Source organism: Mobula hypostoma, chromosome 4, assembly GCF_963921235.1.
Source record: "Mobula hypostoma chromosome 4, sMobHyp1.1, whole genome shotgun sequence".
Lineage (NCBI taxonomy): Eukaryota > Metazoa > Chordata > Chondrichthyes > Myliobatiformes > Myliobatidae > Mobula > Mobula hypostoma.
In genome coordinates, this window is record NC_086100.1 from 11,190,373 (window position 1) to 11,478,730 (window position 288,358).

Genomic DNA, 288,358 nt, shown 5'->3' on the forward strand with positions numbered 1-288,358 from the left:
TGTATTCACTAGAATTCAGAAGAATGTAAGGTGACCTAATTGAAACCTATTGAAAGGTGAAAGGGTTTGATAGGATGGATGTGGAGAGAATGTTTTCTGTGGTGGGAGATTCTACGAACAGAGGAAACAGCCTCAGATTAGAGAGACGTCCCTTTAGAATCAGAATCAGAATCAGAATCAGGTTTATTTTCACTGGCATGTGACGTGAAACTTGTTAACTTAGCAGCAGCAGCAGTTCAATGCAATACATAATCTAGCAGAGAGAGAAAAAATATAATAAATAAAATAAAACATAATAATAAATAAAGAAGTAAATCAGTTACATGTATTGAATAGATTATTTTAAAATGTGCAAAAACAGAAATACTGTATATTAAAAAAAGTGAGGTAGTGTCCAAAGGTTCAAAGTCCATTTAAGGATCGGATGGCAGAGGGGAAGAAGCTGTTCCTGAGTTGCTGAGTGTGTGCCTTCTGGCTTCTGTATCTCCTGCCTGATGGTAACAGTGAGAAAAGGGAATGGTATGAACATAGAATTCTCCAAGTTCCGGTAATTCCCTCCCCCTCCCTTCCCCTACCCCTATGTCACTCTGCCCCCTCCCCCAGCTGCCTACCACCTCCCTCTTGGTTCCACCTCCTTCTACTACCTATTGTGTTTTCCCCTATTCTTTCTTCACCTTTCCTGCCTATCCCCTCCCTGCCTCCCTTACCCCACCCCTTTATCTTTCCCCTTACTGGTTCTTCACCTGGAACCTACCAGCCTTCTCCTTCCCACCCTCCCCCCACCTTCTTTATAGGGCCTCTGCCCATTCTCCCTACAGTCCTGATGAAGGGTTCCGGCCCGAAACATCGACTGATCATTTCCACCGATGCTGCCCGACCTGCTGAGTTCCTCCAGCGTGTTGTGAGTGTTGCTTTGACCCCAGCATCCGCAGATTATTTTGTGTTTGAGAAAAAGGCATGCCCTGGGTGCTGGAGGTCTTTAATAATGGACGCTACCTTTCTGAGACACCGCTTCCTAAAGATGTCCTGGGTACTTTGTAGGCTAGTGCCCAAGATAGGGCTGACTAGATTTACAAACTTCTGCAGCTTCTTTTGGTCCTGTGCAGTAGCCCCTCCATACCAGACAGTGATGCAGCCTGTCAGAATGCTCTCCACGGTACAACTATAGAAGTTTTTAAATGTATTTGTTGACGTGCCAAATGGCATCAAACTCCTAATAATGTATAGCTGCTGTCTCGGAGATGAGGAGGAATTTGTTTAGCCTGAGAGTGGTGAGTCTATGGAATTCTCTGCCACAGGCAACTGTGGAGGCCAAGTATTTATGTATGTATTTAAGGCAGAAGTTGATAGATTCTTGATTGGTCAGGACATGAAGGGATATGGGGAGAAGGCAGGAGATAGGGGCAGAGAGGAAATTTGGATCAGCCATGATGAAATGGCAGAGCAGACTCGATGGGCCAAATAGCCTAATTTTGCACGTATATCTTATAGTCTTATGGTTGAGAAGTAGTAACTGTTCCTGAAACTGGTAGTGCAAGTCCTGAGTCCTGAGGAGTTTAATACAGACAAGTGTGAGGTATCGCACGTTGGAAGGACAAACCAAGGTAGAACATACAGGGTTAATGGTAAGGCACTGAGGAGTGCAGTGGAACAGAGGAATCTGGGAATACAGATACAAAATTCCCTAAAAGTGGCGTCTCAGGTAGATAGGGTCGTAAAGAGAGCTTTTGGTACATTGGCCTTTATTAATCAAAGTATTGAGTATAAGAGCTGGAATGTTATGATGAGGTTGTATAAGGCATTGGTGAAGCCGAATCTGGAGTATTGTGTTCAGTTTTGGTCACCAAATTACAGGAAGGATATAAATGAGGTTGAAAGAGTGCAGAGAAGGTTTACAAGGATGTTGCCGGGACTTGAGAAACTCAGTTACAGAGAAAGGTTGAACAGGTTAGGACTTCATTCCCTGGAGCGTAGAAGAATGAGGGGAGATTTGATAGAGGTATATAAAATTATGATGGGTATAGATAGAGTGGATGCAAGCAGGCTTTTTCCACTGAGGCAAGGGGAGAAAAAAACCAGAGGACATGGGTTAAGGGTGAGGGGGGAAAAGTTTAAAGGGAACATTATGGGGGGCTTCTTCACACAGAGAGTGGTGGGAGTATGGAATGAGCTGCCAGACGAGGTGGTAAATGCGGGTTCTTTTTTAACATTTAAGAATAAATTGGACAGATACATGGATGGGAGGTGTATGGAGGGATATGGTCCGTGTGCAGGTCAGTGGGACTAGGCAGAAAATGGTTCGGCACAGCCAAGAAGGGCCAAAAGGCCTGTTTCTGTACTGTAGGTTCTATGGTTTCTATGGTAACTGTACCTTCTAACTGATGACGACAGCGAGGAAAAAGCATGGCCTGGGTGGTGAGGATCTCTGACGATGGATGCTGCTTTCCTACAAAAGAGGTTCATGTAGATGTGGGAGGGTTTTACCTGTGATGTACTGGGCCGAATCCACAAGCTTTTGTAGGATTTTCCACTCAAAAGCATTGGTACCAGGCCATATTGCAGCTGGTCAGCACTTCCCACCACACATCTACAGAAGTTTGCCAAAGTTTTTGATGACTTGCTGAATCTCTGCAGACTCCTGAGGAAGTAGAAGCATTATAGGAATTTGTAGGATTTCCATATGTAGGACTTCAGATATGCTTCCAAAGCCACATGCTGTCTTTTACTTCTCAGTTATGGAGTTGATTTACATATCTACCCCGCTGACAAAATATATCTGACTCATTTTGAAATAGCTCATTCTTGTGATTGACTCTTATCAGTTTACAAAGCATTGCCTTTGCAAGGGCACCTTCTATGTACAAGAGTTTGGAATGCCTTTAGCAAAGAATTTGTTGAGAGGTTGCTAATCAATAAAAAATGTTTGGTTCAAAATAAAATTAAAAAATGTCAGAATTGAGAAACAGCCAATTAATGCAGAGAAACACATATTAAAGTCTTTTGAACCATCTCGTTTAATTGTGAATAATCACATTATGATCTTCATTAAACACATAAAAGTTGCTGGTGAACACAGCAGGCCAGGCAGCATCTCTAGGAAGAGGTATAGTTGACGTTTCGGGCCAAGACCCTTCGTCAGGACTAGTTGAAAGAAGAGCTAGTAAGAGATTTGAAAGTTGGAGGGGGAGGGGGAGATCCGAAGTGATAGGAGAAGACAGGAGGAGGAGGGATGGAGCCAAGAGCTGGACAGGTGATTGGCAAAAGGGATATGAGAGGATCATGGGACAGTAGGCTTAGGGAGAAAGAAAAGGGGGAGGGGAAGCCCAGAGGATGGGCAAGGGGTATAGTCAGAGGGACAGAGGGAGAAAAAGGAGAGAGAGAGAAAGAATGTGTGTATATAAATAAATAACAGATGGGGTACAAGGGGGAGGTGGGGCATTAGCGGAAGTTTGAGAAGTCAACGTTCATGCCATCAGGTTGGAGGCTACCCTGACGGAATATAAGGTTTTGTTCCTCCAACCTGAGTGTGGCTTCATCTTTACAGTAGAGGAGGCCATGGATAGACATATCAGAATGGGAATGAGAGGAACAACACCTTATATTCTGTCGACTGTACCTCTTCCTAGAAATGCTGCCTGGCCTGCTGCGTTCACCAGCAACTTTTATGTGTGTTGCTTGAAATTCCAGCATCCGCAGATTTCCTCGTGTTTATGATCTTCATTATTTTGTTTGCGGCCAATTTCATGTTGTTTTGTCTATTTTCCCCCTATATTTTATTCCCCACTAGCTGAAATTTGGTAAAACTCTGATGTCAGGCTCCTAACACATACCAGGTATAGTGGTTTCATGTTAAAGGAGACTTTAGTTTTAAAACTCCCACCTTTTGTTTCCAAATGTCTCCGTGTTTTCACATCATATTTTCTCCTGTCTTAAATCATTCTCAGGCATTTGATTTCCTTGAATTCTGTCCCTTTTCATTTTCCACCCAGAGATGCACCCACTCTTTGGCCACTAAAAATCTAAACCCCTGGATACAAGACATTCTGCACATGCTGGAAATCCAGAGTGACACGTACAAAATGCCTGAGGAGCAACTAGTCCTTACTGTAGGTCCCACGCCACCAGGTTCAGGAACAATAATTACCTCACAACCATCAGGCTCTTGAACCAAAGCGGATAACTTCACTCACCTCAACACTGAACTGAGTCCACAACCTATGAACTCACTTTCCGGAACATTTATTTTTATTTATCTGTCTGGTTCCTTAAGGTTGTTATAGCTGGGGATGGGAATGGGGACAAGCTCCCACTACCTATTAAATGCTCTCAATGGTGTGCACCTCAACTAGCCTCTGACTACCAAGTCCAGCTTCTTGCATTCACTTGTGGCTTACCTTCTAAACCCAGTGGAACAGTCTCTAATGACAGGAGAAGGGGCAAAGGTGGGTTACTGGCTCCTTAAAACCAGTTCTTTCAGGCAGCTGGGCTCGTCAGCCGTGGTTGGCAGCCCATCTAGGAGAAGGAAAACGCTGGTCCCAAACCTATGCTGCCTGTGGCTATACCCACTCATGGGGAAGGCTTTGGGAGGAAACCCTGATGGAAAAATCTGGAGCTGGGGTCCCTAAGGCAATCCTACATTGAGTTCAATGCCGACGGGAAACTCCTGCAACACTGCTGGTTCCAAACTGTATCGGTCTCTGCCGTTCCTTTGGGTTCATCAGATGCATGGAGAGGGGGAGCTTGCTACATGGGCAACAGCTCTCCATATCATACTGCCCAGGCTCACGTGTCTATCCATGGTCATCTCTGATCAATGGAGGCCCTTGACTCAACTCGATTTATCTGTCTATTTATTATTTAAATTAGTTCTTTTTGTCATTGCACAGTTTGTCTTATTTCACACATTGGTTATTCATCAGTCTTTGTGTGTAGTTTTTCATTGATTCTATTGTAAGGTATTTCATTGTTCTACTGTGACTGCTCATAAGAAAATGAATCTCAGGGTGGTGTACAGGCACATATGCATACGTTGATAACAAATTCACTTTGAACTTTCAAATTTGAGATTTTGCCTTGGTCACTCTGGTGAATTCCTGTGCACATTTGGATGACAGCACCTTGAACAGTGGTAGCTTTTGCCCAACCAGTCCATGCCAGCAAATATGCTCCTCTTGAGTCCTCTGATCTTTCCTCACCTCCCAAGTGCAGCTGTCTATTCCTTCTCTCTCATAAACTTGCCCAGGTTCTCCTTAAGTGCAATTTGGTGTAACCGATTCCCATGGGATTTGAAGTCTGCATTCTCACCACTCTTTAAGTAAAGAAGTTATATTTGAGGGGATTATATTGTATTTAGGGCCTCTGGTAACATTTTCATGACTCATCTCTTGAACCTTTTGTAAATTTGAAGACTTCTTTCAGGCCCCTCCTTAAACTCGCTTCTCAGGAGAAACAAAACTCTTCTGATATAGCTTCACTGTTTTAATATGAGTATGAAGTTCTTTTGAGGTTTAACCAAGATCGACTAAACAATCCTGAATGCCTACGGGCTAAACCTTCTAGATCAGATCCCATGCAGACTTTGTCAAAGGCCTTGCTAAGACATTCGTGAGACCAAATTTGGAGTATTGTGTGTAGTGCTGATCACCTGCCTACAGGAAAGGTATCAATGAGGTTGAAAGAGTACAGAGAAAAATTGCAAACATGTTGCCAAGACTTGAGAACCTGCATTTTCGAGAAAGGCTGAATAGGTTAGGATTTTATTCCATGGAACACAGAGACTAAGGAAGATTTGACAGAGCTGTACAAAATTATGAGGGGTAAAGATAGGGTAAATGCAAGCGGACTTTTTCCATTGAGATTGCATGAAACTAAAACTAGAGGTCATAAATTTAGCATGAAAGTTTAGCATAAATCTACCTTAGGCCCTGAACTTATCAATCACCCCTGATGTGGACACTTTGTGGAGGTCCAAGATCTGTATGCTCCACGACCGCTGGACTAAGTGTGTAAATGTAGGAGGGGACTATGTTGAAAAATAAACGTGCTAGGTTTTCTAAAATTGACTCTTTCTATCTTAGGCCACAAACTTATCAATCACCCCTCGTAAAAGCATGCAGATATGGTCTAGACGTTCAGTTGTTCAGAATAGGGAAGAAGTGTTATCTTATTATCTTAGTGACCTTGACCATGGAATGATTCTTGGTGCTAGATGGGGTGGTTTGAGTGTCTCGGAAACTGCTGATCTCGTGGGATTTTTCACGCACAACAGTCTCTAGAGCTTACAGAGAATGGTGTGAAAAACAAATAAAAGAGCAGCAGTGAGCAGCAGTCTGTGGGTGAAAATGCCTTGTTGATGAGAGTGATCGGAGGGGAATGGCCAGACTGGATTAAACTGACAGGAGGGTGATAGTAATTCAAACAATGCATTACAATAGTGATGTGCAGGAAACCATCATGTCGAACCTTGAAGCAGATGAACTATAGCAGCAGAAGACCACAATTATACATTCAGTGGCACTTTATTAGGGTAGCTAATAAAGTGACCACGGAGTGCATGGCATGAAATATGTTTTCTTTTTTGTGTTTCCATTTGTGTCACTATCTCCAGAATGCTCTCCTACTGAGAGACCTGACACCTGACCAGGTTCATTTCCCAATACCAGCTCAAGTACAGTCTCTGCTCTTGTAGGTTTATCTACATATTGTGCCAAGAAACCTTCCTGAACACACCTAACAAACTCCACTCCTTCTAAACCCCTCACTCTAGGGACATGCCAATCAATATTTGGGAAATTAAAATCTCCCACCACAACAACCCTGTTATCATTACTCCTTTCCAGAATCTGTCTCCCTATCTGCTCCTTGATGTCCCTGTTCCTATTGGGTGGTCTATAAAAAAAATTCCTAGTAGAGTTATTGACCCCTTCCTATTCCTAATTTCCACCCACAGAGACTCTGTAGACAATCCCTCCATGACTTCTTCCTTTTCTGCAGCCGTGACACTATCTCTGATCAACAGTGCCACACCCCCATCTCTTTTGCCTCCCTCCCTGTCCTGTCTGAAACAGCGAAAGCCTTGAAGTAGCCATTCCTGCCCCTGCACCATCCAAGTCTCTGTAATAGCCACAACATCATAGCTCGAAGTGCTGATGCATGCTCTAAGCTCATCCGATTTATTCATAATAGTCCTCGCATTAAAATAGACACATCTCAAACCATCGGTCTGAGTGCGTCCCTCCTCTATCACTTGCTTATCCTCTCTTCCACACTGTCTCCAAGCTTTCCCTATTTGTGAGCCATCTTCCCTTTCTTCTGTCACTTCAGTTCGGTTCCCATCCCCCAGCAATTCTAGTTTAAACTCTCCCCAATAGCCTTTGCAAACCTCCCCAACCATGCTCAAATGGTTGAACATGGTGCGACCACTGTCCTGAGCTGCGTATATTTCAATGCAAGAAGTATCGTAGGAAAGGTGGATGAGCTCAGGGCGCAGATCAACACCTGGAATTACGACATTAGTGATACTTGGTTGCAAGGTGGGCAGGACTGGCAGTTCAATATTCCAGGGTTCCATTGTTTTAGATGTGGCAGAGCTTGAGGGATTAAAAGTGGAAGGGTGGCGTCATTATGCACGAAAAATGTGATGGCAGTGCTCCATCAGGATTCGACTAGAGAGGCGTTATGGGTGGAACTGAGAAATATATGCCCATGTTAATGGGACTACACTACAGACCACCTAGCAGTCCTAGAGATTTAGAGGAACAAATTTGTCAAGAGAACAGCAGGTTGTTCCCCAAGAAATAGAAGTTTGTTATAATCAATGGTTTTAACTTGTCAGGATGAGAATGGTGAGTGGAATTAAAATGGTTGCTCACCAGGAAATATTGCCTGTTGTGGAAGGAGCTCAGGTCCCCCAATCTACATCAGGTCTCACTGAGGGAAAAGGATTACAAGATGGCAGTTGATAAGTGAGACCAGTTGATGGGGGAAGGTGGGTTAGTGGTGGAGGGGGGGGGGAAGATGAAATGCGAAGCTGAGAGAGGTTAGGTGGAAACGTGAAGGGCTGAAGGAGAAGGAATCTGACGAGAGCGGATGGTGAATCACAGAATAAAGAGGAGGATGAGCATCAGAGGGAGGTGATGGGCAGGTGGGGATGGGTGGGGCTTTATGTTGAGATGGGTGATTAGTGCCAAGCGAAGGAAAGGATAGAAGCTGGGAGGTAATAAGTTGGAGCTTGGTGAGGAAAGACTGGCAAAGGGAGAAGAAATTCAGGTGGCTAAGTGTGGGTAATGGAACTAGAGTGGGGGAGATTAACAGATCCTTGTAAAAGGGGAGGGTGGAAAGAACTGTGTAGGAGATACCATTCACTCGACAAAGTAATGTGATGTTGATGGAATCTTAGAAATTACTTCCTCGTATGCACGTAATATATAATTAAACCAGTGACTTAAATGTTAACCTTCGAATCATTCCGTCCAGTTTTGCAATAAAACTTCCTTGTGTAGTTTCGTATTTGTTCTAAAGCTCTACAAGGAAATACAGACAGCTGGAACACGTTGCAATTTCGCAACAAAACTATTTACATTTGTAATACATTTTTATTTACTGTTTTAAGAAAATTCCCAGAGCTTTTCGTGTAGAAAGTAAATTAAAAATGGGTTAGAAGTACGTTTGTAAAATAAAATCTCGTAGAATCCTTCCCTGTTGAAAGCAGAAAAACCTAATGGAGATACAGTATATGAATCACCGGAGCCACTCGTTCCAACACACCTGAGTGCTTAACAAGGTCAGACTACAAATCCCAGATTTGCCCGCGCTTTGCGCAGGCGTTCTGGCGCGGTATGTATTTTACGTCGGGTCGGGAATGCGACCCGTCCATCTTGCCTCAAAGTAGGTGGAAAGACATGTTGGTTTCGGTCTATTACATAATTGCAGTTAGTGTTGACCGAAAAACCTACGGTAAAATGGTACATATCAGTGTACTAATTTCAATTGGGACAAGCTCTGGTAGTGTTCTATAGAATGTGTTTTGGATGATAGGATGTGCTGTGAAGTTCCCTCCCTCTGATTTTTGGATGCCCAGCGGGTGGGGGTACGGGGCGGAGTCGAGGTGGGTGCGCACGCAGCGTTTTGTCCGTTGGCCGGGCGGGCGGGCGCCGGCCGCGGAGATGCCCACCAGCAGGGAGAGCGTCATGTCGTGCCCGGCCGACGCTCACCACCAGGTCCGCATGAAAGCCTATTACAAAGGGTAAGAGCGAGGAGAAGGATTTGCCTTGGTATGGAGTTCCCCGTAACTGCTCGGTGGGGGCTGAGGTTCGTCCGCAGCCTCGGCACGGCCGGTCGGGATGAAGAGTGGCTGTGGTGACGCGTAGCGAGGACTGGAGTGGGGGTTCATGTTGTTGCTCTGTTTGGCTTCGGAGTTGGTTCAGGAGTACGCAGTGTTCAGGAGCACCGGGGGGGGGGGTACGGCTGGGTATTGGAGGAGACGACAGTCGGTGAGCGGTGTTCAGGAGGGGATGGTGTGAGTAGGGGTGGGTGGGGTATAGAAAGTTTGAGTGGTATTTAGGGCACAGGAGGGAGTGGGGGAGTTGCTGCTGGGGCACAGGAGGGAGTGGGGGAGTTGCTGCTGGGGCACAGGAGGGGGTGGGGGAGTTGCTGCTGGGGCACAGGAGGGAGTGGGGGAGTTGCTGGGGCACAGGAGGGAGTGGGGGAGTTGCTGCTGGGGCACAGGAGGGAGTGGGGGAGTTGCTGGGGCACAGGAGGGGGTGGGGGAGTTGCTGCTGGGGCACAGGAGGGAGTGGGGGAGTTGCTGGGGCACAGGAGGGAGTGGGGGGGTTGCTGGGGCACAGGAGGGAGTGGGGGTTGCTGGGGCACAGGAGGGAGTGGGGGAGTTGCTGGGGCACAGGAGGGGGTGGGGGAGTTGCTGCTGGGGCACAGGAGGGAGTGGGGGAGTTGCTGGGGCACAGGAGGGAGTGGGGGGTTGCTGGGGCACAGGAGGGAGTGGGGGAGTTGCTGGGGCACAGGAGGGAGTGGGGGAGTTGCTGCTGGGGCACAGGAGGGGGTGGGGGAGTTGCTGGGGCACAGGAGGGGGTGGGGGAGTTGCTGGGGCGCTGGAGGGGGTGGCGGGTTGCTGCTGGGGCACAGCACAGGAGGGGGTGGGCACAGGAGGGGGTGGGGGGTTGCTGCTGGGGCGCAGGAGGGGGTGGTGGGTTGCTACTGGGGCACAGCACAGGAGGGGGTGGGGGAGTTGCTGGGGCACAGGTGGGGAGAGTGGAGAGCTTAGTTTCAGGAGGGTGTGGAGTAGAGGAAGCTGGAGCATGGGGGTTGTTGTGTCTAGTCTTGTAAAGTAGGAAAGTGATAAATAATTTTGACACAATTGGCAATGAGTCAACTGTCTAACTTTCGTGGCAATCACTGAGACCCAGGTAGTGATCAAGGTGCAGAGTTGGGTTGAGTAGGTGTCAAGATTGATTCTACTAAATTCAGAATTTGGTTTCATATCACTGGCAAATGGGAAAATATCCTGTTTTGCAGAAGTGGTAGAGTGCAATATGTTTTTAAAAAACTGTATAATATATAATTAAGTAGTGCAAAAGCGAGTCAAAAATAGTGAAGTAGTGTTTGTGGGTTGGTTCATTGTCCATTTAGAAGTATGATGGTGGAGAAGGAAAAGAAGCTGTTCTGAAACACTGAGTGTATGCCTTCAGGCTCCTGTACCTCCTTTGTGATGGGAGTAATGGAAGAGGCCATGTCAAATTTTTTGACTTGTGGTTGGTAGTATAGATCGTTGAGGGGGTTAAGTGTTGGAGTGGGTAAGGCAGTGGTTTCTCTGGTTGGCAAGCTGACTAGTTAGATAATGCAAGGGTTGCTGCTTAGGCCCTGGCTATTCACAATGTATATTGATGATTTGGCTGAATAGACCAAATGCCATATTTCCAGGTTTGTCGATGCTATAAAACTGGTCGTAAAGGTAGGGGATGTAAAGAGACTTAAAGGGAAAAGAGAGGAACTGAATGAATAGACAAGAATTTGGTGGGTGCAATAATAAAATGGACACTTGTGAAAGTTTGTGCTTGAAACATTAAAGAACATGAGCCATTTTTCAATGGCAATATATTCTGGTTAATTGGGACACAATGGGGCCAGTACATTTTGGCCCAATTAAAAGATTGCCCAAATTAGCTGATGTTTAATGGAAATAATTAAAAAGGTATAAGCTGACTGACAAATTATGTATTTAAATATATAGTACTGTGCAAAAGTCTTAGGCATATGTATATCACTAGCGTGCCGAAAACTTTTGCATAGTACTGTGTCTGTCAGTGTGGAGTGGAGAACAAGTCTGTAAAGCTGGCAGGAGCAAAGGATGTTGGGAATGGCCACAGGAGGGGTATGGGACAGGTGGCAGAGGAGTGCTGGGACGGAGGGTGATGGGTGTGCAAATTAGTTTTGTTGATCATTGCAGAATGTCTTTCTGGTGCCTTACCTCTCTGTTCCCCTTTTCCCAACCATGATTACCCCCTCCCTGCCCCCTCCCACTCTGTCCATAATAAAACCCATATCAGAATCAAGTTTATCATCATGCGTGTGTCATGAAATTTGTTTGTTCTTTGTGGCAGCAGAACAGTGCAATACATAAAATTACCACGGTAATGTCTGAAAGTCTTAGACACATATATACAACTAGAGTGCACAGTGCTGTATTTATATATTTAATTTTTAAAAGATCTGATTTTTTTCAAAACGTCAAAATAAAAATAAAATGATCAAAAATCATTTTTAAATTGGTGTCCATCGGCCCAAATGGATAACTAGTGATGCTAGCTAGAAACTGTGTGGCAACAGTCTACTGGCCCAATTAAATGGCATGGTGTCCCAAATAAACAAAGGAAATCCCAGCTATTTTCTTGATTAGTTTTTGTTCTTTGAGTTGTCCTAAATAAATGTCCACCCTGATTAACTAATGGCCCAATTATCCAGAATCTGCTGTATGGAGGTGCAGCAAGCAAACGTTATGTTGGGTTTTGTTGCAAGAGATTTAGAGTGCCGAAGGAAAGGTGTGTTATGGCAATTATGTAAGATGTCGGTGTGATGGCACCTGGTATTGTGTGCAGTTTTGGTCTTGATTTTATATATAAAAAAAACAGCTTTAGAGCTGATGCAGTAAAAATTCACTTGTTTCATTTCTGGAATGGTGCGTATACTAACTGGGCATAATAGACCAGAGTTTGAGAGGATGAGAAGAAATTTCATTGAAACTCCAATTTCTTGCTGTAAGGGAGGATGTTTCCCCTTGCTGGGGTAGTCATTGTCTCAGAATCTGGAGTATGCCATTTAGTACTGAGAATGGAAGGAATTTCTTCAGGCAACGGACAGTGAATCTTTTGAATTCTTTACTCCAGAGGGCTATGGAGACTCTGGTTTGAGTTATGCGTAACAGAGTGAAAGATTTCTTGATTTTTTTTATGGCTAACAAAGTATCTGCTAGTGCCGGTGAGATTGTAATAGCCATGATTTTGATAAGTTTGAAGAGCCAAGTGGCTATCACCTAATACTATTAAGAATTCTTTATGCTTTTTCAGTAGAGTGAAGTAATTTAGAGTGGCACGGACAGCAGAGCTGTTGCCTTTCAGCTCGATTTCATCAAGATATTTGGCTCTGTCTGTGCAGAGTTTGCAAGTTTCACTGCATGGATTTCCTTCCACATCCCACAGATGGTCACTGTAAATTTCCCAAAGTGTGTGGGTGCGTGGTAAAATCCGGGGAATTTGATGTAAATAGAGGAGTTGAATCGGATCAGCTCAGGTTTCGTGCAAATGGGTACTTGGTTGTTGGCGTGGAGTATGTTACATTATTGTATGACTCCATAACCTTTCAGGGGTCACTTAGGAGGACAACTTGAATAGCTCAGTTTATCATAAAATCAAAATGTGCAATTGTCCATTAGTGCTTCATTGAGGATGTCAGCCTAGGTGGTTGTCTCCATTTTTGGTGCAGAACAGGAATCTGCAATCTTCATCTGTGAGCAGTAGTTGCAGCTAAAACAGAGATAATTGGGCAGACATGGGCTGAATATTGGTAAATGTTTTTGTTAAAATGTAAAACCCGTTTGTCATTATCAATATAAAGTAATCCTGAGGGCTGTAAAAGATATCATCAGATGGTGCCAATCCTAGGTTATATTTGAATACCACGAGACTGTTTCCCAGCATGGTGAATGATATTCCTCAACCAACATTTATAAAACTAATGATCTGGCTGATTACAATTTGAGATCTTGCTGTGTACTTGATAACTTGTTGTTGTGGCGGGGGGGGGGGTGAAGGCTCCTGAGGGCAAAATGAAATCAGATTGGCCACTTTATCAAATGGTGTGATTCCTGTTGCTGAATGGCTTACACTTCATAATTCATATGCTTAGCTGTGTGCTTTCTAATTGTGACGTCACAGCTATGGTCTTACACTATCTTTAGAATATAGAACATGGAACAGCACAGCACAGACCCTTCAGCCCACGATATTGAGCCAAACTTTTAACTTCCTCTAGGATCAATACCTCCATGTGCCTATTTAAGAGTTTCTTTTTTTTTGTAATTTATTTTTTATTGAAGTTCATCATCAAACAAACATTTCCATAAGGTGTATTTCAGATAGTGTACATATATATCATAGTCATATATGCCACAAATCTCCACATAATACTTATCTGAGGTATACACTTATAGAAAAGAGAGGGAGGAAAGAAAGAACAAGCAAAAGGAGAAAACTATGTACAAGTAGGGAGTGATCTTTTTTACAACATATTCATTGATTTGTGAGAATGAAATCAGACCTATGAGGTGTTGTCGTTAAACCATTTTTCCCAGTATGAATCAAATTGTTCCAACTTATGATTAACATGCTGTTATCTTCTCCATTTTGTAAATGTCCATTGTAATTTCCATCCATCATTTAAAGTTGGGCTCTTCTGTGATAACCATTTCCTGGTAAGTCTTTTTACCAGCCACCAGCAGTATATTCATTATATATTTATCTCTTTTACAACCATTCTTGAGGTGTATACCTAAACTATATGGTCTTTCTTTCTAAAGGTATTTCACGTTTAAAGATGTCTTGTATTCCACTCCGATAGACTTTGATAACGGGGCATTTCCAGAAAATATAATGGTTTGCATTTTGATTTCCACAATTTCTCCAGCAAACAGGGAGGTTACTATCATAATGGGATTTCTGAGAGGGTGCGATAAAATATCTTAAGTTTTTCCATCCAAACTCCCTCCATTTCTGTGAACTGGTACACTTCCATTGATACCTCCATATTATTGTCCATTCTTCCTCAGATATAATTATCCCTCCTTCCTTCTCCCATTTTGTTTTAATGTATGAAGTCGAATATGTTTTAAGATTTGACAAACCATTATATACGCTTGAAATGATTCTACTACCATTATCTGAATTATCTGCTTTTCTAAATAGCTCGATCAAACGTGTACTTGCCTTGGTTACATTTTTAACAGTCCTTTTAACATACTGTTGCATCTGTAATTACCGATAAAAGTCTTGTTTTTCTAATAAGTGTTTCTCTTTAAGCATTTCAAAACTGAACAGTGTTCCTTCCTTCATTATATTGCAAAGAACTCTTATTCCTTTAGCTGTCCAGCCCTTAAATCTGGCATCCAGTTTATTCGGCTTAAAATCCGAGTCATATGCACACCATTTAAGAATTGTAATATCTCCCTCTAGTTTATATTCTTTTATAATAGTTTTCCATATTTTAAGAGTCCATTTCACCCATGGGTTATCGATAGTATTTATGTACCTTTGTAGGTTGTTATCAGCCAAATTTGCTTGTATGGGGATGGGAAGTATCCCCTCAATATTTTTCCATTGAGCATCATATGAGTTGCACCAACATATCACAGCTCTCAACTCTGCTGTATTTAAAGTTTCTTAAATGTCCCTAAATTATCTGCCTCTATCACCACCCTGCAGGGCATGCTACACACCCACCACTGAAAAAACAACCTTTGATGTTCCCCCTATATTTTCCTATCAATATCTAATAGTTATTGATATTTTCCTATCAGTAACTAATCAATATGCTTCAAGGCCTAGGCCTCAATACCGCCTTGGGTAACTGGATCCTTGATCCATTTGCAGACCCCAGTCAGTTTGGGTTGGCAACATCTCCACAGTGGCCATCAACACAGGTGCACCACGAGGCTGTGTGTGTAGCCCCCTGCTTGCTTTACACTTATGACAGTGTGGCTAAGCACAGCTCCAATGTCATATTTAAGTTGCTGATGACACCACTGTCATTGGCTGAAAGGTGGTGATAAATCAGCATTTAGGAGGGAATTTGAAAATCTGGCTGAATGATGCCACAACAGCTCACTCAGTGTCAGTAAGACCAAGGAGCTGATTATTGTCTTCAGAAGGAGGAAACCAAAGGTTCATGAGCCAGGTTCATCAGGGGCTCAGAGGTGGAGAGAGTTAGTAACTTTACAACCCTCTATTATTATATCAGAATCAGGTTTATTATCACTGACATGTGATGTGAGATTTGTTAGCTTAGCGGCAACAATTCATTGCAATGCATAATATAGAAGAAAAAACCAAAATAAAATAATAGATAAATTACAGTATGTGTATATTGAGTAGATTAAAAATCAAAAAAAACAAATACTATATATTAAAAAAGTGAGGTAGTGTCCAAGGGTTCAATGTCCACTTAGGAATCTGACGGCAGAGGGGAAGAAGCTGTTCCTAAATCACTGAGTGTGTGCCTTCAGGTTTCTGTACATCCTACCAGTGAGGAAAGGGCATGCACTGGGTGCTGGAGGTCCTTAATAATGGACGCTGCCTTTCTGAGACACTGCTCCTTGAAGATGTTCTGGGTGGTTTGTAGGCTAGTACCCAAGATGGAGCTGACTAAATTTACAACCCTCTGCAGCTTCTTTTGGTCCTGTGCAGTAGCCCCCCCCCCCCATACCAGACAGTGATGCAGCCTGTCAGAATGCTCTCCATGGTTCATCTATCGACGTTTTTTAGTGTATTAGTTGACATACCAAATCTCTTCAAACGCCTAATGGGTATAGCTGCTGTCTTGCCTTCTTTATAACTGCTTCGATATTTAAGAGGATCTTTCCTGGGTCCAGCATACAAGTGTCATTACAAAGAAAAAAACACCAGTGCCACTTAGTTGTTTGCAAAGATTTGGCATGTCGTCTAAAGCTTTGACAATCTTCTATAGATGTGTGGTGGAGAGTGTATTGACCGGTTGCATCACAGCCTGGTATGGAAACACCAACGTCCTTGAACGGAAAAGCCTTCAAAAAGTAGTGGATACAGCCCAGGCCATCACAGGTAGAGCTCTCCCCAGTACTGAGTGTATCTATGTGGAGATCGTCGCAGTAAGCCAGCATCTATCATCAAGGACTTCCCACTACCCATGCTGTCTTCTCGCTGCTGCCATCGGGAAGAAGGTATGGGAACCTCAGGATCCACACCTCGAGGTTCAGACAGTTATTACCCCTCAACCATCAGGCTCTTGAACCTGAGGGGATAACTTCACTCACCCCAACACTGAACTATTCCCATGGCCAATGGACTCACTTTCAAGGACTCTTCATCTCATGTTCTTGTTATTTATTTATTCTGTGATTCTGTATTTGCATAGTTGTTGGGTGTGAACTTTTATTGATTCTATTGTGTTTCTTGTATTTACTGTGAATGCCGCAAGAAAATGAATGTCAGGGTGGTATATGGTGACATATGTACATTAATTTACTTTGAACTTTGGAAATCGATAATCACTTGATGTGCTGTAGTTGCACCTTGCTTCATTTTGCTCCATTTTGTAGCAATATGCTTTCATTCTTGGTGCAGGTTATTAGGAAAAGTGAAAATCTTAATCAGCTAAGACACCCGCTGCAATTATTTATTTCTTGTATTTTAAAACAAAGATCAACCTGCTTATTATTTTTGTTCAGGCGAACGCCTAACTCTGTGACCTCTGGTAGATATCTTAAACTAGTAACATTGTGACCTCAGGCATTTTAAACACAAGAAATTCTGCAGATGCTAGAAATCCAAAGCAACACACACAAAGTGCTGGAGGAATGCAGCAGGTCAGGCAGTATCTACGGAAGTGAATAAATGACTGTTCATTTTCATAGATGCTGCCTGACCTACTGAGTTCCTACAGCATTTTGTATGTTATTTTAAATACTTGCTCTGTCCACCATGACTATAGGATGGGTTTGGGGATGGAGGCTAGAATTATAATTTCCAATTTAGTCCTTCCATATTTCTTATTTTTTTGGTGGAAAAAAAGAATTTGTGATGCTGTACTGAAATATCTAGAGTAGTCAAGGGAGCAATTTAAGTAACAAATTTACAACAGCATACAAATGTATTACAGGACGTTAATATACATGGGTTTGAATATGGTCACTGCTGAACATTCTGGTACTGATTTTGTGCACTATTGGATCCATTGACAGACCTTGAAATTAGCAAACATTTTGTCTACTCCATTAGTAAATTATTATCCAGCAGTTATTGCAAATTTCATTCAAAGCAAAAATCCTTGGTTTGATTTTCAGTCTTTGTTGATTTATATGGTCAAAGTTGAGGGTTATGGTAGATGTGATTAACATCTTTGTTAGCGAAGGGAAAATCAGGTAAAAAATCAGGTAAAGTTCTTTCATGGAGTATCTATCCAGTAAGTTGCAATGTGTCTTGGATTTCAGGATCATACTTGGTTGAGATTTTCCTTTGGTTTATGTCCTGCTGACTTGCTCGATTTACAGGACTTGTTTGTCAAATTTCCAGAGACTGGAGAAGGGAAAATGGAGTTCATTTTTAAAGTATATCAACACCCATAACCCTCAGTTGGTTCTGAATTTTTTGGTTAAGAGCCACTTGACTAAGGCAGCAGAAATCTCGAGTATAAATCTCAAGAGCTACAATCATTTTTAAGGAACCATATCATCTTGTTCTGAGTAATGCTCGTAATTATGGCATTCTGTCAAACTGTTATCTTAGTTTGCATTTGCCTGATATTGCTGGTATTAAAATACTTGGTAAAAGCTAGTGTGCAGGTACGAAGTGTATTTTCTAAAAGGTTAATCAAAAGCTATCTCAAAGAATGCATTATTCAACCATGAAGAATTGAAATGTCAGATGCCTTTTGGAATACTCTGTTCAGTTTGGTTACCAAATTTTAGGCAAGATAGACTTGAAAAAGTTGAGCAAATAGTGTCACAAACATGAGCATAGATGCTCTATTATTGACCATTACCTGGTTTTGTGTCATATAGTATCATTACTTAATACCATTGCTTGTCTGGAATAAAAGTATTGATTTATGAGGACATATTGTATTGACTTGTATTCCCATGTGCTTCAATTGTTAAAGTTGTTCCAGTCAAGGATTTATTAAAAATAAAATTGAGATGCAGTAAAAATAAACTGAACTTCTGATAATTGATTCTATAACAAGTCAATCTTAAAATCATATTTAAGATGAAATCTGGAGCACATTTTTTCTGTTAAAATTGGCAAAATCTGGAACTTAATGCCCAAATAGTTCCAAGAGATTGATTTTTGTAAGTAATACAGTTCATTGGCTATATTTTAGAGGGAGTTAGACATGGCCCTTGTGGCTACGGGGGTCAGGGGGTATGGAGGGAAGGCTGGGGCGGGGTTCTGAGTTGGATGATCAGCCATGATCATAATAAATGGCGGTGCAGGCTCGAAGGGCCGAATGGCCTACTCCTGCACCTATTTTCTATGTTTCTATGTTTCTAATACAATTAAAGAATATGGACAGCAAATGGTAAATGGGTTGCGATTCAGATCATTAAAATCTACCAGACAGTAGAATAAGCTTCACATACAAAAAATGCTGGTGAACGCAGTAGGCCAGGCAGCATCCATAGGAAGAGGTACAGTTGACGTTTCGGGCAGAGACCCTTCATCAGGATTAACTGAAGGAAGAGATAATAAATGATTTGAAAGTTGGAGGGGAGGGGGAGATCCGAAATGATAGGAGAAGACAGGAGGGGGTGGGATGGAGCTAAGAGCTGGAAAGTTGATTGGCAAAAGGGATATGAGGCTGGAGAAGGGGCGGATCATGGGACGGGAGGCCTAGGGAGAAAGAAAGGGGGAGGGGAGCCCAGAGGATAGGCAAGGAGTTATAGTGAGAGAGACAGAGGGAGAAAAAGAGAGAAAAACATGATAATAAATAAGGGATAGGGTATGGAGGGGAGGTGGGGCATTAATGGAGGTTAGACAAGTCAGTCCTCATGCCATCAGGTTGGAGGCTACCCAGATGGAATATAAGGTGTTGTTCCTCCAACCTGAGTGTGGCTTCATCTTGACAGTAGGGGAGGCCGTGGATAGACATATCAGAATGGGAATGGGATGTGGAATTAAAATGTGTGGCCACTGGGCGATCCTGCTTTCTCTGGCGGACAGAGCGTAGGTGTTCAGCGAAGCAGTCTCCCAGCCTGCGTTGGGTCTCACCGATATATAGAAGGCCGCATCGGGAGCACCGGATGCAGTATATCACCCCAGCCAACTCACAGGTGAAGTGTCACCTCACCTGGAAGGACTGTCTGGGGCCCTGAATGGTGGTGAGGGAGGAAGTATAAGGGCATGTGTAGCATTACTGTACAGAACAGGCAGTATTACAAAGCCTTCATAGTTTGAATAGAAAATTGACTGGTTAAATATCATCACAACTGAGGTGCATGACTTCTATATATTTTAAGCAATTTAATTCAAAGCCAAACTATATTCAGGTATACATCAACTAATTTATGTATGTGCTCAGTTCTTGACTTAGAACTCAGAATAATTGCACTCATTGTGGTATGCTTTGAAATTGAGATCCTGGAAAAAGCTTGTATAAACAGTATGAGAGTATTGCTTAGATATGTTTTATGGTACAGGTTGACTTTCCCTTTACCAAAATTCCAAAATCTGAAAACTTCTGAAATTTGAAATGTTTTTGTTCGCTGACGTGTCACAAATGGAAAATTTCATAAGGCACCAAGTGAAAAATGAAGATTGTGTATTGAAAGAATGGATTCATTAGTGTTGGGGTGAACATGTGCTGCTTAATGGTATGCTAATCATGAAGTAAGCAAAGATCTATCATGACAAATTGAAAATTGTCTTTTTAAATCTTTTTATTGAATAAGTATACAAAAAGGTAAGCCATAAAGGCACTAATACACTGTTAGAATATAATAAAATTACAGGAGATATTAATACAAAAAAAGTGATACAAACAATGTAATTTAAACATAACATACTAAGGTAACATAATAGTATACTAATTTTTATATAAATATATATCAATAGAGAAAAGGAAAAAAAAACCCCAAAAAAAACCCACCGTGCAACTAACTAAAAGCAAAGCAATGGGCTAACTTGGAACCAAGTAGAGTTAAAGAACTTAAAATCACGTCCTCAAACCCGACCTCCATTAAAAACAGTAAAAAAAAACAAGAAGGGTATATAAATATGGAGCAAAAAAGAGAAGAAAAAAAATTACATTAAATGAAAATATTGAATAAAAGATCTCCAGGTCTGTTCAAATTTAAGTGAGGAATCATAAAGATTGCTTCTAATTTTCTCCAAATTCAAGCATAATATCATCTGAGAAAACCAAAAAAAGGTGGTTGGAGCATTAAGCTCTTTCCAATGTTGTAAGATACATCTTTTTGCCATTAAAGTAAGAAATGCAATCATTCTATGGGCTGAAGGAGAAAGATTACTGGAAATTTTAGGTAGTCCAAAAATAGCTGTAATAGGATGAGGAGAGATATCTATATTCAATACCTTTGAGATAATATTAAAAATGTCTCTCCAAAAAGTTTCCAGAGTAGGACAAGACCAAAACATATGAGTTAAAGAGGCTATCTGCCCTGGACATCTATCACAAAAAGGATTAATATGAGAATAAAAGCGAGCTAATTTATCTTTGGACATATGTGCTCTATGAACAACTTTAAATTGAATTAGGGAATGTTTAGCACAGATAAAGGAAGTATTGACTAATTGTAAAATCTGCCCCCAATCATCTACGGAAATGATAGACCCCAATTCCTGTTCCCAATCTACCCTAATCTTATCAAATGGAGCTTTCCTAAGTTTCATAATAATATTATAAATCATAGCCGATGCACCCTTTCTGACATGGATTAAGGTTAATTATAGTATCTAAAATGTATGTAGGAGGAAACATTGGAAAAGAAGAAATTATGGTACTTAGGAAATTTCTAACTTGTAGATATCTAAAAAAATGTATTCTTGATAAATTATATTTATTAGATAATTGTTCAAAAGACATAAGGGAACCATCTAAAAATAAATCCAAAAACCGTGAAATACCCTTAGTCTTCCAAATTTGAAAAGCACGATCCGTAAAAGAGGAAGGAAAAAATATGTTACCTAAAATAGGAATCGCTAACCCAAATTGGTTAAGATCAAAAAATTTTCTGAATTGAAACCAAATACGTAAGGTATATTTAACTATCGGGTTAGATACCTGTTTGAGGCGTTTCAAATCAAAAGGGAGAGAGGAACCTAAAACAGAGCCAAGTGTATAGCCCTGAACAGATTGTAATTCCAATGCTACCCATTTAGGAATGGATAGTATATCCTGGTCAAGTAACCAAAATTTCATATGTCGAATATTAATTGCCCAATAATAGAATCTAAAGTTAGGTAATGCTAAACCTCCATCTCTCTTAGCTTTCTGTAAATGTATTTTACCCAGTCTCGGGTTTTTATTTTGCCAAATAAATGAAGAAATTTTTGAGTCAACTTTATGAAAAAAAGATTTTGGAACAAAAATTGGTAATGCCTGAAATATATATAGAAATTTTGGCAGAAAAAACATCTTAACTGCATTAATACGACCAATCAAAGTTAAATATAAAGGAAACCATTTAGATGAAAGTTGAATAATATGGTCAATTAAGGGTAAAAAGTTAATCTTAAATAAATCTTTGTATTACAAGTAGTTTTAATCCCAAGATATGAAAAATAATAATCAATTTAAACGGAAAGTTATATAAGGGAAGTTGTTTATTAATCGGGAAAAGTTCACTCTTACTAAGATTTAATTTATAACCTGAAAAGAGACTAAATTGTGCTAATAACTCTAAAACAGCAGGGATGGATTTTTGAGGATTAGAAATATATAAAAGTAAGTCATCAGCATAGAGTGATATTTTATGGGACTTTAAGCCCCGAGTTATCCCAGTAATATTTGGAGATTCTCGAATGGCAATTGCAAGAGGTTCTAATGCAATATCAAATAATAAAGGACTAAGAGGACAACCTTGTCGAGTACCTTGAAAAAGAGGGAAAAAAGGTGAGCTTAGAGAGTTAGTATGGACCGAGGCCACAGGAGAATGATATAACAGTTTGATCGAGGATATAAATTTCGAGCTAAAATTAAACATTTCAAGCACCTTAAATAAGTAAGGCCATTCTACTCTATCAAAAGCTTTCTCAGCATCTAAAGAGATAACACACTCAGGAACATTTTGTGACGGGGTATAAACAATATTTAATAGTGTGCGAATGTTATAAAAAGAGTAACGACCTTTAATAAAACCCGTTTGGTCTTCCGAAATAATAAAAGGAAGTACTTTTTCTGATCTGTTTGCTAATAACTTAGAAAAAATTTTAGAATCAACATTTAATAAAGATATTGGTCTATAAGATGCACATTGAGCAGGATCTTTATCCTTCTTTAATATTAGAGAGATTGACGCTCTTGAAAGATTTGGGAAGTTTACCAAGTTTTAATGAAGCCTCGAAAACCCTACAGAACCAAGGGATTAATGAAGGTGCAAAACATTTATAAAATTCTACGGTAAACCCATCAGGGCCAGGAGCTTTCCCCAAGTTCATAGAGGAAATAACATTCCGGTAGAGCTCATGGAGTGAAGTCGTGTTCTTGACTCGCTCCATTACCTATGAGTTTTTCTTCTTATGATCAGCTATATTTTAATTAACCATTAAGACATCAACTTTTACAATATTTTGAAATAAATTGGGCTCTTTGATAATTGGATGCTTTTAAGGTCTGCTATGTCTAAGAATGGAAAAACTGGGAAGGACGGCAAACCTCCGGTTAGACCAAAAGGTACCGATTTTCCTCCGACTGAACCACTGGTGACTTTGAAAGCTATATCAGATCTAATTCAAAGGGAAATTTCAACCTCTATTACGGAGCTGATTCGTGCGGAAATTTCAATTAATTTCCAGAAAATTGCCGATTCAGTCGATAAGATACAAACATCTATTACATCAGTCGGCTATATCTGATCTTCAAAAATCCACGCAACAAAATGAACTCAAGATGGAGAAAATCGAAGAAACAATTAATGTAATGAAGAAGAAACTTGACTTTCTGACCTTTAAAAACTCTGATTTAGAATCCAGAATGCGACGGCAGAATCTTCGAATGATCGGGGTGCGTGAAGCTGTTGAATCTGATAACCCTATGAAGTATTTTTCTCAACTTTTAAAAGATGCATTTCCTACTGTATTTCCTGACCAACCACCGTTACTGGATCGTGTTCACAGAGTTCCATCATACTCGTCTAAGTCAGATAAACCTCGACATGTCATCTTACGTTTTCATTACTTTCAAGACAAGGAGAAACTGTTTCCTTTCGTTCAATCTAAAGGTTACATTGATTTTTTGGATCTTAAGTTCCGATTCGTGGAGGATTTCAGCAAACCAATTCGGGATCAGCGGGTTCGTTACAGATCTGTGATGTCGGAACTCTACAAGATGGATTTAAAACCAGCACTGCTTTACCCAGCACGTCTAAGGATTCGTACGTTGGATGGAGCCCTCTGTTTTTTTGAATCTCCATTGGATGCCCAGAGTTATCTGGATCAATTTTCTCCTTCAGCATCTTTTCTGCCCAAATAGGGCACAGAAAAGTTAAAACCAACCAATTCACAGCCTCCGATCAACGGAGAAAATTAAAAAAAGGCAATTAAGATGTTGAAGATGAAAGTTGATCCAGATAACTCTGGGCATTCGATGGAGAATCAAAAAAACGAAGGGCTCCATCTAACATGCGAATCCTTAGACGTGCAGGGTACAGCAGCGCTGGTCTTAAATCCATCTTATAGAATTCCGACATCACGGATCTGTAACGGACCCGTTGGTCCCAGATTGGTTTACTGAAATCTTCCACGAATCGGAACTTAAGATCCGAAAAATCAATGAAACCTTTAGATCGAGTGAATCGGAACAGTCTCTCCTTGTCTTGAAAGTAATGAAAACGTAAGATAACATGCCTAGGTCTATCTGACCTAGACGAGTATGATGGGATTCTGTGAACACGATCCAGTAGCGGTGGTTGGTCAGGAAATACAGTAGGGAATGCATCTTTTAAAAGTTGGGAGAAATATTTCATAGGGTTGTTAGCTTCCACGGCTTCCCTGACGCCAATCATTCGTAAATTCTGCCGTCGCATTCTAGATTCCAAGTCAGAGTTTTTAAAAGTCAAAAAGTCAAGTTTCTTCTTCATTACATTAATTGTTTCTTCGATTTTCCCCATCTTAAGCTCACTTTGTTGCGCGGATTTTTGAAGATCAGATATAGCCGACTGATGTTCCGCAATACATGTTTGCATCTTATCAATTAAATCGGCAATTTTCTGGAACTTAGTTGAGATTTCCGTATGAATCAGGTCTTTAACAAAGCCCACAATTTCTGTACGAATCATCTCCCTAACAGAGGTTGAAATTTCCCTCTGAATTAACTCCGATATCGCTTTCAAAGTCACCGGTGATTCAGTCGGAGGGAGATCCGTAGCTTTCGGTTTAACCGGAGGTTTACCATCCTTGCCGTCTTTCCCGTTCTTAGACATAGCCGATCTCAGTATCATCCAATTGTCAGAGAATTCAGTTTAATTCAAAGTATTGTAAAAATTGATGCCTTAATAGTTAATTAAAGTATAGCTGACCATAGAGAGAAAAAACTCAGAGGTAATGGAGCGAGTCAAGAACGCGACTTCACTCCATGAGCGCTACCGGAAGTCTCTCCTTCAGCATCTTAATCGTAATTTTTAACTATCTCCGTTTGATCGGAGGTTGTGAATTTGTCGCCCTTAATTTTTTTTTGCCTTATATGGGCAGAAAAGTTTATTTTTGATTAACTAATATGGTTGCTAAACTTTCTTTCTATTTGCGTCATTGCTTTCTTTTTCCCAGGGGATTCTGGGTGGTTATTCCCTCAGCGTCATTCTACGTATTTCCTTTGAGGCCTTAAATTTTGTAGTTTTTAAATCTTTTTTTTGTAGGTTTTCATAACTAGTTTATGTTAATAATTTCATTTCTTTTTTTATTTATTCATAGGGTCTGGCGTTTTTTATATTTTCTGGCTTTTTCTCTGTTATATTAAGTGTTTGTTTTAATTGATTTACTTTTTTTATTCTTTTACTGTTTTATAACTAGCTGATCTTTTTTATATTTACACTTTTTTTTAGGGAGCGTCTATCGGAAGTCATGGGGGTAGTTTTAGTGCTTCTTTCTGGCTGGTCTGTGTTAGATTTAGCCTTGGGGTCATGGGGTGGTGGGCGGGGCTTCATGTTCTAGTTTTTTTTCTTCTTGAGCTATGTATACTATTGAAGTATTGGTTGCATTCTCCTTCCCGGTATCTCTTATCTGTTCTGTTCCCTTTCCGGGTTCGTGGGTCGAGCCTATCGTCAATCCTGCTTGTTGTGGGTTGACTTTAGGGTTTATGGAGTCTATTATTAATTTTGTCTCCTGGAATACTAATGGTCTTAACTATCCTATTAAAAGGAAAAAAGTTTTTAAAGTGTTCCGGAGACTTAAAGCACAAATTCTATTTTTGCAAGAGACCCATGTGCGGAGGGGGGACAGACTACGTTTTTTTAAATTCTGGAAGGGACAACAGTTTCATTCGAACTCTAACGCTAAGATTTGAGGCGTCTCTATTTTTATAGACTCAGTTACTTTTATACAACATGATGTAATCTCTGATCTGAATGGTAGATTTCTACTGGTTAGTGGTCTACTATTTAATAAAAAGGTAGTTTTGGTTAATGTTTATGCTCCCAATATGGACTATCCGGAATTTTATATAAATCATTATTCAATCAGTTCCCGAATTTGAATGAGTTTTCACTGATCTGGGGCGGAGATCTTAATACCTGTTTATCTCCAGCTTTGGACCGTTCGGCTCCTCTACGGACCTTACCTAATAAATCTGCAACTTTGATTAATTCATTCCTCTCTGATTCTGGGTCGACGGACATTTGGCGTTTTTTTGCATCCTCAGGAAAAAGATTTTTCTTTTTTTTCACATGTTCACCATTCCTATTCAAGAATTGATTATTTCTTTATTGACTCTCATCTTATTTCTTCAGTGATTAAATGTGATTATGACTCTATAACCATTTCAGATCATGCTCCACTTAAGCTTTCTATTAAAATTCAGGCCAATACACAAAATAATAGACAATGGCGTTTTAATTCGCTGTTGCTTCAGGACTCGGACTTTGTTAACTTTATGAATGAATAGATTGATCTTTTTTTACAATCAACTATACAGAGGATATTTCTGTGAACATTCTTTGGGATACTTTTAAAGCTTATATTCGTGGTCAGATTATTTCATATTCTGCTGTTTTGAGGAAGAAGCTGAAGCAGGAGGAGTTGGTAATTGTGGACAAGATTAAGGATTTTGATAAGAAATATGTTACAGCTCCCTCGGAGGAGTTATATAAACAAAGAACTGAACTTCAAATGGAACACAGTTTATTACTTTCGTCCTCGATTGTAAACCAATTAAAGAAGACAAATTGAAAATTGAAGGTAATATTCAGCAGGCTAGTTGCAGAAATTTAAGAAAAGGCACACCATAAATTTTTAAAATATTTTTTAAAAAAGTTAAGATAAAACATTTGCTGATCACTAAGCAAGAGTGAAATTCATTGATAAATTTGTGAAGATAGTTGCTGATGAAACTCTAACACCAGAACAAACTTACAATGATTGTTTTTATACCTTACATAAAACCAAAAAAAAGACCATTTTCAGTTCCTTTGTATGTATATCAGTTTGAAATGATTGCTGTTTAATCTTGTAACTAAACTAATAGCTGTAACAAAATTGCAGAATTACGATGATTTGGTTGGTTGTTAACTTGCCATTATACAGCCCTGCTACACTATTATTTTTGCAACTTCAGGAGAATGGGGAGGCAGTGTAGCAATCATAGTATCCTGAAACAAAAGGAGTACAACTACAAGATCTTCGAGGTCTGTCAGTGATGGTCCAGGTGCATTTCCAGGGTGTGTGGCCATAGCATTCATCTCCTGCCTAACAGCAAATAACCAGTTAAATACATACATTGCTATTCTTCAACATTAGCCCACTTGCCTGGTCTGAAAAATATTCACCAATCACTCAAACACCATTAGCTAATCAAGTGTGCAGAATAAATGGTGTGGGGTTGGGGGTGGGGGGTGGGGGAAGAACCAGCAATCTCCTGAAGTTTCAATAATGGTATAGTGTAGCAGGGCCCTGAATCCAGGAATTAAGGATTTTATAGGCAACACTCTATTGTTATTAAACAAGGACTGTGTAATGGCAAGTTAGGATTTTGCACAAGTATATTGTGCTACTTCCAAAGAGCACCCTAGTTCTATTATCAAAATCAGTTGATTGAATCCATGATCACTCCAGCTCCCTCCTCTTAAGCAAATTGTAATTCTACAGCTCAGCATCTATTAGTTTAGTTACAAGCTTTTGTAGCCTTTTCCAGCTTCATGCATCTCTATGATTCTTCTAAGGTCCTCTGAAAGTTGTTTTGATCAAGGCATGGTGCACATAAGCAGATCTTAGAGCAGCATCTGTCAGTAACTTGACTGTGTCTTTTCTATATAGCAGGGCACCTCTACATCCCACACCTCCAATCTCATCGCATTGATTGGAACACCTGACTCCAAATAGCTTTTGTAGAAAGTATTACCCCAGAAGTTCATACTTTTTCTGACAAATATATGTAATATTGGATCATTTTTCTGAATAAATAAATGAACAATAGTGTTATTTATTTCATTGGGTTCTCCTTATCTAGTTTTATTCCTTGCGTGAAGATGTGATCCCATTTTAAGTCATCTATGTAGAAAGGGAGAAAATTCTACAGGTTTGACAAACTTTCTAGCACCACTGTTTATGTACATTGAAATTTACTTTGAACTTCTTAAAAGTCAAAGCTGTCAGCACAAAATCAATTTCTTCTTCTCTGAATCTTCTGATCAGTACCAGAAGATTCAGCCCACTGTGAACTTTAAAGCTTCAAAAAAAAAAGTAACAATAGCTTATGAAGGGGCACATTGGAAGAGATTCTGCAGATGCCAGAAATGTTGAACAATACACACAAAATAGTGTTGGAACTCTGAGTCAAGCTGCATCTGAGGAGGGCAGTGATGAAGGGTGTTGGACTGAAACCTCTACTGCTTATTGCCATCTACAGATTCTGCTCGATTTGCTGGGTGTGTGCTGCTGGGGAATTCTCTTTGATCAAATTCAATAGCACAGAGAAACATTTCTGGGGAGGCAGTGTAGCAATCATAGGATCCTGAAAAAAAAGGAGCACAACCGCAAGATCCTCGGTCTGCCAGTCATGGCCCAGGTGCAGTTTCAGGCTGGGTGGCCACACCAGTCATCTCCACTGCCTAACACCAAATAACCGATTTTTTTTTTCCAAGTCGAGCAGCATCTGGATGGCAATAAGCAGATGAGGTTTCAGTCCGGTACTCTTCATCAGTGCGCTCTTCAGATGCAGCTTGACTCAGAGTTCCAACACTATTTTGTGTGTATTGTTCAAGATTTCTGGCATCTGCAGAATCTCTTGTGCCTTTGAGAACTCTACAGGATGGAAAGAGCTATATAGCCAAAGACTGAGAGGGAAGCAACAACTTCCAATGAGAGATGATGAGAAAGATTGTAGAATCTGGGTAGTCTTTGCTGCTGCCAGGGACCAGCAAAAGCCCATAATTCACTGGGCTGGCCAAGCTGCAATGAGGCTCTGTATCTCAGCAATAAACTGCTCACCTCTTCTCTCCAAGACATTTTGTGTGTATTGTTTCAATTGTTGTCTCTATAATAAATCACATGATCTGATTGCAGTAGGAGTGCCAGATTCCTTAAACACATTTCCTGATCAGTAGCCTTTTTTAAAAAAAAGTTCAGGTGGTGTACATATCTTTTTAAGGTTTAGACTGGAGGACAAAGTGTTTCCGAAGTTACTGTTTCGTGGTGTAATATTATGTTGGATACCAGTGTAAACTCCAAGGTGTTTTTCCTCAGGTTTCTTCATGTTTTTATACTATTTTGAATAACATTTTCTATTGCAGAAATACATTATCTTCAGCACTGGACATTTTCATGGTTATTGTAATTTTTTTTTGCCTTTTGGCCCACGGAGATAGAAAACAACTCTAACTTCCTAGACTGGTTTTGGAGTTCTAGTATTTTGATGTTGAGGTGCAGTGTTCTCTTAAAAGTCCTGAATGTATCTGTATCTACCACCACCCCAGGCAGCACATTCCAGGCACCACCATTCTGTATACTTAAAAAATCCTAGCCCCTCATATCTTTAAAGTTAACCCCTCTCATCTTAAATACATGCCCTCTGGTATTAGAAATTTCAACCCTGAGAAAAAGATGGTGTGTCTGCTCTATCTATGCCTCAAATAATCTTATAACCCCTATCATATCTCTCATAGGCCTATGCTACACCAGAGAAAACAAACCAAGTTTATCTAACTAATAGCACATGCCCTCTAATCTAGGTAGTACCCTGGTAAACCTCTTCTGCACCCTCCAAAGTCTTACCATCCTTTCTATCATGGGGTGACCAGAACTGTGTGCAATATTCTAGATGTGGCCTATTTAGAACTTCATAAAGCTGTAACATAACTTCCTGACTTTTGAACGCAGTGTCTCAGTTAACAAAGACAAGCATGCGAGATGCCGCCTTAACCACTCTATCAGTCTGTGTAGCCACTCACAGGGAGCAATGAACTTGGGCCCAAGACCTTTCTGCTTTTGAATTGCCCGTTCACAATTTTCCAGATTAACGGCTGGGAGCCACTTGATCTTCACTGTGATGAATTGGTGCTAGCTGGTAGAGGCTAGGTTTCTGGTGACTAATATTGCTGGCTCCTTTTAATTTGTAGGCAGCTTTAGTCTTAAACCTTATTGTCCCTTTCAACAAAAGGCTTGTACCTTATTTTCCCTTTCTTTATTTGTAAAGTGCAAGAATAAAACTTGAGACAAGTGGAAATAATAGTATATTATCACACATTTAGCTTCACCCTGGCAGCAGAGAACTTAATACAAACTTGAGGAACAGCTCCTCATGTTTCGCCTGGGTAGTCTACAATTCAATGGCATGAACATTAAGGTATCCAATGTCTGGTGAACTGCTCCCCATCTGTACCTTACATGAGTTTTTCCTACACTTGTCTCAACCCCTAACAAGCTGTTTCTTACTCCTCCACCCTTTCCATCTGCTGCTCCTCCCCAGCTCCACCCTTTGATTCCAAACTCTTCCTTCATCTCGCCATCTTCTGCACTTTTGTCACTTCTCCCATCACCATCCCGCTTCAGGCACCAGTTCCACTTTGGCCTTCCCACAAATTGGCCTGTCATTCCTCCTCACCTGGATCCACCTATTGCTTGCTGGCTTGAACCATATCTTCCCTTCACTTTTTTTTATACTCACATTTCCCTCCAGATGCCACCTGACTTGCAGTATTTCACCAGTGTACCTTGTGCAGGTTATCTCTGATAACTCAGTGGAATACTTCAGTCCAGGCTTCAACAATTGTTAGAAGATTGTTGTTCCTCCCCATGCCTTATGGTGCAGAAGACAGCAATCTTGCTGCTTTGTTTTTTTAGCATTTATGTCTGTTTATGGCTAAGTTGCTAGCTCAAAACTCAAACCTGCACAGATGGAAAATGTGCAAGGAGGCAGCCGGGTTTGAACCTGGAACCACTCACCTTGAAGTCCGCTGCGGATGCCACTACGCCATTGGCCGGCAATTTGGAAGATCTTTCGCCTGAAATATTAACTGTCTTTTTCCATGGATACTGCCTGACGTCCTGGGTATTTTTCATGCTTTCTATTCTTATTTCATATCTTCAGCACTTACAGAATCTTTTGACTTTCTTCAAGTCATTGCTGCATTCCCATCATTATAGTAGCCATTGCACTTCAAAGGTAATTGTGTGGGAACCACATTGAACAAGATTTTTGCAATATATTGTGCTGTACTGTTTCTGTTCAGTGTTCTGTAACATTTGCCTGGTCATGTAGTGGAATTTGCAATTATTACAGTTGATTGGATGATACCACAGCAACATACACATTCGCACAAGTGCAAGTCTGCACATGCATAGTTCTTTACATATAACTTGCACATTTTTCCCCCAAGGGTACAAAGTATTCACTGAAGGAGAAAATATTAAAAGTTGTATGCCATCAAAAAGGTGGAGGTGAACTGTTTCTTTTGCTGTTCTGCTTTGACACAACAGCTGAACACCACAACATGGGCTTGCCTAAAAAGACATCTGGCTTATTTATCTAGTTCTAATGAGTGTACCCATTGAAGTTGAGTTCCATCAACACCTTGAACTTTATTTTGGATTCTCGTAATCAGGTTTTCATAGAAAATTTAGATGTGTCAAGAATCAATGAACTCTTAAGAGATAACTTTGCAATTACATTTGGCAAAGGTAAGCTTGTGGTAGGGTATTTAATTCAGCATTCTGCAAATTTGGTATGAACTTTAATATCTGGGTGTGTGCTTAGCCCACTGCTCTACTCTTATATACACATGACTGTGTGGCTAGGCATAGCTCAAATACCGTCTATAAATTTGCTGGTGATGTAACCATTGCTGGTAGAATCTCAGGTGGTGACGAGAGGGTGTATAGGAGTGAGATATGCCAATAGTGGAGTGGTGCTGCAGCAACAACCTTGCACTCAATGTCAGTAAGATGAAAGAGCTGATTGTGGACTTATGGAAGCATAAGACAAAGGAACATATGCCAATTCTCATAGAGGAATCAGAGAGTGAGTAGTTTCAAGTTTCAAGTTCCTGGGTGTTAAGATCTCTGAGGATCTAACCTGTCTCAACATATTGACGCAGTTATAAAGAAGGCAAGGCAGCACCTATACTTTATTAACACTTTGAAGAGATTTGGTATGTCAACAAATACACTCAAAAACTTCTATAGTTGTACCGGGGAGAGCATTCTGACAGGCTGCATCACTGTCTGGTATGGAGAGGTTTCTGCACAGGACCGAAAGAAGCTGCAGAGGGTTGTAAATCTAGTCAGCTCCATCTTGGGTACTAGCCTATAAAGTACCCAGACCATCTTCAAGGAGCAGTGTCTCAGAAAGGCAGCGTCCATTATTAAGGACCTCCAGCACCCAGGGCATGCCCTTTTCTCACACTTACCATCAGGTAGGAGGTACAGAAGCCTGAAAACACATTCAACGATTCAGGAACGGCTTCTTCCCCTCTGCCATCTGATTCCTAAATGGACATTGAATCTTTGGACACTACCTCACTTTTTTTTAATATACAGTATTTCTGTTTTTGCACTTTTTACAATCTATTCAATATATGTATGCTATAAATCATTTACTTATTTATTATTAGTGTTTTTATTTATTATTTTTTTCCTTTCTACTAGATTATGTATTACATTGAACTGCTGCTGCTGAGTTAACAAATTTCACGTCGCATGCCGTGATGATAAACCTGATTCTGATTCTGCGTCTGCCTCTAAATCAGTTATCCCTCTTCTATCCTTTTGTCCATCTTCAAGTTCAAGATTATTATTGTCTGACTGTACCATGTACAACCAAATGAAACAACATTCCACAGCGGATCCACGTATCATATATCACAGACAGCACATAAACCAAAATATATTCTAAATAACTTTAATAAATTATAATTCAAAATGCATGTAGTAAAGCGCAACACAGGTAAACAGTAAGTAGTTTGGTATCCTAGTAACAAGACTTCAATAGTAGCAGTGTATCCATTAGTGCCTCAGCCTGAGGGAAGAAGCTTGTTACCCAGTCTGGCAGTCTTAGTCCTGATGCTTCTGTATCACTTTCCTGATGGTAGTGAGTCATGGAGATTGTGGGATGGGTGGTAGGAATCCTCCAATGATTTGGGCCCTTAGTCTGCAACATTCCCAGTAAATGTCACAAACAGGGGGAAAGGAAACTCTGATGATCCTCTTGGCGGTTTTTACTGTCCTCCGTTGGCTCTTGCAGTCCAGTATCTTGCATCAACTTGATCCATGCCCTGATCTTTATGCTGTCTATTTGAGAATTGTAGAGAGCAATTAAAAACCTATGAGATAAAGTTACCTGTTTGAAGTGATCTCCATCAAATATGTTGCTGCAGCAATAAAGTGGATCAGTTAGGGCACAGGACAGTATTGTAAAATACAGGCCCTTTGGTCCATGATGTTGTACCGACCTTTTAACCTACTCCAAGATCAGTTTAACTCTTCCCTCCCACGCAGCTCTCCATTTTTCTTTCATCCATGTTCTAGACAGTTATTAGTCACTAGAATTGTCCTTCCAGTGTGCTCCTTCATAAGCCATTGTTCCTTTTTTAAAAAAGAAGCTTTCAAGTTCACGGTGGGCTGAATCTTCTGGTACTGATCAGAAGTTTCAGAGAAGGAGAAATTGATTTGGTGCTGTCAGTCTTGACTTTTTAAAAAAATTCAAAGTAATTTTCAGCATACCTATACAGTGGTGCTAGAAAATTTGAGACCTGTAGAATTTTCTCCATCTCTGCATAAGTATGACCCAAAATGCGATCAGATCTTCACACAAGTCCTCAAACTAGATAAAGAGAACCCAATTAAATAAAAAACACAATAACATTATAATTGTTCACTTTTTTTTGAGAAAAATGATCCAATATTCATGTATTTGTTGGGAAAAAAGTATTTGAATCTCTATGAAAGCGCTTTGGAGTCAGGTGTTCCAATCAATGAAATGAGATTGGAGGTGTGGGTTGTAGAGGTGACTGGTCTGATTTTAAAAAAAAAGACACACCAAGACAAGTTATTAAGATCTGTTTATGTGCAGCATGCCTTGATCAAAACAACTTTCAGAAGACCTTAGCAGAATCGTAGAGATGCATGAAGCTGGAAAAGGCTACAAGATCATTTCTAAAGGCCGGAGTGTTCACCAGTCCACAATAAGAGAAATTGTCTAAAATGGAGGAAATTCGGTACTGTTGCCACTCTGCCTAGGAGTGGGCATCCTGCAATGATCACACCAAGAACACAATGTGCAATGCTGAAGGATGTATAAAAGAACCCACGGGTAACAGCAAAAGAACTGCAGAAATCTCCAGAGCTTGCTAAAGTCTCTGTTTATGTGTTCACTATAAGAAAGACATCAAACAAAAATGGTGTTTATGGAAGGACACCACAGACCTGCAAGCTTGTACTACTTCCCTCACCACCCCACCACCACCCCCCCCCCCCCCACCACAGGCTTCTGCCCTGTCCTTTCCAGTCCGGATGAAGGATTTTAGACTATAATGGCTACTGTTTATATCCCTCCATAGGTGCTGTCTGACTTGTTGAGTTCCTCCAGCATTTTAAATGTTCAAGAATTCCTGCATCTGCAAAATCTTTTGTGTTCACCTTCTTCCTTATAAGTTTTTGTTTCATATCTGGGAACTCCCAATACCTTCTACAATCCCAAACTTGTTTCTGGCAGCCCATTAAAATTACTGTGGTTCCACTAGTTTTGAAGTGAACTTTAGGCAAGCAGATCCAGTTAAATTTTCTCCTCTACATGCCAAAAAGAAGATTGAGCTTGCAAGCCATTGCTTTTCAGCTAGGAATGTAGTCCATGTGTTGTGTTATGAGTCACCAATGTCTGCAGAATTACAGAATGCGTTTGATGAAGCCAGCAGGTGTTCCTACCATAATCAAGTGTGTGAATTTTCAACTATTGTATGTTGCAAGCAAGTATTTGTTTTCCTTAACAATTTGTGAGAGAGGAACCAATGCATCATTTGTTGCTCTGGCTGAGATCATATGAGTCATAAGCAGAGGTAGAGGGTGGAGTATCTACTATCTTAGATTGCAGTCCATGTTCTCCGACCAGGAAGTGTTCCAATCTTTGAGGGCCGTATACTGACAGACAAGAAAACTTCCCCATCTCTACATAGGTTGCTTCAAGAATAGCTAAAATAGTTTAAAGGAATGCTTTTTAAAATATTGATTTGTAATGTTAAGGCACTTGGGAGAAAGATCACCAGTTGGCAGGTGATGCATTCCTCCTGTTTTACCCAACATTCTCTCTCTGACCCTCTTGAACCTTCATATTTGCTTGTGTTAGACTGCTGATTCTTAAAACTATATTCTGTTCCTTCTCCAGCCTTGTATCCTTTTTGCCAATCAACTTTCCAGCTCTTAGCTCTATCCCTCCCCCTCCTGTCTTCTCCTATCATTTCGGATCTCCCCCTCCCCCTCCCACTTTCAAATCTCTTACTATCTCTTCTTTCAGTTAGTCCTGACGAAGGGTCTTGGCCTGAAACGTCGACTGTGCTTCTTCCTATGGATGCTGTCTGGCCTGCTGCGTTCCACCAGCATTTTGTGTCTGTAACTATATTTCTTTGTTCTGTTTTCAGGTTGTGCGTGTCTGTTAATTCAAACGACAATCATGTCTTCTTGTCTTGATTCAGTTGCTCAATGATGTTGAAATACCATCTTAATTTTCAGATGCTCTAAGGTTCAATCATTTAATATATAATTACAGAGAACTAACATCACAGAAGCAATTCATTTGATCCAACTGATATATATTAGCATACTGCCTTATTGTAAGCCTGTATCCACCTCTTTATATCCTGAAAGCATGTCTTTCTTATTCCTTCAGGTTTGTGTCTGGTTTCCTCTTCAATAACCAGTGCCATTCTTTGCTGCTGGTGGCAGTGAATTCCATCATTAGTTTGCAAGATTGCTTCTCAGATTTATTAGGATCCATTTAAAATTATACCCTGGTTATGCAAAATGTGATGCGTTTTATTGTAAGTACCATTGACAGAGAGGGCAACTCGGAAGCGTCTTTGCAGAGATCTGGAAAGAATACAATATAAAATTGGCAATCGCCAACATTGGAGATGCTCTCGATAGGCTAACAGTCTCGATGAGAAATGGCGTTTGGAGGAAACTGTGTCCCGAAGCAGTGAACAATTTTAAAGGCTTTGAACCATCAACAATAAATCTGGCAATAGTGAGTTTGGCTACTGTGCATACTTTATATAGGCTGTGCATTTTTTTTTTTGCGTTATTTTGTATGATTTGGCAGCGTCATAGCTTAAAGGTTACTGGAGAGAGTGTTTCTGCCGAGAGTGCTGCCATGAGATTTTCGCTGTGCTAGACAGTGCTGAAAAGTATTTCTACTTTATATAGGCTGTGTATTTTATGTGATATTTGGTATGATTTGGCAGCTTCGTAGCTTAAAGGTTACTGGAGAGAGTGGTTCTGCCAAGAGCGCTTCCGCCGAGAGTGCTGCCGTGAGATTTTCGCTGCGCTAGACAGTGCTGAAAAGTATTTCTACTTTATGTAGGCTGTGTATTTATCATATCATTCCGGCTTTGACTATATGTTCCTGTTATTTTAGGTTTTATGTGTTATTTGGCATGATTTTGTAGGGTATTTTTTGGGTCTGGGAACGCTCAAAAAGTTTTCCCATATTAACGGTAATTCCTTATTCACTTTACGACATTCCGGCTTACGAACTGTTTCATAGGAATGTTCTGCCTTCGGATAGCGAGGGAAACCTGTATAGAACTGTTTTCAGCATATAATGAATACTTGATGTTTCAGTTGTAAATTTACTATCTCAAGTCATTTCATGAATCCAGCCTGCAAGTATTCTGGAATTATTACATTTGGACAGATTTTCACAGTAACATAACAATGGAGAAATAACAGCCTGTGCGAAGTTGCTAAAATGTTGCCTTTGGTACTTTAATATTCTGTCCTTGAGTTTTTAATGACTTGGAATTTGGCATGGAAGAGCAGTGGAAAATAACTATTGTTAGTACATGGGGCATAAAAATGAGTGCTAGGGCAATGATTACTCAGGTTCCCAGTGGCCAAGAAGTGCAGTTTGTTTTCTGTTGGTGGATGATTGCAAGGTGATTTGGAGGAAGAAAAATCCCCCTGGGTTTACATATATAGAAACCAGTGTCAACTTGTTCATGTTTTAGGGCAGTGGCAAAAACTTGGTGTAAGTGAGCTGTATAGTTGTTAATTTATTTAATATCAGACCAATTGGACATAGAAACAGAATTAGGCTATTTGGCTCATCCATATTACATGAATGTTATTAGTTTATCTCAGGTGTTGTGTATTTAGATACTAACTTTGAAAATGGCACTGCCTTAGATCCTGCTCTGTATAATTCCATATGCACTATTTTTACTTTCAAGTGTACTTATATATTCTACAGAGAATAGAATTGTGTGTCAGATTAATTAGGGTGGTATATAGTGTAGCTGGTTAGTGTAATGCGATTACAGTGTCTGCGATCGGGGTTCAATTCCCACAAATGTCATGAAGGAGTTTCTCATTCTCTCTGTGAGAATGTGGGTTTCCTCTGAGTACCTCAGTTGCCTCTCACATCCCAAAGATGTATGAGTTAGGGTTAGTAAGCTGTGGGCATGCTGCCCCCAGCACATGTGAACCATGTTGGTCATTGACATATTTCACTGTACGTTTTGATACCCATTTGACAAATAAAGCTAATCTTTGGGGAGAAAAAAAATCTTGTAACTTGTGATTTTACAAGTTACTTTGAGCTGAGCTGTTAGTTTGTGGCCAAATTAATTTTTTTATAACACTGATTTGCTATTTTTCCAATTTTTTAAGAATTGCAAACTAATTATTTATAAAGGGAAAATTTTTTTTATATCAATTGTTTTAAAAATTATTTTTAGGCCACTGTTGAAAAGCAGCATATAGTACTGCAAAAGTCTTGGGCACATAATTTAAAAAAAACAATTCTGCAATGAATTGGAAAGTTTTTAAATATCAAAAAGTTTACTACAAAGAGCAGTAAACAGTTTTAAAAAAACCCTAAAATCAATATTTGGTGTGACTACTGTTTGTCTTTAAAACTCATTAATTCTCTAGGTACACTGTTGTGCAGTTTTATAAGAAAATCAGCAACTTAGAGAACTGTACATGCATGCTCACTCCATCTTCCTGCCACATTTGCAGCAATGTGGTAGGTAATGACAAGGTAAGGACATAGGCTCATATGCCTATGAGCCTCTGCTTCCAACACATCATCCTCACAACTTCCACCATTTCCAAAGTGATCGCACTAATAAACATCTTTAACTATGCCCTCGCCCCTCTTTCCACAGGGATTCCTCCCTCCTTGTCCATACATCCTTCCAGTACTTATCCTTGTAAGCAGCCAAAGTCCTACTCCTGCCCATTCACCTCCTCTTTCACCTCCATTCAGGGCACCATACAGTCCTTCTAGATAAGACAACACTTCACCTGCAAATCTGCTGGGATCGTCTGTTGTTTCCAATGCTTCCGGTGTTGCCTCTTCTACTGTTGTGAAACCCGTAGTAAATTGGGGGACTGCTTCAAGCACTTCCACTCCATTCACCAAAACTGAAACTTCTCACTGGCCAAACATTATAATTTTGCTTCTCATTCTGACATGTTGGTCCATGGCTGCCTCCTGTGCCAAGATGAGGGGGTAGTGGAGCAACACTCTATATTCCTTTTGGGTAGCCTGAAACCTGATGGTATGAATATAGATTTCTCTTTCTGGTAAAAAAAATAGTTTCCCTTCCCTTCCTCTCTTTTGTTTCCCACGCTGGCCTCTTACCTCTTCTCACCTGACTACCCTTTCCCTTGGGTCTCCTCCTCCTCTCCTTTCTCCCATGGTCCACATTCCTCTCCCAACAGATTCCTTCTCCAGCCCTTTACCTTTCCCACCCACCTGGCTTCACCTATCACCTTCCAGTTGGCTTCCTTCACCTTCCTCCACCTTTTATTCTGGTGTCATCCCCCTTCCTTTTCAGTCCTGAAGAAGGGTCTTGACCCAAAATGTCAGCTGTGTATTCATTTCCATAGATGTTGCCTGATCTGCTGAGTTCCTCCAGCATTTTGTGTGTGTGGCTTTAGATTTCTAGCACTTGCAGACTTCCTTGTGTCTTTCTTGGAGAACTTGCCGCAACTTTTTTTTGTAGACTTTGGCTGCCTGGCTTGTTTCTGTCCGCAGGTAATTCCAGACAGCCTCCAATGTTGAGATCGAGTCTTTGGAAGCATAACCATCTGTTGCAGAACTCCTTGTCCTTTTCGTTGAAGATAGTTCTTCATGATCTTTGCTGTGTGTTTGGGGTCATTGTCCTGCTGCAGAATTAAGTTGGGACCGATCAGCCACCTCCCTGATGGTATTGTGTGATGGATGAGAATCTGATTGTACTTCTCATTATTGAAGATTCCATTCATTCTGACTAGATCACAAACTCATTTGCAGAAATGCAGCCCCAAACCTGCAGGGAACCTCAACCATGCTTTACTGTGGGCTGCAGGCTCTACTATATGTAGTGCACTCCAGCTCTTCCTAGGGCAAACTGCCTTCTGTTTGAACTCAAAAATTTCAAATTTTGACTGGTCAGCTCAGAGTACTTGCTGCCATTGTTTCGCACCCCAGTCTTTGTTTTATGCCTAGGTGAATCTCTTGGCTTTGTTTCCATTTCAGAGGAATGGCTCTTTGGCAGGAATTCTTCCATAAAGCCCACTTCTGACAAGACTTCTCCAGACTGTCGAGGGATGTACTTGGGTTCCAGTGGCTTCTGTCAGTTCAGAGCTGATAGCAGTGCTGGACTACTTCCAATTTAGAAGGGACATCAGTTTGTTGTATCTCTGCTGCACTCAGTTTCCGTGGCCAACCACTGTGTTTATGGTCCTCAAATTTCCCCATTTCTTTGTGCTTCTTCTGAAGAGCTTGGTGGCGGCGTCAGAGATTTTTTCTTGCTGGTGCTACAGTGGGGCTGAATTATTCAGTGATGGTGCTGAGGGATGTACCCTATGGTAATATATATTCGCAAGGCTAGACGCATGGCGTTCAAAAGTCAGTTTCAAGCATTCTGTGCCTACTATAAATGCCTTTGTTGAATCACAAGCAACAGCAATTGATAAATATAATCTGGAAGTGAACTGTGACAGTGTCAACAGCATTGGAGACAACCCGGGCTACACAGAGCATAAACAAACAAACCAACAGAGCATCCGACCCACAGCGCACAACGTGAAACACGCACCAATCCCGCAATCAGCGTCAAATGCATGCTTTTCAACTGAAAAACACACTAACCCACAATGTCCACTGCTATTGGCATTACATAGACAGACAATGCCAAAAGATACACCGTTATTAAAGTCAAATAAGGCAAACAACAGATGCAAGGCTTTACCAGGAGTTGGACAAATCATGCTCTGACCATGCAATACCTCAATTAATTCGGCTTCTGAATTTAAAAGAAAAATCAACAGAATCACCGCTTGGAAGTCTAAGCAAAACCAGTAGGCTTAATAGCAGTAAATGTAATATTTTAGGATTTGCAGGAAACATAAGGACTATGGGGTATCCACCACAAAATAATAATAATCAGCATTAGTCTTGGCCCAAATTAAAAAAAAAATCAACTGCCCTCACCATTGATGTTTTCAGAGAAGCACAATCCGTCTGTTGTTGTGATTGGTGGTGAAAGCATCAATGATTTTCTGGATGTCAAGTGCTTTGGTCCTCCGGCTGTTTATGGCCAATAGGGCCAAGTTGCTGTTCCGAGCATTGCCGCTGCCATTCCTTAGGTAGTTTTTGAGGTGTCTGAGGCAAGAGAAACTCCGTTTGCATGAGGCAGATGTCACAGGCAGAGTCAGTGATATGCAGATTAGTTTGTATAAATCTATAAATGCATCGCGGTAGGGTCTCATTAGAGCTAGAAATTCCACTGTGTCATTCACTGTCTGTCCTTGCTAGAGACTCAACCACTGCTCTCATATACACACGATTTTCTTGGACAATCTTTGCATGTCTTTTGTCAAGCATATTTCCCAATCTTGAACTGTCTTGTTTTCTAAATCTGAATTTGGCCCATGCCTCCATAGCAAACTTATGAGCTGCACTTACATGGTGGGTTTTGAAAGCTGTTGTAGCTCTCCGCCGGTGACAGTGAAGGTAGACTCAGAATGGAACCCATGTCCTCCACACAGGAAATGCCTGCATGCAAAGCAGAACATAGTATCTTTCGTGATCGAATATTCCAGTCAGTCAAACCAGCCACGAATAAAACTCCTTTGCTGATTGCCAAACTGTTGCGAGCAGCGAAGGGTACTTTTTCAATGCTGGCCGGTGGGGTCCTTCCTCAGGCTGCAGGCTAACATCGCTAACAGTATTCCCACTAAGAGCAGCTTCATCCATGTTCTCTTCTGAATCCTGCTCCATTTCTTGTTCCTCTACTTCGCTCTCACACTCCTTTGATGAACTGTCGTCCTCATCCCCACTTACTTCTTTCTGCATGTCACTTTCAATTAAGACAGGCTCAGGCTGAAACACCACTGATTCCTCTGGATGAGGTCGTTTTCTGACTAAAAATTGATCCATTTTTCACGCCGGCCAAAATAATGCATGTGCCGGGCCCATGCTAACTTGTAAAAGCACTGTGTGTGTGTATGTGTATGGCATCCGTTAGTCTCGCGAGACTATGGATCTGCGGCTGGATGTATGCTATCAATCTCTTGCGTGAGTGATTGAGTGACATCACCACCTTAAGTGATCTTAGATCAGCTTAACTGATCTGAGGACTGCAACAGCAAGACATTGACAACGAACGAATAAGCAGAAGTGTAGCGTGGATCTGACGGAGTTTATAACTTCATGGCTGCGTGGGTGCTATGGTAATTGGGGGTGCTGTTTCATTAGATCAACTGGAGAAACAAGCTGTATTCAAAACTATACAGAGAGAGTAAAGCAGCTGCAATTTGTATGTGAAATTTCAGTTAATTTCTTGGTGGTGCTACGCTGGTGCTATTGCAATTTCTGCTGGGGTTATAGCACCAGCTAGCACTGCCTTAGCGTCGCCCCTGGACAGCGCATGTTGAATCTTCTGTCTGGCAGGAAATTTCTGCTTGGGAGAGACCTTGCAGGATGATCACCTTGTTTTGTTGCTGTGCTCAGTCTTGCCATGGTGTAAGAATTGATGAATTGAATCTTAAGCAGACACAACTGCCACACCCTCACCTTTTAGTTTGGTTGTCCTTCACCCAGTTTGATACCTCCTACATTCATTTCTGTTTCAGTTAATTAGTTTAGTTTATTCAACTAATTTTTTCATTGATCATTAGCACCTGTTTGTTGTCTTTGTTTAATCATGCACTGAGCTATGTACTACGAAGTAATCGTTTTTGTTTGAAAAGTGGTCTATTACTTAATATCAAAGTTGCTGGTGAACGCAGCAGGCCAGGCAGCATCTCTAGGAAGAGGTACAGTCGACGTTTCATCGACTATACCTCTTCCTAGAGATGCTGCTTGGCCTGCTGCGTTCACCAGCAACTTTGATGTGTGTTGCTTGAATTTCCAGCATCTGCAGAATTCTTCTTGTTTGCTATTACTTAAAATGTTACTTTCTTTAACGAAATACAAAGATTAACGTTAATTTTTTTGGAAAATTAATGCTTGGAAATCTGAAATTTCTTTTCTACTGACACCGAATGCACAAGACAAAATTTAAAAAAAAATATTTATATAAAAAGTTAGTCTTTTGCACAATAATATATAACAGGCATTCAAGACCAGTGATCCAGAGGTATACAAGTCCAGATACAGCCTAAATAAGGCTATTTTAAGGGTGAGAAAACAATTCTGATTGAAGTTAGAGACAGAATTGGATACACATCAGCCTTGGCAGGGTTTGCAGCCATTGCTTCGTACTAGGTAAAATCTAACATCATGAATGGCTGTGATGCTTCACTCCCGCATTAACTCGTCTTTCATACACACTTTGAAAGGGAGAATATAACTACACCTGTGCAAAGCCCTGCAGCATCTGGCAATCTTCTGATCTATCTCGGAGGCTGACATCAGTACATCTTTCAGCTGGTTGAGTGGTGTCGCAGCAACAGCCTTACACTCAACATCAGTTTGATTGCATTTCTTCCTCATTCTGATGGTTGATCTAAACAACAACTGAAGCTTTTAACTGTGTCTGCATGCTTTAATGCATTGAGTTACATTTCTACAGATGTACCATGGAGTGCATTTCAACTGGTTGCATCACCGTCTGATATAGAGCGACCATTGCATAGGATCAGAAAAAGCTGCAGAAAGTTGTAAACTCAGCTAGCTCTATAATGAGCACTAGCTTCCCAGCATCAAGGGCGCCTTCAAAAGGGAATGTCTCAAGAAGGTGGCATCCATCATTAAAGACCTCCATCACCCAGGACATGCCCTTTTCTTATTGCTACCATACAGGAACCTGAAGACACATAGTCAATGTTTCAGGAAGTCTTTTTCCCCATCACTATCAGATTTCTGAATAGACAGTAAACCCATGAAAACTACCTCACCATTTTTTTGCTCTTTTTGCCCTATTACATTTATATATATCTTACTGTAATTTATATTTTTAAAGTTGCGTCTTGCAATGTACTGCTGCTGCAAAACAAATTCCACGACATATGGCAGTGATATTAAATCTGATTCTGATTTTCATGTCTGTATATTATCAAAATATATCTGTACACATCTTCAGAGATTCAGTGTATCTTTTGAATTTATGCTTCATGTGACCAATGTTAATGTCTTTCTGCTATGGAATTGACTGTTTCCTGTTCACTTGATTTATGTATTTTGTACCGTGGTGTTTATATTTGGAGTTTGTAGCTTCATTCCTTTACACTGTTTAAAACCAATTACGTCTGATGTCACAAGACTGACCATGCTTTTGAATATTACTGCTTGTCCAATAGTTGGTTGTTCATTTGTTAATGAAGACTTCATGGAACAAATGTTTTATTCCTGTATTGGAGGGGTCATGACTGTCACATGACAGCACTGCCCACTACCTGGTCGGAAGGCACACCACCTGCCAATCAAGGTTTGAATCCTCCTCTCCTATTGAATGCACAGCTCAGCAACAGTTTCTACAGCGCCATTCCATGGTTCTCAGCCTGGAGTGAAGTAGGGTGGTCCCTCGGAGATAGCAAAGTGAGAGTGAGTCCAGCACATGTGTCATCCTTAAAATGGAGGATCCAGCCCAGGTAATTCACGGGGGGGGGGGCGGTGCAATGGTTAGGTGTGCATTGATGGGCGAGGAGGGGTCAAACTTCGGCAGGTGGCATGTCTTCCGACCAGGTAGTGGGCAGTGCTGTCACGTGACAGTCACGACCCCTCCAATACAGTCCACCCCTTAGAAGCCACACCACTTGTCCAGCATTACATGTAACGCAGTGAGAAGGAAAGTAATATATCTTAATGGAAGCCTTACACTTAACTATTTCTAAGGTTTCCTCTAGATGCTGTGGTTTTCTCACACATTTCAAATATGTATGTGTTTGTAGGTTAATTGCCCACATGGATGTAATTGGGCAGTATGGACTTGTTGGGCCGCAAGGGCCTGTTACTGTGCTGTATCTCTGAATCAGAAAAGAGCAATCTTGTGTGATCAAGAAATCATGCTACCAGCTTCCACATCCAGTAAGTGAATAACAATGTGTGAGTTAGAGTAATGGAAAGGTGGTGCAACTCTGGGAGCTTGTGGGGAAGGAGAGTCAGAACATCAGACAGTGTTGCTATTCTCATTTTGAGTAATATCTGCATACATATTTGTTTTTGAGTTAGGAATTGATTTGGTTTATTTTTGTCAGATCTGCCTAGATGCAGTAAAAAGCTTGTTTTGCATACCGTTCATATGGATCAATTCCTTACACAGTGCATTGAGGTAGTGCAAGGTAAAACAATAACAGGATGCAGAATGAAGTACATTTACAGGTAATGCATTGCAAGTAGAGAATAAGATACAAGTTCATAATGAGGTAGATTGTGAGGCTAAGAGTTTGTTTTATTGTTCTAAGGAGCCATTCAGTAGTCTTATAATAGTGGAACAGAAGCTGTCCTTGACATTGTTGCTATCTGGCTTTTATATTTTCTACCCTAATGAAGAGAAAATTTCCAGTGTGGATAGGGTCTATGATTATGCTGGCTGCCTTACTGAGGTAGTGAGTGCTGTAAATAGATTCCATTGAAGGGAGATTGGTGTTTGTCATGTGCTGAGTTGTGTCCACAACTCTGCAGTTTCTTGCAGTCACAGGCAGAACAGTTTCCGTACCAAGCCATGATGCATTTGGATATGATGTTTTCTGTGGTACATTGATAAATTTTTGGTAAGGGTTGATGGGGTTATGCAAAATATTTTTAGCCTCAAGTAGAGGTGTTGGAGAGCTTTCTTGGTTCTGACATCAGCGTGATTGGCCTAGGACATGGTCATGGTGATGTTCACACCTCAGACTTGAAGTTCTCAAGTTCTCTGGACTGCAGCACTATTGACATTGACAGGAGCATTTGCTTCAACCTTCCCCCACTCCCCCCCAAGTTAATGACTAGTTCTTTTGTTTTGCTGATATTGAGGGAAAGTTTGTTATCATGATATTGTGTTACTATCTCCTGTCTGTACTGTGAATCATCATTATTTGAGGTACAGCCGACTTTAGTGGTCTCATCTTTGAGCTTGTTGATAAAGTTCAAGCAGAATGTAGCCATGCAATCATGAGTATATAGTGCATGGAGTAGAGGCCTGAGACCCAACTTTGTGGAGTGCCACTATTGATAATAATTGTGGCAGATATTTTATCTATCCTTTCTGATTGTAGTCTGTTGGTCCGAAACTCAAAAATCCAGTTGTGAGGGAATGTGTTGAGTCTTGGGTCTCTGAGGCTGTCATCAGGAAGAAGGTACAGGAGCCTCTGGACTCTCACTACCAGGTTCAAGAACAGTTATTACATCAGACTCTTGAACCAAATGGAATAACTTCACTTGCTCCATCACCGAAATGGACCCACTTTCAAGGACTCTTCATCTCGTGTTCTCTTGCTTATTGCTTATTTATTATTATTATTTCTTCATGTATTTGATTTGCCGGTTATCTTTTGTACACTGGTTGAACACCCAGTTGGTGTCGTCTTTCACTGATTGTATTATGGATTTATTGAGTATGCCCACAAGAAAATGAATCGCAGAGTTATATACATTGATAATAAATTTACTTTGAGTTTTGTGGTGAGTTTGCTTGGAATTTTAGTATTGATGGTAAATCTGTAGTCAATTAAGTAAAACAGTCTAACATAAATAAATTTACTGTCTGGATGCTCCAGAGATGAGTGTCGGGCCAGGGAGATGGCATCCAGTAGATCAGTTTCGGTGGCTGGTGAATTGCAATGGATCGAGTTTGTCTTGGAGGCTGAAGTTAGTGTGTGTTGTGTTTAACCTTGCGAAGCGTTTCGTGATGGATAATGTCAGAGCCGTTGGGAGGTAGCCATTAAGGCATGTTACCTTTTTTTCTTAAGTGCAGGCTTGATAGTGGCCTTTAAGCAAGTAGGAATTTCAGACTGTGATTGGGAGAGGTTATAGATACACCCACCAGCTGATCTGCATAGGATCTAAAGACATATCACCATCTAGGCCAGATGCTTACCACAGGTTCACTCTCTGACAGACTGAATTTATGTCTGCAATGTGGGTTCATGTGCATTGGAGGATATTGGGGTGGGTGGTGACATTCCAATCCTCTTGCGTGCGTGCGAGTCTGTGTGTGTGTGTCTGCATGTGCATGCGTGATGTCTTTTTCACGGCTTTTTACAAGGCGTGGAACGAGAGAGACTGTGTGGTGAACCATTCCTCACACAGACATTTTCGCAGTATTCTCCCTTTATTTTACAAGGTCGAGTTGCGATCTCCACACTCAACCCGGCATGGATGGAAAGCATACTTGAGAGCGGACCTGACTGGTTTCGAACCTGGGAACCTCCGCTCCTGGGTCTGGTGCCGATGTCATTGCACCACCAGCTGGCCCTCCAATCTTCTTCTATTCAAAACAAGCATAGAATGCATTAAGCATATCAGCAAGAGATGTGTTGTGAGTGATGCTCCCCAACTTTGCTTTGTAGCTTGTGAAAGTGTGTAAGCCTTGCCTCAGTTGATGACTGGTCTGGGACTCAATTTTGGATTAATTTTGTCTCTTGTCATCTCTGATAGCTTTATGGAGGTTATATCTCGATTTCATACGAAGGTCAGGGTCACTTGATTTGAATGTTGCAGTCCTTGACTTCAGCCAGGAGTGGATCTCCTGGTTTATCAATGGTTTCCAGTTTGGGAATGGCTGGATTGTCCTCTTTGGTACACAGTACCCAGCATACTTGACGAAATCCATGAAGGCAGTAACATACTCAAGGCTGACTGCTGAATCTTTGAATATGCAGCAGTCTACCAGGTGAAAATGGTCATAGAGTTCAATAGTTCCATTTAATATCAGATAATGTATACAATATACAACCTGAAATTTTTGTTCTTTCATGAAAACTGAAGTGGCCCAACGAATGAGTGACAGTAAAAACATTAAAACTGCCAAGCCCCCTACTCCCTCCCCATGCATAAGTAACAGCAGATCAATGACCCTTCCCTTTCCCCCCCAACTTATTCCAGCAAAAAAGCATTAGCGCCCTCCATGCATCAAGCAAGCAATGGCAAAGCCTCCAAGAAAAGAAAGACCATAATCAGCAGAACAACATACACTAATTGTTCACCCGATGATTCAACATATCTCTCTCCCTCTCTCCCTCTCTCCCTCTCTCCCTCTCTCCCTCTCTCCCTCTCTCCCTCTCTCCCTCTCTCCCTCTCTCCCTCTCTCCCTCTCTCCCTCTCTCCCTCTCTCCCTCTCTCCCTCTCTCCCTCTCTCCCTCTCTCCCTCTCTCCCTCTCTCCCTCTCTCCCTCTCTCCCTCTCTCCCTCTCTCCCTCTCTCCCTCTCTCCCTCTCTCCCTCTCTCCCTCTCTCCCTCTCTCCCTCTCTCCCTCTCTCCCTCTCTCCCTCTCTCCCTCTCCTCCCCCCCCCCATAAAGGGACAGACAGATGATCACATAGAGGGAGGGAAGACTAATAAGACCAGCATAGTACAACTTTCTGCACTGGATCCTTCTGTTTGCATGTAAGGAGAAGGAACATAGCCTGGTGCTCTGATATTTTTAGGTTTGGTTTTAATGCTGATTGTGAATAAGCAGCTCACTGGGATTTTACCTGACATTGAAAATGAAATATGACCACGTCTGCTTATCAGCTTTCAAAATCAACACTAGGGAGCTATTAATCAGATGCTGAGTGGAACGTTATACAGTGACTTCTCACCATTTGTGTAAAGTAACGTGTGTTATTAGCTATTTCTTAACTGTCTTATTTACATCTTCACTTAGGGACATCATGATCACCCACTTTGATCCTGCCATCACATATGAAAATCTTTGCACTGAAGTTCGCGACATGTGCTGCTTTGACAACGAACAGCTCTTTACAATGAAGTGGATTGACGAAGAAGGTAGATTGAATTTTGTGGCAAAATTTCTGGCAATATTTTGCTTTTCTAGCCAATCTTGCAGAGTGAATATGGAAAGTAGAAATAAGACTGATGTACCTCTTCAAAGAATATTCTTTAATGCAAAGTCTTATGTGAGTCTGTGTAATACTCTATTGGGTGCCTTGCTCAGGCAAATATGCTTTAAAGTGACTAAATTTAAGTGTGCTGTTGCAGTGGCAAGATAAAAAACCACTGGCACTTTGTTAGCTTTTCTGTCATATTCATTCTCTCAGTTCCTTTCTTGTTTTTGAGGATCTTGAAGGACAGAGAGATTGGAATAAAACAAAAAGGAAATTTTAAAAAGGCATGGAATGAAGAGAGATGATAAGTGTTAAACATTAACAACATATGTTACCATGGATGTCTCTGCAACTAATGTTTCCATAAAAATGGTGAAGCAATTTATAGATTTGTACGAGACTATAGACCAAGAGCAAAAATACCTCAGCTTTACTAGTTTCTGCAAATGATGGACTTTTGTCCTGATGAAGGGTTTCAGTCCTAAACATTGACTCTTTATTCCTTCCCGTAGATGCTGCCTGACCTGCTCAGTTCCTCCATCATTTTGTGTGTGTTACTCAAGTTTATGTGAAATGGTACAATCTTTGCTGTGGCATGATAATTAAATGAAATTTAATACAAGATAGCACTGAACAGGAAATTGTTATGCATCATTAATTGCTTTGAAAACTTAGAATGTAATAAGGAGATTCCATTGTCTTGAAATTATGGATACAATTTGCATGAATGGAAATTTCAAAAAAAATTTTTAATGATTTTCAGCGTTCAGAATTTTGGATAGATTGGTTACTGTGAGAAACGATTGGAATGGGAAATTAAAATGGTTGGCCACAGGAAGGTCTTGCTTTTTGTGGATGGAGTGTACATGCTAGACAAAGCAGGTCTCACCAATCTAGAAGAGGCTGCACTGGGAGCATCGGATACAGTAGATGGCCCCAGCAGATTCACAGATGAAGTTTTGGCTCACCTAGGAGGACTGTTTGGGGCTCTGAATGGAGGTGAGGGCAGTTGTGGCACTTCTGCTTGCAGGTATGAATGCCAGGAGGGAGGGACGAATGGAATGAGAATCATAGAGGAAGTGAGCCCTGTGGAGAGTGGCGTGGGGGTGTGGAAGGTAAAAATCTGTTGTGGTAAGGTATTGTTGAAGATGGTAGAAGTTACAGAGAATGATGCAGAGACTTCTTGGGTGGTAGGCGAGGACAAGAGCGACTCTATTCCTGGTTACTACGAGAACTGGTTGCCACTGAATTTTAAACTCAGTCTTTCTCTTGTGCGAAAGAGAGAAAAATCTCTCTCTAAAGCACTATTGAACACATTTTTAGAACGCTGTTGAAATTGTGAGAAATGCCCTTCTTAGGGATGCTATTATCATTTTCACTTAGTGGATTTTAAAATACTTGTGTGGGATGCAGCAGGAGTTTAGGTGGCACAGTTGACATTTTATGTTGAAATTTAGAAATGATAGCTAAAAAGATTTATAGGTAAAGTTAAGGTGAATTGAAAGAATATTTAAAATATTGCCCATGCTGGAAGTACAAACAAGACAGCACGTGGAGTAAGAATTGTGAACTTAATTTCTTGCTCCATGGATATTGCCTGGTAAATATTCCTTGCATTTTCTTTGAATCTTGGTAGTCAAAAGTAAAAAAACAGTTTGCTGTTAAGGGTAAGACCTTTACCACTGTTGATGAACAGAAGGATCTTGGGGTCCAAGTTCATCGCTCCCTGAAAATGTTGATAGGGTGATTATAAAGGCTTATTGCATACTTGTCTTGATTAGTCGAGGCTTTGAGTTCAAAGGTCAGCAAGTTATGTCGTAGCTTTATAAAACTCTAGTTAGGCTGCATCTGGAGTATTGTATACAGTTTTGATCTCACTGTTGTAGGAAGGATGTTGAGCCTTTGGAGAGCATACAGGAGAGGTTTACCAGGATGCTGCCTGCATTAGAGGGCACGTGCTATAACAAGAAATTGGAAGCGGCAGAGGCTGAGGGGAGATCTGATAGAGGTTTATAAAGTTATGAGAGGTATAGATAGAGTGGACAAACACTATATTTTTCCCAGGGCTCAAATGTCTAATACCAGAGGGTATGCACTTAAGATGAGAGGGGTAAGTTTCAAAAGAGATATGGGGGGCAAGGTTTTACAGAGTGGTGAGCGCCTGGAATGCACAGCCTGAGGTGGTAGTAGAGGCAGATACATTACTGACTTTTAAGAGACGTTTAGATAGACGCATAAATATGAGGAAAATGGAGGGATATGGACATTGTGTAGGCAGAAGAGGTTAGTTTTGAGTTAGCCATTTGATTACCAGTTGTGGGCCAAAGGGCCTGAACCCATGCTGCGCTGTTGTATGTTCTCATTAGTTAACTGCAGTGTCCTGTGTTATGTATGTTCAAAATTTCTGTTGAAAACTGCTGAGATAACACTAGAGCTCCCTTTGTAGTTTCCCCAGATTCTGATTTAGTTTATTATCATATACAACAGGATGTAATGGAATTCCTTGCTCATGAGAAGCTCACAGAGTAAACAGTGTATGTAGTAATAATAAATATAACAATAAATACAGTGAGCACAAAACAGTATGATGCAGAGTTTTAGTGCAATCTGAAGAAATACAAAAAAAGTTAAAGTAAAACTAATGGAGGTAGAATTAAGTTTGAGAACATGAAAGGGATGTGGGGGAGGTGATTCCTCTGAAGTCTGATGTGGGGGTGTGATGGGTGATGTAGTTTTTCTGTGGGCTTGTTAACTTATCACCATGAAGGGTTAAAATCATGGAATGATTAAAAATTATTTAATGTCATTTCCAGTCCACAAATGTGGAGGATAGTTAAATAATTGTTATTCTAGATCCAAATGCAGCACAAAAAGTAAACACAGTAAGATAAAGGACACAATAATAAAAAACCACAAAAATATATAAGATAGTTTATATACATTGATTGTATTGTAGTCGCGTGCAAATGCGCTACTAAGGAAACACACGGAGGCAGAGAGAGCTGAACTCAGAATGCCTTTACTGATTCAAAATCGTGCGCTTAAATCTCCCCTGCCATGGGCCCCTGCGGCCCGCGGGGCGGACGTGATGTCAGACTGTCCCCGGAAGGTCCGCCCCGAGCGGGTAGTTTCAAACACGCTACCTTGTGTCTGCCCGCGGCTCCTGATGGCGGTTCAAGTCCTGTGTGTGTGGGCTGCCACAGTATGTTCTTAAGATGATGCCGAGCACAGTTGTGTCTGTACATAAGGTGACTGACAGGAAATGATAAAGTAGTGGTGGTTAGCAGTGTGGAGTGGTGAGTTAGTGAGATCAGCCTTACTGCTTGGGGAAAGTAATTAGAGATTAACAGTACATGACGGCCTAATTAGTAATGCCTTCGCCCTACCTACAAATAGAAATAGAAAATCTACAGCATACGACAGGCCCCTCAGCCCACAATGTTGTACCAACCATGTAATCTACTCTAGAAGTGGCCTAGAATTTCCCTACTGCATAGCCCTCTATTTTTCTAAGCTCCAGGTACCTATCTAAGAGTCTCTTAAAAGACCCTGCTGTATCCGTCTCTACCATCTTTGCTGGCAATGCACTCCATGCACCCACTACCCTCTGTGTGGAAAAACTTACCTCTAACATCGCCCTGTACCTACTTCCATGCACCTTAAAACTATGCCCCCTTGTGTTAGCCATTTCAGCCCTGGGAAAAAGCCTCTGGCTATCCACATGATCAATGCCTCTCATTATCTTGTACACCTCTATCAGGTCACCTCTCATCCTCCATCACTCCAAGGAGAAAACTGGACTGCAGTTGCTTTAAACTAATATATTAAATTCTTTTGAATTTCATAGATGGGTGGAATTAACTGAGAAAAAAGTCATAATGACCATTAGATACAGGAGCAGAATTAAGCTATTTGATCTCTCGCATGTGCTCCACCATTTTATCATGTCTGACCCATTATCCTTTCTCAGCCCCAATCTCTTGCCCTCTTCCCGTATTCCTTCATGGTCTGACCAATTAAGAATCTATCAACCTCTGCCTTAAATATATCCAATGACTTGGCCTCCACAGTCACCTGTGGTAGTGAATTGCACAGATTCACCATTCTTTGGCTAAAGACATTTCTCCTCATCTCTGTTCTAAAAAGATACCCTTCTATTCTGAACTGTATCCTCTAGTCCTAGACTCTCCCACCATCCATTCTACCGAGACCTTTCAACATCAGACACTTTTCAATTAGGTCATCCCTCATTCTTCTGAATTCCAGTGAATACAGGCCCAGAGTCTTCAAATGCTCTTCATATGACAAGCCATTCAATCCTGGAATCATAAATCATGAAGTTATAGTATTCACCAGCTTTGCGATCTGATACAAATTCTATTATTGACAACATTGTGAACCATTCTAGTTTTGCCAATAACAACACAAAACCAAAATATTGATTAGATCAATAGGTGGACATGGAACAAAATTGAATATTTCTGCAAGATCGGCCCGTGTGCACAAAGGTGATTTTCTTTCAGCAAGTGGTAAAGCCCTATGGGTAAACAGCACCACCTGCTGAAGTTGAAGGCACCCACTGTGGTTTACTAGGGAGCAGAGTTGTCCTGAAATTTGTTTTTTTTTGCGGCAGCAGTACAGTGCAATACATTAAAAAACTATAAATTACAATAAGAAATGTAAGCAAAATAATAGTGCAAAAAGTGAGGTAGTGTTCATGGTCTGTTCAGAAATGTGATCCAGCAGAGGGGAAAAATCTATTGCTGAATCGTGGATTGTGTCTTCAGATTCCTGTACCTCCTAGTGGTTGGGAGAATGGAAAATTAGTAAATTAGGTAAACCTGACTTACTTATTGTCTGTGTTTTGGTTAGTTAATCAATTCTAGCTGATTTCTTGTTTGTACTACATATTACTGGGGTGTGGCTGCTGCCACTTACAAATAGCCTCTTGGAGCCACACCTTGTATGCTGCTTGAACTGGCGGGCTAAACCAGGTGAGGGTAGCTGGTGGGCCTCATACGCCAGTGAGATAGAGACATGCCTAGTCAGCTCCAGCAGACTGGGCAGATGAAGTCCAGTGGTCAGGAAGGTGGTTCTGTTACGCTCCGTGGAGAGCGAAGGACATGATGAGGCACAGAAGAAGTCATAATCATCCACTGCAACCATGGAAGACGCAGTTATGATGCCTACTTGTACCACTGGACCTGGATTTCTGAGGTCGAGAGAGTCGCACTGCTCCAGTGCAATGGCTTTTCCACTCTTAACAACTCCCCCGCTCAGGTTGCATCGCCTCTGATCTGGGCTGACAATTACGTGCTAGGCGGCATCTAATTAATTAGTATGTTTATTTCGGCTTTTTTCTTAAAGATGTGCTGTGTGCCTCCCGGCTACCGCTGCGTTCTTCACGAATCGGTACAGTATCTGTCCGGGGGTTGGGGTGGTGGGACATGGGGGTGTCACCTCATCGTCGATCAGGGCAGGCAGCTCATCTTCTCCTATGACTGCCCGCCTCGATGTCGAAGGTCGAGGTTCGTTGTCTGTTGTGGCTGATGTGGAAGGCTTGCTTGACTGCTGAGCCTCGCGCATTTTTCTATCATACAGTTGTTTGTAAGCACTCAAACCATCCTGCAAATATCCCCTAAACCTACGTACCCTTTCGAAATTAAAGTCGTACTTTATCATTGCGGCGAAAATCTCACAGTTGTTTCGCTTTCTGCATTCGGTTGCATTCGGTTTTGATTGTTATCCTTTCCTCTTCCAATTGCATCAGCTCTTCATCTATCAGTTCTTGGTCATGGGATGCCAAAACCTCTTCAACATCATCTTTGTCAACTTCCACAAGCCAGACTCACTTTGTCCTTGCTTCGTTCACCACGATCGAAACGCTTAATTATGTCTAGTTTTACGCTAAGTGTAACACCCTTACTCTTTCAGGCTTTTCCGACACCTTAGAACTCATCTTGCTAACGGCTGCTCAATGCAACGTGTTAAAGCAATGCTGTTCCGAATCCGGGGCAGAGCGGCTGCTCGGAGCGCGCGCTGCCTTTTATCGCACACTGATTTTTTATCGCGCACTACCTTTCTTCGTAACAGTGAAAACACCTTCTGAAAGCGAAAACAGGGTACTAATGTAGGTCTTTCATAACAGTGAGGTTTCGTAAAGCGAAGGTTCGAAAAGCGGGGGACACCTGTACAAGTAGATTCTTTCCTGCTGCTGTAAGACTATTGAACTGCCCCTTAGTGTGATGAAATGGATTCTTGACCTCTATCTTATTATGATCTTGCACTTTATTGCTTATCTACACTACACTCCATAACTGTAACACATTTTTGTGCACTCTTTTGTCATCTTAACTTGTACTTCAGTGCACCTTTCATTGATTCTGTTATGGTTATTGGATTTATTAAGTATGTCCACAAGAAAATGAATCTCAGGGTTGTATAAGGTGACATATATGTACTTTGATAATAAATTTACTTTGAACCATTTACTAATTATAAAGGCAAATGTTTGGTACTTATCCCTCACTGTGCTCTGTTTTGTTTTCTGATGTCCACTATTCTTCCTTTAGCTATAGCACCAAAAATATGGTCGTTTACTTCATTAACAAAAATAAAAATAATTGCTTGTGAAGCATTTTGGGATGTCATGAAAATGTAACAAGCCGCTTGTTTGTTCCTGTTTTCAAGATTTCGTTGAGTAATGTTATTGAACTGAACCCATTTAAGATTTGGTGAGCTATGCATTGAGGGACACACACAAAATGCTGGAGGAACTCAGCAGGCCAGGCAGCATCCAGAAAAAGAGTACAGTTGATGTTTTAGGCTGAGACCCTTCAGGGGGACTGGAGAAAAAAGCTGAGGAGCAGAGTTAAAAGGTGGGGGAAAGGGAGAGAGAAAAACACAAGGTGATAGGTGAAACCTGGTCCTGGAAGGGCGAAGCAAAGAGCTGGGAAGTTGATTGGTGAAATAGACAGAAGGCCATGGAAGAAAGAAAAGGGGGAGAAGCACCAGAGGGAGGTGATGGGAGGTGAGAGAGGGAAAAGGGGATGGGAAATGGAGAAGGGGAGAGTGAAGGCATTATCATCGGAATGGGACTGGGAAGTGGAATTAAAATGGTGAGCACCCGGAGAATTTGCTTTTTCTGGTGGACAGAGCGTAGGTGCTTGGCAAAGCGGTCTCCCAATCTACGTCTGGTCTTGCTGATATACAGGAGACCACACCAGGAGCACCAAACACAGTTAACTCTCTCATTCCCGGAATCATTCTAGTGAATCTTCTCTGTACCCTCTCCAACATCAGCACATCCTTTCTTAAATAAGGAGACCAAAACTGCCCACTGTACTCGAAGTGAGGTCTTACCAACGCCTTATAGAGCCTCAACATCACATCCCTGCTCCTATAATCCATTCCTCTAGAAATGAGTGCCAACATTGCATTCGCCGCCTTCACCACCGACTCAACCTGGAGGTTAACCTTAAGGGTATCCTGCACGAGGACTCCCAAGTCCCGTTGCATCTCAGAACTTTGAATTCTCTCCCCATTTAAATAATAGTCTGCCCGTTTATTTCTTCTGCCAAAGTGCATAACCATACACTTTCTAACATTGTATTTCATTTGCCATTTCTTTGCCCATTCTCCCAATCTATTCAAGTCTCACTGCAGACTCTCTGTTTCCTCAGCACTACCGGCCCCTCCACCTATCTTCGTATCATCAGCAAGCTTAGCTACAAAGCCATCTATTTCATAATCCAAATCGTTGATGTACAACGTGAAAAGAAGCGGCCCCAACACGGACCCCTGTGGAACACTACTGGTAACCGGCAGCCAACCAGAATAGGATCCGTTTATTCCCACTCTCTGCTTCCTGCCAATCAGCCAATGCCTATCCACGTATGTAACTTTCCCATAATTCCATGGGCTCTTATCTTGTTAAGTAGCCTCATGTGTGGCACCTTGTCAAAGGCCTTCTGGAAATCCAAATATACAACATCTACTGCATTTCCCTTGTCTAGCCTACTTGTAATTTCCTCAAAAAATTGTAATAGGTTTGTCAGGCAGGATTTTCCTTTAAGGAAACCATGCTGAGTTCTGCCTATCTTGTCATATGCCTCCAGGTACTCCGTAACCTCATCCTTGACAATCGACTCCAACAACTTCCCAACCACCGATGTCAAGCTAACAGGTCTATAATTTCCCTTTTGCTTCCTTGCCCCCTTCTTAAATAGTGGAGTGACATTTGCAATCTTCCAGTCCTCCAGAACCATGCCAGAATCTATCGACTTTTGAAAGATTATCGCTAATGCCTCCGCAATCTCCACAGCTACTTCCTTCAGAACACGAGGGTGCATTCCATGGTAGTGAGGGAGGTGGTGTGGGAGCAACTGTAGCACTTACTCTGCTTGCAAGGATAAGTGCCAGGAGGGAGATCAGTGGAGAGGGACGAACGGACAACGAAGTTGTATGGGGAGCGATCCCTGCGGAAAGCAGGAAGTGGGGGAGAGAGAAAGATATGCTTGGTAGTGGGATCCATTGGAGGTGATCGAAGTTTCGGAGAACTAGGTGCAGGACGCAGGGGGTGGTAGGTGAGGAGAAGAGGAATCTTATCCCTGGAAGTGTGGTGGGAGGATGGGGTAAGAGCAGACATGTGCGAAATGGAAGAGATGTGCTTGAGGACAACGTTGATGGTGTTTATGCGGTTGAGGGCAGTATTGATGGCTTCGCCTGACACTCCATCCACCAGAAAAAGCAGGGTCTCCCAGTGTTCACCCATTTTAATTCCACTTCTCATTCCGATATGTCCATCCATGACCTCCTCCACTGTCATGATGAGGCCACACTTAGGTTGGAGGAACAACATCTTATATTCCGTTAGGGTAGCTTCCAACCTTATGACATGAACATCGATTTCTCAAACTTCTGGTAATGCCACCCCCTCCTCCCCCCCCCCGTTCACCTTTCCCATCCCCTTTTCCCTCTCTCACCTTATCTCTTTGCCTGCACATTGCCTCCCTCTGGTGCTCCTCCCCTCTTTTCTTTCTTCCATGGTCTTCTATCTCATTCACCAATCAACTTCTCAGCTCTTTGCTTTATCCTTCCCCTTCCAGGTTTCACCTCTCACCTTGTGTTTTTCTCTCTCCCCTCCCCCCGACCTTTTGAATCTACTCCTCAACTTTTTACTTCAGTCCTTCTGAAGGGTTTTGGCCCGAAATGTTGACCTAGATGCTGCCTGGCCTGCTGAGTTCCTCCAGCATTTTGTGTATGTTGCTTGGATATCCAGCATCTGCAGATTTTCTCTTGTTTATGCATTGAAGAGATGACTTCATTTCATTGGAGCTTTGTACACCATTGTTTAAATGTCACAAATTTTAAAACCTCAGTAAATCATATATTATAAAACAGCTTACTGAGCCAGGAATGATAGATTAATGTATGAGGAGTGCTTGATGAATTTTGGCCTGGAGTTTAAAAAAAATGAGAGGGGGGGGAATCTCATTGAAACGTAAAATATTGAAAGGCCTACATAGAGTGGATGTGGAGACAATATTTCCTATAGTTGGAAAATACCCAGGACACATTCAGAGAGTGGTGTCTCAGAAAGGTAGCGTCCATTATTAAGGATCTCCAGCACCTCGGGCATGCCTTTTTCTCACTTTTACCACTGGAGCTGACCAGGTTTGCAACCTTCTGCAGCTTCTTTTGATCCTGTGCCTCCTTACCAGACAGTGATGCAGCCTGTCAGAATGCTCTCCACAGTACATCTATAGAAGTTTTTGAGTGTATTTGTTGACATACCAAATCTCTTCAAACTCCTAATGAAGTATAGCAGCTGTCTTACCTTCTTTATAACTACATCGGTGTGTTGGGACCAGGTTAGATCCTCAGAGATCTTGACACCCAGGACCTTGAAACTGCTCACTCTCTCCACTTCTGATCCCACTATGAGAATTGGTGTGTTCCTTTGTCTTACCCTTCCTGAAGTCCACAATCAGCTCTTTTGTCTTACTGGCGTTGAGTGCCAGGTTGTTGCTGCAGCACCACTCTACTAATTGGCATATCTCACTCCTGTGCGCCCTGTCGTCACCACCTGAGATTCTACCAACAATTGTTGTATCGTCAGCAAATTTATAGATGGTATTTGAGCTATGCCTAGCCATATAGTCATGTGTATATAGAGCGTAGAGCAGTGGGCTAAGCGCACACCCCTGAGGTGTGCCAGTGTTGATTATCAGCGAGGAGGATATGTTACCACCAATCCACACAGATTTTGGTCTTCCAGTTAGGAAGTTAGGAACTTCCAATTTCAGAGGGAGGTACAGAGGCCCAGATTCTGCAACTTCTTAATCAGGATTGTGGGAATGATGGTATTAAATGCTGAGCTGTAGTCGACGAACACATAGGTGACATAGGTGTTTGTGATGTCTAGGTGGTCTAAAGCTATCTGAGTAGCCATTGAGATTACTCCTACTGTTGACTGTAGTGGTGATAGGTAAATTGCAATGGGCCCAGGTCCTTACTGACGCCAAATGGTCTAATTCTGCTCCTATGTTTTATGGTCTTATGAACAAAACATTGTGCATCTTGTCAAATCAAAAGAAAAATTCCAAAAAAAGTCAACAATTTACTAAAAAAAAACCAGAATTTTGAGGCTGAAAATATATTCATTCCTCCTGTAATTATAATGCTAACTTTCCTCATATACTTTATACTTTATTGTCGCCAAACAATTGGGTGCTAGAACGTACAATAATCACAGCGATATTTGATTCTCAGCTTCACACTCCCTGGATTACAAATATTAAATATTAAACATAGATAAAATTAGTAAATATTAAAAATTTAAATTATAAATCATAAATAGAAAATAGGAAAATGGGAAATAAGGTCGTGCAAAAAAACTGAGAGGCAGGTCCGGATATTTGGAGGGTACGGCCCAGTTCTGGGTCAGGATCCGTTCAGCAGTCTTATCACATTTGGAAAGAAGCTGTTCCCAAATCTGGCCATACGAGTCTTCAAGCTCCTAAGCCTTCTCCCGGAGGGAAGAGGGACGAAAAGAGTGTTGGCTGGGTGGGTCGTGTCCTTGATTATCCTGGCAGCGCTGCTCCAACAGCGTACGGTGAGTCCACGGACGGAAGATTGATTTGTGTGACGTGCTGCGCCGTGTTCACGATCTTCTGCAGCTTCTTTCGGTCTTGGACGGGACAACTTTTCCATACCAGGTTGTGATGCACCCAAGAAGAATGCTCTCTACGGTGCCTCTATAAAAATTAGTGAGGGTTTCAGGGGACAGGCCAAATTTCTTTAGTTTTCTCAGGAAGTAAAGGTGCTGGTGGGCCGCCTTGGCAGTGAACTTTGCTTGGTTGGACCAAGTCAGGTCATTTGTGATATTGACCCTGAGGAACTTAAAGCTTTTGACTTGTTCCACATGTGCACCACCGATGTAAATTGGGTCGTGCGGTCTGCTACTCCTTCTGAAGTCAACAACCAATTCTTTCGTCTTGCTGACTTTGAGGGATAGGTTATTGTCTTTGCACCATGCCACCAGGTTCTTAATTTACAGTACTGTATATTACCTTACCAACTCACAATTTGTGAATGTAGAAAATTAGTGGATAACCTGTTTTCACTGAATTGATTTGAATAAATACACTCTTTCTGTAAGGTCCAACAGTATGGTTGATTTTCAATAGACCACCAAACGAAAATTAAGACAAAAGAGTATTCAAAGTGGATCAGGGAAGCGATAATGGACAAACACAAACTTGCGGAAGGGTACAACACTATCTCTGAGCACAGTACATCATGAAAGAGTGGAAAAAATGTGAAACTACAGCCACACTGCCTAGTTCAGCCACCCCTCTAAACTTAGTTGTCAAAGAAGAATGGCGCTTTAAGAGAGATTACCCTGACACCAACGGTCACTTTGAGTGAACTGTAGCAGTCAGTCGCTGCAACTGGAGATGAAGCTCACGACTCCACAATCTCTAAAGCTGCACAAAATTGGTATTTATGGAAGAGTGACCAGGAAAAAGCTGTGACTTTAAAAGAAAATCATTTATTTGTCTGTAAAGACTTTGCAAAGCATCATTTAGAAGATACTGTGAAGATGTGGAAGAAGGTCTTGTGGTCAGATGAGACTGAAGTGGAACTTTTTGGCTTCAACGCTAAGTGGTACATGTAGTATAAATCTAAAAATGTTCCTCAGTCAAGTAACACCATCCCTACTATAAACTATGGTGGAGGTAGCATCATGCTATGGGAATATGTACAAAATACTGGAAGAACTCAGCAGCCCAGGCAGCATTTATGGAGCAGTGTAAACAGTCGACCTTTTGTGCTGAGACGTTTCTTCAAGATTGGAAAGGAGTGGACAAAGTCAAAATAAGAAGGTGGGGGAGGGAAGGAAGAAGTACAAGTTGGCAGGTAATAGTTGAAACTGGGAGAGGGGGAAGTGGTGAAGTGAAGAGCTGGGAAGTTGATTCCCCCCTTCTCTTGCTTCCATGGTCTTCTGTCCTCTCCTATCAGATTCCCCCTTCTCCAATCCTTTATCTCTTTCACCAATTAACTTCCCCTATTCATGTACCTGTCCAAATATATTTCAAACATTGCAATTGTACCCACCTCTACCACTTTCTCTAGCAGTTTATTATGCCTGTTTACCACCCTTTGTGTAGAAAAACCTGCCCTTCAGGTCCGCTTTAAGTCTTTCCCCTCTACCTTAAATGGATGCTTTACACTTTCCTACCCCAGGGAAAATGCTTTGCCTATAGCCCTCATGATTTTCATGCACCTCATAAGGTCTTTCTTCAGCCACCTCCTCTGCAGGGAAAATAGTCCCCATGATATCCAATGTTGCCTTGTCTTGGAAGCATCCAGCTGTTGTAAACTTACCTTATTTTTTTTTAAATTTGCAATGATTTTCCAAGGGAGAACAATATTAATGCCATCTTTTGAGAGTTAGTAAAGTGGTTTGGAAATTTTTTGCTGTTTGTATTGTGAGTCTATAAAATGATTTAATTTGGATCCCCATTTTCTAAGTTGTTTACTTTGCACTGTCCACTACATTTTCATTTACTTTTTATTTATTTAGAATACAACACTGAACAGACCTTTTCGGACCAACAAGCCATACCGCACAGCAAACCCATTATTTAACCGTAGCCTAATCACAGGGTAATTTACAATGACCAGTTAACCTACTAACTGGATGTCTTTGGACTGTGGGAGGATACTGGAGCGCCCAGAGGGAACCCACGCAGTCACATAGAGAACGTATAAACCCCTCCAGACAGTGGCGGAATTGAGTTCTGGACTGAAGCACCCCGAGCTGTTGTAGCTAACCCTACGCTAACTGTGACGCCCTGTGTGATTTTGTACTTTAAGGAGCAATTCATGGTTCTTTATCATTATGTTGCATATTCAGTGTAATGGTGTTTATGATATTTCAAATGCGTAATTACCTTGTTGCTTACATTTGAACAGGTGATCCTTGTACTGTCTCATCTCAGCTGGAGCTGGAAGAAGCTTTTCGCCTCTATGAGCTGAATAAGGACTCGGAACTGATCATTCACGGTGAGCTGAGATGCTTTTAGAATTTTAAACTTCCAGTATTATCCTGTAAGTGCTCTCTTATTATCCATCCCTGTATTTGATCTTGTTATTATTGTAAGACCTGACATTTTGTTCCTATTTGAAAGTTCAAGCTTGCAAGAGCCTTCAAATTTATTCAAGGGAGAAACTAGAACTGCAGTTGTATTTCTGATTTAGTTGTAGAAAGGTACAGCGCAGAAACAGGCCCTTCAGCCCATCTATGTACCTATCCAAACTTGCATACACAACTTGCACTGGCATCTTCCACATTCAGGACCCTCTTAGCAAAGAAGCTTCACCTCATGTTCCCCTTAATCCTTTTACCTTTCATCCTTAACTGATGACCTTTAATTGTAGTCCCGCCCAACCTCAGTGGGGGCGATGGGGGGGGGGAGCCCTGCCTGGATTTACCCTATCTATACCCCTCATAATTTTGTATACCACTATCAAATCTCATTCAGGAAAGGATAGGGCATGGCCAAGAATAATGCATTCCATTGATTACCTAGCCTGTTTCTTTCAATTGTTAAATTATTTTTACAACTGAGGGAGTGAATTCCATAGTTTGTGTTTGATTCATACTGTGATCCTGTTGGAACAAGCAATGTGGGCAAATGCAACTGGGCTAATTAGATAAAAATGCTAAATTTATTCTCGTTCAGGAAGTTTTGAATTTTTAGAGATTGAAGCATTTACGTAAGGCATTGAAGAAAATGTAATAAATTAATTGAATTTTATTAGTCTGCTTCCCTTTTGAGTAGATTGAACAAGGAAAGATGTAATGACAATGTAATTTATGTTGTAACTTTTTTAAAAAGGTATTCTGTTATTATTTGATGAGTTTCTTATTCCTCTATTTTATAGCTTATTGTCTGATCCAATTTCATTTACAGAAGTTTTACTGCCAGAGTTTCGAGGTTTCTTTTTTGAGGACTTCTGTCTTCCCACCTGTCAGGGGGTAGCACTATTTAGTAAAAAAAAAGCACATGACTCTCTGTACAGGATAATCTTGATTATTTCACTAATCCACTAAGACCAAAGTATTATAGTCACAAGCACATTGTGCAATAGGAAGTGTAATTATTCCGATGAAATATAAAAGTTCTTCCAGGAAATTATAGACCAGTGAGTGTTGCTTCAGTGTCGGTAAGTTGATGGAGAAGATCCTGAGAGGCAGGATTTATGAACATTTGGAGAAGTATAATATGATTAGGAATAGTCAGCATGGCTTTGTCAAGGGCAGGTCGTGCCTTACGAGCCTGATTGAATTTTTTGAGGATGTGAGTAAACACATTGATGAAGGAAGAGCAGTGGATGTAGTGTATATGGATTCCAGCAAGACATTTGATAAGGTACCCCATGCAAGGCTTATTGAGAAAGTAAGGAGGCATGGGATCCAAGGGGACATTGCAGTGGTTGTAGATGGGTCATATTCTGCATGGAGGTCGGTGACCAGTGGTATGCCTGAGGGATCTGTTCTTACTCTTTGTGATTTTTATAAATGACCTGGATGAGGAAGTGGAGGGATGGGTTAGTAAGTTTGCTGATGACACAAAGGTTGGGAGTGTTGTGAATAGTATGGAGGGCTGTCAGAGGTTGCAGCGGGACATTGATAGGATGGAAAACTGGGCTGAGAAGTGGCAGATGGTGTTCAACCCTGTTAAGTGTGAAGTGGTTCATTTTGGTAGGTCAAATATGATGGCAGAATATAGTATTAATGGTAAGACTCTCGGCAGTGTGGAGGATCAGAGGGATCTTGGGGTCCAAGTCCAGAGGATGCTCAAAGCAACTGCGCAGGTTGACTTTGTGGTTAAGAAGGCATATGGTGTATTGGCCTTTATCAATCGTGGAATTGGACTTGGGAGCTGAGAGGTAATGTTGCACCTATATAGGACGCTGGTCAGACCCCACTTGGAGTACTGTGCTCAGTTCTGGTCACTTCACTACAGGAAGGATGTGGAAACCATAGAAAGGGTGCAGAGGAGGTTTACAAGGATGTTGCCTGGATTGGGGAGCATGCCTTATGAAAACAGGTTGAGTGAACTCGGCCTTTTCTCCTTGGAGCGATGGAGGATGAGAGGTGACCTGATAGAGGTGTATAAGATGATGAGAGGCATTGATCGTGTGGATAGTTAGAGGCTTTTCCCCAGGTCTGAAATGCCTGCCACAAGAGGGCACAGGTTTAAGGTGCTTGGGAGTAGGTACAGAGGAGATGTCAGGGGTATGTTTTTTACGCAGGGTGAGTGCATGGAATGGGCTGCCAGCAACAGTGGTGGAGGCAGATACGATATGATCTTTTAAGAGACTTTTAGATAGGTGCGTCGAGCTTAGAAAAATAGAGGGCTATGGGTAACCTTAGTAATTTCTAAGGTAGGGACTTGTTCGGCACAACTTTGTGGGCCGAAGGGCCTGTATTGTGCTGTAGGTTTTCTATGTTTCTTTCAACATTAGTGTTAAGTAAACATGAGAGGCAAAATTGGTTGCAATAAATTAATTCCTTGTAATTATTTGGACACTGCCTAGTAGAAGCTTAGTGTTCTCCGTATTACTGCGTTCCCCAGTGGTGGTAATGTCCCATGATTCAGGACATTTACAAAGACAGGTGTGAAAAAAGGGCCCAAAGGATCATTGAGGACCCGAATCACCCCAACCACAGTCTATTCCAGCTGCTACCATCTGTAAAGCAGTACCGCAGCATAAAAGCAAGGACCAACAGGATCTGGGACAGCTTCTTCCTCTAATTAGCTCGCGCTGATTTGAGTGCATTTCTATCTTACATTGACTTTTCTATTTATTATAAATTACTATGATTGCACATTGCACATTTAGATGGAGACGTAACATAAAGATTTTTCCTTGTGTAGGTGAAGGATGTAAGAAATAAAGTCAATTCAATTCAGTTTTGTGAGCAATTGAGCCTCTAAAAAGGATTCGCCCACTTGGAAACTTTCATGTTTTATTGTTTTACAACATTGACTCACAGTGAATTTAATTTGGCTTTTTTTGACACTGATTAAATGTTGTAGAACTATAAAACATGGAAACTTCCAAGGGCGATGAATTACTTTTTATGTGCACTGTAGGAGCAGCCTGAGAAGGGCAGCTTTTGCACTTCCTGTGAATGTGTGTGTTTCCTCCCACACCCTGCGTGCTGGTAGGTACATGGCAAAAGAACTGGAAGTTGGGCTTGTGAGAATATTGCAGAGCTGCAGGGAAATAAGGAAGGGAGGATGGTGCTGATTGGGTTGCTTTGTTGTGTTTCTCGCTGTGCCTATTTCACACTTAAATTGTGTCAGAATTTGGTACTATCATAGAGATTCCTCCAACGTCACTGAATAAGCTCCGGTTAATTTTGTTAACGAGTTGAAGGTGTAGTAGTAAATCTGTTTCCAAAATACATATATGTCACCATATACTACCCTGAGATTAATTTTCTTTTGGGCATTCACAGTAAATACAAAGAAACACAAAAGAATCAATGAAAAACCACACATGACAGAGATGGACAAACAACCAATGTGCAATAGACAACAAACTGTTCAAATACAAAAAGAACATCAAAAATAATAAATAAATAATAAATATCAAGAACACAAGTTGTAAAGTGTTTGCAAGTGAGTCCATAGTTTTTGAAATCAGTTTAGTGTTGGGGTGATTGAAGTTATCCCCTCTGGTTCAAGAGTCTGATGGCTGAAGGTTAATAACTGTTCCTGAACCTGGTGGTATAGGTCCTGAGGCTCCTGTACCACCTCCCAGATGGCAACAGCGAGAAGAGACCATGGCCTGAATGGTGTAGTGTCTTGATGATGAATGCTGCTTTCTTGCAACAGCACTTCTTGTAAATGTGCTCGATGGTGGGGAGTAGGTTCAGCTTCTGAACTTTATCAGGCTAGGAGGAGATTACAAAATTAATTACTCTTTCTATTATATAATGTATTACTCCTGTTACCTGTGAATCATGTACTCAGTTGTATTGTTGAAAGTCAAATAGGGCATGTCTACTTGATCCTAACTGGATGTTCCTCTCCACAGTGTTTCCCTGCATCCCAGAACGGCCAGGCATGCCTTGTCCAGGTGAAGATAGTAAGTGTTTAAATTTTCCTTGTTTGTTTAATTCTCAAATCAATGTTCATTCTTGTATGCTGAGATAACTGAAACTCCTCAATGCTCAAAAGGTCAGGCTACATCTGCAAAAAAAGAAATAGCTAACATTTTGGTGAATTATTTTCTACCCTCAGATGTAGCCTAGCCTACTGAGTATTTACAACATTTTCTGTATTTATTCTGATTTTCCTCTTAGTCATTCAATGCTGAGGTTTTTAAATAATATTCATCCATCATTGTATTCCCCCTTGGAGTCAATGCTATGGTTCTATTGGCTTCATCCCAGATGCTCCTTGGGCAAGTTACTGAATTGAAAGTAGCTGCAAAGAAACCAGTTTTGTCCTATCATACACAATAATGCTAACTATACTGTTCAGAAGTTCCAAGTAAATTTATTACGGTGGTCGATGATGATCTTGTGATCGATGTTTAGAGATCTCTTGCGGGATGTAAGGGATAAATTTGTCCCGGTGAGGAAGATAAAGAATGGTAGGGTGAAGGAACCATGGGTGACAAGTGAGGTGGAAAATCTAGTCAGGTGGAAGAAGGCAGCATACATGAGGTTTAGGAAGCAAGGATCAGATGGGTCTATTGAGGAATATAGGGAAGCAAGAAAGGAGCTTAAGAAGGGGCTGAGAAGAGCAAGAAGGGGGCATGAGAAGGCCTTGGCGAGTAGGGTAAAGGAAAACCCCAAGGCATTCTTCAATTATGTGAAGAAAGAAAGAATGACAGGAGTGAAGGTAGGACCGATTAGAGATAAAGGTAGGAAGATGTGCCTGGAGGCTGTGGAAGTGAGCGAGGTCCTCAATGAATACTTCTCTTCGGTGTTCACCAATGAGAGGGAACTTGATGATGGTGAGGACAATATGAGTGAGGTTGATGTTCTGGAGCATGTTGATATTAAGGGAGAAGAGGTGTTAGAGTTGTTAAAATACATTAAGACAGATAAGTCCCCGGGACCTGACGGAATATTCCCCAGGCTGCTCCACGAGGCAAGAGAAGAGATTGCTGAGCCTCTGGCTAGGATCTTTATGTCCTCGTTGTCCACGGGAATGGTACCGGAGGATTGGAGGGAGGCGAATGTTGTCCCCTTGTTCAAAAAAGGTAGTAGGGATAGTCCAGGTAATTATAGACCAGTGAGCCTTACGTCTGTGCTGGGAAAGCTGTTGGAAAAGATTCTTAGAGATAGGATCTATAGGTATTTAGAGAATCATGGTCTGATCAGGGAGAGTCAGCATGGCTTTGTGAAGGGCAGATCGTGTCTAACAAGCCTGATAGAGTTCTTTGAGGAGGTGACCAGGCATATAGATGAGGGTAGTGCAGTGGATGTGACCTATATGGATTTTAGTAAGGCATTTGACAAGGTTCCACACGGTAGGCTTATTCAGAAAGTTAGAAGGCATGGGATCCAGGGAAGTTTGGCCAGGTGGATTTAGAATTGGCTTGCCTGCAGAAGGCAGAGGGTGGTGGTGGAGGGAGTACATTCAGATTGGAGGATTGTGACTAGTGGTGTCCCACAAGGATCTGTTATGGGACCTCTACTTTTCGTGATTTTTATTAACGACCTGGATGTGGGGGTAGAAGGGTGGGTTGGCAAGTTTGCAGACGACACAAAGGTTGGTGGTGTTGTAGATAGTGTAGAAGATTGTCAAAGATTGCAGAGAGACATCGATAGGGATGCAGAAGTGGGCTGAGAAGTGGCAGATGGAGTTCAACCCAGAGAAGTGTGAGGTGGTACACTTTGGAAGGACAAACTCCAAGGCAGTGTACAAAGTAAGTGGCAGGATACTTGGTAGTGTGGAGGAGCAGAGGGATCTCGGGGTACATGTCCACAGATCCCTGAAAGTTGCCTCACAGGTGGATAGGGTAGTTAAGAAAGCTTATGGGGTGTTAACTTTCATAAGTCGAGGGATAGAGTTTAAGAGTCGCGATGTAATGATGCAGCTCTATAAAACTCTGATTAGGCCACACTTGGAGTACTGTGTCCAGTTCTGGTCACCTCACTATAGGAAGGATGTGGAAGCATTGGAAAGGGTACGGAGGAGATTTACCAGGATGCTGCCTGGTTTAGAGAGTATGCATTATGATCAGAGATTAAGGGAGCTAGGGCTTTACTCTTTGGAGAGAAGGAGGATGAGAGGAGACATGATAGAGGTGTACAAGATAATAAGAGGAATAGATAGAGTGGATAGCCAGCGCCTCTTCCCCAGGGCACCACTGCTCAATACAAGAGGACATGGCTTTAAGGTAAGGGGTGGGAAGTTCAAGGGGGATATTAGAGGAAAGTTTTTTACTCAGAGAGTGGTTGGTGCGTGGAATGCACTGCGTGAGTCAGTAGTGGAGGCAGATACACTAGTGAAGTTTAAGAGACTACTAGACAGATATATGGAGGAATCTAAGGTGGGGGCTTGTATGGGAGGCAGGGTTTGAGGGTCGGCACAACATTGTGGGCCGAAGGGCCTGTACTGTCCTGTACTATTCTATGTTCTATTTTCTATTATCGAAGTACATATATATTACCATATAAAATAAATAAAGGCATCCGTTAGTCTTGCGAGACCATGGATCTGCGCCTGGAAAGTCTTCACTCTCCAGGGCGCAGGCCTGGGCAAGGTTGTATGGAAGACTGGCAGTTGCCCACGCTGCAAGTCTCCCCTCTCCACGCCACCGATGTTGTCCAAGGGAAGGGCAAGGGCTGATACAGCTTGGCACCGGTGTTGTTGCAGAGCACTGTGTGGTTAAGTGCCTTGCTCAAGGACACAACATGCTGCCATGGCTGGGGCTCAAACTCTCGACTTTCAGGTCGCTAGTCAAATGCCTTAACCACTTGGCCACGTGCCCCCACCATATAATTTTCTTGCGGGCATTCACAGTAAATACAAAGAAGCTCATGAGAATCAATGAAGAATTGTACAAAGATGAGCCAACAGCCAATGTGCAAAAGACAACAAAATGTGCAAATACAAAAAGGAGAAAAAATCAAAGTAATAAAAAAATGTAATATTGAGAAAATGAGTTGGAGTCCTCAAAAGAGTTCGGTGTTGGAGTGAGGGAAGTTATCCACTCTGATTCAGGAGCATAATGGTTGAAGTTAATAACCGTTACTGAACCTGGTGATGTGAGACCTAAGGCTGGAGTAAAGATCACACCTAAGCTCATGGCCTTGCATCACATTTAGGTATAATTATTAAGAAGCTTGCAGTTTGCCTTTCAACTTGTAAATGGTAATTTTTAAAAAGTGATCGGTCTTTGTTTGAAGAATGTCCTGGAAAAATATTAAGTTTTAGGAGTTTAACACAAGCATCTCGCTCTAAAAACCAGATGAGACTTAAACACGAGGAATTCTGCAGATGCTGGAAATTCAAGCAGCACACATCAAAGATGCTGGTGAACGCAGCAGGCCAGGCAGCATCTCTAGGAAGAGGTACAGTCGACGTTTCGGGCCGAGACCCTTCATCAAGATTAACTGAAGGAAGAGCTAGTAAGAGATGTGGGAGGGGGAGGGATGGAGCCAAGAGCTGGACAGGTGATTGGCAAAAGGGATATGAGAGGATCATGGGACAGGAGGCCCAGGGAGAAGGAAAAGAGAGAGGGGGGGAGAAAACTGCTAATGTCCCACCTCCCCTTCGTACCCCATCCGTTATTTATTTATATACACACATTCTTTCTCTCTCTCTTTTTTCTCCCTCTGTCCCTTTGACTATACCCCTTGCCCATCCTCTGGGTTTTTTCCCCTCCTCCCCCTTTTCCTTCTCCGTGGGCCTCCTGTCCGATGATCCTCTCATATCCCTTTTGCCAATCACCTGTCCAGCTCTTGGCTCCATCCCACCCCCTCCTGTCTTCTCCTTTCATTTTGGATTTCCCCTCCCCCTCCCACTTTCAAATCTCTTACTAGCTCTTCCTTCAGTTAGTCCTGACGAAGGGTCTCGACCCGAAACGTCAACTGTACCTCTTCCTAGAGATGCCACCTGGCCTGCTGTGTTCACCAGCAACTTTGATGTATGTTGCCAGATGAGACTGGTTGCTGCTGACAATGTTAGCTTGTGGTTGCTTATAATACCAAGGCTGCCAGTGACTCTGCAGAGCTGAACACTTTTGAATATCTGGAAGGTGATGCTGTGTTTTTGGATGATGTTACTAAAGCAGAGTGTGTATAATGTGACGCTGAGGAGTAGATCCTTGGCAACACCAGGCGACACATACTGGGGGGGAAGAGATCCATTGCAGTTAATAAAGCAGACAAACATTTATCAGACAAGTTTATTAGCCTAAATAGCACAGACTTGTTTCTGGTGTGTTCATATAAAGTGTAGATACATGATGGCTTTCTACTTGATGTACCCTCAGTGGCCACTTTATTAGGTACGTCGTACACCAAGTTAATGCAAACATCTAATCAGCCAATCGCATGACAGCAACTCAATGTATAAAAGCATGCAGACATGGCCAAGAGGTTCAGACTAGACATCAAAGTGGTGAAGAAATGTGATCTAAGTAACTTTGATCTTGGAATAATTGTTGGTGCCAGATGGGGTGGAATGGTGAAAAAACAAAATATCCCAGTGGGTGGCAGTTCTGTGGGTGAAAAACGCCTTGTTAGTGAGAGAGGTCAGAGAAGAATAGCCAGACTGGTTCAAGTTGACAGGAAGATGACAGTATTTCACATAACCACACATTACAATACTGGTGTGCAGAAGAGCATCTCTGAACACACAATGTGTCAAAGCTTGAAGTGCTTGGGCTACAAAACTGAAAGATCACAAAAATACCCATGAACCACTTAATTTGACACAGGAGGTTCCTAATAAAATGATCACTGAGTGTATTTGTGAACTGAGACTGTAACTTTTTTCTATTAAATTGTATCTCATCTGCCATAACTTCATTCTTAATACTATTTGGTTTGAGGAATTGTCTACACTTTAGTGTTGAGAACCTGAGTTCTGCATATGAAATCTGATAACATTTTGCTTCTGTGGCCATGAAACTTGGAATTGTTGCCACAATTATTCAATCCATCTGGCATGGACTTCATTTTCTAAATATTCGACTGCATCTTAAATGATGGCAAAACTGCATTGCCCATAATGCCATGCAGAGTCTATCATTTTATTATAGAGTTTTCCCTTAGTATAGGATTTAATTTACCTTTAACTAATTTGAAGCTGTACTTGTCACATGCCCTGTAAGGTTTACCTTTCCTACACTGTTAACTTTTCGCCTCTAATGCTGAAACATTGAGGTGATATCAGGTTTTCCACAAATTCTAGATTATTCTTGAGAGGGTGGAAAAGGATGCCTCCCAAACGTCCCATAATTACTTTGACCCCATAACATCTGGCAAGTGGTACCGTAGCATTAGGACAAGTGCTATTAGGACAACTGCCACAACCCTGGTCTCATCACTTGTGAAGCACCAGCAGCATTATGCTGTCTACTTTTTAACTTGTATTGTAAATCCACCTAATGCTAAATGGCAATTTTCTGCAATATATTTTATCATTTGTTAATTTATTTGTGGTAATATTACTTTGCGTATGAGATATGTATTGTGTTGTGCACCTTGGTCTGGAGGAACATTATTTTGTTTGGTGTTATACATTTATATGGTGGAATGTCAATGAATTGAATTTGAAAAATGAGGGAAGTGGGGTTGAAGGAAGAGTGGAAGTACCTTCTAAGACCCTCAACACGGAAAAGTCTGTTCTTGCTGTAGCCTGCTATTATGTTTCAAAATGAGTACTTCATTTTCCCAGCAGGAAGTTTAATTTGCTGCAACAGCAAGATGCTGCAGGAACTCAGTTGTCCATGGAGGGAAATTGACAGTCGACATTTTGGATTCAAGTTCAAATTCATTGTCATTCAATTATACCCATGTATAAAGCTGAACAGAACAGCTTTCCTCTGAGACCAAGTTGCAAAACACACTGCATACGTCGCACACACAAAATAATATTAACACAGATAATAAAAATATTTTGTAGGTAAACAAATTGACATAAAGAGCATATACAACATATACAACCGTATACTGCCTCTGGTGTTGTCGTAAATAATGTGTATTTGTGGTAACCGGGTATTCAGGAGTCTCAGCCTGGGATGAAGAAGCTGTTACCCAGCCTAACAGTTCTTGTTTTTATACTCAGTATCTTCTACTTGATGCTAGGAGGTCAAAGAGATTGTCGGAAAGATGGGAGGAGTCCTTGGCAAAGCTGAGGGCTCTGCCAATGCAGTCTTCACAATCATTGCAGGGTCTTGTGGTCAGGTGCCTTGCAATTCCCATACCAGGTACTGGTACAGCTGGTCAGGACTCTTGAAGCTGCTCTGGTACAATGTGTTCGGAATGGGGATGGGAAACCTAATCACCTCTATCTCCTCAGAAATGGAGATGTTACTGAGCTTTCTTGACTAAAGTGGTGGGTTAAGACCATTGTCCAGTGTAAATTATACTTGGGCCAACAAAAACTTTAATTTTTTTGCATCATTTTCAGAATCGATATACAGACGAGGTGCTCGTCGCTGGAGAAAGCTGTACTGTGTAAATGGACATACTTTCCAAGCCAAAAGATTCAACAGAGTGAGAATTACTGATCTCTCATTTTAAAGTGTCCCCATCAAGCTCAGAGATGGGGAATGTAACAATTTCCCCCCACTTTAATACTTATTTCATCTTGATGATCAAGATATAACCTGGATTACAACTGGTGTGAGTTGTTGAAAGGTTTAACAGAATCCTATTTACAAGTGGTAAATGCAGTGGCCAGTCTCACTCTTTGAATCAGTATTAAAACAGAGCATACATTAAAGCTGAGCTTGCTAGAGCTAATGGAGGAAGCCTTTTAACTAGTTTATTTGTGAAACTGGTAAGGCAGCATCTATGGAAATGAATAAACAGTCAATGTTTCGGACTGAGACCCTTCTTTAGGACTGGAAAGGAAGGGGGAAGCTGCCAGAATAAAAAGGTGGAGAGAGGGAAAGGTGTACAAGCTGGAAGGTGACAGTTGAAGTCCAGTGAGTGGGAAAGGTAAAGGGTGAAGAAGGAATCTGATAGGAGAGGAGGGTAGACCATGTGAGAAAGGGAAGAAGGAGGGGCACCACAGGGTTGTGATGGGCCGCTGATGAGAAGAGGTAAAAGGCCAGAGTGGGGAATGGAAGAGGGGGAGCGGTTGGGAGAAATTACCAGAAATAGAAATCGATGCTCATGCCATCAGGTTGGAGGCTCCCTAAACAGAAAGTGTGGTGATGCTCCTCCACCCTGAGAGTGGACCTCCTCTTGGCAAAAGAAGAAGCCATGGATCAACATGTTGGAACAGGAATGGGGATAGGAATTAAAATGCTTGGCTATTGGGTATTTCCTTTTTTGGTGGATGAAGTGTAAGTGCTTGACAAAACAGTACCACAATTTACGTTGGGTCTCACCAATGTAAAGGAGACAGCATCAGGAGCACTAAACAGAATTGCAGGTGAAGTATTGCTTCATCTGAAAGGACTGTTTGGGGCTCCGAGCGGATGTGAGGGAGGAGGTGAATGGGCAGGTGTAGCATTGCACATAAAAGTTGCTGGTGAACGCAGCACGCCAGGCAGCATCTCTAGGAAGAGGTAGAGTTGACGTTTCGGGCCGAGACCCTTCGTCAGGACTGAAACGTCGACTATACCTCTTCCTAGAGATGCTGCCTGGCCTGCTGCGTTCACCAGCAACTTTTATGTGTGTTGTTTGAAATTCCAGCATCTGCAGATTTCCTCGTGTCTGAGGTGTAGCATTACTATCACTTGCAGGGACATGTGCCAGGTGGGAGATTGGGGGGGGGTAGGGACGAATGGACGAGGGGATCACAGAGGGAGCGATCCCTATAAAAAGCAGAGAGTGGGAGGGGAGGTAAAGATGTGTTTGATGGTTGGGATCCTGTTGAAGATGTCGGATAGGTTAACATATGAGGAATATTTGATGACTCTGAGCCTTTACTTGCTGGGGTTGAGGAAAATGAAGGGGATCTCTTTGAAACCTATTGAATCTTGAATGCCGAGTCAGAGTGGACTTGAGCGAATGTTTCCTGTATTGGGGACTCTTGGACCAGAGGGCACAGCCTTAGAATCAAGGGGCATCCCTTCAGAATAGATGTGGAATTTTTTTAGCCGGAGGGTGGTGAATCCGTGGAATTTATGGCCACAGATGGGTATATTTAAAGCAGAGGTTGTTCTGGTCTAATAAAGATCCTAAGACATAGGAGCAGAATTAGGTCATTCAGCCCATCATGTCTGCTCACCATTAGTAAGTGTCTTAATGGGTGCAGGGAGAAGGCAGGAGAATGGGTTGAGTGGGATAATAAATCAGCCAGGATGGAATGGTGGAGCATTCTCAATAGGCTGAATGGCCTAATCTGCTCTTGTGTCTTAAGGTCTTAGAGTCTTAATTTATTATAACACTTGGCCAGATCCTGAGTTGATATAGGATTGTATTTCAACGATTTTCAATAAATATTTTCGTAGATTTTGACCAGGCACTTAGAGATAAATTCTTGCCTTACTTTCTCTAGAGGGGTCAGTTAAGTGTATTGATTCAGGCGCGAGTATGTAGGGTTTCAAGAGCACTGAAAATATTAATGCAGGCTTCATTGTTTTATATCTTGCCACTGAGGTGCACTGATACAAAGTAAAGTATTAAAATCAAATGAAAATTAAAAAATGAATTTGCTAAAAATCTGAAAAGCAAGAAATTGCTGGAAACGCTCGGTAGGTAAGGCAGCATCTGTAGAGAGAAATAGAAAAACTATTCCATTGAAGACAGGAGAAAGGTGTAAATTAGGTGGACAGTTACCCATCCATAATAAAAGAGAGTGGAATGGGTTCAGGAGAAGGCTGTTAAGTATTTATTTGATTGAAAAATTTGATTTTTAAAATAAAAATTTACCTCATTCAACACTCGAGCAATGATTGTGTTTTCCACCAGTTAAGATAAGTTTTGAAATTAATTTGGGTTTTCAGCTATAATTTTTTAAATGTTATTAATAGTATAGTAACCAATGTGCCTTTTCATTTCCCTCCCTTTAGCGTGCACATTGTGCATTTTGTACTGATCGGATCTGGGGCCTAGGTCGTCAGGGCTATAAATGCATCAACTGTAAGCTTCTGGTCCATAAGAAATGTCACAAGCTGGTCACAATTGAATGTGGACGTCACACTGTAAGTCCTTTTATCCTTTTAAATATATTTTCAAATTTTAACTGAACTCCTGTTTGTTCATGGAGAGGAAAGTGGCTCAAATTAAAATGGCCACTCATTCAGGTAATCTTGATTTGGCAAGAAGCGCATTGCTTCACAGGCTGCAGGATCTGTTTTATGCAAAAGCTTTGTAGATTGTTATGAATCAGCAATTAATGGAAGATGCTGAATGAGGTGTCCAACATCAGAGTAACATACTGTACAAAATGCTGGAGTAATTTAGAAGATCAGGCAGCATCAATAGCAAGGATTAAACAGTCGACAGGTCCTGATGAAGACTTGTGATCTGAAATATTCCTTTATTCCTTTCCAAAGATGCTGACTGACCTGCTGAGTTCTTCCAGCATTTTGCATGTTACTTTGGATTTTCAGCATCTGTAGAATTTTTTGTGCTTGTGCCCAACAGCAGTTGATTTTATTTGCTTGTTACCATTGTTCTTAAGTATGACACCAAATGAAAATATTTAAATCAAATTGGATTTTAAAAACTTTAAAGCATTCCCATTGATTTCATGAGAATCGTTTTCTGTGGATAAAAGCCATGTTTTGAAGCAAACTATATTCCAGCTCGTGATAGCTGTAAATTATAAACGCAAGAGACTGTGCAGATGCTGGAAATTCAGAGTAACACATATAAAATGATGCAGGCATTTCACAAAGAACAACCTTTATACAGGTGCTGTGCCCAAAATGTGAAGCAATTTTCAGATGAGTGTCAGTATTTTTATTCTCCTGTTTATCTTTGTTTTCATTTATTTTCATGGCTGCTCTCACTCTATCAGATTACATGATAATGAAGTGGCTTCAACTAGACATAAATTATTGCAGACATATTTTTCTGTATGGATTGTTCAGTTACTGGTGCCAGTGATTGTGACAAGTCTCTTTGTTTAATTGTATACTAAAATATTTGTTTTTGATAGAGACATTTCTTTTGGAATTTCTTTAGCCAGATGGTGAAATCTGTGAAATTCATTACCACAGAGGGCTGTGGAGGTCAAGTCATTGAGTATATTTTAAGTGGAAGTTAGGAGGATGGTGTTCAGAGGGATAATAAATCGGCAATGATGGAGCAGACTCCATCATGGCTGATTTAGACAATAAGACATAGGAGCAGGATTGGGTCATTCAGCCCATTAAGTCTGCTCCCGCCATTCCATCATGGCTGATCCTGGATCCCACTCAACTCAATTCACCAGCCTTCTTGCCACATCCTTTGATGCCTTGACCGATCAGGAGACGATCTACTTCTGCCTTAAATATACCCACGGACTTGGCCTCCCCCACAGACTGTGGCAGAACATTCCATGGTTCACCATTCTCTGGCTTAAAAAAAAATCCTCCTCACCTCTATTCTAAAAGGTCACCCCTCGGTTTTGAGGCTGTGCCCTTTGGATACCCCCACTATAGGAAACATCTTCTCCATATCCACCCTATCTAGTCCTTTCAGGATTCGGTAGGTTTCAATGAGATTTTCCTCCCCCCCCGCCCCCCCCCACATTCTTCTAAATTCCAGTAAGTACAGGCCCAAAGTGGCCCAATGCTCCTCATATGTTAACCTCTTCATTCCTGGAATAATCCTCGTGAACTTCCCCTGGACTCTCTCCAATGACAACACATCCTTTCTAAGATATGGGGCCCAAAACTGTTTATTATCCCTTTCAAACCCAAGCTGTAAGACAAGGGTTCGATTCTTGCCACTGCCTATTTGTATGTTCTCCCTGCAACTACGTGGGTTTCTTCCTCATGCCTCGGTTTCCCTTCACATTTCAAAGATGTATGGTTAGGAGTAGTAAGTTGTGGGCATGCTATGTTGGTGCCAGAAGTGTGTTGACACATGCGGGCTGCCTCGCCAATTTGATTTGCCACAAGCGACACGTTTCTCTGTAATTTTTTATCTTTAAGTGGTCAAATTGTAGTTACTGTTTCTGTTGGTTAGTCCTCATTGCAAACTTGTATTGAGTCATAGAGAAGTACAGCACAGAAATAGGCCCTTCAGCCCATCTAGTCCATGCCGAAACTATTTAAACTGGCTACTCCCACCAACCTGCACCAAGACCATAACCTTCCACATTCCTACTATCCATGTACCTACAGTATGCAAACTTCTCTTAAACAATGAAATCAAGCTTGCATGCAGCACTTGTGCTGGCAGCTCATTCCACACTCTCGTGATCCTCTGGGTGAAGAAGTTTTCCCTCATGTTCCCCTTAAACTTCTCACCTTTCACACTTAACCCATGATCTCTGGTTGTCATCCTACCCAACCTCAGTGGAAAAAGCCTCTTTGATACCCCTCATAATTTTGTATACCTCTATCAGGTCTCCCTTTGAACTTCTACATTCTCAGCGATTAAAGTCTTAATCTTTTCAATCTTTCCTCCAGACCCAGCAACATCCTTGTAAATTTCCTCTGCACTCTTTCAACCTTGTATACATCTTTTCTGTAGTTAAATGACCAAAACTGCACACAATACTCCAAATTAGGCCTCACCAATGTCTTGTACGACTTCAACATAACATCCCATCTTCTGTACTCAGTAACATACATCAAAGTTGCTGGTGAACGCAGCAGGCCAAGCAGCATCTATAGGAAGAGGCGCAGTCGACGTTTCAGGCCGAGACCCTTCGTCAGGACTAACTGAAGGAAGAGTGACTCTTCCTTCAGTTAGTCCTGACGAAGGGTCTCGGCCTGAAACGTCGACTGCGCCTCTTCCTATAGATGCTGCTTGGCCTGCTGCGTTCACCAGCAACTTTGATGTATGTTGCTTGAATTTCCAGCATCTGCAGAATTCCTGTTGTTTCTGTACTCAGTACATTGATTTACGAAGGCCAATGTGCCAACAGCTTTCAATGACCCTATCTGCTTTTGACATCACTTTCAATGAATTTGCGGATCTGTAATCTCAGATTCCTTTGTTCTATTACATTCCTCAGTGCCCTGGTTGGTCTTACCAAAGTCCAAAACCTCGAACTTTTCTGCATTAAATTCCATCTACTATTTTTCAGCCCATTTATCCAGCTGATGCAGATCCCTCTGCAACCCGTATTAGCTTTCCTTGCTGTTCACTACACCCCCAATCTTGGTGTCATCCACGAATTTGCTGATCCAGTTAATCACATTGTCATCCAGACAAACAACAACAGATCCAGCACCCATCCCTGCAGCACACCATGAGTTACAGGCATCCAGTCAGAGAGGCAACCCTCTACTACCACTCTCTGGCTTCTCCCATGCAACTAATATCTAATCCAATTTACTACCTCATCCTGAATGCTGAGCGACTGAACCTTCTTGAACAGCCTCCCATGCAGAACCTTGTCAGAGAAATGTATACAATATACATCTCAAAATTCTTTTTCTTCACAAACATCCACAAAAACAGTGCCCCAAAGAATGAATGACAGTTAAACATTAGAATCCCAAAGCCCCCCCCCCCCGCAGCTACCACCTCCCACACAAGCAGCAGCAGCAAGGCAAGGACCCCCCTCCACCATCAAAATAGTATTGGCGCCCCCCCCCCCCCCCACCGAGTGCTTAAGCGTGCAGCCAAGCATCAATAAAAACACAGGCTTGCAGTACCCCGAAGACTACTTGTTCATCTAGTAATTCAACATACCACAGGCTCTCTCTCTCCCCCTAATAAGGGAAAAACAGGTGTCCCCTTTACACAGCCAGAGGGCTCGGGTCTCTGGACACACAGCCCACTGCAGCTAACCCACTGCTCCCGATGTTCCATGTTCTCCCGTGATGTCTCAGTCAGCCTAATCTCTTTTTTAAAGTGGCAGATAAAATTAACAAATGATCTTTATTTAGCTGTAAAGGAGTGTCCCTAATTATACAGACCACTGTGCAGATGGTAGGATATGACAGGATTGCATTCGCTTTGATACATTGTTGCCTGTCACCCCACAGATTATGCATAATCCCATTTTGCATGCAAAAAGTAAATTTCTGCAAAGTTGTTGCCATTCTGGCAGGATAATGAGGTTCAGAAGGATAATGGTGAAGCAGATTCTATGGGCCAAATGGCCTAATTCTGCTCCTGTCTTGTGCCATTTCTCATTACTTACAGGAAAGGAACTAAAATACTGGAAGAAAAACAAGTGCAGAAAACTTGCCAGAATTTTTTTGGCCTTTTGGGAGATGCACACTGCTTTACTTTCAAGAAAATGTTAAATCCTTGTGGTTTCCTAAAACTGTAATATAGTTGTAACTGAAAATGAATAATATCGATCTGAATCGGGTCTTTACTGGCAGAGATTTTAGTGGGAGATAGGTATTATCTATAGGTACTGAATTTTCCAAAACATACAAAATGCTGGAGGAGCTCAGGTCAGGCAGCATATATGGAGACTATTAAAGAGCTGTGTTTCAGGCTGAGACCCTTCACAGGTCCTGATGAAGGGTCTTAGCCCGAAACATCTCTTTATTCCTCTCCATAGATGCTGTTTGACTTGAATTCCTCCAGCATTTTTGTGTGCGTTAACACTGAATTTTCCAATTAACTGCTCTGGGATTATAAAGCAGAAAATTATGGCTAAAATTTTTAAAGCAAGCAACCTTTAGTGATGTCACCTTCACATATTTAAAATTGTGATATTGACTTAAAACTTCTTCCATTCTATAACATTGAAGATGGTAGAATAACCCCTGGTGAGAATCAGTTCTAAACAAACAAAGTAATCTCTAAAATGACTGCACTGAGGAGAATTATTGATTGATACAGTTCTCTCTGGCCATTCCAAATCTTCAAAGTTTATGGTCAAAATTGGCATCATTAATTTATTTGTGTTAACATTACTTTGTGTTGTGTGTGAGTTTATATGTACTCTGTTGTGCACCTTTATCTGGAGGAATGTTGTTTTGTTTGGCAGTACGTTGAATGGCAATAAACTTGAACTTGATCTCAAGCTTTCTGTTTAAAAGAAATTGCATACCTATGCTTTGTTTTACAGATAAGCTCACATCCTCCTCATTATCCCTGGGGTAGTGGTGATCAGGTAAGAATGAATCTTTCAGGATGTTAAATTACTACTGCAAACTTTATTGCTAGTGATATGAATTTGCATGATGCTTCATGGATGGTCTTAATGTCTGTGCTTTAGGATCACATGATTCCAAGTACAGAGAATGCAGAAAACATCGTACCAGGTAAGGAAGATTTGTGGTTGTAAGTGAATGCTTTAACCTCATTTTCATAGACATAGACATGGAATAGTACAGCACAGTACAGGCCCTTCAGCCCACAATGTTGTGCTGACCCTCAAACCCTACCTCCCATATAACCCCCCCACCTTAAATTCCTCCATATACCTGTCTAGTAGTCTCTTAAATTTCACTAGTGTATCTACCTCCACCACCAACCACTCTCTGAGTAAAAAAAACCTTCCTCTAATATCCCCCTTGAATTTCCCACCCCTTACCTTAAAGCCATGTCCTCTTGTATTGAGCAATGGTGCCCTGGGAAAGAGGCACTGGCTGTCCACTCTATCTATTCCTCTTAATATCTTGTATACCTCTATCATGTCTCCTCTCATCCTCTACTCTCCAGAGAGTAAAGCCCTAGCTCCCTTGGTCTCTGATCATAATGCATACTCTCTAAACCAGGCATCATCCTGGTAAATCTCCTTTGTACCCTTTCCAATGCTTCCACATCCTTTCTATAGTAGGCGACCAGAAATGGACACAGTACTCCAAGTGTGGCCTAGCCAGAGTTTTATAGAGCTGCAACATTACCCTGCGACTCTTAAACTCTATCCCTCGACTCTTAAACTCTATCCCTCGACTTATGAAAGCCAACACTTCGTAAGCTTTCTTAACTACTCTACCTAACTGTGAGGCAACTTTCAGGGATCTGGGGACATGTATCCCCAGATCCCTCTGCTCCTCCACACTTTCAAGTATCCTGCCATTTACTTTGTGCTCTGCCTTGGAGTTTGTCCTTCCAAAGTGTATCACCTCACACTTCTCCGAGTTGAACTCCATCTGCCACTTCTCAGCCCACTTCTGCATCCTATCAATGTCTCTCTGCAATCTTCGACAACCCTCTACACTATCTACAACACCAATCTTTGTGTCATCTGCAAACTCGCCAGCATACCCTTCTACCCCCACATCCAGGTCGTTAATAAAAATCACGAAAAGTAGAGGTCCCAGAACCGATTCTTGTGGGACACCACTAGTCACAATCCTCAATCCGAATGTACTCACTCCACCATGACCCTCTGCCTTCTGCAGGCAAGCCAATTGAATTTTCTTGAGTTCATTGAGTAGATAGATTTTGGAATTAATTTGAGTTGCTTGTTTCTACCATCTTCCTCTCTTTTCTTGAAAGCTCTCCTTTAATTGATCTGTTATTAGGAAAACTGGAAAGGTGAGTGACAGAAGGCTGCATGGTGCAGATGGTTGTTGCAAGTAAACTCAGTTCAGCCCTTGAATGACTTTCTGACTTTGCCACCTTGGCCATGCTGTCTTATCAATGCTGCCATTAGGCAGGAGGTTAGCTCCCACAAGACCAGGTTCAAGAACAATTGTTGCTCTTCAACCGTCAGTCTCCTTTATCAGCGTGCATAACCTCACGAACTTCCAACATTGAACTGATTCTGTAACATATGGATTCATTTTCATGGGCTCTACAACTCATGTTCTCGATATTGTTTATTTACTATTTATTACTTGTTTGTATTTGGATTTTCTTTTGCACATTGGTTGTTTGTTGGTCTTTGTGTAGTTTTTCATTGATTCTATTGTATTTTCTTGTTCTGTAAATGTCTACAAGAAAATCAGTCTCAGAGTAGTATATGGTAATCTCAGAGTAGTATATGGTGACATGTACATACTTGAATAATAAATTTACTTTGAGCTGTTGATAGAAGGAAGGAGAGAGTCTAGCTGGGTCTCCCTGCTGTCTCACCCCTCTTCCACATAGAACGTAATGCAATTGAGGCTAACAGCATCAACTAAAGAGAAAATGCACACATTTGTAAAGCATCTTTTTATCCATCTGTGACATATGCAAGTACTTTAGAGTCAGTTTATACATCTGAATACTTAAAGGGCACTTGGACAGGTACAGGGTTAGGAGTAGTTTAGAGAGATGTGCTAGCTTCGATGGGAATTTTGGGCTGAAAGGCCTGTTTCAGTGATGCATAGCTCTAAACATTGTCACTGGAGGATAAGTCAATGAAACGAGTAGGAAAAACAAGTAACTCTGTTTTAAGTTGCAGAGAGATGAGAAATTATTGAAGATCTCAGAGGCTGTGGCCATGATGGCTGATCAGTTCTGAAACAGGAAAAGGCCATTTACCTGAAATTGTTGAATTCAGTATTGAGTGCTGAGGATTGCACCACACTGAGATAGATGATGAGGTGCCCTTCCTTGAGCTTGTTGAAACCAAAGGAGACCAAAGATGGAGAGCTGAGAATGAGATGGAGAACTGACGATACAGATCGCTTGCAGAGAGGTATTCTTCAAAACTGTTATCCAGTCTGTCTTTTTTTTTCTCCATAGAGATGAAACTATGTTGTGAGCTTCCAAGGAAGAGCATTTATGTCCTTAGAAGATGATGGGAAAGGTGAAAGGATGAGAGTTGATTCTCCCTTATTTGCAAGGGAAAGGGAATGACTGGTAGAAAAGAGAATTGACCAGGAGTAGCATGACTCGATATTGAATAGATTCTTAATTTCCTGCATTTCTAATCTCATCTCACAGCCAGAACAAGGATTGTTCCTTTTATTTTTCTCAGTTTCCATTTCATCAGCCACTACATTCCAGGATGATCCTTTAAAATTCCTGCCATATTAAGACTCCACCATTCAGCATTCTGAGGGAGCTATTCCTTCTGCAGCTCTTATTTGCTCCTCTTTCAACTGAACTGACCAATTGCGGCCTTGATTCAATATTGAATTTATCAATTTCAGGAAACCAGCCTTCCTGCTTGTGCCAGCTCTGATGAAAGCTCATCTACCTTGTATCTCAATCCTTTGGAGAAAGAGAAAAAGCTGAAGTAGTGTTTCCAGTATTGGTATTCCCAGCAGTAATTTTACTTCGCTTCTTTTGGATCCCATGTGTTCTTTTTTCTCTCTCAAACTGTTGCACTGAAAGAAATTGTTACCCGCAAGATAAATTAACTATTTCCTTCTCCCTTCTCCCGCCCCCCAGATATAACCTGACTTGCTGAGCATTCCTAGAATTTTGTTTGTTTTTAGTTCTTTTTTTTTGCTTAATTTCCATAATTAAGAATTGCTTTTTAAAAATTAAGGAAGAATAAAAGCTCAAACTAAGTGGGAAGGATGTTGCGGGGACTTGAGGACCTGAGTTATAGGGTCAGGTTGAATAGAATATAGAACAGTACAGCACAGGAACAAGGGCTGTTAATTGTGCCAAATAAATTAAATGGTTAACTAAACTAATCTCTTCTGCCTACACAATGTCCATATCCTTCCACATTCCTTTTATTCATGTGTCTGTCTAAATGTCGCTTAAAACCCCCAATGTTTCTGCTTCTACCACCAGCCCAGACAGTGCGTTCCAGGCACCCACCACTCTGTGTATATTCACATCTCCTTTGAAATTAACCCTTCTCAGCTTAAATGCATGCCTCCTGGTATTAGAAAAAGTTCAAAAGTCAAAAATTAAATTTCATTATCAGAATAGACGTATGTCACCACATACAACCCTGAGGTTCATTTTCCTGTGGGCATACTCAGTAAATCTATAAAACAGAAACTACAACAGACATTTCAACCCTGGGAAAAGGTTACTTACTGCCTACCCTATGCCTCTCATAATCTTATAAACGTCTATCAGATCTTCCCTCAGTCTCTGCCACTTGAGATAAAGCAACTCAAGTATGTTTAACCACAAAATACTCTGCAGATGCTGGGGTCAAAGCAACACTCACAACAAGCTGGAGGAACTCAGCAGGTCGGGCAGCGTCCATGGAAACGATCAGTCAACATTTCAGGCTGGAACCCTTGGCCAGGTTGCAGGGTCCTGACGAAGGGTTCTGGCCTGAAACGTTCACTAGTTGTTTCCACGGATGCTGCCTGACCTGCTGAGTTCCTCCAGCGTGTTGTGAGTGTTGCTTCAAGTATGTCTAACCTCTGTTACGTACCCCGTAACTGGGTTGCCAAACCAGCAGAAATGGATCACTCAGTTGGAGTCTGGAGTTCTAGAACTAAGAAAGTTTTATTAAAGAAACAAGCAACACAGTAATCGAAAGGATAATAAATGCAACAATTCAACAATGATAACCACACATGTGCACAGAATTAAGATAACAGCATCAATCAAGCTCTATCGTTGTCTAGGGGTAAATGACCAATTTCAAAATGACTCAAAGTTCAGTCCAGTTTAGTAGTTCAGTTCGCAGTAATCGTTGCCATGGCGGTGGACAACGTGGGGGAAGAGAGAGATAGAATAGGAACAACTCATCATTCAGAACGGCTTCACTCACAGACCAGCAGGATGGCTCACAGACCAGCGAGATGGCTCACAAACAGCTTTTTGGGCGGGTCCTTGGTGATGTCACCTGAGGTCACCGACTGTGACCCCTCCTCCGGATGCGGTCGATCCTCTGCAGTGAACCCGGCACCCAGGCAAGGGCGGACACACACCGGGTTCCCGCTGATCGTACCTTTCCACCCTGTGCGTTGTCCGGTTCTTCTCACCACTCGTGAGAGGCGCACCGCTTCCAGGGTCTCGTTACCTCGGGTGGCGTGTCTCTGTCTTAGCGAACCTGTCCCTTTTTATCCCCCTGCTGGGGTATCGCCTGTCCATCACTTCAAACAGTTCAGGGCTCAAAGGGGGGAGCCGCTCCAGACAGCTCTTCCTCCCACATCCCTTCATTACACATCTCCAGACGCTGCTCCATTGTTCCTTATCTCTCCTTCCCCTGAGGGCAGGTGGCAGACCAACTGCTGATGCCACTGATGCTAGCCCAGGCCAGCAAACATCTTAATTTTATGTGTATTCTCGTAACACCTCTCATTGTAGCACGTACCCGCCAATCCAGGCAACATCCTGGTAAACCTCTGTTGCACCCTCTCCAAAGTCTTGACACCTTTCCTATAATGGTGTGACCAGAACTGTATCTGATACTCTAGATGTGGTCTATCTAGAGCTTTAGTTAGGACTTTATTAGGTTACACACAAAAAATGCTGGTGGAACGCAGCAGGCCAGGCAGCATCTATAGGAAGAAGTACAGTCAATGTTTCGGGCCGAAACCCTTCGTCAGGAATTTATTCCCTGGATCGTAGGAGAATAAGGGGAGATCTTATACAGGCGTAGAAATTAAGAAGTATAGATAGGGTAAATGCATATATTGAAGTTAGATGAGACTAAAATCGGGTCATATGAAAGGTGACATTTTAAGGGGAATCTAAACGAGAACTTCTTCACAGAAGGTGGTGAGAGTGTGGAATGAGCTGCCAGTGGGAGTGGTAAATGTGGATTCGATTGCAACTTTTCAGAGAAATCTAGTTAGGTATATGGATGGGAGGGGTATGGAGGGCTATGGTCCAGGTTTCAGGTCAGTGAGATTAGAATAACAGTTCGGCACAGACCAGATAGGCCAAAGGGCATACTTCAGTGCTTAGCACTCTCTCACTATGACTTTATGATTTTGTTGGGTAGGATATGTTACCAAATGTAATATGATATTTTAAATAAAGATTTGGGCTGCACGTAGATAAATTGCCTTTGGATGAGCACAGCTTTGATCTGCTTAAATGCTGCTCTGAATTTTAACAAAATAGTTTATTCAATATTACAGTAATATTCCTGATTATAGTAGCTTGGTAGACCAATGTGCTGGTATTCTCAATTCACTAACTGACCACTTAAGAAACTGGTTGAATGAGAAACAAAGCCTTTATATTTGAAATTGCTTACAAGCTGCGTATTAGATTTCTTGGAGTGAGCCAAATAGTGCATGTAATAGAAGATAATAAGCTTTTATGTGTACATTCAACCTTGACAAGGATAGGTTATATGAGTAGTGGAATTGAAGTGAACGCTTCCTTTGTTCCTGTGAGACAATGGAGTGGTAAAAGTAACAGAGCAGGTATTTGGTTAGGAAATATGGTTTGCAGATTTAATTTTAATTTTTTTAATATGGGTACAGTTTTGATTATCCAGTATAGGACCATAAGACATAGAAGCAGAATTAGGCCTTTTGTTCCATTGTGTCTGCTCCACCATTCCATTATGGCTGATTTTTTATCCCTCTCAACCCCATTAGAACCATAGAACATTATAGCACAGAAACAGGCCTTTTGGCCTTCTTGGCTGTGCCGAATCATTTTTCTGCCTGTCCCACTGACCTGCACCTGGGCCATATCCCTCCACGCACCTCTCATCCATGTACCTGTCCAAGTTTTTCTTAAATGTTAAAAGTGAGCCCGCATTTACCACCTCGTCTGGCAGCTCATTCCACACTCCCACCACTCTCTTGCCTTCTGTCTGTAACCTTTGATATCATTACTATTGTAGAACCTATCAATCTCTGCTTTAAATATGCCGAGTGACATGGCCTTCACAGCCATCTTTAGCAATGAATTCCACAAATTCACCACACTCCCTGGCTGAAGAAATTTCTGCTTGTATCTGTTCTAAAGGGATGTCCTTCTATTCTGAGGCTGTACCCTCTCTGGTCCTAGACTCCCCCACTATAGGAAATATCATAGTCATAGTCATACTTTATTGATCCCAGGGGAAATTGGTTTTCGTTACAGTTGCACCATAAATAATTAAATAGTAATATGTAAATTATGCCAGGAAATAAGTCCAGGACCAACCCATTGGTTCAGGGTGTCTGACCCTCCAAGGGAGGAGTTGTAAAGTTTGATGGCCACAGGCAGGAATAACTTCCTATGATGCTCTGTGTTGCATCTGGATGGAATGAGTCTCTGGCTGAATGTACTCCTGTGCCCAACCAGTACATTATGTAGTGGATGGGAGACATTGTCCAAGATGGCATGCAACTTGGACAGCATCCTCTCCACGTTCACTCTGTCTGGGCCTTTCAATGTTCAATAAATTTCAATGAGATCCTCCCGTATTCTTCTAAAATTCAGTGAGTACAAGCCTAGAGGTAGAAAGCATAGGAATAATTGACCCATGAATAGGCAGAGAAGGGATGGATATGGTCAGTGTGTGGGCAAGAGGGATTAGATTAGCTGTATCTGGTTTAATTAATTTGGCACAATGTTGTGGGCTGCAGGGCCTATTCTTGTACTGTTCTGTTTTCTAAGAAGCCAAAGCGGGCCATTCATCCTCTTGTGCCTGATCTGCCTTGTAATAAAATCATGGCTCTTGATCTTTCACCTTATAAACAGACAAAGACTAACAAACAATGAATGTGCAAAAGAAGATAAATTATGAAAATATAAAATAATACTGAGACATAAGTTGTTAAAGAGTCCTTGAAAGTGTGTTGGTAGGTTGTGTAAACCCCATTTCCATTCATATTAGTGGTGATTGGAGTTATCCAGTTCAGGAGTCTGATGCTGAAGGGTAATAAATGTTTCTGAAATAGTGGTGTGGGACTTGCTTCCTGCCTGATGATAGTAGTGAGAAGAGCAAATTGGCCTGGATGGTGGTACTGGTCTCCTCTCCAAAATATGGAGAGTCAATCTGATGAAGTTCAATTTCATGTATTATTTTTTCCTATTTTTGGCAGATGTTCTTCTAGGTGTCTGAAATTCTTCACTCTTTTACTCAAATGCTCTTGCAGTAAAGGTTAATGTACCATTTGTTTCAAAGGTACATTTAATGTCAGAGATATGTATACAATATACATCCTGAAATGGTTTTTCATTGCAACCATCCATGAAAACAGAGGAGTGCCCTCAAAGATTGAATGACAGTTAAATGTTAGAACCCCAAAGTCCCCCCCCAGCTCCCCTCCCTCCCGCGCGTAAGCAGCAGCCGCAAAGCAACGATCCCCCTCCCCCACCAGCAAAAATAAAGCATCGGCACCCACGACCGAGCACTCCAGCGTGCAGCAAAGCAACAGCAAAGACAAACTTGCAGTACCCCAAAGACTACTCGTTCACCCGGTATTCAACATACCACAGGCTCTCTCTCCCTCTCTCCTTAACAAAGGAGAAAGGTGTCTCTGTTTCACAGTGAGATGGAAGACCTAACAAACAACTCACTGGTTTACGATGTTAAAAGTTCGTCACCTTTTCTGAGCTCTGTGCCCAAAGATCTCGGGTCTCTGGACACACAGCCAGAGATCTTCCGACTCCCACAACACACCGATTTCCTGCCAGGACACCAACCTTCGATCCACCTGTCTCCAGAGCCACAAGATCCTGGGCCTCTGAAGGTGAGCTAAGCTCTTAAGCCTCATCATTGGCATGTTGAATAAAGGCCAGTCGTGAAACCCCAAGAATGGGTTCCATTCCTGCAAAGAACCGAAGTCAGCGTTTAACTCCAGGTCAGCATCTTCAAAAGAACCCTGAAAGGGAAAAATGGAGATATTAAAGATGGAAATAGAGCTGTTTCTGAAGATGCAAGCAAAGGAGTCGCCATTTAACGCCATCATAACTAAGCTCCACCCTCTACTCCTGATTGCTTGCCATACATTTGTAAGATTGTATGTAAAATCTCACTTCACGCCAAGTCCATTACCATTTTAAGGATGCTCGGCCTTTTAAGTTTTCTCCAAATTATATGTTCTTGCATTTTTCCATATTTTGTTCCATATGCCACATTCTTGCCCATTTACTGAACTTACCTGTATCCCTTTGAAAAGCCTCTGAAATCTCATGAACCTATGTCAGAACCCACGTTTGTATCATTACTACAGGTTTTGCTCTGCCAAATCATCAAAAACATAGGAAGTACGAGCAGTAGGCCACTTGGTTGTTTGGACCTACTTTAACATTCATTGTGATCATAACTGGTCATTCATTTCAATGCCCTGCTTTCCCCTAAGGTAGGCAGTTTCCCTTAGGCTGCCATCATTTGCGAATTTCAGCCTCCAATGACAGGATCAGATATTTAGGGCTGATGTGAAAAGGTTTTTTGACTTATAGGGCAGTGGATCATTAAAAATCAAAAACTTTGCAGATGCCTCAAATATGAAATAGAGCATAGAACAGTGCAGCACGGTGTGTATTCTTCGGCCTCCTCCATGATCAATCTAACCCTTTTGTCCTACATACCCCATAACTCTCCAGTTTTCTGATATCCATGTGCCCATCTAAGAATCTCTTAAATGTTCCTAGTGTATCAACCTCTACAACCACTGGCAGTGCATTCCAGGTACCTACCACTCTGTTTTAAAAAAAAAACAAGTCATCTCCCACAAGCTTTTGTCCATTCACCTTAAACAGATACCCTCTAGTATTGGCCAGTGTCACCCTGGGAAAAAGATGCTGGCCATCCACTCTATCAATACTCATCTTAATCTTAATCTATAAAGTTGCCTCTTATATTCCTTTGTTCTAAAGAGAAAAGCCTTAGCCCACTCAACCTTTCCTCATAAGACATATTTTCTAATCCATGCAACATCCTGGTAAATCTCTGCTTCTTGTAAAGTTTCAACGTTGTTCCTATAATGAGGTGACCAGAACTGAACAAGATACCGTGTTGTAAAATTAGTGTTTTTTAGAGCTGCAGCATTACGTTGAAGCTCTTGAACTCAATCCGCTGACCAATCAAGACAACTGTCTTCTTAACCACCCTGCCAACTGGAGCAGCAATTTTGAAGGATCTATGTGCTTGGACCCCAAAATCCCTCTGTTCCTCCACTTGGCTAAAAAAATCTTGCCATTAACATTGTACTTTTCCTTCAAGTTCAATCTTCCAAAGTTTTATCATTTCATGCTTTTCTGGACTGAACTCCACTTGACACTTCTCTACCCAGCTTGCATTTGTATCCCATTATAACCTACACTCTCCATAACACCACCAATCTTTGTTTTACTTTCTCATCCAAGTCATTTATAAAAATTCACAGACAAAGGACCACAGAACAGATCCTTGTGGCACACCATGAGTCACTAACCCCCAGGCAGAATACATTTTATCTGCTACCACCCCATGCCTTCTATGGGCAAACTAATTCTGAATCCCTTCAGCCAAGTTTCCCTGTGGACCTCATGAATTTCTGGATGAGTCTACCATGGGGAACCTTGCCAGATGTCTTACTAAAATTGATATACACCCCAAAACTGCTTTATTTATTTGAGGAGATGCCAAAACAAATTCTCAATCAGTCTCTTGAGGCGTGGCCATCCCCTCACAAAGCCATGCTGACTATCCTTAACAAAATCATGCTTCTCCAAATGCTTGTAAATCCTGGCACTAAGAAACCTCTTCATTAGTTTGCCCAAGATTATCCCTATCACCTTTCTTGAACAGCAGTACATTTACCATCCTCCAGTCCTCTGGTACACTTCTTTTAGTAACCTGGGGTATATCCTGTCAGGTCCTGGATACTTATCTATTGTAATGTTTTTCAGAAGCTTTATTACTGCCTCTTTCTTAAACTCAACATAGTAGCCCATTCTACACCGACATCATATTCATCAAAATCCTTCTCCTTGATGAGCACTGAGCAAAGTATTTATTAAGGACCTCCCCTACCTCCTCCCACCTCCAGACAAATGTTTCCCACTTTATTCCTGAGCAGTTCTACTCTCACTCTAGTCATGCTCCTATTCTTCACATATGTGTATAATTGGGGTTTTCCTCAGTCCTACTACTCACCAAGGCCTTCTCACGTCTTGGTGTTCACTGACTGTTGTAATTGCTAAATATATTCAAAGGCACAGTTTTACTGCAAGTAGCTCATAAACTGAGTTTAAATTGATTAAATCTCATTGAATCATTACAGTTTTTCATATAATCACTAAAATCCAGAAATGTAGATTCCTAAAGCACAGTCCACCAATTCTCACATAGGCGCTGTTGTGTTCTTTCTGGGCAGTTTTTCACATTTAATTTTTGCATGGGGTAATTGTTCAGTATGATTTTAATAACGCATATTGCTATTTCATAAGATGAGATTTCATGTCAGACTGGATCAATCTGTTGAACCTCGTCACCAATTCTAAATTAAAATAAGTGGTTTGTTAGAAGCGTAGAAGACCTACAGCACAATACTGGCCTTCAGCCCACAAAGTTGTGCTGAACATGTCCCTACCTTAGAAATTACTAGGCTTACCTATAGCCCTCTATTTTTCTAAGCTCCATGTACCTATTCAAAAGTCTCTTAAAAGGCCCTATGGTATCCGTTTCCACCACCGTTGCCGGCAGCCCATTCCACGCACTCACCACACTCTGAGTAAAAAACTTACCCCTGACATCTCCTCTGTACCTACTGCCCAGCACCTTAAACCTGTGTCCTCTTGTGGCAACCATTTCAGCCCTGGGAAAAAGCCTCTGACTATCCACACGATCAATGCCTCTCATCATCTTATACACCTCTATCAGGTCACTTCTCATCTTCTGTCGCTCCAAGGAGAAAAGGCCGAGTTTACTCAATCTATTCTCATAAGGCATGCTCCCCGATCCAGGCAACATCCTTGTAAATCTCCTCTGCACCCTTTCTATGACTTCCACATCCTTCCTGTGGTGAGGCGACCAGAACTCAGCACAGTACTCCAAGTGGGGTTTGACCAGGGTCCTATATAGCTGCAACATTACCTCTTGGCTCCTAAATTCAATTCCATGATTGAAGAAGGCCAATACACCGTATGCCTTCTTAACCACAGAGTCAACCTGCGCAGCTGCTTTGAGTGGCCTATGGACTTGGACCCCAAGATCCCTTTGATCCTCCACACTGCCAAGAGTCTTACCATTAATACTATATTCCGCTGTCATATTTGACCTACCAAAATGAACCACTTCACACTTCATCTGGGTTGAACACCATATGCCACTTCTCAGCCCAGTTTTCCATCCTATCAATGTCCCGCTGTAACCTCTGACAGCCGTCCACACTATCCAGAACACCTCCAACCTTTGTGTCATCAGCAAACTTACTAGCCCATCCCTCCACTTCCTCATCCAGGTCATTTATAAAAATCACAAAGAATAAGGGTCCCAGAACAGATCCCTGAGGCACTCCACTGGTGACCAACCTCCATGCAGAATATGACCCGTCTACAACCACTCTTTGCCTTCTGTGGGCAAGCCAGTTCTGGATCCACAAAGCAATGTCCCTTTGGATCCCATGCCTCCTTACTTTCTCAATAAGCCTTGCATGGGGTACCTTATTAAATGCCTTGCTGGAATCCATATACACTACGTCCACTGCTCTTCCTTCATCAATGTGTTTAGTCACATCCTCAAAAAATTCAATAAGGCACGACCTGCCCTTGATAAAGCCATGCTGACTATTCCTAATCATATTATACCTCTCCAAGTCTGCATAAGTCCTGCTTCTCAGGATCTTCTCCATCAACTTACCAACCGCTGAGGTAAGACTCACTGGTCTATAATTTCCTGGGCTATCTCTACTCCCTTTCCTGAATAAAGGAACAACATCCACAACCCTCCAATCCTCTGGAATCTCTCCCGTCCTCATTGATGATGCAAAGATTATCACCAGAGGCTCAGCAATCTCCTCCCTCGCCTCCTACTGTAGCCTGGGGTACATCTCATCCGGTCCTGGCGACTTATTCAACTTGATGCTTTCCAAATGCTCCAGCACATCCTCTTTTTTAATATCTAAATGCTCAAGCTTTTCAGTCTGCTGCAAGTTATCACTACAATCACCAAGATCCTTTTCCATAGTGAATACTGAAATAAAGTATTCATTAAGTACCTCTGCTATTTCCTCTGGTTCCATACATATTTTCCCACTGTCACACTTGATAGGTCCTATTCATTCACTTATTTTCCTCTTGCTCTTCACATACTTGTAGAATGCCTTGGGGTTTTCCTTAATCCTGCCCGCCAAGGCCTTCTCATGGCCCCTTCTGGCTCTCCTAATTTCCTTCTTAAGCTCTTTCCTATTAGCCTTATAATCGTCTAGATCTCTAACATTACCTAGCTCTCTGAACCTTTTGTAAGCTTTTCTTCTTGACTAGATTTATTACAGCCACAGTTCCTGTACCCTACCATAACTTCCCTGTCTCACTGGAACGTACCTATGCAGAACTCCACACAAATATTCCCTGAACATTTGCCACATTTCTTCCATACTCTTCCCTGAGAACATCTGTTCCCAATTTAAACTTCCAATTTCCTGCCTGATAGCCTCATAATTCCCCTTACTCCAATTAAATGTTTTTCTAACTTGTCTGTTCCTATCTCTCTCCAGTGCTATTGTAAAGGAGATAGAATTATGATCACCATCTCCAAAATGTTTGTTATTGTCACAAGTAATGGGATACAGTGAAAAGCTTCCATACTGTTCGTACCAATCAATTCATTATGACACTATGTTGAAGTAATATAAGATAAAACAATAACAGTGCAGAATGAAGTGTTGGTTGTAGTGAAAGTACAGTGTAGGTGCACAATGTGCAAAACCTTAAGATGGATTTTAAAGTCAAGTCCATCTTACTGTACTGTATAACAGTGGGCAGAAGCTGTCCTTGAGCCTTGTATCATGTCCTTTGCAACTTCTGTATATTTTGCCCAACCAGGGAGGGACAAGGGGATGTTTGGGGTGAGTAGGTCTTTGTTTATGTTGGCTGCTGTACTGAGGCACCGCGAAGTATGGGCAAAATCCATGGAGGGTAGTCTGGCTACCATGATGTGCTGAGCTGTGTCCACAACTCTCTGCAGTTTCTTGTCAAGATCAGAGTTATCACATACCATGCTGTGTTGCATTCCAATAGGGTGCTTGTTTAGCAAGTGGAGGGTAGTCCTGTAAGCTATTGCTGTGAATAATAATAATTCCTTATTTATAGACCAGTTTTCATACAAACGCTGCAGTTCAAAGTGCTTTACAATGATAAAGTGCAAACATGAAAATAAGAGACCAGAAGTTGTTAGTTAAAAGCAAGGTTAGTAAATAGGTTTTGAGCTGGGGCATTTAAAAGTGTCAGCTGAGTCCCTTATAGTTTTAAGTATTGACTTCCTCAGTTTAGGAGTGTAGTTCAAAAAATTATTTTTTAAAGGAGGTTGTTTTAATTTTAAGAAACTGATGGAAGAAGACCTGAAAGCTTGAGCAAGATGAAAAAACAAAAGTGATTCTGTGATGTGCTGTGGTCCCAGACTAGTTAGTGGTGGTTTCAGTGGAGTAATGCATTGAATTACTTCTCAGTGTAATTCATCCATGAACACATCTCAAATTATTTAGCTATTTTATAGTTGCAGATAATGGATAAAAATGTTTTTCCAGTATATAATTAAGTTTTTAAAAAAATCTTCATTAATAATATTTCTCATTTCACATTATGTACAGTTATTCCATACAAATCCTCCAGCCAAGAAAACCTGGATCATGTTGGCGAGGAGAAAGAGGTATAGACCAGTGCTTTAATTGCTTGTTAGCATCTTGTGTTTTTAAAATCATGTAATCATGTTGAATGCTGCTATCATATCGAGACATAATTTTCACTTTCTAGTGGCTAAATGTCTGCATTGGAGATCTAATTCTGGCAGAGTTTTGGAAGTGAGGTTTTTGATAGAAATTAGAAAGAGATTGACCAGAGAGATGCCAATTGGCTTGTGCTGGTATCTGCTGTCAACTAGAGCTATCCAGCTACTCCCATCTTCGATTACCCAAGTCTCTACAATTTTTTAAAATCATGTATTTAACAGTTCCCTTTTGGAAAACAAATCCTGAATCTGTATCTATCACTAGATAGACACATTCTGGAGCACGTTAACCCTATGTAAAATACCTTAGTTGTTTACATTGTATCTTTTGTTTTGCCATTCACTTCAGGCTTCTTACCTTCCTGCTTCTGAGAATAGGTTCTTCCTATCTATTCCAGTAAAACCTCCATCATATTATGTCTAAACCCCTGTAAAGAGAAATGCCAGGTTTCCCTCATAAATGTAACCAGAGAATGCCTATTTAAGATGGGTTAAAGAACCTCAGAGTTGTGGGAGTGGTGGAAATAATGATCTTATGGGCTGGTTTGATCTGGAATGGTTGCCCCATAAGATAATGAAAGTATATCCAATAATAACTTCCAAACTGAAATTAGTGGAATATTCAGAGTTAAAGGGGTTAGCTGTTTCGAATTCTTAGCAGAAGTTTCTCTTTGGGTTATGTTAGCTTCTGAAATTCTCTGGTGCAGGATGACTCCATTATTACATTGAATGGTGGACACTGATATGTGGCTTACTCCCTTAATTTAGCATTGGACTTGGGTTTGGGGCCAGTGGAGCTTTATAGTTCTTTTACATTGAAAGGAATAGAAAACATGAATATTTGTAAGATAATTAGGCCAGTGAACTCTGTGTGCTGTGCTTCTGAGATGAACTTGTTAATTGTAAAGGGAGTTGTAAACTCTGTCAGCCCTATATGAGGGAATCCTGTACTGCTGCTGTAAAACAACTAATTTTGTGACATATGCCAGTGATTATAAACCTGATTCTGATTCTGGAAAAAGTCAGTATCCTTACCTTGCTATTATCTGACAATGTCATTAATGCAGAAATAAATCAGACAAAAATCATTAAGAAAAAATGTTTGGTTGGTTTCTCTGTTCTGGTGATAAGTAAATAAAGACATATGTAGCAACAACTTTAATATATAATGGTCGTTTTTTACTGTAAATTGTACCAAGGTACATCAATTAAGTGTTTTCAAAGAGGGTCCTTCAGTAACTCAGTGTCTCAGGGCATATAATGGACAAGGAATTTCATTTTGATAATTAAATGAAATCAAGAGTTTTGTTAAGTTTTCATGTAAAGATTATATTGTGCTTCAAAAGGTTTGACAAGGTTGTTAATGACACTGCATAAATTTAGCTGTTTTTTTAAAATTTGCAAAGGATTATTTCTGTTTAGTAGAAAAGTATGAGCTAAAGTTTGGATCATGTTTACAACATGTTGATATCTCCAGATACACATATCACTTGTAGATTCACCACCATAGTCATGCTGGGTCAACTAAGTAGCCAAGGAATAGTGAGATTAAGATTAAAAAGCTGTGTGTTTTTGTTGGTTAGGAAGAAGATTGGGACTTAGAATTACACTGGCCGAGGCTGCCAGTACTCAGAATACATGTTGGAAATTTAGATGAGTTTTGCTGTAAGAGACCACCAAATTCACCTTCTGACCCCCTCCCCTGCCACTATTTCCTTGCATGTGGAGCCTTGTTCAAATGAATATTCTTGCTGCTTTTAAGAGCGTGTTAACCTTGTGTCTGCTGTCCCCCCCCCCCCCGCCCCCAACGACAGGCCATGAGCAGCAGGGAAAGTGGGAAAGCTCCCTCCAGTTTGGGTGTTGCTGACTTCGATTTAATCCGTGTGATTGGGAGAGGCAGCTATGCCAAAGTTCTTCTTGTCCGACTGAAAAAGACGGAGCGCATTTATGCAATGAAAGTTGTGAAAAAGGAGCTAGTTAACGATGATGAGGTAAGAAATACTGGGTCACGCTGCAGTCAATTTGAGAATTGATAACATTTCATAACTTGGGTGTTAAGACTTGAACTTTTCCCACACTACAGTAAATTTTTATAAGTTTCTTGTGGAATAAATCTGAAGCTCACTAGCTTGCCAATGTCACTTATGCAAAGAAAGGAGGTTTTGTGCATGTCTTGGAATCGCCTTGCAAAAATGCCAAGGATCAAAATTACCAAGGACATAGTGGCGATATGCCCAGTGTATCTCTTTAAAGCTGAGAAACATGCTGCGTTTCTAGACAGCATTTTGGCCATGAGAAAACTCCCATTCAAATAACTTGTACTGAAAAGTGTTACTATCTGCATGGGTTCTGTTCTTTTCACTCTTTGTAAATTATTCAGTTTTCCTACCAGCCTCCAAGCTGTTAAAATACTGACACAGAGCACAATAGTTGAGCTTCCATGGTATAGTGTGAAAGTGAATACTAAGTAGGCCAACTTCACTGGGTATTGGAATGATGTTCAAGAGACACTTCAAATTTTTGCATTTGCAAAAGAAAGAAGTCCCTTTCCCATACATAGAACATAGAACCGGTCCTTTGGTCCACATTGTTGTGCCGAACCAATTAAATTAGTAATCAAATAGCCAACTAAACTAATCCTTTCTGCCTACACAATGTTCATATCCCACCTCTTTCCTCACATTCAAGTGTCTATCTAAAAGTCTCTTAAAGGTCTGTAACACATCTGCCTCCACCACCACCTCAGACTGTGCATTCCAAGCACCCACTAGACTATGTTTAAAAAAACCTGCACCTCACATCTCTTTCGAACTTAGCCCTCTCTTGCCTTCAGTGCATTGCCTTGGATATGAGACATTCCAACCCTAAGGAAAAGATGTTGTCCGTTTACTCTCCTTATGCCTCTCATAATCTTATAAACCTCTTTCAGATTTCCCCTCAACCTCTTCTGCTCCAGGAGAAAATAACCCAAATTTGTCTGATCTCTCATTATAGTGTTTGCCCTCTCATCCAGGCAACATCCTGGTAGACCTCTTCTGCACCCTCTCCAGAGCTTGACATCTTTCATGTAATGGGGTGACCAGAACTGTATGTGTTGCTTCAGATGTGGCCTAACTGGAGTTTTATAAAGCTATAACACACTTTAACTTCCTGACTTTAGAACTCAGTGCCTCGACTAATGAAGGTGAGCATGCCATATGCCTTCTTAACCACCCTGTCAACCTGTGTTGCCAGTTTCAGGGAGCTATACGGTTAAAATTTGTATTGGTCACTGAGAATAGGGTGTTCGTGGTTATATGGGTCACCTCTTTTGGGTACCAATTTGATAGAGAAAGAGCAACTGCATGGTTAGCATGAGGTCTTCTTCTGTCCAAGACCTCTTTCAGAGTCGATGCCTCCAGAAGACACGGTCCATCATTAAAGACCCCTCACACCCTCTCCATGAACTGTTTGTTCTTCTGCCATCAGGCAAACGTTACAGGAGTATCAAAACTAAAACCACAAGGCTACTAAACAACTTCCTCCCACAGGCAGTCAGACTGCTAAATAGCTGCTCCACCTGACTCTGCTTTGGACACTTTTAACTTGCACTGGACACTTATAACTGATTTTAACTGACATGTGGCTGTTGTGTTTTACTATTTATTGTTATGTTTATTATTTAGTGTTGCGTTTGTTATGTTATGATTGCACTGCGCCTGAGAAACGCTGTCTCATTCTGCCCTGCAGAGCTGATGTATGGTTAGAATGACAATAAAGTTTTTTGAATCTTTGAATCTTGAATCTTAATTTAATGTCTTTATTTAATTTCCTTCCCAAATTCCCAATCAGTTTGGCAATGTGCAAATGCTTTTTAATATGGCAGGAGCAAATGAAATGGAAAATTCAAGTTAAGGCTTCATCTGCTGATCACCAGATTCTGTGAAGCGCTTGTGGGTACTGAATCATCTCTGGTTTGATGCATTGTGGTGAAGTAAGGGAAAGCATGCAGAGCTGAGGATAGTGAAAGATCTAGTTTGATTTTTTTTAAACAATTGATTGCAAACTTGATAGGTCTCATTCAAGAGATGTAATAGGTTTCAAGCAAATGCAAAAAATGTTTATTTTGCTGCACTTGATGGAAATTTCATACATTTTTTCTATTATGTAAATAGCATCCATGGGTATGACCCTCTTACTCCCATCCATAATCTAGAGCACATAATCATCTTCTGTCTGGTGTTTACAGTGGAGGTGAATTTTTTAAACTTTATTCATTTTGGGAGATATGTGAGTTGCAGTCCAATGCCCACCTGTAGTGGGCCATGTTCTGCAACTAACACATCGTATAATGAATATTTTTTTTAAAAATCCACCTCCACTGTAGTGGGCCATGCTTTGAACTGCTGCATTCCTTCTACCCTAGTGTTGAAAGATAGATGCATATTTTGCACCCAGCAGCAATGAGCAAATAGTAAACGCGAGATCTGTAGATCCTGGATTGCCATGGCAACACACACACACACACACACACACACACACACAAAATGCTGGAGGAACTCAACAGGTTAGGCAGCATCTACAGAGGGGAATAAGCAGTCGACATTTTGGGCTGAGACCCTTCATCAGGACTGGAAAGGAAGAGGGGAGAATCCAGAATGAGAAGCTGGAGGAGGGGAAGGGGTACAAGCAGGCAAGTGATTGGTGAGACCAGATAAGGGGGAAGGTGGGCGGGGGAGTGGGTTTGGTGAGAAGCTGGGAGGTAAGAGTTAGAACAAGTAAGGGGATGAAGAAGAAGGAATCTGACAGAGGAGAGTGGAGCATAGGACGTAGAGAAGGAGGAGGGGGTCCAACAAGAAATGAACAAAGAGTGATATATTTGCTAGTCAGGGTGATGTGTGCTTGGGGCATAACCCAGAGATGGCTATGTTTCCATGTAGTTATTGCCCTTCCTGTTCCTGGTGTTTTTGGGAATGGCAGTCAGAATAAAGAGGGCATAAACTTGCACTGCATTTTCTAGGTAGTATGCACTCAGCCACACTGTGCTGGTGAGGGATGGGAACCAGTCAAGCAAACAGCTTTACTTTGGTTAGTGTCGAGAGTGAGTGTTGGAGTTCCTGCCACTTGGAGTAGATTTCATGATGTTACATAAAAGAACATGAAGGAAATGTCAGCCGTGGGATTACACCTTCCACCTTTTTATGACTGCTGTGTTTCTTAATTCTTGCATTCATTGTGATCTTTGTTTCTTGTTATCACATTGCTGTTAAATTCTATCCAATGTTTTAATTCCTATGCAGAAATGTTAAAGTACATAAATATTTTTGTTGATATTAATTCTGGCATTTTTAAGATTTGTATTCAGTAGCTTTTGATTTACACCTTATGTGTTTTATTTTGTGTTTGATTTGTAATTTGATGTGGTCTACCTTTTAATAGGTTCATGCACTTTATTATCAGTCTAAAATTTAATTTGTGTCATTGAGCCCCATTAATATTGTTTTGGGCTGAGATATTTGAAAAACTACTTTTCTGACAATTTATTCTTGGTTGCAAGTGAAATACAAATTGTTTGGTTTATTTTTGCAGGATATAGATTGGGTGCAGACAGAAAAGCATGTGTTTGAGCAGGCATCAAATCACCCTTTTCTGGTAGGACTGCATTCCTGCTTCCAGACTGAGAGCAGGTGGGATACCATTCTAAATGTTGTGCTGGCATTGCTGTAGTCTGAATATATAAAGTGAAGTCACAACTACCTTTTAGATAAACACAAAGGTAGTGCAGATGCTGGAAATCCAGAGCAACACGCCATAGTAGAGTAACAGTTAGTGTAATGCTCGGGTGTCAGAGTTCAGAACTCAATCCTGGCATTCTCTGTAAGGAGTCTCTGTATGTCCTACCTGTGGAAGGCATGGGTTTTCTCTGGATCCTCTGGTTCCCTCACACAGTCTAAAGGGATGCCGGGTAGGTTAATTGGTCATCGTAAATTGTCTTGTCGTTAGATTAGGGTTAAATCTGGGTTATCTGGGATTGGTGGGCAGTGTGGCTCAAAAGGCCAGTAGGTCCTATTCTGTGTAGTATCTCTAAATAAATAAAAAAACAAAATACTAGAGGAACTCAGCAGGTCAGGCATAATCTATGGAAAGGAATAAAGGGCAAACATTTCGGGCTGAGACTCTTCATCTGGACTAGAAAGAAAGGGGGAAGATGCCAGAACAAGAAGGTGGGGAAGGAGGAGGCGGACAAGCTAAAAAGTGATAGGTGAGGTCAGGTGGGTGGAGGAGAGGCGAAATGAAGTAAGTAAGTGATAGGTGGAAAACACAAAGGATTGGAGAAGAAAGAATCTGATAGGAGGGGGGACCATGGGAAAAAGGAAAGGAAGAAGGGCAGAAGTGGAAGGTTATTGACAGGCGAGGAGAAAGAAGTAAGAGGCCCTTATGGGGAATAGGGAAGAGGAAATGGGGAAGGTGGGTGCAAATAAATTATCAAAAGTTGAAGAAATCGTTGCTTATGCCAAGTTTGGCGGCTACCCAGCTAGAATATGAGGTTTTGTTCCTCTTACCTAAGAATGGCTTCATCATGGTAGAAGAGGTAATCATGGACAGACATCTCAGAATAAGAATCGGAATAGGTATTAAAATGGTTGGCCACTGGGAAATTACACTTTTTGCGGATGGAGTGGAGGCATTTGACAAAGCGATCCCCCAAGTTATGTTGTGTTTCATCAATGAAGAGGGGGCTGCATCCAGAGTACTGGATACATTCGATGTCTCCAGCAGATTTGCAGGTGAAATATTGTCTCATCTGGAAGGACTGTTTGAGGCCCTGAATGCGAGGAGGTGAATGGCAGGTGGAGAATTTCTGTCAGTTACAAGGATACATGCCAGGAGGGAGTTTCGTGGGGAGGGATGAATGGACAAGGGAATCATGGAGAGGTTGGTTCCTACAGGAAGCAAAGAGTGGGGAGGGAGGTAAAGATGCATTTGGTGCTAGGGTCTCAGTGAAGATTGCAGAAGTTGGATGTTGTGGCTCTTGGGATGGTAGGTGAGGACAAATAGGAACACTATCCCTGTTGAGTAGCAGGAAGATGGGATGAATGCGATTGTCTGAGAAATGGAGGAGAAGCAGGTGAAGCAGCATCAATTGTGGAGGAAGAGAAACCCCATCCTTTAAAGAAAGAGGACATCTCTGATGTTCTGGAAAAGAAAGCCTCATCCTGGGAACAGATGGAATGGAGATTAAGGAACTGAGAAAGAGGGAAAGGAGACAGGGTGGGAAGAGGTATAGTCAAGATAACCATGTTTTTCAAAAATATCGGTAGATAGTTTGTCTCCAGAGATGGAGACAGAAATTGCAAGTTTCTTGGTGGGCAACCATTCTAATTCCTATCCCTATTCCCGTTCCGTCATGTCGGGGCATGGCCTTCTCTTTTGCCATGATGAGGCCATTCTTGGGATGGAGGACAGCACCTCATATTCTGTCTGGATAGACTCCAACGTGATAGCAGAAACATTGATCTGTCCAACTTCAGATATATATATCTTTTATTTCCACCCCCCCCCCCCCAACCATTCTATCCACCATTCTGGCCTTGTCCCTCTTATCCCTCTCTGGCTATTACCTCCCCTTCTGTTCTTCCTCCTTCCCTAACTCCCATGGTCCACTCTCCTCTCCTATCAGAATCCTTCTTTTCTAGACTTTCCCTTTTCCAGCTATCACCTCCCTGCTTCATCCCAACCCCTTGCCCCAACCTGGTTTCGCCTATCACATTCTAACTTGTCTTTGTTCTTCCCCCCCCCCACCCCCACCACCACCACCACCCATCTTATTCTGGCATCTTCCCCCCTTCCTTTCCAGTCCTAATGAAGAGTCTCAGCCTGAAATGTCGACTATTCATTCCTGTAGATGGTGCTTGACCTGCTGAGTTACTCCAGCATTTTGTGTGTGTTGCTCCACCTTTTACATCTATGTTTCAGGAAGCCTTTTTCTCTATTTGTGATTTTATCTTCATAGTTTAGCAACAGTTTTTGATTTTGAGGAATGGCTAACCAAAATTGAAGCTTCTCCATTCTATTTCTGTAATATCAATATAGTTAAAACAGCCAGCTTCCTCAATAACCAATTCCCTGGCTTCATTGCACTTTGAATGAAATATTCTATCTGGCTGTGTAATGGTAACCTAAGTATAAATTTGTATTCATCTTTATTTCAAAATGTTTCCGTTAGCAAATCACAAAACTATTTGCTCATGAAGATTACATAGGATATATTACTTGAACAATTCAATCACCAAATTTTTAAGGGGAATATCGAAATCAGAATGTTTGAACTCAATTGTATGTATTGGGTGGCCCAGAACTGTTGTTTTACAGTGGTCCCAGAAAGTTTGTGAAAGCTGTAGAATTTTCTCTGTAGAAATTTCTGTATAAGTATGACATAAAATATGATCAGATCTTCACATGTCCTAAAACTAGATAAAGAGACCCCAATTAAATAAATAGCACCAAAAAAATTATACTTCATTTATTTATTGAGAAAAATAATCTAATATTATATTTACTTGTTGGAAAAAGTATGTGAACCTCTGGGGTAATGCCTTCTACAAAAGCTATTTGAAGTCATGTGTTCCAGTCAATGAGATGGATTGTAGAGGTGCCCTGCCTTATAAAAAAAAGACACACAAAATCAGGTTACTGACACAGCCTGCTCTTCTCAAGACAGATCTGTTTTATGTGCACCATACCTTGATCTAAACAACTTTCAGAGGACCTTAGAAGAAGAATTGTAGAGATGCATGAAGCTGTAAAAGGCTACAAAAGCATTTCTAAAGACATGAATATTTATCATTCCACAGTAAGATAAATTGTCTACAAATGGAGGAAATTTAGTACTGTTGCTACTCTTGCTAAGAGTGGGCATCCTGCAAAGATCACACCACATGCAATGCTGAAGGAGGTGAAAAAGAACCCAAGGATAACAGCCAAAGATCTGCAGAAATTTCTGGAACTTGCTAAAAGTCTCTGTTCATGTGTCCATTATAAGAAAAATACTTAACAACAATGATGCTCATAGAAGGGCACTGCGGAGGAAACCACTGCTCTTCAAATAAAAACATTGCTGCACATCTGAAGTTTGCAAAAGGCTACCTGGATGTTCTACAATGTTTCTGGGACAGTGTTCTATGGACAGATGAGACAAAACTTGAACTTTTTGACAGAAGAGTATATTGCTATGTTTGGAAGAACAAGGGCACTGCGCACTAACACCAAAACCTCATCCCATCTGTGAAGCATGTTGGGAGGAGCATTATGGTTTGGGGCTGCTTTACTGCCCCAGGGCCTGGACAGCTTGCAATCGTTAAGGGAACAATGAATTCAAAATTGTATCAAGATATTTTACAGGAGAATGTTAGGGAAGCAGTCCATCACTTTTGAGGCTTAATAAAAGTTGGGTAATGCAACAAGACAGAGATCCAAAAGACAAAAGTAACTCAATGACCGAACGGCTTAAAAAGAAGAAAATTTATGTTTTGGAATGGCTGAGTCAAAGTCCTGACTTTAATTCTATAGAAATGTAGAAGGACCTGAAGCAAGCGGTTCATGCAAGGAAGCCCACCAATATCCCTGAGTTGAAGTAGTCTTGTAAGGAGGAATAGCCTAAAATTCCTCCAAGCCGATGTGCAAGACTAATCAATGGTTACCGGAATCGTTTGGTTGAAGTTATTGCTATACAAGGGAGTCACACAGTTACTGAAAGCAAAGGTTCACATACTTTTTCCAACAAATGCATGTAATATTGGATCATTTTTTTCAATAAATAAATAAACAAGTATAATGTTTTTAGAGATATTTATTTAATTGGGTTCTCATTTAGTTTTAGAACTTGCGTGAAGGTCTGATCATATTTTAGGTTATATTTATGCAGAAATAGAGAAAATTCTACAGGGTTCACAAACTTTCTAGCAACACTGCATAAGCATTGCCGATCAGAGTGGATTTATGCCATATCTACAATTCTTCCTTTGATTCTATTACTGCTGTGCACAAAAAAAACTAATAATACATTGGACAGAATGCTTTAATGAAAGAAGAAACAGGATGAGAAGTGTAGCCAATTTAGCGTCTCTAGCCAGTTCAGCAGTTGGAGATTAAAAATCAGATTTGTGGCAGATATCAATTGATTAGCATCAATTGTCAAAGGGATCCCAGCTTCCACTTGAAAATATTTCCTAATGTTAGTGCTAAAAGGCCTAGTTTAAAACTCTAAGCTCATAGTCTTGTCCTAGATTTCCGTGGGATAGATCTATGAACTGTAGGCTGCAGTGCAGACTTTCCACTCCAAGTAAGCACTCCCTCTGGGACATCTGCTTTGCATGTGGACTTACGTTGGGAGTATAGGGGAGAAGTGCAGACTTCCTATCTCAGATTTGCTTCGCCGGCTTTAATTATCTTGAGTACAAACAGCACAGGCAAATGATTTGTTTGTGCTGAATTTCCAATGTCTAACAAGGGGTCTATGCTTTGTATTTTAATTGAACTTTCAAAATTGCTGTTACTGTGAAAACAGTCGACCTTCACTAATCTGACTGCCTGTAATTCAGTTCCTTCGATAATCTGGCACTGATTATGCTTAATGCGATCCTTCTGTAATTCGGCATTTTCACTAATCTGGCACTCCTCAGGTCCCAGTGGTACTTGAATATTAAGGTAGATTTCTTCCTCTGAAAGCCCAAGTGTTTGAGAATGATGAGCTTCCATGCCATATTTGCAGCTTTTTTTGGTGACCGATCGATCCTGTTAACCATCTGCAAGCTTTAACCCAGATGGTGTAGTGGGTGATGGTCATCACAGTGGGCAAGTTGTTTGTGGCATACGCCCTTCTGCCATTAGGGTGTCCAAGAGTGCCCAATTATTCCAGGTCCCAAACTTCATTTGGGATTGTTTAGATGTTAGGTGCCAACTACTCCACAGATTTAACAGAATACGACACATCAGTGATAATAAACCTGAGGGCCGGAAGTGCACGAAGGGACTGGAGGTCAACTGCTGCATTCTTTCTTTTTCTGGGTGAACAGAGCAACATATTCATAAAAATAAATGGCTGATGGTTATTTATCTTTCAAATTCAGCAATTGGTACTAGTTCAACAGCTAATTTAAATGATTTGCTTCCAGGCTGTTTTTTGTCATAGAATATGTGAACGGTGGAGATCTGATGTTTCATATGCAGAGGCAACGAAAGCTTCCAGAAGAGCATGCCAGGTAAGTAGATCAATTAGGCCAAATTATTTCTTCCTGTTACATTGTTTGAAAATATGCAGGCAGCAAACTCAATGGTATCAGATGTCTTGGAATTTGAAAATGATTATTCAATATATGTAACTAGATGAAGTAAATATATTGCTTGAAGCATCATTAGATCATGTTGAATCTTGTTTCTGACTTTTGATTTGGTTTATTGATAATTCTGGGCATCTTTATTTCGTTGACAAAGGGCTGCCCCATCCCTGGATTTACTATATTGATAGCAAGCTGGCTGTTTTGTGGACAGTGTGGTTGAGGAGGCAATAGACAATAGGTGTAAGAGTAGGCCATTCGGCCCTTCGAGCCAGCACTGCCATTCACTGTGATCATGGCTGATCATCCACAATCAGTGCCCCGTTCCTGCCTTCTCCCCGTATTCCTTGACTCCACTATCTTTAAGAGCTCTATCTAACTCTTTCTTGAAAGCATCCAGAGAATTTGCCTCCATTGCCTTCTGAGTCAAAGCATTCCACAGATCCACAACTCTCTGGGTGAAAAAGTTTTTCCTCAACTCCGTTCTAAATGGCCTACCCCTTGTTCTTAAACTGTGGCCTCTGGTTCTGGACTCCCTAACAACGGGGACATGTTTCCTGCCTCTAGCGTGTCCAATCCCTTAATAATCTTATATGTTTCCATCAGATCCCCTCTCATCCTTCTAAATTCCAGTGTATACAAGCCCAGTTGCTCGAATCTTTCAACAAATGACAATCCTGCCATCCCAGGAATTAACGTTGTGAACCTATGCTGCACTCCCTCAATAGCAAGAATATCCTTCCTCAAATTTGGAGACCAAAACTGCACATAATACTCCAGGTGTGGTCTCACCAGGGCCCTGTACAACAACAGAAGGACCTCTTTGCTCCTATACTCAACTCCCCTTGTTATGAAGGCCAACATGCCATCAGCTTTCTTCACTGCCTGATGTACCTGTATGCTTACTTTCAGTGATGATGAGCAAAGACACCTAGATCTTGTTGTACTTCCCCTTTTCCTAACTTGACACCATTCAGATAGTAATCTGCCTTCCTGTTCTTGCCGCTAAGATGGATAACCTCACATTTATCCACAATAAACTGCATCTGCCCACTCACCCAACCTGTCCAAGTTACCCTGCATTCTCATAACATCCTCCTCACATTTCACACTGCCATCCAGTTTTGTGTCATCTGCAAATTTTCTAATGTTACTTTTAATCCCTTCATCTAAATCATTAATGTATATTGTAAATAGCTGCGGTCCCAACACCAAGCCTTCAGGTACCCCGCTAGTCACTGCAGTGGGTGAAAAGCATTGTGAATCCCTCTCACTGTAAAATTTGACCCCCTCTGCCCCTCTTTCCCTTTGTGCCCTTTCACGTCTCCCTGGTCCTTCGCTTCCCAGTCACCTGAGCCCCTCAGTGTTTTTAGGATAAAGAAAGAATATGAAAGACAAAGTATAGCCATTTATTAATTTCAACATGAGTCTCCAGGGAAAAGATTGAATCTACTGCAGAGTTTTTTTTTTGACTGGTTTAGAAAATTTGAGATGGAAAACTGAAACTGACCTGTAGCTGTATGTTGTCACTTCTTCTATGTTTTTCCTGTCTGGAAAAGATGAGCCTTTTTTCTCATTTATGGCAGATTTTACTCTTCAGAGATCAGTCTGGCGTTAAACTACCTTCATGAACATGGGATAATTTACAGAGATTTGAAACTTGACAATGTCCTGCTGGATTCTGAAGGACACATAAAACTCACAGACTATGGAATGTGTAAGGTAAGATCGCATCATCCTAACAGTATCAGCAGACTTGTATTCATCAGTGGCAATCAAACTAGGTGTGACTCTCTTTATTATTTATATAGATGATCAACAAATTATTTTGCAGTATAAACCTAGAAAAAAGTAAATGAGATCCAATGAGGAATTCTTCATGCAGAGAGGTTTCAGCTTTTCACCATGATGTAAAGCCACCTGATTTACAGTGATGTTGCTAGTTTGTGAATGGCACAGTTCTTGGGGAAATGACTGGGACTTTAATTTGGTTAATCATTTAGCCTTTCCATTTCCTTCCTTTCTGTAATGAGGTCATTAATTGTGATTCTGTGGGAATCTGTGACCTAAATGATGGCTTATAGAAAGGCTCAATAAGTGAATAAATCAAGTTGATGCAAGTGGTGTAAGTATGTTTACATCGTCTTCATTGCAATCAGGATTTGAGTCTGCATCCCCACCCCCACCCCAGCCACCAAAGCGATAACCATGATAGTTTCAAATTGGAAGGTACATTACGGTCTCAGTACTGTTCAGATGTTTAAGCATGTTCCCAGTGGTTTAAGATCAGAAATAACAAATTGCTATTTAATCACAATGAATTCACCATCACACTGTCTCATTATGTTGGGCACGCATAAATAGTGCAAGCTCTTTCTAGCTCACTGAAATTTTGATTTTTCCCTCAAAATGGTCTGCAGATTTAGATTCTCAATTCAGGAGGCCATTTGAGCCATAAAATTTATACTGGCTGTCAGAACTCTCTCAACTATTCCATTACCCCACTTATTCCCTTGTAACCATTCTCTCACATGTGTACATCAACTCACTTCCACACGCCTGTGGATTCTCCCATCTACACTAGGGGCAATTTTACCATAGTTAATTCACCTACACAGTTTTTTTGGAATGTGGACAAAAATCAGATTGTCCACGAGGAAACTGATCTCAGAGTCTAAGCAATTCTCTAAAGAAGGCATTCAAAATCAGAATCAAACCTGGTTTATTGGAACAGCGTGACAGCAGCACTGTACCATATCTCAGCCTAGGGGCCTGCGCCCTAGACTTTAGTCAGCTGCAGTTAGATTTACAGAAAAATCGTGTTATTAGCGTAACAAGAGATGACTCTATTGGTCATTAATAATCACTGTGAATTGTGCCATTAACTTGACGTCAAAGGTTGACAATGTCAAAAAGATATTTGACATTAGAAGTTCCTTAAGAGAATTGGAAGATTTTTAAAGTATACATTGAAAGGTAAAGGTGACCCACAGGAGTTTCAGTTAAGATAACATTTATGTTTGCAATGAATGTTACTGTTTGATTACCAAAGCAAGCCTAGGCCATGTCATCCAGCAAATTTGATGGCTTTTCTTTTGAGCTGAGACTGAAGCAAGCTCAGGGCTGTGTCTTCATATTTTCTCCTGTATTTTGGCTAATTTCTCATCACTTTTATAATAGCTACCTGCAGAGGCTGCTGTTTTTGGTATAGGTAAGCATAAGACATAATTCCTCTAAAACTAAATGTGTCTTATGATGCGTCTTCACTGTCCAGAGTCATGGGGTCTTTTTGCCAAGCTCAGCTTTCTAACATGTTAGCTGACCCTTGGAGAGATCAGAGTTGTTTTTAAGTAAATTAAACTTCCAACCAATATTCTTTGGTCAGCTTCTCGTTGTAAATGGGAATCAGTCTTCAGTTTCTTTCATATAAATAGCAGACAATAATCAGTCTGAGGTCAAAGAACGACTTTGTAAACCAACAGTACAGTCTATAAAACAAAGCACGCTGGCCAACAGCACCTGGGCTGACTGCTCAAGATGCAGCGCAAGACAAATGGGTTATGTTGATTGACTTGTTTCAAACCGGACAACATTGGCTAAGTTATTTAGTTCAAGGAAGCTTATAGATAAGATTGATTCTATCACTTAGAACATCAGATAGCTCATCTGTTAAAAGTTGGGAGATTTGTATGCTCAAAGAATCAATTTCACAGCATTAATTGTGGGTATCTGGGAACTTTATCTCCAGAAGCTTTTAGATCATTTGTATCTGAAAATATATCATGTGTGAAATCATCCAAGTGGCAGAAAGACTTGGATGTAGAGAGCAGTCAGGCTTAGACCGTGAGATATAGGAGCAGAATTAGGCCAATTGGCTCATTGCGTCTGCTCTGTCATTTCATCATGGCTGATCCAATTTTCCTCTCAGACCCAATCTCCTGCTTTCTTCCTGTAACTCTTCATGCCCTGACCAATCAACAATTTATCAGCCTCTGCCTTAAATCGTGGTCTATAGAGATACCAATGACATAGGTAGGACGAGTGACAAAGTTCTGCATAGGGAGTTAGGTGCTAAGTTAAGGGGCAGGACCTCCAGGATTGTGATCTCAGGACTGTTACCCATACCATGTGCTAGTGATGCCAGCATTAGGAAGATTATACAGTTTAATATGTCACTAAGGAGTTGGTGAAGAGGGAGGGCATAAGATTTTTGGATCATTGGGCTCTCTTCCAGGGAAGGTGGGATCTGCACAGAAGGGATGATTTGCATGTGAACTGGAGGGGGACAAATATCCAATTGGGAAGATATGTTAATGCTGCACAGTGGAGTTTAAGATCATAGGAAATATGAGCAGAATTAGGCCATTTGGCCCATTGAGTCTGCTCTGCCATCCCATCATGGCTGATCTTTTTTTTTCCTCCTTAGCCCCACTCCCTGGCCTTCTCCCCATAACCTTTGATGCCATGGCCAGTCAAGAACCTATCAATCTCTGCCTCAAATACACTTAACGACCCAGCCTCCACAGCTGCCTGTGACAATGGATTCCACAAATTCACCACCCTCTGACTAAAGAAATTTCTCCTCATCTCTATTTTAAATGGGCGCTCTTTTATTTTATGGGCCCTCTTGTCCTAGACTCCCCAACCATGAGCAACATTCTTTCCACATCTACTCTATCTAGACCTTTCAACATTCAAAAGGTTTCAATGAGTTCCTCCCCCCTCACCCTCCTAAATTCCAGCAAGTACAGGCCCAGAGCCATCAAACATTCCTCACATGATAACCCTTTCATTCCTGGAATCATCCTTGTGAACCTCCTCTGAACCCTCTCCAATGCCACACATCTTTTATATAAGGAGCCCAAAGCTGGTCACAATACTCAAGGTGAGGCCTTATCAGTGCCTTGTAAAGACTCAGCATCACATCCCTGCGCTTGTATTCCAAACCTCTTGAAATGAATGCTATCATTTAATTTGCCTTCCTCACCACTGACTCACCTGGAAGTTAATCTTCAGGGTGTTTTCTACAAAGACTCCCATCTCAGATTTTTGTGTCACGCTCAGCTGTATTGGCTTGTATATATCTCGGGGAAATCCCGTCCGGCGCCTGCCTGTACGCTTCCGGTTGTGTACCACTGCCACCGAAATCAGTTTCAAACAGCAATCATCAGCCAGCACACACAGTACGTTTTACCAAGTACACTTTATAGGTATTCCTAAGTCTATGAAATTAATATAAGTTCAATACAGGAAAAGGGAATGGAAAAGGCGCCAGACTTATCAAAGTTCCAAGTTCTTCGTGCGCAAGTTGGAGCTCAGGAATTTCTTCAGGACCACCCGGACCCTGTCGACTCGCGGCTCGGGACCACCCAGAGTGATCGACCAGAGTCTTCCCTCAGATCCGTCGTCCTCCCGGTCTCTCATCCGCTTCCCACAGGTCCGCCGTCCTCCCGGTCTCTCGTCCGGCTCCCCACCAAAAGCCCATCCTTCCCAGTCATATGAGACAGCATTATCACCCCAAGAAAGAATAACATTGTCACCCATTGGCTAATAGCACCCTGTTGTCTGTATTAACCCAAGCAAATGTCTAGCTAGAGACTTTCTCAGCATTTAACATAACATAGAAGCCATTTTATTCCACATACGCAGCAGTTTAGAAGATTAACATAACAAAGAAGCTATTTTAAATTTAACATAACAAAGAAGAAACACCGTACATTTGGATTTTCTCCCCTTCTAGAAAATAGTCTGTACATTTATTTCTCCTAGCAAAGTGCATGACCATGCATTTTCCAACATTGTACTTCATTTGCCACTTTCTTGCCCATTCTCCTAATCTAAGTTCTTCTGCAGCCGCCTTGTTTCCTCAACACTACTTGCCTCTCCACCAATCTTCGTATCATCTGCAAACTTGGTAACAAAGCCATCTATTCCATCATCTAAGTCATTGGGATATTTAGCATAAAAAGAAGCAGTCCCAACAATGAACCCTGCGGAGCGCCACTAGTCACTAGCAGCCAACCAGAAAAGGATCCTTTTATTTCCATTCACTGCCTACTACTAATCGGCCAATGCTCTAACCATGCCAGTAACTTTCCTGTAATACCATGGGCTCTTAACCTAGTAAGCAGCCTCATGTACGGCACCTTGTCAAAGGCCTTCTGAAAATCCAAATATACAACATCGACTGTATCTACTTCTCTATCCTACTTGTAATCTTCCCAAAGGATTCCAAGGAGGTCGTCAGGCAAGATTTTCCCTGAAAGAAAGCATGCTGACTTTGTCTTATCTTGTCCTGTGTCACCAAGTACTCCATAAACTCATCTTTAACAATTGACTCCAAAATCTTCCTATCCACTGCTATAATTTCCTTTCAGCTACCTCCCTCCTATCTTAGAGTGGAATGACATTTACAATTTTCCAGTCCTCTAGAACCATGCCAGAGTTCAATAATTCTTGATGGATCATCACTAATGCCTCCACAATCTCTACTACTACCTCTTTCAGAACTCTAGCGTACAGTTCATCTGGTCCGGGTGACTTATGTACCTTTAGGTCTTTCTGCTTTTTGAGCAGCACCTCCCTTGTAATAGCAACTGCACTCACTTCTCTTCTCTCACACCCCTTCAACATCTGGCACACTGCTGGTGTCTTCCACAGTGAAACTAATGCAAAATATTCATTTAGTTCATCTGCCATCTCCTTGCACCCTGTTATTATTTCTCCGGTCCTATATCCACTCTCATCTCTTTTTATTTGTTATATACTTGAAAAAGCTTTTTCTATCCACCTTGATATTTACTAGATTGCTTTCATATTTCATCTTGCCTGTCCTAATGATTCTTTTAGTTGCTTTCTGTAGGTTTTTGAAAGCTTTCTGATGTTCTATCTTCCCCATTTTTTTTTTGCTTTGTTGTATGCCCTTTCTTTTGCTTTTACATTAGCTTTGACTTCCCTTGTCAGCAGAAATTGTAATATCTTGCCATTTGAGTATTTCTTTGTTTTTGGAATACATCTATCCTGCACCACCTTCATTTTCCCCAGAAACCCAAGCCATTGCTGTTCTGCTGTCCTCCCTGCAGCATCTCCTTCCAATTTATTTTGGCCAACTCCTCTCTCATACCACTGTAATTTCTTTTACTCCACTGAACTACTGCTACGTCAGACTTTCCTTTCTTCCGATCAAATTTCAAGTTGAATGCAATCATATTGTGATCACTGCCTCCTAAGGGTTCCTTTACCTTAAGCTCCCTAATTGTCTCCGTTTCATTACATGACACCCAATCTAGTATAGCTGATCCCTTAATAGGCTCAATGACCAACTGCTCTAAGAAGCCATCTTATAGGGTTTCAACAAATTCACTGTCTTGGGATTCATTGCCAGCCTGATTTTCCCAATCAACCTGCATGTTAAAATTTCCCACGACTATCATAACATTGCCCTTTTGACTCACCTATTCTATTTCGCATTGTAATCTATAGTCCACATCCCAGCTATTGTTTGGAGGTCTGTATAAACTGCCATCAGGGTCCTTTTACCCTTGCGGTTTCTTAACGCAGCCCACAAAAATTCTACATCTTCTGATCCCTGTGTCACAATTTTCTAATGATTTGATGACATTCTTTACCAGCAGAGTCATGCTACCCCCTCTGACTACCTTCCCATCCCTGTGATACAATGTGTAACATTGGATAACTACAGCCATCCTTCAGCCACAGTTCGGTATCATACCCATCAGTCTGTAATAGTGCAACAGGTCATCCATCTTACTTCTTATACTCTGCATTGAGATATAACACTTTGAGTACTGTATTTGCAATGCTTTTTGGTTCTACATGTGCAATGCACTGGTACTCACCCTGCAATTTTGTCCTATCATCTGCCTGCCTTTTCTGACAGTCTGACTGCATGCTATCTTTATTTTTTTTTACCATCCATCCAATCGTGAGTCCCTTCATTCCAGTTCCCATGCTTCTGCCAAATTAGCTTAAACTCTCCCCAACATCTCTAACAAATCTGCCTCCGAGAGTATCTGCCTGCCTCTCAGGTTCAGGTGCAATCCATCCCTTTTGTACCTCCCCCAGAAGAGATCACAATGATCAAAGAATTTGAAGCCCTGCCCCTGGCACCAACTTCTCAGCCACGCATTTATCTGCCAAATTACCCTGTTTATACCCTCACGGGCGTATGGCACAGATAGCAATCCAGAAATTACTACCCTGGATGTCCTGCTTCTCAGCTTTCTCTTTAGCTCTCTAAATTCTCTCTTCAGGACCTCATTGCTTTTCCTTCCTATATCTTTGGTTTTAATATATACCAATTCATCTGGCTGCTCTCCCTCCCTCTCCAAAATGCTAAACTAGAGCTGCAGGGGTATAGTCAGTGGAGAGTTTGTACAGGCATATGTTGGTAAGATCACAAAGTTAGGAATCAAAATGTTGAGAATGGGGCAACTAGTGTTCTAAACTGCCTAAATTTCAATGCAAGAAGTATTGTAGGAAAGATGGATAACAGTGCTGAAGATCAGGCTTACAAACAGAGGCAACATATAGTGAAGAGAGGCTGTCAACAGGTTGAATTGCAATGTAAAAGGTGAAAAAATTGAAAAGAGATGAATACGGGACTGGGGGTGTTGTAACAGAATAAGATAGATGAACTTGCAGCACAGTTGCAGATTGGCATATATGATCACTGAATCATGGCTGAAAGAAGATTATAGCTGGGAGCTTAATGTCTAAGGATACACATTATATTGAAAGGATAGGTAGGAAGGCAGAAGGGGCAGTTTTGCTCTGTTGGTAAAAAAAATTAAATCATTAGAAAGGGGTGACATAGGGTTGGAAGGTGTTGAATCATTGTGGATTGAGCTGAGGACGTGGCCTACAAATTACAATGTGAAAGAGAAAATGCATGGCCAAGGGGCAATGTTACAATAATCACAGGGGCCTTCAATGTGCAGGTAAATCGGGAAAATCAGGTTGGTGTTGATTCCAGGAGGGAGAATTTCCAGAGTGCCTATGCGATGGCTTTTTAGAGCATCTCATGGTTCAGCCCACTACAGGATCAGCTGTTCTGGATTGGGTTTTGTGCAATGAAACAGAATTGATTAGAGTCCTTAAAGTAAAAGAAGCCTTAGGAGCAAGTGATCATAAAATGTTTGAATTTACCCTGAAATTTGAGAAGAAGAAGCTAAAGTCTGCTGTATCAGTATTAAGCGGAGTAAAGGGCACGAGAAAGCAGTTGGCCAGAATTGATTGGAAAAGAACACTGGCAGGGATAACAGCAGAGCAGCAATGGCTGGAATTTCTGGAAGCAATTGTGAAGGTACAGGATATATACATCCCAAAGATGAAGAATTATTCTAAAGGCGAGTTAACACAACCATGGCTGACAAGTGAAGTGATAGCCAACATAAAGCCAAAGAGAGGGCATATAATAGGGCACAAATAAGGCATTTGACAAGGTTCCACACGGTAGGCTTATTCAGAAAGTTAGAAGGCATGGGATCCAGGGAAGTTTGGCCAGGTGAATTCAGAATTGGCTTGCCTGCAGAAGGCAGAGGGTGGTGGTGGAGGGAGTACATTCAGATTGGAGGATTGTGACTAGTGGTGCCCACAAGGATCTGTTCTGGGACCTCTACTTTTCATGATTTTTATTAACGACCTGGATGTGGGGGTAGAAGGGTGGGTTGGCAAGTTTGCAGACGACACAAAGGTTGGTGGTGTTGTACATAGTGTAGAGGATTGTCAAAGATTGCAGAGAGACATTGATAGGATGCAGAAGTGGGCTGAGAAGTGGCAGATGGAGTTCAACCCGGAGAAGTGTGAGGTGGTACACTTTGGAAGGACAAACTCCAAAGCAGAGTACAAAGTAAACGGCAGGATACTTGGTAGTGTGGAGGAGCACAGGGATCTCGGGGTACATGTCCCCAGATCCCTGAAAGTTGCCTCACAGGTGGATAGGGTAGTTAAGAAAGCTTATGGGGTGTTAGCTTTCATAAGTCGAGGGATAGAGTTTAAGAGTCACGATGTAATGATGCAGCTGTATAAAACTCTGGTTAGGCCACACTTGGAGTACTGTGTCCAGTTCTGGTCACCTCACTATAGGAAGGATGTGGAAGCATTGGAAAGGGTACAGAGGAGATTTACCATGATGCTGCCTGGTTTGGAAAGTATGCATTATGATCAGAGATTAAGGGAGCTAGGGCTTTACTCTTTGGAGAGAAGGAGGATGAGAGGAGACATGATAGAGGTGTACAAGATAATAAGAGGAATAAATAGAGTAGATAGCCAGCGCCTCTTCCCCAAGGCATCACTGCTCATTACAAGAGGACGTGGCTTTAAGGTAAGGGGTGGGAAGTTCAAGGGGGATATTAGAGGAAGGTTTTTTACTCGGAGAGTGGTTGGTACGTGGAATGCACTGCCTGAGTCAGTGGTGGAGGCAGATACACTAGTGAAGTTTAAGAGACTACTAGACAGGTATATGGAGGAATCTAAGGTGGGGGCTTATATGGGAGGCAGGGTTTGAGGGTCGGCACAACATTGTGGGCCGAAGGGCCTGTACTGTGCTGTACTATTCTATGTTCTATGTTAAATTAGTGGGAAGTTATAGGATTGGGAAGCTTTCAAATACCAACAGAAGGCTACTAAAAAAGTCATTAAGAAGGTAAAGATGGAATAGGAAAGTAAGCTAGCCAATAAATATTAGAGGATACCAAAAGTTTCTTCACATACATAAAGTGTAAAAGAGGCAAGAGTGGATATCAGACCATTGGAAAATAATGCTGGAGAGGTTGGTAATGGGGGACAACGAAATTGCAGATGAAATGAATAAGTATTTTGCATCGGTCGCCACTGTGGAAGACACTAACTGTATGGTGGAAGTTCCAGGCATCAGGGGACATGAAGTGTGTGAAGATACCGTAACTAGAGAGAAGGTTCTTGGAGAACTGAAAAGTCTGAAGGTAGAAGCCTGGTGGCATATACCCCAGTGTTCTGGAAGAGGTGGCTGAAGAGATTGTTGAGGCATTAGTAATGATCTTTCAAGAATCACTAGATTGATTCAGGAATCATTCCGAAAGTGTGGAAAATTACAAATGTCACTCCACCATTCAAGAAGGGAGAGAGGCAGAAGAAAGGAAACTCTTGGCCCATTAGTCTGACCTTAGTGGTTGGGAAGATGTTGGAGTCAATTTTTAAGAACATAAGGCCCATCGAGCCTGCCTTGCCATTCAATAAGATCATGGCTGATCTGTCCATAAACTCAGCTCCATCTACCTGCCTTTTCCCCATAACCCTTAATTCCCCTACGATGTAAAAATCTATCTAACTGTATCTTAAATGTATTTAGTGAAGAAGCCTAAATTGCTTCCCTGGGCAGAGAATTCCACAAATTAAGGATTAGGTCTCAGGGTACTTGGAGGTGCGTTATAAAATAGGCCATAGTAAGCATGCTTTCCTCAAGGGAAAATCTTGCCTGAGAAATCTGTTGGAATTCTTTGAAGAAATAACAAGCAGGATAGAGAAAGGAGATTCGGTTGATGTTGTGTGCTTGAATTTTCAGAAAGCCCTTTGAGAAGGTGCCACACATGAGGCTGCTTAATAAGCTACTGCCCCATGGTATTGCAGGGAAGGTTCTAGTATACATAAAACAGCGGCTGATTTGCTGGAGGCAAAGAGTGGGAATAAGGGGAGTCTTTTCTGGCTGGTTGCCAGTGAATAGTGGTGTTCCACAGGGATCTGTGTTCGAGCTGGTTCGTATTCTGGTATTTGTCAATGATTTGGATGATGGAATTGATGGCTTTGTTGCAAAGTTTGCAGATGGGTGGAGCAGCAGGTAGATTTGAGAAAGTACAGAGGCTATAGAAGGACTTGCACAGATTAGGAGAATGGGCAACAAAATGGCAGATGAAATACAGTATTGGAAAGTCTATAGATAGATACTTCATTGATCCCAAAGGAAATTACAGTGTCACAGTAGCACTTCTAAGAGCCCAGATATACAAATATTAGAAGAGAAGTAAGGAAGAATAAAAAAATTACCTTAAAAAAATAAGGTGTACATGATTTAGAAGTCAAAGATGACAAGATTTACAAATTCACACTAACAAGATGGTGGTGCAAGAATTACCATAATAATATACAGTAGTATACAGTTTCATTAGCCCAATTGTTATGTACACGCAACCCTGTAAAAGTATCAGCAGCAATAGAACACACCTGGAGTCTGGTTTTCCTGTTAACAAAACACTATTTTATTAGTAACTACGTCATATAGTAACTTAAACTTGGTAAATCAAGAGTTAACGGTGTTATGCATATATAGGTGTCTAGGTAAAGTTCCCAAACTTATTCAAGCTCAGGTGGCAAGAGTTACAGTCTTACAATGGTGTGTAAGAAAATTCAGTTCAATCGTCAGGTTAATTAATGCGAGATATTTGTAATCCAAAGGCGAATGTTGTGAGAAGGCAATTACGTCAATATTCCACAGATTCCAGGACAGCAATACAAAGTAACAATAGCAGTAGGTGTTATCTCCGAAGTTGTTCCACTCCACACACGAAGCATCATCAACAGTGATCTTCAACGAATATCCTTTCAACGCAAGTGTTACCACACCCGAATTCAGCTATGGGACATCCCAAAGTGGTGGCCACAGGATACTCAAACCGAACCCACGTATAGATTATCGCCAACAGTAGCTTGTCACAAAGGGGACCCTCTTCCAGGGAAAACTACCACCCAGGCAAGGATAGACACACCGGTAGATTCCACAAGGTTACCGCAACCACATAACGTGATAGCCACTTATCCAGTTCCACGACATACGAAATAACTCCAACAGTGATTTGCCACGGGGTACCGTCTTCCAGTGAAATACCACACCAAGACAAAGGGTAAACACACACGTATTTACAAAGGTCTCCCCTCACCAGAGAACCCACTCCTGTGGATTAACTATGTGACAATCACACTTTCGTATTTGAATGGAATCAAACTCACCCATATGGGCTACTTGGAGAGAGTCCAAACAGTGATCTCTTTATCACTAGGTGTCCTCTGTTTCTATAGGGATATATAACACAATGAAGCAGTGGAGGCTACCTCAGTAAATATATTTAAGACCAGGTTGGTTAGACATTTGCATAGGGGAAAAGGCAGGTAGGTGGAGATGAGTCCATGACCAGATCAGCCATGATCTTACTGAATGGCAGAGTGGGCTCAACGAGCCAGATGGGCTACTCCTGCTCCTATTTCTTGTGTTCTTATAGAGTAATCGTTGCACATTCACCCATCTAGATAAAAAGTGATGATGGTATTGCACAGGGTGTCTGTGATAGCAAGGTGTGGTAAACAGCTAAACAGTGTTTAAACAGTGCTCTGGTAAACATAGGTTAATAACAGCCTCACAGCAGGGTGCCATCACTTCCCCAGCTATAGGTTGACTCATTATAGAGCCCAATGGCTGATGGGAAGAATGACCTCATATAGTGCTCTTTGGAGCAGCACATTTGTCTTACTCTGTTACTGAAAGTGCTCCTGTGTTCAGCCAAGGTGGCATGCACAGGGTGAGAAACATGGCCGTGCACTTTGGTAGAAGAAATGAAAGGGTTGACTATTTTCTAAATGGAGAGAAAATACAAAAAAAAGCTGAAGTGTGAAGCAACACACATCAAAGTTGCTGGTCAATGCAGCAGGCCAGGCAGCATCTCTAGGAAGAGGTGCAGTCGACGTTTCGGGCCGAGACCCTTCGTCAGGACTAACTGAAAGAAGAGCTCGTGAAGAGATTTGAGAGGGGGAGGGGGAGATCCAAAATGATAGGAGAAGACAGGAGGGGGAGGGATGTAGCCAAGAGCTGGACAGGTGATTGGCAAAGGGGATATGAGAGGATCATGGGACAGGAGGTCCGGGGAGAAAGAAAAGGGGGGGGTGGAAAAACCCAGAGGATGGGCAAGGGGTATAGTCAGAGGGACAGAGGGAGAAAAAGGAGAATGAGAGAAAGAATGCGTGTATATAAATAAATAACGGATGGGGTATGAGGGGGAGGTGGGGCATTAGCAGAAGTTTGAGAAGTCAATGTTCATGCCATCAGGTTGGAGGCTACCCAGACGGAATATAAGGTGTTGTTTCTCCAACCTGAGTGTGGCTTCATCTTTACAGTAGAGGAAGTGTGGATAGACATATCAGAATGAAGTGTGAACTTGGGAGCCTTTGTGCAGAATTCCCTAAAGGTTAATTTGTAGGTTGAGTCTGGTGAGGGAGGCAAATGCAGTATTAGCATTCATTTCAAGAGGACTAGAATATAAAATGTTGAAACTTTATAAAGCAGTGGTGAGGCCTCACTTGGAATATTGTGAGCAGGTTTGGGCCCCTTATCTTAGAAAGGATATGCTGAAACTGGAGAAGGTTAAAAGGAGATTCATAAAGATTCATAAAGTTAAAAGGATTAAATGGCTTGTTATATGAAAAGCATTTGATGGCTCTAGCACTGTATTCACTACAATGCAGAAGAATGATGGGTGGCCTAATTGAAACCTATCGAAATGTGAAAGGCCTTGATAGATTGGATATGCAGAGGATATTTCCTATGGTGGGAGAGTCTTAAGACCAGGGAATATAGCCTCAGTATAGAGTGGCATCCTTTTAGAACAGAGATGAGGAATTTGTTTCGCCAGAGAGTGGTGAATCTGTACAGTTCTTTGCCACAGGAATCTGAGAAGGCCAACTCTTTATGTTTATTTAAGGCAGAAGTTGTTAGATTCTTGATTGGTCATGGCACGAAGAGAAATGGGGAGAAGGCAGGAGATTGGGGCTGAGGAGAAAATTGGATCAGCCGTTATGAATTTACAGAGCGGACTTGATGGGCCAAATGGCCTAATTCTGTTCCTATATTTTATGGTCTTATAAATATACATAAAGACTATGCCCAAGGCAGCTGTGGAGGCCAAGAATTCCACAGATTCACGACTCTCTGGCTAAAGAAATTCCTCCTCATCTCTGTTCTGAAAGGGCTCCTCTCTATTCTGAGGCTGTGTCTTCTGGTCTTAGACCTCTCCCACTATAGAGAACATCCTCTCCACATCCACTCTATCAAGGCCTTTCGCCATTTGATAGGTTTCTTTGAGGTCACCCTCATTCTTCTGAATTCTAGTGAATACAGGCCTAGGTTTGTTAGGAATAGTCATGAAACAGCAAGAAGATGACAGAAAGAGGGGGTGAACTGGAACCTATTCCTCTGCCTTTGATTTCTACAACTGACTATTAGTTTGTTTGCAACTCTTTGGTTTTAGTTTATTGGAATTGTGTATGTTTTAAAAAATTTCTTTACAAGATAGAAAAACTGAGTTTTAAATCTGTTTTAGGAATTTTGTCTGGAGTTAAACTTGTGTCACTGAAAATACTTTGTTAGCCTGGAGTATCTCCTCCTTGGTAGGGAATAGGGACCCACCACTGAAATAGTGGGTATTGGCAGATATACTTGCTGTAGAGATTTAATAGGGAAATGTACTTGTCTTTGAAGAGTAGGTAGCTACATACAACCTCCCTTTAGTGAGGCTACTTGTAGCTATCTGTATCAGATAAGGCGTAAGATCTTCATTCAAGTTTAGAGCTTCGCAAACCCAGTACTATCGAGTATTTCAGTTAACAGTTAATACAATGGGTGGAAAGGTTAGTTAACGGAAATGAGGTATTTCACTGTATGTTTTGATGTAGATATGATAAATAACCTTGAATTTTGAGTTTGGTTAAATTATTAACATCACCTATTTCTGACAGACAATGTACTGGATCCTGCAAGACAAGATACCCTTGAGACTTTTAAATAATGGAAACTTAGAAATAGTGTTAATAATACCTATTGTATACTTGATTCACTTGATTCCTAACTTTGTTTGCAGGAAGGCTTGAGGCCTGGAGATACAACCAGCACATTCTGTGGTACACCCAATTATATTGCTCCAGAGATCTTGCGAGGCGAAGATTATGGTAATCTTATTTGAATGTTCCATTTAATTCTAGCAGTTAAAAATCCACGTGTCATTTTACTCCTAGAAGGAGTAGCTGTTGGTGAGAGAATGAAGATTAGTGTTAGTATTTGCTTGCATAATTGGAGCTTCCTCTCAAGAACAAAGAAGTGAGAACTCTGTGTAATGTTTATGAATTCCCCATTGAAAAATTCATGTAGCTGCAATGGGAGATGATCACCGTCCCACCTTGTGATACATCAAAGTTGTTTGACGTTGAAAGATCATTAAGTGAAAGGAAGATTTTTTAGTATGCCCTGAAAGGTAAAGATGACCTGCAAGGAGTTTTGCTTAAGATGGTAACTGTGGCCAGAAGGTGGAATTAATTGCCACAGATGGCTGTGGAGACCAAGTCATTGTGCATATTTAAAGCGGAGGCTGATGGGTTCTTAATTAGAAAGGATGTCAAAGGTTATGGGAAGGTGGTAGGAGAATGAAAGTGAAAGGGGGAAATAAACCAGCCATGGTAGAATGGTAGAACAGTCAAGATAGGCTGAATGATCTGATTATGCTCCTGTGTATTATGGTCTTATGTGATCACGCTGTGCAAATTTATTTCCACTTCTCTGTTAGAACTTTGGCCATCACAGAGTCTCCATATCTCCAGCTTTCCATATCTTGGAAAAAAAAATCAAAGCACATCACTGAAGCTATTTTTAAAGGAAAAATTTGTACTTTGTAGTCAGTTTTAAGTGGGAATACTTCCCCATCTACTGTTAATTTTCTACCATCATCTATTTCATCATTAACAAGGACAGCATAATTTCTCAGTCGTGATGTGGTAATTTGTTTTCAGTATGACACCTGCCAAACCTTCCCAAGTGATTAGGATATCACACTGCAATATTTACATTCATAGCAAGGAGGTGGAGTACCTCATAAAATATCAGGTATCTGGGTGATGTTTATTCCACCCAGAGAATTAGTCATAACCCTGTCTGCCTGCCCTCTATTTCTTTCCTCCAACCAGTTACCAATCCTATTTTAAATGCGGACAGAGTTACAAGGTTGACAAGTAATTTGAAGGTCAATGACAGACTTTTTTTCCTTAAACTATTCAATTAGTATGAATCAGTGAGTGAATTATGGTCTGGAATACATTGCTTAAAAGCACAGTGGAAGCAGAATCATTGGTATCTTTCAAAATGAGATTTGATCAGTAACAGAGCTGGGCTGCAGGGAAAGAACAGCAGGTGGGGCACTATGCTGGGTCATTCAGAGGTGCAATGACCTCAGTGCTGTGGTATGCAATTGTATTTTGCATATTGTGACATGGAAATTAATTTTCAGTGCAGTGGAATATTTTATTAAAGGCATGATTGGACTCTTACTAAACTGATTAATGTTTTATTTAAGCTTGAGGAAATTGGGTGACTGATTAAGAATGAAATTGGTGGCTTTGTGAGTGAAGTATATTTGATCAAGCTCTTGTTGAAGGTTGTACTTTCTGGGCTTATGGGACTATGATCATGACAGCTGAGTTAAATGAAGTTGTATATTATGTTGGTTAAATATTCTAGGCCTGATATTGGGCAGTATTTGTGGGTTTTTATTTGCTGTTGATTATTTTTCATGTGATTGATGCCTCCTTTTGGCATATAATTCATTTAGAATCAAGTATAATGTAAACTGCCTACTAGTGGATTAATATAGTCAGTTGTATAATTGTAAAAACAAATGTAAAAATAGATGTAAAAATTCACTCCATTGCAGCTCCTTTGGAAAGCATAACTTGTGCAATTTTCTGCACATTGTGCAAAATTTTATCCAACAGGTTAAGGAAATGAAAAATAATTCCTTTTTGTTAATTTTGAAATTAATCAGTTATTCAATAAAATTTTAACCTTATTTATTTTTCTTGGTGGAAGCTAGGGTTGAGGGAAGAAAAATATAACCTTGACACTTACAGAAAAGATGTCCACAATCAGAAATCTTAGAGATTATGCTGAGAGAAATTTGATCCAGAACACAACAGAATTGTATGTTCAGTATTTGTTTTTGTGGGGGAATGTCAACAACAGGCCCAGTAAGTCAATGAGCCATTCATTATCCATATCTACACAGCTACATAGAGCATAACATTGGCAAAGAATTACAGGCATTTTGTTTGGCACCATCAGAAAAGGGGAATGGGGGAGATGCCAGAACAAAATTTCAAAGGCGAATTATTTTTCCAATACTCACTCTTCAGAATCAGGTTTACCATCATTATCCTATATTACATGAAATTTGTTTTGCCACAGCAGTACAGTGCAGACACAAAATTACTGTTACAAAATAAATAATTCAAATAAAGGAATGTTGAGGTAGTTTCATGGACCGTTCATAAAATTGATGGCAGAAGCGAAGAAGCTGTTTCTGAATCTTTGTGTGCAGGTCTCCAGGCTCCTGTACCTCCTCCCTGATCGTAGTAATAAGAAGAAGGCATGTTCTCAGTGATGTGAGTCTTTAATCGATGTCGCCTTCTTGAGATACTGCCTCTTGAAGATGTCTTAACAGAGGAGAGGGTTGTGTCCATTATGGAATTGACTGAGTCAGCAACTTTTTGCAGCTTCTTGCGATATTATGCATCGAAACCTCCATGCTAGGCTGTGATGCAACCTAGTTCATGTAGATTTTTGAATGGAAATCTGTTTATTTCTAGGTTTCAGTGTGGATTGGTGGGCACTGGGAGTGTTGATGTTTGAAATGATGGCAGGGAGATCACCATTTGATATAGTGGGGAGCTCTGATAATCCAGATCAGAACACAGAGGACTACCTCTTCCAAGGTATGTGACTCCTTTCTTTCATTTGTGATTTCCTTGAACAATAACTAAAACTTTTAACCAGTAGAGGGTGCTGCTTTTTAATCTGCATACTTGTACATGAATTGTCATGTGTGAAATAAAGCTTTAAACTATTTTATCAGGGTGTATTTAATGTTCCCGCAAGAGGCATCAGAGGAATTCCCTCAGATGCAAATAAATGAGAAAGGAAAATGAGCTTTCAGCTTCAAAGAGTCAAGAAGCCATGTCATTTCGAGAGCAGTAATTTTAAACTGCTTAACGATCTGATATGCAACCTGCGTTTTTAACCTTATGTGACAGGTAGATTCATTGTTTACTCTGCACAAGACTAGTTTAAAAATAAACTGAAAAAAATGTATGGTGTTGAATGTGCCATTGTACAATGGAAGGTTGCAGTACCTTAAGAAGCCATCTTCTTTGGCAGACATTCAAACTTGAGGATGACTTATTTCCACGTCAGTTCTCTGTATTCCGAGGTGGCTGATGAATATTGTGTGGAAACCAGTCTCTTCTGCAGATGGGGCAGGAGGTTAGTGGTTGGGATTGATGTAATCCTCCTTCTGTTAACACCAAAATGTTTATTTGTTTAGAAATACAGCATGATAAAAGGCCCCGGCCCATTAAGCCTGGGCTGCCCAAATACACCCAAGTGACTAATTAGCGTACTGCCCATACATCTTTGGAATGTGGGAAGAAACCTGAGCACTCAGATAAAACCCATGTGGTCAAAGGGAGAACATCAAAACTCTTTCAGACAGCAGCAGGAATTGAACCTGGATCGCTGGTTCTGTATAGCTTTCCGCTGGTTGCTGTGCTGCCATGGTGCCCTATATACATGAGGTTTGCAGTTCCATCCTGAGTATTCCCTCAACACTTAGAGCAGTCGGGAGCCATTAATTCCCAGAAGTCAGTTGCAATAGTGTATCTTTTTCTAAGTGCTTGACTCTTTCAACCTTTTCCTCTGGTAATATTTTCCCAGGACAAAGTGGTGTATCTGTTAGAGAGCCAGAGTCCATCTTTTCCAGGGTATTACTGAGACCCTCTGGAGGGTGATAGAGCAGATTGGTGGAAATCTTTGGGGTATGTTTAATGCTAATCCCCTTGTATGCTTCAATGAATGAACCATTGATGAATTGGAGTTTGGCCTCTGAGCATGTGGAAGCATTGTCTGGCTATTGTAGTTCGACTACTGTAGTGCTAATGAATTTTCTTAGAAAAATGGATAGTATGGAATTGTATGACCATCAGTTCTCTTGATGAGGCCTCAACCTGTTTTTTTTGGGACAACACCAAATGATAACTAGGCTCCAGGCGTAGAGGTGCAGTATACCAGCCTTGACTTGGCTGTACACACTTCTTAATGAAATGGCAGTGGGTTTAAGTCCAAAGTTAAAGTCATAAGCCACCTTGGTTGATATGTAGCAAACACAGTCTGAAGGTTCTAGAATCTGTAGCAAAGAACAACCTGCTGGAGGAGTTCAACTCAAGCAGGCCAGACACCTTTCCTATGATGGGAGAGTCTAGGGCCAGAGAGTATATAGCCTTGGATTACAAGGATGTCCCTTTAGAATAGAGATGCAGAGGAATTTCTTTAGCCAGAGGATGGTGAATCTGTGGAATTATTGCTATGGCTGTGGAAGCCGTCATTGGGTATATTTAAAATAGAAGTTGACAGGTTCTTGATTCAAAGGTTAAAGGAAAAGGCAGGAAACTGGAATTAAGAGGGATAATAAATCAGCCATAATCGAATGTCAGCGAGACTGAATAGGTCTGTGATCTTCATAAACTGATCCAATCTTGCCCAGGCATTTCCTGAAAGGGAACATGCCTTTTGAAGTCTGACTGTGTCTCGCCTTGCTGTAAGTGATCCAGCAAGCTCCGAATTTCTGGTCTAAGTTTCATTCATTACAACCATGACCAGTCTGAAAATGAAGTACTTCATCTCAAGCTGTATGTTATATAAATGTTAGTTCTTGGACAAAACTAAGTTTAAATGCCTGTGTATCTCATTTAAGGAACAGTTGGGATGCTATCAATTGTCTTTTAATCCATGCATTGTGAGCAAACAATTACACTGCCTAAATGGCAGGAGGAGTCTGTCACTCCTCAAGCCTCCTCCACTTATCCAGTCACATCAAAGCCCAGAAAATGGAAATAGAAACAAGTTAACACCACTACTTTATCACTTCGTCAGTCACCTTTTGTACAGATACTCTTGTACCTAGCGTACTTTATGCACATGTAATCAGTTTCTGTACATAAGCTAATCTTATGTATTAACTGTATATTTGTTTTTTATTATGTTCTTTATGCTTATTGTATTTTTTTGTGCTGCATGCAGTCCAGGGATTTTGTTTTTTCTTTGCACTTGTGTACTGATGAAAGTCAATAAACAATCTTGATTAACAGCCATGAACACCATGCAAAATGCTGGATGATCTCAACAGGTCAGGCTGCATCCATGGAAAGGAATAAACCATTGACACTTTGGGCCAGGACCCTTCATCAGGACTGGAAGGGGGACAAGCCAGATCCGAAAGGTTGAGAAAGGAAAGGGGTACAACCTCATTCCCTGTATACCTCTATCCCCCACTCCTTCCCCTCCTCCACTTCCCTAATCTGGTTTATTCCCCTTTCCTTCCAGTCCTGATGAAATATCTCAGCATGAAACGTCAACTGTTTATTCCCCTCCGTGTATGCCTGACCTGCTGAGTTCCTTCAGCATTTTGTGTGTGTTACTCTAGATTTCCAGCATCAGCAGAATCTCTTGTGTACAGTTACTTATGCTGAGAAAAAGAGGGCTGATCTGTGCATCTGAGTTTTACTTCTAATAGGGTGACACTAACCAGTTCCTATGTTGTTAGTAAACTCGGGCAATTGGCCATGAAGGGTAGGGTGTGGTTGTCTTTTGACACTTAGCAAACCAACTTTTACTTCAACATTTTATAGGAAAGAATGTGAGAAAATGAAATTAAGCTGTAATATGCCTTAGTAGTTGATAGCAGTACACAGTTTTTTTATTTTATGACTTGCTGACGTCATCACTATCAATTTCTATTGTTATAAAGCCTTCTTGGAACCACATCTGCTCTAACTCACCAATATTAATATACATCTCTTGGCTCAGAGGAACAACATTTTGATTGCGTCATTTGAGTTCTGCTATGTAATTGTTAGTTGGTGTAGTTTGATCGTGCTGTGATTCTTTTCAAAATAAGATAAAGTGTACATATTTATACAGTAAGAAGTTTTAATGAGACTACATCAGAGTTTTCAAGATCTTATGGTGTGAATTAACTGCTATGTTATATGTTCTGATCAGTTCTGCAACTTGGGACTTGTACTCACTGAGCACAAGATAGACCAGGAGTTCAAATGTAACTATTGTGCTAAAAAATCTGTGCACTTGTATCATGCTGAGATGGATATTTTTCTTCATCTAAGAAAAAGTAACGAGCATACCATAGCAAATAATTTGTCAGAGTTAATCTCATTTGTATCTCTTAGAATCTTGAAAATACTAAAACGTGTTTTGTCTTTCCCTGATACTAATTATCTTTTAATATTTAAAGGTTCAGGACCATTGTGCTCTTTAGTTTTTCTTTAGAACATACATTTGTCAAATGCACAATTCCTAATAGTTCTTAAAAAATCAAATCTTACTGGAAGTTAATTGTCAAGGAGTACAAGATGATGAGCATACAGTTAGGATTTGTGTTGACAATAGCTGAAGCATCATATGTGGGGATAGTATGTGTTCTTGGCACGCTGCTAATTCGAGCTTGTACCTTTGTGCATTTCAGTCATTTTGGAAAAACAAATACGAATTCCACGCTCGCTCTCTGTCAAAGCTGCAAGTGTATTAAAGGGATTTCTCAATAAGGTATTGGTTTCTGACTAGTGGTATTGTCGTATTTAATGATTGAATCTTCTAGAAAGGTAAAACAATATTCTTCATCCTGTGAACCTCAAATTGTTTTGTTGAGGACATAAACCCAGTAATGACCAATTACTTAGTCTGCTGATGCTTATGAGCTAAATTCTCAAAACAAGTATTTGAAGCAGAATTAGCAGTTACCTGGGCTGAATTTCACTACATTTGTTGAAAGCAAATCATGCCGAACTAGACAAATTTTTTGAGCTTAAGTAACAGAAAAGTGCTATGGGAATGCAGTTGGTATAAATGGACTTGCAAAAAGCATATATGCTGCCATAGTAGTCTGGTTAACAAGATTTAAAACCATGGAATACAAGGGGTTGCAGAGATATGGATGGAAAATCAGTTAAGTAGACAGCAACAATGGTAGTGAAAGGATGTTCCTCTGACAGGATGTGGGTGTGTATGGCATTCTCCTAAGGTCCACAGTAGAATAACACATACAAGCTGCTGGAGAAACTCAATAGGTCAGGCAGCACAAGTGAAATAAATGAATAAACAGTCAATATTTCTGGCTGAACCCCTTCATCATGACTGGAAAGGAAGGGGGAAGAAGCCAGAATAAAAAAGTCGAGGAAGGGGAATGAGTACAAACTATAGAAGGTAATAGGTGAAGCCAGGTGGATGGGAGATGAAGTGAGAAGCTGGGAAGTGATGAAGGTAAAGGGCTGGAGAAGGAGGAATCTGATAGGAGAGGAGAGTGGGACCATGGGAGAAGGTGAAGGAGGAGGGGAACTAGGGTGAAGTGATGCTGCTTTCTTGAATATAAATTCATGACTTGGGTGTGCAAGGCACTCATTTCAAATTTGCAAATGAGACAAATGTTGTTGACTCCCATTGGTAATCTGGATGATGTTAGACAGCAAAGAGATGTAGGCACACTGGTGGAATGGGCTGAGAGTTTATGACCAAAGATGTTTTTATACCCACTGAGTAATTTGGGTTCAGTATCCAAGGAGTATGTAAGGAGATTTAATTGCAATATTCAAAAATAAGTTGTATCTGAAAGGGAAAATAAATTTGTAGGGCTATGGAATGGGAGCAGGAGAGTGAGATTTGCTTGATGGCATTTAAATAGAAATGAAACAGACTTGACAGGCTGACTGGATGCGCTTTACACCGTAACCCTTCAGTATATCTGTGAATGCAGTGTTGAAGTGTGGTCAAGGTGTTAAGAGGCTGAGAGGAAGTTTGGGTAGCTCAAGTTTCCTGATGCTTCTGAGGAAATGCCAGTGGTTACTCCAGAACTATTGGGATTTCCTGAAGGTCCAAGTAAAAGAATCCTGTCAGCATACATCAGAATATATAAAACTGAATGTACAACCAAGACTTCACAGTTTCTTTGTGTTTGTGATATTTGCACCTGTTCATGGTGCTGTACTTGGGAATGGCCAGTGATCTACTGATTTGTATTAGTTAAATTCCAAATGTTGCTTGCTTTCATAAGATGACCTTTGCATTTCTCTTACAATCTTATTTGTGCTTTATTTCAGGATCCCGCAGAACGACTCGGATGTCACCCACAGACAGGATTCGCAGATATTCAGGGAAATTCTTTCTTCCGCAATGTAGACTGGGACTTGGTGAGTGTGGAACAAATTACTGGAATAAAATGCGTGATATTTCAACTAGATCACTCTTCCTTGTAGGTCATCTTATAGAGTCATAGAGTACTACAGCACAGAAATATCTAGTCTGTGCTCAATTGTTGTTCTGCCTAGTCCCATTGACCTGTACCTGAACGATAGCCTCCATACTTCTCCCATCTATCTACCTATCTAAATTTCCTTTAACTGTTGAAATAGAACCCGCATACACCACTTCCGCTTGCAGTTCGTTACACGCTCTCACCATCCTCTGAGTGAAGAAGTTCTCTCTACCCGCCCCCCCCCCCCCCCCCCAAACCTTGGGCTCCACTTATCTTTCACTCTTAACCCATGACCTCTAGTACTAGTTTCGCCCAACCTCTATATGCCTTATAATTTTGAATACTTGAGGTGCCTGGGTAGGATAAATGCAAGCATTCATATAGAACGATTATAGCATGAAAGGGGATATTTAGCCCATCATTTATGGATTGCCTTGCTACCAAGTGGGGTGTCTAAGTCCACTAGCCACTTCTCGATAATCTTGTAATTTTTTTCTTCATTGCATATTTATTCATTTCCCTCTTAATGGCCACAGTCAATCATACCTCCCTAAAGTCTACGGGTATTGCATTTCAGATTCCATCCAAACTCTGCAAAACAAATTCCACATTCGCTTTCCAATGATAATATGCCTGTGACCCTTGGTTCAGACACTCTACCAAAAGGAACAGCCATCTTTACTGTTTCGTCAGTCTAGACCCTTCATATCAAATACTGTTTTGACAAAACTACTCTCAGCTCCTCTAATTTGTCATACAGCATGGAAACAGAGTCTTTGACCCAACTGATATATGCTGTGATGCCCAGTGAGCTAATCTCATCTGCCTGTATTTGGCCCATAGCCCTCTTAACCTCTCATATCGATACACTTATCAAAATGTCTTTTAAGTGTTGCTAATGTGCCTGCCTGAACCACTATTTGACCTTGTAGCTGCTGTCTCATCTCAGGAACCATTCTTGTGAATCTTTTCGAAACTCTCTGACAGATGTGAGGCGATCTAAATTGGCTGCTTAAAACAACCAATAAATGATGAGTGACTTGCTTGGCAAAGGCCAGAAATGTGTATGCCATATTAACCATATTTTCAACCTGTCCTGCCTCTTGCAATGAAGTGCATCCTTAGCCCCAGATCTCTCTGCCCCTCTCCCTAGTTTACAGTCCCTTAATTCAGGAGAGCCTATCTCTGTCTCAGCTGACCATGAAATCATCTTCCTCCAAAATGGAATTCTGGCTCAGGCCCATTTTGGTGGAGGAGGTGGAGTCAGTAGGAGGATGGGCGAATGGAGAGGATGAGGAAATGGGTTGATGAGGACAGAGAACAAAGGACTCCTGTCTGAAGCAATTTATGGGATTTGGGGCATCAAAATAATCAAAAGATCTGATCTCAGAGTATGTTAAGATCTTTTCAAGGCTTTGTCAGTGAGAGTTTGGAAGCATTTTAAAGAACAAGTGATCTGAAGTAGGCCATGACAGAGTACATACACAAGTCTAAAATGGAAAAGGGAAGTGGATTTTTTAGCAACAAACAATCTGCTGGAAGAACTCTTAAGTCATCTATGGAAAGGAAAGGAATTATTGATGTCTTAGGGCAAAACTTTGCATCACAGCTGAGTAGAGAGGTGAGGGTGGCAAATATATAGTGGGGAAGGGAAATGCCCAGGCCAACAATTCCTTCCCACAACCTGCTGCCCCCCAATCACAGATGCAGCTCGACCCACTGTGCTGTTCAGCAGATTGCTTGTTGTTCTACATTCCAGTATTTGCAGTCTTCTGTCTTCATGTGGATTTTTCAATTGGCTGATAAATGGGAGAGGTCCGCACTGTAACCAGCATTCTGTGCAATTTCTCAGTTATGCTCCACAAAAATATGATTCTTGTTGGGAGTGCCAGCCTGAAAGTTTTGGAGAAATACTTAAAAAGATTTGTGATCAGCTTTATCAATTAATACCGGTACAAGCAGTGGATCCTGGTCCTGTGAAATGTATGCTACAAGGGAGATCAGCTACTCAGTCAAGTCAGAAATGGAGTCAATTTGGTAACTGTATTTCCAGATGGTCTGTTGTTTGTAGGTTACAACTCTTTAAATGATCAAGTGGGCACTTTTTAAATATGATATAAGACCATGAGACATGGGAGCAGAATTGGGGTATTTGGCCCATTGAGTCAGCTCCACCAGCGTGACTGATTTATCAACCCCCTCAACCAACTCTTCTGCCTTCTCTCTGTAACCTTTAACGCCCTTACTATCAACCTCAGCTTTAAATATACCCAATGATTTGGATAAGGCAATGAAAACAGATGAGTTCCTATTTCTGCCATCTTTTTAAATGGTGAATTTCAGGCCTTTTTACTGTTGGGAGTTAAAAGCTTTCCCCATTTCCCTCTAAACTCCCTGCTGATTAACCTCTCTATCTGTCCCATTGTAAATATGACCAATTTTTTTAAAAGTCCTTTCTGTCTGTGTTCCCTGGATCTCATAATCTGCCACTCCCATGAAATCTCTCCTCAGCCTCCTTTTCCCTAACTAATGTAGAATCAATCAAATGAACAACAAAGCAATGCTTGAAGAATTTGGCAGGTGAAACGCCATCTGTGGAGGCAAAGGATATAAATGGATTTCGGATGTTCTATAGAGGAACACCTCATATCCTGTCTTGGTAGTCTCCAATGTGATGTCACTAACATCAATTTCTCTTACCATCTACCCACCCTTATTGTTTTTTCCCTTATCCTTTTGACTCTTTGATCCAGATTTTCAGTCACTTAATTTTTGCTTTTCCCCTTTGTGCAACTGAGCCGCCGACAGTGCCCGGACTCCCCGCAGGAACATACACCCCCACTGTTTTCCGTACAGTCTTTTCACAAGAAATATCCTACAGCTGGCAGAATGCAAGCAACCACATAATGTAGCAAAATGAAATTTAATTCAGGTGAGAATTAAACTATTTTATTGCTGCCTCTCTAGATGGAACAAAGACAGATCATTCCACCTTTCAAGCCACACATCTCTGGTGAATATGGACTTGACAACTTTGACTCACAGTTCACGAACGAACCAGTCCAGCTCACTCCAGATGATGAGTAAGTAGCAATCATACTCACTCACTTTTCTTTGTTCTCTGTAAGAATCAAAGAGATTACATTTCTCTGCAAAAGTCTTGGGCACATATGTATAGCTAGGGTGCCAAAGATGTGCCAGTACTATAGACTGCTGCAAAAAAAAACATATTTCATGACCTATGTCAGTGATGATAAATAGGATTCTGATATGGGTCTCTATTGTGGACTGACAGTGGGGAATCTTGGTTGGGAGAAGGAGAAGGGAGTGGGAAGCACCAGAGAGACATTCTGTAATGATCAATATTTGGAATCAAATGACCTTGCTGGGTGTGTCTGCACCCATGCCACACACCACCCACCACCGCCCCAGCACTACTTCTCTGCCACCGCCCCCACTCCCCAAAACCGAGGTGGCACTCCACCCATGTTATCCTTGGCCAGATCTATAGACTTGTTCTCCACTCTATGTTGACAAATACTGTACTGTGCAAATGTCTTGGGCACCCTCTCTGTGTGTGTGTGTGTGTATACAGACACAGGCCGAGAGAGACGCACACATTCACTCACTCAGAGACATGCACAACCACACCCACTTTTTGTTTTGTCTCAGTACTTGGATTGATGAGTGTTCAATTAAATTCTGCCCAACCCCAAGTTAGAAACTCAGCTGAAGTTGCTATACCTTTATCAGGATAAATTATTCGTGCTTTTAGTACTCCCAATTGGCATCAGTTTGTATTCTAATTACAAGTATGTTGCAAAGGAAGTGGGGAGACTTTGAGCAGCTGTTACACTGGCACTTTCTCAAATGGTACCTCAACCAGAAACATTTGTATGGTTTTGAACTAGATTTGTTCTACAAAAGATAGTGAATTTAATATTGGGTTAAATCAAAATTTAGCCAGTATTGTTTGATTAAAATCTGTGTTAAGAGTTAGTTCATTCTGTCTGTTGTGCGCTTTCCAACACGTGTCCAGTTTTTTCTGTACCTCAAACGCAAGCCATTCTGCAGATGTTAGATATCCTAAGTAATATGCACAAAATGCTAGAGAAATTCAGCAGGTCAGGTAGCATCAATGGAAAGGAATTAACAGTCCTGCCACTTAATTAGAACTGGGAGCGCATCAGCCTGAAATGTTGACTGGTTATTCCTTTCCATAGATGCTACCTGGCCTGCTGAGTGTATCCAGTATTTTCGGTGTATAGTCCTGTACCTTTCCTGTTCCCAGTAGCTGTGTAAAACGTTCCATTTTATGTGTGCATCCACTTCTATTTTAATACTGAGTTGGCTTCAGAATGCACTCTCTGACGATGCTTTACTGATCAAGTTCTATCAAACTGCAATTCCTGCCCCGGTATAATTTTGAACAGATATTTTTGTTCCAAGGATGAACAATCCCAGTTTATTTTTTCAATTGCTTCCTTGTCGATTGAACAATGGGCAATGAAAAGTATGTTAAGCCTATGCCTAGATTTTAAAAATAAAGATTTTAAGCCAGCTATTACAATTTGTCAATGATGTTACATTTGAAAATGCTTACCACCAGACTCTGACAACTTTTATCCCGCTGCTATCAAACTCTTGAACAGACCTCTTGTGTGCTAAAGATGAATTCTTCTTCTAATCTCTCTTGTTGTGGCACTTGCACTCTGTTTACCGTCACTGTATCTTCTCTGTAACTGCAGCACTATATTCTACATTGTTTTTATTACCTGTCTGTAGTTAGACTCAGTAGCCACTTTATTAGGTACTAGAGTGGAGCCTGTTGTGGTCTTCTGCTGCTGTAGCCCATCCACTTCAAGGCATTCAGAGATGTCTTCTGCACATCAGTGTTGTAATGTATGGCTATTTGAATTACTGTCACCTTCTTGACAGTTTGAACCTGTCTGGCCTTTCTCCTCTGACCTCTCTCATTTACGAAGCATTTTCACCGGCAGAATTGCTGCTCACTGGATGTTTTGTTTTTAACATTAATTCTCTAAACTCTAGAGACTGTGTGAAAACACTAGGAGATCAGCAATTTCTGAGGTACCCAAACCATCCCGTCTGGCACCAACAATCATTCCGTGGTCAAAGTTACTTAGATCACATTTCTTCCCCGTTCTGATGTTTGGTCTGAACAACAACTGAACCTCTTAGCCATGTCTGCATGCTATTATGCATTGAGTTGCTGCCACATGATTGGCTGTTTAGATATTTACCTGATAAAGTGGTCACTGAGTGTATTTATGCCATCATCTGTGTAGATGGTACACAAAAGGTTTTCACTGCATCTTGGTTCTTGAGACAATATACCAATGTGTCATTTGTATCAATGGCCAACACAATCTAGAGGTTGTGCTTGGGGAACCCAATAGTATTGCCATGCTTCCAGCGCCGACACAGCATGCCCATAGCTTACTGCCTCTAACCCCTACGTCTTTGGAATGTGAGAGGAAACTGGAGTACCCAGAGGACCCAAGTTGTGGGCAGAACCCTTATAGCCTGCAGCGGGAATTGAACCCCTGATTGCTTTGGCAGTAGAGCATTGCACTAACCACTACTCTGCCATGCCACCTAATTTATAGCCAATGAACCTGCTGCCAGATAATCTGCTAATCCTCCATCATATTGTCTAACAATCTAATGAGGCAATTGTCCATAAAAGGTTGTAGTGCAGTGAAAATGGTTTCTCAGCAGATCATTTGCTGTAAACATTATCTAAACCTCACAGGTAACAATTAAATGCAATAACTACCAGACTTGCAGGAAGAAAAGGTTTATCAGTGATGATTTGATCTCTCATTTGTGAAATTGACAGAAAACTTCATTCCACGGTGTAGTGCATGAACACAAAAATAATGGCTCCTGGATTTCTGATCTTCCTTTTCTTTTCATAGTGATGCTGTCAAGAAAATTGACCAGTCAGAATTTGAAGGCTTCGAATACATCAATCCCCTCCTGATGTCGGCTGAAGAATGTGTCTGAGTTGCTGACGTCTGTGCATTCTGGCCAGTGCCTCCAACCTTGCATGTGGAAGAGCTGAAAACAACAAATGCCTTGCTTTAACAGCCAAACCCTTTCCCCTCTGCAGCTGATGGTTTGAGAATTCTCATCCCAACCCTTGTCCAAAAAGTAGGGATGAGTACCTCTATTTCTTTCAATGTAGCCATAAGCTGTAGAATAATTGAGAGCTCATCCTCTGCAGTTGGGAGTCAACCTTTTTCTTCCCCCATTATTCCCAGTTGACTCTAAATCAGTGGACAGAAAAATTTGTGTGGGGAGTGCAAATGATACCTTGACTTTTAGCTATGAATGTGTTTTGTAAACCATTGCTGGAGACACCTGTGTGGGAAGTTCACTTTATCTTCCTGGTGTGAAACAAAATCTTACAGGCTTAACGTAAAGGTTTTGCTTGCTCTCTTCCACCCCCCACCCCAACACCTCCACCTGCCTATTGACAGTGGTATTGCTCAGGGAGATGGCAGCTGTGGCTTTGACTAAAATGCTTCTGCTGTACAGCATTGCTCTTATTTACTGATGTTGGGAGGAGGAAAGCATTTTACAGCGTTCTTCTGCCTTCTGGCATGATGCCAGCAGGATGTGTACAGAAATAGATTTCCACTAATTGGGTCGGTCAATTTATTTAGTCAATCATTAGATGTTAAGTTATCACATTTTTGGGGGTCACAGATTAACAAACAGTACAAAAGAAAAAGTGCACAAACATACTGTGACTATACGTGTCTGTACTGCTGTGAAAGGTGTCTTTTTTAATTTGAATATAAAATTGTATTCTGTACCATAGTGTGTCGATTGAGATTTTCAATCCTGCCACTGTAGTCCACTGAAACCAAGCCTTTTGGATGATGTGCTGGCTAAGAAACAATGAAATTTGGGGAATGATATTGTCACATGGTTCTACTTTACATACAAATGACTCACTTCCTGTTTGTAGCATCTACAGATAATATCACAAGCCCAAAACACTGCTTTTCTGGGAGCTGCTATTCTGTTTGCTTATATGCAAGTGAAAGATGCATACTTTCCTCCCTCGGTGAAGGGTTAAATCCACATTTTAATATATATGTAAATGCAAGTAAATTATTCACCCACAGTTTACACTGTACAACATTTGAGTTCTTGTATCCTCTTCATACTCGGCTGGTTTATGCTATTGTAGAATTACCAACAACAGACATGAGGTCCCAAGCAAAGATTCTGATAATTAGCCATTTCAAGTCTTCACAATTTAACTCTTGCACAAAGAGAGCAGAATTGCCCATCTCATATAAGAATTTTTTTTACAGTTGGTAAATTCAAATCTCAGTTAAAGATGTGTCCTATTAATTTTTTCATCTTTATTCCATTACTTGATCCAACAGCTAATTAGAAGAGATTTAGCATATTGCAGCAAACTGCTGCTCTTTCCTTCCTCCAGCCATATTTCCATTCCCAGCCCCTCCCCTCCCCCATCATTTTACTTTATTATGGACATCTGAGTTTGATTTTATAAATTCTGAGAATTTTGTTTCAAAAAATTAAATCCTGGTCATCATCTCTTCAGACTTGTAAGTATTTCTCAAATTCTGTTTGGTGGTGTTTTGTATTTAACTACTTAATCTTCAAACTGCAAGTGTGATATTAAGTTCTTGCTTGCTGTCCTTCTGAAGGAGAACATCCCCTCAAAAGTGAGCAAAATGGAGGCCCTGTAGCTCTTTTTGCTCTGCTTTAAAACTGTGGCTTTTCATTTGGCCAGAATGAGATGCTGGTTGCAGACACCTCCTGAATGGCTGTACCCAGTTTATAATGATGAACCCAGTTAAATGCAGTTTCTTTTGTCTATTATTCAGGAAATTTAAACAAATAGTGCCAGATGTGTTCTAGGATGTTGGGATTGGAATTTGTACTTTCCATTTTTGTAATAAACAGAACCATTTCATTTAACGTCTGAGAAGAAAGCTGCTTTTAGTGCTCAGTAATCCAGTCCAGGACATTTCCATTGCTTTAAATGTGCCCAACTGCTTAAGGTGAGCTGAGAATGAATTTGAGGCCATAATTCTAGATCATCATTGTTCAACAAACATGGAGGCCCTTTTAATCTCGGTTTAGTAATCTCACCCTTTGTGGGCACTAGTAAACCTACGTGCTACAAAAATTGGCTGGATTTGGGACATGTCAAAGCAATTGTCTAGCGTGGTATGGAGTTGTGCAGTATGAGAATGTTAGGAATTTCTTAACTGTCTTTCCCTTTCCCCAACATTGTTCAAGGTACTAACTCTTACCAGAGAAGGAAATCTTGCATTTAGACCCCTATTTCAGATTGGGATATGATCAGTGTTGAAGATCAGTTATTGCCAAGACAAAAGGAAGTACATACACTTGCACAGTGAATTTGGTATGATCTCTAATGCTCATTTGTCCTGGATGCTTATAATTTAGCTTCTTATCCATCTAGGTCAGTATTTGACCTTCCAGAATGTTCACTGTCAATTAGCAAATTATGGTATCAAAAAGGTCACTAGCTCTGAATACTGTGGCCAGAATGGAAAGAAACAGATAGTGCAGTGCACATTTGCAGTATTCCTGAGTGTTGGGCATATCGTAAATTTGATTGTGTATAGCTGTCAAAAGTTCATGTGAATTTGCTTGTTTAAAAATATAATAATCTTTTGGAAACTTCAAAAATAGTGTACATTTAAAAATGGAACACTGATATTAAAAATTTAACTGCTCCCTCACATATTTTCTTGCTTTTCCCCTCTGATGGGATTGATGAGTTGAGGTGAAAATTCAGTGCTGTCATATGTTTGAAAAAAGTGAAGCTGATTGTAGCTTATATACTACTATTCATAAATTACTAAAATAGAGGATCCTGTGACACATTACACATTATTCAAAGTGTTTAATAACCACTGCATAATCCTTTCCAAAGGACAAATATTCCCTTTACTAACTGGCTTGAGCAGTGATTTAAGAAATTCATAAGCCTGTGATTGAGGAAACATTTTTTATAACCTAAAGCACAGCACCACAATGCAAACTTGAATTGTCCATGCTCAACTAGACCAGTATTTGGTTATACCAAGCTTTTGTCTTAACTTTATCCCTTCTCTGTCCCTCCTCTCCATTCATGTCCCTTTAGCACTGGAAAGTGTTTGATCTCATCATTTGGTATTGCTATTCCTCTGGTTCAGAAGGTTGTAGTTCGTGTCTTGCTCCAGAGACTTAACAAGTTGTGTTTTGTACTTGTCTGTTGTGGAGAGGGGATGTTGTGCTGCTGGAAATGGTACCTTTGGGAGGAGGCATTTAATCCAGTGACAGCAAGAAGTATTCTGGCCAGTGTTTGGAACCAGCCTGGGTTATAAAAAAAAATCAGAGAAACAGAAGCCTTCCTATTATTGTCATTGCTATCTCAGGTATTGGTACACACTCACTTAACAGGCTGATGGTATGCGTATTCTAGTTTCAATGATCTGCTGTATATCCAGTACCAACCTCTGTTAACAGCATCTCATTACCATCTCAACTATTTAAATGGTGCTACCCCTAAACCTCTCCTCATGTTTGAACATTTAAATGTAATATTAATAAAGCTTGGAATCAAAAACTTGACAGCTTAATTCTTGTTATGGATGTAGTAAGCATCTAAAGAAGAAAGGGATTAATATAGGTTGATTTTTACACTTGACTGTTGCAACACTATCAGGCACAGATGCAGAGTAAAGACTGGATGAAATTCGTGGGCAGGCAGCATTTCTGGAGGGTAAGAGATAGTTGATGTTTCAGGTTAACTATCTGTCTGCCTCCACAGATGCTGCCTAACCAACCAATGCAGGAGTTGCTCCAGCAGTTTGTCCTTTGTGCTTTGGGACTTTTGGTTTGTACTCTCTCCCATCTCTGCTATGCTCATGCCTCCATTAAAAATTATTGATTCATCTAACCAATTTACTTTTTAATGATCACTAGGGTTAATTAATAGGTTTTCAGTTGCATGAGAATACTTGTTCTGTGTTTTGTCTTTTATAAGTAACTGCTGCTAACCACTTATTTTTATCAACAAGTAGAATTTAACTGAGCACTGTAATTATTAGGAGATGCTAACATTAAGTTGATTGGAAATCCGTCAGAGGATTAAAAACAAGTTTCCCAAAGTATAAACAGGTGGTGAATGAGTTTGGAGTCTCATTACTGTTTTTTGTGTAGTATATTATTTGGGTGATTTTCCTTTTGCTGCTTTGGTGACTGTTATTTAAAACTATTGTTTAACTCCTATTACTGTGTGCAACTATCAATGTAACATCTTGCATCCCAGGTTTTAATCAAGCTGAATAAGATCCCAGTATTTTAATTCTGCCCCACTGACAAGCATTTCCATTTGTTCTGTCTCTTGTTTATTTTCTACTGAGTTTCCTTTCACCGTGTCCTCTTTTATCTGGGGGTCTGTGACTGACCACTTAATTAGGATGAGTGGGCATGGATTCTAGGGACCCCTCTGTATGGTCCACTGTTGTATAGTTTCATTGAACCAGAGGGCTGAGAACCATCGAGTCTGTCTTCTTGCATAGCTAGGGTTTACTGTGTTATTTTGTTGAGAGAAAGTGAGTGTTTTGCCATCCTCAGTTTTAATATCCATGAATGTACAGAGCTCAGTAATCCTTGGTGTCTATTAAAATATTTAAAGGATAATAAATAAATGATGTCTTCACTTTAGGTTTGCCTATTCAATAGATGTACTCAGTCTTGTAATCCCTGTGTGCAGTAGCTTCATGGTTTCTCAGCACAGTCTTAATGGAAAGTTGGATGGGTAGTCAAAGTAAAGTAAGCTTGAAATTGAAAGTTGGGACGGTGTATTTGTCAAATGTGATGTTCTCAGTGTATGTGTGGGTGATGGACAAAACTCTGGGTTGTGTACAGTATATATACACCTCTGCTTGGTTGATAACTGCACCTTCTGAAGACTAGGGAAGAAAGCAGGGGAATACATTTCTGCTCATTTGTAATCCACTCCTTTCAGAATTGGGGTTGAAGTCCCTAGAAACTCTGGTTCTTGTCTCCATCTGGAAAGAGAACCCGCACATTACCCAATAAACATGTACATGGTTGCTCTGGAGAACTGTTGAGTCTGGTAATCTGGTGCACTGCAGTGGAGGGTATAAAAATCTGGGATCTATCCAAAGCATTGTTAGCAGATTAGAGATGAATTGTGAATGTTAATCCCTTACAGTTTTTGATCCATTTGAGCCTGGGACTGGTCAGCATAAACAACATGGGTGAACACTAATTTGAAGTGCACCTACTCCAAATTTTAGTCTTCTAGTGATCCATCAATTAGAACTAGGGCTTGTATTGGCATTGAATTAATTTGCAACCAGTGATGGTTTGCAGAAATGTTCCTTTCCCCAGGCAAGCTTGGCACCTTTGCATTTCTCTCCCAGCATCTAATTTTACTTGGAAGCGTTGAATTTGATAAATAAGCCAAAATAATTCAGAGTGAAAGCTATTTCTGATGATGTGGCTTTTTAAAAAAAATTAATTTCCATTATTTATCCTCCACCGAAACATGAAATCCAGATTATTTGAAATAAAGCTTAATGTCTGCATTTCATTTAGGACTATTTGCATTGATGGACTAGGTGGCCTTAGTGTTATTGTAGGAGGTTTCTCCAGGTAAGGGAGAGCCGAGATTCGGATGATTCTTGATTTATTCAGTACGCGTGTGCCAAAATGTGGGTGCTCACTTGTTTTTAGTATGGCTTAAAGGAACAGTTGGATTGTTTTTATTTCCTGTTTTTCTTTGTTGGTCAAATGGGGTGTGATTAAAATCTGCCTGTATATTAGGTGGCTATAATTTATAGAAGTTTCACATTTTGCCATCAAGAATTGAGCATCCTAAGGCTTTGTCTGGAGAGGGTCCAACTGGAAAGTGATAGTACAATGGTCATAGCCTAGTGCGTGTTAATTTTAATTCTAACAATGTTCTGATTGGGGGGGGCAAAGCATTTGGGACTTGGAGTCTACCCGAAGTTAATCCAAATTCGCCATTACTTTCTGTGATTGCTGTCTAGGCAAGTGACTGGTCTGCGTGTCACTGCAGCTACTGGTGACAACAGGTATTGGACTTCGGGATTTAAAAAAAAACTGAAACTGCTACTTACAGTTAAGTACAGTGCTAATATATGAAGGCAGGCTGACAAGTCTGATCCTGTGTTCACAAGACTTTGCAAGGCTCTAATACTCTAAATGCAAACTGAACTTCATTAGTTCCCTTGCTCCAATCTGAGTATAAAGCTTATTCTTGTGCTGTGCCCATCTTTGAAATAGCACAGCTTAGGCAACAGAGAATAAATTTAGCATGTTCCTAGTTGGTAGGGTTCTGCAATCAAATGCCCAGGGAGGTTAATGCCAGTAGCTGGACTTGGTCCTCAGTCAGAGATCTTGTACTTCTCTGCCTCATGTTCAGCAGGAAACTGTTTTTGTATTTACTCTGATGTGACATTTTAATATTAACCAGATTTAACCATCATAGGGAATTGTTGGCACCAAGCAGGGTTGAAATTTTTCACATCATACAAACAATTAAAAATGTTTAGTGCTCATCCCCCTGTACATTATCAATTTGAATTGCTTGTATTAGTGAGGATTTGTGATTTATTCACGATATCTGCTTATTAAAATGTATCATTGGCTGGCCACACATGGAGTAGTTCAGCTACCACCTAAGTTATAACTCCAGTATGTCAAAGTGGTGCACACATTCGCAAGAGCATTTTAAGACATATTTGCGCAATGCCTGACTTTTCCTATGGCTATTGTGTATATATTCTTTGATTTTTCTAGTACCAGCCTCCAAGAATATTGAATCACAGATCAATCTTTAACATAAGCAGATCAAGTAAAAGACAACCGCAGTTTCTAAGTAATGAGGCTTTACTTGTGGACTAAGGACATCTCTATAAATCTATAATCACTTTGCTACTCGTACTTGGTTGTAAGCAGTAGTATTCCAAAATGTCTGCTGTTACATTTGGGCTGTAGTAATTTGTCTCCCACACAGGCTTTCCTTCAAGATACCATCAGGTATCTACTTTTCAGAAGATGCAATAGAAGGTCCCCACCTCGGTTACCAGCAGCAGCTCTTGGAAATTCATATTTCACAATGGCTTGGTGAAGATAGTACCAATGAATGTCCACCTAAGACGTAAGCTTTTGCTCTCATCATCACCTCATTGAGGGGGAGGGGTGGGGAGTCAATGTGGACATGAGGAAAACATACTGTTAGAAGTTGCATTTTAGCTTTGAAGTTGGGGATGCATCTTTCAGCTGCCAATGTGACTTTGTATAAAGGAGAAAACCTCAACATATCAGGATGGAAGTTTTTGTGGGGGATTGTAGTAATGTGTGACTATGTGACAGTAGATGTACATGTTCAAAGATCAACAGTTTCCCTGCAAATCAGAACTATGTTGTGTAGTTCAGAACATAACCTGCCATATTGTAAATATACTTTGGTGTTTTTCTAAAAGGTCAAGTTACTAAGTGTCATTTTTTTTCTCTCTGTGTATTCCTCTTATCGGCTGTCCTGATAAAGCACAAGTGAGTATTGAAGGTTTGTTTTAAAGGAAGCATTCATAGCTGCATGTCTTTCATAATTGTGGTGTTTTTGTATGTATGAAGCAAAAAGGGGTGCTGTTACTGAGAAATGATTGATGGGGCAGTACTACTGTAAATATTTTCCATTAGATGCCATTATCTTTGTTATATTTGTTCTATTAGGATGAACTTTGTAGTACATCCAAGTGATTTACATACATCAGTTTGCTCTTTACATTTGTGAGTTATGTACAACAAAGCTGGAGATAGACCATGTAGAAGGGTGTTGCACATATTCTTACACTTTTCTGGGATTTTGTTTTTACATTGAAAGTTCAGATTTTTATTTTAAATATTTGAAGTAAGGAACACCCCACAATATATTTCTCTTTTGTGCTTTAAATACTGTTTATTGGTTTAAAGATATTTTTGAAACCACTATGTTTTGATGTCTGAAATTGGTACAAATTGTCTTGCACATTGATGTGTGTGCTGCAGACATTAACACTAAATGCCAAATGACTTATTTGCGGTCCTCAAACCAGAAGAATGTTCAATGGTTTTTTAAAAATAAAATTTGATGAAAAGTACTGTGTGTTAGAACAGTGTAATAATTTCTTATCAATCCTTGCTAATTGAATTCTTCAACTTTTTCCATCAATCACCGTTTTCATTTTTCTCTTGCCCGTGGTCATCGAGGTCACAGATTCAGAATGTGTTGTCAAAAGTAGTTGAAGCAGTTCAGGGAAGTTAATTTACTTGTCTGGGATCTTGAATGCTGTGCCACTGCTACATCCCTGAAAGATGGTAAGGGTCCTTACTGGCACCAACTGTCCCAGTTTGGGAGCATGCAGACTTAAATACTGTACCAGAACCATTTAACCTACCATTGGTAGGTTTTCGTAGGAGGAAAACAGAGCATCCGGAGGAAACCGGCACAGTCACAGGTAGAATGTACAAAGTCTTTACGGACAGCAGTGGGAAATGAGCCATTGTCTCTGGTACTGTAAAGCATTGTGCTAACCACTCCGCCACCCTGCCATCTCTGGTAGTATGTGATCTCATATGTTTAATTATCCTTTTCCTCTTTTAACGTGGTTATGGTACAACAGAGTGGCTGACCAAGGACAGCAAATTGCTGCAGCTGTCAACTCGTACATTGGCTAGATTCAAGATTGTTCAATGTCATTTCCAGTGCACAAGTGTAAAGGAGAATGAAAAAATTCTTACTCCAGATCCAGTGCAGCACAAAAAAAATCACCATAACATAAAAACACAACAATAATGATAGTAACACAATTAATATAAATACACAAGATAACATATACATTGGTTGTATGTCCATGAAGTGACGCTAGGCACAGGAGTGTCTACATCAGTGACTGACAGGAAGTGGTGGTTGGGAGCGTGATGGAGTGGGTTAGTGGGTGGAGGTGTTGATCAGCCTTACTGTTTGGTGAATGTAACTGTTTTTGAGTCCGGTGGTCCTGCTGTGAAAACTAATTTCCTCCCTGATGGGAGTGGGACAAACAAGCAATGAAACAGGGTGGTTGCAATTTTTCAGCATCTTTCTGTATATGTCCTTGATGGAGGGTAGGCTGCTGCTGGTGATGCATTGGGCAGCTTTGACCACCCATTGTAGAGCCTTCCTGTCTGCGGCAGTTCAGTTTCTGTATCAAACAGTGACGCAGCTTGTTATGATGCTGCTCATCTGTAGAATGATGTGTGTAAAGATGTGCATGGTTCAGCTCTCTTCAGCCTCCTCAAAAAAAGTAGAGGTGTTGGTGAGCTTTCCTGATTGTGTTGAATGTGTTTTGGTATCATGAAAGGTTGTGTGAGACGTGCACTCCCAGGTGTTTCCACTGCTGTGTCACCAGTTTAAGGTGGGGCGTGAGTGGTGCGAGTTCTCCCGGTCGATTATCATCTTGGACAAGTCAGACAACTGACTATCATCCCCTGAAGGACATGAGATACGTTGAGACCAATTATCTGATTCTGCTGTCCTTGACACCAATATCAATGTGCAAAATCTAATTGCACAAATGTTTGTCAAAAGTTATTAAGTGAAACATATTTGTGGAAGTATATTTCTCAGCAAAGCCAGGACAAGTACAAAGTAACGGTATGATGTACAGAGAAAATTGACAAGGGTGTTGCTTGAGAACCTGAGTTACAGATTAACAATGAATAGGTTAGGACTTTATTCACTGGAGTGTAGGAGAATGAGGGGAGAAGCATACAAAGTTATGAGGGGCATAGATGGAGTAAAATGCAAGGAGGTTGTGTGAGACCACAACTAGAAGGCATGGTTTAAGGGTGAAAGGTGAAATGTTTAAGACGAACCTGAGGGGCAACTTCTTCACTGAGAGTGTGGAACAAGCTGCCAGCGGAAGTGGTGGATGAAGGTTTGATTTCAATATTGAAGAGAAATTTGGATAAGTACATGAATGTGATGGGTATAGAGGGCTATGGTCCAGGTGCTGATCAATTGGCCCAGGCAGAATAACAGTTCAACACAGACTAGCTGGGCTGAAAGGTCCATTTCTGTGCTATAATGTTCTATGACACTAAAGGGCATCCATCTCAGCACCTGTCTCATTGCAGCAATATTACTTTGTAGTGTGAATAAATTAAATGTGTTCTTGCTTGTTCATTCTACAAAAATTAATTGATAAAATTGCACTTTTTGCTTTCAGCGAGACATACACTCAGTGGCCATTTTATTCGGTACACCTGTACATTTGCTCGGTGATACCAATATCTAATGAGCCAATCATGTGGCAACAATTCAATGAATGCATAAAAGCAAGCAGAGATGATCAAGAAGTTCAGTTGTTCAGACCAAATATCAGAATAGAGAAGAAATGTAACCTAAGTGACTTTCACCATAGAATACTTGTTGGTGACAGATAGAGTGGTATGAGTATCAAATAAAGTGCTGATCTCTTGGGACTTTCTTTAGAGTTTAGAGAGAATGGTGCAATAAACAGAAAACATCTATAGTGAGTGGCCGTCCTGTGGGTAGGACAATGCCCTGTTAACGAGGAGGGATGGAGCAGAAGCTGGCAGGTGATAGTTGGATCCAGGTGAGGAAGTGTGGTAGGACCAGAGGGAAGAGCCTTGGATTAGAAGGATGTCCCTTTAGAACAGAAATAAGGAGGAATTTCTTTATCCCAATGGTGGCGGATTTGTGGAATTCATTGCCAGTCATTGGGTAAATTTAATGCAGAGGTTTATAAGTTCTTGAATTGTAAGGGCATCAGAAGTTATAGGGAAAAGGCAGGAAAATGGGACTGCAAAGGACAATAAATCAGCCAAGATTCAATGGGCTGAATGGACTAATTCTGTTCCTATGTTTTGTAGGCAGATGGAGGAGGGACAGTAGAAATACAGAGGCTACAAGGTGATGGGTGGAGGTGAGAAAGGGCTGTAGGCAAAGGGTTCTGAAAGGAAAAGTGGAGCATGGATTCAAATGAGAGTGGTGGGGAGGATAGAGGGGAACATTGGGGGGGGGAATCCAGTGGAAGGAGTATGTGGGTGAGGGGCAGATGAAGTGGGTGGAGGAAGAGAAAAATAGGATGATGGGGCTGACAGAGAAACTTGGAAGACCGGGAAGAGAGAGGTCAGGGTTTTCAGTATAAAAGTTAGGGAAGTCATGGTGCAACTTTATAAAACTCTGGTCAGGTTCCGTATGGAGTACTGTGTGCAGTACAGGTGAAGAGGTTCATTGAGACATGGCCTGGATTGGATTGTATTGGCTATAAGAAGAGATTGGATAAACATTGGGTTTTTACTGTGGAGCTTCGGAAGAGGGTGGGGGAGGATGGTAGAAAGAGTCTTTTTCCTAGGGTAGGAATGACAAAATACTAGAGAGCACAGCTTTAGAGTGAGGGAGAAGGGTTTTTTTTAATACAGTGTAGATGCAATCATGGTGTTGAAGAGGCAGGGAATGGAGGGATCTGGGCCATGTACAGGCAAGGAATGGAGGGATATGATATGGGGCATGAACGGGCAGGTGGGATTAGTTAGATTACCAGCACAAAACCATAAAATATAGGAACAGATTTAGGCCATTTAATCCAATGAGTCTGCTCTGCCATTCAAACAGCTAATTATCTCTCAACCCCTTTCTTCTGTCTTTGTAACCTTTGACGCCCTGACTAATAAAGAACCTTCCAGCCTCTGATTTAAATACGCCCAATGATTTGTTCTCCACAGTAGAGTGTGCAATGAATTCCACAGATTTACCACCCTCTGGCTAAAGAAATTCTTTCTCATCTCTGTTCTAAATGGATGTCCTTCTGTTCTGAAGCTTTGCCCTCTGGTTGTAGACTGCCCCACTATAGGAAACATCATCTCCACATCCACTTTATCAAGGGAAATTGAATAAATTTTTGAGCATTTCCAGAATCTGCAGCTTTCTGATCTTCAGTCTGAAAAATACTACAAGAAATTCAGCTTATGGTGGGCACAAGAACCTATTCCTATGCTATATACGTGTTTGGAGTCGCTCTCAGCCAAACTGTGGCCAAGAGTGCCAGTTTCAGTATTTTGCCAGTTTGTCTTTTGAGGGTACGTTGAACGAGCTGGGACTTGTCTCTTTGCAGCAAAGGAGGATGAGAGGTGACTTGATGGAGGTGTACAAAATGATAAGAGATGAAGATTGAGTGGACCTTTTTCCAGGGCTAATACAAGGGGGAATTATTTTAAGATGATTAGAGGAAAGTACAGAGGGAATGTCTAGTTTTTTTAAACCAAGAGAGTGATGGGTACATTGAAAGTCCTGTCCGGGGTGGTGGCAGATGCAGATACATTAAGGGCATTTAATATACTTTCAGATAAGCACATGGATGATAGAAAAAATGAAGGGCTATGTAGGGGGTGGTGAGAAGGGTTAGATTGATCTTAGAGTAGATTAAAATGTTGGCACAACATTGTGGGCCAAAGAGCCTGTTCTGTGCTGAAATGTTCAATGTTCTGTGCTCTGTTTCGATGTTTCTTACATTTTGTAACCCTGTGCAGCTGAGGAGAAGGTGGGAAGTCTGGTTCATGTGTCAAGGGCTTGGTAGTCATGCTTTAATGAAGTGTTGTCACCTCTGGTGAAAATGTGTGAGAGGCTGACTGTTAGACCTCTACTCTGGCAGGATTAATTACCACATCAAACTGCTATGTCTGGCTGCTGCCCAGAACCACGCTGCTGACATCAGAATGGAACTGGCAGGCAACAAAATGTGTGTTTTGCTCTGGCTTTCACCACAGGCCACACGTCAGAAATAGTTTAAAAGCAGGATCTTGAAGGAGGGAGGAGCCGAGGCAAATTACTCTCCCCGGGGAACTGTTACTGAAGAGGTTGCTGGGGGTGCAAGCAGATGAGGCCTGCAGACCTGCCATCCTGGGCTCTCAGAAGAAGTGACTTCAAGGTTCAAGAATGTCTAATGTAATTTCCAGTACCTAAGTGTAAAGGAGAATGAAATAATTGTTACTAAGGATCTGTGGTTAAGAAGGCATATGGTGCATTGGCCTTCATCAATTGTGGGATTGAGTTTCAGAACCGAGAGGTAATGTTGCAGCTATATAGGACCCTGGTCAGACTCCACTTGGAGTACTGTGCTCAATTCTGGTCGCCTCACTACAGGAAGGACATGGAAGCCATAGAAAGGGTGCAGAGGAGACTTACAAGGATGTTGCCTGGATTGGAGAGCATGCCTTATGAGAATAGGTTGAGTGAACTCGGCCTTTTCTCCTTGGAGTGACGGAGGATGAGAGGTGACCTGATAGAGGTGTACAAGATAATGAGAGGCATTGATCGTGTGGATAGTCAGAGGCTTTTTCCCAGGGTTGAAATGGCTAGCACAAGAGGGCATAGTTTTAAGGTGCTTGAAAGGAGGCACAGAGGAGATGTCAGGGGTATGTTTTTTACACAGAGAGTGGTGAGTGCGTGGAATGGGCTGCCGGCAGCGGTGGTGGAGGCGGATATGATAGGGTCTTTTAAGAGACTCCTGGATAGATACATGGAGCTTAGAAAAATAAAGGGCTATGGGTAAAGCCTAGGGAGTTCTAAGGTAAGGACATGTTCGGCACAGTTTTGTGGGCTGAAGGGCCTGTATTGTGCTGTAGGTTTTCTATGGTTTTATGTTTCTATGTTTCAATGCAGCATGAAGAAGCACAACAAGATAAAGAACACAATAATAAAAAAAATCACAATAAGTTTAAATAGTTCAATATACAGACTTGTGTAGCCCTTTGGCCTACTGACTCCATGCTAACCATCAGGTAGTGGGGTGATTACAAAATAATTTAGTTAGAGATGCAGCAGGGTAACAGGCTCATCTGGCCCGATGAGCCCAGGCCACCCAATTAACCTACTAGCCTGTACACCTTTGGAATGTGGGAGGAAACCAGAGCACCCAGAGAAAACCCACGTGATCGTGGGGAACGTACAATCTCCTTGCAGATGGCGGCGGAATTGAACTGGGCCACTGGCACTGTCATAGCGTTACGCTAGTCACCACAACTACTGAGCCACCCCACACAGGTACTCATCTATACTGGTCCCATTTACCAGCTCTTGGTTTGTGATTTTCTACACCTTGCTGATTCAAGCACTTTTGTCCAGAAACTCCAATGCACAGGAACACAAGGGGTCACGGGGAGCGGTGGACATGGCCAGTCCTCTCATGAATTTGGATCTCCCCACTGTCGAGGACACCTACAGGAGGAGCTACCTCAGGAAAGCAACATCCACCATCAGGGCCCTCGCCCACAGTGGAAGCCATGGCCCCAGATCGATGCTGCCATCAGGCAGGAGGGACAGGAGCCCGAAGACCCACACTTCAATAGTTTCTTCCACACTGCTGTCAGGTTCTTGAACCCACCTGAAAAGTCCTAATACTACCGCAGACTATATTTTCCTCCCTCCCAGCCTGCACTTTTGCCATGTTCATTTCGAACATAAAACACTACAGTGCAGGACCAGCCCTTTGGCCCACAATGCTGCGCCAAACTAAATCTGTAATCAAATGGACACTTGATTAATCCCTTCTGTGTACACAATGTCTATATCGGCCCATTTCCTGCATATTCATGTGCCTATCTAAGAGCCTCTTGGATGTCCCTGTCATACTTGTCTTCACCACCCTCAGCAGCACATTCCAGGCGCCTGTGTTTAAAAAAAAGGCTTGCCGCACACATTTCCTTAGATTTATCCCCCCCTCACTGTAAATGCATGTTCTCTGGTATTAGACATTTCAACTCTGGGGGAAAAAGATACTGCCTGTCTACTCTAGAAACAAGGGCAAATCTGCAGATGCTAGAGATCCAAGAAATACACACAAAATGCTGGAGGAACTCAGCAGGCCAGGCAGCATCTATGGAAAAGAGTACAGTTGACGTTTCAGGCCGAAGCCCTTCGGCAGCACTGGGGGGAAAAAAAAGATGAGGAATAGATTTTATTTTTGGTTGTAATTTTGTCCTATGAAATCATCGTTGGAAATGGTGCTTTTTGTTATGTTTGTACTGATCAAAATAAATTTCTTTCATTCGTTCATTTAAAAGGTGGGGAGAGGGCAGGGAGAAACACAAGGTGATGAGAGAAACCAGGATGGGGAGGGGTGAGTAAAGAGCTGGGAAGTTGATTGGTGAAAGAGATGCAGGGCTGGAGATGGGGGAATCTGTTGGGAGAGGACAGAAGGCCATGAAAGAAAGAGAGAGAGAGGAACACCGAAGGGAAGCAATAGGCAGGCAGAGAGATAAGGTGGGAGAAAGAAAAGGGAATGAGGAATAGAGAAAGGGGGGGGCATTACAGGAAGTTCAAAAAATCAATGTTCATTCCACCACATTGGAGGCTACTCAGACGGAGTATAAGGTGTCACTCTTCCAACCTGAGCGTGGCTTCGCTGTGACAGGAGAGAAAGCCATGGATAGACATGTCAGAAAGGGGATGCGAAGTGGAATTAAAATGGGTGACCACTGGGAAATCCCTCTTTTTCTGGCAGGTGGAGCGTAGATACTCGGCAAAGACGGTCTCCCAATCTGCGTCTCGTCTCACCAATAAACAAAAGTCTGCACAGGATACGGTAGATGACCCCAACAGACTCGGGTGAAGTGTCACCTCAACTGGAAGGGCTATTTAGGGCCCTGAATAGTAGTGAGGGAGTAGGTGTAGGAGCAGGTACCTACCTCCCTCGCTACCATCCAGGGCCCAAACGGTCATTCCAGGTGAGGCAGTGCTTCACCTCTGAGTCTGTTGGGATCATTTACTGTGCCTGATGCTCCCTGTGAGGCTTCCTGTGTACTGGTTGGCAGACCGCTTTGCTGAGCACCTACGCTCTGTCCGCCAGAGAAAGCAAGATCTCCCAGTGGCCACCCATTTTAATTCCACATCCCATTCCGATATGTCAATCCATGGCCGCTACTGTCGCAATGAGGCCACACTCAGGCTGGAGGAACAACACCTTGTATTCCGTCTGGGTAGCCTCCAACCTGATGGCATGAACATCGATTTCCTAGATTTCAGATAATGCCTCCCCCGTCACCATTCCTCATCCCTGCCCGTGCTCTTTTCCATAGATGCTGCCTGGCCTGCTGAATTCGTCCAGCATTTTGTGTGTGTTTTCTATCTACCATATCTATGCCTCTTATAATTTTATGAGTCTCTATCAGATCTCCCATCTTTCTTCACTGTTGAAGAGAAAACAGCCCAGGTTTGTCCAACCACTCCCTATAGCACATGTCCGCTAATCCAGGCAGTGTCCTGGTAAACCTGTTCTGCACCCTCTCCAAAGCCTCAACATTCTTCTTGTGCTCTAGTCCTCTTGAAATGAAAGTTAACATTGCATTTGGCTTTCTTACCACCAACTAATCTGTAATTTACCTTTAGGGAATCCTGTACAAGGACTTCCAAGTCCCTTTGTACCTCAGATTTTTGAATTTTCTCCCCATTTAAAAAATAATCTATGCCTTTATTCCTTCTACCAAAGTGCATGACCATACACTTCCCTACACTATATTCCATCTGACACTTCTTTGTCCATTTTCCTAATCTAAGTCCTCCCGCAGACTCTCTGCTTCCTCAACACTACCTTCCCTCCACCTGTCTTCTGAGATTAATAAATACAATCACTTTATATGGTGTTTTTATTACCCTAACAACCTGTGCAGCCACTTTCAGGAAGCTATGGACTGGGACCCCAAGATCCCTCTGTTCATCAACACGGTTAAGGGTCTTTACATTTGATCTCCTAAACTTAACATTTGGCCGGGTTAAACTCCATTTGCATTTCCCCTCCCACATCTGCAACTAATCTATATCCCGCTGTATCCTTTGTCAGTCTTCTATGGTATCCACAACACCCCCTATCTTTGTATCATGGGTGGGGGGGGGGGTGATTGATAAGTTCGTGGCCTAAAGTAGAAGGAGTCAATTTTAGAAAACCTAGCACATTTATTTTTCAACATAGTCCCCTTCTACATGTACATACTTAGTCCAGCGGTCGTGGAGCATACGGATCCCTTCTTTGTAGAAGTGGTCCACAGCAGGGGTGATTGATAAGTTCATGCCCCAAGGTAAACGGAATGAGTTATTAACTTCAAACTTTCCGCATTATCACTCAAAGCGTTGAACTGCACGTGCATGTAACGAGAACGTCTTGGACCTCCAGGTGGTCCACAGCAGGGGTGATTGATAAGTTAGTGGCCTAAGGTAGAAGGAGATGAGTTATACAGCTCTCGTTACATGCACGTGCAGTTCAACTCTTTGAGTGAAAATGCAGAAAGTTTGAAGTTAATAACCCACCTCCTACTCTAGGCCACGAACTTATCAATCATCCCTGCTGTGGACCACTTCTGGAGGTCTAAGACACTGACTTCCACAAAGAAGGGATCCGTATGCTCCACAACAGCTGGACTAAGTGTGTAAATGTAGGAAAAATAAATGTGCTAGGCTTTCTAAAATTGACTTAGGCCACAAACTTATCAATCACCCCTCGTATGCAAACTTGCTAACCCAGCCATCTACGTTTTCATCTAAGTAATTTACTATAAATACATCACAGACAGCAGAAGTTCAAGTTTGGATCCCTAAAAAAATAAACACCACTAGTCATGGACCTCTATTTAGAATAGGTCTGAGTAACCACTACCCTCCGTTTTCAATGGGCAAGCTGGATCAGAACAGCCAATTCACCATGGATCCTATGCATCTTAATTTCCTGGATGAGCCTCCCATGAGGGACATAGTCAAATTCTGACATTGTAATAAGAATTGATGTAGACAGTTCTACAGCTCTACCTTAATCAATACCTCTGTCCTCTCCTTGAAAGGAATCAATCAAGTTAATAACACATACAAAAAATTCCCTTGTCCATTTGTCACTCACCACTAATCTCCCTCATGCCCCATATCCCTGAAGGTGAGAGAAATGCTACATCTGCCTATTCACCTCCATTCTGGGTCCCAAACAGTCCTTCCAGGTGAAGAAACACTTCACCTGCGGATCTGTTGGGGTCATCTGTTGTATCTGGTGCTCCCAATGTGGCCCTCTCTACATTGGCGAGACTTGACACAATCAGTGGATCGCTTTATCGTGCACCTCTGCTCCATCCGCAAAAAGTGAAATTTCCGAGTGGCCAACTATTTTAATTCCTATTCCAACATGTCAGTCCTCTTTTGCCATGCTGAGTCCACACTTGACCGAAAAGCAACACGTCATATTCTGTCTTGGTATCCTCCAACCTGATGGCATAAACACTGATTACCCCTTCCGGTATTTTTTCCTCTTTCGTTCTTTTCCACTCCCCCTTCCCTCTCTTTCTTTTTCCCTCCCTCTTCCCTCTTTTTGTATTCCCCACTGTGGCCTCTTACCTTTTCTCCCCACTTGCCTATCACCTCCCCCAGTGCCCCGCTTTCTTCCCTTTCTCCCATGATCCACTCTCCTCTCCTATCTGATTTCTTCTTCTCCAGGCCTGATCTTTACCAGCCACCCGGCTTCAACTATCACCTTCTAGATTGTCCTCCTTCCCCTTCCCACCACCTTTTTAATTCTGGTATCTTTCCCCCTTCCCTTCCAGTCCTGAAGAAAGGTGTCAGCTCAAAACATAGATGCTGCCTGGCCTGCTGAGTTCCTTCAGCATTTTGTGTTTGTTAATTGTTAATAAAACAAGACTTGCCCTTATTGCCTGCCTGCTCTTTAACTGTAACACTTCATTCTGTACTCTATTATTGTTTTCCCTTTTACAACCTCAATGCACTGTTGTAATGAAATGATTTGTATGGACAGCATGCAAGACAAATTTTTCGCTCTACCTTGGCAAGTGGAGTGTGAGAATAATATACCATTTTAATTTCAGTAGCCCCACTCTGGTACACCCCTTCGACAGGCAGGCTGAATCAGGTGAGGGTAGCTGGTGAGCCTCATACCCCGGTGAGATAGGGACTTGACTGTCCAAGCATACAAAGGCAGCTCCAGCAGACTGGGTGGAGGAGAGCTAGAGTGAGATCCAGGAAGGCAGTTCTGCAATGCTTTGTGGAGAGCGAAGCGCATGAGAAGGCACAGAGGTCATGGTCAACCACTGCAATCAGGGAAGATCTCAGCTGTGATGACCACTGATAGACAGTAGAAGTGCAACAATTTTTCTTCATACAGTTTACATCATCTAGTGAGAACTGCAGAAATCCGGTCATCATTGGATATGACGAACAGCCAATTCATATATGCTTATGATAATAAACTTGAACTTCAGAATCATATTTATTATCACAGTCTTGTATGGCGTGAATTTTGATGCTTTGCAGAAATACAGTGCAGAGACTAAAAGATTTTAGAAGAATGAGGGGAGATCTCACTGAAACCTATCGAATATTGAAAGACCTAGATAGAATGGAGGTGGGGAAGATGTTTCTTACAGTAGGGAAGACTAGGACCAGAAAGCACAGCCTCAAAATGGTACAACCCATTGGAACAGAGATGAGGAGGAATTTCCTTAGCCAGAGGCTGGTGAATCAGTGGAATTCATTGCCATAGATGGCTGTGGAGGTAATTTCACTGGGTGTATTTAAAGCGGAGTTTGATAGGTTCTTGATTATTAAGGGTGTCAAAGTTATGGGGAGAAGGCAGAAGAACGGGGTTGAGAGGGTTGATTAATCAGCCATGATGGAATGGTGCAGCAGACTTGATAGGCCAATTCTGCTCCTATCTTTTATGATCTTGTAACATCACTAAAAATTATTAAAATATATAAATAGTAGGGTAGTGTGGACTTCATGTTTATTGTCATTTCGATCTTTTACATGTACACTGGCAAATGTAACAATGTTTCTCCAGAGTAAGATGCGCAACACAGTACATATAACTCACACAACAGAAAGTAATACTGCTCGAACTTGAGAGGCTGACTGACCGAAGTGTTATTTCTGTTAGGAAGTCTATAACAGCAGAGCCGCAGCTATCTCGAGGATGTGATTCTTGTTTCTTGTCTGAGCAGTGTCTGGCATCAGGAAGGTGACCGGCCGGCAAAACACAGTCTAGAATGTAGAGCAAAGGGAACAGTTTGCACTTGTCAAATTTCACAGGTTTTTTCTCATTTTTCTGTTAACCAAAAATCGGCGGAGACTCGCACCCAGGCGCAGTCTCTCCACAAGTGTTTTTTCTCATGTATTTTATGTGGTATGTGAAGCTAACGGACTGCGGATGCAGTTCCTACTTGGTGTAGCAGAGGGAAGGGTGGAACCCATCCTGTCTGCACCGCATCCTGTTACCTCGTGCAGACTCGTAGGGAGGGAACTCTCACTCGACTCTGACTGTGAACCTTTGACCTCACGCTGCTGTTCTGTAGAAATCATCCTTCAGTCTTGACAATTTTGGATTAGGGTGTAGAATTGTTATTTTTCTTGTGTTTCCATGTACTTTAATTTTTTCTGTGCCTGTTTGTGTTTTTTATATAATTACCTATATGCACTCCGTGGCCGTTTTAGGAGGTACACCTGGACACCTCATTAATACAAACATCAGCCAATCATGTGGCAGCAACTCAATGCATAAAATCATGCAGAAATGGTCAAGAGGCTCAGCTGTTGTTCAGGCCAAGAATCAGAATGGGGAAGTTCCCAATTTCCCTCGGGATTAATAAAGTATATCTATCTATCTATCTATCTATCTATCTAAATGTGATCTGAGTGACTTTGATTGTGGGAATGATGCCAGTTTGAGTATCTCAGGAACTGCTGATCCCCTTTCATGCACAACAGTCTCTAGAGTTTACAGAGAATGCAGTGAAAAACTTTTTTAAAAATGCAGTGAGCAGAAGTTCTGTTGGAGAAAATGTTTCCCTAATGAAAGAGGCCAGAGGAGAATGGCCAGACTTGTTTAAGCTGACAGTAACTCAAATAACCATGTATTACGACATTGGTGTGCAGAACAGCATCTCTGAATGCACGACACATCGAACCTTGAAGTGGACAGGATGCAGCGGCAGAAGACCATGAACGTACCATCCATTTTATTAGGTGCAGTGGGGAATTAATAATGGAGTCACTGAGTATATGTGTACTTGTTCAGTAAAAAGACAGAGGTCTGTAATCTCTGCCAGCTCCATCACGGGCATTAGCCTCCCCACCATCGAGGAGATCTTCAAATGGTGATGCCTCGAGAAGGCAGCATCCATCATTAAGGAACCTCACCATCCATCTTCTCATTACTAGCATCAAAGTAAACTTATTATCAAAGTATATACCTGTAAGACCGTTGGAGCTCGTCTCTTCCAAAAGCTGAGTGTAACAGTTATTCATGGCGCTGTATTTGCATCACCAATCACTGGTAGACCTTCCCTTCTTGGATTCCATCTCAGAAAGCACTCCTTGCAATCACGTCTTCCTTTCTGATCGAATCCTATGTGTGTCTCTCCCGGTCTTCTCTTAACCACATCTCCCGCCAAAAGAGCATGAACACCACCAGTGTCCGTCACAAATCTCTCCGCCCAACTTGCTCTAGAACCTTCCCCCAATCCCACCATCCTGATTGGCTGATAAACACCCCTAAGTTGTACAACATAGCTCTTCATCTTTAGCTAAAACCAAAACCAGCAGGATACATTGATTTAATAGAAAACTACTAAAATGAAATACCACACAGCTTGGCAGAAAAAAATCTTAACCAGGGCAAAGGAAAAAAAAAAGAAACACACACACACACAAAATTAAATAACTAGTGCTAAAAAAAGAAATTAAAAAAGCAGTAAGGTGGTATTCATGGGTTCAATGTCCATTCAGAAACTGGACGGCAGAGGGGAAGAAGCTGTTCCTGAATCACTGAGTGTGTGCCTTCAGGCTCCTGTTCCACTTCCCAGATGGTAGCAATGAGATCAGGGCATGACCTGGGAGATGTGGGTCCTTAATGGTGAATACCACCGCTCCGTGCAAATGTTCTAGATGCTATGGAGGCTAGTACCCATGATGGAGCTGACCAAGTTTACAACTCTCTGCAGCTTATTTCTATCCTACGTAATAGCACCATCCGGCCCCCCGCACACTCCCCAACCAGACAGTTTGTTCAGCTTGTCTGAATATTCTCCGCAGAACATCTGTAGAAATTTGAATGTTTTTGGTGACATACCAAATCTCCTCAGACTTCTAATGAAATACAGACTTTGCCATGCCTTCTTTGTTGCTGCATCGATACAAGACCACAAGACATAGGAGGAGAATTAGGCTATTCAACACATCAAGTCCACTCCGCCATTCCATCATGGCTGATCCCGGATCCCCTTCAACCCCATACACCTGCCTTCTCACCATATCCCTTGATGCCCCGACCAATCAGGAATCTATCAACTATACCCACGGACTTGGCCTCTGCCGCAGTCTGTGGCAGAGCATTCCACAGATTCACCACTCTTTGGCTGAAAAATTCCCTCCTCACTTTTGTTCTAAAAGGTCACCCCTCAATTTTGAGGCTGTGCCCTGTAGTTCTGGAAACCCCCACCAGAGGAAACATCCTCTCCACATCCACCTTATCTAGTTCCTTTCAACATTCGGTAGGTTTCAACCAGATCCCCCCACGTTCTTCCAAATTCCAGTGAATACAGGCCCAAGGCTGTCAAACGCTCCTCATGTATTAACCACTCCATTCCTGGAATCATCCTCCTGAACCTCCTCTGGACTCTCTCCAATGACGATACATCCTCTGAGATAAGGGGCTCAATACTGTTGACAACACTCCAAATGCGACCTGACTAGTGTCTTATAAAGCTTCAGCATTATCTCCTTGTTTTCATATTTTATTCCCCTTGACACCTTGGGTCCAGGGTAGAACCTCAGAGATATTAACACCCAGGAACTTGAAATTGCTCTTTCTTTCCACCTCTGATCTCCCTATGAGGACTGGTGTGTGTTCCCTTGTCTCGCCTTTTCTGAAGTCCACAATCAGTTCTTTGGTCTTAATGATGTTGAGTGCCAGGTTGTTGCTGTGACACCGCTCAGCTATTTGATTTATTTCACTCCTGTAGGCCTTCTCATCACCATCTGCAATTCCACCTACAATCGTATTGTCAGCAAACTTATAGATGGCATTTGAGCTGTGCCTAGCTACACAGTCATAGGTGTAGAGAGCGGAGGGCTAAGCACACAGCCTTGCAAGTGCAGCAGTGTTGATCGTCGGCGAGGTGGAAATGTTATTTCTTGTACATAGATTGTGTACAAGAAATCTCTCCAGTGCTTCCTGCTCCCTCCCCTCTCCCTTTCCCTTTTCCCAACCACGATTCCCCTCTCCCTGTCCCTTTCCCACTCTCAGTCCACAATAGAGGCCCAAATCAGAGTCAGGTTTATCATCACTCACATACGCACATCATGAAATTATTTTTTTTTGCAGCAGTACAGTGCAATACATAAAATTACTACAGTACTGTGCAAATGTACTGCACCCTGTATACATGTGTCTGAGACTTTTGCACAGTACTGTAAGTCAGTGATATCAAACCTGATTCTCATTCCGAATTTCCAGTATTGTGGTATTTTACTAGAAGCTTCTTAGTTCTCTTCAAGTGATAACAATTAACCTAAAAACAGCCACTTGAATTGGGCTATTTATAGATTAATTGTTATCACTGGAAAGCTGTTATCTTTTCTGTCAGAGTTAGTTTTTGTATGAGACCACCATGACGTCTCTGTTCATTCTCTACTTAATTTTGTTCTTTGTTCTTGTGACACTTAATAAGACAGTTGCAATCATGAAGTCGTATGCCTTGTTCTTGACTTTCAAGACTGTGGATTGAAAACTCCACAGGATTGATCAATAGTAACTTGACAACTCCCTTTCCTTTTTATCTTGTCACGACAAAGTGGCAAAGCTCTCCAGAGTTGCGGAAGTGGGTTGTCTTATAAATCATGAATGTATTGCTGTCACAGTGGACACCAGCAGGACTGGACCCAGGCATGGAGGAATGGCAGAGTCTGTCACAGTGGGCACTGGCAGGACTGGACCCAGGCATGGAGGAACGGCAGAGTCTGTCACAGTGGGCACTGGCAGGACTGGACCCAGGCATGGAGGAACAGCATACTCCCACGTGGAGATAGAAACAAGAGGTTAGATGTAGGAATACCAACAGTGGCATGGCCGAGCGATAAATCATACTCCACCCACACACAGTGACTCTGTTCCAGCACTAAATGAATCATAGAATACAGGAAACCCGTACAGTCAGAATTAACTTGACAAGATTAAATAGAAAGCAGAAAGGCTTGATGACTTTCATTAAAAGAATTAGTAAATCCAGGTGCTTGAGAAAGCCAGAAGCCCGATGCTTTTCAGCTTACCGCAGAGCTCATGACAGCTGCACTGTTAGGGGTGGTATCTTTTGAAAGAGACTTTAAAATAAGGGCCCGTCTCAGGGAAGAAGGCGGGAGAATGGGGGTTGAGAGGGATAATACATCAGCCATGATGCAATGGCAGAGCAGACTTGATGGGCAGAATGCCTTACTGACTTCTGGTATCGCCAGTCACCTCATGATACCAAACAGTAAGGATCAGGATGGCTTTCCTAGTGGTCTGGGCAATGTTCAACCCCTAAACACCACCAGTCAACCGGGACAACGAACACTGTTCAGGAACTCAGCAGATCAAGCTGTATCTGTGGGGGTGGTGGTGTGCTGAAGGAATTGTCGACATTTCGGGTCGAAACCCTGTAGATGCTGCTCGACCTGCTGAGTTCCTTCTGCAGCTTGTTTGCTGCAGCAGATTCCAGCGTCTGACATCTCTTGTGTCACCGGTAAAGATGATCCGATTTGCCATTACAACGGCTTTAGTGGGATGATGCAGTGTCCAAACTTGCTGCAGGACAGCAGGATACTTAAAACTGGGATCTTTTGTGAAAAAGCCTTTAAGATATCCTGAAATGCTAGAGATAGGCAAGACTCTTTCTACTATCCACACACACACACACACACACACACACACACACACACAGTTATTAAGCAACACACATAAAAGTTGCTGGTGAACGCAGCAGGCCAGGCAGCATCTCTAGGAAGAGGCACAGTCGACGTTTCGGGCCGAGACCCTTCGTCAGGCCTGCTGTGTTCACCAGCAACTTTTATGTGTGTTGCTTGAAATTCCAGCATCTGCAGATTTCCTCGTGTTTGCATTTTTACATACAATTATTGTTATGTTTTATAACTTCAGACTAATTCAAAGGAATACACGGAGTCCGAAATGTGAGTTTAACTTCGTGCTTACTTTAAGCGAGGTGTGCATATATCACGTGGTAGTGTGATGACGTATGCAGTTCACGTATTTATACAGACAACCCATAATGAATTAACGAACAAGAATGCTTAATCAACCTATATATACACAAGATTACTCAAACATTACTGACATATTAAATGCACAACAGTTACCTGTGAATCAATAATGGCCCTAATGTTGAGTTTTGTCGCTGTGATTAAGGCACTGGTTAGAGAGAGAGGACCATGAGTTGTTTCTATGACAGTTTTGCTATAACATTAAGTCAGTGTTTGTGCCATTTGAAAGTCACTGCAGTTGAGCAACAGCGTGTGTTTTGGTAAAATGTTTAACATTCCCAAGTGCTGCATTCGATCACACCCGCAGTCAGTATCAGGGGTAGCTAATTCATAGCCCCAGCGAGGTTTCACCAGGCTGTATCTGGATTTCACGACCTGATTAAACACTCACCGCTGACTGTGTCTCAGTTTCCCAAGTGTGAAGAAGTTGATTCCATTCGTGCTTTCAGCACGTTGAGGTGTCACTCTCCACCACGGGAATAACAGGACAAACAGGGGCTTTGCTCTCATTAAGTGAGCCGATAAGGAGGTTGTGAGAATTCTAATAAAGTCTGACAGGAATGGCTGAGGCGTTCTGAAGGCTTCATCAAAGAAAACTACAGTACTGAAACTGGCCCTTTGGCCCATCTAGTCCATGTTGAACCATTTAACTAGTCCCATTGACTTGCACCCGTACCATAGCCCTCCATACCCCTACATTCCATGTACCTATCCAAACTTCACAAACATTGAAATGGAAATTTCATCCACCGCTAGCATAGGCAGCTCATTCCACATTCTCACCACCCTCGGAGTGAAGAAATTTCCCCTTAAACTTTTCACATTTCACTCTTAACCTAGTTGTAGACTCACCAAACACCAGTGGAAAAAGCCTGTTTGCATTTACCCTATCTATCCCCCTCATAATTTTGTATAGTTTTATCAAATCTCCCCTCAGTTTTCTACATTCAAGGGAATAAAGTTCTAAACTATTCAATCTTTCCTTATGATTCAGGTCCTTCAGTCCCAGTAACATCCTTGTAAATTTTCTCTATACTCTTTCAATTTTATCTATATCTTTCCTGTAGGTCAGTGACCAAAAACCACACATAGTACTCCAAATTTGGCCTCACCAACATCTTATAAAATTTCAACATAACATCCCATTCTGCACATGTTGGCTGACTTTCAGATAGTTGCCACTCGTACCTCTCCTCCTACCCAACGTAAGAGGGCATGAAAAGTTACGGGGAGAAGGCAGGATGATGGGGTTGAGAGGGAAAGTAGATCAGCCGTGATCAAATGGCAGAATAGATTCGACGGGTTGAATGGCCTAACTCTGCTCTTATCACTGATGGTTTCATGGTCTTAATAGGGTGAGTCATAATGTGAGTTATTCCCAAGACGGATTTCTGAAGAGCCGACAAACTCTCAGCCAAACAGACCTAACTGAGTCTTGCACACCATGATCCGCATGGTATGGATAACAACTAAACCATGATGGGACAAGGAACCACCTTTACTGAACTCTCTACTCAAACTCAAGTTTATTGTCATACGCACAAATACAGGTATGCACAGGTGTAGTGAAATGCTCAGTGTTCAACACCACCATTTCTACAGACCTGATTGAAAAGCTATAGAACCTGGGCCTCTGTACCTCCCTCTGCAACTGGATCCTCAACTTCCTTACTGGTGCAGGGGGAAATAACATCACCTCCACCTTGCTGACGACCAACACTGGGGAACAACAGGGATGGATGCTTAGCCCGCTGCTCTCCTCTCTCTACTGTGTGACTAGACATAGCTGAAATGCCATCTATAACTTTGCTGATAACAAGACCAATGTTGGCAGAATCTCAGATGGCGACGAGAGTGGTGTCGTACCAAAGTCCTTGCACTCAACATCAGCAAGACCAAAGAGATGATTGTGGACTTCAGAAAGGGTAAAACGAGGGAACGTAATCCAATCCTCAGAGGAATCAGAGATGGAGAGAGTGAGCAATTTCAAGTTCCTGGCTGTCAGTATCTCTGAGGACCTGACCTGGATGCAGCCATAGAGGCAGCAAGACAGCAGCCATATTTAATTAGGAGTTCCAGGAGATTTCGTTTGTCATCTGAAACACTTGGAAACTTCTACAGATGTACCATGGAGAGGATTCTAAAAGGTTTCATCATCATCTGGTATGGGGAGGTGGTGAGTGTGGCTAACTGCACAGGATTTGAAGCAAGTTACAGAAAGCTGTAAAGTTAGCCAGCTCCATCATAGCCTCCATAGTATCCAAGACATCTTCAAGGAGCGGGTCTTCAGGAAGGCAGCGTCCGTCATTAAGGACCCCCACTACTCAGGATATGCTCTAGTCTCATTGTTACCATCAGAAAGGAGGTACAGAAGCTTGAAGACACAATCAGCTTTTTCCCGTCTGCCATCAAATTTCTAAATGGACATTGAACCCATGAACACTACATCACTATTTTTGTAATTTCTGTTTTCGCACTACTTATTTTAACTTATCTATTTAATATACATATATTTACTGTAATTCAGGTATTTTTCTATATTTATCATGTATTGCTGCCAGAAAGTTAACAAATTTCACAACATATGATATTAAACCTGATTCTGATTATTTGTGCAAACATGAGGGATTCTGCAGATGCTGGAAATTCAAGCAACACACATCAAAGTTGCTGGTGAACGCAAAAGGCCAGGCAGCATCTCTAGGAAGAGGCATAGTTGACGTTTTGGGTCGAGACTCTTCGTCAGGACTAACTGAAAGAAGAGCTAGTAGAGGATGGAGAGGATTCTAAAAGGTTGCATCACCATCTGGTATGGGGGTGCGGTAGCTCTTCCTTCAGTTAGTCCTGACGAAGGGTCTCGGCCCACAACGTCGACTGTACCTCTTCCTAGAGATGCTGCCTGGCCTGCTGCGTTCACCAGCAACTTTGATGTGTGTTGTCTGATTATTTGTAGCAGTATCAGCAGTGGCATTCACAAGAAAAACTTGTGGAAAATAAATTGTCCACAATTTTTATGAGAAGAACACAAAAAGAAAAAGACAAGAGATTCTGCAGATGCTGGAGATCTGGAACAATACACACAAAATACTGAAGGAATTCAGCAAGTCATGCAGTATCTATGGAAAGGAATAAACAGTCGATGTTTTGGGCCTGGACCGCTCTTCAGGACTGGAAAGGAATGGGGAGGACACCAGAATAAAAAAGTGGGGAGTGGAGGGGAAGAGGATAGCTAGGAGGTGATAAGTGAAGTCGGCTGGGTGGTAAAAGGCTGAAGAAGAAGAAATCTGATACCGGAGGAGAGTGGGCCATGGGAGAAAGGGAAGGAAGAGGGAACCAAGGCGGCGGGGGGGGGGGGGGTGCTAGGCAGGTGAGAAGAAGAGGTAAGAGGCCAGAGTGGGGGATAGAAGAAGAGGGAAGGGGAGGGTAAAAGTAAAGAAAGAAACAAATTACTGGAGGGAGAAGCATGTTCTGTCATGGTGCGCTCTCAGAGGACAGGACCTAGGTGCAGAGGAATGGCAGAATCCCCAGGAAGAGGCAGAAACGAGAGGTTAAACATCAGAATCAGAGACGAAGAGGAGCGACTGAGAATTCATCCTCTCTGACACAAAGACCCCACTAAGGCACCGACTGAGAGTACTCCTTAAATAATCATAGTCTGCGGAAAACACATGCCTGTCACAATTAACTTGACAAGGTCAAACCAAAAACACAATCTAGTTAAGACATTGATGAGTAAATACAGATGCTCAAAACCCCTAGAAGCTCAACGCTTCATGGCAAGCCACAGGACCAATAACAGTACCTCTCCCTTCAAGATCGGTATCCGATGGCTCAGGGAGCTCTCAAAGCAGATCTAAAAAAATACCAGGCAGGTCTCTTGGGGCAGGGCTGGAAAATCCAGAACAGATCTGGAGCTTTCAAGGCAGGACTGAAAAAATACAAGGTAGACCTTGAGCTCGAAACGCACCATACAACTCAGAAAAAAAGGCAGAACACGAGAGACCTAATAAACCTTGTTGACCCAGAGCGCCTCAGGGAAAAAAAATATTAAACACAGACTGGAGAAGCTCAGAATCTCCACTGGGTCCATAGGTTAGTGAGATCATTCTGCAATGATGTGCTCATTAAGGACTGGACCCAGGTGTGGAGGAACAGCAGGATCGCCGGGAAGAGATGGAAACAAGAGGTTAAACAAATCAGAATCAGAACCTTGGAGGAGCGACTGAGTGACTCCACAAGAATTCAGTCTCTCCGACACAATGATCCCACTAAGGCACTGAATGAGAGTCCTCTTTAAATAATAATAGAATGCGGGAAAATGTGTCAGCCAGAATTAAACCGAAAACACAAGGGCTTAACAGCGCTAGTTAAGATAACGATTAGTAAGTACAGGTGCTCGAAACCCTGAGAAGCTCAATGTTCTATGGCAAGACACAGGAATCATGGCATGTTTATGCCATCAGGTTGGAGGTTACCTGGACAGAGTAAGACATGTTACCCCTCCACCATGAGAGTTAATAGGCAGGTGAGAAAAGGTCAGAGGACAGAGTGGGGGATAGAAGATGGAGTGAAAAATGAAGTCCATTTCACTGCACATGGTCACAGTGCTGCTGAACTGTAGTGATTATGGTTTTGCTGGTTGGTTCAAGAACTGAATGGTTGAAGGGAGGTACCTGGTCTTGAACCTGGTGTGGGTCTTTAGGCTTCTGTACTTTCTGCCTGATGGTTTGCGAGAAGATGGCATGGCAGAACACAGAACGTGGAACAGTACCACAGGATCAGGCCTTTCAGCCCACAGTGTTGTGCTGAACCAATTAAATTAGCAATCAAATGGCCAACTAAATTAATCCCTTCTTCCTACAGAATGTCTATATCCCTCCATTTTCCTCACATTCATCTGCCTATCTAAACATCTCTTAAAAGTCCCTAGTGTATCTGTCTCTACCACCAGCCCTGGCAGTGCATTCCAGGCCCCCACCACTCTCTGTGTAAAAATCTTGCCACCCACATCTCCTTTGAAATTACCCCCTTTTACAATAAATGCATGCATTCTGGTATTAGACATTTCAATCCTGGGAAAAACAATAGTCTGTCTATATTGACTCCTTTCATAACCTTATAAACCTCTGTAAGATCTGCCCCCAGCTTCCACTGCACCAGAGAAAACAACCCAAGTTCGTCCAACCTTTTGTGATAGCACATGCCCTCTAAACCAGGCATCATCCTGGTAAACCTCTTCTGCACCCTCGCCAAACCCTTAACATCCTTTCTATATGAGGGCAACCAGTATTGGATACAATACCCCAGATGCAGTCTTTGATGATAGATGTTGCCTCCTGTTGATATTCCTGATGGTGGGGAGGGATGTGCCTATGATGTACTGGACAGAGTCCACTACCGTCTGCAGCTTCCTATATTCCTGGGCATTTGAAACGCTGTACCAGACCATGATGCAACCAGTGAGGATACTTCCAACTGTATATGGCAGGATACTTGGTAGTGTGGAGGAGCAGAGGGATCTGGGGGTACATGTCCACAGATCCCTGAAAGTTGCTTCACAGGTAGATAAGGTAGTTAAGAAAGCTTATGGGGTGTTGGCTTTCATAAGTCGAGGGATAGAGTTTAAGTGTCAGAATGTAATGAGGCAGCTCTATAAAACTCTGGTTAGGCCACACCTGTGTCCAGTTCTGGTCGCCTCACTATAGGAAGGATGTGGAAGCACTGGAAAGGGTACAGAGGAGATTTACCAGAATGCTGCCTGGTTTAGAGAGTATGGATTATGATCAGAGATTAAGGGAGCTAGGGCTTTACTCTTTGGAGAGAAGGAGGATGAGAGGAGACATGATAGAGGTGTACAAGATATCAAGAGGAATAGATAGAGTGGATAGCCAGTGCCTCTTCCCCAGGGCACCACTGCTCAATACAAGAGGACATGGCTTTAAGGTGAGGGGTGGGAAGTTCAAGGGGGATATTAGAGGAAGGTTTTTTACTCAGAGAGTGGTTGGTGCATGGAATGCACTGCCTGAGTCAGTGGTGGAGGTAGATACACTAGTGAAATTTAAGAGACTACTAGACAGGTATATGGAGGAATTTAAGCCGGGGGCTTATATGGGAGGCAGGGTTTGAGGGTCGGCACAACATTGTGGGCCGAAGGGCCTGTAATGTGCTGTACTATTCTATGTTCTATGTTCTATGTAAGTACACCTGTAGAATCTTGTCACAGTGTTCGGTAATGAACCAAATCTCTTTTAACCTTTTAAAAAAGAGTAAAGCCTTCCTTGTGATTACGTCTATGTGCCCAGCCAAGGATAGGTCATCCGATATGTAATGGCCAGGAATTTAAAACTGCTAGCCTTCTCCACTGCAGTTGCCCCAATTTTGACTGATACATGTTCACTCTTCAAGTTATGGTTAATTGTTATTCAACCATACTCAAGTATACAGCTAAATGAAACAGCGCTCTGAGGTAAGGTGTAAAACACAGTAAATACACATAGCACATATAGTTATGATAGCACATACAATCACAAAAATAATATTAGCACAAGTACCCAAGAGGCATGGCCTGAAGATTGATGGTGTATGGAATGCTTTCCTGGAGCTACATTTCTGCAAGAACAAGCACACAGCAGTTCTTCATCTCGAGCTGGGTCAGCCTCAGGTGAAGGCAATCCAATGTGTCTTCCAGGGAGTAAACACTGGAGGGCAGCACTGATGGGAAAGCCGGCCTGCAGGGATCAGCCCCCAGCCCAGCATCGATTCCAGCGCACCTACTGTATCTCTGTTCTCTCCCACACCACCTCCTGTGTCTTCCTGAAGCGAACATTCAGCTCTAGCCTGATATAAAGCAGAATTGGAAAGAAGACAGCACCAGACTGTGGCCTCAGCTCACCAACCCGATTGTGAAAGGTCGCTCAACCTCAATGGAGGCCCAGTTGGCTAAGGGTGGAAGTGGGAACAATCGAGCAAATTGATCTTGTTGACCCACCCCTTGGACGAGTGACCTCAGAACCATAAGTGTCCTGGTCACAGGTAAGGGAATGGACCTTCTGGAGGATCAGAGGAAAGCATAGGAAAGAGGGGGTAACTGAGGCCACCGTGATGATAACCTGGGAACATCCACTGCAGAAAGGAGACCTTGAGTTTGGAACTCAGAAGATTACAGCCCCTATGGAAGAGAGCCTGGTCATTTCACCTCCTGTGGGTGGTATTTAGGTCAAGCTGTGGGTCTCATGATTTAGTGTAGTGAGTGATAAATTAGAACATTGAGTTTAATGTAGAGTTACTGGAAATTATTGTACATCAGCATTTCCAAGTAACTTGAGTATGAAAAGTGTTGCATCATGGCCAAGTACAACAGCTCAAATGCACATGCAGAGAGTAATGGATTCTGTCTAGTACATCACGGATATATCCCTCCCCACCATAATCTACAGGATAGATGATCAAAAATCCCCACTATCCAGGCCATTCCATCTTCTTGCAGTTACCATCAGGCCAGATGTTCTGAACCCTGAAGGCCCACACACCAGGTTTAACAACAGCTATTTCCCTTCAACCATTCGGTTCTTGAACCAACTGGCACAACCCTAATCACTACCTCAGTATTTGATGTTGCAGTGTTTGCCGAGCTTGGCAAATTAGCTTGCAGACATTTCATCGGCAGTCAAGGCAACATCTTCAGTTCGCAGTTGTTGATGTTGTTGTCTGGGAGTTCTCACCCGTGTATAGGCCCCTGCTTCGCTTGCCTCGGTCCCGATTGGCTACCCCTTCAGTTGACCTTTGAATTCTATTGGCTCTTAGGGCAAGCGAATGGGCACCTGTATAAATACAAGGTTGGCCGAGTGAATTCACGGGACTCATACCACTATGTTCAGGAACAGTTACTACCCCTCAACCATCGGGCTCTTGAACCAGTGAGGATAACTTCACTTACCCCATCACCGAACTATTCCCACAACCAATGGACAATTTCAAGGGACTCTTCATCTCATGTTCTCAATATTTATTGCTTATTTATTTATCATTATTATTTCTTTGTTTTCTTTTACACAGTTTGTTGTCCTTTGCACATTGGTTGTTGTCTGTCCTGTTGGGTGTGGTCTTTCATTGATTCTATTGTGTTGCTTGAATTTATTGTGATTGGCCGTGAGAAAATGAATCTCATGGTGACATATATGGACTTTGACAGTATATTTTCTTTTAACTTTGAGCATGTAAGCCATATTATGGAATGCTATCTCTGGAAGTTTTCCTCTAAGTTAGAATTTGTAAACCTATCAATGATCCTTCACTGTCACTGCTTCAAGATGCTGGAACTCCCTCCCTAACACCATTGTGGGTGTAGCCACACCTCAAGGACTGCAGTGGTTGAAGAACATAGTTCACCACCACCTTCTCAAGGGCCTGCAGTCAACTCACACTCTTCTGAATTGAACAGCCAAGATTCCCTCAGTCCCTTCCTTCCTGACTTTCTGAAGAAGCCTACTATGGGGAATTTTGTCACATGCCATACTGATTTCCATATACCCCACACCCACTGATCTACCTTCATCAATTTGCTTTGTTACTTCCTCAACGAATTGATTCAGGCCAGTGAGGCATAATCTGCCCCTCACAGAGCCATGCTGACCATCACTAATCAGACAATGCCCTTCCACACGATCGTAAATTCTTTCTCTAGGAATCCACCCCGACAGTTTGGCCCATCACTGACGTATGACTCACGGTGTATAATTCCCAGGATCTTGCATGACCTGGATCAACATGTTGGTATCCTGTGGAGGCTTCGGTGCTTCAAAGACTCCATCAGGCAATGCCAGCTCAGGGCCACCAATGTTGGAATGGCTTTGGACGAGATGCCAGCTGAAGATTGATCCAACCCTGGCTCCTGAGTGGACAGACTTGTATCTGCCCCTCCTGGACCACACTCCAATTGGAAGTGTGAATGCCGTACGAAACAACATCAACATTCCCAGGATTATCTCTACTGCCTTTCTTGAACAGAAGGATAACATTTGCCACCTTGCAATCATCTGGTACTACTCCTGTAGCCAGTGAGGGATCAAAGATCATTGCCAAAGATGCAGCAATCTCTTTCCCCGCTTTCATAATAACCTGGGCAATATCCTATCTGGACATGGGGGCTTATCTATCCAATGTTTGTCAGTAGTTCCAGCACAACGTCTTTCTTAATGTTGACATTTTCCAGCATATCAGTTTGTAGTATTAAGAACATTAAGTTATTGAATGTCCACTGCATCAGCAAGTTGCTTGATAGTGATGGACCTGTGTAATTTGTGTACCAATGTTGCATTGTCATCTGGTTTTGCTGTGTACCGTTGTTGTGGCGAGGTGGGGTATGGTCTAAAAAAGGTGCAAGTGATTGTCTCGGACGTCTTTCTTGCCGTCGCAAGACCCTGTGGGACACTGGTAATGCTGAATACTGCAATTTTGATTCACCGGCGAGATGGACGGTGGGGGAACTGCGTTGTGTTGGTTGTGGCGTGGACCAGTCCCTCATGCCTCATGCCACGGAGTCGCCTGTTGCAGCCATCCAGGAGAGGAGACAGTGGGGGAAAGAGCAGCCTCTGTGGGCATGCTGGAATCCATTTTGGCTTCTGGGCTGGCCCCCTAGTGATCGCTCGGTGGAAGGCAAGATGGACCATCATGCACCATCAGTCTCCAGGCCATGCCAGTCAGGGACTTGGGCATATATACTTTTTGTCTGTATGTTTTCTGCTATTGTAATTCTATGTGCTATGCAATATGTTCTGTGTGTTGTTGATAATGGGTTTTGCATTTTTGCACCGGAGAAACACTAGTTTTGTTTGGCTATGTTCATGTGTGGGATGGCTGGGTGGAAATTCATATCTACTGAAGGAGGTGTAAAACGCCCCTGCAGGTCACCCTTGGGCAAGGTGTAGCACCTGCTTAACCCCCCCCGCCCACCACCACCACCGATCAGAGTCACGTGAAGCCATGGGAGCAGGTGGTGGATGGTCATATGAGCAGCCGGTGCGTATTACGTCCTGGTTATATGACGACCGACGCCAGGCAGACAATCTCTGAAGAGTAATGATAATGGCTGGGGTCACCCATCTTGTAAAGACACTGCCCAGAAGCAGGTAATGGCAAAACACTTCTGCAGAAAAATTTGCCAAGAACAATCATGGTCAAAGACCTTGATCGCCTGCATCATATGGCACTGCTCATAGAGTCAAAGAGAGATACTGCACAAAACCAGGCCCTTTGGCCCATCTAGACCATGCCGAAACCATTTGCTATTCCTATTGACCATAGGATCATAGCCCTCCATATCCTTACTGTCCATGTACCTACCCAAACTTCTCTTAAACGTTGAAATTGAGCTCGCCTGCATCATGTGCTGTCAGCTCGTTCCACACTCTCACCACCCTCTGTGAAGACGTTTTCCCTCATGTTCCCCATAAACATTTCACCTTTCACCCTTAAGCCATGACCCCATGTAATGATGATGATGGCAGTACATGGATGGTTGAATGATAATTAAACGTAAAATTGAACAAGGAGATATTGAGGCCTGGAGTGGATGGACCACAGCAGCAGAAAACCACAAGCATAAACTCAGTGGCCATTTTTTAGGTACACTCATGTGCCTGATAAAGTGGCACTGAATGTCAATATTATTTACTAAATCTTTGAGGAGGAAGGTCCCAAAGCTTCAACAGTGTTTTTAAGAAGCTGTTGATTACCACCTTTTCAAGAGTGATAAATGTTGTAGCTGAAAACCATTCCCACATCCTCAAAAGGGATTAAAAAAAAGATATGAGCAACACACACAAAATGCCGGAGGAGCTCAGCGAGCAAATTCCTCCAGCATTTTGTGTGAGCTACTTAAGGTTTTCAGCATCTGCAGAACCTCTAGCATTTAAAAGTTTCTTTTTTATTCAGTTCAAGAATGCGACATCATTTCAACATAAATAGATCTCATTCTTGTGTTAGACAACAAAAATACTGACATTCATGAACAGACACAACACTCAGCTACTATCATTAGGGTGAATATTTGTTTTTTGTGGAGAGTGTATCTCAAAGTTCATCTGCTGTTGGCTGTAGATAACTCGCTTCTCAACAAGTGGGTGTGTGGAACGCCCTACCAGGGGTGGTGGTAGAGGCAGATACATTAGGGGCATTTAAAAGACTCTTAGATAGGCACATGGATGATAGAAAAATGGAGGGCTATGTAAAGTTCCTCTATCTACACCACATCTGTTCACAGGATGAGTCTTTTCAGTCCAGAACAACTGAATTCTCCTCCTTCTTCAAAGAAAGGGGCTTCCCTTCATCCACCATCAATGCTGTCTCCGCCCACGTCTCTTCTATTTCGCGTACATTTGCCCTCACCCCAACCTCCTGCCGCCACACCAGGGATAGGGTTCCTCTTGTCCTCACCTGCGTCCCCACACGTGCACCATATAATTCTCCATAACTTCCACCATTTCCAACCGGATCCCACCACCGAACACATCTTTCCTTCTTCTCCGCTTTCCGCAGTGGTTGCTCCCCTGGCAAATTCCTTGTCCACTCAACTCTCCCCATTGACATCCTTGTAATGCCCTGGTTCACATCTTTGCTGTTATGCTGTAAGTATTTCATTTAGCAGCTCTGTTCTGCTTTCGGTCTGTTTGGGTTATTGTTGAAGATGAGGGATGACGTGGAATGTGTGCCATCCAATTAGGGGGAGGTTTTCTTGGTGAGGGACAATAAGGTTGGTCTTGGTCTTTTGTTCGGTGGGAGATGAAGAGAGAAGATGCTGGGAGAATTGGTCGTAGCATATGATCTGGTGGGAGACCTGGTTGTTCGAGATGGATTGCGAGTGACTTTTGAAAGGTGATGTGGGCGTTCACACTGACTGAGGGCCCAGTGCGTGAGTGATAGAGAAGTTCAAGATGAGCTCCAACTTGTGCACATTTGACTGTTTAAATAGAATGGCCCCTTTTCTTTTTGTTATTCCCTTTAGTTAAGATTCATAAATATAATTCATTTAATCATATGCAGTGTACTCTCTGTTACATCATGGCACTAATTTGTGACAGGGTTTCCACACAAACCGGGGTTTGGGATGGGACAAGTCGTCTCAATCTCATGAGTTTGGCGGGACTTGAGAATGTCTTCCCTAGACTTAAATAGCCAAGGAAACCAGGGTGTTTCGTCCCTCTCAGCACTTATCCTTGCAAGCGGGACAAGTGCTTCACCTGCCCCCACACCTCCTCCCTCACTACCATTTGGGGCCCCAAACAGTCCTTCCAGATTAGATGACACTTCACCGGTGAGTCTGTTGGGGTCATCTACTGTATCTGGTGTTCCCGGTGTGGCCTCCTGTATATCGATCAGATCCGATGTAGATTGGGAGACCACCTTTGCTCCGTCTGCCTCAAAAAGTGGGATTATCCGGTGGCCACCCATTTCAATTCTACTTCCCATTCCCAATCATGTGGCAGCAACTCATTGCATAAAAGCATGCCGACATGGTCAAGAGGTCCAGTTGTTGTTCAGACCAAACTTCAGAGCGGGGAAGAAATATGATCTAAGTGACTTCAGCACGGCATAACAGCTGGTGCCAGACAGGAAGTGCAGAGAGTAGTGCCAGATAGGAGGTGCCAGACAGGAAGTGCCTAAAAAAGAGGCCACAGAGCAGAGGTATACGTGTTAGAAATTTGTTGTGGTGTGTTCTGTGTTCAATGTTTTAAGTGTTATGTATGTTGCTTCTTTTATACTATCCATTCCTCTCTCCTTTCTGTGTCACATTAGCTGACAAGTTGCATCACTGCTAGTTATGAGGGGGACACAGAATCAGAAAAAGCTGATTTTGGGACGGGTTTTCAAAAGTTGTTGAAGCAGTTGGGGGAAGTGTATTTACTTATCTGGTATCTTGCATGCTCTGCCATCCTGAAAGATGGTAATGCTGCTTACTGTCGTTAATTGGCCCAGAACTGGAGCATGTAAATATTTAAATGTTACAGCAGAATGGGATGGTGGAACAAAATTCACTGCCTTGCATCACCGTCTGGTGCGGAGGGGCCACAGTCCAGGATTGGAAAAGGCTGCAGAAAGTTGCAAACGTTGTCAGCTCCATCATGGGCACCAGCCTCCCCAATATTGGGGATACTCTTAAAAGGCAGTATCCATCATTAGGGACCCCCATCACCTAGGATGCTCTCTTCACTAGGATCACTCTCTTCTCATTGCTACCATCAGGGAGAAGTACAGGACCTGAAGACACAAATCCAGCATTTTAGCAACAGTTTCTTCCCCTCCGCCGTCAGATTTCTGAATGGTCCATAAGCCCATGTACTCAGTATTTTAGCTCTCTTTTTGTACTAATTTAATAATATACATACATTTCTTATTGTAAATTATAGTTTTTTTATTATGCATTGCAATATACTGCCAGTGCAAAATAAGACATTTCACAACAAATTCCAGTGATATTAAACCTGATTCTGATTCTTGAGGGCTTACTCCTTTTCTTTTACAAAGGAAGTTTCATCAGTGGTTCCAGCATCCCATTGTTACAGTACAATTACAATAGCGAAATAGACGGCTACGTGCTAGCGAAATTCTAGGCAGTTTCTAGAGTAGATTACATGGTCAGCACAGCATTGTGGGCCGAAGGGCCTGTAATGTGTTGTAAACTTCTATGTTCTAAAACTACAGTTTTCCATGATTCACACGATCCACAGACAATATTTTCAAGTGACGACACAGTCATCTCTATCCAGGACACACTCAAGTCCCTGTGCTGCCATCTGGTTTCTTTAGGCATATTCCAATGAAGAGTGACTATCAATGTCACCTCCACCCTTGAACCAATGTGAAAGAAAGAGGAAACTTATGAAGCTCGCAGAGTTATAGAGTTGTACAACGTTGAAACAAGTCCACCCCAACAAAAATGCCTCACCTAAGCTAGGCCCAATTACAGTTTTTGGTGAGTCTTAAGGTGGGTGTAGGAGCTGAACCCCCTGGGATCCACGTAACTGGATGCTAGTGTGGATTGTCTTAATGGACGATGCCTATGCGTGACTTTGTTTAACGTGGGAAGTTAGCGGAAAGGTGATGATGAAATTTATAGCTTATGTTACCGAATGTTTTATTTGCAGGAAGCCTGGAAGAACAGATTGCATCCACGTTCCAGACCGGTTTGTGTTCTCTTGTGAAGGTGCCCTTCCCTGCTGGCTGAAGGCACAGCTATTGCCTCTCTGTGCAATAGTCAGTCAAAGTGAATTTGTTATCGAAGTCTGCCTACATCATCACATACTACTTTGAGGTTTACCTCTTTCAGGCATTTACAGGAAAATAAAGAAATACAGTAGAATTTATGAAAAACTATACTAGCCTCTGTGTGGGATAGTTGCTCCTCAGGACTCTGTTAAATCTTTCCCCTCTCACCCCTAGTTTTGTACTCACCTACCCTGGAGATAAGATCATTACCATCCATTTATCTGAGATTCTCAAATTTTAAACACTTCTGTAGGGTTGTATCTCATTTTCCTACATTCCATTGATGTGATAACCTTGAGCTTATCACAAGTTCCATCAAGATATCACCCAAGTGCGTCATACCTCGAGAGGATTGACTTATTGATAATCTCAGAAAGTCACGTATGCCCCGAGCAATTAGCGCGAACAAGAATAAACAGGAAGCAGCGAACAATCTACTGGAGAAACTCAACAGGTCGAGCAGCATCTGTGGGAAGAAAGGAAAACCCTGATTCAGCACTGAGAGTGGAGAGGGGTGATGGCCAGTGTAAAGGGGAGGGTGGGAGTGGTGAGAAAGGATTCAGAGGTGATTGGTGGACTCGGGAGGGTTGTGAGGTGATGGTAATGCCAGGTAGGGGAGGGGAGCAATTCCAACCACTGAGTCTGTTAGGCAATCACGCCTAATGTATTTTCCCTTTCAATCCAATTCTCCTACCTTCTCCCCATAGCCTTTGGTGCCCTTATTAAACAAGATCCTGTCAATCTCCGCTTGAACCAGTCTGACCATTCTCCTCTGACCTCCCTCATTAACAAGACATTTTCACCCACAGAATTGCAACTCACTGATGCTTTGTTTTATTTTTCGCACCATCCTCTGTAAACTCTAGAGACTGCTGCGTGAAAATCCCAGATCAGCAGTTTTCGAGGTACTCCAACCACCCCATCTGGGACCAACAATCATTCCACGGTCAAAGTCACTTAGATCATACTTCTTTCCCATTCTGATGTTTGGTCTGAAAAACAACTGAACCTCTTGACCATGTCTGCATGCCTTTATGCATTGTGTTGCTGCCAGATGATTGTTGATTAGATATTTGCATTAACTAGCTGGAATAAAGTGTTCCTAATAAAGTGGCTACTGAATGTTTACATGCTTTGATAATAAACTTTGAACTTGAGCTTGGATTAAACTGATGTCGAGTGCTTCTTGAACCTTTGTGGTTTCCAGATGTTAAATCAGGAACCTGTAAGTAAAAGGAACAAATGTGTCCTGTCTGCACGGTCTTTGGACAGATCATTTTAGAAAGGTATTTCTATGTTATATTGACTACCCTGTTGTACATAATATTTATTATAAATTACTATAATTGCACATTGCACATTTAGAAGGAGATGAAACGTAAAGATTTTTACTCCTCATGTATAGGAAGGATGTAAGTAATAAAAGTCAATTCATGTCATGACAGGACTGTCACTGGCATGTCAGTGAACACTTTGAAATTAGACGAATTTCAAGGCTGTATAATGTATGCATACTTCGATAGTAAATGACCTTTGAACTTTGAATGAACTGCGGGGGTGGATGGCAGGGGAGTAGTGAGGACTTGACCCCAAGCTGTGGAGTCGCCTGTTTGCAGCTACCCAGGGGAAGGCATCGTAGTTGGGTGCTCCACCGGCGTGCCAGAGGTGGTATAATATGGCATCCATGCTGGAATCGGTGTTGGACCCCAGTGTTAACTCAGCCAAAGACAAGCGTATTGTGTTCAAATGACTGCTGCAACATTCATGGAGTCAGGGACTTGGACTATATATTTTTTGTGTGATTGTATTTTATTGCTGTCTTATATGTGCAATATTTGCCTTGTACTGTGTACGACTGTTGGTACTGTGTTTTGTATCTTGGCCCTGGAGTAATGCTGTTTTGTTTGGATGAATGATAATTAAACTTGAACATGAACTTGAATGATATCAGAAATACAAACAGTGATAACTAGGCAGCAGCCATTGGGAGCAAGAGGATTCTTAGCTCAGGGATTGGAAAATTGTTCATTAGCTTATTATCATCACATGTACTGAGATACAGTGAAAAGCTTTTGCTTGCGTGACATCGAGACAGATCAGTCCACTCACTGAGGTAGTAGAAAGGAAAGCAAAATACAGTACTATGTAGAATAAAGTGTTGTACTCACACAGAAGTGCAGTACAGGTAAAGATTAAAGACTTGTTTTATTTGTCACATATACATGTATATCACAACATAGAGTGAAATGGGTCATTTGCGTCAATGACCAACCGTCTGCGGGTGTGCAGGGAACAGCCTGTAAGTGCCGCTATCATAGCATGCCCACAACTCACTCATCCTAATCTGCATGTTCTTGGAATGTGGGAGGAAACTGGCACACCCAGAAGTAATCCATGCAGTCATGGGGAGAATGTGAAAATCAGCAATGGGTTTGAAACCAGATCATAGGCAGTGTAAAGCATTACGCTAAGCACTATGCTAAAAATGTGCTGCACACAAGGTACAAAGGCCATGATGAGGTAGAATGAAAGGTCAAGAGTTCCTCTTTATTGTACGAATGACCCATTCAATAATCATTCAAGAGAGAAGCTGTCTTGAGCCTGTTCAGGCTTAGGTATCTCTTGCCATAAGATCGTAAGACCAAGTAATAGAATCAGGCTATTTGGCCCGAGTCTATTCTGCCATTCCATCATGCCTCTCAACCCCATTCTCCTGCCTTCTCCCTGTAACGCTTGACACCCTGACTAATGAAGAAGCAATCAAACCTCCGCTTTAAATATATCCAATGAATTGGCTTCCACAGCTGTCTATGGCAATGAATTCCACAGATTCACCACCCTCTGGCTAAAGATATTCCTCCTCATCCCTGTTCTAAAGGAATATCCCATTATTCCGAGACTGTGCCCTTTGGCCTGCCCCACAAATGGAAACTTCCTCTCTCTATATAGTAAGTCTTTCAATACTTGATGGGTTTCAATAAGATCCCCCTTCATTCTTCGAAACTCCAGCAACTAGAGGCTCAGAGCCATCAAATGCTCCTCGTACATTAACACTTTCATTTCTGGAATTATTCTTGTGAACCTCCTCTGGACTCTTTCCAAGCCAGCGCATCTTTTCTTAGATGAGGGGCCCTAAACTGCTCACAGTATTCTAAGTCTGGTCTGAACAATTCCTTATAAAGCCTCAGCATTACACCTTTGCCTGATGGGAGGGGTGGAGAAGAGAAAATGACCTGGGTGGGAGGGATCCCTGATTATGTTGGCTGCTTTCCCAAGGCAGCGGGAAGTGTAGAGGGAGTCAGTCGGGGGGGGGGGTGGTGTTGGGGAGGCTGCTTTTGGTGATGGATTGGGCTGCATTCACAATTTTCTGTAATTTCTTGTGGTCGGGGGCAGAGCAGCTGCCGTATCAGATAGGACTCTATACTGTCAATTGTAAAACTTGAACAGGGTCATCAGGGACATGGCCAATTCCCCTGGAATGGTTAAGATCTGAGTCTGAAGCTGTAAATTGTTAAGTGTAAGTTGTTGTATTACACTAAGTAATGGATAGTAACAAAGAGCCATACATACATACATAATGTCTTCGCCCTTGGTCTGGTGAATGAGTCAACGATAGAATCAATGAGAAAGTACACACAAGGACTGACAATCAACAATGTGCACAAAAAGACAAACTGTACAAATACAAAACCGACAAATAAATACTGAAAATATGAATTGTAGAGTCCTTGAAAGTGAGTCTATAGGTTGTGTTCAGTGATCAGTTCAGCGTTGAGGGGAGTCAGCTTATCCATGCTAGTTCAGGAGCCTGATGATTGAAGGGTAATAACTGTCCCTAAACCTGGTGGCATGGCACCTAAAGACCATAATCAACTGACTCCATATAATCATATAACAATTACAGCATGGAAACAGGCCATCTCAGCCCTTCTAGTCCATGCCGAACGCCTACACTCACCTGGTCCCATCTACCTGCACTCAGCCCATAACCCTCCATTGCTTTCCTGTCCATGTACCTGTTCAATTTTTTTTTAAATGACAAAATCGAACCTGCCTCTACCACTCCTACTGGAAGCTTGTTCCACACAGCTACCACCCTCTGAGTAAAAAAGTTCCCCCTCATGCTACCCCTAGATTTTTGCCCCTTAACTCTCAACTCATGTCCTCTTGTTTGAATCTCCCCTTCTCTCAATGGAAAAAGCCTATCCACGTCAACTCTATCCCCTTCATAATCTTAAATACCTCTATCAAGTCCCCTCTCAACCTTCTACGCTCCAAAGAATAAAGACCTAACTTGTTCAACCTTTTCCTGTAACTTAGGTGCTGAAACCCAGGTAACATTCTAGTAAATCTCCTCTGTTCTCTATTTTGTTGACATCTTTCCTATAATTCAGTGACCAGAACTGTACACAATACTCCAAATTTGGCCTCACCAATGCCTTGTACAATTTTAACATTACATCCCAACTCCTGTACTCAATGCTCTGATTTATAAAGCCCAGCATACCAAAAGCTTTACCTTCAGGGAACTATGTACCATTATTCCTAGATCCCTCTGTTCTACTGCATTCCTCAATGCCCTACCATTTACCATGTATGTCCTATTTTGATTCGTCCTACCAAAATGTAGCACCTCACACTTATCAGCATTAAACTCCATCGGCCATCTTTCAGCCCAATCTTCTAACTGGCCCAAATCTCTCTGCAAGCTTTGAAAACCTACTTCATTATCCACAATGCCACCTATCTTAGTATCATCTGCATAATTACTAATCCAATTTACCACCCCATCATCCAGATCATTAATATATATGACAAACAACATTGGACCCAGTACAGATTCCTGAGGCACACCACTAGCCAGCGGCCTCCAACCTGATAAACAGTTATCCACCACTACTCTCTGGCATCTTCCATCCAGCCACTGTTGAATCCATTTTACTACTTCAATATTAATACCTAACGATTGAACCTTCCTAACTAACTTTCCGTGTGGAACCTTGTCAAAGGCCTTACTGAAGTCCATATAGATAACATCCACTGCATTACCCTCGTCAATTTTCCTAGTAACCTCTTCAAAAAATTCATTAAGATTTGTCAAACATGACCTTCCACGTATAAATCCATGTTGACTGTTCCTAATCAAACCCTGTCTATCCAGATAATTATATACACTATCTCTAAGAATACTTTCCATCAATTTACCCACTACTGACGTCAAACTTACAGGCCGATAATTGCTAGGTTTACTCTTAGAACCCTTTTTAAACAATGGAACCACATGAGCAATACGCCAATCCTCCGGCACCATCCCTGTTTCTAATTACATTTGAAATATTTCTGTCAGAGCCCCTGCTATTTCTACACTAACTTCCCTCAAGGTCCTAGGGAATATCCTGTCAGGACCCAGAGACTTATCCACTTTTATATTCCTTAAAAGCGCCAGTACTTTCTCTTCTTTAATCATCATAGTTTCCATAACTACCCTACTTGTTTCCCTTACCTTACACAATTCAATATCCTTCTCCTTAGTGAATACCGAAGAAAAGAAATAGTTCAAAATCTCCCCCATCTCTTTCCGCTCCGCACATAGCTGTCCACTCTGATTCTCTAAGGGGCCAATTTTACCCCTCACTATCCTTTTGCTATTAATATAACTGTAGAAACCCTTTGGATTTATTTCCACCTTACTTGCCAAAGCAACCTCATATCTTCTTTTAGCTTTTCTAATCTCTTTCATAAGATTCTTTTTACATTCTTTACATTCCTTGAGCACCTCATTTACTCCAAGCTGCCTATATTTATTGTCGATCTCTCTCTTTTTCTGAACCAAGTTTCCAATATCCCTTGAAAACCATGCCTCTCTCAAACTTTTAACCTTTCCTTTCAGCCAAACAGGAACAGGAACAGGAACTCTTGTGGATTGCTCACATCATCTATTAGTCTGACACCAAAGTCCTGAAAGAAGCCACAGCACAGTAAGACATTTCCTTGGGTAATCGTCTGAGCAAATTCCATGAAGCCTCCTTGAAAATGAATGTAACATATCTAGTGACAGGTCACTGGTCTCCGACCACTCAGAGGAGCATCCAGTGTGTGACTTGACTCTCTACAATGGGTGAATAGAAGGCATTGTGGAAAGAAGCCGTAAGTTTGGTTCATCTAGCACCTCCTGCCTCCCTGCGGGTGAGTATTGAACAATCTCCTAATACACAGAACTGGAGTAGTGTTGGGTGTCAAAGTCATATTTATTATCATATGTATACATGCATGTATGCACAGGTACAATGAAAGCATACTTGCAGCAGCCTCACATAGCAGGAGATACACAACACTTGCAAACAGATAGCTTAATCATGAATTATACAAATTTTATAAGAAGGAACACAATTAGAACAAAATGACAAATTTCATTGTAGTGCAAAGTGGTCATAATGTGGTCATGCAAGGTGATTCAATAGGGACATGCAAGCTGATTCAAGAACCAAATAGTTGAAGGGATAGTTGTTTTTCGATCTGCTAGTGTGGGACTTCAGGCTTCCTTACCTCTTGCCTGAACTGAGTCTGTGAGAAGATGGCATGGCCTGCATGGTGGGGATCATTGATGGACGATGGCGTCTTGCGGCACCATATCCTGTAGATGCTACTGATGATGGGGATGGAGAGATGTGCCAGTGTTGCATTGGGCTAAGTTCGCAACTCTCTGCAACTTCTTATGTTCTTGTGCACTTGAACTGACTTTATACACTAGTCAAGCCACTTTCAACCGTATGACTGTAGAAATTTGTTAGGTAACATGGCTTAACCTGCTAAGAAAGTAAAGACCATTGGTGCATTTTCCTTATGGTGGTATCTTTGTGCTGGGCTTAGGACAGGTCATTTGATATGTTCATGCCCAGTAAGTTAAAGCTGATGACTCACTCCACCTCCAATCTTGCAATGTAGACAAGATCACCCTTCTTCCCCTTCCTGAAGTCAACAATCAGTTATTTAGTTTTGCTGACATCGGGTGAGAGGTTGTTGTTGTGGCACCACTCAATCAGCAGTGCAATTACTTGAGTTAAGTATAATGTTCTCCAAACGGGGTTTTCCCCTAATGGACAACCCCTGTGCGTGACTTTGTTGAACGTGGGGAGGATGATGCACGGGCAGCCACCACACAGTCCTTGACAGATTGGCGTCAGGGTCCAGTGTCATGAAATGCAAGACAGCTTCACTGCTGCAGCCTTTCTCCAACCTCACTGCCGTTGTGATGTGTCACCACCTAACACCATCGGTGGCCCTACCAGGAGTTGAACTCTAGACGCATCGCTCTTGGGATCTCCAGAAGCTCACAAGCCTGTTGACCATGATAAAGTTATGCTACCCATTGAAGATGGAGGATACTGGGTAGGGATGTGCCTGTGAGGGTTTGGGCTGAGTCCACTAATCTCTGCAGCTTCCTATGTTTGCCTACATTTGAACTGATATACCCGTCCATGAGGCAACCAGTCAGGATACTTTCAACCATACGCCTGTGGAAGTTTGTTAAAGCATTTGCTGATAAGGGGTGCTCCCTTAACTTGGGTCCACGCATGGCTGGGTCCAAGGCAGGTCACCTGATATGTTAACAGACAGGAATTTAAAGCAGTTGACCCCTGTCCACCATCAATCCCCCAAAAGTAGACAGGCTCATATTTGCACTCCTTCCCCTTCCTGGTCAACAATCACTTCTTTAGTTTCATTGACATAATGTTGGAGGAACTTAGCAGACCAGACAGCATCTAAGAAGGGAAACAAAGAGTCGACGTTTTGGCCGAGACTTTATAGATGCCGCCTGACTCGCTGAGTTCCTCCAGTATTTTGTGTCTGTTGCTCCAGATTTCAAGCATTTGCAGTCTCCCTGGTGTCTTTCGTTTCACTGACATAGAGGAAGAGTTTATTACTGAGGCACCACTCAGCCAGGTGGGGACGAAGGTGCCCCTGAAGTTTTGGGCACAGTCTGCTACTCTGCTGCTTCATATATTCCTGTGTCAGACCACGACATAACCAGTCGGCGCAGTTTCAACAGGAACATCTGCAGGTTTTGAGGAATTGCCAAAGCTTTGCATGCAAACTATGTGCACCGAATCGATCTTACATCACTGCCAGCGCTGAGGCCGGCGGGTCTGACCAGGGGAATTTACCTCTCCCTGTCTCGGAAACTTCCTCCCGCTCTGACAGGAAACTCCTCCAGACGAGCAGGCCGCCCCGCCTTCCAGTGGATCACGTGACCAGAGAGACGCCGCCGCACATCACGTGATCACGAGACTGGCGGTCCCCGCCCCACCTCCCCCTCCAATCCGCGGCGCGTCTCTGCGTGCGACGTGGGCGTTTCAGGGTGGGCGAGCGCTGACGTCGCCACGTTCTGCGCGGCGGTGACGTCACGCCAACGGTGTCAATGGCCGTGGCGGAGGGCAAGGTGCGAGCGTGTCGCTGAGGGGAGGGGATAGTGGTGGGGGGGGAGTTAGGGGTGGGAGGGGGTGGAGAGAAGGAGGAGATCCGGTCCGATCTAAACCTCTGCTCACCGTGACGATCTCAACAGCTCGCAGGCGGCGGCAGGGGAAAGGTTTCCAGAAAGGAGGGAGGCTCGACTGGTGACAGCCCCCACCCGGCGTCCAGCGACCCGAGGCCCGAGGCCCGGGACCGGCAGCAGGCTGCATCGGTAGCTGCCTTGAAGAGGGGTCGCGTCCAGCTTGTCAGACGTCAATCAGCAGGGTTCTCCTCCTACCGCCCTCTCCACCTCCCCTCACCCACCTTCCCACCCCATCGCCTTCATCCTCCACTGGAGGGTGGAAGAGGTTCCTGTTGGGAATACAAACCGTCGGCAGAACGATCAGCAACTGGAAGGATTATCCCGCCCTGTCCACTGTCTGTCGTCATTGACCCGCAGCCGGAGCAGGTTGGGCTTGCAAGTCAGCCGTGTGAAGGGAGAGGATTGTTTAAATTCGGCCGTGGGACTGTTCGGCGCGCATTTGGCACATCCCACGTGAATTAGCGCTCCGGCTCCAAGTGCTTTGGTTGGAAGGTGTTTTTCCTTCTGTCTGGCCACGGATCACAAATCAGTGCTGAGTAATTTAATAGAAAGGCAGGTTGCTTCGCCACCTGCTGAGCAGATCGTCTGTGTGTGTGTGTGTGTGTGTGTGTCTGGATGTTTGTCTGTCTGTATGTGTGTGTGGTCTTTGTATCATTGGTGGGATTGGATTAATGCAACGCGGATATTTCAACGTGGGAGCAATCAAGTCTGATCCTTTGGCTGAAGTAACAGAGACTTTTGAGAAATTGTTCAATGATGTGTGACCACAATATGTTGAAACGCACGCAGAAGATCATTGTCTCCTGATTCTTACAGGAACGCGCCACTTTCAGATTGTGTCTGGAAATCTAACAAGCACGCTGTCTGGCTGTTTTCCCAGTGAACATGGCAAGTGCACAAGGAGCTTTGAGAGTGAGAGATGGAATATCCTTGGGTGAAGTAATGGTGAAGAAAGAGCCTCTGTGTGATGCAGTAGGAGAGAGACGCAGTGCAGGAAAGGCATTGGATGGTAGAATTACAAACATGCCCAGAGCCCATGGGGTGAAGCAGGAATGCGGCCAAGCCCCAGGAGACGAGGAGACATCAGGTACAGATGCAATTATGTCCAAAGCATGCCTGCTGTCTGGAGTCCGTCCCTTGGATCTTAACCCAGCCCTGAAACACACCTTGGCACAGTTCCATCTAAGCAGTCAGAGCTCACTTGGTGGGCCAGCAGCGTTCTCAGCCCGTTGTTCCCAAGAATGTATGTCGCCAGGAGTGCTTGTGCCCATGAGATCACCCCCTGCATTGCCTGGCCCACTGCTTATCCCCTCAGACAGTTCAACTGAACTCACACACACCTTACTTGAGGGAGAGACTATCTCATGCTTCATGGTTGGTGGAGAGAAGAGGTTATGTTTGCCACAGGTCTTAAATTCAGTGCTTCGAGACTTCTCGCTACAACAGATCAATGCTGTATGTGATGAATTGTACATTTATTGTTCAAGGTGTACAGCAGAACAGCTACAGATTCTCAAGGTCCTGGGCATCTTACCTTTCAACGCTCCATCCTGTGGACTTATAACCCAGACTGATGCTCAGCGGTTATGCAATGCCCTGGTTCACCCTGGTACCCTGCCCCCTGAAGCCAGCCGACTCCCTGGAAAAGCAGGCCTTTCCCAGTTGCAGAACGGGTCCAGCTTTGAGGTCGAGCATTGGTGTCTTGGGAAATGCCAGGGTTTATTTGTGCCACACCTTTACATCCACCCTGATGCCGCCTGTATTCAGTGTGTGGACTGTCACATGATGTTTTCCCCACAGAAGTTTGTGTTGCACTCACACAGGTTACCGGATAAGAGAACCTGCCACTGGGGCTTTGATTCGGCCAAATGGCGCTGCTACGTGCAGCTGAGCCGTAAATATGTAGAAGCATCGGATGAAGCACTTTTTAAAAAGTATCTTGAAGAAATGAAAGGACGTTTCAACTTCAGTAGCCAGCGAAAAAGAATGCTTGCAAAGGTACGTTCAAAATTTAAATTTGAAGTAAACAAGATATGTATATGTGTATTTATGTAATGCCCTCTTGGGTGTTCCCTATTAATGTAGAGCCAGTGAAATAATTTTGCATTGTAGTCACATTGGAAATATGGCAGCTAATTAAATAACCCCAGCAAACTCCCACAAGTAAAGTAACACATATAAAATGCTGGAGGAACTCAGCAGATCGGGCAGCATCTGTGGAAAGGAATGAAGAGTTGACGTTTTGAGCTGAAACCCTTCATCTGGACTGGATCTAGGCCCGAAATGTCAACTATTCATTCCTTTCCATAGATACTGTCTGACCTGCTGAGTTCCTCCTGCATTTTATACGTGTTACGCTGGATTTTCAACATCTCTAGGCTCTTGTTGTTTCCATCAAGCAGAAATATTAAAATTTCTGCTTGATGGAAATATGAAATCACACACTCAGTGATTCAGGAACAGTTTCTTCCCCTCTGCTATCTGATTCCTAAATGGACATTGAACCCTTGGACACTATCTCACTTTAAAAAAGTGTTTTGCACTTTTTCTGTGTTTTGCACGATTTTTAATCTATTCAATATAAGTATACTGAATAGATTTACTTATTTTTTTTCTTCTATATTATGTATTGTATTGAACTGCTGCTACTAAGTTAACAAATTTCCCGTCACATGCCGGTGATAATAAACCTGAATCTGATTCTGAAAATGAGGAGGAAAGGTTTTTTAATCATGTTCAGTGGAATGGCTGAGCTTTGACCTTTCACAGAGCATTGTGGCATAGATTAAATGAGATTTATTTATCAATTATGTACACTGAAGCATACAGTGAAATCTGAGGATGTGCTGGGGCAACCCGCAAGAGTCACCCATTATTTACATTCAGTGTATGAGCAAACAGGACTTTGGTTTACTATTTCTTTTGTCTACAGTGTATTCTCTGTTGCAGTGGAATATTAGCATGAATTTTTATTTATTTAGAGATACAATGTGGAACAGGTCCTTCCCGCCCAACGAACTGTGCAACCCAGCATTCCACTTATTTAACCCTATCCTATTCACAGAACAATTTACAATGACCAATTAACCTGTTAACCGGTACGTCTTTGGACTGTGGGAGGAAACTGGAGCTCCCAGAGGAAAACCACGTGGGCACAGGGAGAACGTATAAACTCCTTACAGCTGCTGTCGGAATTGAACTCCAAATTCTGATGCCATGAGCTGTAACAGTGTCACAATAACTTCTACGCTACCATGATGTCCTTTCATGATCTAGGTTCTTGACTGGATGAACCCACAATAATCTGGCTAAGGGCATGAGTACACCTGACTGATCTATAATGGACACTTCATGTAAATAAATAACTTCAGAGTCAATGTTTATTGCTCAGTTAACATACTGAACATCTGGCCATACTTCTCATTGGATCTTCTAACACAGGCTGCCTTGCTTCCCAATTTCAAATGTAACAATGTTCAAAAAAGTACCTAATTGCTTTACAGTGATGTGAGGCTATGAATGTGCCACTGTACTAGGTACATCTGTACACCTGCTTGTTTATGCAAATATCTAATTGGCCAATCGTCTGGCAGCAACTCAATGCATAAAAGCATGTAGACATGGTCAAGAGGTTCAGTTGTTGTTCACACCAACCATCAGAATGGGGAGGAAATGTGATCTAAGTGACTTTGACCATGAAATGATTGTTGGTGCCAGATGGGGTGATTTGCATCTCTCAGAAACAGCTGATCTGGTATTTTCACGCACAGCCTCCAGAGTTTATAGAGAATGGTGTGAGAAACATTAAGTGAGCAGCAATTCTGTAGGCAAAAATGTCTTGTTAATGAGAGAGGTCAGAGGAAAATGGCCAGATTGTTTCAGGTTGACAGGAAGGTGACAGTACCTCAGATAACCATGCATTACAACAGTGGTGTGTAGAAGAGCATTTCTGAACGCACAACATGTAACACCTTCAAGTGGATGGGCTACAATAGCATATCATGTGCATACACCCAGTGGCCACTTTATTAGGTAGATGTGGTAACTGGGCGCTGCAGTGGATTAGACCGTGACTTTTCATTTCTGGGACTTGAGTTCAAATCCAGTCCAAGATGACACTATTTAAGTCTCCGCAAACTTATTGACCTGCTGAATAATCCTATAAAAAAAGTGCTTCGGACAATCTCAGTCATTTTCTTCAGAGTATCAGCCTCCTCCATAAAACTGCCGCTGGTCTGCAGACATACGACTACATGTGGAGAATGATAAACAGACCATCGCACTCACTCAGAATTACAGCTGGAGCTTGTTAAGGAAAAGAGGAATATCTCCTATCCATCTGAATTTCAGATCCATGGCGATGTAAGAGTTCTTGATGTCGACAGTGGGTCCTGGAGAAAATGGCCATCTCCTGTTGCACAGATTCATTCTGAAAGAACCCTGAGAAGTGGTGGAAGAGGGATTATTATGTATTTGTTAGAAAAAAAGACTTGGTGTTTTGGGATAGCTAGATAGCTGATCCTTCAGTGTCGGCTTTTCCTAACATTGTGAAGCAGAAGTCACCAAGCACTGGTTTGTTTGCCCACTAATAGGGAGCATGAGCCTGGTTTAGACAGGTTAGCTTTACCCCATTGATAATGTGCTATTGCACTTATTGAATATTCTAGTTTCCTGTATTTAAGATGGCTAGATGTGTCCAGTGAATTATAGATTGGTCATTTTAACCTGGGTAATAGGGAATGTAATTGAAATGTAAAGAGAGAAGAACACTTGGAGATAAAGGTCTCTTCTGTATAGTTTTCATCAGGGGAAGTCCTGCTTTTCTTTTTTGATTGAGATTAGGTGTTCCCAACCTTTTTTATGCCATGGACCCCTACCATTAACCAAGGATTCCGTGGACCCCAGGTTGGGAACCCCTGACACATGATTGTGGCGAAAGTAGAAGGATATGGACATCGTGTACGTAGAAGAGATTAGTTCAGTCAGCCATTTGATTACTAATTTAATTTGTTTGGCACCGCATTGTGGGCCAAAATGCCTGTATCTGTAGTGTGCTGTTCAATGTTCAATTTTCTTGAGGTGGAAATGGAAGTGGTGTGGACACAGAAACGTGCCTTCAATTCTCCATACCATTTACACTTTTGCCCATTGACATGAAACCCCTTTTTACCAGGTGTCTCTAGAAACATGGCTGGTTAGTCCCTTGCTTTCAAGCCAATGGACTCAGCAGTGAGAAAACCACCTTTGTTGAACTCTGTGTACATCCAGGGTCGATATGACTTGGGTCCCACCAGACCGAGAGAGCCGGAATGTATTCTGAATGAATACTGTATAAATACTGCCCACTTACAATTACGCATTGGCAGAAATAACAGATTGTACACTGCTTACAATTATAAAGAAAGTGTATTTATAAATTTCAGCTTTATCAAACAGTTATTCGGAAAAAAGGAAAGAAAAAAAATGGGCCTATCATAGTTAACCCAGTCCAGATGTGCACATAAGTTGGAGCTCATCTTGAAGTTGACTTTTACTCACCTGCCAGACCCACGGTCTGTGTGGAAGCACACACCACCTTCCGAATGTCGCTCAAAATCCACCTCGAACAAATGGGCTTCCTCATGGGAGTGTTGGTACTTCCTCCTTGGAGCCATTCATCGGTATGAAATACCTTGTGCAAAAGGGATGGCATCCTCAGCCATCTCTCCTCCTGTCTTCTCCCAGCTCCCACCAAAAAGACCTCGACCCACACCAGTGTCTTGTCACCAAAACCTCTCAGCCAAGTGCTCTCTAGAACCATCTCCCAATTCCACCATCCTTATTGGCTGATATAACATTCCTAAGTTGAACAACACAGCCGTTTATCTTTAGCTCAAAGCCAAACATGCTAAAAGCAGAACAGAGCTGCTAAAATGAAATACCTATAGCATAGCAGTTCTGTACACTAGTCCCATTAGCCTGCATTGGATCTGTTTCTTTCTATGCCTTGTATAGAAAGTGTCTGCCTAAATGTGTCTTAAACATAGAGGATGCATCTCACTCCACCATCTGAGAGATACCAGACAGGTAACTTTTTCCACACAGAGGGTAGTAAGTAGCTGGAATGAACTGTGAAAGGAAGTGGTCGAGGCTGGTACAACTGCAACATTTTGGTGGCATTTGGACTGGTGCGTGGTGGAGAAGGCCTTGGAGGGTTGTGGGCTGAATGTGGTCAACTGGCACCTGCAGGGAGGATGCTGTGGTCGGCATGGACTAATTGGGATTGTTTGCTTGCTCTATTACTCTGTCACTATCACTATCACTGGCAGTGAGTTGCACGTATCAACCACATTGTGTGCAAAATAAAAATCCCCTCCGTCATTCCTTTCCCTTTTGTCTCTGATACTCCTACAATGAGAAAAAGATTCTATAGGTGTCTCTTATAATTTTATATACCTCCATCAGGTCACCTCCCAGTCTCCTTTGCTTCAGGGGGAAGCAAACTCAGCCTGTTCAATCTCTCCTCACAACTAAAATTATCCAATGCAGGCAATATCCTGGTGAACTTCCTCTTCACTCCCTCCAGCGTTATCACAGCCTACAGTGTGGCGACCAGAACTGAACACATTGCTCCAAGTGGGGCCTATATAGGGTTTTGTCAAGTTGCCATGTAATGATCCAGTTCTTGCAATCTAAGCTCTCAACTATGAAGGCAAGCATGCCATGTATCTTTCTTTTAACCACTATCTGCCTATGTTTTCACTTTCAGGGAGCTGTGGACTTGAACTTCAAGATCACTCTCTTGATCAACATTCATTAAGCCAGGGGTCCATGGACCCCTTGATTAATAATAGTGATCCATGGCACAAAAAGGTTGGGAACTCCTGCTTTAAGCCCTAGTAGTTACTCTATACGTTCTATCCTATTTGACTGCCGGAAATGCATCGACAGAGGTTAGACAGGTGTAATCAATAGATCAAGTTCAAGTTTATCTTCATTCAACCATATACATGTATACTGCCAAACGATACAAAGTTCTTCTAGACCAAGGTGTACAACACAGTACATAAAACTCACACACAGCATATAAAGTATTACCACAAATAAACTAACAAATATTAAAATATATTCCGGAAGATTGAAGTTTATCATAAGGTGCATTAAAACACAAGCTAAAAAGTGAATAGTATAACGCTACTGGCGCTTCATACGTGATAAGACCTGGGTGCTGGTAGGGTTTCCAGTAGTCTCACGGTCTGGGGGGGAAAGCTATTTCCCATCTTAACAGTCCTAATAGTAAATGAGCTTCAATACCAGACCGTTGAATATGGTCAGAAAATATGGAGTCAGGAGGCAGGTAGAATGGATTGCCAGCTGGCATCAGGATGTACCTCTCTAAATGTATTTTAAATGATCTAATGGTACCGGCCTCAATAGGTCCCCTGGCAACTTCTTCCATATGCCTACTAGCCTCTGTGTGAAAAATGTTTCCCCTCCGTTCTCTTTAAAATCTTTCTCTTCTCAATTTAAAGCTATGCTCTCTAGCTTTAGACTCCCCTATCCACGGGAAAAAAAACTGCAAACGTTCACTTTGTTTATCCCTAACTGTGAGATGAAGGCCCAATGTCCTGGAGGCTGGATCCTGTCCTGAGGTTGGAGGACTGTTTTGTGTGTACATGGGAGGGCGGAACGGGGCACGTTCTGTTGCTCCTGTTGTTATTGCTTGTGTTCTACTGAACATTGTGGACGTGCTATGTTGGCGCCGGAATGTGTGATGACACTTGCAGCTGCCCCCAGCACATCATTAGGTTATGTTGGTTGTTAACACAGAGGACACATTTCACTTTATATCTTTTTTTTTTGTAATGTATTTTTTATTGAAGTTCATCATCAAACAAACTTTCCATGAGATGTATTTCAGATACTGTACATATATTATATAGTCATATTTGTCACAAATCTCCACATAATATTTATCTGAGGTATACAATCATAGAAAGGATGGTTATCACAGGAGAGCCCAACTTTAAATGTATGGATGGAAATTACAATGGACATTTACAAAATGGAGAAGATAACAGCATATGTTAATCATAAGTTGGAACAATTTGATTCCTACTGGGGAAAAATGGTTTAACTACATAACACCTCATAGGCCTGACTTTATTCTCACAAGTCAATGAATATGCAAAAAAAAGTTCACTGTATCTTTCAATGTACATATGATAAATAAACGAACCTAAGTATGCATCCCTATGTGTAACAATAGAACCTTGTGAATAATAAAGTAGTTCAGCAGAATCAACATTGATATAAGTAAACAGTACCATGTTTGACTAATCCTCAATTCCATTTGGGATATGAATAGTAAAATTGATACGGTGAAGCAATGGGTGAGGTATAATCATAAACTCGTGAGATTGTGCAGATGCTGGAAATCCAGATCAACTCACGCAAAATGCTGGAAAGACTCAGGAGATCAGGCAGCATCTAAGGAAATGAATGAACAGTCAACGTTTTAGGCCAAGACCCTTCATCTGGACTTGGCCCGAAATGTTGGCTGTTTATTTATTGTCATAGATGCAGCCTGTCCTGTGTTCCTCCAGCATTTTTTGTGTGTGTTACAATTGGTGTGGTATATTAATATTTTCATTACGCTTGTCATAATGTTGCTCTTGGAGGTTGGTCAGTAATGTTAGAGTACATGTTATGTGCTAATATATGATAATGGGCTAATATACTTGCACAAAAAATTGGTTATTGAACTGAAGGCAAAATGTGGAATAAACCAATTCTACATTGGTTGAATAACTGTGAAGAGTGGGGGTATGACAGGGATCAATTCTTTGTGACCCTAGTATTCACAATCTACACTCAATGGCAGTACATAAAAGCATGCAGACATGGTCGAGAGTTTCAGTTGTTCAGACCAAACATCAGAATGGGGGAAGAAATGTGATCTAAGTGACTTTGACTGTGGAGTGATTGTTGGTGTCAGAGTATCTCAGAAACTGTTCATCTCCTGGGATTTTCAAGCACAGTAGTCTCTAGAGTTTACAGAGAATGGTGCGACAAAACAAAAACAAAATCCAGTGTGTGTCAGTTCTTTGGGTAAAAATGCCTTGTTAATGAGAGCTCAGAAGAGAATGGCCAGATTGTTTCAAGCTGACAGGAGGGTGACAGTAACTCAAATAACCGCGCATTACAACAGTGGTGTGAAGAAGAGCAACTCTGAATGCACAACAAGTCGAACCTTGAAGTGGATGGGCTACACCAGCAAAGACGATTGAGTGTATATCAGTGTTTTGGCCAAGGGGACCAAATGAACTTATTTTCAAATTTGTCAGTGATACAAAGCTAAACGGGATTATGAGAATGTAAATTTAATGAGGCTTTTTGCTGGATAGACAAGTTGAGTCTGTGTGTGAGGATGTGGAAGTATAGTCATAGTCATAGTCATACTTTATTGATCCCGAGGGAAATTTGGTTTCGTTACAGTTGCACCAACCAAGAACAGAGTATAAATATAGCCATATAAAACCACAAATAATTAAATAATAGTATGTAAATTATGCCAGGAAATAAGTCCAGGACCAGCCTATTGGCTCAGGGTGTCTGACCCTCCAAGGGAAGAGTTGTAAAGTTTGATGGCCACAGGCAGGAATGACTTCCTGTAATGCTCAGTGTTGCATCTTGGTGGAATGAGTCTCTGGCTGAATGTACTCCTGTGCCCAACCAGTACATTATGTAGTGGATGGGAGACATTGTGCAAGATGGCATGCAACTTGGACAGCATCCTCTTTTCAGACACCACCGTCAGAGAGTCCAGTTCCATCCCCACAACATCACTGGCCTTACGAATGAGTTTGTTGATTCCGTTGGTGTCTGCTACCCTCAGCCTGCTGCCCCAGCACAGAACAGCAAATGTGATAGTACTGGCCACCACAGACTTGTAGAACATCCTCAGCGTTGTCCGACAGATGTCAAGGGACCTCAGTCTCCTCAGGAAATAAGACGGCTCTGACCCTTCTTGTAGACAGTCTTAGTGTTCTTTGACCAGTCCGGTTTATTGTCAATTCGTATCCCCAGGTATTTGTAATCCTTCACCATGTCCACACTGACCCCCTGGATGGAAACAGGGGTCACCAGTGCCTTAGCCCTCCTCAGGTCCACCACCAGTTCCTTAGTCTTTTCCACATTAAGCTGCAGATAATTCTGCTCACACCATGTGACAAAGTTTCCTACCGTAGCCCTGTACTCAGCCTCATCTCCCTTGCTGATGCATCCAACTATGGCAGAGTCATCAGAAAACTTCTGAAGGCAGGCGGTGACTAGTGGGGTACCGCAAGGCTCAGTGCTGGGACCCCAGTTGTTTACAATATATATTAATGACTTGGATGAGGGAATTAAATGCAGCATCTCCAAGTTTGCGGATGACACGAAGCTGGTTGGCAGTGTTAGCAGTGAGGAGGATGCTAAGAGGATGCAGGGTGACTTGGATAGGTTGGGTGAGTGGGCAAACTCATGGCAGATGCAATTTAATGTGGATAAATGTGAAGTTATCCACTTTGGTGGCAAAAATAGGAAAACAGATTATTATCTGAATGGTGGCCGATTAGGAAAAGGGGAGGTGCAACGAGACCTGGGTGTCATTATACACCAGTCATTGAAAGTGGGCATGCAGGTACAGCAGGCGGTGAAAAAGGCGAACGGTATGCTGGCATTTATAGCGAGAGGATTCGAGTACAGGAGCAGGGAGGTACTACTGCAGTTGTACAAGGCCTTGGTGAGACCACACCTGGAGTATTGTGTGCAGTTTTGGTCCCCTAATCTGAGGAAAGACATCTTTGCCATAGAGGGAGTACAAAGAAGGTTCACCAGATTGATTCCTGGGATGGCAGGTCTTTCATATGAAGAAAGACTGGATGAACTGGGCTTGTACTCGTTGGAATTTAGAAGATTGAGGGGGGATCTGATTGAAACGTATAAGATCCTAAAGGGATTGGACAGGCTAGATGCAGGAAGATTGTTCCCGATGTTGGGGAGGTCTAGAACGAGGGGTCACAGTTTGAGGATAGAGGGGAAGCCTTTTAGGACCGAGGTTAGGAAAAACTTCTTCACACAGAGCGTGGTGAATCTGTGGAATTCTCTGCCACAGCAAACTGTTGAGGCCAGTTCATTAGCTATGTTTAAAAGGAAGTTAGATATGGCCCTTGTGGCTACAGGGGTCAGGGGGTATGGAGGGAAGGCTGGGTTCTGAGTTGGATGATCAGCCATGATCATAATATAATGGCGGTGCAGGCTCGAAGGGCCGAACGGCCTACTCCTGCACCTATTTTCTATGTTTCTATGTTTCTATGTTTCTATGGCAAGACTCTGTGCAGTAGTTGAAGTCCGAGGTGTAAATGGTGAAGAGAAAGGGAGACAAGACAGTCCCCTGTGGAGCCCCAGTGCTGCAAGATCACTCTGTCTGACACACAGTGTTGCAAGCACATGTACTGTGGTCTGCCAGTCAGGTAATCAATAATCCATGACACCAGGAAAGCATCCACCTTTCCTGGGAGGTCATCCATTTTGAGGAACATAACAGAATGGCAAGAGTATTTAGAATATAGAAAACCTACAGCACAATATAAGCCCTTTGGCCCACAATGCTGTGCCGAACATGGACTTACTTTAGAAATTACCTGGGGTTACCCATAGCCCTCTAGTTTTCTAAGCTCCATGTACCTTTCCAAGAGTCTCTTAAAAGACCCTATTGTATCCGCCTCTACCACTGTCGCCGGCAGCCCATTCCACGCACTCACCACTCTCTGTGTGTTAAAAAAAACAACTTACCCCTGACATCTCCTGTACCTACCTTCAAGCACCTTACCCCTTACATCTCCTGTATCTACCTCCAATCACCTTAAAATTGTGCCCTGGGAAAAAGCCTCTGACTATCCACACAATCAATGCCTTTCTTCATCTTATACACCTCTATCAGGTCACCTCTCATCCTCCGTTGCTCCAAGTAGAAAAGGCCAAGTTCACTCAACCTATTCTCATAAGGCAATCCAGGCAACATCTTTGTAAATCTCCTCTGCACCCTTTCTATAGTTTACACATCCTTCTGTAATGAGGTGACCAGAACTGAGCGCAGTACTCCAAGTGAGGTCTGACCAGGGTCCTATATAGCTGTAACATTACCTCTTGGCTCTTGAACTCAATCCCACATTTGATGAAGGCCAGTACACCGTACGCTTTCTTAACCACCCAGTCAACTGCGCAGCAGTTTTGAGTGTCCTATGGATTCGGACCTCAAGATCCCTCTGATCCTCCATACTGTAGAGAGTCTTACCATTAATACTATATTCTGCCATCATATTTAAGCTATCAAAATGAACCACCTCACAATTATTTGGGATCTTCTCCATCAGTCACTTACCAGCCCACTTTTGCATCGTATTGATGACTCACTGGTTTAACCTCTGAAAGCCCTCCACACTATTCACAACACTTCCAACCTTTGTGTCATGAGCAAATTTACTAACCCATCCCTGCACTTCCTCATCTAGGTCATTTTAAAAATTATGAAGAGCAGGGGTCCCAGAACAGATCCTTGAGACACACCACTGGTCACCAACCTCTATGCAGAATATGACCCACCTACAACCACTCTTTTCCTTCTGTGGGCCAGCCAACTCTGGATCCTCAAAGCAAGATCCCCTTCGATCCAGTACCTCCTTACTTTCTCAATAAGCCTTGCATGGGGTACCTTATTAAATGCCTTGCTGAAATCCATATACACTACATCTAATGCTTTACCTTCATCAATATGTTTAGTCAGATCCTCAAAAAATTCAGTCAGGCTCCTAAGGCACGACCTGCCTTTGACAGAGCCATACTGACTATTCCTAATCATATTATGCTTCTCCAATTGTTCATAAATCCTGCCTCTCAGGATCTTCTCCATCAGTTTACCAACCACTGAAGTGAGACTCACTGGTTTGTTGAAAGATAATGAACTGAGTAATGTTGCTATTCAAAGAGATATCACTGCCCCTACGTACAAGTCATTGAAAATTAATGTGCAGGAGTAGGAGGGGATTAAGGTTTTGTAATGAGGGAGTACGATTATAAGGAAGAGGAATCTATACTATTGTTGTATAGTCTTGATGAGCATACATCTGGATCTCTGTTGTCATATTGGTCTACATAACTGAGATATATACTCTTGAGAAAAGTTTCTGGCAAGATGGCGAAGCCACTGGTCACAGCAGCTTCTACAGGTTCAACAAAAGGTGCTACCATTCCACTTAAACGTACTTCTAAAGATCACAAGATCCTGCTATACATTAAGAACTTAAAAGTGCCATCAGCGAGTTGCTCACTGGTGGAGAAAATGAAGGAGCTGCACAACGATTTGCAGTCAAGTAGTGAGTGGCCGTCATAATCACTTTTCTTGTGGTTGCGAGACCCCTTTGGACATTGTTAATCTGATATGTTGCAAGTTCAATTTGCTGATTTATTGGATGAGAGCGGTGGGGAGGATGGAGGGGGCCTAGTTCTCGATCCTAGCAAGGACTAGGTTTGAAGCCTCGGTGCTGCCTGCTTGTATCCACCCAGAGTGAGGGGACCGTGCCATCACGTTTCGCAAGGGGTGGTGTGGCGTGGTGTCTAGAATGGAGTCGGAGTTGCTCGCCCAGGGTTTCACTCGGCAGGAGACGAACTCTGTTGTTGCCGACTGCAGGTTTTTCTTTTTTTTGGCTGCACTCAGTGGACTCAGGGCTTCAAGCTGTGGGGTCGCTTTTCAGCTACCGGAGCAAGAAGCAACTTCAAATGCACTGAGGGTCTGGACTAATGACATACATATTTGTGGTTGTGTTTTTATTAATACTTTACGTGTGCTTGTATATGTGAGGACTGGGCCTCAAAGCTATGGTGTTGCCTAGTGGGCGTTGGGGGCTGGTGGACAAATGATATTGGTGGGCTGTTGGGGGGGTGTGTGTTCTGGACTATATATACGCATTATTCTGTGTTGTATTTTTACTGATATTCTATATGTGTTTATTGATTTGTATGTGGAGGACTGGGCATCAAACCATTGCATCGTGGGGTTGTGGACGTTGGGACTCTTTATTACATGATTGTGATCTTGTGTGTGCTTACTGTGGGTGACTGTTGGTAATGTGTCTTTGCACCTTGATCCCATAGTGACACAGTCTCATTTGGCTGTATTCATGAGTATTCATGTATGGTTAAGTGACGATTAAACTTGAATTGAGTATGAAAGATTCATTAGACTGGTTCCAGGGATGGCAGGTCTGCCATAAGACAAGGGATTGAGGAGACCGGGACTGTATTCCGTAGAGTTTAGAAAATATTCAATTGATATATTGAAACATACGAAAGCTTTCAAGGTACCAGATGACTGAAGGATGGCAAAATGCTGGAGGAACTCAGCGGGTCAGGCAACATCTGTCTAGAGGGAAAAACAGCAAGGGCATAGAATACAAGAATTGGGTCATTACATCGCCACTTTACAAAACCCTGTAAAGGCCCCATTTGGAGTATTAAGTTCAGTTTTGGTCGCCGCACTGCAGGAAACATGTGATTGTGCTGTAGAGAGTGCAGAGGAAGTTCACCAGTATGTTGTCTGCATTAGATAAATTATGAGAATGTCTGCAGATATTGGAAATCCAAAGTAACACACAAAATGCTGGAGGAATTCAGCAGGTCAGGCAGCATCTATGGAAATGAATTAACAGTCAGTGTTCCAGTCCGAGACCCTTCAGTACTGAAAAGGAAGGAGGAAGATTCCAGAATAAAAAGTTCAGGGGAAGGGGAAGGAGGCGAGCTAGAATGAACAGGAATGGTAAAGGACTTGAGAAGAAGGAATCTGATAGGAGAAGAGAATGGACCATTGGGAAATAAAGGGGAGGAGGAGGGGACCCAGGGGGAGATGATAGCCAGGTGAGAAGAGGTCAAAGGCTAGAGAAGGGAATAAAAGAAGGAGGAGGGGAAAAAACAATTTTTATTGCAAGGCGAAATTGATATTCATGACCTCAAGTTAGAGGCTACCCTGACAGAATATAAGGTGTTGCTTTCTAGCCTGAGAGAGGCCTCATCTTGGCACAGCAGGAGGCTGTGGATGGCATGTCGAAATGGGAATTGGAATTAAAATGTTTGGCAACCGGGAAGTTCTGCTTTTGGAGGATGGAATGCAGGTGCTTGACAAAGCAGTCCCCCAATTTACAATAGGTCTCACCAATGTAGAGGAGGCTGCCTCGGGAGCACTGGACACAATAGATGAGCGCAGCAGATTCACAGGTGAAGTGTTGCCTCACCTGGAAGGAATGTTTTGGGCCTTAAATGGAGGTGAGGAAGGAGGTAAATAAGTACATGTCGTACTTAGGCCACTTGCAGGGATAAGTGCTGGGAGGGACGAATGGACAAAAGAATCATAGAGGAAGTGATCTCTGCGGAAAGCGGGGCGGGGGATGGTGGGTGAAGGTAAAGGTATGTTTAGTGGAATCCCTTTGGAGATGGTGCAATTTGCAGAGGACAATGTGTTGAATGCGGAGGCTCGTGGGGTGGTAGGTGAGTACAAGAGGAACTCTTATCACTGTTAAGGCCGCGGGAATATGGGGTGAGCGCGGATGTTTGGGAAAAGGAGGGGTTGCAGATGAGGGCAACAACAATGGTGAAGGAAGGGAAACCCCGTTCTTTGAAGAAGGAAGACATCTCTGATGTACTGGAAAGGAAGGCCACCTCATAGGAATAGATGTGGCGGAGGTGAAGGAACTGAGAAAAGGGAATAACATTTTTATAGGAGAAAGAGTGGGAAGAGGTATAGACAAGATAACTGGGAATCAGTAGGTTTATAAAAGATGATGGTTGACAGTTTATTTCCAGAGATGGAGACAGAGAGATTGAGAAAGGGCCAGGAGGTATATAGGTAACCCAATGGAGGTATGTATAATTATAAGAGGCACTCATGAAGTAGATAGAATCTATTTTTGTAAATGGGCATAGGTTTCAAGTGAGAGGAATGAACTTTATAGGGGATTTGAAGAGATTTCGTTTGCATACTAAGTGGTTGATATGTGGAATTTGCTGCTGGGGAAATGTAATAGATTTATTGTGCTGGACTGATAGAACACATAAGCAATCCCAACCGGTCCATGCTGACCACAGCATCCCTCCTCCTGATTCATTTGCCCACATTTGGTCCACAACCGTCCAAGGCCTTCCCCACCACGCACCTGTCCAAATGCCTCTGAAATGTTGAGAATACTTGATGGGCTGAATGGCTTAAGTCTGCTGGTAGGCTGTACGGAAATGTTGCTGTTGTACCTACTTCGACCACTTTCTCTGGCTGCTCAGGTACTCACTACACTCTGTATAAAGAAGTTACCTCTCAAATGCTGGAGTGAAATGCATTCTTTCTATTTAAGACATATTTCTATGCCTTGTATAGAAAGATACAATCTAATGTAGGCAAATGGCTAGTGTAGATGGTTAAAAATGTCAATGGCATGGAGATCTGAAGGGCATGTTTCTGTATACACAGCTCTTCTATTCCCGTTGAAACCCTATTGAATGATGGAGGCCTTGTTAGAGTAGATGTAGAACGGATGTTTCCTATGGTGGGAGAGTCTAAGATCAGAGGGGACAGCCTCAGAATAGAGAGATGTCCATTTAGAATGGAGATGAGAAGGAATTTCTTTTGCCAGAGAGTGGTAAATCTGTGGAATTCATTGCCACAGGTGGCTGTGGAGGCAAGGTCATTAGGTATATTTAAGGCAGAGGTTTATAGCTTTTTAATTAGTCAGGGCATGAAGGGATACGGGGAGAACACAGCAGATTGGGGCTGAGAGGGAAATCGATCAACCATGATGAAATGGCAGAGCAGACTCGATGGGCCAAATAACCTAACTCTGTTCCTATATCTTATGGTCTTGTGGTATGCTTAGATTTTGATGAGGAAAGACAGGAGGAGGCTGGAGTGGAATATAACCACTGACCTGGGTTGGTTAGATTAAGCTTTTTTGTGGTCCATATACTGCATAATCCACTGTAGTGCAACTGGGATGAGACCCTGGTTTATCACGATATAAAATGGGACGTGTTAGCCAGTTTGTTAGATGCATAAAGAATGCATTTAATTAGCAGTATAAGAACAATGATTTGCTCTTGGTGGCTTTACCATCATATGTGCCGCATTCAATATTGCTAAAATAAATTACATGGCAACTATTGACTGACATGCTTTGTCAACTGACTTCATTGTCTAAACCCCTTTAGAATGTACGGAAAGGGACATTAAAGTCATTGTAGAACTGAAGTCTTTTGTATAAAGAAGTAGCAATTCACAGGTGTACTTGACATTGAACTATATGCAATATTTTGTAAACAGTGAGCCTTGATTTCACTGGGCTGGGAAATAAATTATGGGCACACAGGTTTACACTTAATTTTATGTGGCTGAAGTTTAGAAACGTTACTGGGTACACTTTGCACTTCAAGTTTACTGACATTCAATTGTACACATGTATACAACTAAATGAAACAATGTGCCCATGGCTGCCTCTTCTGCCATGATGTTGCCCCTCAGATGTTGGAAGATTAACATCTCATATTCCCTCTAGGTAGCCTCCAATCTGATGGCATGAACTTCTCCAACTTTTGGTATTTTTCCCCTTCCCCTTCTCTCTTCTCATTTCCCAGACTAGCATCTTACCTCTTCTCACCAGCCTATCACCTCTCCCTGGTGCCCCTCTTCCTTTCTCCCATGATCAACTCTCCTCTCTTGTCAGATTCCTTCTTCTCTAGCCCTTTGCCTTTTCTACTTTTCTCAGCTTCTTGCTTCATCTCCCCTCCTCCTCCCACCTGGCTTCACCTTCTAGCTTGTCCTCCTTCTCAATTCCCTCCCCCTCACCACCTTATGCTGGCTTCTTCCCTCCCTTCCTTTCCAGTCCTGATGAAGATTCTTGGTTCAAAATATTGACTGTCTATTCCTTTCCATAGATGCTGCCTGACCTGTTGTGTTCCTCCAGCATTTTCTGTGCGTTGCTCTGGGTTTTTAGCATCTGCAGGATCTCTTCTGTTTAACATCCCCCTGGGACCGAGGTGCAGAACACAGTACATATATCACATACAGCACATACAATAGTGTTAACAGACAATTTAAAAATCTTTAAAAGTACAAATTAACTTGAAGGTTACAAAGTGAATATGGTCATGCATTTTATGTACCTGTATATTTTTGTTGGACTATTGACCTCTGTTGCCTTTTAAGACCATAAGGTATAGGAGCAGAAGTAGCCATTTGGCCCATCGAGTCTACTCCGCCATTCAATCATGGCTGATCCAATTCTTCCAGTTATCCCATCTTCCCTGCCTTCTCCCATACCCTTTGATGCCATGGTTAATCAAGAACCTATCTATCTCTGCCTTAAGTGCACCCATTGACTTGGCCACCACAGCCCCTCGAGGCAACAAATTCCACAGATTTACCACCCACTGACCAAAGTAGTTTTTCCGCATCTCTGTTCTAAATGGACATACTTCAATCCTGAAGTTGTGCCCTCTTGTCCTAGACTCCCCTACCATGGGAAATAACTGCCATATCTAATCTGTTCAGGCCTTTCACATTCAGAATGATTCCATGAGATCCTCCCTCACTCTCCTGAACTCCAGGGAATTCAGCCCAAGAGCCGCCAGATGTTCCTCATATGGTAACCCTTTCATTCCTGGAATTATTCTTGTGAATCCTCTCTGAACCCTCTCCAATGTCAGTATATCCTTTCTAAAATAAGGAGCCCAAAACTGTAAAACTGTGTGGTCTCATGAATGCCTTATAGAGCCTCAACATCACATCCTTGCTTTTATATTCTATACCTCTAGAAATGAATGCCAACATTGCATTTGCCGCCTTCACCATCGACTCAGCCTGGAGGTTAACCGTTAGGGTATCCTGCACAAGGACTCCTAAGTCCCTTTGCATCTCTTCATTTTAAATTCTCTCCCCTTCTAAATAATAGTCTGCCCGTTTATTTCTTCCACCAAAGTGCATGACCATACACTTTCCAACATTGTATTTCATTTGCTACTTCTTTGCCCATTCTCCTAAACTATCTAAGTCTGTCTGCAGGCTCTTTGTTTCCTCAACACTACATGCTCCTCCACCTGTCTTTGTATCATCAGCAAACTTAGCCACAAATCCATTAATCCCATAGTCCAAATCATTGACATAGACTGTAAAAAGCAGTAGTTCCAACACAGACCCCTGTGGAACACCACTGGTAACCGGCAGCCAGCCAGAATAGGATCCCTTTATTCCCACTCTCTGCTTTCTGCCGATCAACCAATGCTCCACCCATGCTAATAACTTTCCTGTAATTTCATGGGCTCTTATCTTACCAAGCAGCTCCTGTGCGGCACCTTGTTAAAGGCTTTCTGAAAATCCAAGTACACCACATCCACAGCATCTCCTTTGTCTACCCTGCTTGTATATCTCCTCAAAAAATTGCGGTAGGTTGTTCAGGCAGAATTTCCTTTCAGGAAACTATTTGGCCTATCTTGTCATATGCCTCCAGGTACACTGTAATCTCATCCCTAACTATCGATTCCAACAACTTTCCAACCACCAATATCAGGCTAACAGTTCTATAGTTTCGTTTCTGCTGCCACCCACCCTTCTTAAATAGCGGAGTAACATTTACAATTTTCCAGTCATCTGGTACAATGTCAGGATCTATCGATTCTTGAAGGATCATTGTTAATGCCCCCGCAATTTCTCCATCTACTTCCTTCAGAACCCGTGGGTACATTCCATCAGGTCCAGGATATTTAAAGGACACCTCTATGAAATGAACATCCTTTGTCATATCAGGTATTCGTTCAGGCAATCCCAATGGCTTGGAGAGAATAAACAACCCAGTCCATCACAGGTAACGACCTAGCCAACATTGAGCATGTCCGCGAGGAGTGCTGTAGCAGTAAAGCAGCACCTATCATCAAGGATTCCCACCATCCAGGTCATGCTCTTCTCTTAACTGCTGCCATCAGGAAGGAGGTACAGGAGCCTTAGGATTCACGCCACCAGGTTCAGGAACAGTTATAACCCCTCAACCATCATCTCCTGAACCAGAATGGATAACTTCAGCCATCCCAACACTGATTCCACAACCTATGGGCTCACTGTCAAGGACACTACAAATCCTGTCCTCATTATAATTTATTACTTACTTGTCTGCTTATTATTATTTTGAGATTTTTTATTTGCACTATTTGTTGTTCTTTGCACATTGGTTGTTTGTCCATCTTTGTGTGTAGTTGTTCATTGACCTGTGAATGCCCACAAGAAAATGAATCTCAGGGAAGAATATGATGACATAATTGTGTCAGCTTATCCTTTTATTCCTTGTGCACATATCTGGGTGAAGGGGTTTCTCACCATGTTGGTTCAGAATAGCCAAGCACTTACCCTAAAACTGTAGGCTTTCCAGCCAGGGGAAACAGTTTCTAAGGCTGCCTCTGTGCATAAGTTTCCTTATGATTTTCAGACATTACAGTGAGATATTTTCTCTGTCTTTTAAACTTGAGAGTTGTAGTAGTAGTGCGATCACTCGACTTGAGTATGATGTTCTCCTAAGGGGTTATTCCTAATGGAGAATGCCTGTGCGTGACCTTAATGTGGGGAGGATGCACGGGCAGCCACCACACGATCGGAGTCTGGGTCCAGTGGCATGAAATACAAGACAACTGGGGACCCTTCGCTGCTGAAGTGTTGACTGCTATTGCAATGTGTCATCTTCTGCCAGCTCCACCACTGAGGTCTTGGTTGGATTTCTCCTTGTCTGGAGTCCTGCTAGGAGCCAAACTCCAGAAAGCATCGCTCTCAGGATTTCCGGAACTCACAAGCCTCTCCACCACGACAAGGTGATGATCCTTGGAGGGGGAATCTAGAGTTAAACCATATAAACTCTAGAGTATGTAGGCCAGGTAGGGTAGTGGTTAGTGTAATGTGATGAAGATCGGGGCTCAAGCCCACTGTTGTCTGTAAAGAATCTGTGTGCTCTCTCTGTGACCAAATAGGCTTCCTCCAGGTGCTTTTGTTTCCTCCCACATTCCAAAAATGTATGGTTAGGGTTAGTGAGTTGTGGGCATGCTATGTTGGTGCCCTCAGCACATCACAAACGATGATACAAACGACGCATGTCACTGTATGCTTTGATGTGTATGTGATAAATGAAGCTAATCTTTATCTTTAAAGAAGCTATTTTTTTGGAAGAGTGTAGATGAAATTGAAAGTTGCAAATGTTAGAAAGAACTGGGTGAAATTTTAAGCAGTCAAAATTAATAATGTTGGAAATAGCAGGTTTGGCAGCATTTATGGAGAGAGAAACATGATACTGTAATGGTTAGCACAGTGTTATTACCGTACGATATAGGAACAGAATTGGGCCATTTGGCCCATTGAGTTGGCTCCACCATTTCATCATGGCTGATCCAATTTTCCTCTCAGCCCGCAAGCTCTGTGCATTGGAGTTCAGAGTTCAATTCCAGTACAGTCTTTAAGGAGTTTGTGCATTTTCCCTGTGGGTTTCCCCCAGTGCTCCCAATTTCCTCCCACAGTCCATAGATGTACCAGTTAGTAGGTTAATTGGTCATTGTGAATTGCCCTGTCATTAGGCTCAGGTTAAATAAGTGGGTGGCACACCTTGTTGGTTCAGAAGGGCCAGTTTCATGCTGCATTGCTAAATAAATTTCAAATTGGTGACCTTTCATAAGGTCAAGAATTTTAAGTTCACCCGGATTGATTGAGTGACATCAGGATGCCCCAGGGAGGTTTGGCGGGCTCTTCTTTAGAAACTGAAGGTAATGTAATTTTCTTTCTAAAGGTGCTGTAAAGGTGTAAAAATGCTTTTGTGGTTGACAGTGCAAAAGGGGAACAGGAAGCACAAGTGTCAGTAAGTAATCTCTGTGGGCCTGATGTGTAACCACTGGTTAAGGCTGCGACAACCACAAATGTTTTGCGTGGGATCAAGTGAGAAGGAATGACTCAATATTGTCCTTTACCGCCTACCTCTCCATCCTGTCCCATTCTGACATCATTGGCATTTCCAGCTCTTTACAGGGCTATTGTATTAGTGTTTCCCCTGACCCAGGATGGCTCCTGAATCAGAATCAGGTTTAATATCACTGACATGTCATGAAATCTGTTGTTTTGCGGCAGAAATACAGTGCAATACATTATAATAAAAAGCTACAAATTACAATAAGAAATAGTGCATATAGGGGGCAAAAAAAGTAATATAGTGTTCATGGGTTCATTGTCCATTCAGAATTCTGATTGTGGAGGGGAAGAAGCAGTTCCTAAATCATTGGGTGTACGTACCTCTTCCTGGAGAGTGGCAAAGCAAAGAGGGCATGTCCTGGGTGATGATTCAGCCAACGCCATCATGAGCACTAGCCTCCTTAGCATTGAGGGCATCTTCAGAAGGCGATGCCTGGAAAAGGTAGCATCCATCACGGTGTAATGCGTGCTTATTTGAGTTACTGTTGCCTTTCTGTCAGCTTGAACCAGTATGGCCATTCTCCTCTGACCTCTCTCATTAACGAGATGTTTTTGCCCACAGAGTTGTTACTCATTGGATGTTATATTGTCTTTTGCACCATTCTCTGTAAATTCTAGAGACTGCATGAAAATCCCAGGAGATCAGCAGTTTCTTAGATACTCAAACCACCCTGTCCATGGTCAAAGTCACTTACATCACATTTCTTCCCTTTTCTGATGTTTGGGCTGAACAAGAACCTCTTGACCCCGTCTGCATGCTTTCATACATTGAGTTGCTGCCACATGATTGGCTGATTTGCGCTGCTGTACCCTGCACGTCTAAGGATTCGCATGTTAGATGGAGCTCTTCGTTTTTTTGATTCTCCATCGGATGCCCAGAGTTATCTGGATCAACTTTCATCTTCAACATCTTAATTGCCTTTTTTTAATTTTCTCCGTTGATCGGAGGCTGTGAATTGGTTGGTTTTAACTTTTCTGTGCCCTATTTGGGCAGAAAAGTTTACTTTCGATTTCTTAATATGGCTGCTAAACTTTCTTTTTAACTGCGTCATTTCTTTCTTTTCCCAGGGGATTCTGGGTGGTTACTTCCCTTTTGTCATCTTACGTATTTCCTGTGCGGCCTTAAATTTTGTAGTTTTTTTTAAATTTTATTCTGTTTTGCTTTTTATAATCATTTTATGTTAATAATCCTATTTTTTTTGTTGCTGTGTCTATTCATGAGTTTGAGGTTTATTGTGGTTTTTTTTTAATATATACTTTCCGGCTTTTGTTCTGTTCTGTGTGTATTTTAATTGAGCTAACTTTTTTTTACTTATTTTTTACTGTTTTACAATTAGCTGATCCTTTTCATATTTATACCTTTTTTTTAGGGAGCGTATACCGGAAGTCATGGGGGTAGTTTTAGCGCTTGCTTCTTTCTGGCGGGTCTGCTTTAGATTTCGCCTTGGGGTCCTGGGGTGGGGGGCGGTGGGAGGGGCTTCACGTTTTAGTTTGTTTCTCTTTGGGCTATATACATTATTGAAGTATTGGTTACGTCCTTTTCCCCGGTATCTTTTGTATGTTCTGTTTCCTCTCCGGGTCTGTGGGTCGCGCCTATTGTCAATCCTCCTTGTTATGGGTTGACTTTAGGATTTATGGAGTCTATTATTAATTTTGTCTCCTGGAATACTAATGGTCTTAATCATCCTATTAAAAGGAAAAAAGTTTTTAAAGTGTTCCGGAGACTTAAAGCACAAATTTTATTTTTACAAGAGACCCATGTACGGAGGGGGGACAGACTACGTTTTTTCAAATTTTGGAAGGGACAACAATTTCATTCGAACTCCAATGCTAAGATTCGAGGCGTCTCTATCTTTATAGACTCCTCAGTTACTTTTATACAACAGGATATTATCTCTGATCCGAATGGTAGATTTTTATTGGTTAGTGGTTTATTATTTAATAAAAAAGTAGTTTTGGTTAATGTTTATGCTCCTAATATGGATTGTCCGGAATTTTATAAATCATTGTTTGATCAGTTTCCGAATTTGAACGAGTTTTCATTGATTTGGGGCGGAGATCTTAATACCTGTTTATCTCCAGCTTTGGACCGTTCGGCTCCTTTACGGACTTTACCTAATAAATCTGCAAATTTGATTAATTTTTTCCTTTCTGATTCTGGGTCGACGGACATTTGGCGTTTTCTGCATCCTCAGGAAAAAGATTTTTCCTTCTTTTCACATGTTCATCATTCCTATTCAAGAATTGATTATTTTTTCATTGATTCTCGTCTCATTTCTTCAGTGATTAAATGTGATTATGATTCTATAACCATCTCGGATCATGCTCCACTTAAGCTTTCTATTAAAATTATGGCCAATATACCAAACAATAGACAATGGCGTTTTAATTCGCTGTTGCTTCAGGACTCGGACTTTGTTAATTTTATGAATGAACAGATTGAGCTTTTTTTTACAATTAACCATACAGAAGATATTTCGGTTAACACTCTTTGGGACACTTTTAAAGCCTATATTCGGGGTCAGATTATTTCGTATTCCGTTGCTTTGAGGAAGAAACAGAAGCAGGAGGAGATGGTAATTGTGGACAAGATTAAAGAAATTGATAAGAAATATGTTATGGCTCCTTCTGAGGAGCTATACAAACAAAGAACTGAACTTCAAATGGAACACAGTTTACTACTCTCGTCCTCGATTGTAAACCAATTAAAGAAAACAAGAAGTGATTTTTATGTTCACAGTGATAAAATTGGCAAGCTGCTGGCTAATCAATTGAAATCTAATTATGTTAAATCTCAAATCAATCAGATTTATAACCAAAATGATCGATTGATATTGGATCATGTGGGGATTAATCAAACCTTTTGTGATTTTTATTCTTCTTTATACCAATCAGAGTCTCCTCGAGATTCTAAATATATGAATGATTTTTTAGATAAGTTAGACTTCCCTCTGATTTCACAGGATATGTCTTCTTTATTAGATACTTCCATTACAATGGATGAGATTAAGAATGTTATTTTTTCTATGAATCTGGGGAAAGCTCCTGGCCCTGATGGGTTTACCGTTGAATTTTATAAATGTTTTGCTTCTTTATTGATTCCTTGGCTCTATAAGGTTTTTGAGGCTTCTTTGAAACTTGGTAAACTTCCGGAATCTTTTAATAGAGCATCAATTTCTTTAATACTAAAGAAGGATAAAGACCCTGCTCAATGTGCATCTTATAGACCAATATCTTTATTAAATGTTGATTCTAAAGTTTTTTCTAAGTTATTAGCAAATAGACTAGAAAAAGTACTTCCTTCTATTATTTCGGAAGACCAAACGGGTTTTATTAAAGGTCGTTACTCTTTTTATAATATTCGTACATTGTTAAATATCGTTTATACTCCCTCACAAAATGTTCCTGAGTGTGTTATTTCTTTAGATGCCGAGAAAGCTTTTGATAGAGTAGAATGGCCTTATTTATTTAAGGTGCTTGAAATGTTTAATTTTAGCTTGAAATTTATATCCTGGATTAAACTGTTATATTATTCCCCTGTAGCCTCGGTTCGTACTAACTCCTTAAACTCACCTTTTTTTCCTCTCTTTCGTGGTACTCGACAAGGCTGTCCTCTTAGTCCCCTATTATTTGATATTGCATTAGAACCTCTTGCAATTGCTATTCGAGAATCTTTAAATATTACTGGGATAACTCGGGGATTAAAGTCCCATAAATTATCACTCTATGCTGATGATTTACTTTTATATATTTCTAATCCTGAGAGATCCATTCCTGCTGTTTTAGAGTTATTAGCACAATTTGGTCTTTTCTCAGGTTATAAATTAAATCTTAGTAAGAGTGAACTTTTTCCGATTAATAAACATCTTCCCTTATATTATAAATTTCCATTTAAATTGATTAATAATTACTTTTCATATCTTGGGATTAAAATTACTTGTAAACATAAAGATTTATTTAAGACTAACTTTTTACCATTAATAGACCATATTACTCAACTTTCATCTAAATGGTTTCCCTTATATTTAACTTTGATTGGTCGTATTAATGCAGTTAAGATGTTTTTTTTGCCAAAATTTTTATATGTGTTTCAGGCATTACCAACTTTCGTTCCTAAATCTTTTTTTGATAAAGTTGACTCTAAAATTTCTTCATTTATTTGGCAGAACAAGAATCCGAGACTGGGTAAAATACATTTACAGAAAGCTAAGAGAGATGGAGGTTTAGCATTACCTAACTTTAGATTTTATTATTGGGCTATTAATATTCGACATATGAAATTTTGGTTACTTGATCGGGACATACTATTTATTCCTAAATGGGTAGCACTGTATCTTCTCAATATGACTATGATTTACTACTCTTGTTGTTTGATCAGCCTGCTGGTGGAGAATATTAAAATTCTATGGAAAGAGGAAATCGGAGAGAAATCTAATACCATCCTGCAGAGAGCTCTAATTATATCCTGGGGGAACCAGTTTAAAACTTGTAGCTGTTCATAAGGTGGAGGAAGTGGAGTACTGATGAAGGGTCTTGACTCAAAACGTCAGCTCTTTATTCCTTTCCGTAGATGCTGAGTTTGTGAGTGAGTTACTTTGGAAAATGGTTTAAAAGGTTATTCACACTTCATCAGTGTATAGCTTTAAGAGCTCCTAAACAGGGAGTCTTATTACAGGGAATGCTTTCCTCACAGCTTTGGATAAACTGGGACATTCTTGCCTGTACAGCCAAAGAGGTAAAATAAAAATTTCAACAAAAATACTAGTAAATTTTACAGTATTTTACAATGGGCGCATACGGTAGTTTGTTTGGACCACTCTTGGAATATCGTGTTCAGTTTTGGTCGCGTTATTGTAGGAAGGATGCAAAAGTTTTAGAGAGGTTGCCTAGGAGATCTACCAGGAAGCTGCCTGGACTAGAGGGCATGTCTTATGAGGAAAGGTTGAGCGAGGTTTTTCTTTTGGAGCGAAGGAGGATGAGAGGTGACTTGATAGAGCTGCACAAGATAATAAGAGGCATAGATCAAATGGCTAGCCAGAGATGTTTTCCCAGCATGGAAATGGCTAATAGAAGAGGGCATAATTTTAAGGTGATTGGAGGAAGGTATAGGAAGGGTGTCAGAGGTAAGTTCTGCACACAGAGAGCAGTGGGTATGTGGCTGGTGATAGAGGCTGATGCATTAGGAGCATTTAATGACTCTTAGATAGACATGTGGATGATATAAAAATGGACTGATATGTCGGAGGGAAGGTTGGGTTGATCTTGGAGTAGGTTAAAAGGTTGGCACAACATTGTAGGCTGAAGGGCCTGTACTGTGTTGTAGTGTTCTATGTTCTAAACTTTGGTTAGCTAAGGAATGTAATCAGGTACACATTAGTCAGCCGCATTAAAAGGCAAAATAGATGTGGCAGGATGATTGACCTACTCCTGATCCAAAGCTCCTTGTAGTTAGTCATGTTGAAGGTTGCACTGGTTTATTGACATCATGGACTACAGCCCTTGAGAAAATTGAAGCTTTTGGAACAAAAATCTCAAAGTAAAACTTTTGTAAGCATAGTTTCCTCTATTAAATGGGAAACGTTAACTAAAAAAAAATAAAACCCCCATCTTTCATTTCCCTTCCAAGTTGATACAAAACCAGGTGGGAGGAGAATGTGAAGAGGCTTCAAGAAAATATATTCAAGTGGTTGAGAACATGTTGCCTGTAATATAATGTGGAAAGATGCAATTCAATCCATTTTAATGTACACAGCCTAAAAGCAGAGCCACCAGTGCACAGGTCTGACTAAAGCTGCAGAAGGTTGTAGACTGCCAGCTCCATCATGGGCACTAGCCACCCCACCATTCAAGGACTTTTTCAAAAGGTGATGCCTCAAGAAGATGGCATCTATCATTAAGGACCCTCACCATCCAAGATGTGCCTTCTTCTCATTATTATTGAGGGAGGAGAGAGAGGAAACTGAAATCACACAGTGTCTTAGGAATAGTTTCTTCCCCTCTGCCATCAGATTTCTGAATAGACAAGGAACCCATGAAATCCAGCTCACTATCTTGTTCTTGTTTCACACTATTGATGTATTTATTTATTTATAAAAGTATTTCTTATTCTAATATAATAATTTTTTATGTATAGCACCTCCTTGCTGCCGAAAAACAACATATTTCATGACATGTCAGTGATAATTCTGATTCTAAATCTAAAACGATAAGTGATTGGGAAATGTTGGTTTGTAAGGTACTTAGATGTCTGTACACCAGTCATGGAAGATTACCATTGTAGATACAGCAAGCATTATGGAAGGCAAAAAATATGCTTTCCATTATGAGAGCATTTGAGTATAAGATTAATGGCATCTTATACAATTAAATAAAGCCTTGGAAAGACTGCATTGGAAATATTTTTTGGGTCTTGTAACATAAATAATCTTGATATCACACACACATGTTGGAGGAACTGAGTAAGTCAGGCAGCATCTATGGAGGGCAATAAACAGTTGGTGTTTTGGGCTGAGACCCTTCATCAGGTCAGACACTGCTGACTTACTGAATTCCTCCTGCATTTTGTGTTTAGATCTCCAGCATCTGCAGAATCTCTTGAATTTAATACTCTTGGCAGTGTAGTGAAGAAAGATCAGTCAGACAGGTTCTTGGGAGGGTGGGTTTGTATTATAGCAGAAAACGGCCACACTGAGTTGAGATTCTCTAATGTTTGAAAGAATTGGAGATGATTTTAGAAAGTTGTCACAGGGTTTGATAGGTTAGATGCAGGGAGGATGTTTCTGCACGCTGAGTAGTCATCTAGAACTTGAAATACTCGACTACTCTGGCATCAGAAACCTCCTCCCTGCATCTAACCAGTTAAGTCCTGTTGGTGGGGGGGGGGGGAATGTACTGAAATAAGGAATTTCCTGAATGTCATACAGAGGGTGGTGATTCTTTGGAATTGTTTACTATGGAGATCATGAGTCATTGATGATCAGTCTAACACATTGTTAGGTTTCAGTTACTGAGGGAATGAGGGCATATGGAGAAAACGCAAGAAAATGTCACTGAGGTAGAAAATCAGTCATCTCGATTCCGAGAGAGTGGTTGTCCTCTCCTCTCGCTTGTGTTCTTGCACTCAAAAGCTTGATGAAATAAGGCTAGCAGTGGCAACCCTTTTGAGTGTGTGAGTTCAAATTCGTTTTAATTTTAAAATAACTCTGGCGTGCCGGGGTAATTTTCAGCAGAGATAATAAATGATTAATGAATTAGTAATAATAATTATGGACTTTTTTTCAGCAAAAGGGATGAGGTAAGTTAATTTTATTGTTAGTTAACTATGTTCTTGTATATTGTCAAATGAGACAATGTTTCTCTAAACCAGGGTGTAAAGCACAGTACTATACATAATATACGTATAACAGACCGTACCTTATGAAAGTATAAATTATGTATAAATAAACAAAGTGCAATTAAGTTCAATAATTAAATATCGTAAAGTGAAAAACAGATTAACTTTGAATGTGATGTGGCAAGGAGTTCAGAAGCCTGGTGGCCTGGGGAAAGAAACTGCTTCTCATCCTGACTGTTGCATTGGGGTCACCTTCCTGATGGTAGAATGTTAAAGAGGATGCTGGATGGATGGGTGGGATCCTTAATAATGCGAAGGACCCTGTGTATGCAGTGCTCCTGATAACTGTACCCGATAGGTGGTAGGGAGACCCATATGATCCTCCCATCTATTCTGAGAGCCTTTAGGGACCTCCTGTCTGATGCTTGGCTGCTGTCATACCAGATAGAGATGCAGCTGGTCAGGACACTCTCAATGATGCTCCTATAAGGTTGGGGGGGGGGGTGGGAAGAGCCTTGCTTGCCTCAATCTTAGGAAGTGGAGTCCTGTTCCTTACCTATGCACATCTATCATTTTATTGTTAATAAAAATATAACATTTGGATTGAAATCAATGAAGCACAGATCTTTTAAAATAATGTTTAAAAAATTATATCTCTAAATTGCATTGTTATTGTAACTATTGTCAGTATCCACATACTGATATGTACACCAGGTCTGTGAGGATTTCAAAACCTATCATCCAATGTCACATGTTCCTGCAACTGTCTAGCTAGTGCCAAGTTGTCATGAGACATTTCCTGTGAAAACTGTTCTCAGGTTGTAAAGATTCATTTTGCTGTTTCATTTGTCAGTAAAGATAATTGTTGTGTATCTTTTTATTACGGGTGGGGTTTAAAGAATCGAGTGGTGCCACTGCAAGCCATGTGTCAGAAAATGTTTTGCATGTGCCATAGGTTTGCTGGCCCCCCCCCCCCCCAGTTTTCAAAGGGATTATGATATTCAGTGACATGCTGGACTCAAGAGTATCATCACAGCCAAATTTCCAGTACTCCAACGTTGGACATTCATCCCTCTTTGCTAGCTATTTGACTGCCGTCTTGAAAGTCTTTCAAGTGTGAAGTTTCATGGTGTGTTTTGAGATTTTGAACACCCAAATCATTATTCAAATACTTTCAAGTTAATATCAGAGAATGTATACAGTATACAACCTGAAATTCTTACTCTTCATGGAGGCATCCACGAAACAAGACCCCAAAGAATGAGTGATAGTGATATCAGAACCCCAAAGGCTCCCCCCTCCCATGTACAAGCAGCAGCAGGAACATCGACCCTTCCCCACCACCCATTTGCACCAGCAGAACCACTATCCCCCCACCATGTAAGCAATAGCAAAAGCCCCCAAAGAGACTTTGATCTAGAGTCCATCAAAAGCACAGCCCTTAACGCAGCACCTCAGTATCTCAGGCAGGCTTTCCCTCTCCATTGAGGGAGGGAGAGGTCGTTCTCCTGCAACAATGAGAGTGGAAACCAGCAACTGTGTTCTGATGTTAGAATCTTTGAGTCACTTTTCCAAGCCTCACCCCACCCTGTCTCAGGGACCGACAGGCTTTTGCTTTCCATCGAGAGGGAGAGAGATCACTCGATTTCAAGAGTCTTCTGACTGCCAGCTGTCCCAATGTTTCTGTCTCCCAGAACCTTTCAGTTGGCGAAATTGGTGTGAAACAGGGTTGTCTATGGGGCTGCTCCCCGAAGGCACAGTCTTCCAGGCTGCTGCTGGAGATGTTGAAACGCCAGGCTGCATGGCCGGTGTGAAAACCCACAGCTTGTGGAGAATAGTAGTTTGAACTGTATTATTTATTTTGTTTAGAATTCCTTTCCTCTTTCAAAGCACTGACTGGTATTCAAATCCCAAAGGGAGCCTCTGACATATTGTGCTTAAAAAGCAAGCTGCCAGCCATCGTTATAACTTTTCTGACCAACTGAGCTCAGCCTCGTCCTATTCAGGCTGCTAGATGTTAATCAGCTCTGCTGAGATTTGCAAAATCTATATATACTGTAACTGGAATGAATCTGGTTGGTTGGCACAGTGCTCTACAATGGCAGATGAACACTTGGGCGACTGAAATAGTCCTTCAAAAGTATTTGTTCTGTTAAAGTGCTGCAGAAACTTTTTTTGTATCCTGATGTGGTCAAGTCAATAGAAATTGTATACAGATGCCATGGGTGCATTTTAAAATCCAACTTTTGAGATGAAATTGAACCGAGCTGCGGTTTCTGTCGGCTCAGATTTGGTTGTTTTTTTAGGTTATTTTTAGATTCATAGGGAAGGTTTTGGGGTCAGAGTGGAATTAGGGGTCAGCTTAGATATAAAGGACAGGGATGTGGGGCAGTTAGCTGATAGGCCAGAGCTCTGTGTTCGAAGGCCAGTGATGCAAATATGTCATTTGTTGGACTGGGAGACCAGTGAGGCTGAGGGCTGGTGGCCCCCTCAGGTCAGTGAGTCGTCGGCATTTCTGGGATTGCAGTTCTGTGCAGGCAGGGACATGAAGGCCGGTGACCCACTAGGTACAAGAGTCGGTGAGACCAAGAGTTCAAGGCCTAGTGTTTGGGCTCCTCATTCATTGTCTTCAGTGAATCCTGGGTAGATATCGAAGATCACAACCTGAAGGTCGATCAGAAGTCCTGAAGTTGAGGCCCAGAGCCTGGAGCCCACAGTCTGTGAGTTCACTGGGGATGTTGAAACCCAGTATCTATGAGACCGCTGGAGGCTGAAGACAGTCTTTCCTGGAGTCAGAGGACTGTGCATGTGCTTATTTTCCTGATGTTGATTTGTCTTCTGGTACGTTCTGTTTTTTTGTGCTTTGTTATTCTGCTGAACATTGTGGGCATGCTATTTTGGTGCTGGATGAGTAGTGACACTTGTGGGCTGTCCTAACACATGCTTGGGTGTGTTGGTTGTGGACGCAAATGACACGTTTCACTGTCTGTTTTGATTATATGTGTGATAAATAAACCTGATTTTGAATCTTAATTAAAGGTTAATTATGGAAATACATTTTATGAAAACTCTTATAAGATTACGTAGAGTTAGAGAAGTAGTAGTGTTAGTGGTGTTCCTTGGTTCAGTATTGGGACCGCTACTTTTGACATTGCTTGTCAGTGATTTACATAGTGGAATTAATGGGTTTGTGGCAAAGTTTACGGATGATACGAAGATAGATGGAGGGGTAGGTAATGCTGAGGAAGCAATGCGATTGCAGCAGGACTTGGACAGATTGGAAGAATGGGTAAAAAAGTGGCTGATGGAATAGTGCTGGGAAATGTATGATGATACATTTTGGTAAAAGGAACAATAGTGAAGACTATTATCTAAATAGGGAGAAAATGCAAACATCAGAGGCGCAGAGGGACTTAGGAGTCCTCGTGCAAGACTCCCAGAAGGTTAAGTTACAGGTTGAGTCTGTGGTAAAGAAGGCAAATACAATTTTAGCATTTATTTCAAGGGGAATAGAATATAAAAACAAGGAGATAATGCTGAGCCTTTTAAAGGCACTAGGCAGACCACGTGGGGTATTGTCAACAGTTTTGGGCTCCATATCTCAGAAAGGATTGTGTTGTCATTGCAGAGAGTCCAGAGGAGGTTCGCAAGGATGATGAAATGGTATGATGAGATGCCATGATGAAATGGCAGAGTGGACTCGATGGGCTGAATGGTCTAATTCTGCTCCTATGCCTTATGATCTAGAGGAGTTTAAGAAGATGATTCCAGAAGATAAGACTTTGGCCTTGCCAAAGGCACGGTTTCAAACTCCAATGTGTAGGGAGAGGTTTGAAATTGAGAATTTGTGGTTTGGACCGGGTTTCAGCACAGTACTGAAAATGCAATAATCAGAAATACATAGTCTTCCAGAAGGTATTTTTATCAATGCACCATAGAAAGCTTCCTATCTGGATGCATCATGGCTTGGTATGGCAACTACTCTGCTCATAGTTACAAAAAAATTGTAGAGAGTTGTGGACACATCTCAGTACATCACTGGAAGGTATGATCTGTACAAAAAAGATGGGTTACATCTGAACCAAAGGGGAAACCAATGTCCTTGTGGGTAGGTTTGCTAAAGCTGTTGGGAAGGGTTCCAACTAACTTGGCAGGAGGGTGGGAACCAGATTGATGGGACAGTTGGTATACACTCTGCAGTGTATAGTGAGACTGTCAGGAAGGACAGGCAGATGACAGGGCAAAACTGCAGGCAGTGGGATGAGTTAAAATCAAAAAGAGTGATGAATACAAGATTGAAGGTGTTATATTTGAATACACGCAGGAGATAGAACAAGTTAGATGACCTTGTAGCACCACATAGATGGGCAGGTATGATGTGGGTACCACTGAGTCGTGGCTGCAAAAAGATCACAGTTGGGAGCTTAACGTCCAAGGATACACAATATATCGAAAGGACAGGCAGATAGGCAGAGGGAGTGGGGTAGCTCTTTTGGTAAAAAGTAAAATCAAGTTCTTAGAAAGAGGTGACATTGGATCAGAAGATGTAGAATCCTTGTGGGTAGAGTTAAGAAACTGCAAGGGTGAAAAAGACCCTGATGGGAATTAAATGCAGGCTTCTGGTTAGTAGCCAAGATGTGGGCTACAAATTGCAATAGGAGATAGAAAAAGCATGTAAAAATGACAATATTGCAATAATCATGGGGGATTTCAATATGCAGATAGATTGAAGAAATCTGATTGGTGTTGGATTCCAAGAAGGGGAATTTGTAGAATACCAATGAAATGGCTTTTTATAGCAGCTTGTGGTTGAGCCCACTAGGGGAATGGCAATTCTGGATTGGATGTTATGTAATGATCCAGATTTGATTAGGGAGCTTAAGTTAAAGGAACCCTTAGGAGGTAGTGATCATAATATAATATTATTCACCCTGCAGTTTGAGAAGGAAAAGCGAAAATCAGATGTATCAGTATTACTGTGGTGTAAAGGGAATTAAAAAGGCATGAGAGAAGAGCTGGCCAAGGTAGATTGGAAGGTGTTGCTAATAGGGATGATGGCAGAACAGTAATGGCTGGAGTTCCTGGGAGATTTTTGGAAGGCACAGGAAAGATACATTCCATAAAGGAAGGATGAGGCAGCTTTGACTGACAAGGGAAGTCAAATACAGCTTAAAAGCAAAAGCGACAGCATATAATATGGCAAATATTACTGGGAAGTTAGAGGATTGGGAAGCTTTTAAAAACTAAAAAAAGCTATAAAAAGAGAAACCATGAAATATGAAGTTCAGTGAGCCAATAATGTAAGAGAGGGTACAAAATGTTTTTTTTTAGATATATAAATATTAAAAGAGAAATGAGAGTGGATATTGGACAGCTGGAAAATGATGCTTGAGAGGTAGTAATGTGGGATAAATAAATGGAGGATGAACTCAATAAGTATTTTGTGCCAATGTTTGCAGTGGAAGATACTAGCAAAATGCCAGAAATGTGAGCGGGTCAAGAGGCAGAAGTGAGTGTCATTGCTATTATTGAAGAGGAGGTGTTTGGGAATATGAAAAGTCTGAAGGTAGATGAGTCACCTGGACCAGATGGATTACGCCCCAGGGTTCTGAAGAGATTGTGGAGGAATTAGTAATGATCTTTAAAGAATTACTTGATTCTGGAATGGTTCCAGAGCAGTGGAAAATTGGTCACTCCACTCTTTAAGAAGGGAAGGAGGCAGAAGAAAGGAAATTCTAGGCCAGTTAGCCTGACTTCAGTGGTTGGAAAGATGTTGGAATCTGTTAAGGATGCATTTTCAAGGTACTTGAAGGCACAAGACAAAATAGGCTGAAGTCAGCGTGGCTTCCTTAAAGGGGAATCTGACAAATATGTTGGAACTGTTTAAGGAAATAACAGGCAGGATAGGCCAAGAAGATTCAGTGGATGTTGTTTATTTGGATTTTCAGTATGTATTTGATAAGGTGCCGCACATGAGGCTGCTTAACAAGGTAAGAACCCTTGGTATGCTAACATGGATAGAAAATTGGCTGACTGGCAAGAGGCAAAAAGTGGGAATAAAGGGGGCCTTTTCTGGTTGGTTGCCAGTGACTAGTGGTGTAATGTAAGAGTCAATGCTGGGACTGCTGCTTTTTACATTGTATGTCAATGATTTGTTTGAAGGAATTGATGCTTTGTGGCCAAATTTGTGGAATATATGGAAATAGGCGGAGGTGCAGATAGTGTCAAGGAAGAGGATCTCTTTGACACATATTGAATATGTAAAAGCTGGGTATGGTGGAAGTGGAGAGGACATTTCCTATAGTGTGGAAGTCTAGGAACCAAGGGCACTGTCTTGTTTCAGAATAGAGGGATGTCCATTTAGAACAGAGATGAGGAAAAGTTTTTATTAGCCAGAGGGTGGTGAATCTGTAGAATTCATTGCCACATGGCTGGGCTGGCCAAGTCATTAGGTATATTTAAGGCGGATGTTGATAGGTTCTTGATTAATCAGTGTCAAAGGTTATGAGGAGCAGGCAGGAGAATGGGGTTGAGAGGGTTGAGCAATGATGGTATGGTAGAGCTGACTTGATGGACTGAATGCCTACTTCTGCTTCTATGTCTTGTGATCTTAGAAGAACTGACCTCCTCAGTATTGACTCTGCCTATATTTATCGATAACTCAATAAAGTAGCTAGCATAATCAAAGATCTTCTTTTTCCCCTCCATCAGGTGGAAAATAGAAAAGCTTGAAAGCATATACCACTAGGCTCAAAGACTACTTCTACCCTGTTGTTAAGACTATTAAATAGTTCACTAGTGTAATAAGTTGAAATTTTGACTGCACAACCTACCTCGTTATGATCACTTTCCTTCACTGCACATTTTAGGTAACTTTTACACTTTATTCTTATTGTTATCATTTTACCATGTTCTCCACAGTATGATGATCTGATCTGTGTGACCAGTATGCAAGACAAGCTTTTCACCATAAATTGGTGCATGTGACAATAATTAACCAACACAGTACCAATTCCAAAGGAAAGTCGTTTAAGTTAAAAAGTACTAGTTCAAATGGTTATCTTTACTGGTATTTTAACGACTGAGTTGTGATAGTAGGGTTAACTATAAATTGCCTTGTATACAAGAATAAATTCACCTTTTCCTCATTCTCTACCTACAGCAATTATCCTAAGCTCAGGTGATTTTTTAAAAGTACTCCAAAAAGCACCGGAACTTTGAGGAAACTCATTTCTCGTCACACGTTGGCGTTGATCCGTTATTAATTTCCTTTCTGTAAACTATATTATAAATTATATTTATCATCAATTTATTCTAAAATGTCTGATCACTCTTTCCATTGCATCTATCACCACAGTGCTTTCCAGTTTCCAGTTGGCTAAATGGTAGTAGACTGAAAGTCAAGATTTTCCAAAGGAAAATTTTATCATTATTTATAAAACTAAGAGAGGCAGAGTGTAATGGAAATATATTTAATTTCAATGTTCTGTTCTGTTGGGGGGGCATTAAAATATCAGTGCTTCTGTAAAAGTATTCTGTGAAGAGCGTTTGCTTAATCCAGAAAAATTTTAAAATTGATCCAAACTTACTCGCAATACTCCACAAAGTTAATGCTGAGTGTGAACGGAGGGGAGATGCAGAAAACTGGAGCTGAAACAGGAATAGGTTTTGTGATCCTTTGAACATGCACCATCAGAAACAGTTTTAATATCACCAGCATATGTTGTGAAAATTGTTAACTTTGCAGCAGCAGTACAATGCAATACATGATCATATAAAGAACTGAATTACAGTAAGTGCATATGTATATTAAATAGTTAAATTAAACAAGTAGTGCAAAAATAGAAATAAAAAAGTAGTGAGGTAGTGTTCATGGGTTCACTGTCCATTCAGAAATCAGATGGCTGAGGGGAAGAAGCTGTTCCTGAATTGTTGAGTGTGTGCCTTCAGGCTTCTGTACCTTCTTCCTGATGGTGGCAATGAGAAGAGGGCACGTCCTGTGTGATGGGGGGTCCTTAATGATGGACGCTGCCTTTTTGAGGCATCGTTCCTTGAAGATTTACCTGGATGCTATGGAGGCTAGTGGCCATGATGGAGCTAACTAAGTTTACAATTCTCTGCAGTTTATTTTGATCTATGCAGTAGGCCACCACCCCCCCACCCACCGCCTGTACCAGACAGTGCTGCAGCCAATTAGAATGCTGTCCATGATGCATCTGTAGAAATTAGTATTTTAGGTGGCAAACCAAATTTCCTCAAACTTCTTATGAAAAATAGCTATTGCCGTGCCTTCTTTGTAGCTGCATCAATCTGTTGGGTCCAGATTAGATCCTCTAGAGATACTGACAAACAGGAACTTGAAATTGCTCAAGTCCACTTTTGACCTGCCAATGAGGACTGGAGTGTGTTTCCTTGTCTTAACCTTTCTGCAGTCCAAGATCAGTTCCGTGGTCTTATTGATATTAAGTGAAAGGTTTTTGCTGTGACACCACTTAACTAGCTGATATATCTCACTCCTGTATGCCCTCATTAGAATGTGGCTGATCTGACCTCAAACTGATATTTTCTGCCAGATAATTTACCACGTATAAAACCCATTTTCCCATTAGAAACTCACCACTTCACAACACATTCAAAATTGTCTCATGTGATACGGGGAATTGAGTGATTTATTTATGGGGGGAATCTTGACAAGATAGTGTTAAAGTCTCAGAGAAGCTAGTTCTCCATTTAATATTATTAACAATTTTGATGGAGATTGAAAGATAAAGATAAGAGATAATGATTAGCTTTATTTGTCACAAGTACATTGCAACATTGAAATGCATCATTTGCATCAATGACCGATACAGTCTAAGTTGTGCTGGGTACAGCCTGCAAGGGTCCCCACACTTCCAGTGCCAACATAGCATGCCCACAGATTGCTAACCCTAACCTGTATGTCTTTGGAATGTGAGAGGAAATGGGGAAAACCTGCAAACTCATTACAGACAGCCCAGGGACTTGAACCCCGATCTTACATCTAGTACTGTAAAGCATTGTGCTAATCACTCAACCGCCATGCTGCTATTATTATACTGAGTTATAATAATAAACAGTAATATTATTTTACCTGGTTGCTAAGTAAATGATGAAAGCAAATTGTGTAGTGTATTGGAAAGCTAGAGATTCTTTTATAGTCCTGAAATTAAGATCTATTTTTGCCTTATAACTATAATCGTGGCATTTATCAGGAAACACAGGTGGATGTACTTGAGTGTACCTTTTATGAAACTTGCTGTTAATTCTGTATGTTAGTATTTCTGCATTGCAAACTGACTTCTTAACAATGCACCAGCACTTTTCTTATTACGAGACATAAATTTTCTTACAGGATCTCTGTTTGACACAGTTTTAAAATATCTACAAAGTATGAATATTGATAGTGAGTACCAAAATGATTCTAAGTTCAAAAGCTTAGTTTGGGTGTAGCAACGACATCTGTAGAATTCCCAGTTAATTCACAGAATCATTAACTTGGAAAGACATATATTTTCCAATTCGTGGAAATTGAAGTTTGCAGGAAGCATGTTCCCTCTGCATCTGATTTTTTTTACAATTGACGCACCAATCTTGTTACTTGGGTATCCTGGACTTTTTCTCATCAGAAGATCATAAGACACAGGAGCAGAAGTAGGCTGATAGAGTTTGCTCTGCTGATTTATTATCCACCTCAACCCCATTCTCATGCCTTCTCCCCGCAAGCTTTGATGCTCTTACTAATCAAGAACCTATTGACCTCCATGCTAAATATAGCCAATAACTTGACCTCCTCAGCTGTCTGTGTCAGTGAACTCCACAAATTCACCACCCTTTGGCTAAAGAAAATCACCCTCATTTCTATTCCAAAGGGATATCCTTCTATTCTGAAGTTGTGCTCACTGGTGCTAGACACCACCCCCCCCCCGCCAAAACCCCGTACACCCCCAATAGGAAACATCCTCTCCATATCCACAATATCTAGGCCTTCCAACATTCAATAAGTTTCAATGAGATCCCCCTTCGTTCTTCTAAATGCCAGTGAGTACAGCCCCAGAACCATCAAATGCTCCTCATATGTTATCTTGGAGTCATTCTTGGAGCCTCTCCATTGTCAACACATAGTTTCTTATATAAGGAAGGATGATAAGATAAGATTAGATAAGATTTTCTGGAGCAGGATTCCACTCCCATACCATGGAGGCAGTTTCTATCTATCCAAGACTTGTCTCTGCACGTTTTTCATGGTGTCGATGTATCGCAAGATTGAAAGCCTTCCAAAAGCACTCCCATCAGCGAAGAGGCTATGTGGCATAAACTCATGACCACTAAACTCAAAAACGGTTACTTCTCCAAGCTGTCAGGCTGATCAACACCTCCGGTCACTGTCATCCCTCCTCTCTCTGCCTATCGTCATTTCATGTACATATAGTCAGTCTCTAAATATAACAGTTACTTGTGCATTGTGTTTTATATGATTGCTTTAATATTTATATTTGTTTTTTTTTATTGTGTTCTTTATGCTTGTGTTTTTTTTTATGCTGCATTGGATCAGCAGTAACAATCATTTTGTTCTGCTTTACACTCATGTACAATGAACGGTTGTGAAAATGGCCAGTCTTATTTATTTCAGTTATTTGTGAGACCTTGTGTGCAAAGTGCCTGGAAAAGAATACTTGCAACAATTCTCGAGAAGCACAATGCGGTCTAGAATAGTACAGCCCATTTGATTGGCTCCCCTATCGCTTATCCTAAACAGTCATTTCTTCCTCCACCTGCACACAAATGCATCTCTGTCAAGCAGACCTGGCAGCTCCTTTCAAATCCATAATCTCTGTCCCTAGAGGATAAACCATGAGTTTAAAGGGTGATTGGAGGAAATTATAGGGGGATATCGGAGGTAGCTATTTTACACACAGAGTGATGGGTTCATGGAACGTGCTGCCAGGGGTGGTGGTAGAGGCAGATACATGAGGGTCATTTAAGAGACCCAGATAGGAACATAGATGATAGGAAGATGTGGGAGAGAGGGGTTAGATTGATCTTGGAGTAGGTTAAAGGCTGGCACAACATCATGGGCTGAAAGGCCTGTAATGCCAAGAAAGAAGGCAGTGCATGGGAAAGCCACTAGATTCAGGTTCCCTTCCAAATTGCGAACCATTATAGTTCAGGAATATGTATTTTAGTACTTCATTGTCCCGGAATCTAAACCTTACTACTCCTTTCACTAGCACTTTGGTAGCACCTTCACCAGCACTGTTGCACAGCTGATCATTACCATCTCAAGGCCTGTTAGAGATGGGTCATAAATGTTGTCGTTGCCAGTGAGGCTTTGATCCCACAAGTTAAGTACCTGTAGTATTGCCTGACATGGCACATAGTGATGATGAGTGTTGTCTAACATAACAGTGGCTTTGCAGGCAAAGAAATTGTACTCGCGTTGATAAATTCCATTTCAGGTGTTGCTACAGAGGACTACCAGCAGAGTTGTTTAAAGTGTGAAATAAATTTGGATATACTTCTGTTATAAGCACTTGAGGAGTTTGTAACAGCCTTCAGAGACTCTCCTTGTTTCAAAGCTCGCTCATTATAATTTGCAGGCCTCAAGTGCTTTAAAGAGGTCACGAGGACTTTATTAAGAGCCTTTCAATTTGCTGGACTGTTCCACATTAATTGATAACAATGTATAAGGAAGCAAGGCTACGTTAGGTATCAAAAGGTACAAGGACAGATCTTCTGCTAAAAAGCCAGCAATTTCCCTCATCTTTTTCTAAGCCATTAACCCCCGACCAATACTGTTTTACTGCTGAAATGCTGATGATGGAGAGCATAAAGTTTAGCAGATTCCCATCACTTAGGCTAGCGAATCTAGGTTGGATCTATGCCTGCTTCACTTGGTGTAAATCCAGCAAGTCCTTTGATATCAAGGGGTGTGGGGAAGAAATGGCTCTGGAACACAAGAGTTCAAGGCTTCCTTGTTAATTGATTTTACAGTTCACCATTAAAGGCAGCCAATTGCTTTTATTTTTTTTCTGCATTTTTTAAATAAAAAGTGAAATTAGTTCATATTTTAACACCGTATTTAAGCAAATTCATTTGGACCAACCACACAAATATATGGCCATAAGAGTGCATCAGAAATTGTGGACACTTCCAGACACTTCGAAGTCTCTTCTTTGTCTACAAGACCTGCATTGGAAGTATTCTTGCTTGGATGAATGTAGGTCCAAGAATACTAGGTAGCTTGACGCTGTATAGGAGTGAGCAGCCTGCTTGATGTGTACCTGATACACCACCTTGCACATTTATTCCATCGAACACTGGTACAGAGTGCACCATCTACAAATTGTACACCTATTTCTTGCCTATACTTCTCTGGCAGCACTTCCCAGCTCTGTGGTTACCAGCACCAGAAGGGGCAAGGGCCGCGGGTGCATAGGAGCGTCACTGGCTGCAAGTTTTTATTTAGGTTTCATCACCATCGTAACTTGCAAATATGCAGCTCCTTCAGTGTCATTTTGGTCTCAATCTGGGGCTTGCTTCCCAGTGGCACCTTCCTAGGATTTCAGGGGGTGGTGACTTTTCTCAAAGGCATCTTACTATGGGGCAACTCAGTAGCGTAGCAGTTAGCGCAGTGCTTTACAGCGCTAGCTATAAGATTGGAAGTATGCTTGCTTGGGTGAATTTGGGTCCAAGAATACTAGGTAGCTTGACACTGTGGAGCGAGCAGCCTGCTGCTGTCTGTAAGGAGTTTGTATGTTCTGTCACATGGGTTTTTTCCAGGTGCTTTGGTTTCCTCCCACATTCCAAAGATGTACAGGATAGGGTTAGTGAGTTGCGGGCATGCAATGTTGGTGCTGGAAGTGTGGCAACGATTGTTGGCTGCCCCCAGCAGAATGCTCACAGTGAAGCATTTCACTGTCTGTTTTGATGTACATATGACAAAGCTAATCTTTAAATCTTTAATGATGTGCTCACAGAATGAATAAATTAAAAAAAGAATTATTTATGAATTTTAAATGAAAATGCGGTACAGGACTTAATAAGGAACAACACAAAAAAGGAGGAATTTATTAGTCAGGCAGCATCCACGGAGGGAAATGGACAGTCGACATTTTGCGTTGCAATCCTCCTTTTGGACTTCAGTTCTGCTTGATTGCCCTGATGACTTCCTCTGTCTTCTTTGTGTGTTGTTTCTGGTTCCGTCATCGGTGGACTCTTGTGTCTCTGGGGTAAGGAAGTCTATCCTTTTGCTCCTATTGTGGAAGTTGCAGCGAGGCGAGGGTTAAAATGATATGCTAACTGAATAGGGTGCAGACACATTGTGTGGAAGTTCAGTCAGGCAAGAGTCAAGATGTTAAGTTGGCAGACAGAGAGCAGTCACTCAGGCAGAACAGCCTCTAAAAGCCCAACTCTCCCTTGTACAGCTTTTGTTCAAACCTGGGAACCAAGTTCACCAACCACACCAAGACAAGATAAAGATGCAAACAAAACACTAAATATTGGACAGCTATTTTACTAATTCTCAAGTGTTATTAGTCTTTAACATGCAGATTTCTGTATTTGATTATTAACACCTAGAATATGTAGTATGATTGGTACTTAAGTATGCAAATGATGGGATTCATAAGTGCAGAGTTTCTTTCAGACGAACTTTTGTACCAACCAGTCAATTTTTTGGATAACATAGTATTTCCTTGTTCAAACTTAAAAACAGTTTGATGACAGGGGCTGGGTTATTTTCCTTGTGTACAAGTAAATAAAGTGTGATTGAGGAATAAGTGCTGGTTTTCAGAGCTCAGTTAATTGCTGACAACACTATGATTTAGGAACTGCTGGAAATGGCCTTGTTCAAAGTTGGCTTCAGCATCCTTCAGAGAATCTTACTTCCTGCATGGTGAAAATGAGCCAGATGTCATTAGGGGATTGGTCAGTAACTTTAAATTCCTGGCCATTATCATTTCAGAGAATTTTTCATAGGACTAGCACTTAAGCACTTAAGTGCCATTTCGAAGAAGCGGTGCTTCTCCTTTTCTTAGAAGTTTCTGCAGATATAGTATGTCATCTAAAACTTTAACAGTTTCTATAGCTGCATAGTGAAGAGTATCTTGACTGGTTGCATCATGGCCTGGTATGGAAACACCAATGCTGAAGAATAGAAAAACCTACAAAAATTGGTGGATACAGACAGGTTCATCACAAAACCATCCCTTCTACCATTGAGCACGTCGACAATGAGCACAACCAAAGAAATCATCATCCATCTTTTCTCACTGCTGCCATTGGGAAAGAGGTACAGGAGCCTTGCGTCCCACACCACCAGGTTCAGGAACAGTTTTTACCCTTCAACTATTAAGCTCCTGGAGTATTGTGGAAACTTCACCAGGATGAGGCTTAATATCGTTGGCATATGTCGTGAAATTTGTTGTCTTTGCAGCAGTAGTACAGTGCAATACATAATGGAGGAAAAATACTGAATTATAGTAAGTATGTATTAGTTAAATTAAACAAGTAGTATGATTATACCAAGGACGTGGCTTCGAAGATTAGCTCGCCTTCGTTCGGAGTTTCGGGATTTCATGGCTTTGGAGGTGGGTGGACTCAAGGTCAGTGCCTCTGCAGGAAATCGGTGTGGTGGGAGCAAGCTGGCTGCTGGCTGTGTGCCCAGAGACCTGGGTTCTTTGGGCACAGAACTCGGAAAAAGCAACGCAACGGTCTTTTAATATCATAAATCAGCGAGTTGTTTGTTATGTCTCCCTTATTGCTATGAAATGGAGACACCTCTTTTTCCCTTATTAGGGAGAGAAAGAACCTGTGGTACGTCGAATTATTGAGTGAACAAGTAGTCTTTGGGGTACTGCAAGTCTGTGTCTTTATTGATGCTTTGCTGCTTGAGTGCTTGGTGGGGGGTGTCGCCGATGCTTTTTTTGCTGGTGGGGGAGGGGGGATTGTTGCTTTGCTGCTGTTTACACGTGGGGGGAGCTGGGGTGGCTTTGGGGTTCTAACATTTAATTGTCATTCATTCTTTGGGGCGCTCCTCTGTTTTTGTGGGTGGTTGTGAAGTAAAAGAATTTCAGGATGTATATTGTATACAGTTCTCTGACATTAAATGTACCTTTGAAACCTTTGAATAGTAAAAATTAAAAAAGAAAGCAGTGAGGTAGTATTCGTGGGTTCAGTGTCCATTCAGAAATGGGATGGCTGGGTGGAAGAAGCTGATTCTGAATCATTGAGTGTGTACCTTCAGGCTCTTGTACCTTTTCCCTGATGGAGCAGCGAGAAGAAGGCATGTCTTGGGTGATGGGGTCCTTAATGATGGATGCCACCTTTTTTAGGCATCGTTCCTCGAAGACGTCATAACTTTCTGTAGCTTATTTTGATTTTGTGTTGTGGCACATACCAGATGACGATGCAGCCAGTTAGAGTACTCTTCATGGTTCATTTGTAGAAAATTGCAAGTATCTTTTTGCTGACATGCCAAATCTCCTCAAACTCCTAATGAAATATAGCTGCTGTTGTACTTTCTTTGTAGCTGCATCAATGTGTTGGGCCCAGGATAGATGCTCAGAGATGTTCACACTCAGGAACTTGAAATTGCTCACCCTTTCCACTTCTGATTCCTCTATGAGGTCTGGTGTGTGTTCTTTTGTCTTACCCTTTCTGAAGTCCACGATCAGTTCTTTGGCCTTACTGACCTTGAGTGCAAGGTTGCTGCTGTGACACCACTCAACTAGCTGATACATCTCACTCCTGTATGTCCATTTGAAATTCTGCCAACAATGGTTGTGTCATCAGCAAATTTATAGATGGCGTTTGAGTTATGCCTGGGCACACAGTCATGGGTCTAGAGGGAGTAGAGCAGTGCACGAATTGTCACATTGCTAAGGTGTGCCAGTGTTGATTGTGTGAGGCGGTGATGTTATTTCTGATCCACATTGATTGTGGTCTCCCAGAAGGGAAGTTGAAGATCTAGTTGCAGAGGGAGGTACAGAGGCCCAGGTTTTGGAGGTTTTGGAGCTTTTGGATCAGAACTGCAGGAATGACTCACCACAATACTGGACTTACTTTCAAGGACTCCAGAACTCATGTTCTCAGTATTATCCATCTATCTATGTAATTATTTGTGTTTGCACAGTTCATCTTCTTCTGCACATTGGTTGTTTGCAACTCTTTCTGTGTAGTTTTTCATTGATTCTATTGTATTTCTTTGTTGTACTGTGGTTGCCTGCAAAAATGAATCTCAGGGTAGTATTTTGTGACATACAGGTACTTTGATAATAGATTTACTTTTGAACTTTGTAATCAGCTCTCCTTCTGGAGGAGGAGAAGATGGGAAAAGCAAAACTGAAATTCTCTAACCTCTCCAGAATATTATTAATTTGTTATATCCCTGAGCATCATTGATCATTGTCATGCCACAATTAGAACAAAAGACATGAGGACATTCGGCCCATCGAGTCTTCTCCATCATCAATCATGGCTGATTTATTTTCTCCTTCCTTCTCCCTGCAACCTTTAACACCCTGGCTAAACAAGAACCTATCAACCTCTACTTTAAATGTACCCAGTTACTTGAACTCCACAGCCATCTGTAGCAATGAATTCCACAGATTCACCTCCCTCTGGTGAAATAAATTCCTCCTCATCTCTGTTCTGAAGGGATGTCCTTCTATTCTGAGGCTGTGTCCTCTCTTACCTGTTCTTCCCACAGTTGCTGGTCTTGTTCGACCTACTGTTAAATCTTCTTATCATTTCTGAAGGGACATCTTTCTATTTTGAGCTCTCTTGTCCTTGACCCTCACACTATTGCCAGCCTTGTTTAACCTGCTGTTATGTGGCTATTCTCTCTGATTGTTGCCTCCCTCTTGCTTGTAACATTGCACCCCTCTCAGTTGCAGCGTCTCTCCTATATTGCATTGACAAGCATTTCTAACCATGGTTGCTAGGGAATATCTCCCATGGTTTCTAGTTGTGGCTTCCTGCCTCTGGTATTTTCTGAAATTTGCTGGACAGACTTCACATTCATTTGCCTGCTGAGTGGGAAACAGTGCTAAGTTCTGCAGGGGCTTTGAGGCCTCTGCCTTTTGGGTGCTTGTGGCTTTTCTCAGTTACACCCTCTAGTGCTGTTTCATAGAGGAAGTTTATTAACACTGGGTGCAGCTAGTTAGTGTACGCAGATATTTCTCATGAAAGGTAGATATACACTCAATGCTCAATTTATTAGGTACCTCCTCTACCTAATAAAGTGGCCACTGACAATATGTTCGTGGTCTTCTACTGCTTCAAAGTCTGATGTGTTCTGCATTCAGAGATACTCTTCTGCACACCACTGTTGTAACACGTGGCTATTTGAGTTACTGTCGCCTTCCTGTCAGCTTGAACCAGTCTAGCCACTCTTCTCTGACCTCATTCAGGTCACAGCTGACTAGGTAACTTCTTCATTTTTAACTTCCCTCACACTGAATAGTGGTGAACCCAAATCCAGAGGAATGTTGCACAAAATTAGAGGAAAAAATCCAGTAGGGCTTTACTGGATTCCTTAACAGGCAAGGTCCAGGCAGCGTGTCCAGAAAACTCACAGGCAAAATCAAAATCCAAAAAATATTAACTAGTGTTTCAGAAGCTAAAGATTCCTGCAAAGAGAAGACTGCACTTACAAAAGGTGACTCCAAGACTGAGCAAAGAAACAAGGGGCAAGGAACTTCTGTAGGCTACAATCAAGGCACAGGTGATAACAATGAACTAATAGTTAGCATGATCTACAGGTGAACAGGAAGGGATTGGCCTTGTCATCTGTCTCCCTCTGGTGGCCAGTTTGAGGTGTGACAACTGAATTTTTTTTTTTGTTTTCTTCACCAATCTTTGTAAACGCTCTTTTGTGGGTGTAAATCTCAGGAGGTCAGCAGTTACTGAGGTACACCACTCTGCCTGCCACCAACTATCATTTCATGGTTAAAGTCATTTAGATCACATTTCATCCATATTCCGTTTTGTCTGAACAACGACGGAGCCTTTTGACCATGTCTGTATTTTTCATGCATTGAGTTACTGATTGACTGATTAGATATTTGCTTGAACAAGCAAGTGTACCAACTAAAGTGGCCACTGTGTGTATATTATCTATTCTGAAGCTGTCACTCTTATTACTTTGTTTGTTTTGCTACATCATGTTAATTAAATAAATTACATGCTATTTAAAAAGAACATGTGGTTGAGCTCTAACCATGCAGTATTTCCTGAATTAGTTTGCATAATGTCTGGAACTGAAGGGAACACCCATAAATCAATGACACATGGCAAGCGTGTTTCCAGACATGATATGAATGAAGAATGCTTTTGTTGACTTTTTAAAAATTAAATAGTGTCATAGAGCATCACAGCACAGAAACAGGTCATTTGGCCCATCTAGTCCTATCGACCCTTATCTGGACCAAAGCTCTCCACACCCCTCCCATCCATGTACTGATGCAAACTTCTCTTAGGTGTTGCAGTCAAACCTGCATTTATGCTGGCTACTCGTTCCATAATCTCACCACCTTCTGAGTGAAGATTTCCCCTTTGGGTTCCCTATAAATATTTCACCTTTCACCCTTAACCTATGACCTCTCTATTTTCACTCAGCTTCAATGGAAAAAGCCTGCTTGCATTTACCCTGATTTTGTCCCTCATAATTTTCTGTATCTCTATCAAATGTCCCGTCACTCCACTATGCTCCAGGGAACAAAGCCCTAACCTGTGCAACTTTTCCCTATAACTCGGCTCTGGCAACATTCTTTTCTCTGTACTCTTTCAATCTAATTGATATCCTTCCTGTAATAGGTGACTAGTGCCACACACAATACTCCATATCTAGCCTCACTAATGGCCCAAAATGACAATTGTTTATTCCCCTCTACAGATGCCATCGCGCTCTTGAATCAAAGGTGATAACTTTACTTACCCCATTATTGAAATGTTCCCACAGCCAATGGACTCACTTTTAAGGACTCTTCATCTTGTGTTCTCAATATTTATTGCTTATTTCTTTACTATTGTTACTTCTTTTTGTATTTGCACAGTTTGTTGTCTTCTGCACGCTAGTTGAATGCCCAAGTTAGTGGTGGGGGGAGTGGTCTTTCATTGCTTCTGTTATGGTTATTACTCTGTCGATTTATTGAGTATGCCTGCAAGAAAATGAATCTCAGGGTTATATATGGTTACATATATTTACTTTGAACATTAAACTTTGCTGCCTGACCTGCTGAGTTCCTCCATCATTTTGTGTGTGGGTGTTGCTTTGCATTTCCAGCATCTGCAGAATCTCTTGTGTTTATGATTAGTAAGAGCAAAAGGTGTTATTTATTTATTGCATGTACATTGAAACACAAAATGACAAGTGCTGCAAGCAGTTCTCCAAATTTGGCCTCACCAATGGCCCAAAATGTCGACTGTTTATTCCTCTCAGCCATCACGTTCTTGAACCAAAGGGGAAAAGTTTTCTAAAGGAAAGATGACACATCCATGGCTAACAAAATTAGTTGGAAGTTAGAGGATTGGGAAGCTTTTAAAAACCAACAGAAGGCAGCTAAAAAGAGTCATTAAGAAGGTAAAGATGGAATGTGAAAATAAGCTGGCCAGTAATATTAAAGAGGATGGGCCAAATGCTCATGTTCTGCTCTTGTGTTTATGGCCTTGTGGAATTAGGCCATTTGTGTTGACAACCAACACACCCGAGGATGTGCTGAGGCCAGCCTGCAAGTGTCACCACACATTCCAGAGCCATCTTAGCATTCCCACAGGGTTCTGCAGAATAATCCGACGAGTGACTACAGCAGAACAAAACGCAATGAATACAGCAAAACAAACCCCTTTCCTATCCACCCTGCCAGAAACACAGGCTGGCTTGCAGGTCATCTCTGCGTCTCCAGTCCTTGGCCCTGGACTTGCAGACCTCAGACGTCCAATCTCCATTCTGTCACCTGGACTCACAAACATCGTTCCTCGGACTTCCAGGCAATTCGACCCAGGGGGTTTCGACTTTTGGATGCAGGGATGGGAGATTTATAGTGAAAATAATGGTGATGTTAACAGGAAAATTAGTCCCCTCCCTTGAAATGGAAATAGAAGGTGAAGGAAGGAAAGATTGGGAGATGGACCACATGGAGACGAGGAAGACTAGATAGCAGTTTTGAAGGGATTTTCTAATTGCAAGTCATCTGTGTCAATCGGTAACAGATTAGGGTCGGGAGTCGTATGTAACTGAAACAAAGAGCGCTTTGCATATTTCAGAGACTGATACATATAGGTTCCCATAGTAACATGCTAGAGGAAATGTGTGGGGTTGTATTATGTGAGAACACTTCAGCTGGGTGGAGGATGACTAATTTTTGTTCAAGTAAGAAACTAAAAGGCACCGAGGCATTCGGTAGCTTGGGATTACCCTTGTGGATGGAGTGAATGTTCTTCAATGTGGTCACCCCGTCTCTGTTTGGTTTCTCAGTTGTAGAGCAAACCACGTGTGGGAACCAAATGCAGTACATTTGGATGAAATGCTACTAATTCACCTGGTAGAGATTCCTCGGTGTCCTGGATGGCGGGCAGCGGGGGTGGGGTGGGGGTACAAGATAAGTGTGCAGATACTGCATCTCTTGAGGTTGAATGGGAAAGTGGATAAAAAGGGGACTAGTTGATGGTGATGGGAGACCAAGCCATGAAATCGCAAATGGACTGATCACTTTGGAATGCTGGGAGGGGAGGAGAAGACGTGTCTGGTGCTGCAATCTTGTTGTAGGTGGCGGAAATTGCTAAAGATGATGCATCGAATGTAGAATCTGATGCAGTAGATCAGGACAGGGGAATCCCATCCCTTCTCTGTCATGGGATTTGAGCAGACATGCGAACACTGGAGATCCACAGCGACACACACAAAAGGCTGGGGGAACTTGGTAGGTCAGGCAGCATCTATGGAAATGAATGGAGTCAAAAGAGATGAAACTTGGTGAAGGATTCTGTCTTTATGATGGAAGAGGAGAAGCCATGGGTCAGGAGAAACAAAGGCATCTTGAAAGGCCTGATCCTCACAGTGGATATGATGCTGAAGGAGGTGCTGGGAGAATAAAATGTTCTTCTGGGCAGGAGGGTGGGAGGAAGTATAGTCAAGCTAGCTGAGAGAGATAGGCTTGTGATGGGTATTGGTTCCCAACCTGTTCCCTCAGATGGTGACAGAGAAATCCAAAAGGGGAAGAGTTGGAGGTGAACAATATAAAGAGAGAACAAGATGGAAACTGACAGCCAAAGTAAAGCACAGTGGGATTCTGGTTAATTGGGGCAGCTGTTCATTTGGGACAACTCTTAAAGAACAAAAACTAATCAAGAAATTAGCCGCGATTCCCTTTGATTTGGGAGACTCTGTTGTGTAATTGGGATGGGAGATTGTTGGCGAACAGTGTCTCTAACTATCATCAGTTGCGTGCACTTATGTAGCCGCCAGACACTTGGGCCGACAGATGACAATGCAAAAAGCAGTGATTTTTGATCACTTTATTTTTTATTTTGACTTTAAAAAGACCCTTGCCAAGAAGCCACAAACTGATTTCACTCTAGCTGAAAAAAACTACCATAGGTGTCTGCGCTAATTTGTTCATTTACAGCCAGTCAAAAGAAAATGCGGCTTACACCACACAAATTCCTCTGTCAATAACTATTATGAACTAATACATAGTTTTATAGTACTGTAGTAGTATTGGTAGTGTTCTAATTTGTTCTGTATGCTATTTAAATACATAATTTGTTACTCAGTTAAACGGTAATTGTCTTTTTTATACTTTTTTAACTATTTCCATGAAACTTCAGCTAATTGGTGGAGTCATTTAATTGGGTCAAAATGTACTGATGTATCCCAATTAACTGGAATGCACTGTATTTTCGTATCCTTTATGGGTGCAGCTGAATGCCTAAAAAGAGTTCAGGGAGAGTGCTTTAGTATGGCTGAAACTGTTTCCTATATCCCACTGTATCCTTCAGACCACTTGGGCCCATATGCTTGTAGCTGCACTTTTGATATGGAGAGAAGAGGAGAGGGGTGTTAATGAAACTGTTTTCCTTTAGCTGGAGGAACTGGTTGGGCCTCTATTCAAGTATAATGTTTGTCCTTTTATCTTTGTCATTCCTAATGAACACTTAATATGATACCTGTGCCAGAATCTTCCTGATCCTAGTTCCATACAATAGTGCTTTGTTTTAGATATTACTGCATTGGAGATTAGTTAGCCTAAAAGTGGAGGTCAAGCAAAAGCTAGTTTTAAACCCCTATCCCTGCAAGAGATAGTGATCATACTATAAGGTCTAAACCTGAAAATGGTTATAGTGTAGATGCATGATCTGTATTAAATACATACACTTCCACTTTAAAATGCAGTTTGATAGTTTCTTGATTAGTCAGGGTGTCAAAGGTAATGGTAATTGCAGATAGAAAAGCAATTCAAAAATTGGTTTCAAAGACTCAAAGACACGAATTTTTATGAGCAACGATCAGTATAACATTTAAATAAAAGTAAGTCATCAGATCTAACAAGGGATCACAAAATAAATATTTTCTGCACCTTCTCTGAAGCCTTTGCACCTTTCTTACTGACTTGTGACCAGAAATAGAAATGGTATTCTTGCTTTTTGCCGAACTCACTAGGGCACTGGTGAGGCTGCCCCTGGAGTACTGCATGCAGTTTTGAATTATACTTGAATTATATATTGGCTTTGAAGGCAGTGCAGAGGAGGTTCACCAGGTTGATTCCAGAGAAGAGGAGGTTAGAGTATGAGGAGAGATTGAGTCGCCTGGGACTGTACTCACTGGGATTCAGAAGAATGAGAGATCTTATAGAAACCTATAAAATTATGAAAGGGATAGATAAGATAGAGGCAAGAAAGTTGTTTCTACTGGTAGGTGAGATTAGAACTGGGGGGACGCAGCCTCAAGATTCGGTGGAGTAGACTTAGAACGGAGGTGAGGAGGAACTGCTTTTCCCAGAAGGTGGTGAATCTGTGGAATTCTCTGCCCAGTGAAGCACTGGAGGATACCTTAGTAAATATATTTAAGACAAGGTTGGATAGATTTTCTGCATAATAGGTGAATTAAGGGTTATGGGGAAAAGGCGGGTAGGTGGAGTTGAGTCCATGGTCAGATCAATCATGATCTTATTGAATGGCGGAGCAGGCTCGACGGGCCAGATGGACTCCTATTTCTTATGTTCTCATGTTTTTCATTCCTTTTTAAACGTCACTTAGTCTGTACTCTTTGCCACTAGGAATAACGACAGATATAAAGAAGTTTAGAGGTTGGCTTTATGTGTCACATGTACACTGAAACGTAGCGAAATATGTCAATTACATCAAATCAAATTTGAGAGGGTTGTGCTGGGCGATCAGCGAGTGTAGCCATGCATACAGTGCCAACACAGCATGCCCACAACTTACTAACACTAACCCCTACGTCTTTGGAATGTGGGAGGAGAACGGAGCACCCAGAGGAAACACGTGGTTATGGGGAGAATATAGAAACTCCTTACAGGCAAATGCAATGTTACCATTCATTTCAAGAGGACCAGAATATAAAATCATGGATGTAATACTGAGGTTTTAGAAGGCATTAATCAGACTAAATTTGGAGTACTGTGTGCAGTTTTGCGCCCCTTGTGTAAGTAGCGATGTGCTAGCATTGGAGAGGGACCAGATGAGGTTCAGGAGAACGATCCTGGAAATGAACAGGTTAATGTATGAGGAGCATACAGGTTGGAGTTTACAAAAACTCCCTCCATTTGTCCCTCCCCACTGATCTCCCTCCTAGTACTTATCCTTGCAAGCAGAACAAATGCCACACCTGCTCCTACACCTCCTCCCTCACTATCATTTAGGGCACCAAACAGTCGTTCCAGGTGAGGTGACACTTCACTTGTGAGTCTATTGGGGTCATCTACTGAATCCGGTGTTCCTGAGGGATCTCCCAGTGGCCACCTATTTCAATTCTACTTCCCATTCCCACTCTGACATGTCAGTCTATAGCTTCTTTTACTGCTGCAGAGGTTGGGACCCCCCCCCCCCCCAGTTTCACCTATCATCTACCACCTTGTACTTCTTCCTCCCCTCCCCCCCCATCTTTTTTTTCCAGTCCTGATGAAACGTCGACTGTTCACTGTTTTTCATAGATGCTGTCTGTCCTGTTGAGTTGCTCCAGCGTTTTGTGTGTGTTGCTAGGTTCTCATTGAAACCTATTGAATATTGAAACCCAAGGTAGAGTGGACATGGAGTGGATATTCCCTATAGTGGTGGAATCAAGGGCATTGTCTCAGAATACAAGGATATCTCTTTAGAACAGAGATGAGGAGGAATTTTTTTCAGCCAGAGGGTGGTGAATCTGTGGAATCTGTTGCCAAAGTTCATTGTGGAGGCCAAATCATTGGGTATATTTAAAGTGGAGGTTGATGTTCTTGGTTAGTAAGGGTGTCAAAGGTAGGGGAAGAAGGCAGGAGAAAGGGATTGAGAGGCATAATAAAGCAGCCATGATGGAATGGTGAGGCATGCTCGATGGGCTAAGTGGCCTAATTCTGCTCCTATGTCTTATGGTCTTATGGGCTTTCAAGTCAACTGAAGTTTTGAAAACAGAACGGTTTTTAATCAGAAATTCTCAGCAGACTTTCTTTGGTTGCTGGCTTTTCTGCCTGGGAAACATCAATCAAAATGTAACTGATATTTTAAATTTGACAGAACTTCCAGGAAATCGACACTTTGAGCTTTTGGCCCGCTATAACTTCCTCCCCCGAAATATTAGGGTTTGTGAATCAGCAGCGGGGGAAGATTTCATTTCCTTTGAGATCTCACACGTTGTTAACAACTCTTGCCTTTAGCTGAGGTTGTGGGATTTCCAAAGTGTCTGACAAGCGTGAGATTCAAATTAAAAAAAAAACTGCAAGTTGAAACTTCGTTTTTGCCCTGGAAAGAAATTTTTAAAAATTAGAATTAAAGCTTCTTTCTACCTCAGCTAGTTTAGCTTAAAAAAAATCTACACTCAGTAGCCAGTTTATTCATTACCTCCTGTACCTAATAAAGTGGTCATTGAGTATATGTTCCAAGGTTGTCAAGCCGAGAAGTGGTAGTGGGGACAAGCTCCCACTACCTAAAAGTGCTCCTCATGGCATGCGCCTCAAATAGCCTCTGAAACTAAGTCCAACTCCTGGCTTTCTCGTGTGGCTTAGCCTCTAAGCCCGGCGGAACTGTTTCTACTGACAGGAGAAGGGGCGAAGGCGGGTCCTGGCGCCTTAAAACCAGTGCTTCAGGTAGATGGAGCTTGTCAGCCTGGGAAGGCAGTCCATCTAAGAGAGGGAGCACTCTGATTTCAAACTTCCACTGCCTTGCGGCCAAACCCACTCATGGGAAAGGCTTCGGGAGTAAACCCGGAGGACAAATCCGGAGTTGGAGTCCCTAAGGCAGTCTGACGTTGCCTTCAACCTCATTCTGCAACTCCTGCGACAACACTGGTGCCAAGCTGTATCGGCCCTTGCCCTTCCCTTGGACAACATCGGTGTCGTGGGGAGGGGAGGGCAACTGCTGGTCTTCCATACAACCTTGCCCAGGCCTGCGCCCTGGAGAGGACACTCCAGCGTCGCCTCACCGCGAACAACAGACGCTGCTCTACCAACAGAAGCAAGACTTTCCAGGCGCAGATCCATGGTCTCGCGAGACTAACAGCTGCCACCACCATGAGTGTATGTTCATAGTCTTCTGATGCTGTGGCCCATCCACTTCAAGGTTCAACGTCTTTTGTATTTGCAGAGTTTGGTGTCTTTTGCACATTGGTTGCTTGTCCATCCTGTTGGGTGCGGTCTTTCATTGATTCTGTTATCTTTCTTGGATTTACTGTGTATGCCCACAAGACATGGTTGTATGTGGCGTCGTATATGTACTTTGATAATACATTTACATTGAACTTAGTCATGCGTTCATTGATACTGATCCTGTACACCACTGTTGTAAAGCGTGGTTATTTGAGTTACAGTTGTCTTTTGTCAGCTTGAACCAATTTGGTTATTCTCCTCTGACCTCTCTCATTAACAAGGCATTTTCACCCACAGAACTGACACTCACTAGATGTTTTCTATTTCTCCCACCATTCTCTATGAACTCTAGAGACTGTTGTGCATGAAAATCCCAGGAGATCAGCAGTTTCTGAGGTACTCAATCCACCCTGTCCCTGGCACCAACAATCATTCCACAGTCATTCTGATGTTTGTTCTGAAAAACAACTGAACCTCTTGATCATGTCTGCAAGCTTTTATGCATTGAGTTGCTGCCACATGATTGGCTGGTTAGATATTTGTGGTAATATACAGGTGTGCAGGTGATCTTAATAAAGTGGCCTCTGAGTGTACATTGCAGCTTTTAAATAGAACACATTTTCAGGTGCTTTATAAATAAAATATAATCTGTCACTGTTGTTAGCCTGCTAGATTAAGAAAAGTAGTCTCAGACTTGGTTAAAGGGCTGAGCTTTAAGTAGGGTTTTCGTGGATATCATGGCAGTGTTGAGATGGAAGACCTAGACAATTGAATGCATGTCTGCTAGTAGAGGGATGAAGATAGAGATTGAGGTGGAATGTGGGAGGAGTTGTACAGGAGTGAAATATATTGGCTGGTTTAGCAGTGTTGTAACAACGAACCTTGTACTCAGTGTCAGTAAGACTAAGGAATTGATTGTGGTCTTCAGAAGGGGGATATTGGGAGAACTCACAACAGTCCTCATTGAGGGTGAACAGTCGTCAGAATCTCAGAGGATCTATCCTGGGCCCAGAATCTTGATACAATTTTGCAGAAGGCATGCCAGTGACTATACTTCATTCGGGGTTTTAGGAGGTTTGGTATGTCATCGAAGACTCCAGCAAAATGGAGAGCATTCTAACCAGTTGCATCACCATGTTGTGTGGAGGCACCAATGCACAGGATTGGAAAAATGCTGCAGTGGGTTGTAGACTCAACTAGCTCCATAATGGCACAGCCCTCTCCACTGTCAAAGTTATCAAAATGCGGTGCCTCAAGAAGGCAGCATCCATCTTTATGGATAGCTCAGGGAGATGCACATCATTTTAGAAACAGCTTCTTCCCCTTTGCCATTAGATTTCTGAATGGCCCATTAACACCACCTAATTATTTTGCTCACTTTTTACACAATTTATTTTTAATATTTCGTATTGTAACCTACACCCAGCTGGTGGCGTAGTGGCATCAGCGCTGGACTGTGGGGCGGGAGGTCCCGAGTTCGAATCCGGCTGGCTCCCCTGCACGCTTTAATCCGTGCTGGGTTAGGAGCTGGTGATCTCTTTGAAAAACTCACCCGGCAGAAGGCAATGGCAAACCACTTGCCTCGTTCGTACGCGATTTCCCACCTCGTCAGAACGGCGTGGGAGGAAGTTGTCCGCTAAGTGGAAAAATTCCGGATGCGACCTACCTTTCCTTTCCATTGTAACCTACATTTAATCTTTTATGTCTTGCACTGTACTGCCATAAAACAACACATTTCACGACACGTCAGTGATAATAAATCAGATTCTGATTCTGAAACAAAATGAATTTAAGGATCTCAAATAAGGTGTTCAGGTGTAGATGAGAGTATTGGTAGCAGCTGGCTTGAAACAAGTGCCAAGTTAGGTGATGTTGTACGAATTATTGTAGCTCAGCGGCTGTGGAATGGAGCTCAGCTTGGGTAACTCTGAAATATGAGGTTTCCAACTGTTTCACTTAAAAGAGCAACAGTCATGGTGAATGGTACTAATTCTTTACTTTGTGGTTAGTTTAAAGGCCTGATTGCCAACATGAATTAGGGATTAAATCTGTCTGTATTTTCTCAGAGCCTCTTGTTTATTGGCCACAAGAACCAGAAAAAGTAAACTAAATTCTGCTGTTAAATTCTTCAGAACCTCTGGGAAAACCAGTTTTGAAGTTTCTGCCCACAACTCCTTTCTGCCAGTAAGTAGTAGGGTGTGGGTGGGAGTATTTGCTCACAGTGCGTGTGAAGCGTCTAGTGCAGTAGTGTGGTAGAGTAGTATTGCTTCTAGTTAGTGCAAGCTGTATGCTGCATGCTGCATAGTGCTCTCTGCCTGCTACTCTCTGCTTACAGCTGTTGCCGCTGGCTAGCCTTCTTAACAGAGGGTGAAAAGAGGAGCCGAGTGTGTAAGCCCCCTCCTGCCAGTACAGAACCCCTCCATCACTAAGACTCCTGCAGTCCCTCCTCAGGGCCACACACGGAAACTGGGTATCTTACGGTCCCAGGCTAAACTACAGGGGATCTCGGAGCAGCAGAGGGCCCCAGAGACATGGCGTGCAGGCTCACCACTGTGTGGACACGCCCTGGCGCCCGTCAACCACTGTCCCAGCTATGAGCAAATAGCCCCACTGCCTTGTGGCAAGTCTGTTGAGACAAGGCTAAGGGAGCACACCCTGACAGAAAAGCAATGTGCTGCTGGCGTGCAATAGGCGGGCCTTAACAGACCAAGGACCCGGCAACCTCCTGCAGCCAAGATGTGGGACCGGTTGTCCTGGGATCACCCTTGCCACCGGGATTTACCTCATCATGGTGACGATAGTGCTACTGGGGATGGCACACCCCCTGTGGCACTATAAAATCTTCCTTGTGCAGGTCTCTACCTCTGACCACAGTGAACAATACCTGGACCTTACATATGGTTGAAGTCTGACGGCGATGGGGCGTCTGGCAATGGCAGCAGGTACGAATGGACTGGGAGCTCCTAGTCAGAACCCTGCACGGCCAGTCGCTAGCAGCTGGGACTGGGTGGCAGCTGTTCTCGGCAGACCCCTGTGCGACTGAGCAGCCCTATTTAGGGACTGCACTGCTCACCCCAATTGGGGAAGGGCCTAGAAAAGGAAACCTAAAAATTGCCCATTCAATCACTCACTTGGATAGGTTACCACGCCTACCGAGTTATTCCACTACTATGGTCGAAATAAGAAACAATACAACCTAAAACTGGCAACATGGAATGTAAGTACTCTCCTGGACTTGTATGGCATCTCTGACAGATCTCACTGGAGATCAGCCTTGATCGCTGCTGAGCTGAGGCGCTATAACATCGACATTGCTCCCCTGAGTGAGACCAGGCTCCTGGATGAAGGCTCTTTAACAGAGGAAGGGATGGGTTACACCTTCTTCTGGAAAGGTTTCCCCCCAGGTGGACAACATCTTCATGGAGTAGGATTGGCCATCAAGAACACCTTTCTGCCAAGTCTCACAGAAACACCTGTTGGCATTAGTGAAAGATTAATGACCCTCTGTATCCCTCTGGCAAAGAAATTTTGTACCACGCTTCTCAGTGCCCATGCACCAACTTTGCCATCTGAGAATGAGGCCAAGGAATGCTTTTATCAGACATTGGATGAAGCTCTCTGCCAGATCCCTAAGAATGATAAGATCCTTTTGCTTGGGGACTTCAATGCTAGGGTAGGACAGAACAACAGGATATGGAGTGGAGTGCTAGGTAGGCATGGTACTGGCAAGGTGAATGCAAATGGCATGAGGCTACTTACTCTTTGCTCTGAGCATAACCTTACCATAACCAACATTGTCTTCCAGCAGAAGGCAAAATATAAGACCTCGTGGATGCACCCTCGCTCTAAACATTGGCACATGATCGACTTCATCATTGTGCGACGTACTGACATCAAGAATGTTCTCATCACCTGTGCCATGAGAGATGCAGAGTGCTGTACTGACCACCGTATGATTGTGGCCAAGCTCCATATGAAAGTGCGTCCACCCCCTTGTGCCTGCAAAAACCCAATAGAAAATGATTAAATTGCAATCGCCTGAGAAACACAGAAGCAAGAAGTGAGTTTTGACGCATCTGAGCTGAGAAACTAAGGGAGCTGGAACCTTGCCTGAGCTCAGAAAATACCATGGAACAACAGTGGACCTATATCAGCTCTGAGCTCCATGAGGCAGCAGCCCAATCCATCGGCCATAAGAGCAGGAACCACCAAGACTGGTTTGACGATAACTCAGACACCATCCACAACTTGCTTAAGGACATGCACAAAGCACACCGGACAACTTTAGACAACCCCTCATCCACCAGCATCAGGCAGCTTGGAGGAATGTGCAAAAGGCAATACGGGCCATGCAAAATGAGTGGTGGACTGAAAAGGCACATGAAATCCAGTCCTTTGCCGATAATAATGACATGCACAATTTTTACAATGCTGTCAAAACCATCTACGGCCCAATAAATCTATGCGTTACTCCCCTGAAAACAGCAGATGGTCAGAATCCCATTCTGTTGAGGTGGGCTGAGCATTTTAACATCCTGCTTAATCAGGACTCTGACACAGACCCCACCATCCTGGATGAACTGCTTGAACTTCCTCCTATCCATGACCTCAGTCTACCACCAATCTTCCCGGAGGTTCTATCAGCTGTCCATTCCCTTAAGACAAAGAAGTCCCCTGGCACTGACAATATCCCTGCTGAGTTACTGAAGAACGGAGGGTACATGTGTATGCGCACCCTCTACCAGTACATCGCCAAGGCCTGGACTGATGAGAACATCCCACAGCAATGGAGAAATGCAAACATCGTTGTCGTTTATAAGAACAAGGGTGACAAGGCCATCTGCAGCAATAGTAGGGGCATATCACTCCTTTCTGTTGCTGAAAAGGTCCTGGCTAAGGTGTTGCTTCAGAGACTCATCAGCAACATCACCGAGTCAATGCTGCCTGAATTGCAGTGTGGATTTAGGAAGAACAGGAGCACGATCGGCATGATCTTTACAGCCCAGCAGCTTCAGGAAAAGTACTGGGAGCAACATCAGGACCTGTTTATGGCCTTTGTGGACCTCTCCAAAGCATTCGACACTATGCAAAGAAAGCTCTTATGGGATATCCTCCTCAGGTTTGGCTGTCCCAATAAATTTGTTAACATCCTCCGCCAGTTCCACGATGGGATGACTGCTCGGGTGACCATAGGAGGAGTCCGAGCCCTTGTACGCACAGGAGTGAGGCAGGGGTGTGTGCTAGCGCCAGTGCTCTTCAACATCTTCCTCTTGTGTGTTACCAAGCTTCTCCACAAGAAGGCAACAGCGGTGTGGCAGTGGATGTCAGATTAGATGGCAAACTCTTTGTCATCAGGAGGCTCCATGCAACCACCAAACTCCACAGAGAGTGGGTCCTGGAGCTGCAGTATGCAGACGACTGTGCTCTTGTGGCCCATACTCCGGAGGATCTTCAGACTGTCCTTGCTGTGGCGGTGAGAGTGTACAGCAGGATGGGGCTGACTGTCAATACCACCAAGACAGAAGTGGTTTGCCAATGGAGTACCAGTGTCCCACCCACTCTACCTGTCTTCACTGTTGGTGATGAAAAGCTGTCAATAGTGGCATCTTTCAAATATCTGGGGAGCATTCTCTCTGAGGATAGCGGCATTGACAACGACATCCAGAGCCGCATTAAACAGGCATCAGCTGCCTTTGGGAGACTTCAGCATAGAGTCTTTCAGAACAGGAGCCTTCGTCCCTCCACAAAGGTCGCCGAATACCAAGCAGTCTGTGTCACCACCCTCCCTTATAGCTGTGAAGCTTGGGTAACCTACAGCCGTCACATCAAGTCCTTGGAGCGCTTCCACATAAGCTGCCTCCAGCGCATCCTGGGAATTACCTGGCGTGAGCGGGTGCCTCACACTGAAATACTTGTAAAGACCAGCTGCAGGAGTATTGAGGCCATGATCTCCCAGCATCAGCTACAGTGGCTGGGGCACGTGATAAGGATGCCCCCGTGTCGGCTACCCCGCAGAGTGTTATATGGCTAGGTACATCATGGTCGACGCTCAGCTGGAGGGCCGAAGAAGCGCTGTAAGGATCAGATGAAGAATGCTTTAAGGAAGTGCAAGATCAGACTCGAGGACCTGGAGGAGATTGCTACTGACCGTACCACTTGGCGACAGCTGTTTAGGGACGGGGTTCGTATTCTGGAGATGGAAAGAACAACCAGAAGACAGCAGAAGAGAGCTAGGAGAAATGCAGCCATGGTTGCCACCACTACCACTACCACCACCACCACTACCACATATACATGTCCCACCTGCAATAGAGCTTGTGGGTCCAGGATAGGACTGTATAGTCATCAAAGATCTCACTGTTAAAGGAATGGATGTCGTCATCTGATTTTGATGGACAACCGAAGAAGAAGTAGGATTAACAATTCACCAGCTGAGAAAACCATCTCACTTCCTGTGTTATGTTAACTACCCCTCACTTATATAAGGCCTGTGATTGAGGGAATTCCTGAATATCTCAAGGTTTAGCATCACTGAAATAAATACACATTTTGTTTACTTTAATTTTGCCTTCCATCTGATTAAAGATGAAAAACAACACTGGAGTCACTTTGGCTGTAAATATTACTGTATTAGTTAGCATCCCTTATCTAAGAAAGGATGTGCTTGCAATGGAGAGGGTCCAGGGGAGATTGACATGTATGATCCTGGGAATTAAAGGGTTAATATGTGAGGAGTGTTTGACAACCCTGGGCCTGAACTCGCTGGAGTGGAAAAGAATAAAGGGAGGGGGTGGAACTTATTGAAGCCTATCGAATATTGAAAGGCCTAGATGGAGTGGATGTGAAGAGGATGTCTCCTTTAGTGGCGAGAACCAGGAGGTGCAACCTCAGAATTAGAAAGACATCCATTTAGAACAGACATGAGGACGATTTTTTTTTTAGCAAGAGGGTGGTGTATCTGTAGAATTCATTTCCTCAGATGGCTATGGAGGCCAAATCATTGGGTATATTTAAAGCAGAGGCTAATAGGTTTTTGATTATTAAGGACGTCAAAGATTACGGGGACAATGCAGGAGAATGGGATTGAAAGGGGTAATAATAGCCATAATGGGATGGCAAAGCAGATTTGATGGGCTCAGTGGCCTAACTCTGCTCCTATATCTTTTGGCCACATGGTCTTGCCACACAAGACGCTGGAGGAGCACAGTGGATTATGCAGCATCTATGGAGAGCGATGGATAGCTAATGTCTCGGGGTTGAGATCCTTTATCCTGACCAGGGGTTCACAACTTTTTTTATGCTATCGAGCCTTACCATTAACTGGGGGGTCTATGGACCCCAGGTCAGGAACCCCTGATCTAGGCTGAAAGGTAGAAGGGAGAAGGCCAGTATAAAAAAGGTGTAGAGTTGAGTAAGAGCTGGTAGGTGACACCTGGATCCAGGTGAGGAGAGGTGACAGAGAGACGGTGGAGGAGTGAGTGGGAATGGCGCCAGAAGCCGGGTGGGGTGGAGGTGGAGGTGGAGGTGATAGATGGAGGCACCAAAGGGCTGCAGATGATGGAATCTGATAGGAGAGAAAGGTGGCGTGTGGAATCAAATGAAGGAGGTGGGGAAAGGACAGATGGAAACAGTGGGGATGGGAAGGAATGTGTGGGTGATGGCCTTCTGCTCCACCTCTTCCTTTCATCCTTTCATCTTATTATACTGGTTGTCTCATAGATGCTGCCTGACCCCTGAGTTTCTCCAGCATCATGTGGGCTGCCTCAGTTGCTAGCACATGTATTACTGAGGCTTAATTCCAACTAGAACAACAGACTGAATTCCCCTTCTGATTTCACTTTGTCCCCCTGAAACTATTGGGAGGAATTCCAGAGTATGACCATGTCTACCAGTGTGGGGTGAAGGAATGGGTTAGGGTGGAACGCAGTAGCATTTGGAGTTCTGGAGAGCTGTAGGGCTGGATGAGGTAATAATGATGGAAACCAAGTTCACAATATTGATTCATAAAGATCCCAAATTTAACTTGGAAGTATTTGTACTTGTACTTGAAGGGTAACACAGTAGGTACTGATTAGCGTAATGCTCTACAGCGCCTGCGACCTCTGATGTGAGTTCAGTTCCTACCACTGTCTGTAAGGAGTTTGTATATTTTCCCCTTGATTGCATGGGTTTCCTCCCACGTTCCAAAGACGTTCAGGTTAGAGTTAGTAAGTTGTGGGCCGAATAAGAGGGATAATAAATCAGCATGATGGAGTGACGGAACAGACTTGATGGGCTGAGTGGCTTAATATGCGCTGATGTCTTATGGTCTTATGCTATGCAAAGTTGGTGCGGAAGCACGGCGACACTTGTGGGTTGTCCTGAGCACATCCTCGGACTTTGCTGGTCATAGACGCAACAGACGCATTTCACAGTATGTTTTGATGTTTCGGTGTACAGTATATATGACAAATAAAGCTGATATTTAATCTTCAAATTTCTTTGTAGTGTGGTATCACATGTCAGTTATTGAGAACAGAAGTGATGAACGGCAATAGGATATGGGAGCAATTTTGAATGTGCTGGATTTATACAGGGAAAAGTAAGGGAGGGTGTCCAGGTGTAGATGAGTTACAGTAACAGATGGACTGAAGCATGTGTGAAAGTGAGTAATATCATTGAGGTAGAAGTAAGGAGTTATTGTAGCACTGATACTGTGGGATTATGCTCATTTTGCATGATACTGCAGTTTGAAGTTGCCAACTGTTTCACCTTGAAAGAATAACTTACACATTCTTGGTTATGATAAATGATTAGTTCAAGGTGTTGACATCAAATGTGAATTGAAGATTATTCACTCAGTGGCCACTTTATTAGGTACCTCATGTATGTTTGTGGTCTTCTGCTGCTGCAGCTCATCCACTTCAAGGTTGAAAGTGTTGTACGTTCAGAGATGGTCTCCACTTTGTACAATGGTTATTTGAGTTACTTTCACCTTCCTGTCAGTTTCAACCAGTCTGGCCACCCTCTTCTGATCTCTCCCATTAATAAAATGTTTTCACCTGCAGAATTGCTGTTCACTGGATGATTTTTTTTGTTTTTTGCACCATTCTCTGTAAACGTGAGAGACTTGTGCGTGAATACCCCAGATCACCAGTTTCTGAGATACTCGGACTACCGCTCTGGCACCAACAATCATTCCACACTCAGTCACGTAGAACACATTCCTTCCCCATTTTGATGTTTGGTGTGGACAACAACTGAACCTCTTGACCATTTTTGCATGCTTTTATCCATTGAGTTGCTGCTCATGATTAGCTGATTAGATATTTGTAATAACGAGCTGGAGTACAGGTATACTTAATAATGTAGCTAGAGACTTAATAATGTAGCTAGAGTGTATATCAATCAACTGTACATTTTCCTCGAGAATGTGTCAGTTTTGTTTTTAAGTTTCAGTTTGGGAGGATATTCTCAGAATCAAATGTGATTTTTTTGTTTTGCATTAACATGCTGGGTTGCAATCCTAAAGATACAATTTATGCAACTGGCTCCAGTGTAATGTTTGAATGTTTCTCATGAGAAAAGAAGGTTAAGAGCTGGTTATTATTCTCTATGTCATTTAAGCTCTGTATAAGTTCCTTGTAAAAGTACTCAACCCAAACCCCTTTTCACATAAATGAGTATTACAGCCAGGGAGTTTGATCAATTTAACTGAGAATTTTTATTTGTGAATCACATGATCCCTTTTTCGGTAGACCCAAAAAAAACGAGGAAAATTTTAAAGCATGAAAAACTAAAAATTCAAGAACTGAAATGTCAGCAGTTCAGATTTACTCATCCCCCTTTGCTCAGTACTTACTTGAATTGCCTCTTGCAGTTATTACAGCCAGTGGTCTTTTTGGCTGTCTTTAATAGCTTTGTACAATGTGATGAAACAAGATTTGCCCATTCGCCCTTGCCAAATTGCTCAAGTTGTGCCAGGTTAGCTGGGGAGCGGTGGTGGTCAGCAGTCTTGAGGTCTTGCTAGAGATGTTAGATTGGGTAAAGGTAAGGACTCTGACTTGACCACTCAAGGACATCAACTTTCTACATTTGGAGCTGCTGGTTGCCCTGGCAGTGTCCAGTTTGAGGTTTCTGGCAGAGGTTATCGTGTTTTTATACAGGATCTCTCTGTATTTAGAAGTAATGTATATGGATTTCAGTAAGGCAATTGATAAGGTTCCCCATATGAGGCTCATTCAGAAAGTAATGAGACATAGAATCCAAGGAGACACTGCTTTGTGGATCCAGAATTAGCTTCGCCACAGAAGGTAAAGGGTGGTTGTGGTGTCATACTGGACCAACTGATGCAAAAACAAAAGTTTCACAAATACACTAACACTTGTAATTCTTTTCAAACCTTTATTCTTTACTCATAGTATGCTATGGGGGAAGTTACAGACTGATCTCCCACAAGAGCCAGTCCAGACACTGCCCCCGAATTACACAATTCTCCATAACATTGATCAGGTAGCAGGAAATCTTACGATTACAAGTTTCGATAATATTAGAATCATTTCAATCACATGCTAAGATACAATTAGATGTAAAATAATCATTGGTTAGTTAGTTAATTATTATAAGCCAAAGCTAGTCCATCAGTTCCTCATTCGGACCCTTCTCCTTTTCTCCAGAACATTTTAGTCCTTACACTATTCTTCCCATATTTAGCTATACCTTGAGATGCTTCTGCAAGATCAGATAGTTCCTTATTTGAACCTTTGCCTGTCTTTAGAGAACAATGACTAGTACGTCACTGGTTGCTGGGTAAAGCTTCTCTTTGACTGTCCAAAACAGTAAGCTGAGGTGCACACAAGGTGATTGATCATAAGTTAATCATTGTTCTTAGTCTATTCCCCTATTTACCTATCTCTTCACTCCATCATTGGATGGTTCGTATTCTGCATTAGAGGATGGTGACCAGTGGTGTTCTGGAACCCCTCCTCTTTGTGATTTTTTTTTAATATAAATGAGCTGGATGAGGAAGTAGAAGGGTGGGTTAGTAAGTTTCCTGATGACACAAAAGTTGGGGGTGTTGTGAATAATCTGGAGGGTTGTCATAGGTTACAGTGCGACATCGATTGGATGCAGAACTGGGCTGAGAAGTGGCAGATAGCGTTCAACCCAGATAAGTGTGAAGTAGTTCATTTCAGTAGGTCAAATTTGAGGACAGAATATAATATAAATGGTAAGACTCTTGGCAGTGTGGAGGATCTGAGAGATCTTAGGGTCCGTGTCCATAGGACACTCTGAGCTGCTGCGCAGGTTGACAGCGTAGAAGATGTATGGTGTGTTGGCCTTCATCAGCCATGGGATTGAGTTCAAGAGGTGTGAGGTAATGTTGCAGAGGGGATTTACAAGGACGTTGCCTGGATTGGAGAGCATGCCTTATTAGAACAAGTTGAGTGAACCTGGCCTTTTCTCCTTGGAGCGACGGAGGATGAGAGGTGACCTGATAAAGGTGTAGAAGATGATGAGAGGCATTGATTGTGTGGATAACCAGAGGTTTTCTCCCAGGGCTGAAATGGCTAACACAAGGGGGCATAGTTTTGAGGTGCTTGGAAGTAGGTACAAGAGGGATGTCAGAGGTAAGTTTTTCACACGGGGAGTGGTGGATGTGTGGAATGCACTACCAGAGAAGGTGGTAGAAGTGGATACAATATGGTCTTTTAAAAGACTCTTAGGTAGATACATGGAGCTTGGAAAACTAGAGGGCTATGTGGTAGGGAAGTTCTAAACAGTTTCTAGAGTAGGTTACAAGGTTGGCACAACATTGTGGGCCGAAGGGCCTGTAATGTGCAGTGGATTTCTATGTTTCCATTAATCTTCCCATCAATCCTGACCAGATTTCCAGTCCCTGCAGCTGAACAGCTTCTCCACAGCATGATGCTACCTCCACTATACTTTACAGTAGGGGTGGTGCTGCCTGGTTGGTGCGCAGTATTAGATTTATGCCACACGTACTGCTTGGCGTTGGCCAGAAAGTCCCACTTTAGTCTCATCCGACCACACGACCTTCTTCCACATCCTTACAGTATCTTAGTCTCACTTTACAAAGTCTTTATGGGCCAGGATATGTTTTTTAAAGCTACGGTTTTACCTTGCCACTCTTTTATTAATACCCTATTTGTCCAAGCCCTTGGAGATTGTAGAGCCATGAGCTTCATCTCCAGTTGCAGCCACTGACTTCTGCAGCTCACTCAGAGGAACTGTTGGTGTCACAGTAACCTCTCTTACAAGTGCGATTCTTCTCTGGCTACTAAATTTAGAGGGGCGGGTTGACCTAGGCAGTATGGCTGTGGTTTTGTAATTTTTTCCACTTTCTCATGATGGATTGCACTGAGCTCTGAGGTATGTTCAGTGCTTTTGAGATAGTTTTGTACAGTTCCCCAGATTTGTGCTTCTCTATTATCATTTTCCTGACTGGTCTTGAATGCTCTTCTGTCTTCATTTTGGTTTTGTCTGTTGAAAATCTACTATACTGTTGGGCCTTACAGGTGCTGTTTATTCTTATAAATTCATTGGAAACAAGTGATCTTCCAATTTTCTGTATTAACAAATAGGGTGAGTTGGTAAGACAATATACAGTATTGCAGCTGAGGAAAGTTAACGCTTTGCTCTCTTTGTGCAGTACTTGTTTAATTGTGTATACACACACACACACACACACACAAAATAAATATATATAGTATATCTTGTATTATAATTTATAGTATATTTAATGTATTGCACTCTACTGCTCCCTCAAAACAGCAAATTTCATGACATATGTTAAATCTGATTCTGATTCTAAGCTTTCTCATTGTACTATTGAATGTTCTGCTTTCACCTTGAGCGACTGACATGCCCTCAATTTAATATTTCATCATAACATGGCACCAAGTCACGAGAATGCTCTCTTAGATCTGGATTGGTTATTTGAGATTTCAGTCATCATTAGCAAAACATTGGAAAAGTTTAATCTTCTGTTCAATTAGTTGATATGGAATATAAAACCAGTAGGACTTTAATCATTTTATATTTTGAAAATTGATGTCAGCCTTTTCTCATCAATACCAAAAAGATTTGTGAAATTGGCAGACACACAATTTCCATGTCGTTACGGAAACCACATGCCAATGCTGAAGTAAGTTTTCACTCTACTGTTCGTCCTTGATACGTTTGCTGCTATAGTTACCACATTTTCCGCTAGGTAGTCTCTAACCTCATGGCATGAGCACTGACTTCTCTATCTTACAGTAATTTCTCCCTTCCTCCCTCTTCTCTCTTTTTCCATTCCCCATTCTGGTTCTCCTTTCACCCCTCTTCTCCCCTACTCATCACTTCCTTTTGGTGCCCCTTCCTTCTTTCCTTCCTCCCATGTCTCCTCTCCTGTCAGATCCCTTCTTCAGCTCTATCACGCCTATCACATCCCAGCTTATTACTTCATAAACCCTTCCTGCACCCATCCACCTACCCCCCTCACCTGCTCTCACCGATCACCTGACAGCTTACTCTTCCCTCTACCCCACTCTTTCTTGTTCTGGTTTCTTCCTCCTGATGAAGCACCTCGGTCCGAAGTGTTGACTGTTTATTCCCTTCCATAGATGCCTGACCTGCTGAGTTCCTCCAGCATTTTGTGTGTGTTGCTCAGGCTGGTAACCTCTGAGGTACAGGAGCCTCAAGACTCACACCACAAGGTTCAGGAACAGTTATTACTTCCCCACCATCAGGCTCCTGAACCAAAGCGATAATTTCACTTTCCCCATCACTGAATTGATCCCACAACCTATGGACACTTTCAAGGACTTTTCATCTCAAGTTCTCAATATTTATTGTTTTTGTATTTATTATTTTTTTTTCTTTTTGTATTTGCACAGTTTGTCTTTTGCACACTGGTTATCTGCCTTGTTAGTGTGGCTTTCCATTGATTCTATTATGATTATCGGATTTATTGAGTATGCCCACAAGACAATGAATCTCAGGGATGTATATGGTGACATATATGTACTTTGATAATAAATTTACTTTGAACTTTATTAATGTAGCAGATGTTTGTGGGAGTTTATGGTGCATGCTGCTTGGTAGTGTGGCATATGCAGCAATATGAATGTAGAAGCAGTTCTGCTGATCCTGATGCTTAAAAAGACCTACTTGCTGCAGTATGGATGGAAGTGCTGGAAATACAGAGGGAGAGTACAGGAAATCATGCCTTGAAGTGTCCTCTCAGATTCTATCTTGCCTTTAGTACAGAGAGAACGTACCATCTCCTTATATACAGCCGCAAGAATCGAACTTCGATCTTCTGATTGTTGGTGCTGTAAAGCATTATGCTACCCATAGAAACCTTATTTTAACTTGAGCTACTTAACATGCATTTTGACTTAATCTGATCATGCATTCATCACATTTGTAATACACTACAGATTGATTTACAACGTTCAAAGTAAATTTATTATCAAAATACATATATGTCACCATATACGTTACTGAGATTCATTTTCTTGCAAGAATTCAAGCTTAACCTCTGCCTATGATAGTTTAAATTTATCTGAAATGAACTGGCATTTCATGATATATAGCACTTGAATCACTTTTCATTACTGAAATTGTAATCTGAGTCACCCACCTTTACCTGCAATTAACCTTTAACTTCCGCCTGCAATTCTTTAGAATATTGAATTGCCTTCTAATTCTGATCTGTCATGAAAGCCATAGGAACTGCATTTCTATTTCAGATTTATTGTGCTATAATTGCCTTTTTATCTTCAAGTTTCATTGAGCTGTATAGAACTGGTTACTTAGAAGCTTTTTAATCTGCTCTGAGGTTAAGTAGGAGCATTTTTGGGCTAATTGTCCAATTTTTCTCCCTTCCCAAGAATAGTAATTTGGGATATAGAAAGAGTGCTACTTCTTAAAATTCTCAGGGATGGTTCTCCTCTTTTCAAGTTCAAGTTTATTGTCATTCAAATGTATGCATGTTTACAGCCAAACAAAACAACGTTCCTCCACGCCAGGGTGCACAGTACAGTATGTATAACTCACTCACAACTCGTATAGTAAAAAAAAAACAAATAATAGAATATAGTCATAGTCATACTTTATTGATCCCGGGGGAAATTGGTTTAAATAAAGTATGACTTATGACTATGACTATGAACTTGACTATTCCAGAAACTTGATGTTTAACATAAGGTGCCTTATGTCACAAGTTAACAATTAAACAGTATAATGTTCCTGGAGCTTCATACGTGATGAGACCTGGGTGGTGGCAAGGAGTTCAATAGCTCATGGCCTGGGGGAAGAAGCTGTTTCCCACCCTAACAGTCCTTTTCCGAATGATACGGTACCTCATGCCTGATGGTCATGGGTCAAAGAGATTGTGGGATGGATGGGAGGGATCATTGACAATGCTAAGGGATATTGTCACCATTCATAGATTGCAGTTTGCACATCTGTGGTTAATCTAGTCAAATACTGAAATTGAGCATGATGGGTGTCCTGATAAAGGGTCTTGGCCCAAAACGTCAACTGTTCACTCTTTTCCATAGATGCTGCCTGGCCTGCTGAATTCCTCCAACATTTTGTGTGTGTTGCTTGGATTTCCAGCTTCTGCAGATTTTCTCTTGTTCATGTTTGTGTGATGTACTCAAATGCACTGTAAATTATTATATAATAAAACTAGGAGAGCTTTCTCTTTACATTTTAAGCATCTCCTGTAGATTTGCAATACACAATCGGGCAATTGGCGTAATGTACTCCTTGTCAACGTCCTGAACTTGATTAATGCCGACTTGTTTCAATGTCTTTCTCGTCGTTAAACTGTCTTCTCTCCAGCCATTTTAGTATAGCTATTAATAAATGTTGCACCATAATCTGATTCCATCATCTTCAGCACTTTGTCACTTCCATCTATCACTTCCCAGCTTCTGATACCATTTCTACTCTACCCCCTCACCCATCTGTCTTGCAACCACCAGCTAGATCCTCCTATTACCTGGCTCACCTTTTCTCTCCACCATTTTGTTACTGGCTACCTCCCCTCAACCAGTGAAGGGTTTTGACTCGTCATTTTCCTCCAGAGATTGATTCACTGAGTTCCTCCAGCCTTCTGTGTGTTGCTCCAGATTACAGTATCTGCATTGAAATAAACACTAGCTTTATTTGTCACATGTACATTGACACATTGAAACATACAGTGAAATACGTTCATAACGTCAACAGCCAACACCTTCAGAGAATGTGCTGGGGACTGCCTGCCAGTGTCGCACTGTTACCAGCGCCAACATAGCATGCCCACAACTTGGTGCATTTTTTGGAATGTGGGAGGAAATCCACTTAGTCACGAGGAGAACATACAAATTCCTTTCAAACAGCTGTTTGATCGCTGGCTCTACAGAGCGTTATGTTACCGTGCCACCCACGTCTTGTGTCTCCATTATTTTGATCTGTGTTCACTGTTCTTTTACTTGGAGAAGCTATTAGGATGATCACTGGTTCATTGTAAATTGTCCTGTGATTAGGCTAGTGTTAAATAGGTGGGTTGCTGGGTGCTGAGGCTCATTGGGCTGAAAGGGCCTGTTCTGTAACTTATTTCTAAATTTTAAAAAATTAAAAATGATTAAAGGACAATTTTTGACAAATATTTAAAACATTTTACAGAACACTTAAAACCAAAGATTGTGGCATTTATAAAGTTCAGAATGAAATAGTTTCCTGCCATTGCAAGGGGCAGTGCTGCCAACCTCTGAATGATGCAGTTGAGCAGTAAAACAGGGATACCAAGAAGTGTTGTCACAGATACTCTGCATCTTCACAGGGTGTACTGTTCTGTGGCCTTCCCTGGCATAGTTGCCTGAAATTGGTGACTTGATGGATACAACAGGAATTCTGCAGATGCTGGAAATTCAAGCAACATACATCAAAGTTGCTGGTGAACGCAGCAGGCCAGGCAGCATCTATAGGAAGAGGTGCAGTCGACGTTTCAGGCCGAGACCCTTCGTCAGGACTAACTGAAGGAAGAGTGAGTAAGGGATTTGAAAGCTGGAGGGGGAGGGGGAGATGCAAAATGATAGGAGAAGACAGGAGGGGGAGGGATGGAGCCGAGAGCTGGACAGGTGATAGGCAGAAGGGGATACGAGAGGATCATGGGACAGGAGGTCCGGGAAGAAAGACGGGGGGGGGGGTGACCCAGAGGATGGGCAAGAGGTATATTCAGAGGGACAGAGGGAGAAAAAGGAGAGTGAGAGAAAGAATGTGTGCATTAAAAAGAGTAACAGATGGGGTACGAGGGGGAGGTGGGGCCTAGCGGAAGTTAGAGAAGTCAATGTTCATGCCATCAGGTTGGAGGCTACCCAGACGGAATATAAGGTGTTGTTCCTCCAACCTGAGTGTGGCTTCATCTTTACAGTAGAGGAGGCCGTGGATAGACATGTCAGAATGGGAATGGGATGTGGAATTAAAATGTGTGGCCACTGGGAGATCCTGCTTTCTCTGGCGGACAGAGCGTAGATGTTCAGCAAAGCGGTCTCCCAGTCTGCGTCGGGTCTCACCAATATATAAAAGGCCACATCGGGAGCACCGGACGCAGTATATCACCCCAGTCGACTCACAGGTGAAGTGATGCCTCACCTGGAAGGACTGTTTGGGGCCCTGAATGGTGGTAAGGGAGGAAGTGTAAGGGCATGTGTAGCACTTGTTCCGCTTACACGGATAAGTGCCAGGAGGGAGATCAGTGGGGAGGGATGGGGGGGACGAATGGACAAGGGAGTTGTGTAGGGAGCGATCCCTGCGGAATGCAGAGAGAAGCGGGGAGGGAAAGATATGCTTAGTGGTGGGATCCCGTTGGAGGTGGCGGAAGTTACGACGGGATCCCACCACTAAGCATATCTTTCCCTCCCCGCCTCTCTCTGCATTCCGCAGGGATCGCTCCCTACACAACTCCCTTGTCCATTCATCCCCCCCCTCCCTCCCCACTGATCTCCCTCCTGGCACTTATCCGTGTAAGCGGAACAAGTGCTACACATGCCCTTACACTTCCTCCCTTACCACCATTCAGGGCCCCAAACAGTCCTTCCAGGTGAGGCATCACTTCACCTGTGAGTCGACTGGGGTGATATACTGCGTCCGGTGCTCCCGATGTGGCCTTTTATATATTGGTGAGACCCGACGCAGACTGGGAGACCGCTTTGCTGAACATCTACGCTCTGTCCGCCAGAGAAAGCAGGATCTCCCAATGGCCACACATTTTAATTCCACATCCCATTCCCATTCTGACATGTCTATCCACGGCCTCCTCTACTGTAAAGATGAAGCCACACTCAGGTTGGAGGAACAACACCTTATATTCCGTCTGGGTAGCCTCCAACCTGATGGCATGAACATTGACTTATCTAACTTCCGCTAGGCCCCACCTCCCCCTCGTACCCCATCTGTTACTCTTTTTAATGCACACATTCTTTCTCTCACTCTCCTTTTTCTCCCTCTGTCCCTCTGAATATACCTCTTGCCCATCCTCTGGGTCACCCCCCCCCCCGTCTTTCTTCCCGGACCTCCTGTCCCATGATCCTCTCGTATCCCCTTCTGCCTATCACCTGTCCAGCTCTCGGCTCCATCCCTCCCCCTCCTGTCTTCTCCTATCATTTTGCATCTCCCCCTCCCCCTCCAGCTTTCAAATCCCTTACTCACTCTTCCTTCAGTTAGTCCTGACGAAGGGTCTCGGCCTGAAACGTCGACTGCACCTCTTCCTATAGATGCTGCCTGGCCTGCTGCGTTCACCAGCAACTTTGATGTATGTTATTTGATGGATACATCTGTTATTTATAAACTGAAAATGACAACATTCATGAACTGAAATGCCAACACCTCAAAATGTAAAAGCCATAATTATTAGTTAGCAAACCATCTGGTCCTAACAAATAATTTTATATGCTGTATGTATATTGTAAGGTACATAGTTACATGGTAAATACTTCAGAATATACTGAATTTTTTTGATTTTTAAATTGAAGTTCATATTTTATTGTGAACCTTATAAATGGCACTTTTGTTTTAAGATTTCTGTAAAATGTTTAAACTATTTGTCAAAAATTGTTCATTTATTATTTTTTATTATTTTATTATTTGGAGATAAATTGCGGACAGGGCCTTCTGGCCCAACGAGCTGCATCGCCCAGCAACTCACCTATTTAACACCAGCCTAGTTATAGGACAACTTATAATGAAGAAGTAACCGAACAACTGGTATATCTTTGGACTGTGGGAGGAAACCAGAGCACCTGGAGGAAACCCACATGGTTTACAGGGAGAACGTAAAAACTCCTTACAGTGCTGGAATTGAACTCCAAACTCCAATGTACTGAGCTATAATATTGACTTTTAAATGAATGTTCATATTTCATTCTGAACTATATGAATGCCACAATCTTTTAAGTGTTCTGTAAACTGTTTAAAATATTTGTCAAAAATTGTCCTTCATTTTGATTTGTAGTTTACTGACTTCCATGTGACAGTCCATTGAGCATATAATAGCTTTAATTGTTGATTTATTTGTCACATGCCTACCGACACATACAATGGAATGTGTAGAATGTGTCAAATCAGAACAGAGATGATGAAATTGGGGCAGCTTGGAAGTATCACTATGCTTCTGGCACCAACGTAGCATGCCACAACTTATTATTCTTAACAGTACGTCTTTGAAATGTGGGAGGAAACTGTAGCACCCGGTGGAAATCATAGAAACATAGAAAATAGGTGCAGGAGTAGGCCATTCGGCCCTTCGAGCCTGCACCGCCATTTATTATGATCATGGCTGATCATCCAACTCAGAACCCCGCCCCAGCCTTCCCGCCATACCCCCTGACCCCTGTAGCCACAAGGGCCATATCCAACTCCCTCTTAAACATAGCCGATGAACTGGCCTCAACAGTTTCCTGTGGCAGAGAATTCCACAGATTCACCACTCTCTGTGTGAAGAAGTTTTTCCTAATCTCGGTCCTAAAAGGCTTCCCCTCTATCCTCAAACTGGGACCCCTGGTTCTGGACTTCCCCAACATCGGGAACAATCTTCCTGCATCTAGCCTGTCCAATCCCTTCAGGATCTTATACGTTTCAATCAGATCCCCCCTCAATCTTCTAAATTCCAACGAGTACAAGCCCAGTTCATCCAGTCTTTCTTCATATTAAAGTCCTGCCATCCCAGGAATCAATCTGGTGAACCTTCTTTGTACTCCCTCTATGGCAAAGATGTCTTTCCTCAGATTAGGGGACCAAAACTGCACACAATACTCCAGGTGTGGTCTCACCAAGGCCTTGTACAACTGCAGTAGTACCTCCCTGCTCCTGTACTCGAATCCTCTCGCTATAAATGCCAGCATACCATTTGCCTTTTTCACCGCCTGCTGTACCTGCATGCCCACTTTCAATGACTGGTGTATAATGACACCCAGGTCTCGTTGCAGCTCCCCTTTTCCTAATCGGCCACCATTCAGATAATAATCTGTTTTCCTATTTTTGCCACCAAAGTGGATAACTTCACATTTATCCACATTAAATTGCATCTGCCATGAGTTTGCCCACTCACCCAACCTATCCAAGTCACCCTGCATCCTCTTAGCATCCTCCTCACTGCTAACACTGCCACCCAGCTTCGTGTCACCTGCAAACTTGGAGATGCTGCATTTAATTCCCTCATCCAAGTCATTAATATATATTGTAAACAACTGGGGTCCCAGCACTGAGCCTTGCGGTACCCCACTAGTCACCGCCTGCCATTCTGAAAAGGTCCCGTTTATTCCCACTCTTTGCTTCCTGTCTGCTAACCAATTCTCCACTCACACCAATACCTTACCCCCAATACCGTGTGCTTTAAGTTTGCACACTAATCTCCTGTGTGGGACCTTGTCAAAAGCCTTTTGAAAATCCAAGTGCTCATGGGGAGAACATACAAACTTCTTACGGACAACAGTGGGAATTAAACGACAATTGGTGATCATTGGAGTTGTAAAACGTTGTGATAACTGCTATGCTACCGTGCTGTCCCTATACGCTGCCGTACATTATAACTTGGAAGATCATGCCACAGAGATTGCAACTACTTGTGGCAGCTCCCTTAGACTGCAAACCCACACACTCAGTTGAGTCACGATAGTCTATGCACATGTGGCAGCACTTCAAATTGATACTGGGGTCCAAAATGAAAGGAAGATTGGATTTACAGTTCTGACATACTTCTGTGAATGAGCTATGGTAACAGCGGATAACACAGTAGTTCTGTGTGCTCATTGTTTACTGAGAAAAGTCAGAACCGTATTTACACCAGAGTTTCTGCAGATGCTGGAAGTCCAGAATAACACACACAAAATGCTGGAGGAACTCAGCAGGTCAGGAGGACTATAAACAGCTGAATTGAATTAAATTCATTATTTTTAAAGCATTTTAGAGAGGTGACAGACATTTCCAATGCTTTTCTTCAATACTCTTTGGATAGTGGATATTTTAAAGAACAGGGCATCTATGGCACCATGTTCATGGATATCTACACTAGTATGTGAAGTGCCTAAAATACTGAATTAGCTTTATTGATTAAAATAACTTAGCAGTTTACACTATTCGTAGGTCTATCTGATCTGATGAAGTCATGAGGTACCGGTTTCCCCAAAGACCGCTCACTCCAATACAGGATGAGGAATCAGAAAATAAAGAGGACTTTCAGAGTTTTAAACAAAATGTCTACTCACACAGTTGCTTTTTTATTACAAGTTTTCCAGCTTGCACAAAAAATATAGTGATATGAGCCACTCCTATTGAAGACATCATGTGCAAAATGCTGGAGGGAATTAGCAGTATCTATAGAGAGGAATAAATTGTCAAGGTTTCAGGCCAAGATCCTTCATCAGGTTGGAAAGGAAATAGGCAGAAGGCAGAATAAAAGGTGGGAGGACAGGAAGGCATACAAACTGGCAGGTGAGAGGTGAAACCATGTGTGGGGGAAGGTGGAGGAGGGGGGGCAGGAATTGAAGTAAATAGCTAAAGGTAAAGGCTGAAGAAGATGGAAAATGATAGGAGAGGAGAGTAGACCATGGGAGATAAGGAAAGAGAAGGGGAACCAGAGGGAGGTGATGGTCAGGTGTGGAGAAGAGAAGGGCGAGAAGGGAACCAGAATGAGACCTTGTGCTGGTTAATGTGTTTGAGAGGTAAGTTGTGGTAGCAATTTATTGCTGATAAACTTCTATGCTTTTCCTTTTTTGATTTACTTGATATTCATTTTTTTGCCTGGTGATTTTGTTACAGAAGGCAAGTATGGTTTTGATCATTCAACAAATTTATCGGTACGTCGGATTTAGTTTCTGAATTTTTCTTTTGCAGCAGTCTGTCTCAGAAGAACATCAGCCCAAGAAGGCACAGTTAGAGCACACTGGTTCTCAAGATGAGGCTTCTGAGAAAGGCTTTGACAGAAAGGTATATACACTCCTGATTCTTTTTAATGAGATGTTGAGGACAGATGACAGAAGATATGAAGAATTTAAGAATTGTTGTCCTGCATTAATTACTTATTTTTATTTGGACCAGGGTTTGGAAAATGATGTGTTGACCTGGCGCAATGACATGTCACTTTCTCTGTACAGCTGGTAGTGGTCCTTCAGTGTGTTAACTTAGATTCCATATTCATTTTGTGTTATGGGTTCTGGTTATGAGGCTTAAACTGAGTTAGTCTGAAATGTCTTACATAAATATTTCTCTTTCTATTTGAAAACAAAAAATATGTACAATTTTTCATTAGTGTTATTAATGCTGAGTTACTGAATTAGAATATAATCACTTCAATAAAATAGAGCCGTTAGATTCAGTGATTTGCTTGATAGTCATAAGATGGCTGATCCTTAAGAAAATAACAGGTGATGTTCAAATTCGTACTTTTATTGGGGCCCCAGCCTTTTGTAATCTAAGTCATAATTTAGATGTAGAATCAGGTGTAAGATAGCGAAGTTTGCTGTGGGATGTGAGGAGAATGTAGAGGAGGTTCAAAGGGTATGTAGGTGGATTAAGTAAATGGACTAAGACTTGGCAAGTTTGAATATGATATCAGAAATTTTGAGATCATCTACCTTGTAAAAGAGATAGATAGTCAAAAGAAGTTTTAAATGGTAAGAGGTTTAAAGGTGTTGATATTCAGAGAAACTGAAATGTCAGCATATAACAGTAACTAAATATTAGTAACCCACACAAAATGCTGGAGAGCTCAAAAGGTCAGGCAGCATCTAGGGAAAGGAATAAAGAATTGACATGTCAAGCCAAGGTCCTTCATCTGGAAAGGAAGGGAGAAGATGGCATAGGAGAGGGAGTACGGGTTGGCAGGTGATAGGTGAAGTCAAGTGAGGGGGAGTGAAGTAAGAAGCAGTGGAAAAGGGAAAGTGTTGAAGAACAAGGAATCAGATAGGAAAGGAGAGTGGACCGTGGGTGAAAGGGAAGTAGGAGGGGCACCACAGGCGGGTGAAAAGAAGAGAAGGAGTAAGAAGAGAGCCAGAATGGGGAATGGAAAAAGAGAGGAGGGAGAATTACTGGAAATCAAGAGAAATCGTTGTTCATTCCATCAAATTGGAGGCTACCCCGTCTGAATTTGAAGCATTGTACCTCCAACCTGAGCGTGGTCTCATCATGGCAGAAGAGACCATGGACCGACATGTTGGAGTAGGAAGTGGTATTAAAATGTTGATCATTTATATTACATAAATTACAGTTATATTAAAATAAAACTTTATATTTTATGAAAATTAAAATGTTGGCCATTTATATTAATGTTAATGAAGATACAGGAAGCAATTGGAAAGCAAGCATTACAAGTGGATTAGAGTAACAGGGGAGAATGTCCTGCACTAATTGATTAGAGGTCTAGTGAGAATGTACCTTGATAATTCAACATGCTTGGTCTTCCTAGCTCAAGGATGATGTATAATAGAGTGAATGCATCAGAAGTTCAGATTGGTTCCTGTGATGAGAGGTTTGTTGTATGAGGGTCATTAAGCAGACTGGGCTAGTGCTCTTCAGTTCAAGAATGAAACATGATCTGATTGGAAAGTACAAAATTCGTACATTACTTCACAGAGTAAATAAGGTACTGATGTTTTCCCTAGCTGGTGTACTAGAGCCGGGCATCACAGTTTCAAGATAGTTTATCTTGAGAATTCAGTGGAGGTTCACAAGAGTTATCCCAGGAATGAAAGGGTTAATGTATGAGGAGCATTTGAACGCTCTGGGTCTGTACTCACTGGAGTTTAAAAGAGCGAAAGGGGATTTTATTGAAACCTATTGAATGGCGGAGCAGACTTGATTGAGCCGAATGACTTAATTCTGCTCCTATATCTTATAATTGTATAGTTGTATGGTTTGGCCATTCATAAGAACAATTATTTTCACCCAGAGATAACAAGTCTTTGGAATTCTTTGCTCAAGATTGAGGATGCAAAGGAGATTTACCCTGATGCTGCCTGGATAGGAGCATGTCTTATTAGGATAGCTTGAGCTAGCTAGGAGTTTTCTCTTTGGAGCGAAGGATGATGAGAGGTCACTTGATGGAAATAGCTTGTATGAGGGACCATAATTTTAAGGTGCTTGTGTTCGGGGGATGTCAGGTAGGTTATCTTTACATAGTTAGTGGTATGAGTATGGAATTCTCTAACAGGGGTGGTGGTAAATGGGGACACTTAAAAGACCTTTATGTAGGCATATGGATGAACGAAAAATGGAGGGCTATGTGAAAAGGAAGGGTTAGATTGATCTTAGAGTAGTCTAAAAGGCTGGCACAACGTTGTGGGCCAAAGGGCCTGTACTGTGCTATACTGTTCTGTGTGCTATAAAATAAGATACTGAGGAGATTGAGTCAGTGATTATTTTCAAGAACAAGATCAGTATATTTTCGATGTTATAAGGGAACCAACGGTTATGGATACTTGATCAAGGTTTCTGGCATCTGCAGAATCTCTTGTTTTGAAGGTTATGGATGTAGCGCAGGAAAATGTTCCTGAGATAAAAGGTCAGCCTTGAGCATATGGAACAGGAAAGTAAGCATGAGGGGCTGAATGGCCTACTCCTGCTTTGATTTTTTTTTAAGATTCAAAACTATCATGAATTGCATTGATTTTGTTCTGAAGTGGTGACTTTTCTTGCAGAGTGATTCTCAGCACACCCTGACATTCCAGCACTGCTATCCAGTCATCAAACAAGAAGTCGGTCATCTGACTCAGCCACAACCTTCAGTCATCCATCCAAGGTAGAGATCATATGGAATAATTTGCTTAGTATTGAGGTGTTGACGTTAGGGTGTTCTTTTCTCATGGGAATAGATAATGCCAGTGTTTGCCAATATTTCATCTGCATGAGTTGTACAAGTGGATTTATTTTAATCTGTTGTAATTTGCAGTCAACAATTTATATTTATTGGGAAAATACAACAATAACACATCTGCCATGAATATTTAAGGTAACCTTGTTTTTTGTTTCAAGGTTAGGTGTGTGGATCTGGAGCAAATGGCATGTCAAGTTGCCTGCACAGACTGCAGTAGTTTTTCAGTTTTCACTAAATTTGTAAACTTGTATTTGATATTCATTTTGTGTTTTGTATGGCAAGCCATGAGGTAATGTTGCAGCACTGTAAAACTCTCCTTGGACCACACTTGGATTATTCTGTGCCATTCTGGTCACCTCATTATAGGAAATATGTAGAACCAATTGTCGTCAACATTATTTATTTATTTATTGCTGATTTTTTTTTCATTGATAGAACGGCTGATTTATTCATTTTACTGTTTTTTATTTGCACAGTTTGGCTTCTTTTGCTCATTGTTTTTTGTCGGCCTTTATTTGCTGTTTTTCATCGATTCTATTGTATTTCTGTGTTCTATCGTGAATGCCTGCAAGAAAATGAACCTCAGAGTAGTATAGCATATCATGATATTCTGTATATATATTTTGAGCTTTAGAGAAGGTGCAGAGGAGGTTTACCAGGATGCTGTTCAGAGTGGAGAGGCTGTCTTATGAGGATAGTTTGAGCAAGCTAGGGGTTTTCCTTTTAGGGTGAAAGAGGACTAGAGATGACTTGATGAAGATGTACAAGATGACATGAGGCACAGGGAGAGTGGACAGCTAGCACCCATTTTCAGGGTGGAAATGGCTAATAAGTGGGGTCATAAATTTAAGGTGATTGAAATAAGTATATGGGAGATGTCAGAGGTGGGTTTTTACACAGTGAATCATGAGTGTGTGAATTGAATTGCCATGGTAGTTGGTAGAGGCAGATACATTAGGGACGTTTAACAGACTCTTGGAAAGGCACATCGATGAAAGGAAAATAGAGGGCGATATGGGTGCGAAGGGCTACTAGATTGATCCTCGTAGGTTAAAAGGTCAGCGCAACATTGTGGGCCAAAGGGTCTGTACTGTTCTGTGTTCTATGTTATGCTGGTGTCTTCTATTCTTGTGTTGATACAAAGCAGTTGTTCAGTGACTGACGTGACGGCTGAAAGAACTTTTGAGTAATTGTAACCTCTTTAATATGTGTTATCTTTGGAAATCCTTGCTTGTTGGGTCATGTAAATGGCTGTCAATTCAAAGCACCCACTTTTTCTATTAGAGATGTTAATTTTAGTTTGGAATATACTTGGGAATAATAAGCTAACAAAAATGAAATGTCATTGGCCAGACAGCATCTATGGAAAAGAGCAAATAGTCGACGTTTCAGGCTGAGATCCTTCATCAGGACCTGATGAAGGGTCTTGGCCCGAAACGTTGACTGTTTGCTCTTTTCCATAAACGCTGCCTGACCTGCTGAGTTCCTCCAGCACTGTGTGTGTGTGTGTGTGTGTGTGTTGCTTGGATTTCCAGCATCTGTAATTTTCTCATGGATCTCATTAAGTTGATGTAACTTACATCTACAGTCAGTAAGATGTCAGTATTGCATAAGATTGGAAAATGTTGCAGATGACTGTAAACTCAGTCAGCTCCATCTTGGGCACTAGCCTCCCTACCACCGAGGAAATCTTCAAAAGGTAAGGTCTGCAGAAGGGGGGTGTCCATCTTTGGGAATACTCACAACCCAACTCATGCCTTCTTCACATTGTTACTGTCAGGAAGGAGGTACAGAAGCCTGAAGATGCACACTTACTGTTTCAGGAACAGCTTCTTTCCCTAAGCCATCGGATTTCTAAACAGTCCATGAACCATCTTGAATAGGGCCAGATGAATTTTTAGCATATGTTAAATCTGAACTGAGCTTGCATTCCCACACCCATTCTGTTTCCCAAATGACCTGTCGCCAATTCCTCAGCAGTGGTGTGTACTGCATATAATTCAGTACTGAAATGGAAGATTTATCACTTTCAGTCTTACCCACTCTCATTCTCTCCTTATTGTTTACTCATCTGGTTGTCTCAACAAGCTGCAACTTGTTCAAAATTCTGCTCCAAAGTTCAAAGTAGATTTATTTTTCAAAGTATGTATACACCTGGTGGCTGCTTTATTGGTTACACTTCTACATCTGCTCTTTAATGCAAATATCTAATCAGTCAATCATGTGTGGCAACGCAATGCATAAAGACATGCAGACATGGTCAAAAGGTTCATTTGTTGTTCAGACTAAACATCAGAATGGAGAAGAAATGTGATTAAGTGACTTTGACTGTGGAATGATTGTTGGTGCCAGATGGGGTGGTTCGAGTAACTCAGAAACTCAGCTGATCTCCTGGGATTTTCATGCAGAACAGTCTCTAGAGTATACGGAAAATGGAGCAAAAGATAAAAAAAAAACATTCAGTAAGCAGCAGTGTTGTGGGTGAAAGCACCTTGTTACTAAGAGGGGTCAGAAAATCATGCGTTACAACAGCGGTGTGCTGAAGAGCATCTCTGAACACACAACACGTCGAACCTTGAAGTAGATGAGCAACAGCAGCAGAAGACCACAAACGTACACTCAGTGGCCACTTTATTAGGTAAAGAAGGTACGTAATAAAGTGTCTACTGTGTGTATATGCTACCGTATACAGTTGTAAGAAAATGTTTGTGAATGTTTCGCAATTACCTGGTTTTCTGCGTTGATTACTCATAAATGTGGTCTGATCTTCATCTAAGTCACAGTAATATCCAAACCCAAGCTGCCTAAACTAATAACACACAAACAATTGTATTTCTCATGTCTTTATTGAACACATTGTTTAATCATCCACAGTCCAGGCTAGAAAAGGTATGTGAACCCTTGTATTGAATAACTGGTAGAACCTCCTTTGGCAGCAATGACCACCACCAAACATTTCCTGTTGCTGCTGATCAGCCTGGCACAACAGTGAGGAAGAATTTTAGACCATTTTAGAGAAGGAAGGCAGAGGAGCCAGCATTGCTCTGTTGGTAAAAAAAAAAATGAAATCAAATCATTAGAAAGAGGTGATATAGGGTCAGAAAGTGTTGAATCATTGTGGATAGAGCTAAGGAACTGTAAGGGTAAGAAGACCCTCATGTAAGTTGTATACGGATCCCCAAACAGTATTAAGGATGTGGCCTACAAATTACAATGGGAGATCCCAACATGCCAATGTCACAATGGTCGTGGGAAATTTCACAATATGCAGGTAGATGGGGAAGTCGGGCTGGTGCTAGATTCCAGTGGGGGAATTTCCTTTTTAGACCAGCTTGTGGTTGATCCCATTAGGGGATCAGCTATTCTGGATAGGGTGTTCTGCAGAAAAACAAAATTATTTAGAGAGCTTAAGATAAAAGAGCCCATGGGGCAAGTAGAAACATAGAAAATAGGTGGAGTAGGCCATTCGGCCCTTCGAGCCTGCACTGCCATTCAGTATCATCATGGCTGATCATCCAACTCAGAACCCTGTACTAGCCTTCCCTCCATAACCCCGATCCCTTTAGCCACAAGGGCCATATCTAACTCCCTCTTAAATATAGCCAGTGAACTGGCCTCAACTGTTTCCTGTGGCAGAGAATTGCACAGATTCACCACTGTCTGTGTGAAGAAGTTTTTCCTGATCTCGGTCTTAAAAGGCTTCCCCTTTATCCTCAAACTGTGATCCCTTGTTCTGGACTTCCCCAACATCGGGAACAATCTTCCTGCACCTAGCCTGTCCAATCCCTTTTGGATTTTATACGTTTCAATAAGATCCCCACTCAATCTTCTAAATTCCAACGAGTATAAGCCCAGTCGATCCAGTCTTTCCTCATATGAAAGTCCTGCCATCCCAGGAATCAATCTGGTGAACCTTCTTCGTACTCCCTCTATGGCAAGAATGTCTTTCCTCAGATTAGAGAACCAAAACTGCACACAATACTCCAGGTGTGGTCTCACCAAGGCCTTGTATAACTGCAGTAGTACCTCCCTGCTCCTGTACTCAAATCCTCTTGCTATAAATGCCAGCATACCATTCGCCTTTTTCACCGCCTGCTGTACCTGCATGCCCACTTTCAATGACTGGTGTATAATGACACCCAGGTCTCGTTGCACCTCCCCTTTTCCTAATCGGCCACCATTCAGATAATAATCTGTTTTCCTGTTTTTGCCACCAAAGTGGATAACCTCACATTTATCCACATTAAATTGCATCTGCCATGAATTTGCCCACTCACCTAACCTATCCAAGTCATTCTACAACCTCTTAGCACCCTCCTCACAGCTAACACTGCCACCCAGCTTCGTGTCATCCGCAAACTTGGAGATGCTGCATTTAATTCCTTCATCTAAGTCATTAATATATATTGTAAACAACTGGGGTCCCAGCACTGAGCCTTGCAGTACCCCACTAGTCACTGCCTGCCATTCTGTTAATCATAATATGATTGAATTCACCCTGAAATTTGAGGAGGAGAAGCTAAAACCAGATGTATTAGTGTTACAGTGGAGTAAATGGAATTAAAGAGGCATGAGAAACGAGATGGCCAGAATTGATTAGAAAAGAACTCTGGCAAGGATGACAGCAGAGCAGCAATGGCTGGAATTTCTGGAAGCAATTCAGAAGGCACAGGATATATACATCCCAAAGAGGAAGAGGTTTTCTAGAGGTAAGATGACACAACCATGGCTAACAAGAGAAGTCAAAGCCAACATAAATACCAAAGGGATTGGGATATAATAGAGGGAAGTTAGTGGGAAGTTAGAGGATTGGGAAGCTTTTAAAAACCAACAGAAGAAAACTAAAAAGTTATTAACAAGGTAAGGATTGAATATGAAAGTAGGCCAGCCAATAATTTTAAAGAGGATACCAAAGGTTTCTTCAGATACATAAACTGTAAAAGAGAGGAGAGAGTGGACATCAGACAGCTGGAAAATTATGCTGGAGAGATAGTAATGGGGGACAACAAAATGGCAGATGAACAGAATAAGTATTTTGCATCATTCTTCACTGTGGAAGACATTAGCAGTATGGTGGAAGTTCCAGGTGTCAAGTGTCATGAAGTGTGCGATGTTACCATAACTAGAGAGAAGGTTCTTGGGCAAGGTGAGAGGTCTGAAGGTAGATAAGTTGCCTGGACCATATGGTGTACACCCCACGGTTCTGAAAGAGTTGGCTGCAGAGATTGTGGAGGCATTAGTAATGATCTTTCAAGAATAGCTAGATTCTGGAATGGTTCTGGAAGACTGGAAAATTGCAGACACCACTCCACTATTCAAGAAGGGAGAGAGGAGAGAGGCAGAAGAAAGGAAACTATAGATCAGTTAGTCTGACCTCAGTGGTTGGAAAGATGTTGGAGAGGATTACTAAGGATAAGGCCTCTGGGTACTTGGAGGCGTATTATAAAATAGGCCGTAGTCAGCATGGTTTCCTCAAGGAAAAGTCTTGCTTGACAAATCTGTGGAATTCTTTGAAGAAATAACAAGCAGGATACTATAGAGAGAGTGCAGAGGAGATTTACAAAGATGTTGCCTGGATTGGAGGGCATACCTTATGAGAATAGGTTGAGTGTACTTGGCCTTTTCTCCTCGGAGTGACGGAGGATGAGGGGTGACCTGATAGATGTGTATAAAATGATGAGGGATATTTATCGTGTGGATAGCCAGAGGCTTTTTCCCAGCTAACATGAGGCTAACACGAGGGGGCATAGTTTTAAGGTGCTTGGAAATAGGTACTGAGGGGATGTCAGGGGTACATTTTTCAGAGAGAGTGGTGGGTGCATGGAATGCATTGCTGGTGGCGGTGATGAAAATGGATAGAATAGGGTCTTTTAAGAGTCTCTTAGATAGGTACATGGAACGTAGAAAAATAGAGGACTATGCACTAGGGAGATCCTAGGCAGTCTCTAGACTAAGTTACATGGTTGGCCAAAGGGCCTGTAATGTGCTGTAAATTTCTATATTCTATGTTCTATGTTCAGGATAGACAAAGGAGATTAGGTTGATGTTGTCAGTTGGATTTTCAGCAGGTCTTTCAGAAAGTGCCACACATGATTCTACATAACAAGCTATGGGCCCATGGTATTGCAGGAAAGTTTCTAGCATGGATTAAGCAGTGGTTGATTAGCGGGAGCCCAAGGCTGGGAATAAAGGGAGTCTTTTCTGGTTGGTTGCTGGTGACTAGTGGTGTGCCACAGGTGTCTTTGTTGGGACCTATTATCTTTACATTATATGTCAGTGATTTGGATGGTGGAATTGATGGCTTTGTTGCAAAGTTTGCAAATGATATTAAGATAGGTGGAGGAGCAAATACTTTTGAGAAAGTAAAGAGGCTACAGGAGGACTTAGACATTAAGAGAATAGGCAAAGAAATGGCAGATGGAATAGTGTGTCGGGAAGTGTATGATCATGCGCTTTGGTAGAAGAAGTGACTGGGCTGACTTTTCTAAATGGAGAGAAAATACAAAATACTGAGGCACAAAGGGACTTGGGAGCCCTTGTGCAAGATTCCCTAAAGGTTAATTTGCAGGTTGAGTCTCTGGTGAGGAAGGCAAATGCAAAGTTAACATTCATTTCAAGAGGGCTAAAATATAAAAGCAAGGGTCTAATGTTGAGACTTTATAAAACTCTGGTGAGGTCTCACTTGGAGTATTGTGAGCAATTTTGGGTCCCTTAGAAAGGATGTGCTGAAACTGGAGAGGGTTCAAAGGAGGCTCACAAAAATGATTCCAGGTTTGAGTGGCTTGTCTTATGAAGTGTGGAAGAGTGTTTGATGGCTCTGGGCCTGTATTCACTGAAATTCAGAAGAATGAGGGGTGACCTCATTGAAACCCATTGAATGGAGAAAGGCCTTGTGGAGAGGATGTTTTCTATGGTGAGAGTCTAAGACCAGAGGACACAATCTCAGAATCTTGAACGGAGATGAGGAATTTGTTTAGCTAGAGAGTGGTGAATCTGTGGAATTCTTTGCCCAAGGCAGCTGTAGAGGCCAAGTCTTTTGGAATATATTTAAGGCAGAGGTTGATAGATTATTGATAGGTCAGGGCATGAAGGAATATGGGAAGAAAGCAGGAGACTGGGGCTGAGAGGAGAAGTGGATCAGCCATGATGAAATGGCGAAGCCGACTCAATGAGTAGTTAATGCAGAAAAGCAGGTAATTGCATGGGGTTCACAAACTTTTTCTATCAACTGTACATTTATTATATGTACGTAAATGATGCTAGGTACAGGAATGTTTGTACATACGGTGTTTCTAACAGGAAATGATAAAGTAGTGGTGATGGAGTGGGTTAGTGGGTGGAGGTGCAGCCTTACTACATGGGGGTAGTGACTGTTTTTGAGTCTGGTGGTTCTGATGTGAATGTTATATATCCTCTTCCCTGTAGCAGAATTTTGAGCAATGATTTTACTACCTTGCTGCCACATTGTAATATTGCCAGAAGTCCTTAACATAATTCAGGTTTTTATAAACTAAATTCATGCCTGCTTATTGCAGACAAAAATTTAAATATGCTTTTATTTTAAGCATCTTTCATGTGGAGGCATATTGTGATAATTATGCTTGGATGCCCCCTTGTGGCTGAAGCCTGATTTTACTCATGTGTAATGAGGAAATCTAGAATCAGAATCTAGTTGTCAAATCTGTTGTATTGCAGCAGCAGTACAGTGCAATATGTAAATATACTATAAATTATGATAAGAAATATACATAAATAATAGGAAATATATTTATAGGAGATACACTTCTACCAAAAAAGATGTAAAACCCTCCTTCCCTCTGCTAACCTGCCGGTCACCCTTGGGCAAAGTGTGGCACCTGCTTAGCCCCCTGATCAGGGTCATGTGAAGCCACGGGAACAGGTGGGGGATGGTCGTGTGAGCAGCTAGTGCATATTACGTCCTGGTTATTCGACCACTGACACCAGACAATCTGTGAAGAGTATTGATAATGGCTGGAGTCACCCGTCTTGTAAAATCACTGTCCAGAAGAAGGCAATGGCAAACCACTCTTGCAGAAAATTTGCTGAGAATAATCATGGTCAAAGACCATGATTGCCCACATCATACAACATGGCACATGATGATGATAATGACATATTGAAAAAAATGTCTAAAAGAAATCTGGTGGGGGAGGGGCAGAAGCTGTTGCTAAAGTATGTGTCCTCAGGCTGCTGCACCTCCCCTCTGATGGTAAAAATGAGAAGAGATATCCTGGAGGTAAAGGTCCTCTGCCATCCAATTCCTAAATGGACATTGAACCCATGAACACTACCTCACTTTAATATATATTATTTCTGTTTTGCACGATTCTGAATCACCAATATACATATACAGCTATTTATTTTTCTTCTATATCATGTATTGAACTGCTGCTGCTAAGTTAACAAATTTCATGACACATGCCAGTAATAATAAACCTGATTCTGATTCTGATGGATGCTGCCTTTTTGAGGCATTGCCTTTTGAAGGTGTCCTCGATGTTGGGATGCTAGTGCCCATGATGGAGCTATCTGAGTCTACAACCCTCTGATCCCGTGCATTTCCTCTCGTAAGCTGACAGCGGCTTGGGTCTTGGTTTCATACGCTATCCTCTGTTGTTTGTAATAGATGTAAATCGTATGGATGAAACAGTAGGTGATCTGATCAATAATATTACCATAAGACCATAAGGCGTTGGAGCAGAATTAGGCCATTCAGACCATCAAGTCTGCTCTGCCATTCCATCATAGCTGGTCTATTATCCCTCTCAAACCATATTCTCCTGCCTTCTTGTAATCTTTGATACCCTGTCTAAACAAGAAAATTAGTCTGATTCTGAGTATTTATTAACCAACAATGACTGTATTGCTGATGATACAGAAATTGTTGAAGTTATGGATGGTAGCAAAAGTTATCAGAGGATACAGCTTGACGTACAGTATATCTGTTGGAGATCAGGGTGGAGAAATGGCAAATAGAGCAATCTGGGCGAGTGTGAGGTGTTTAAGAGATCAGATAAGAGAGGGAAATGTACACTAAAGTTGGCATCAAGGTCAAGTTTAAGTTTATTGCCATTCAACCATATACATGTAGACAGTTGAATGCCAATAAGCTTAAACTTGAACTTTAACGCCAGCATTAGTGTTCACTTCCCTCTCGTATCTGATCTCTTAAATAAAACAACTCACACTTGCCCAGATTAAGCTCCATCTGCCATTTCTCCGTCCTAATTTCCAACAGATCTACTGTATAACTCACACACAAAACATATAGTAATAAGTACCACAAATACATTAACAAATAACAAAATATATTCAGAAGACTCACACTTAGCATAAAGTGCATTTTCGACACAAGTTAAAAGTAAACAGTATAATACCACTGGCACTTCATAAGTGATGAGACTTGGGTGGTGGCAGGGAGTTCAGGAAGTCTCACAACCTGGTGGAAGAAGCTGTTTCCCATCCCAACAGTTTTTGTCCTAATGCTCTAGTAGGTATCTTCTACCTAATGGTAGGACATTGTGGGATGGATGGGAGGGTTCTTTCTTTGGCCTCCTTTTTCAGTACTGAGGGCCTGATTTCACGCACTTGTCTCTGTTGGACAGAGTACATGATTCGAACACCAGTCCTGAAATGCTCACTGTACTGTTGGCTTTGTTGTGATCTCCAGGTGGCTGGAAGAGGATATTGTAGGATGCTGTCAGTGCCTCCTCTTGAGAATTCTTGGCTCATGGCTGCTCAAATTGGAGAAGGAATACTCAGGATGGTATTGAGAATGTCGAATCCATGTATTTGAAGCCTGTACAAACAGAGAGAACAAATCACCTCACAAGCTGTCTTCTATTGGGAAACTTGCCGTATGGGTTGAACAGTCTGGTACAATAGCCTCACCAGACACCATCTGGAGATGAAATAGGACATCATTGCTGATTTTTGTCGCGTTATTTTGTGGTGTGTTTACTAACTAGCTGTTAGTTGCAATAAGATGCAGAAATGTTACCTTATATTTCAGATCCTATAGATGGGAACTGTAAAACTAAATCCTTCAGAAAGCCACGGTACCATAGCAGTTAGCACCAGCCCAGAGTGACATCGAGTTCATTTCCATACGTTCTCCCTGTGACGGCGTAAGCTTCCTCTGGGTGCTCCAGTTTCCTGCCACAGTCCAAAAATGAACTAGGTTATTGTAAATTGTCCTGTGATTAGCCTAGGGTTAAATAGATGGGTTGCTGGGCGGTGAGGTTTGTTGGGCCAGAAGTGCCTATTCCACACTGTATCTCTAAATAAAATAAATGAAATTTCGTCTTCACAAACATGAGGAAGTCTGCAGATGCTGGAAATCCAAAGAAACATACACAAAATGCTGGAGGAACTCAGCAGTTCAGGCAGCATCTATGGAAATGAATAAAAAATTCACCCAACAGTTCCTTCTGTGGTGGCATGGTAGTGTAGCAGTTAGCGCATCACTTTACAGTGCTACTGATCACTGATCGGAATTCAGTTCATGTCGCTACCTATAAGGAATTTGTACGTTCTCTCCGTGACTGCGTGGGTTTCCTCCAGTGCTCTGGTTTCTTCCCACATTCCAGATGGTTAGAGTATGTAAGCTGTGGGCATGTTATGTTGGTGCCAGAAGTGTGGCAACACTTGTGGGCTCTCCCCATGACAATCCTTGCTGATTTGATTTGACTCTAACCAAACAGTTCATGTTTTGATGTACATGTGACAAATAAAACTTATCTCTAATCTCTTTTATATAAAAGCTCTGTGCTTTGTCATACCATTCCCAAATTGAATGGCCTGAACAGAGCTCTATACTCAGCACGAATCTGTGGATTTACTCTGGATTTGCTAACTCCAGTACATCCATGCTGTTTTGTGTTTCCACACCTCCATAAAGAAACACAAAATATTACACACAGATTTGGCAGTGAAGTAACACTGAATACAATTATAAACCACCCTCTGGTTAATTTTCAGCTTGCTGTGCATTGCCAACACCACCTCCACTATGAGTCTTGAGATTGATTCTGGAAGTGAAGGTTGGATGGTCTCTCTAATTGGCAGCAGATCTGTGTATTTAGCAAGATGAAAATATATCCTTTCAGTTAAATCAGTGGAACTTATAAGGTATTTTGCCTCCTCAGTACCTCAAGACCAGTAAATTGCCTCATTACATGTTATTAATCACGTTTTCTCTGGTTTTTGGTTGAGTCGTATATTTTGGGAAGAAATTTTACCTCAAAGTACGTATCTCGTACTTTGAAGTCTTTTGTTTGATCAGCTTTCAGCATTTGGAAAGAACTGAGAAATCTGCAAATGTGTCAGCTTTTCAGAATCAGAATTGGGCTTATTATCACTGACTTACATGAGATATCGGACCAAGCCATTTGGCCCATTGAGTCTACTCTGCCATTTCATCATGGCTGATTTATTATCCCTATCAAATCTATTCTCATGCCTTCTCCCCAGAACCATTGATGCTCTGACTAACCAAGAACCTATTAACCTCTTCTTTAAATGTACCCAATGACTTGGACTCCACAACTGTCTGGCAATGAATTTCACAGATTCACCACCCTCTGACTAAAAAAATTCCTCCTTATCTCTGTTCCAAAGGGATATTCTTCTATTCAGAGGCTGTGCCCTCACGTCCTAGACTCCTACACTATTGGAAACATCCTCTCCATGTACACTCTATCTAGGACTTTAAATATTCAGTAGTTTTCATTGCTATCCCCCCTCATTCTTCTGAATTCCAATGAGTACAGGTCCAGAGCCATCAAACGCTCCTCATACATTAACCTTTTCATTCCCAGATTAATTCTCTTGAGCTTCTTCTGGACTCTCTCCAATTCCAGTACAAGCTTCGGGTTGGTTGTAGGGGATTTGCAGCCCGTTCCTTAGTTAGAGCCTTCAGCATTTTGGGCATCGAGGGAGAGAGGAAGAGGAGAGCCATCCGCAGTACCACCGATGCGGCAGAGAGGGCCTCAAGATGGCTGTGGCTCAAAAGAGGACAGCCATGGAGTGATAAGTAGCTAGCCATCTGGACGCAAGCTGAGGTCTGATCAGCCCCGGCTGGGTCACCTGGAGGAGGTTGTATGATGTTGAAAGACCCGAAGCACCCGATGATTCCAGGAACATCACTGAAGATGTGTCCAGAAGCATCAATAGATGTATGTACACAGATAAAACTGCGCTGTGTGGTCTGACCAGTAAATTATAAAGCCTCAGCATTAACTTTCTTGCTTTTGTGATGCTGAATTAGTTGTTTTGCAAGTGTATTTAATTTGCACAAAGTAGTTGAATTTGGAAATATTTTCAACTAAACAAGTACTCTATTAAAAGGCTGTTTTGGGACATTGTATGCATCCAGTCATCTGACGTTCATAGCTAACCACAGTATTTGGGTTGAACAGTCGATTATATGAATATACTGAAACAAGCTTCGGAATTATCAAATGCAATTAACACCTGCATAGGAAAGTTCCTATTTACATAATCATTAACTTAATTCACTGAATTTGTTAAGAACATATGTAAGTAACCTTTACAGTATAAAGGAGACAATCATCACATTTCCACCAGTGTTCAGAAGATGATATACAAGAACTTATATTTGTATAAAAATAAAAGAGAAAATTTTGAAAGACTCAGCAGATCAGTCAGTATCCAAAGAAGGGAGAATCAGAGAGGAAATTTTAGTTGGTATTGGAATAGTTCTGGTTGAGATGAAAATGTACAGTAATTTTTATAGAACCAATTTCAAATCCCTATACTTCTGAATTGATATATTTAAAAATAGACCAATGTTTTGAAAGTTTCACAGAGCACTATGAAGCTAAAATTCACACTGAACTATATTGAAGATATTGGTACACATTTCATAATGTGATACATGTGTTTGATTTTCACTAAACCCGTGTTTTAAAATTCTGCAGCTGTCTTTTATATATGTACGATAAGGTGATAGCTCCAAATGTTTCATTGGCTCCACCTTTACAACGATGTAGAGATGCCACTAAGCCGGTGAATAAAGAATCTGCGATGGACACGTCCACAAGTTTGGAGGAGGAGGTGAAACATCAGAAGGAAAATGTGGATAAGAAGCTGATTTCGTATTACGCATCATCTCCAGAAGAGGAAGGAAGCAACACCTCATTTGCAGATTCCTATCATTCATGTGAGTTCAATGTGTTGATTAGGTATTGCAATATGTCTTGGAGTAAGCGCTATTTGAGCATGATTTTTTATTTGTCATTATGGATGCCGTAATTTTCAAGACCCTGTTTAAGTGGGGATTTGAAAGTTTGTTCTTGAGAATGAGCTCAGTTTCTTTGATGACATTAAAAACAAAAGGGTTCCAAACTGGTTTTCGTATTGTTTCGTATTCGTACTGCTCTGCCAAATGTAGATTTTGGTCACAGTAAATACTGTATAGAAGGTTATTAGCGAACATTACTATATGATACGATTCTCTGAGAATAGTCACCTTGAGCTGGGTGGAGAGGCTTGTGAGTTCTTGAGATCCCAAGAGTGGTGCCGCCTGGAGCTTAGCTTCTGGTAAGGTCACCCAGGGTGGTACAGTCAAGGAGGAGGTTAAAGACAAATAGTAATCCAACCAAGACCTCAACGGTGGAGCTGGCAGAAGGAGATGACACATTACAACAGCAGTGACGGTGGTGGAAGGCTGCAGCAATGAAGGGTCCCCAGTCATCTTGCATGCCATGGCACTGGTCCGTGACCCCGACCTGACAAGGACAGTGTGGTGGCTGCCCGTGCATCAGCCTCCCCACATTAAGCAAAGTCACACACAGGCATTTTCAGTTAAGAGAATAACCCCTTGGGAGAACATCATACTCAGCTGGAGTGATCGCATTGCTAATGAAAATTGAGTGTGTGGAATTGGAACATGTTGTCAAGGGCTAGTATATTTTAGGGATAGCGAATCATGAGGATTCACGTTTTATTCTCGGACTGCTGAAATGTGACAGATGGTATTCCCTAGTGTTCAGGAGCTTTAGCCTTTTCACTGCATTCTATATATGCAGGAATAGGATGGGTGAAACATAGAAACATAGAAAATAGGTGCAGGAGTAGGCCATTCGGCCCTTCAAGCCTGCACTGCCATTTATTATGATCATGGCTGATCATCCACTCAGAACCCTGCACCAGCCTTCCCTCCATACCCTCTGATCCCCCTAGCCACAAGGGCCATATCTAACTCCCTCTTACATATAGCCAATGAACTGGCCTCAACTGTTTCCTGTGGCAGAGAATTCCACAGATTCACCACTCTCTGTGTGAAGAAGTTTTTCCTGATCTCGGTCCTAAAAGGCTTCGCCTTTATCCTCAAACCGTAACCCCTCGTTCTGGACTTCCCCAACATTGGGAACAATCTTCCTGCATCTAGCCTGTCCAAACCCTTTAGGATTTTATACGTTTCAATCAGATCCTCCCTCAATCTTCTAAATTCCAACGAGTACAAGCCTAGTTCATCCAGTCTTTCTTCATATGAAAGTCCTGCCATCCCGGGAATCAATCTGGTGAACCTTCTTTGTACTCCCTCTATGGCAAGGATGTCTTTCCTCAGATTAGGGGACCAAAACTGCACACAATACTCCAGGTGTGGTCTCACCAAGGCCTTGTACAACTGCAGTAGTACCTCCCTGCTCCTGTACTTGAATCCTCTTGCTATAAATGCCAGCATACCATTCGCCTTTTTCACTGCCTGCTGTACCTGCATGCCCACTTTCAATGACTGGTGTATAATGACACCCAGGTCTCGTTGCACCTCCCCTTTTCCTAATCGGCCACCATTCAGATAATAATCTGTTTTCCTATTTTTGCCACCAAAGTGGATAACTTCACATTTATCCACATTAAATTGCATCTGCCATGAATTTGCCTACTCACCCAACCTATCCAAGTCACCCTGCATCCTCTTAGCATCCTCCTCACAGCTAACACTGCCGCCCAGCTTCGTGTCATCCGCAACCTTGGAGATGCTGCATTTAATTCCCTCATCCAAGTCATTAATATATATTGTAAACAACTGGGGTCCCATCACTGAGCCTTGCGGTACCCCACTAGTCACTGCCTGCCATTCTGAAAAGGTCCCGTTTATTCCCACTCTTTGCTTCCTGTCTGCTAACCAATTCTCTATCCATATCAATACCTTACCCCCAATACCGTGTGCTTTAAGTTTGCACACTAATCTCCTGTGTGGGACCTTGTCAAAAGCCTTTTGAAAATCCAAATATACCACATCCACTGGTTCTTCCCTATGCACTCTACTAGTTACATCCTCAAAAAATTCTATGAGATTCGTCAGACATGATTTTCCTTTCACAAATCCATGCTGACTTTGTCCGATGATTTCACCGCTTTCCAAATGTGCTGTTATCACATCTTTGATAACTGACTCCAGCAGTTTCCCCACCACCGACGTTAGGCTAACCGGTCTATAATTCCCCGGTTTCTCTCTCCCTCCTTTTTTAAAAAGTGGGGTTACATTAGCCACCCTCCAATCCTCAGGAACTAGTCCAGAATCTAACGAGTTTTGAAAAATTATCACTAATGCATCCACTATTTCTTGGGCTACTTCTTTAAGCACTGTAGGATGCAGACCATCTGGCCCTGGGGATTTATCTGCCTTCAATCCCTTCAATTTACCTAACACCACTTCCCTACTAACATGTATTTCGCTCAGTTCCTCCATCCCACTGGACCCTCTGTCCCTTACTATTTCTGGAAGATTATTTATGTCCTCCTTAGTGAAGACAGAACCAAAGTAATTATTCAATTGGTCTGCCATGTCCTTGCTCCCCATAATCAATTCACCTGTTTCTGTCTGTAGGGGACCTACATTTGTCTTTACCAGTCTTTTCCTTTTTACATATCTATAAAAGCTTTTACAGTCAGGTTTTATGTTCCCTGCCAGTTTTCTCTCATAATCTTTTTTCCCCTTCCTAATTAAGCCCTTTGTCCTCCTCTGCTGAACTCTGAATTTCTCCCAGTCCTCAGGTGAGCCACTTTTTCTGGCTAATTAGTATGCTTCTTCTTTGGAATTGATACTATCCCTAATTTCTCTTGTCAGCCATGGGTGCACTACCTTCCTTGATTTATTCTTTTGCCAAACTGGATGAACAATTGTTATAGTTCATCCATGCAATCTTTAAATGCTTGCCATTGCATATCCACCGTCAATCCTTTAAGTGTCATTTGCCAGTCTATCTTAGCTAATTCACGTCTCATACCTTCAAAGTTACCCCTCTTTAAGTTCAGAACCTTTGTTTCTGAACTATGTCACTCTCCATCTTAATGAAGAATTCCACCATATTATGGTCACTCTTACCCAAAGGGCCTCTCACGACAAGATTGCTAATGAACCCTTCCTCATTGCTCAAAACCCAGTCTAGAATAGCCTGCTCTCTAGTTGGTTCCTCGACATGTTGGTTCAAAAAACTATCCCGCATACATTCCAAGAAATCCTCTTCCTCAGCACCTTTACCAATTTGGTTCACCCAATCTACATGTAGATTGAAGTCACCCATTATAACTGCTGTTCCTTTATTGCACACAATAAAGAATAAAGAATTGTGTTTCCAAGTTTACAGTTGATATTGGACTAGAAGGCAGAGTAAACTTTGTATAAGAAAGAAGGAAGTTACTTAAGATCATAGGTTATGACCGGAGAAAAACGGAAGGTGGAGTTCAAGATAAGATAGTGAGATATCTCCCATTTGAATCAGAGAATGACACAAGCCTACTCAGCTTTTTTTTATGGTGAGAGGCAAGTGCCTATGGAAGTGCAAAGAGATTTAAAAATCTAATTACCTAAATAATTGAAGTCTTCCAGACAGTTGAAGAACCTTTCTTAAAGGCTGATGGAATCCTATCCGTAATTCAAAGTGTTTGGAATTCAGTTGTGAAAAATGATGCTTCACTGGTGCAGAATCTTGATCAGACTTCTTGTGTTCTGCACTCAGAGGCCATTTTATTAGATACTCCTGTACACTTGCTTATTAATGCAGATATCTGCAATGTTCCCTCTAATTTTTATTTACAGTTCTGCGGACCAACCATTGCTCTAGCAGGAAATTTTTACACGGCCTGAAAACTATGCGACATATTGTATAAAAGAAAACTGCAGCTCTGCAGAAACAAGGGCTATGTGTGCGGGAACATTTCAATGACTGTGAGACTGCACACACGCGCAGCTTAGAGGAAACAGGTTTACTCAGTCCATCGTGTGGCAGCAACTCAATGCATAAAAGCATGCAAACTTGCTCAAGAGGTTCAGTTATTGTTCAGACCAAACATCAGAATGGGGGAAGAAATATGTTCTAAGTGACTTTGACTGTTGATTGTTTGTTGGTGCCAGACACGGTGATTTGAGTGACCTCAGGCACTGCTGATTTCCTGGGATTTTCATGCACAACAGTTTTCTGGAGCTTATAGAGAAAGGTGTGAAAATCAAATGATATCCAGTGAGTGGCAATTCTGTGGGCAAAAGTGCACCTTAATGAGAGAGGTCAGAGGAGAACGGCCAGACTGGTTCAAGCTGACAGGAAGATAATAGTATTTCAAATAACTGCGTGTTACAACAGCGGTGTGCAGAAGAGCATCTCTGTCTGTACATGTGTCAAACCTAGCTGTGGATGGTCTACAGCAGCAGAAGACCACAAACATACACTCAGTGGCCAATTTATTAGGTACCTTTTGTACCTAATAAAGTGGCCTCTGAGTGTATTTTTGGCCACTGACTATGATATGGGAAGTGCATATCCACCAGAGATGATACCAGGACTTTATGGGTTAAATAGTGAATAACACTTCTACTTACTTCTACTTAGAAAGCCAAGAAATTATCAACTTAAGTATTTAAAATAATAAAGGCAAACTGTTTCTTCCAGTGGGACTATACACTAAAGGGATTCGTAATCTACTATCCGAGTGAGCAACTTGCGAGTGAAACTAGAAAGAATTTTTCCATGCTGAAACCAGTTGAAATGTGCTATTAAGGGATATGGGATTAGAATATAGAACATAAAACAGCACAGCACAGACCCTTTGGCCCATGATGTTGTAGCAAACTTTTAACCTACTCTAAGATCAATTTAACCCTTCCCTCCACCATAGCCTAACATTTTCCTTTCATCCACGTGCCTTTCTGAGTCTCTTAAATGTCTCTAATGTACCTACCTCTACCACCACTCTGGCACTGTATTACACATACTTATCATTATCATTTTGTGTGTGGGGGGGGAAGCTATCTCTGACACCCCCCATTTTTCCAAAATTAAGTAACCTCTCATCCTCCTTTGCTCCAAAGAGAGAAGCCCTAGCTCACTTAACCTGTTCTCATAAGATGTGTTTTCTAATCCAGGTAGCATCCTGGTAAATATCCTCTGCACCTTCTCTAAAGCTTCCACATCCTTCCTATAATGAGGTGACCAGACCCGAACACAATACTCTAAGTGTAGTTAGTCTACCCAGAGTTTTATAGAGGTGGAACATAACCTCATGGCTCTTGAATTCAGTCCCTGAACTAATGAAGGCTGACACACTATAAGCCTTCTTAACTACCCTATCAACTTGTGTAGCAACTTTGAGGGATCTGTAGACATGGGACAAGTCAGTTATGAGTAGGATTGGGCCACAGACAAACTGATATGGTGCACAGGTTCAAAAGGCTGTACACTCATAAGACAGCAGAATTAGGGCATTTAGCCCATTGAGTCTGGTCTGCACTGTGCTCCCACACTGAAGCAGAAATTATAATTAAAATTATAATTTGAATTTTTGCTCATTCCTATTTTTTACGATTTCTATTTCTTAACATTGTCTTTTTTAAAAAGACTTTAGAACATATTTCAAAATGGAATCCTAGAATTTTAATATCTATTTTAGTATGAAAAGTAATTTCTTTGGTTTATATCGCTGATTGAAATAGCTCTTTGATGCAAATGTGTTATAAGGTTTAAAGGTTACCACAGTAGCGTAGCAGTTAGCTTGGGGTGTCAGAGTTCAGAGTTCAATCCTGATGTCTGTAAAAAGTTTGTACCTTCTCCCCATAGGTTTTCTCCAGGTGCTTCAGTTTCCTCCCTCGGTTAGTAGGTTAGTTGGCCATTGTAAATTGTCCTGTGATTAGGCTAGGGTTAAGTAGGTGGTTTGCTGAGTGATACAGCTTGTTGGGCCAGAAGAATCTGTTTTAGGCTATATCTGTAAATAAAAAATAAAATAAAATTTTCATTTCTTTTTCTCCTGAAAGGTAACCGAGCTTCAGTCTCTTCCACTGCAGATGAAGAATACATCAAGTGTGAAAGTGTCAGCAACAAAAACAAAGAGGGGGTTCCCACAGACTTAAGTAGCAATTCATCACGTACTGATAAAGAGACTCGTAATTCTTCTCTGCACATTGGAGAGCACACAGAAGAGGAGAATGAAAAAATAGTGGAACAAATCATGAAGACGTACTGTCTACAGCAGGAGAAACTGAATACCACAATTCACCAGAAGAAGCATTTGCAAATGGTAATGTGAAAGGGCTTAATGGAGGGGAAAGGAGGGCTATGGATCACACATAGTTAGAGAGGTTTACTTTAAACTGGAATTATGGTTGGCATAATTATGAGTTAAAACTCCTGTTCCTGTGTTGCACTGTTCAATGTTAAACATAAATATTTCAACTATCGATTGCACTAAAAGAAAAATGAGGTATTAGATCAGTTTTACTCAGCTGCAGAATTTAGTCTACTCTTATTGAATTGCTATTAAAGAAGAAAGATACTTGTATATGTTAGTACTTGACATGACCTGAGAGCTCCCCAAAGTGCATATTTTAATTAAGCCCTTCACCCCTACTCTGGCATAGTTGGCTGACAGTAAATCACCAGAGTCTGCCTTCGGCCAGTTCTTCTTCCTCTCCCGGGGATGAGGTCTTTGGATCTTCTGTTGCCATTTCTGTAGCACTGGGTTTTTATGGGATGAGGTCGCTAGCCCCATGATCAACCTTCCTCCTTTTGCAGCCAGGCTGGGGACTGTCTGTGGTGGAATTCAAAATGCATGACAGATAGTAACGTATTTCTGAATTATACCCACTTGTCAGAAATGTGAATACTTGAGAAATAGGGGCCGGGATGGGCCATTTGTACTTAAAGTTTGCACCTCCATTCATCAAGATCATGGCTGATCACCTCAATACCATATCTGATCTTCAGTCTGACTTCACTATTTCCATATCCCTTGATTCCGTTAATGTCCAGAAACCTCTGTCTCCGTTCTGAATAAAATTAATAACTGACCTCCACAACTTTCTAGTGTAGACAATTAAAGATTCACCACAATTCATGAAAAAAATTCTCCTTATCGTCTTCTCTTATCCTGAGACAGTTCAGCCAGGAGAAATATCTGCCAATCTTTTAACCTAGGATCAATCAGAATTAGAATCAGGTTTAATATCACTGGTATGTGTCATGAAATCCAAGTACTTCCAAAGAAAGAGGCAGGTCCTAAGAAGCCAGCTGAATGGGAAGTACATGATCAGAGCCATCAACACATTTGCCCTACCAGTCATCAGATACCCAGCCGCAGTAGTGTGCTGGCCAAGGAATGAACTGGCAGCCGCTGACATCAAGACCCGGAAGCTACCAACAATCAATGGAGGATTCCATCCAAAGTCCAATGTGGAGCAACTGTACACCCGCCAGAATATAGGAGGACAGGGACTTGGAAGTGTGCAGGCCACAGTCCTGGAAGAAATGCAAAACATCTGTGAGTATATCAGGAAGATGGCCCAAAGGACGACCTGCTAGGAGAATACTGCTGACAACAGGCAGGGATACGGAAGTGGAAGTGGGTGAAGCAAAGCCAGAGGACCAGAGGCCATGGCAGGATAAGCCACTGCATGGGATGTACTAGTTATCGGAGGTGGCTGATGTAAGAGCTGGAAATGGCAGGGCTGAAGGACTGCACAAGAACAGGCACTGAGCACAACAGCAATAGAAGCAGGGTTCTATCACACCAGACAAGACCCAAGATGCCGACTGTGCAAGAAATCCACTGAAACCATCCAGCACATAGTAGCAGTGTGCGAGATGCAGGCAGGGACAGCATGCGCTGAACAGCACAACCAGGTTGCAGGAATTGTGACAGGAACATCCGCGCTGAGTATGGATTGGATACTCCAAGTCCAAACGTGAGAAGGTAGTGGAGAATGAGAGAGCTGACATCCTGTGGGACTTCCAAATACAGACTGGTGAGCAGGTGCTGGCCAACCAACCAGACATGGTAATAGTGGAAAAGGAACAGAAAAATAATGGATGTGGCAATCCCGAATGACAGTAACATCACGAAGAAAGAGTATGAGAAACTGGAGAAATACCAGGGCTTGAAATAGCAGATAGAAAGGATGTGGAAGATGACACAAGATTGAGGGGAAAATACACATATACACCATCCATAAGAGGTGACATTAAATTATATATAAAGTTAAATAACATTAGTAGTGCCAAAAGAAATAGAAAGAAAAAATAGTGAGGAAATGTTCATGGGTTTAGTGTCCATTCAGAAATATGATGGCAGAGGGGAAGAAGCTAATCCAGGATCACTGAGATCAATCTAACCCTTCCCTCCTACCTAGTGCTCCATTTTTTAAAATATCATCTGTATGTCATGCCTCTAATGTACCTGCGACTACTACCACCCCTGTCAGGGCATTCCATGTAGTCACTACTCTGTGTGTGAAGAATTTACCTCTGACATCCCCCTGTACTTTCCTCCAGTCATCTTAAACTTATGTCATCTCATATTAGCTATTTCCATCCTGAGAAAAAGCGAATTGCCATCCACACAATCTATGCCCCTGTTCATCTTGAACAACTCTTTCAAACCACCTCTCGTCCTCCTTCACTCCAAAGTGAAAAGCCCTAGCTTGTTCATCCGATCCTCACAAGACAGGAGGAGATTTACGCTCCCAAGCTTTGGAAAATACATGCTTAATCTACTCAATGTCTCTTCATATGGCAAACCTGCCATCTGAGCACTCTCTACGGTTGGTACATTCTTTTGTAGGTAAGGGACTAAGTGGTTGCTATACTCCTGATAATGTTCTCACCAAAAAAATTATAATTGCAGTAACACAAAGAGATTCTGCAGATGGTGGAACCCCAGAGTAACACACACAAAATGCTGGAGGCAAATGCTGTAGTAACACACATCAAAGTTGCTGGTGAACGCAGCAGGCCAAGCAGCATCATGCTGCTTGGCCTGCTGCGTTCACCAGCAACTTTAATGTGTGTTGCTTGAATTTCCAGCATCTGCAGAATTCCTGTTGTTTGCATTTAAATGCTGTAGTAAGATGCCTCTGCCTTTGTAATCAAATCTCCTCAAAATACAGGCCAACATACACTTATTTTCCTTGCTGCACCTGTGTGTTAGTTTTGGACAAGGACACCTCCATCCTTTCAAATACCCAATGTCTCAGCACTTGAAAATACTCTGTCTTCCTGTTCGGTGCACCAAAGTGGATAACTTTGCATTTTCCCATATTAAAATTAATCTCCACGTTCCCAACTAATCACTAGATTGTCC

General features: G+C 41.9%; 2 protein-coding genes across 4 annotated transcripts in view; both read left to right on the plus strand.

The window, feature by feature from the left end:
- Positions 1-9,118: 9,118 nt before the first annotated feature.
- prkci (protein kinase C, iota) lies at positions 9,119-138,551 on the plus strand. Its single transcript, XM_063045310.1, has 19 exons — positions 9,119-9,244; positions 48,633-48,754; positions 62,296-62,385; positions 66,436-66,486; positions 72,999-73,084; positions 75,556-75,687; positions 80,685-80,729; positions 80,835-80,880; positions 95,107-95,165; positions 97,058-97,234; positions 100,812-100,909; positions 106,397-106,483; positions 108,145-108,280; positions 122,458-122,545; positions 125,228-125,353; positions 129,175-129,254; positions 130,802-130,891; positions 133,924-134,039; positions 136,899-138,551. The coding sequence occupies exons 1-19, from the start codon at positions 9,165-9,167 to the stop codon at positions 136,984-136,986; spliced, it is 1,797 nt and encodes a 598-aa protein (XP_062901380.1). The 5' UTR covers positions 9,119-9,164; the 3' UTR covers positions 136,987-138,551.
- A 46,604-nt stretch (positions 138,552-185,155) lies between these two features.
- The window catches only part of skila (SKI-like proto-oncogene a), a 123,089-nt gene continuing 19,886 nt past the window's right edge, over positions 185,156-288,358 (plus strand). For 2 of the 3 annotated variants that reach the window (XM_063045308.1, XM_063045306.1), the window contains exons 1-5: positions 185,156-187,196; positions 262,765-262,857; positions 265,566-265,666; positions 278,704-278,945; positions 285,039-285,301. In XM_063045308.1, coding sequence (XP_062901378.1) covers positions 186,084-187,196; positions 262,765-262,857; positions 265,566-265,666; positions 278,704-278,945; positions 285,039-285,301 — 1,812 coding nt within the window. In that variant the 5' untranslated portion in view covers positions 185,156-186,083. The remainder of the gene's footprint in view (positions 187,197-262,764; positions 262,858-265,565; positions 265,667-278,703; positions 278,946-285,038; positions 285,302-288,358) is intronic. The other variant, XM_063045307.1, reaches the window with a different exon arrangement.

Coding starts and splice junctions, on each gene's coding strand:
- prkci (XM_063045310.1), top strand. CDS start 9,165: ATGCCCACCAGCAGGGAGAGCGTCATGTCGTGCCCGGCCGACGCTCAC. Junction 9,245..48,632: donor ATGAAAGCCTATTACAAAGG/GTAAGAGCGAGG, acceptor ATCTTCACTTAG/GGACATCATGATCACCCACT. Junction 97,235..100,811: donor AGCTAGTTAACGATGATGAG/GTAAGAAATACT, acceptor TTATTTTTGCAG/GATATAGATTGGGTGCAGAC.